Raw genomic sequence first — 250154 nt, forward strand, 5'->3', positions numbered from 1 at the left:
TGCATAGTCTGTTGAGGAGGAAGTAGTCCTCTGCCTTTTTAAGTGCGGCCACAAGCTTTTCGTTTTCTCTTTGCTGTTCTGTGTAGGAGATTTTGAGAGTTTGTGTCTCAAGTTCCATAGCATCATTTTTCATGTGAGGGCCACATTGGCGCAGCGTTTAGCTCTGAGTTCTTCAATTTCACAGTGGAGAGCCTGTTGTACTGAGCAGCCTGCTCTTCCAGGGCCTTCTGGAGCTCCTCTGCACTCTTCCTGCCATCTCCACTTCTTCCAGGTCTTCCAGGTCTGTCTGGGAAGTCTCGCTCCAGGCTGGTGGCTCCTCAAACCACTGTGCAGCAGAGGTCACGTTTTGCTGCTGCGACTTCTTTTTTGCCTCTTCAAAATTGAGGCATTCTCTCAGGTCCTGCCAAACCTGCCTGCTAAAAGAAGCGATCCGCTCAGCTGAAGTTTGACCTTGTGGATCTCCTCTATAAAAGGCTTGGTGTCCTTGCTGCAAGCCTTTTCCAGCTGGTGTTTGAGCTCTTCAATTGTTTTATTGGCTTCTGCAGCAGAGTTGGAGCTTTTACTGCGAAGGTCCTTCAGCTGGATCTTCAAATCGAAGACCTTTCTCTCAGCAGCTACATATCTACAATAGGACAGATGCTCATGGAATTGGGACTCCTCTAGATTTAGTCTTAGAGCAGCATTCTCCTCCTTCAGATCAGATCTGACTTGGTGCTCCACGGGTTTAAAGCGGTAACGATTCCGAGAGTCTGTCCCTGTTTTTTTCTTGAGCTTTTTGTTTTGCTGGGCTTCCGTGTTCCTTATCTTTGGACGAAAAGCTGTGTATCTTGTATTGACCTTCATCTAATGTTTGGCACATTAAAAAGTAACATCTTGGCTGTCAGTACTCATTTGCTCTGCACTGTTGGCAGAAATTAGGTCCTTTTATATCCTGTAACTGTGCTGGAAATACTGAAAAAAAGTGAGTCAATTCATGGTGGCATTAACATGTGGAAGCAGCAGATAAACGCTTAACTCTGTGGATATTTGAAAACTTTAAGGTTTTTATACATTAAATAGGAAGAAAATCATTAAACTAAGAGTCTATGGCGCGCTAGCTCCTCTCTGATGTTGTGCTTCAACACAGCGGTGGTTTGAGTGAAATGTAAACGTTAGCATGCTAATATGCTTATAATGATAATGCTAACGTGCTAGTGTTTATGCTGCGTTCACATCATGTGGGATGCATGGTAGAGATGGGAAAGAGCCCCGTTAAACTCATAATTACAATAACTCTGATTTGATCTGATATGACTTTAAAGAGACATTAGTGGGTAATGTTAACCATGTTTACCATTTTAGGTTAGGTTTTAGGTTAGCGTTTTAGCATGTTAACATGTGCTCTAATGCTGAACTGACATAATGTCTCTCCTGTTATTCCAACTTGGGAGTGTTACCCAAACTACTAGCCTTGCAGTCACACCATTCAAATAGCCAAAATTAGCTATTTTGCTGCCTTATATATGTAGAACATTTCTTAAACAAGTGAAACTAGATACAAGCAAACAGTGAAATGCTCGTTTTTAAATTAGCTGAATCAGTTGTATTAGTGATTATACTGGATTTTACACAGATGTAACCAAGCCTCCAGGACAGTGCTTGCTTTGAAGCCAATTTGTCATCATGGCCAAACCATGGAATTACAACTTCCAGGTCCGACACAGGCCCAAAAAATATTTTTTTCTCACACACAATCATGGCAAAATGAGCAGCTGTATAACAGTGGATACATTTTTTTGAGCATTACAACCCCTGTGAAATGACTCCTTAAACTATAAGAAATTTGATCCATTCCGTCCGATCACATTTCAAGAGTCTAAAAGTCACATGATTTAATTGTTTTATCCCCATTCAAGTTAGGAGGGGGCTAAACCAGAAGTTAGCTGTCTCAGCTAGTGGAAGTCCCTAGTGAGCATGCTCTATGGGCATTGGTGGGAAATCTCATCGCTGTCAGAAATTCCCAATATCTCCAACTCGGAATTATGACCAGGAAACTAATGAATATTTTTTTGGAATTGGTTGCTTGTAATTATGGCCTAAACAATATGACATGAACGTAGCATACACACTCAAGTACACCTGAGTCTGATGCAAATGTTTTTAGTTTTTGCAGATATTTGATCATAAAACAAAGTATTAGACAAATTAAAATTTTAGTTATTACAATTCATGCTTAAGGAGACATCAATGTTTGTACCAAATTTCCTGGCAATCCATCCAATAATTGTTAGAGAGGTGGATTACCCTTGTAAAAAGAGATAAATCCTGTTAGAACTTATTGTCAGGTATCCAGCAATTTTCTCTCTGTGAGTATATTAGAGGATGCTTCACAGAGAAGCTGTGTACTTTTTAATGACCTTCATCTAATAATTTTGCACATTAGAAAGTAACATCCTGGCAGGCAGCACTCATGTGCTCTGCACTGCTGTCATTAATTTACTTTCTTCATTTAAATATTTTGATTGTAAATCATATTATTAGATACAATACAGCATCTTTGGTTTTAGTGCATCGTGGCTATTTGCCTCAGCTGCATGCGGTGCGAGTGACTGAGGATGTGTGAACTCTCCACCACAGGGATCCACCAGCAGGCCCTCAGACCTGCAGCGCAGCGACGGCACCATGCCAATCTGTGCCGGGCTCCCACCACAGCCTCATCCAAAACGCTTAATCAAAAGGGACACTCTCTCCACTTGGTCCCGCATGAAAAGGAAGCTGTTGGCCCATGCTGTGTACCTTGGCAGCTAGACAGAGAATAACCCAGATTGGTCTACTATCCACTACGCTGCGAGGATAGTGGAGAGAAGGCCTGCGATACAATCTGCATTTTCTAGCAGGTAATTGAAGCTTTGGGGACATGGTTGATGGTGATGTGTCCTGCCGTGGCCTAATCAGCCTTCCTGTCTTTACCGTCAGCACTGATGGATGTTTATCGTCTCCTCAAAATAGGGCCTGCATGTCTCTTCCTGCAGAAGTTGATTCGAACCGCTGAATGAATGTCAGAGGGAAATTACTGTAATTTCACTCGTCAAGCTTTATTGTAGTATGCACCCCAATATTAAGGTCAACTCTTTCTGGCTCCACTGATTCGTTTAGACACTTCCGTGCAATTTCTCTGCCAGACACACCACATGTATGAGTCTTTGATTTTACTTTTGAGGGTGCTTCTTTCTTTATGTTGTCTCCTGGTTTCTCCTAACATTCAAGCCTAATTAATGACTGGAGAAAATGTCTGAGTAATTGGTTATAAATTCCCACCCTTGTGTCAAATTGCAGCGTTGCTGTATTTGTACTTGCAGTGTCCTCCAGCTGTAGATAAAACCAATTTTACACTTTTCTTACAGATTATGGTGCAATGGATGTCAAACCTCAGGTTAACTTCACTCTCCCATTGCTCCAGTCCTATCAAAATCTACACTGATAACACTACTAGGGTCTTTAGATAAGAGTTTACCTTGGAACAAATATTATTACTAGATGCAGCAGCAGCAGTAGTGGTTTGTTAGCGGCTAGTGATGCCTGTTTTAGTCACAAAAAATAAAATAAGTGGACATATAATGGCTTTTGTTTAGTAGAATTAGTTTTCAAACTTGAAGTGTTTGAACTGCTGCTTGGCCCTGACACATTTTAAAGTAAAATACATAAAATTTAAAAAACACCGTTTTGCTCTACTTTCTCAATTTGAGATTCATTGAAAGATAAACATCGTACTTGCTCCGGGCTTTAATGCTGACAGTCCCAAGGACAGAATAAATGTACCACTTTAGATTCAAAAGGGGCAAATGAGGGAACAAACAGGAAAATATTCAGATTTAGAATAAAGGAATTAACAAGACATTAAGGAGAAGAATTGTCTAAACTTTACCAGTAAATATCTTCTAATTAACATTCCTTCCTTCTTGGAAAAACAGTTCACACAACTTTCTCATGCTGAGCGATATGAAGTGTTCAAAGCGAGTCCCTGAAGTAAAATGTGATTATTGATGTGTGTGAACTCGAGCTGTGATCAAGGAAAAATTAGAAAAAAAAATATCATATGGAGTACGTGACAGCCACCAAAGCTTTTTACTTCATTGCCTCTTCCAGCCTATGTTAACATATATAGTACGTCTCCAACAACTGGCATATCTACCAAACAGTCATGTAATACTGGATCAAAAAGTTTAATTAGGTCAATGTGTTCTGTAGATGTCTGTTAATGGTGTTTTTCTCTTTGAACTTAATTGTGTCAAAATACTTTTTCATCTTAAAAGCTCCGATCCTGTGACTGCAGTATGATGCCTTCGTTAGAAAAGAAAAATGTGTTTGTGTGCTTGTTTAAATGTGACTTATTAGAGCCACTGTTTCTTACTCTGAAATACCACCTTGAGTCGATATTCTGACTCTGAGCAGAACATGTAGCATTAACCCCTTCATTGTATGTGCATATTTTTATGCCGTAAATCCATCAAAGGTATCATTCCATTGGTGTAAAAGACTGAAATAGGAGACATGTATTAGTTTAATATAGTTTATTGTGTACACACACCACACAACAGTATTGCACTCTGATAATGTTAGGGGACTTGTGAGAGGCAGATTAAAAAAAGAATGGTCAAAATCAAAGCAGCAGAAGCCGAACTATCCTGGACCCTACATTTCCCATCATGCAACTTGATGGTGGCTTTAGTCATACCCTTCCTGTCTGGTAAATGCCCACATCTTTCAAACTCTACTACTTAATTTTACAACACAGCTTTCTGGCAAAAAAAAAAGTATAGTCTCCAATGTAGAGAGGAAGCAATTAATTGATTAGTCGATCAACATAAAACTAACTATTTTGATAATCAATTATAGTCATTTATTTAGCCAGGTTCTGTGTGGTCATCCAATGTATGATCCCATGCTGTCCTGCAACACTGGCTAAATAGTACATTAGCTTTAGCTTGCATCCGATTAAGGCTAAAACAAATGTACCATTATTGTGTAGCATTCTTTAAATTCATATATATTTAGCGGCTAATGTATCTATATGGTTATTTATTATTACTAATAACCTAAGAAAAAGTAAGAAGACTCTTACCCTCTGTTGTTTTGTATGGGAGGGACAGTTGAGAGAAACAGAACAAGATGACAAGGGAAAATAAGTTAAGTTGTACCACTTGTTCCACTTCTGAACCATTGAGCTGTCCCTCTAAAAGTAATTGGCCGTTGCGGACACAGCGTTGTAACACCCACTCATATGAGGGCTTTGTGTCAGAACTGAAACTGAAAAAGTAAGCAGCAAAACTGAAAAGAGTGACAACAAAGGAGAAATCCTATTCAGTGAAGAAAAAGTGGAGAATTTTTTTTTTTTTATCACTGTAGCGCTCTTGTATAGTTTTATTGTAAGTTCTGCCTTTCAGGTCTTTTTTTTTTTTGCTTTCAATTTCATTTTTTGATGTGATTCTTGAGAGATTTTGTTCAATTATTATGACATAAATTTAATTGCCTACATTGGTGAAGCTGGAATGAACAAATGTTTGACAGTTTTTATAAATGACCTGAACAATTAATCACTTACCAAATTTGTTGATAATTAAATTTCTGTTGATCAGCCATTCCATTTATTGACTAATTCAGAGGTGATTTTAAATGGCACCTTACCACTCCCCATAGTGAATGTGAACTAGAAGTCCAGAGAGATTTCACCATGTAGTGACATGGTGCATCTTAGGAGCCTGGTTTATGCAGTCATTCAAGGGTGAGTTTAATATTAGCAAATTTAATGAGAGGATCAAAACTTAACATATTTAGCTGCAATTGGGTGCAATCAAATCAGCTTACTATCCAAAATTTTGATTGCATCTTAACAGGCATAATTAGTGTAGAAAGTGCTTGTAACCTAGAGGGGGAATAGTTTGGCATTTCAGGAAATATGCTTACTTGCTTTTCTGCTGAGGGTTACATGAGAAGATTTATACCACTCTCATGACTGTACACTAAATAGGAGGCTAAAGCCAGCGGGCAGTTAGCTCCTTAGCATAAAGAAAACAGCTAGCCTGGCTCTGTTCAAAGGTTAAAAAAATTAGCCAACCAGCACTTCTAAAGCTCACTAATTAACTAGACTCACAGGTCAATCTCTAAATGCTTTGCTCATAGAGACTCAGGACAATCTCCTAGGTTTTATTGTTCAAACTGGGTGGAAACAATAAGAGAGTTTGAAAAAAACCCTGCATTGCAGAACCAATCCAGATTCTTTAGGGTGGCCCTCATATTGGGGCAGTAACATGCATTTCATGATGGAGGAGAATAGGGGGAGAGCATCATTTCCTGTAAGGCGTGTCCTTGACAAAATGTAAAGGGGGCGTAGGTTTGTTAGCGACGGTTCTCGCCACCGTTCAGGCAACTACCATGCATTTAGAAATCCCCAGGCTTCGGTAGGTGGAGATCTCTGATTGACCGGTATTGCAAGGCTAACTAATTAACATGTTATATCTTGTTTGTTTAATCTGTACATAAACTAAATGTCAACATGTTGATTTGTAGTTTTAAGGAGCTATCTGTTTCCCCATGCTTCTACTCTTTATGCTATTTAAGCTAACCACTTGCTCAAGCATCATATTTAGTGCACAAATGTGAGAGTGATATCAATCTTCTCATCTAACCCTTGCCTTTATAATACAAAATGTCCATTACCTTTAATGGGGCCATATTAGGCTTTTTGTGATTTTCAATTATTTATATATTGTTATGATGTCGGATATCTATGCTAAACATGGTCAAAATTCCAGAACTTGAGATAACCACATGTAGAAATGCTCACTGCAAGTCAAAAACCAGGGCTTCAACTTGCACTAAATGTTTCATTTGCAACAATTTTTTCTACCTGTCTCCCTAACTCAGGGGCAGCTTCTAAGAGCTGGCCAATCAGAAGAGAGCAGGCTCATCAGGAGGGGGACCTTAAAGAGACAGGAGCTAAAACGACTCTTTCAGACAGAAGCTGAACTGAGGGGCTGTCTCAAGAGTCAGTATGAGTTAAATAAGGACTTTTTTTTTAACTGTAAATCATGCAAAGATATTCCAGAAGAGCCCCAGATTTTAAATATAGACCTGTAAATGTGCATGATATGTCCCCCTTTAAATCAAATGTATTAACTTCTGGTGTGGGCTAACACCTGAATGAAAAGCATATTGACACAATTGATTTAGTTGTGGTAGGTTGTTTCCCCTCAACAGGTCAAACTGTCAGTATACATCCATTGTGTTACAACATAAGACACATTATACTCACATGAAAACACACTAGCTTCTATAAGTTTTAATGTCCTTATTGATAAAAAAAAAAAAAAAAAGATCAACAGTGCATGCAGACACAAGCACATCAGTTCATTCTGGTGAGGTTTCTTCTGATTATGGCAGTTAATGGTCCATCTAGCCGATGTGTATCTGTGCCAGGTTAACCATGCCTTTGAGCTGAGTCAGGGACTATCTGGGCCACATGCCAAATAACTCTGGCAGTCAACAGTTCACTATTTTACAGCCAATTTACAGCAACATTGCTTAAGACTGCATGCTGCATGAATTCGGTCATCACACATTCCAGGCACACGTATCCTGGAAAGTGTCCCGGTCTTCGGCTTTGTTTATGCTTCCATTTTCCCAAATTGCATCCATGCCAGCTACCTGGCAGCTGGGCCTCTTTGTTGTATTAGCCATGGAGATGGAATAATTAGTGTCTGGCCAAATTGTGCCACGTGTGCTCATGCCAGCGGGTCATGATTTGCACATGAACATTTGCAGGTACTTTAGCAAGTAAGGAAAAAAAAAAAAAAAGATTTGTGCAGCAGTCTTAGGGTGAGGTGTGAATTGAAATAAGTCATTATCTACAGAAACACCTTCCCGAGAGGCAGCAAGGAGAGGCTTCAAAAGGATACTTTATTGTCGCAATCCAGACACATTGCAGAAAATAGGAGAAGCGTGCAGAGAGAATCTCCGAGAGGCTGGTTATGGCAAGCTGCTTAGGTAACTGCATTAGACAACCAAACATCAAAGCCTTAAATATTCAAGGAGCCCTGAGATGGCGAGAAATGTACAAATGGATTATTCCTCCTTGAGTAAACACACATAGAATATAAGCACGCGGTGAAGTGAGAAAAGGGGTCTGCAAGGGAACATTTGACAAACTGCAGTGGTTCAAGATGATGGAAAATACTGTTGAGAATGAATCAAAAAAGAAAATGTGTTCCCAAGACAAGAGGTGGTTTTACCACAGATCAAACAGAATCAGACACCTCTTACCAGTAAACCCAATTCTGCTTCTCACAATATCCAGCTGTCACCACTGACAGTATTAACATTGTGATGCGCCTGTTGTGATCTCCTCCTACATTAGGTGCCATTTCTAAGGAAACTGCTCAACAAGGCGTCTGAGGCTGTGATGAAGCATAAACCTCCAGCCTGCGGGAACAAGTCACCATATCAGAGACGAATGGAAAAATGAGTCCGTGGAAGTTCTGCGGAGCAGCGGATGTATGGGTAGGATGTCTTGTGATGAATAGCAAACCTTGTTTCCTAAACTCTGTTCCTGTGCTGCAGCTTCATCACTATGCAGCTCTATCTTCATACATCTAACTCCCTGCCTGATTTATTGGAGAGTATGGCGGAGTCGCTAGACCTTGCATCAGACGCTGAGGAATTTCGTGCACAAGTACAAATGCTTACATACTGTAGACTGGGTGAGGAAAAGGTACATTTGTGAGATAGATGAAGGGAGCCCATTAGAATTGCAAAAATATTCACATACTCATTTGAAGGATTTACATGGATTTGTTTGTTTAAAAAAAAACTATTTTGATAGCATCTCTGTGAAGAAAAATCTGTCTCGTGGCCCGGCAGCATACACAAGGTTTCCTTTAATTGGAACACATTTCACACAGAAATGATGATTGATTAGTTCAGTCTCAATAGCCATACCAGAAGACTGACCTTTCCTTACCTGTTAAATATTCATGCTGTCCTGTTGTGGAAGTCCCTTCAGGATAAACCCACATCAATAAGAGATATTTAGTCTGGTATTAATTGAAAGAGGATTTTCGAAATTATTCAGGGGACGGATAGTCTTTTAAAAATGGCTGTGATTCACAGTTAAGATTTGTATTATGACCATCTGGTTAAGATTCAGAATCCCAGAAAGCTTGTGTCGCCCACTCGTAAAGCTTAGTGTGTTCTATCCTGTGGCCGACTATTTAAAATGCACCCTGCATGTGTGGATTTCTTCTAAGGATAACAGCAGCCCTAATGTACAATCTAAGAAGATTGTTCTCTAAGCCTTAAAAGATCATATCTGATAGAAAAGAGATGAAACCATTTCAGACAAAGCTTAGCGTGAGCCCCAGAACCGGTGCAAGAGGTGCAAGACCAGAGGCCGGGTTATTCTCTTATCTTAGTGGCCAAAGCTCTCTGGCAAAGCACCCCTCCTGGCATTTAAAACACATGTCTGCGATAACATCATTGGTTCTTTTCTCCCTCCCTCTGGCCTCCAGAGAGAATCTCTAAGCATCTCTAAATGTCACATTAAGTGCTTCTCTTGTCCCGCACTGACACAAAAACGAGGTGCTTTCTGAATACAAAGAAGGCCCATACTGGATGTCTGCCATAGCTCAAAGAGAGCGACAGTTATCTTCTCTCCTCTTTCCTGCTCTCTCCCTCATTTGTTCAAACTGTCAAAACTAACATTTAGTCTCTAATAGGGCTACCCAAAGGACGGCAATGACTTTTACTCATGGTCCTAACAAAATTTGCTAGACTACATTTATAAAGCACAAGTCATGTGGACGGTTGGTATCAACATTATAGTCAATATAACTCCAATTAACACACCCTAACCTGTAGCGCAGGTATATTTAAGCACAAGCAGCACACTAATTGTCCTGTAACTTTATACTAAAGAGGAGAACATAATTAGAACCTCCAGGTGTAAAATGAGGAAAGCAAAGGTGTAGAAATTATGACTACTTTGAATGCTAATGTCATAACAAGGTGCAATATTACCTGCCTGGAGCTGCGCCTGAACAAGTGTTAGAGAGAAATTAGATTTCTCCTTGTTGGGTTCCTATTCATAGCAGCTTCAGCAGTGCTGTTCTTGTGTTTATTTACATACAGGCAAATTTGAACACAAGGTGGGAAAGTCCACCTAGAAAAAGAGCAATTAAAACATGTAATGTAATGCAGAAGTAATGTTAAAGTGGACATACCATGCACGTTTCCAGGTCTATATTTATATGCTGAGACTCTACTATATCTTTGCATGATTTACAATTCAAAAAACTCCTTATTTATCTTTTACTGGCTCTTTATGCAGCCCCTCAGTTCAGCCTCTGTCTGACACAGGTCATCTTGGGTCCTTTAAGGCCGCCCTGGCCCACCACCACTCTGCTCTGATTGGCCAGCTTCCAGAAGCTTCCCCTCTGCAGACTTCTGGTGGCTTGGGAGGCTACATAAATATAGTAGCAGTCAGGTTTCACCTCTTATGTGGGATACATGAACAATCTGATGTCATCACAAGGACAAAGTAAGAGGTAAGGTGGCAAATGAAGTGTTCAGAGCAGGCTGAACTTGCAGGGAACATTTTACATACATTCACCTCAAGTTTTGGATCTTTGACTATGTTTAACAGACGTGACATAATAGTATAAATATCACAAAAAAGGTTGCTCCTCTCCCATTTCCCCTTTAAGGCCTTGATTCCCAACATTACCAGTGTTTTTGTTTTAAGTCCAGTGTTTCTGTTAATTCATCATTCATTTTTGCACGAATGTTTCAGTTGAGTATTTTGTGTTTCACAATGTTATTTTGTTGAAGGGCTTCAGTCCTGTTCTTTTTGAGTTGTGATGGTGGGGCAGATCGTCTGCTTAATCAGTGATAGTGACAAAAGGTGTGCATCATTAGCTGCACCCAGCAGTGAGTCATTAGGCTCTGTCAAGTTGACATAGGAAGGATAAAACTGTTCTGTAGTAAATGACATTCTGTATAATTTGGTGCACTCATAGCTGTGTGTGTGTGTGTCATCATAGGAAATTGTGATTGTCAGCAGTAACAGGTCAACGTCAGTGTTGTTCTTTATGTTTTGAAAGCATGGTATCAGTCTAGCTCACCCTATGATTAACATCGTAGATGGTACGTTCCAGTTAGGTGAGGCTAAGGAGGTAAAAGGCCAGTCACTGAGTCAGTGAGTGTGTTTACATGGACTTGAGTGTCCTGGTTATGAGGTTTATCCCTGTTTTGATCATATTCGGGATATGGTGTTTACATTCATACCCCCATATACATGATAAAAACTATTATCCCAGTTTATTGATTACTGCATGCTAATTGTGCAGTAAGCAGTGCACCTCACAACACAAACCAGCTCTGTAACTGATAACCTTGACCTCTTTAGTTTTGATGTTTGGCCACATGACCTGACTTACTCCACTGTACATGTTGGGAAACCAGCGTCCTGTAGCCTGAATACTACAAGCTTGAATAGATCAGCATTTTGATGCAAAGCAGTACTTTAGATTGAGTGCACACACAGGGCCTCATAATGTTGAATGTCTTGCTGACGATGATGCAGTAATAGCTACTCTTTAAAGTAACTTTACATGTTTAAAATCCACACATCATGGGGCTCCTTGATAACCTACAGGTTAAGACGCAAACCACATAACCGCATAACCGCAATGTTCACAATTTGATTCCTTCCATGTATACCCCTCTCTCTACTCCTGTATACTTGGAATTGTTCAGTGTGAAAATGAAACTTAAAGGGGAGCTAGTATGCTTTTTGATGTTTTCTGTTATTTATATACTGTTATGATGTCAGATATCTATGCAAAACATGGTCAAAGTTCCAAAACTTGAGGTTAATGTATGTAGAAATGCTCCCTGCAAGTCAAAAGTCAGGGCCTCAACCGCCTCTGCATGCTTCATCTGCAATAATTTTTTCTATCTTGCCAGTGAGTTGATGTCAGATCATTGCACATGCCCAATGTTTGCATTGTTCACTCTTATATTTTAGATTGGATCGCAGCTCAAACATGTACGGATGTATTTGAGAAGTTAACATTTCTAGTAAATAAGGAGAAAAAGAAGTGAAATCCTATTACTATAGTTTATTTTATGGTTTGTTTACATAGCCTCCTGAGCAGCCAGAAGTCAGATGTGACGCAGCTTCCAGAAGCTAACCAATCAGAACAGAGAGGGCTCATCTGGAGGGGGGCCTTAAAGAGACAGGATCTAAAACAGCCTGTTTCAGACAGAGGCTGAACTGAGGGGCTGCATAAAGAGCCAGTAAAAAATGAATAAGTATTTTTTTTAAAACTATGAATCATGCAAAGCTACTCTAGTGGAGTCTAAGAATAAAAATATAGAGCTGGAAATGAGGATAATAGGTCCCCTTTAATGTGCAATAAACAGTCTACGGTCTTTATAATTCATGTTCCTGGGTGGAAGTCAGTTCAATAAAGTAAACTTTGATTGATTCACCCGCTGCTTGAGGCAGATGTTACTCTAAAGCTCAAATGAAACAGTGACGCTTCCTGTAAGTTTTATGAATATACACATCATCTGTCATAATGTCTCCATTAGGCCAGCTGTATTTACAGTAAGTGCGTTGCAAACAACATACGCACAGTAAATACAAAGAAAAGAACCTGAAAATATCCTATCAGGAAAGTGTTTGTTTAGCTTTATTTTCTAATTTAAACAACATCACTTATTTTATATCAGACATCACTTAATAAAGTGTTCATGAAAAAAGGATGGACTAAAAAATGAACAGAAACAATCAAAACTTGTATAAAATGTTTGTGGTTTCTCCTGTTGGTTCTTAAGATGCTCTAAACTTCCTGTGAGTGGGTAGGAGGCAACTGTTAATCATCACCATAATTTCTTAAGAAGGTAATATCTTAGCCTTAAAATATCTCTGGGAATCGTGGCCCAGTTCGTTTCAAGAATATCCTGGCCTAAAGTGTTAAAAATGTGCTACAAATACTGATTAATTGGAAGATAAATAAGAAATGTGCAGGGTTAGGTAATGCTGCAGACACACGCAGGATTCCCTACTGTGTTACAATAAATTCTGAGTTTAGTTTTATACCCATGAGCACATTTATCATGCATTACTCCCTCCATATATTCAATCTCCATTACCTGTTTCCTCTAAAGGATCTGCTGCTGTTGCTGCTGCTGCTGCTGCTGCTGCTGCTGCGGCTGTTTTGCCCTATAGAGCCTGGGCCTCCTAGCTCAGTGGGAGGATGAGAGAAAAAAAAAACAGTGCCAACCTCGTCATTTGTCTGCTATATATAAAATTCTTTAGTGCTTCTACCTCACCTGGCCTGAGCAACATTCATAAGGGACAATGAAAGGAAACGGTGGGATGCTTCTCTCTTTCTCCCCTCCCCGCCGCGGCGCTCTTTCATCTTTCCTTCCCACAAGGCTGATTCACCACTTGTGACCCCTGCGGCTGCCTCGTTGAAAATAGACAACAAAGATGAGATGAAAACCAGCGGGCAGTTGTAGGCTAGATTGCCGCCTGGCTTCAACTCGGTCGAGCAGTGGCGAGCGAGCTGACACTTCCATTTGTCTGGATTCTCAGCGTGTAAAAGAGAGCGGGGCTGGCACTGCCACGCACCCACATCTGCCAGCATCAACAAACACCAGCCTGTCAGACCTTTGCTATGCCTATAGAAGCGCTCAAAACACTTTTGAGAAAGTTATTCTTCTGATCCAAGTCGCGGAGGCAACCTTTGACTCTGCACCCCTCCTCTGAAGTTGCATCTCCTTAAACTGTTTTGAAAGATAAAAGCGACTATATTTGAATGCATCTGTCCCTGATTTATAAATTGCATGTGCACACACGCACAGAAACAGGCCTCCTTTCACCTCTGTATCATCTGGTTCTTCAAAATATCTCAGGATGCCTATGGAGTCATTCCTATGTTCCCAGGGTCCTATCTTCCCCAGATTTATACGGCACATAATGGGAACATGACAAAGGGTCCTATGTTCCCAAGGTCATATATTTCCAGCAGGGGTGCCGCCAGGGATTTTGGGCCCCATGAAAAGATATCACATCGGGCCCCACCACCCCAACCCTAACCACTTGCTGTAACCACACCTCCAGAGCCCACTCAACCCATTTAAAGCTTTAAATAACTCTACCTTTGCAGGCTTGCAACTTTCCTGTAGTCCAGTATTTACTGCATGATATTTTCTGGCAGTGAGCTGTGAAAATATAACACTGTGCAGACATAGTATACACCATCAGCCTGCCAGGGACTGCATATGAAAATCAGCCTGTAGAGCTATAACTGGCACATTTACATGATGGACCCAAGTGCTCATGTTTATTAATGTGCATTGTCCCTTCTTAAATAAAATAAACATGAACATACATGCAATATTCTGTATACAATGGAATTCACTATTTAATGCAAGACTGATGCCCTCTGTAAGAATAAGCTCATTGTTTACAGGCTAAATGTAATTTTTATGGTAAAATTCTTGAATGGAAAATTATCTTAACATTAGTGAATAATTTAAAATAAATATAACGTAAATATACATTAACCTCCTCAATTAAAATACAGACTGAATCACCCAACGCTTCAAACTGTCCAGCGTCCAATACAGACTGTGGGCTGTTTGTGTTTCATGTAATGATTAGTATGCAGGAAGTGAACACAGTGTTTGAATTCTTATCATTGAAAAGGATTTAATCATTTTTCTTTTTTTTTCCATAATAAATACAAAAAAGGAATTCCCACAGGCCCCCTTGCAATTATGCCAGTTGACATGTTATTCAACACAATGCTCCTCACCTTCAGCTGGGAGTTTAGCTGGTTTATTGGTAGGGGGATGGGGATAAGGAGACAGAGCTGCTGAGCCTGGAGCTAAATCAGGGACAACTGATTTAGTATGAACAGCTTGCTAAAAGTTTGCCTGTATCGATTAACTGTCGGCTAAAAGAGGAGCGAAATGTAAACAGAGTTTTCCACCTCTTGCACCATGGACTAAGCTAACAGGTTCATTTCTACCACTCACTGACTACACCCACCATTAGTTTTATTATTAGTATGTAGTATGTATCTAATGTTCTCATAATTTTTTAGGGCCCCTGCAAGTCACAGGCCCTTAGAATTGTCCTAACATGTTTTGTTACTGTTTTTGAAGCCTTGTTCCAATAAAAAAAAAAAAAAAAAAAACGGGTCAAATTTGACCCGAACATAATAAGAAAGTTAATGTGTGTTAACAGATTACTGAACTGGGGAACATAGGACCTTTGGAACATATATACGCTCCCATGCTTATCTGAGAACAGACAAGATAATACAGTAAGCATGACTGTACACAGCATTTTAGTATGCAGAGTGGTCTGGATCCGTCTCGTCCTACTGCAGGGGAAGATAAGAACCTCCTTCATGAATAAAGATGTTTAGGCATCCGCTCTTCTCTGCGTTCAACGTGTACTTGCTACACTGGCTATTATTTATAGTCCCACTAAGGCCCAGAATGGTGAGAGTGGGTCTCATGGGAGATTGGGAAGTAGAGCCACCGCTACCTATAGTGGGAAAGATATACCACCTCACCCCTGCTGAGAACTTTGCACAGGAAATGAACTCATAAATCAAGCAGTAAATTGAGTGTAGGGCTGTGCTTACTCATCTCAAGAGGTCCGCTCCTCTTCCTCCACACACGCCTGCTCCTTTTTTTTTACTGCATGACTAATGCGACGCGGCAACTGCCCATGTGTCTCTCGCTTTAAGCTCTTATCAAAAAGTGTGGATTTTATTTTTTTTTTCGAGTAAACACCATAACTCTGGCCTGGAGGCTACAGTGTAGGAACATCTAGGAAAAGGGTAGAGGGAAAAGTCTAGCGAGGGAACATCAGCGTCTCGTCCTACAGCTGAACTTCACTGCCTCATTGTGATGCCACTGGTGAGAGATGCCTGTCTTTTCCCGGACACAGCCTGTGAGGAGAGTCTCCCCTGCCCGCCTCAGGCTATCCTGACAGTCACAGGCCCTGTCCGCAGGAATTAAAATCTCTATTTATCAGGACTCGACTGAAGCTGTCTGGGGATTGGCCGGGGAAATGGCACACAGTCAGCCTTTTCCAGCAGTGGGACTCTGATGGAGAGTTCAACACGCAGGGATGTGCCTGTGCAGGTTGTTTCTTGACAGTGTGTGCAGTGTTTTTAAAGAGGAAAATCTCTCATCCTCTCATCCCTGCTTCACACTTTGTTTCAGTGCCGCGCCGGCGCCAGCGCTGTTCCGAATTCAGCTCATGCTTCCCAAGAACTAAAAAGTAACAATTTAAGACTGATCCTTGAATACAAGCAGTGTCTGTGTGTGCTTACGTGTGCATCCACCCTGCTGAGCTTTGCTTCCTATTAAAGCGGCGACTCTGCCGCCTCCCGCAGCTGCTCTCCATCACAGCAGCGGTAGGCAGCATTTCCTCTGACAGAGAAGGAAGACAGGAGGGAGGAATCATGGCCATCACTGCTTTCCAGTAAAACCACAGTCACTGCAGTGCTAAGTTAAGATCTCTACTGACCTCTGCTGGGGAAATACCAGTACCTGTAAGGGCGGCTTCCTCAGTCATGCATATCTACAGTATCACAATGTGTGGCTGCAAGACCCTGATATTAAAGGGTTAGTTCATCTAAATCACAACATTTGTGATTTAGCTGACCTTTAACCTCTTGCTCAACAAATATCCTTTTATAAACATGTTATTCTTTTTATTTTCTCTCAGTTTAGACCATCTTTAGTTCATATTCTTTATTTGCTCCAATCATTGCCATTCAATTTTCCTACTATTTTGACTTGGATATTTAATTAACCAATAAACCTAACTTGGTGTATTCTGCTTGCACACAGAACTACAATTCTTGTTTTCACGACCACTTTAAAGCTATAAATATATTTTTAAACCATTTTTCAGTGTTTGAAAGTGATAAAGTACATTTACTTGTACTTGTACCCAGTACTGCACTGGAGGTACTTGTACTTTAATTGAGTATTTCCATTGTCTGCTACTTTATATTTGTATTCTGCTACATTTCAGTTGGAAATACTTTTTATTTCACTATAATTTTGACAGCTGTATTTTCTACTTTTCAGATAAAAAAAAAAAAACATTTAATAAACTTATCAAATCCAATACACTTTTCTGAAGTAAACTGGTAGTTTCCAGTTTTTTTGGCTTGTGATTTCTTACAGAAAAAGCAATGTCCATGACTTGTAAGCAGTTACACCAAAGAGTGATTTCATCTCTATATTTCTCAGATGGTTTCATTTAAATAACTGTTTGAGGCTCAAAGATGTAAAATTGTCCAATATTTCACAAAAAAATAATTTAATTTTTTGTAGCAAAAGTTCTTTTTTTTTTTTACCCCATTAATCATGTTTGGAGGGGGCTGACTGGACTATCTTTAATAAAGTAGTTAAAACTATCTCCACCTCAAACAGCTATAACTATGAAATGCTGTTAACATATTGATGCATCAGTATTAACGTTCTAATAATGTCATATGATAATATATCTTTCACAAGGGAGTATTTTTTACTGCATCTGAATATTTCTTCCACTACTGCTGCTGTTAAAGTAGTGCCGTCACCATAAGGTGTTGGGTGGTGATGAGTCTAGGATTCACAGCTGCAGTTTGTGAGTAAAATCAAACCAAAGTATTCATAACTAGAATATACAAAACTGTTTTTATGCCTCTACACTGAAGACAGCCTTGGCCAGAGGCATTGTGTTTTCAGGCTGTCCGTCCATCCTATTTTTATGAATGTGATATCTCAGGAACACCTTGAGGGAATTTCTTCAGATTTGGCACAAACATCCACTTGGACTCAAGGATGAACTGATTAGATTATGGTGGTCAAAGCTCAAGGTCACTGACCTCACAAAACAGGTTTTTGGCCATAACTCAAGACTTCACAAACTAATTATCATAAAGTTTCACACAAAAGTCTAATAGGATAAAATGATGATGTGATGATGTTTTATATCCAAAAGGTCAAAGGTGAACTTCACTGTGACATCGTATTGTTCTGCAAAAACACTTTTCTGGCCTTTATTCAACACCATAACTCAGGATCAGAAGGGGAGATTGTGACCTTAGTTCACATTTGGTTGGATACTGAATTGGTGACTCTAATCTTGGTGCCACCTTGAAACTGTGGTGATTGTAAAAATGTTCTGTGCTGCCCGGTTGAAGATGCTTCTTTGCAGCAACATCCATATCTGAAGCATTGTCTACTGTCACAACTTTGTGTTCTATCAGAATCAGCGTTATTGACGAAGCATCTGAACACATACAAGGAAAATACACTTATATTCCTTCAAAGTCTTCACTACTTATATTACATGAGTCAGGACAGACATGGATATAAACTCAAACTTGACAGGTTGACAGAGGAATACAGCCGCAAGGAGGTATTTCTAATTTTGTTTTTTGTTGTTTTGTTTTTTTTTAAAGGAAAAAGTCACCTACAGCAGTCAATTTCACAGTATCAGGTCAATGGGGCCCAATGTGAAAAGGAGTTGATGATAACTAATTCAGCCACAAGGGGGAGCTCTTTTATAAGGCCAACACACTGCATTGAAGTTTTCGAAATCTTCACTTCCATCCCTGGGGTGGTATTGGTGGTTATTTCTGTATTTCAGCCTGACATTTGGTGTCTGCGTTTTAATAATGTTTGAATCTGTTCTATTCTGTTCTTTTCTCCAGCTTGTTCTTTTCCCAAGGTGGGAACGCCTGCAACCCCGAGTCCCTGATCCCTGTTTTCAGACCCCGTTTCAAAGCCCAGCGGTCTGCTGCTCCCCTCCCCCGCTCACTGCGGGCTGCGTCAATTTCAACAGAATAACACCGGAAATGAGCTTTTCCTCCAAAATACAGGTTCTGCACGTCTCAGTCCTAGACAGAGTGGTAGATGCGCCTAATATTTGTTTGGTTGGTGAATTCCGGGTCATATTTCTTCACAGCTATATGTTGATTTTATACAAAATAAGATGACATTTTATCCCGTGGAATTTGGTCATTTTAGCAATACACAGTAGATAAAACCTGATAAAAGAAATTGAAATTGATGAATTATGTCAGATACAGAATTAGGTTTACCGCTAAGAAGGTCTGCACATACTAGGAGTTTGCCTTGCTGTTTTGGTGCATAACAGCCAAAAAATATAGACAAAATTAAGTAGTTCTAAACAATTCTAAAGAAAGAAATTTACATTAAAAACATGGTAAGAAATATTCTGAGTGAGAAAAGCTGCTATTGTAAATTGAACAGAATGAAAAGAAATGTACAAAACATTGACCAGGAGTAAACAGTGTATGCAGTGTGCATAAAAATAACAATAATAATAATAATGATAATGATGATAATAATGATAATAATATTAAGACAAGTTGCATTCATGTAAAGTGCCATGTTTGATCAAAGATCACAGATGTGCAAATACAAGATTATGTGCTATAAATGGCATGACACATTGTATGTAAAGTATAGAAAAGCAGTATTAAAAAGTTTGTAAAATATATCAGCAGGATAAAAAAAAGTAAAAAAAAATAGATAGAATTTATAGATACAAATATCACAATATATGTTTGTAGAATATACATAATGTCAAGTACCATATGACAGATGACATAAAATAAGAGGACCTGCAAAATAATGTGAATGCCTTCTAGAAAATGTGCAAATATAAGAAAACAGTACACATTACATGGTTATGAATTAAGCGTTCTTGCTTTTTTATTGTTTTTATCATTTGTTTTTTGTGCTGTTGCTTGTCTACTCTGTAAAACACTTTGGGTATGAAATGTGCCTTAGAAATAAATTTGCCTTGTCTTGTAGTATTTTGTATTTATGGACATATTGTACAAAATCTGTATATAAACGAGCCTAACGTAACACAGATTTTGTTATTTATATCTGTAGTATTTGCCCAGACTGTTAAATAGTTTTATGTCTCACAGGTTGTTTTTCAGTAAGTCATCCGTTTTACTTTGAAGGTTCCGGAAGTGCCGTCTCTATTGTCGTTAGCTTGACGATACTCTCGAGCAGAGATTTAGGAATGTGGAGACCAGCATCTACGTCACCCTCAAATCGCCTGCTGGGGTCCCGTCGTAAGAAAACTTTTTTAAAGGCCGTTAATTAATAACACCAACCACACGGTGAGTTATTTTGACGTAGTCCTTAAACATACAACCCAACATTTAATTGTCACATTTGTTGCTGATGCTTAATGCTTTTTTAAAACGTTGTTTTAAGTTTTCCCCAACACGTTGACTAAAAAAATGTCCGTTAGCTCGTCAGGCAAAGACAGGGTTTGAAAGACAGGATACATTTCGAGCTAAGTTAAGTTGAATTTCATTATTCAGAACATGCTGGAAACGCTAACTACATGCTTTGTGATTCAAAATTGCCTTATTGTGCTCAGAAAAACATCTTAACCGTCGGGCAAGTTCAAGCATGTGTGCCATTGTTTAGGTGGAGGTCAAGCAGGAGGATAAAAAGCCTGTCCTGACTTGTAAAGGATTGTTTCAGAAACAAGAGATTAGCGGTATTCGCTGTTAGCAAGGAAACCATTTTCACTCAACCTCTTCGTGCTCAGGTAGATTTTTATTCAGCTTTACACAGTGCTAATGTTACAGTCGAGTGAGCAGTGAAATGCATTGCAGTCTTTCCCTCAGGACACACGGCTCGTCCTCCACACACTGTAGGGAAACATTTGCCCATTGCCTCGCAGTGTTTTGATAACAGTTCTCTCCCCCAGGGACGCTCGTTTATGTCTCCATGGTAACGTTGTCGCGTTGAGCCGCCTGCGAGGGGGCGGCACCGGAGAAGAGCGGCGGGTCCTCGGTGTCTTTTCTCCAAGCAAAGGCGAAATCAGTCGAAGATGGTAAGAAGAGCGCGGCTGCATCAGGACAGCAACAGCTTTATAGGTAGATGGAGACTGACTGTGCTTTGCAGAACAGATGCTGCTGCTGTCTTTTTGTTCACTCTCTCTGCCTGTGATTGTGTGAGGAATATTGGGCATTTGATGCTAGTGTGAGGTGCTCTGGTTTGCATCTTTTGTCTGTTTCAAGTGAGGATTGAAAATCTCTTTGATCTTTCTTTCAGCCATTTCACAACGGAGCCTACTACCCATACACCAGTGACACCCAGGGGACCCACTCGTCAGCAGGGATCCCATCCCTCCTGAATTCTCCGCTCAGCCAGCACTCTGCAAGCAGCCATTCTGTGCCTGCACCAGGCATGACTCCATCCAGCGGCGCCTCCACCGTTCTCCCCTTCAAGTTCCGCCCGCGCAGGGAGAGCGTAGATTGGCGGCGGATCAACGCAGTGGACATAGACCTGGTGGTGAGCCAGCTGGATGTGGACGCCCTGCAGGAACACATCAGCACGGTGACCTTCTGCAGCTTGGACGGGGAGCGATGTCAGCGGTGCCAGAGTCCTGTGGACCCAGCTCTGGTCAAGCTGTTGCGGCTGGCCCAGCTCACAGTGGAGTGGCTCCTCCATTGCCAGGAATTTCTCACAATCAACCTCCACACGGTGGAGGAGAGGCTGGCGGCGGCTGGAAGGGATCGCGAGCAGCTGCTGGCTCAGCAGAAGAAGCAAGAGGAGAAGGTGAAGACGCTGAGCAGCGAGCTCAAACAGAGGAAGAAGGTTATTCGCACCCAGCAGTCCCTGCTCGCGCCACGAATCATCAGCAGCCAGAAGGTACTGCTGATATGCTAAACGCTCTCTCTGTTGGGGGGGTATCGGTTACCATTTGCATTTCACATATGTATGGCAAGCAGACAGCTAGCTCCCATCACCCCCACCCCCTTCTCTCCTCCTTGCCAGGGCCCCCGCTCTGTCATTGTTCCCTGCATCTATTCACAGCTCCGGCTTTGTCCATTTGACATCAGAACTTGGAAGGAATAAGGAAAATATCTGATGGCTTTCATCAGAGCCTGACAGCATTCTTGTTATTAAAATGGTTGTTATGTATTGTAAGAGCAGGCATGGCTGTGTTGTTTAGGTATGGTTATAATAAGCTTAGTTTACAGACTGGAAGAAAAGGATTTAGAGCTGTAGAGCAGATGGTGTCATTTGGTGTCAATTAGTTTTTTCTATCCACTTACAAAAGGTTGACAAGAGCATTTCTGGCTGATTCCCACCTCCCCCACCTTCATATACACATGTTCCTGTGGAGCGTTTTGTCCTGTGAGTGTGACATTTGTGTGTGTGTGTGTGTGTGTGTGTGTGTGTGTGTTTGTTTGTTAGATACTGCTGGATATATTGAAGCATTGTCCTGTCAATAAAGCCTCTCACGTAGCATAGCTTTATTTAGCATAGCTACATTTTCCATCAGGTTATTTATAGCACAAATCAAAAATCTTCCCCCCTCTGTTCTTCAAGTGTAGGGCTGCTGCTGACCTGGCCAAGCGGTTGCCAAGGCAACAGATATAGTGTGTCATGACAGCATGTGGTTGCTAGGTGTGTGTTAGCAGCTCAGCTAACAGAGGCGGCTCAATAATTGATAGAGGCCGTGTGTGTGTGTGTGTGTGTGTGTGAGTGAGTGTCCTTCAAGAACCTTTGGCATTTGTTGTTGTTGTTACATTTCCACAAAACAAACACACAGGACACATCTGAAGATTAATTTAATTTCACTCCCATTTTCCACAGTTATTCCAAACCATCACTTAAAGACCTAATTATTGTAGCGGCACGTCTCAGTGCCGTGAGGCTGCCTTTCAGCCTTTGCCACCATATGGCGCGACAAGATATCAGTAGCAGCAGGTTTAACATTGAATGAAGTCACAGGCACAATGAGTGGCAGAGTTAAATGTAGCGTATGATGCGAGTGTGTGCGCGCGGAGCAGAGGCAGCGTCTATTCAGGTCTATAGTGTTAGTGAGCTGGAGTGTGGTGACGCCCGCCGCAGGGAACAAATCAGCATCACTCACGCTATCTGTCTGTACGGACACACATGCCTGAACTCAGTGGATGCTGCTGTTTTGAGGCGTAATCAGCTGTTTGAAACCACACCCTCGTTCAGTCACTTTGTGCCATGGACACTATACAGTACACAAATGTCACACTGAGAATTGGATCCAGAGAATGTCTCAAAATGATTAATCAAATATCAAAATAGTTACCGATTAATTTAATTGATTAATCAGCTCTACTGTATAGTAAACAGTATGTTGGCCCTGGGAGCTCAAGTCACTGCAATTAAAGAAAACATTGCAAATAGACAAAACACAATCAATCAATCTTCACCACTTTGACAACACATACGCAGCCTAAGAGTGCAAATATAGAAATCTCAAGCAAAAACAAACAGCTGTATTGTCTGTAATTGCAGCTGGTTTCTATATTTGGTTGTTTCTGTATTTTCAGCTTGTTCCCTTAAACTGCACATGTGTAATCAAACTGATGAATGTTTCTCAGTTTGCCTGTGTTTTATTTATTTTCAGCGTGTTTGTTCTTTTCTCAAATTGGCAAAATGTTCTTATAATCTGCTGGTGTTTTCTTAAGCTGCAGAGTGTGAGCTCTCAGGGCCTAAAATAAGGAGTGAGAACAGACACAGCCCTGATTTGTGTCAGTTGTGAACCAGTTGTTGAAGTACAATAAGAGCAAAGTGTAATAACGTTAGGAAAATAATGTCCTGTTGCACTTTGCAGCGTTGCTTTCACATACTATCCTGGGTTTGTTTGTTTGTTTGTGTGTAGCATCATTTTGTTATATTTACATCTGCGTTTCTGGTTTAATCAAGACAGACAAGTATTGTTGAAGTTCACCTACTGTTTATTGATTCAAGTCCTGAATGTCTTGAGTTATATATTCACTTGTTTTGTTATTTATTCACCATGCTTTCAGGAGACAAAAAGGGGAGGCACCCAACCACCTCCTGCTTTTAAGCTCTCCAAGTATAGGGGGGAATTTATTGTATTTAGTTAAATATTTGGGTTAGTATTCATGTTATTTGTGCTTATTTTGACTTATGGTAGGGAATCTGGAAAATATTGTTTATATGGGCAATGTGCACTGATACAAGTATCGTTGTAGTTGACCTGTTCTAGGTGTGGGAGACTGGAGCACCCTTGCGAGAAAGATGGTTCAGCCTAGACAGATTGGAGGGCCTATTTAAGGGGAGAGTTGTTGTTTGAGGAGAGAGCTGTGTGCATGTGATCATGTGATCATGCCATAGTTTGTTGAGTTTTCCTGCATCAAACCAGATTTCTGCCTCTGACCACCTTCCTTGACACTTCATCACAGATGCTAACTTCACCATGAATCATCAAATTCAGACCAGCGTCTCACTCAGTTCATCTAAACTGTCCTTTTTAGTTTCATGTTTCACCATATTTATGGCAACTAAGATTTGCTTTCTCTCTGCACAAGGTGATATATTAATACCCGTCTTTCTTTGTTGTTTCTTTTAGTGTCCACACTGTGATAAAAACTTCCTCAATTCCTCCTTTCTCCAGAATCACCTGCAGCGTCGCCACCCTGATGAGTATGACATCCGTAAGTCAGCCAGTCATAAAGGTTTGCTAAGCAGTGTAGACGAGGGACAGAGAGGGTGTGATAATACAAGAACAAAGGTAGGAGACAGATGAATTACTTGCAGCTGGAGGACACATCAAACAATTCAAGGGTGAAGTCTTGTGAAGACAGGTCATAATGTGAGACATTTTCTCACATTGTATTGTTATATACAACTTTCTTTTTCTTACTTCCCTCCAGAGTTGCGATCAGACAGTGAGAAGAAATCTCAGATCGAAAGTCTCAAACTGGAGATCAGCAATCTGAAGGAGCAAATTGTTCAGCAGCAACAAACCTTGAAAGACAAAACAGCTCAAGTAAGAAAACCAGGCCGTTGTTAAACGCTGCATGAGCCTCTTGTCACTGAGAACAGCATAAAAAAGCATATTTGATTTCCTTTCATTTTTTCTGCTGATTCCAGGAGAAAGAGCAGCAGTCCATGCACAAAGACCTGCTGAGAGAACTGGACCGTTTTAAGGCCGAGGAGATGGCGCGCATGGACAGAAAGATAGAAGACAGCAGGGATGGCATCCGCAGGGAGATGGAATTTCTTTACACTCGAAATATTCAGGCTCTGAATGTACGCAAAGCATACTTGGATAATCCTTTCAGTAGCTTCTAAATGGCTTTTTTTTTTTAATCATACCTTTTGACGTGTACTTTCATTCACTCATAGGAAGTAAACCAGAATCAGACAGCCAAGCATGAAAAATCAGCCAGCCCTGTTCACTCACAGCCAGAGAGAGACCTGGACAACTACAAAGAAATGCAGATACAAGCCATCCAAAAGCTGGAACATCAGCTGAAGAAACAGGTCAGTATAGAAGAGAGAGAACATTTTAAAACCGGATTTTTAATACAACTTAACTCACTCAAAATATCCTCTTCTAGGACAAAAAGTGGGAATTCAGGCTGCAAGAAATAAAGGCTCAACATGAGTCAGAAAAGAATCAGGTATGTTGTCATAAATAAATCATCACTACGGCTTTTGTTAGTAATATCCTGGTTAGAAAATGCATCCTCTTCTTTTATCGTTATCCAGTTGCTGAACGAGCTGAGCAGGATGCAGTCGTCTGTGTCGGAGCAGCAGGAGCGCAGCCAGAAACTGCAGCAGGAGATGGGGAGGAGACTTCAGGAAAAGGAGCAAACCATCAAGGCTCAGAGAGAGCAGGTTAACACTGTTTCACACTCACACTCATCACCGCCCAGTGGGAGATCATGCCAAGAGAGGAAGTGACACGGAGGGTCAGCTCTTGTTCAGGATTTCCTGTATTTGCTACACTGGCTGAGATTGTGTTGTAATGAGATATGATGATACTGTATATTTGACATGGGTCATAGTGCACAGGAAGTTCATGCTTTTATTGGAGTAGTTGAACACACAAGTAGCTGAAAACTGTCATCGGTTCATTTAAGCTTTAAGCGAAGAGTTTGTTCTTTTCATTTAGTCTTTTTCAAGCATGATCATGTTGAATAATAAGTGTTTTTTTCAACTTACAGATCAGGAATATAACCTCAAATCCACCAACCAAAGTAGTTGAAGTGCCAGGTATGGATTTGTTTTTAGTTATGTTTTTGATCAGGAAAGTAGTTTCCTTCTATCTGTGTGATCCTAATACACTCATCTCATTTTCTATTTTTCAGTGATAGTCAGTGCACCAGCTCCGGAGCCTAAACCAAAGAGAGTTGTACTTGGTGAGTCAGTAGAAGCCAGCAGCTGTCATGAGAAAATTAGAATATAAAAACATTATCATTCCCAGAGAGGCTGCGCATGAGCTTTTCTTGCATGAAGGATTTACATAAAGCAGTACTGTCACCACATCCCCCTCCTCGTTTTAACGCCTATTTTATCTGAATCCCTGACTTCCAATGACCTCATGTGCTGTCCAATTAGAGGAGCCCGCCTCTGCTCCTAAGCTGGATCCTATACAGGAGCTGTCAGAAGAGGAGAAAGGTAAAACAGACGCTAAAGCCAGCAGAGCCGGTCGACTGCATGCTGTCTGCATGGATGCATCAGTCTGTTCTCAGCAGCCTTTTTCCTGAAAAGTGTGTCAGGACTGAGATCATCTTCAACCACACTGACGTGAGAGGCGTTAAGATGAACTCAGTGAGAGGAAGCTTTTTGGAAAGTCAGCTCACGCTCCATGATATTCTGTGATGCCTGTCATTAGTTATGAACATCACATCCATCCGTCATCTTGTCGCCTTCTTTGTGGCAAATAAACTTGTAGACGTTCTCCTCTTCTGCCTGCCCCGCCGCAGTCACATCCGTCTACCTGACTGAACATTGAGCTTGATGTGGAGTTTGGCAAATGCATGCCTCCTTTTTTTTTTTTTTTTTATCATTGGACCCTAACTGTCGATAAACGACTGATTAAATGAGATTTCTTTTACAGACTCAAGCATCTCTGAGTTGAGGCCAGTGGAGAAGAAGCCTGAGCCCGTACCAGAGAAGAAACAGAAGGTGTTGAGGAAGCATCCCAACATCAAGAAAGAGATGCGACTACACCTTGAGCAGGCTGTCATGGAGAAGCTGGAGAACCTGGGGGTCAAGCCTGTAAGTTCTTACACATTTTTAAATAAGAGAAGAAGTTCTAATGGAAAATACTTTTAGATGTTATAATAATACAGCTCAAACCTAGAAGCTTTTTTTTCATTCCCTTTATATCCTCTCAGGATCAGAATGGTCTAAAGAACAAGGAGCTCAGTTCCATCCTGGCTAAGGTGCATTTGAAGCGGGAGAGCATTGCGAAGGAGATGCCTGACTACTGGCGCCATCGGGAGGACCTGTCCACCTCTGTGGAGCAGAAGCTGGGCGGTCAGAGGAGAGGCAGTGACCCTGCTCCAGAGTCTGAGACCAGATCCAGACACTCAGTTCAAGGTGATTTCCAGGACTGAGTCATTTAAGTGTAGCCTCTTAGTTCATGAGGTCATCTTTCTAAGTTCTTACTCTGCCCACAGACCACAACTGAAAAAATTTAAGAACACATTTATTGACTTGGTGGGTGTTTTATTGACATTTTACAATTAGGGATTTTAGTTGAACATGATGAAGTCTTATAGGTAGTAACTGGTTTTGACTGTGTATCCAACACTATGTCAGTTTAATCTGTGAAGCCTGTTTGCCGCCACATAAGCTGACTTAAGCTCTGACACTCTGTCAGTGACTGATCCGCTAATTGTATGTTTTCGTCTTTGTAGTGTTACAGATCCGACCTCGATCCAGTAGCCTGCCCTCCAGGGCCACCCAGGTGATGTCTGGACCTGCAGTCAAACAGCCCAAAACCCCCCAGCCGGCACCAAGGACGAAGACCACCACCCAACCCAAGACATCTACACCCAACACGAAGACTGCTCTGAGGACGTTCACAACCAAGTAAATAAAAACATTTGTGTAAACTTGTTTCTTGAGTCATCGATAATTGAATCATTGAAGGATGCGAGAATACAGTACAAATACTAAAGCACCTTCAGAGAGGGACAACAGAGAAATGATCTGATGTCCAGCACAAACTAGAGACTGCAAGCAAAGTCAAAATGTGAAGAGCGTAGAGGAGGGTTATTGTGATAGTGGTAACCAAACATGGTGGTGCCACAGTGTGAAGGATCAACTAGGTCTGTATGAATAAGACCAGGTGAGCTCTTAGCACTGTAGAGATAGAACTGTACACTAATCTGTTGTAACATTATGTTTCAAAAAAAGCACTTTTACACTTAGATCACAATCATGAGTGTGAGTTTAAATTCACGCGGGTGCAAAGCCAGCTAGGACGCATTTTAGATGACTTTCTGACATCCTGTAGTGGTTTAGCTTTTCTTAAAGGAGTACAGCGACTCCGAGCAGGTCAGCAGGTGCTTTCCACCACATTACTCAGTGACATTAATATCTCCCAGTGTCTCAAACCAAGGAGGACGTAAAGCAGTTTAAACCAGTTAATGCCATAATGTCTTACTCCTCTCAAATAGCAATGATGGATTACTACCTTAACCTTTTCTCATAATTACCAGCTTCTAATTATCTCCTAGATAAAGATTGAGTGCTGAATGTTGTTAAAAACCATCATGTCTCTGTGATTCTTGAGGACTCCTCCTTTCAGTTCAGACGAGGAATCTGAAGAAGAGGACACAGACATGGAGGAGGAACAGCCGCAGAAACATCAGAGGGGCAAAACACCTCAGTCCAGGTTAAACCAGGCCACTCCGCTCCACATCAGAGCTAGCAAAGCCAGTCCAGTCCAGGGGAGGCAGGCTCCAGCTGGGCACTCATTCTCCTCCAACCCCCTGCAGTCCCGGGGGTCAGGGGGTGGTGTGACCAAGACAACAGTCACAAAGATGGAGAGTGACGACGACGATGATGATGATGAGTGGTCAGAGGTCAGTGAGCTGCAGGAGATTGATCCCAGACAGCTCCAAAGTTACAAAGATCAGAACGGCAACGTGGATAAGAGAAACTTTGGTAAAGGTATGTTGTCTGTTTTTAAAACTGCCAGCAAACAATAGACATTAAAGTCATTTGACTCTGTTTATTCAGTCATCGGTCTTTTTGATAGTTATGTTGTATGCGTTCAGAGTTCCCAGTTTCAAACTTTAAGATCGTTAAAAGTCCAAAAATCCACAAGAATACTGGAACAAAGGAATAAAGGCCTGGATAGGAATCAGAGGGTCTGCAACATATGAAGTGATAACCCTCCTGGAAATGAGTATCACATTTGAGGGGAAAAATAGAAATACTTGCCAAAGTACTATTAAAACCATCCATTCAACAGATTTTGTTATTACAGTCATTTATGTTTCATTCATTCCTGCATCTTGTCATTTCTTTCAGAGAACAAAATCAACGACCTGGCCAGAAAAATGGAGAAGCAGTTTGCAGAGAGAGCGGTAAAGAAACCAGCAGGGGGCGTGAGCATCCTACCAGAGAGGAAGGACGAGGTGCAGGAACTGACGGTGAGATGACAGCATATCGCTTCAGTGTACAATGCTGCCAGTTCATTTTATATCATGCAGTAAAAGTAACGTCAGCCTCAAGCTAGTTGGACTAGGTTTGGTATGTAACAAACTTTCTGGATAGTACAATATATGAATGATTAATGAATGTTTGTGTTTGTGGTGACAGTACACAGATCTAGAGGAGAGCAGTGAGTGGCTGGTCTCATCCTTAGAGGATAGACAGGAAAAGAATAAACCAGCCCAAAGCTCTGGACCAATGAGGAAGAGCCTGGACTCACCCAGCACCAGCGTCTGGGGAACTTCCACAGGAAAGGCTCCCAAATCAGGTCAGTACTCCCAGAAATCACTCACTGACTGTTATGATCTATATAGCAGGACATGCTGACAACTGGAGTATAAAGGTGAGATGATGTCCTGTCTATAAACACAGCTCTCTTGTGTTTGTCAGGTCTGACTGAAGCTGGAACAGGAAGTACCCTGAAGAGCAGCCTGTGCTCCCTCAGTGACATCAGTGACTCCGAGGACATTAGCAATAAACACTACAGCTGATCAGGTGATGTAGCGCTACGCCAAGCACAGACACTAAGACCTCAGTCAACTCCTCTGACATCTGCAGTCTATGCCAAACAGCCGTATTTTATTCAGCAATACTTCTTTAGTCTGGGGGATTCAGAAGAACATATCTTTAATATTTGTAGAAATAAATGAGATTCCAGCTTTTCTTTTTCAGTCTCACCTTATGCCTTGTGCCAATTGTTTGCTTGCCTTAGACCTTTTCAGTGTTCATCTTTTAATAGATTGTCTTTTGTATATTCAGTGAAATACTCCATCTGAGGTGTTGTATGTAGTTTGTGTAAAAAAACAAAGTTTGTACATCAAATTTTATAATTCCTTCATGTGTCAAATGAAGCAGTGAGATGTGACTTTTGTATAGAAAATATTTATACAAGCAATAAAAGATTTCTTTGTGGAATACACACAAACTGTTACATGAAACATTACAGTCCTGGCTTTTTATTTTGTCAAACATGCACAATAATCAATCAGCTAATTTATTTTTCAAGCTTGATTTTATAAAGAGGATTCATATTTCCAGCCATGCAGGACTTCATCAAGTCTTAGCCAAATAGAAAACAATCCAATATTTATTAAAGAAATGTTTGAAAAGGGAATTATTTTTGTGAATGATATTGTTGTTAATGATTGTAAGATAATGTCATACGGACAAGTGGCTGAGATGTATGGATATGTCACTTCAGTACAAAATCATAATCAACTTCTCTTGGGCTTACCGCAAAAATTAAAAACTGAATGTGCTAAGTTATCAAAGAATAATAAATATATAATTGGTGTAAAAGGAGAAAAAATAAAGATTTTTTTAACAGAATAATAAAGGTCTCTTTGAAAGACTGTAAAAACTCAGGATAAATGTGAACATTCTTGACATACCTCTTCCATAGATTTGAATGTAGGAAACAATTATAGACTGCTTTTCACAAGAACTGCTATACAGAATTCTAGCAACAAAACAAATATTAAATATACAGGATACACTTGGAACAGTTGCTAATATGCAGATTTTATAACAGCATAGTCATTAACTGACATATTTTGGTTCTGCCCTCCAGTGGCATTTTTCTGGCGCAAAATTGATGATGAGCCTGATCATCCTGCTTGGAAAAATATTTATTTTCCACACAAACGGGTGTAGTAAAGCTTACACATTGTATTATTTGAACCTGCTGTAAAATTTTACTGTTCAGGGACTCTTGCCACAAATAAACACATGTAATTCAACTAACTATGTAGTAAAACTAAACTGATACTACAATAAACTTTAAAACACTTTTACATTGCTGTGTTACGATTTTTGTGTGAACACTGTAATGTCACCTAATTTCTTCTTACTTTTGAGGCACTACACTGAAATTACTTTGACCCTCTTGCCTTAGTTAATGATTTAAACTTGCACAGTCCCCCTTGTATTCAATAACTGCTGTTAATTCTCTCCTGTAGCTTACCACCGGCTTTAAAATGTCCTTTAGTCCATGTTAGCTCTGCCACCTACAAGTGTGAGTCATTAAATTAATAGTAACTGTCATCTGTCATGCTGTGAGACAGCAGACATTAAATCCTCTACAGCAGTGCCTCATTCTCACTGGCTCAGTCGGCCATGAACCTGATTTGTAATATGAGCGACTGGGTTTTTATGGTGAGCGACAGCTGTACTGGCAGCTTTGTCCTTCTTAAATATCATTGGCTCATGTGCGAAAGGCTGGCAGGCTGTGATAGGAGGGCTGTCAGTGCTCATAGGGCACTGCTATGTAAATGATATAGATTCTGTTTTAATTTATTTAGATATTCAGGTACACATGAGCCAGTCTGGCTTCAGACTCAGCTTCAAAAATTAAATTCTAAACTAAAACACTTTTTCTACAGTACTGTATGCTTTTATTCACCAGACTTTTATTTGTCTATCTTCATGTCAGGTGTCTGAGATTGTGTCCAGTTTCCTCATATAATGAACAGCCCACTCATCAGTCATGTATAGATCACTATAGATACTAATCATTCAAAACAACATGGTTGTTTGATTCTCTGATGTTGAGCGCCATCATCTGGCAAGCAGAAACCAAACAGACAAATGTGTTGATGGAGCCACAAAGAAATTTGAAAGGAAATGAAGGGAGGGCCTGTTTGAAAGGAAACCTAAAGCTGGATTAATTTTGTCTATCACAAGTCTCTGAAAGCTCAATATACACGCTTAAAAAATATTTTACAAAAAAACTAATTAAAAAACATGTACAAGGAAAAACAAAGAGTATATTCCAAAGAGGAAAGTATAAATGCGGGACACAATGAAACAACACAACTAAACAAACTTGGTTCAAGTCCCGACCTCACACTCTGTGCACTGTTATTGTCTGGGGGCTACACACCCATTGCCCAAAGGTTGATGCTAGAAGTGTCCTGAACACAGCAAAATAATAAGAAAATACAGGTAGAGGGCAGAGTCGCTGTACATAGTTTTTTAGTAAAATCCTGCATAGATAGTCTTTTCTTTGTCTCAGCCCTTCTTTGACTCAGACAAAGTCGTCCCTGTTGAAGGTCCGAGGAGTTCTCGTTGGTGTTCTGGTTGTTCTGCTCTTCCTGCCTTCATAGAACAACGGTGGCACCAGAGTCACTCTGGAAGACGAGGCCGGTAGCATGTAGGTCCGTCTGGTGCGGGCGGTGGCGTAAGTGGCTGGTCTTCGTGGTCTTTGCGAAGAACTGGTTGTTGAGAGAGGAGATAACAGGAAGTCATTCTCTGGTTCACTATTCATGCAAAATACTTCGGTCCAAAATAAAGCTAGTTAGTTTGAGTGATGTTTAGGAGTATTCACCTTGATGGTAGGCCTTCTTTTCCAGAGAAGTAAGTCAGCACAGTTCCTCCACAGATTAGAAGGATGGAGCCTCCCCAACCAATGAAAACCGCAGCTCCGATTTCAAATCTGAACAGCACATATTGAGGTATATCAAGAGTAGTGGTTTGTTTTTCTGCACTTTTTAGTCTCTCTTTAAATATAATTTGCAGGAACCTTGTAGTTAAATTCATGCTGTTTAAAAAGTACTCACTTCTGTGCCCTGAAATGTGGATCCAAAAATTCTGTAACGACTTTGTTGGCCCACCATGAATAGGTGATCATACCACAGAATCCTAACAGAAAACATGCCATATTTTAAACACCATGAGTGCATATTTTACACAAGTTTAATATTCTTGAAAAATATCCCAAAACCTTCTTACCTGAAACCAGGTAGGTTATACCGCCTGCAAACGTCACCCTTGAATTGGCAAGATCTGATCCGCCTATCTTAGTGCATTTCATCCCTATGAGTGTGAGGACGCCTCCGAAGAAGCCAGTGATGACGGCGCAGACAGCCAGCGCTCTGCAGGCGTGTAGAAACGCTGCAAGAAAACAGGTGACACACAAATGCAGCATAAGTTTGAAAATCTTTTAGCCATGCTAGTGGCTCTAGCGATGGCAATGTCAGTCGGTCAATCAGTCGTTCCACCACTGTCGGGTGGATTGCTGTGTCATTTTTTACAGACATTCGGGGTTCCCAGAGGATGAATCCTGCTGACTTAAGTGAACCTCTGACTTTTCTTCTAGTACCACCGTGAGGTTGACATTTGTGGTTCAGAGTGAAATATCTTACAACTATCAGATAGACTGCTGTGAAATTTACAACAGATTTAAGTTCCCTAGAAATTTAAAGTCTTTGGTGATCCAATGACTTTTCCTCTAGCGACACCAGCAGGTCAAAATTTTCACTTATGCTGTGATATATCTTAACATCTACCAGATGGATTGGCACCAAATTTGGTGCAGACATTCATGGATCCCAGATGATATATTCTAAAGACTTTGAGGTTGACATTGTAGTTATTTATTGAAATATCTCAACCACTATTGGATGGATTGCTGTGGAAATTGGTACATTCATTGTCCAGAGGATGAAGTGTAATAACTATATCCAATACTCAGGTTTATGACCAAATACCTGCAAAACTAATGACTTTCCCGTGAACCTCAACTGTACTTTGTGTTTATTGCTATTAGCCCAAGTGTAGCCTCACAGAGCTGCTAGCATGGCTGTAGACTCTTAGTCTAATACACCTAAGCTAAAGGAATTTCTATTAATCAGTGCTTCATACTGTGCTCTATCATCTAAATATCTTTGTCACAAAATTCATGCAATATCTTTAACTGTTATGAACATTTTGTGAATAAACAGTTTTCACCGTATCCTACCAGGCAAAGCCAACATGGAGGGGTAATCCTTGCAGTCGGACACCCCCGTGGTGTCTGAGATGCAGTCCCTCCACAGGTTGGAGTAGTAGTTGGAGGTGGTCAGCACGATGCTGCCCACCTCAGAGAAAGTCCAGTACTCTGTGGGAAGAGTGGAACACACCAGGATCCAGCCACACAGACAGGACACGAAGCAGCCGATCTCCATGTACATCACCACCGTCCTGTACTTCATGGTGAGTTTTGTTCCTCAACCAAAAACAAGCAAAAAAATTACTAACAAGGTCTTAAAATTGATGTCCAAACTTTAACCCTCACTGTGGAAAACTGGATTGAGCTCTGCCACTATGTCATTGCTGATGTGTGGGTGTCAGACCAGCAGTGTGGATGTTTGGCTTGTTTCTCATCTTATCTTTTAGACAGTTTTGCCTGGTAAGCATCCTTCATGTTCCCAGCACTCAAGCAGAAACAATGGAGGATGACGTCTTGCTGGTTCATGCTGTCATTGTTGTGTAATAAGGTTTGTGTTTTGTTTTACTTCCCCATTGTTTGGGGTCCCACAGACCCAGGTGCTATATGTATAATAATTTCAAAATCAATCCATTTTTTTCTTATTTTCCGATCTTATTAAATCCCAATATGCACAAAAGTATTGAAGTTCATTTTGTCACAAACTGCACTTTAACATTTTATGTAAATGACAAAACACAGACATACATTTTTTATATGTTTTATGGACTATCTATGAACAAATATATTGTCAAAAAATCATTTACAGACAAAGAAATGTACAGTATTTTATCCCACTCAGTTATGTTATTATAAAACTCCAATGACGGAAAAGACTTATTTGGAATTTTGGAGGGGACCCCAAGAAACTATAGTGTGGTTTTCTGTAGCACACATCTGAAACATGTCACTAGTTCAGAATCATGTTTTTAAGCAATTCTCATAAAATTAGGAGAGGTTATGAAGTATCAAGCTGATAAAACAATGTTAAGTATGTTTTTTGAGTCACCAGGACACCCAACAGAACATTAGAGTTAAACAAGAACACTGTGTAGTTTGTTCAGAAACGTGTCAGTGTCTTAATTCTGAGAGCTCCCTGTTTTGGTGAGGTTAGAAAAATAATGACAGAGGATGGAAACTTTTTTCTTTCTTTCCAATGTTTATTTTTCCTATGTACAGATGCTTTGGTATTATTTTACACAAGACCTTATAACACCTTATATTTGAAGCGTGAGAAACAGTATTCACACACTTGCTATTCTATGCAAGGTTGTAGCTAACAATGAAAATACTGAGGCCATGTCCTCTGTTTTGTTTCTGGGGAAGTCTTACAATAACAGATAGATTACACATTGTGTTTTTTAAGTCATACTCTGGTATTGTTCACAGTCAATATCATTAAATGTGACAGTTTTTTAAGGCAAAACAAGTTAATATCATTTACTATGCTCCTGGCAGTACAGAAAATTGTAAGCTTTAACTTATGGCCTTGAATCTGTCGTGTTACACAATCACAACAGAAGACATCCTGTAGGAAGAGATGTATTTGGAGCTTTTTGATGGTGAATATTGTCTATAAATGTCCCTTTCCTCTCTCAGCACTTCTTCTTCTTCTTTTTTCTCTCTGATGGAGGGAGCTGTGGGATGTCCGCTACAGGGAGAGTGTTGTATCCAGTCAGAAAACAGCAACAAGAAACAAAACATTTGTGAAAATGCCATTTTGCCAGAGCACACTTCAGATTTCTCTTCAAGTCTGCAGGCTGGTATAGATAGGTAAAATGATTCAGCTAAATGTGATGTTAACAAACCTTTTTGGATGTATAACTCTGCATGCAGTTGCACAGTGAATGCTGCAGCCAAGTAAGATGAGGAAACTGCCAACCAAGCCGAGGTAGAGGGGTGGTCCAATTTCATAGCTGAGGAGATAACACTTTTAACGGACTACTCACGTTTACTTATTAACGAGGGTTATTTAAAGACCACACGTTACCTCAGTTTTGAGGGATCTGCTTTGCTGTGTAAAAAAGCTGCGGCGACTCTGTTTATGTATAAACAATAACCAGCAACGACTGATACGCCTGCATGAGGGAAGGCCGATGACACATGGGGAAAAAAAAACAAGACAAACCAGTGTGTTATGAGAAGCTGCTCTCACAGACGCTGAGGCTTTGTAAACGCAAACAGATCCCACTCACAGCTGACCAGATGGAAAGCAGACGCTGTTACTAACATCCTGTCATTGCTTCTCTGGTCTCCACCGATGTATGTACACTCCAGTCCAAAGAATGTGAGCACTGTGCCAATCAACCCCAGGCAGAGGCCCATCATCAGGAGCCCCCTGACCGCCTGGATGTATGCTAGACAACACATATATTTGAGATATATCCAAAAACATGTCATAAATTAATGCAATCATTGTTAGAATCATCTGTGACTGGACGTCAGTGATTATATGTCAGTGTACCCACGTTTGACTGTCCACAGCACCCCAAAGTCCACACAGTTCACTACAGCGGAGGAGTCTTCATAGCAGTCTTTCCACAGGTTTGACCAGTACCAGGCTGTCACCACTACAGAGGAGCCCCCTTGGCCCCCCAGCTGGGCTACCCTCCAGTGTGGAAATACAGCATATGAATGAGTGTTAACATCTACTCTAACCACAAACTTTCTCTCAATTTGCCCTCCAAGAACTTTAAGTCTATCAAAATTCAAGAGTTCATTGGTTCTTAAGTGGTTTTGTTTACAACTCTTATGACTCCAGACCAGAAGATCAACCAGAAGAGCAATGTAAGGTGTATAATGAATAATGAATAGTTTAACATTTTGGGAAATACAGTTATTCTCTTAATGATTGATAGCAATCTCTTATCATTACGAAGCTACAGCCAGGAGATGATTAGCTTAGCATAAATACTGGAAACAAAGGGAAACAGCTAGCCTGGCTCGGTCCCAAATATAAACAAGAGATAACGTGAGCTGTAGAGATGCTGGTATTTGTTGCCAGTTCAATAAAAACAGCCTCAATTTGATGAGAACAGGTGCTGTCCTGCTTTCAGAGAGGCTGGTCCAGTGATCTTAACTACATTCCAAATAATTGGTGACATATAAGTTAACATTTGAAGTAACCATGAGTTAACATTCACTAATTGATGATCCTTTAAGAATGAACTAATCATAAAACACAAAGCAACTTGATCATTTCTTTATGGTGAACGACAGGAATTCATGATCCATCCTGTTAAATCATTATGATCCATTAGTTAGTATAGCTATAGTATAGTTAGCATTAGTTATGCATTACTGAAGCATATATTTTATACTCTTATTATAGTGAATGTCTTGTGTAGTTTGGTCAAATCAGACCAGCTCTTTAGAGGTTTCAGTTCTTTTTCCACAGTATCAAAAAGTTGTTTTGAAGTTTAATCACAATAAAATTAATTTGTATCATCTGAAAATGAATTAACATTAATTGCTCACATATGAAATATCATATTCATGAAACATTATTGGCACTCTCAGTTCACACTTCAGCAAAAATTGTGCATTTATATTTCTTATGTCAGTTTGTTTGTCACATTAGCTATTATCTACAGCCACATTCTCCCTACAGTTTTATTAGCCAGGCTGTGTAACAGGTGCATTCTTCTATTTGTTTCCTCTAACTGGTATTTGCTTACCTCCAGTGGTCCATAGCAAGGGTGCAGCCCACTAAGCACCAGCCAAGAATACAGAGCAGCAGGCCCAGGATCTGAGCCAGTCTCCTCCACATCACTTCAGTTTGGTAAATAGAAGAGCTTTCTGTTTTCATGCTTTTCATACTCTTGAATGTGTCTGCACTAATAAAAGAAGTTTCTAGCTAACAGTCAGATAATTTAAATTCAGCTGGAAAAGCAGAGCTAGTTATCTTAGATGTGAAGATCATTAACGCCTCCCTACCTTGTAAAGAAAGTAGTCCACTAGTAATTCAAGAAAAATAAAAACCACAAGGGTTTTGCTTTAAAAATATTAAAGCTTCAGAGTTCCAGTCTTCTTACTGCTGCTGCTTGTGTTTAAGTGTGAAGGTTTGAATAACAGCGAAGCAGACACTGTTTACTGTCAACCAGACCTGGTCGGCCTGGTGAAGTTTTATTTGTTGTCTAAAAGGCTACACAAAGGCTGACAGTTCTATTATAAATAGATGTGTTCCTTAGTTATGTGTTATATTGAATAAATATATATTATGTCTTGTGAGAGTTATTACAGATGATAAACATGAGCAACAGGCAGCAACAACCTCACACAAAACAATTCAATTAAAAAGATTTTTTAAAACATATTTTTAAACAGTTTTTAATACAAAAGACATACTGCAGAATTAGTTTTTTTCATACATTGAACATAGAAGCATCAGACATTCATTAACTTCTGTCCCTCACTAATGAGTCACATTTATTTAAATATAGGAGTTTTTGATGAACGGTGTGGTCTCACTCCTGGAACTGCCTGACAACGAAGACACTGTCCGGCTGCTGCTGCTGCCGCCGCTGCTGCTGCTCCTTGACTCAGACAAAGTTGATATACTGGACCTGGAAGAGAGGCCGGTCTCTGATCCTGACCCTGACTTCGACCCTGCAGACCCTGCAGACCTGGTGGTTCGCCTCGTCTTTGACGACTGCTCCGACTTTGCTGTGCGTCCAGATTTGGATGTGCGTTCAGATCTTGAGGAGATGCCAGACACGTCTGAGCGCTCAGAGTTGGACGACAACTCAGAAACAGACGACACTTTGGTCTTGGAGGTGATCTCTGACACTGTAGATAGAGCCGTGGTGGTCTTGTTGTCCTCAGGGTCTGGTACCGGCCGGATGGTGATTACCCTGGAGAGAGAGACACATTTTTGTCAAACATGACGAGGCTGTTGAACCTCATATACTGTACCTAAAAAGATAAACAATATCTCAATTTCTCATTTCAACAATGAGCTTAAAAGGCGCTAAAACACTGTGTGGAGCTGACAAACTCTGCTTACCAGGTTATATCGGAGGAGGAGGACGTCTAAAAACTTATGAGGAGATTTACATTTAACTGGGTGTCAGAGAGACTTTGGGAAAAGGACTATGAAGGCAAAAGTGTAAGCTGCAGTTTATACTGTATATAGGTCAGCTTTGGTGTGGATTTCTGTTCTCTGAGTGCCTTCTAGTGGTAAAATTGATGCATAGCATGCAATTTTTTTCTTTCCTCATTTACTCAGGGAAACTGTTCAACACCAGGCCAGTGTTTGTTTACAACGGTGGTTTTGGAGTTATGCTGCAGGGCGTGTACCCACAGTGAACATCTGCACGCTGTGGGTTGTGGATAAGGAGTCATGCCACTGAAGCATACGAGACGCTGGTATTTATTGAGGAAGTAGAGACTGGGTTTATTATTCACTTCCCCTAATGTGTCTGTACTCACGTGTGTTGTCCACATAGCGGTTTACACACTGACCACAGATAGAAGACACCACCAGTCATGCTAAAGGTTGAGCCCACCCAGCCGAGGAACAGCGGCGTGCCAAGGTCATACCTGTCGGTGTAAAAACAAAGAGAGGCTATGAGATGAATATTTTTTTCTTGCACATTGTACAACATTTAAGCCTGTCAACTTACTTCAGTCCATTAAAGTCAGGGTTGAAGTACTCTACTGAGACATACTCCGCATAAACAGCATACCCACATGTGGATAGCAAACCTGGAGACAAATAATGTTGAGAGAAAGAGAGAAAACCTGTAAGCTGCGCTGCATATTTATGGCTACAAATAGCAGCAAGATGGTGAGAAAAGAGGTCAGGAAGTAGTTTCATGTAATGTAGCTTTCACAAGATAAGATAACAGGGTCACAAGATAAGTCTGAGGGGCCACAAAATTATCAGTAAGATAGACAAGCAGAAAAAAACATATTTCTGTTAAACAAAATTATGTTGTTTTTTTATTGTTGTTTTTTAGACTATCCTCTAATCATTGCTTTTTTTCTGTGATCTTGTGAATTACTGGATAATTTAACCTCCCTGGGCCTCTTAAAATATTCAAATAAAACAAGAAAAAAAATGTTGCTCTTTGGTGGAACTGGTCACAAAAGGTAGATATATATGCAACCTGTGACAAGACGTTACAAGAAGACATTGCTACATTTTAGGGGGTCACAAGCCAAGAAGGTTGGGAACTGCTGCTCTATGATCATGGTCTCAACCAGTACTCATGCAGTCTCATATCACAAGATGATAGGAAAATGCTTCCTTTTGTCTATTTACTGAAAAATAGGTGTTTGAATGTGATTTGTGTGTTCTGTCTTATCATTCATAAATCAACCTCATTTTCAGGGTAATTCTGTTGGTAATTGCTAACAAATCCTAAAAAAAAATAAGCTGAAGAGGCATCCTGCCAGAGCTGAGTGTAGATATCATCAGAGTGTATAATTTACATAAAGATTACTTGATTTCAGATATGCATGTAAATTCATTTGAATATTGGGCTAATGAGGTTTAGCTTCAGGCTTCAAATGAAACAAATTAACATTTCAATTTGATCACCATTTCTACATTCTAGGAAAAAAGTTTATGAATTATGTTCATTCTTCACTGATATTTTAGAGTGTTATAATGCTATGTAGTTAGCAGTTAGGTTTTGTGGCAAGAAAACAAGCTAGCAATAATTGTCAGAGATGATGGCATTTGTGTCTTTTACTCAATTTTACACATGAACAAAATTCAATGGTATTAGATGTAATAAGTTATTACAATAGACCCTTTTCATGGCAAACATTTTGACTTGTCAAAGCAGGAGAAGCACATGTGGAATTAATAACATTAACAATGGCAGAACCCACAGATCATTAAAAGCACTATTATAGTGTTGTTCAGAGGCCTGATTGGATGATCTCAGGTCATAAAAATCTGATTTGAGTGTGTAAAATAAATAATAAAATGGTTGTTTAGAAATGGGGCTAAAACTCTACTCTTTACATACACACAACTGACTGTCCATTTATTAAAACTAGACATTTACCGCTGATTATGTGACACCATCCCCCGGTGTAGATCTTCTTGTACTTCGACCGGTCTTTTCCCCCAATAAAGGTGCACTCCATACCCATCAGACTGAGCACAAACCCCAGCATTCCCAGGGTAAGAGCTGCCATCAGCAGGCCGCGCACTATCTGGATGTGGCCTGGAGTCACACAGCAAGACACAAATAGACATTAATGAGAGTCTAGATGTCAGTTTGATGTCGGGGTTTCTTAGATTGGGTGGAAGATGTTTTACCTACCCTCCACAGACCAGAGCACAGGGTAGTCGTAACAGTTGCTGACAGCAGTTGAGTCTGTAAAACAAGATCTCCACAGGCTGGACCAGTACCAGGCCACCTTAATGATGGAGGAGCCCCCCATGCCCCCGATGGAGGTGATCTTCCAGCCCTCCATGGCCATGGTGCAAGCCACAAAGATCCAGCCCAGCACCGTCATGAGGAAACCCCAGATCTGGACCACACGGATCTGCATTTCTGGGCCTCTTGGTGAGTGGATTCCTATCTAGATGTCAGATCCACAGAAGCTTTTGTAATATTTTCTCAAGCTTGATCATTTATCCACAATCCAATGATTTTCTTTTCTTCCTTGTTTTTTTAATAGCGTCTTCACATGGCGGTCCCTTACTCATGCAGGAGCCGGACGTCTAGTTTTCACCTAGAAGCAAACAGATGTCGGAGTGGCCTCCTCCTCAGCTGCTGTTCTCAGAAAAGGAGAGGACAAGTGGATCACAGGTACAAGGCAGGAATGTGCTGTTGTTTTCCAGGTATTACTGTACATGTGGGTGAGAGACAACAGTCCTTCAGGTTCCCATGGGTCATAGTTGAGTGTTGTCAAGTTTGAATCTAGACTGAGAGTGCTCACCTAAGCATGTATCTCGAATTACCAAAGACATCATGCCCTCATCAGACTGTCCTGGACTTTCCCTCACATGCAGACACAGTTTAAAAGATGGGAGATCTGTTTATAGCGTCAGTCAGTATATCTTAATTTCCTCAATTATGAACAGCACTGTAAGTTTTCATGAATTATTTCACTTTGATAAAACTGGTACTTACTGGTCTTGTAAATCTATTTATCAACTCATAATTAGCTAAACTGGATCTGAAACCTCTCTGAACTTGATTTTTTTTTCTTAAAAATAAATGAAATTATTAATTAAAATGGTGACAACCTGGACCACTTGAAATTATTTAAAAGGTCACATTTTTCTCAGATCTCTTAGACTTCTTTTTTTCTAACTTTAGCATATATACTGTATATTTATAATTATATTGCATTGCTTGAAATTGAACCAAAAACAGTGTATATTTCTGCATGAATGACCTTTACATGTACCATGAAATATGTAATAACACCGCTGCTATGACCTAAGCTGCTCGAAGCATCAGTCCTGACTTTGCCTCAGGCTTTAAGCTGGTTATTAGTGATTTTACCAAGACCTCACTGTGCTGTGGGTCTCATAATTACAGCATAAAGTCTCTGCGCTGTTATAATTAGAGTTAACTCTGGGGTAATGAGAGTTATGGGGAGTGATGAATGTTCTTTGAGGCAGGGATGAAAGAGCTCCTCTTTGTCTCCAAGTCCTCTCGGCTTATGACAAAGTTATTGGTATATTGGGAGATATTGGAAATGGTGGACTGCTGGGAAACCTTAATTTGTTTGGTGAGGGTGGCTTTAATTAGCTTTAATTAGCATGAGACTAAAAAAAAGGCATCTTTATACAGAATGAAAGAATCCTTATGTGACCTGAACTGATAAGGTCTCAAAGTAGCTGCAAGAAAAGCCAAGAAAAAATTACAAATGCCAAATCTGAGTGAAAGTTACTCCTATATTTGGCTCATATGGTCGCTCAATAGTTAGGTTCAAAGGACGCATTTTTAACCATTACATATTGTGAAGTTTCTCACATCTGTCAACCATTAAATGTGCATTGATACGGCTCTCTGCTGGTTTGATTGTATTAATGCATTCAAATATTGATGGGGGAGTAATGTGGCTCTGTACCCTCACACTGCATCCTTCTTTATTTTGCTGCTACAATGACTACTACAGTGGTTACAATGGACTGTGACCCCTTGATACATGAGTGGTGAGCAGTTGTGTGTGATTGTTCCTTCTTATATGGTTTTATTTGAATAATTTTTAGCCCTGCGTGGCTCTAGGAATTGATATGATGGTTGTTCAGTTGGTCAGTCCACTTTGGTCCAGAAAATATCTCACAAACTATACATTTTCAGAATTTCATGGTCCCCAGAGGATGAATCCTAATGATCTTGGTGGTCCCCTGACTTTTCCTCTATCGCCACCATGAGGTTGACAATGAAACCACTCAACAACTGTTAGATGGAGTTCCATGAAATTTGATACAGATATTCACATTCCCCTCAGGATGAACTGTAATAACTTTGGTGATCCATTTAGTACCATCATCAGGTCCAAATTTTAAATTGTCCAGTACTTTGGTTCATGACCAAATACCTGCAAAACTAATGACATTCCCATCAGCCTCATCTGTATTTTATGTTTAGTGCTAATTGGTTAATACTAGCATGCTAACATTCTAAACTAAATATTGCTATGCTAATTATTAGCCACTGCATGAATTTCACATGAAAAAGCACAGATTAGAGAATTTATCTGAAATATTAACATAACTGGGTGTAGCAGAATTTAGTTTTCCGTCATTTCCTGCACCAGTAATCATCTTACAACCTCTTAGTTTCATCTTCTGGCCCCTCATGGGGTCCTGACCCCCAGTTTGGGAACCACTGGTCTTAGTTACCTGCTTTGTACAATTGCACTGTGAAGTTGAAGCATACTTTCACAGTTGGGTAACTTCAGAATACACCAGAAACACGCCACAGACAGAGGAGGAAATGTATTTTCAAATTATTCCTTCAAAATGTATAATTCTACACATTATTTCCTTTAAGATGTTTAGTTGTAATCAACAACTCCATTTAGATATAACTTTTGTGAGCTATCATATACTGTATTTTAAAATTTTCTTTCAACAGAAAATAATTTAAAAAGTTTAAGCTAGAAGCAGTTTGATGCATTAGATCTGGTTTTAACATGCTTATATGTAATGCAGATAGTAGACAATACAATACCACCATTCTGCAGAGCCATGGACACCTGACACTTGTTTACGGATGCAAGGCGGCGGAAAGCACAGGGCAACTGCTCTCTGCCAGCTGGTTCAAGTATCCAACCTCTGGGCCAAAAGGTTTTGCGTAACATAGCCTGGGGTTCCTATTGATAATAATTCCTAGGTGGAGATGGATGGCTGATAGGAGGGGAAACCTCCGGTCGGTCCTCCAGATCTGCATAGCCATCTCTGGGGTCAGATGTGACCTAGTGACCTATAGAGGTCAGATCAATCCAGACCAAGAAAGCGAGAAGGCCTTCATATGATTCATCTTTCTGTTTGAGAAATAGTTACTGATGCAACTTTCAACTCTATTTCCTTAAAGCAACAGGAGGATATTAACTGGAGTTATATCACAGCTACCCAGGTTTTAATCGATTTTTAGTCACTCATTAAAATAATATTTGGTCACATTTACACAATTTGTTGCTTCCAAAACAGCATCCTTGTAATATGTCTCTATAATCAAAGGTAGGCATAACACAAAAATGTTATTCCATGAAGAGAAAACTGCTTTAAATGATGTTGCTTTTGGGTAAAACATACAAAGATGCATATTTCTAACCACTGAATTTCCAAAGCCATGATTCCTGATTCCAATACACAATTGTTTTACAGTTTTCATTAATACATTTTAGCAAGAATTATGAAAGAAAGATGAAGTGTGTGTCTAGTCTATGTGAGACAGGTAGTAAAGACTGGCTTGTTGAAGGTGACCGGAGAGTTCGAACAGTGTTTTGTGCCAAATCAAATTTCCGGCCCTAAAAGAAAAACAAGCTTATATTTATGAGGTATTGACAGAGATTACCCAGTAAGTAGCCATATTTAAAAAGGAAGCTATATTTATTTGAGATATTTTAGAAGTATTTTTTATTGTTGTTGTACTATCAAAAACATAAATGGTGGCTTACTGTTGTATCATAGTCTCTCATGTTTAAACAGCTAGATGAGCATATCAGCAAGCATGGCCTCTTAAAATCTATAAAATCTGTAAACTGTCACATTAATTATACTTTCCAGCATTTATTTTCATAGTTCAGGCACAAAAGTTCATAAAAGTAATAGCTCCTTGCCTCTTACTGGTGAAATAGTTTCTGGTAACCAAAAACTATAATGTTAAGTTCCACAATCAGCTCAAGTAACAACAAGAGTCCAATTTCACACATAGGCATTTCTTCCAAACTGCCTTGACGGCTCCCGTGGTTCCTTGTGGAGGCTGTTGGCTGTCTTGCTGTGCTTGTTGCGTGCCGTCACAAATGATGCAGCTCCACTGTAGGAGTATTCAGCTCTGCAAAAACCAGGAGAAATGAAGAAATGAAGGGATAAGAAACAAAACTAAGAGCAACAAGATGATTAATTAAATAAGCACCAGTCAAACCTAAAATGGTGAAAAACAATGTAGAAAACACGATGGAAATATGACATTTATGTTTGTTTCATGTATTAATTTGAGGAGCGTTACAGTCTTGTCATTGTTCCACACAGATCTAATGTTTTTGCAATTTTTTTGTCAATTCAGTGGATTGGAAGCTTCAGGGAACATCTATGTCACATGCTTCAATTACATCATGAGTTATTCACCAAGTCTTTTCCACTGCCTTTAAAGATACATAAACCTTTCCACCTCAGCCAAGTGTAAAAACTTTTTTGCAGTGTTAAAAAATGTAACCTAATTTTGAGCATTGAGCATTTCCTCTCAGGTTTTGTATTGTGCACATTGAAAATGCGAATAAAAACAGTTGAATGAAAGTTTCCACATCACACTTATGCAAGTTGCATACTGGACCATGATTGGATTCCCAACTAGCTGTAAATTTTATCCTAAGGGGAGCGTGCATGTCTGTACCAAATTTAATGGCAATCCATCCAATAGTTGTTGAGACATTTCACTCAAAACCACAAATGTGAACCTCGTGGTGCAATAGAAAAAGTCAGGGCATGACCAGAGTCATTAGGATGCGTCCTCTGGGGTACAAAATTTCCTGGTAATCCATCCAATAGTTGTTGAGATATTACAGCCTGGATATCACTAAAAGAGAAGGGTTGCTTTCTTAGCTCGCCTGATGCAACATTTCCCTATAGGCGCCCTCTGTCAAGGTGACTTTCACTTCAAAAAGGTCCTTATTACTCAACTGTAACAAAGAAAACATTCAGCCGTCATCCGTGGCTGAACTAATCAAAATGACGATCATACAATTTGCCCAGTAGGTACAGCAATTATGAGACAAGATGTTGAGAGAGATTACTGGATGTTTTAGCCTTTAACCATCTCTCCATTCCAGTTAAAGTAATTATTTAAATTGCCTGATTGAGTTAGCAAATCTGCAGTTTAGAGTCAATCCAAGTCCGTTTTCCTTACAGCCCTTGTGGCTGATGACAGATGTGGGATCACATTGTTAGCATCCAGCATGTTTTAAAACTAAGCAACTTGCCTGATACTGAAGCCTTCAGACAGGGAGAGACAGAAGATAAGTCCTCCTAAGATACAAAGCACAGATCCAGCCCAGCCGATAAAGAGAGCCGCTCCCAGCTCAAACCTGCAGGGTTGAAGTAAAAAAAGAAATGTATGACCAGACTTCCTTTCATCTGAATGCCCTTTTTATCTGCTGTCAAACAAACCTTTCTTTTAAATCCTAAATAGCCTACTTACTTCTGAGCAACGAAGAGGGGGTCAAAGAAGTCAGTTGTGATCCTGTGAGCATATATAGAGCATGCAGTCAAGCAGCAGAGGCCTGTGAAGAGAAATAAAAGGATTTCTACTTCAAATTCCCACTGAAGTCAAAGCAAGAGCTGATAATGTAAGATAACAGACATAGAGAAAGATATTCAACGTTAGCAGCAGAGTTTATTTTTTTTACCACTGAGAATGAAATGGAAGCCCGAGAGGACGGTCAAACGAGCTTTGGTGGTCTCTGAGCCTCCTATTTTTGTGCACTTCATTCCTATCAAAGCGAGGATGGCACCAAAGAAACCCAGACACACAGCGGTGATCATCAGACCCCGACACACCTGGATATAGGCTTCATGAGAGAGATAGAGAAGAGGGGAGAGTGCTTTAATCTAATGGTTCTCAACCTTTTTGGCCCTACAACTAAAGCAACATCTGCGTATGACCCCTCATTAGAGGTTATGACCTCAGTGTGGTCATAGGTTGTGAGCAGTGATTTTTCCTTCTTGGATCAGTCACATTTTAAGGACATTTGGAGGCCTGAAGTGGCTATTTTAATGACTTTTAGAGGCTAGATGCAGTGAAAGTTAAGGCATTTAACTTATTTGATTTTTTTGTCAATAATTTAGATGAGAAGATCAACACTGTTTGTACAGTACATATAAAATTACAACAAGCAGCTGGTTAGCTAAGCCGTATGTAACTTTTTACACTTTGGTTTTTGTAAAAATTAAAGAAACAAGATATATTGTGTGAATTAATGAGCTTTAATATCTGGTGGGCAGATATTGTTCCTTTGGGCCTGCCAAGCCAGTGGTTTCCCTCTGTTTCCAGTCTTTCCCATCTTTATGCTATGCTAATCTAAGCTAATTGGCTGCTAGCCCTAGCTTGGTATTGATCTCCTCATTTAACTCTCGGCAAAAAAGTGAATAAGCATATTCCCAAAATGTCAAACTATTCCAATTTTTGCTTTAGAGACCTTGAGAGTTGAAAGAATCCTATATGTCAGAAAGTTTTAGAGGAGTACGGGGTGTTTCGCTCATTCTAAAGTCGCCCTCTAGACAAAAAAATGTTTTTCATCTTGTTCCCTCAGTTGGATCTTTGAGCCTCTCTGTGCAGAATTATGTATGTGCAGTTTGTTTTCACATTCATCTGCTGAGGGGAGACAGTTTCTCTGTGCTCACCTTAAATCTGGTTAAAACTCATGTACGTACAACATTTTGTGACATCACAACTAGTCCGGAGCCAATCATGGTCCAGTATTCAAGTTACTCAAGTGTGATGTGGAAACTTGAAGCCTCCGGCGCACAAACACTGAATGGTTCAACTTTTAAAATGAACAACGGTTGGATAATCATAAATTTGGGAATTTTCAATTAGGAAAAGGGGTAATGAGATAAACCTCATTAGACATAAATGATTAATTCAAATAGTATCTTTATATGTCTTAAAATGTTCACCTGAAGAGGTGAGAGAATCCAGTATTTCACCAGAAAAAAAGCAAAAACTAAAATAAAAGATTTTCAGTAACTGTTTTTTAATCATCTGGTGATGCCTCACATTTATCATGGGACCCCCGGAGGGGTCCCAACCCCCAGGTTGGGAACCACTGCTTTAAACCCTTGTAGGTAAAGGACCAGAGTTTAAATTTGTCCTTAATCAACACAAAGTGGTTACAGATGAATAATCTGAATAATAAGTCTTTGAACATCTCAAAATGCCATTAGAAAAATTCCATCTACAAGCAATGCCTTTCCCTATTGCTACTAGCAAGTAATAGGGAGTGAACGTGGCCTCTGTATGACTGTATGACTTTCTCAGATTGCTTCTTTTGGAAACATTAGGAGGTTGTCTCAGCCCAGCTCAGCTCCTTTGCTGAAATATGCCTCTGTTGGCCTTTAGCTTTAAATGTGGTGGTTGTTTGTGGACTGAAGCCAGAGTCAGAAAAGGAAATATCAGGTTCCAAATGCGTTTGTTTACAATGGTAGTCATTCATCCAAAAACAACAGGTGTTCCAGATTTTGGGCATCAGTGCTTCACTCAGATGGATATTCGCAGCTGCATGGTTCCTCAGAAACACACAGAAAGATAGATGTACCTCTGTCTATGACCTCAGGAAGATAACATCATACACAATCACAGTCATTACCGTGAACTCACCATCCAGAGCCAGCATCGAAGGAAAGTCCTTGCAGTTGGACACACCGGTGGAATCAGTCACACAGGTTTTCCACAGGTTGGACCAGAAGGTAGCTGTGGTGATGACCGTCCCGTCCACAGAGGACACCTTCCAGTAGTCTGTCGGCAGGGTCGACGACACCAGGATCCAACCCGAGATGGTTAGGATAAAAGCGACAATCTCTGTTGCCATGTTACCCATTTTTCCTCTGGCTTGGAGGACAGAGAATTTTTGGAGGTGCTCGCTGGAGAGGATTGGTCTTTCCTTCAGAAGTGACAGAGGGGAGGTGGGAGGGTCGGTGCAGGGCAGGTGCGTCAGCGTTGGCTGTCCTGCAGAATTTTGCTTCTCCTTCACCTGCTCAGCTAAGGATCTATGCCTGAGAAGGAATACTTCATTCACCGAAGTACAATAACTACTTGTATATTGTGTTTGTGTGTGGTGGTGGTGGTGGTGGTAGCAGTGCGGTGGGGGGGGGGACACGCTGCTCATCACTCCACACACTGTGCATAGGGTCTGCAAGCGGATCTGCAGGAGAAGGAAGTAATTAATTGGAAGGATCTGAAAAGTCTCTGACAGAGAAGGAAGACAAGATGAGGAACAGAGATAGGAGAGACTTGTATGGTGGATATGAATGAATGGATGGATGATGTATAGTTTGTATTCTGTTTGGGGAAACAGGTCATTTCATAAGGTTCACCAGAGGTTAACAATAAATAATTTCAAGTCCTCATTATAGAAACAACACTAACTAAAAGCAGTGCCACTAGTAAGAATATAGTTTTATCCTGGTTTTACCTGCAGTCATTTTGTGGCATTATGGCTCCATCAAGTGGCAACTGTCTCATTTCCTCATTTCTCAGAATATCCCTCGGAATATAGTATCAGTTCATGTTTTTGTAATCTAGCAGTGGTTCCCAAACTTTTTGTCTTTTCATATCCCACAGTCATATAAAATGAGATTTGAATTTTAAATAAAACTATTTAATATGTAAAAATATATAATACAATATATTTTCCATACAAGACATATAGCAATACTAATACTATTAATAGATCTCTCTTTACATTTCCACTACTACCACATGGAGTGGCAGAAGCTGGACATTTCAGCAATTTCTGTATTGCTTTTAGCTACAGTATGTATCGAAACTTCTCTGATTACGTGCTAACTATTTTTCTCGCACTCTCAATCATATCATGTGGTGTTAAAGCAAGATTGTAACTTTTGAAAGGCGAAATAATCATTTTTTTCCTCTTACAAATGAAAAGCTGAGAGAGAAAAACAAACCCTTGTTTGTTTCAACACACTCTTAGTGTTTATGCCGCTACACCCTTACTTGGTCTTGTATGACCAGTAGCTTGTGATGGCTGTGTTTTTGCAATGTTTGCAAAACTTTCATAGTTGTTGCTGTGTAACTGACATTTTGCAAGCTTTATGAATCATTTACCTTTTTAGTGTAATTGTCAACTGTGGTCACAATGGTTTTTGTACAGCAAAGGTTACATACCATGGCCTCACTTTAAGGTGTTGCAGCTGACTCAGGGGGGTGTAGGAGGCATGTTTCGTGCAATTGGCCTATACTGTATAATTTTTACTCCACTGATGTCATTTTGCAGATAAGATTTTTCTTACAAAACATATAATCAGCTTCTAAAATATGTGGTATTGTTCAATGCATAAACTCCCCCTCTTATAAAGTCATTTTAGTCTGTAATTTAGTCCTTAAATTCCTATTTTCTTTTTTAAAAAGTGAAGAAATCAGCCAGTGCAAACTCTGTTTTTAATGGAAGTGTCATTTTTCATCATTCTAGTGCATCAACCTGCCTTTTTTGTTGTTTTTTCAAGCTGCACCTATTTCTAGACAATAATTTTATGAATGAAAAACAGTTTGAAATATTATCACTGCACTGACAGTTTTTCTGTTGTTTTCCAGTAAGACGGTCAAACATTTAGGTTGTTGTTAATCGATAGTTTTGCAGATAAAACTGCAGTAAACTATATAAAGCATATATATCTAGTGTTTTCATATCTGCTCATACAAATGTTCATGTTATGTCCTTGTTCTCTGTGATTTTTAATCTTCTTTTATCTGTGTTGTTGTCATATTCTGTTATGTGCTGTTCTCTTAACAGCACACTTTGTGATTAAGTTGACACAGTTTGGCTGTTACTATTGGATAACATGATTTATGTTAATAATGATCATCAACAGTAAGATAACCAGAAAAGCCGAATCAAAAGAATACACTTAAAGGCAGGAATACTGTATGATATGACAGCATTTAGTGGAGAAACACGTAATTACAGATGGAGAGGCTTCCTGTGTTTGTTGTCTCAGCTCACTTAGGGGCTGCCGGGCAACTATTAAAGCTGCAGGATTGAACTTTGAGCAATGAGTTTAAATGGGGAGGAAGGAGAGATGGGAGGCATGATGAAGAGAAAGGGCGAAGAGTGAAGGAGAGAAGGAAAACATGGTTTGAAATTAATACCAAGTCATTGAAAGACAGAGATAATTAAAGGAATCGTAAATCTACAAGTAAACAATCCACTGAGCAGAATGAGGCAGCGGGCCAGGTACAAATTAATTAAATTCCTAATCTTGTACTGAAAAACCGTTACAGTTATGAGTCACCCTCTCTTATTGCAGAGCTTTTCTAAACAAGGATTAGATCTAATCTCTGTTTGTAGAGAAAGGGGGATTGTTTCCGGGGCAAACACAGTAATTACCCCAAACATTTCCAGACACCTGAAAGCCTTCTGGTTGTAGCTGCCCCTGCTAACCCTGATCCGGGGACAGTTTCTGGGGTCATAAAATCGGTACAGGTACAGTGTTTCATGTAGTCAGCATTCCAGGAAAACTAAACCCAGGTGTTTTACTGTCAGTAAACAACGGTGAGAAGGTGCTGAGAGCATTGTTGCGTAAATCTCTTGATAGTTGAAGCCTTGATGGCGCGTTTCCATGGCTGCTGTTGCTGAGCAGTCCCAGAGGGGACCCTAATCCTGTAAACCTACTAATGAAAGGGAGGCAGCTGGAACAGGTTGTTATCTGTGTTAACCTGTTGATGACATCCCATTAATACCATGAATATGACTGTCTGATCATCGTAACCTCTCCATTGTAAGGCAAATCACTAATGCAGGACATAAGCAGGTGTCTTTATTGATAACTGCTGTAACATGGATACATTTCTTTCAGTGCAAATGCATCAATGCTGGTCCTGTCTGTCTGTTGCTTGGTCCACCACTTTGGTTCGGACTGAAATATTGGTTGGATTGCTGTGAGATTTTGTATAGACACTCATGGTGCCTGGAGGATGAATTCTAATAACTTTAGTAAACCTCTGACTTTTCCTTTAGCACTACCATGAGGTTCACATTTGTGGTTTTGAGGGAAATGTCGTAACAACTATTAAATGGATTACCATGACACTTAGTGCAGACATTTGTGTACCCCTTAGGATGTCTCCCCTGATTCCTTCTAGCACCATCGCCACAACAAAATGTAAGTAGTCTAGTACTTTGGTTTATGGCAATAGCACCTCAGAGTGTGCCTAAGTAGACTGTGTCATCAAATCCAGACTATATACTAATTCTGAGCAGGTTTTAAGTATGTAGTGTGTGTTCATATCATTCATATAGTCAAAACAGTTGAGCCCTTCATTTCCAGTATGCTGTTGATGGACGCTATTCTTCCACAATGCAATGCACAAAGGAAATGGAGAGGCTGTTCACAGATTGAAGTTGAAAGTAATATTGGATAGTCATGAAACAGTTCCAGGAATACCCCAAAATGAAAAACAACTGTTTTATTTTTTTTTCCCATGTGATGCTACTTTATATTCCCACTCCACTACATTTCAGAGAGAAATGTACTTTGTACTTCTACTCCACTAGATTTATTTGACAGCTTTAGTGATTTTTCAGATGAAGATTTGACACAATGGATAATATAACAAGCTTTTAAAATACAACACATTGTTAAAGATGAAACCAGTGGTTTCCAACCTTTTTGGCTTTTGATGTCTTACAAAAAGCAGTGTGTAGTCGGGGTCACATTTCACATGTCTATGAGTTGTTAACAGCTCCACCAAATAGTGATTTTGCCCTCTTAACTTCTCACATGGTTTCATTTCAATAAATGTTCAAATGAGCCAATATTTCAAAAATCAAAGATGAGAGAAAAAAAACTGAAAACAGATTTGTGTATCAGAACTTTGTTTTTTCTTCTTTCCTCTCCCATTAATCATCTCATGACCCCTCAGATTTATCTGCTGACCTTTTAGAGGGACCCTGACCCCTAGGTTACACATTGATGCTCTAGTATTAATAATTTAACAATGTCATATATAATAATATATCGGTCACAGGGTCAAACCACTATTTTACTTCAATACTTTAAGTACATTTTGCTGCAAATATTTAAGCAGGATTTTTCATGCAGGACTTTTACTTGTAATGGAGTATTGTTACATTGCTGTATTGGTACTTTTTATTAAGTAAAGGGTCTGAATACTTCTTCTACCACTGGAAAATAGTATATACTCTACTGTATATAATTAGTATGTGGTGTGGAATTGGGACACAGATAGTCTTGTTAAATTTTTGGGAAGGTTCACTGTATAAGTCTATGGCTTCCTGACTTGTCCTTTCCCCCTTGTTTAAGTCTTTTATCTGTTTTCGTGCTGTAAATTAAATGCGAAATTAATATAAAATCTGTCTGTCGTGTCTTATCTTTTGATATTTCCGCACTGTTTCCACATAGTGATACTTATAACTTACTCCATCTGAACCACATCAAATAGACATGCTGCATAAATCTTGTAAATTAATTTTTTAAAAAAAGATAAAACAAGGACTGTGAGCACTTCTTCTCTTGTGTTCACTGAAGGGAGAAAAAATAGGCCTATCACACGGCTGGGATAGCATGGGAAAGGAGTGTTGATCCCCTGCAGATGAATGTTATTGGGCTGAGTTCAGCTGCTTGTATTAATCTCCTGCTGGCTTTTTTCCTTTAGTCCTTTTCCCAGTCGGTGCTAGCTAAACATCAACAGAGGGATAACTTGCATGGTGTGAGGGCCGGGGCTGTCTTGTTATCATGAGCTTTTTAGTGTCAGGATAACAGTTTATCTTGGTTGCATGTGACTGAATTTCTTAGGTTCCCTTGAACAATGAAACAAGAGATGGGTGAAGTTTTATTGTCGGCCAGCAGGAGAGGAGGGAGGTGTTGTGGTCTCTCTAGTCACCAACCAGTCCTCAGTGCAGGAAACACCTGTGGTGTGTTAAGGGACATCTGTCATCTACAACCCTCTCTTTATTTATCTGATATCCGCTTTGTGTGTGTACGTCTCGTGTCTTTGTGTTTGTGTGAGGGACAAGTTAGTGAGAGACAGAGAGCAAGCAAACAAAATTTGAAATGCAGGTTTTTTTTTCTCTGCCATGGAAAAACTAGGATTAGGAAACTGCCTAACTCTCTTGAAATTGCTTCAAATTGAGTCATTCTAAACATTATGATGGGCACGCTACTTCCGTTTATCAATAGTGACACATTTACTTTGTTATCATGACATGAAGTCAGTCTGCCAGGCTGCATGACTGTACAATTTTGCTCGTCAGTGTGTGTGTGTGTGTGTGTGTGTCAGTGTGTGTGAGAAAAATAAAGAGAAACAGACAGAGCAGAGGAACTGGGGATTTCTTCTTGAGTTATTCTGATAATATTACTTTAGGTCACACACACTAAAGGAAGTTCTTGAATCATTGAACTGTGGAAATATTGAATTTGTGAAAACTAGGATATTTTCGCATGAGAAAACCTAAAACAAATAAAAATGCGTACAGTATATTTTAGAATGGTAGTAGTTGTTTTTATTTTGAACACACCTTTTTAAAAGTATTTTAACATATTATAGGCTACAAGAAACAACCTCTGAATAAATAATTCCAGTGAGACATTAAAACTTAGGCCATGTTTATGATAATAACCTTATGTTCATTTTAAACCCATATAGAGGCTACACATTTTTACTCTTACATGTTGAACAGTATTTTCATGTTATGCTGTTAGACCACATAGACCTAATGTGAAGTAGACTTCTAGAAATACTTTAACCATTGGGGTTATTATATCATTCCAATTTTTCATGACTTTGTCAATCAATTTGTTCCTAATGACTTCATATCATTGTTTTCTTTTCCTGTTTTAATTAGTGCTTTTTTAAAAATACCAATGTATTAGAGTCCTGGAGGGCCCCAGTCACTTTGCAATTTTAATAGATGGAACTATTTATTGAGTTGATGTTTGCCTAATTTAAAGTATCACATATTATCAGGGGGTTAGGGGCACTCTGTCAGTCATTTTGAAGGCTTTGTGGAAAGATTGTATTTGGGATAAAAGCTGCAATTTGTATGAAAGAAAAGTATATATTTTCATTTTACTCAACATGCAAATTACCTGTAACTTTCCTTAAGTAATGAGAATCTATCTAATCTAACATATTGCTATGATGGTTGTTTCTTATAGTTTATTCTTGGGTTTCCCAGGGTAGTCCTTATATGTTAAATATGTTGGTAGGATGAGGGTTAACACCACATATTGTTATGAACTGTTACTGTAAATGTCGCCCCAGCCTGTCCGTAAATCCAGCACAATACCTTGCCAACTATTTTCAAACATTATTCAAGGTAAATGTGAGTCAAATTTGTTCATGTTGATCCCATTGTTTTGCCTGTTAATGTTCTCAGCCAATCGCAGAGAACAAGACGGTACGTCAGTGCTGCTTTCAGCCAATCAAATGTCTCCTGGGCGGGTCCAGCAGAAGTGGCTCCTTATCACTAACAGGATAGCAGCTCGTGGTCAACAAGGAGTACGTAACACACCTTGAGGGTGCCGACCCCCGGGTAACATGTGCATGCTGCGGAGTTAACACCACATAGCCCGGAGCAGGACTTTTCGGAGGGGGGAGAAAGTTGAAGGGAAACAACCGTGTGAGTGCGGACGACAATGGAAAAAGTCAGTAAAGATGCCAAGACCAACCCGGCAGCGACGGCCAGTCTTTTGTCCAAAATATTTTTCTGGTAAGTCGACCAAACATACCGGTTGGTGAGCAGCGTTAGCCGCGGTTAGCGGGGGATTTAAAAAGGAGCCAAAGTGTGTTTGTCATTGACCGCCATAGTATGTAAATGTTTGTTCGCTAAGATGCAAACCGAAAGCAAGAAGTGTAGCTTTTGAGGGTGCAGTAAAGGCGTGACTACGTTTAAGCTACATATGAAAGTTGTTTGAGAGAAAATCTGATGGTAAACCTCAAACGTCCCGGACTTCATTTTCCTCCCCGTTTATGCGACGATAGTTTCCTGCTGAATCATTTGCTTTCATTGCTCAAGTCTGACGGGAAAGTTGGACATGTGTGCCGTCTCTCTCATGATACACAGACCACATTAATTACTGAAAGCTTTTTTTTATTTTTTTGGAGAAAAGTTTGACAGTAGTAATATTGGCTTCAACGCCGTTCACATTATGAAGGGTTGGTTCAATACATATTTCACACTAAATATTGAAAGAGCTCAAAGTGACACAAAATGGGCAATTTGCTCACATTAATAGAATATACTAAAATGTATTATTTAGCCGAGGCAGGAAAATTGTACTTGGTGTCACTTAGAAAAATATAAACAAACATGTCCACAAGATAAAAACATCAATTTAACAGAACAAAGATTTCTCAATAGTACAACATCAGTGCTTTCATGCCCTGGTCTACACTCCCATATTTAAATTTACTGTAGCTTGTTGATCCCATTAATTGCATTTGAGATAAAAATGCAAGGGATTTCCTTGCCAGGAGTTCTCTATAGCATCACCCTGATGGGAGCAACTCAAACTCAGGGTGGAGGGGATGTGTTTTGTCACTGATGATTGACAGGACTTTCCTGTGTACAGCTTTGCTGTAAAGGTTGGCTTTTGTTGCTGGCCTTCTACCTTTCCTGCTGTCTTAACAATCCTGAGGCCTGTACTATGAAGCAAGTTCAACATACCCAGGAAATCTTTTCATTAGCTGGCTTCACTGAGCCTAACATTAATCTTCCAGATAACCAGTACTATGAAGCTGGCTATCAACCAGCTCAATTAACTCTGGGTTTTCCTATCCAGCTATGAATGCATTCATGTGAAAGAAGCAAAGTTGTTGATTACAATCAATATTATCAGAACCATGAATGAAGTAGGCTACTTAATATTTGATAAGAGATTAAACCGTGATGCTCTGTACCTGTGGGAAACTCCTGTTTGAGGAGCAACAAAAAGTCATTCAATGAAGTGAAATGTAAACAAGCCTGTTTACAAAAGAATAAGAAGATGCAGAAACACTAGAAATAATTTCCACATATTAAAAGTAGGCTAAGGCTTAAAATACGTGCAGGGATTATTATATATGACTTAACTATAACTTTGCTATTTAGTGGGATGTTGATGAAATCATTCTGAATATGTCACATAAAAAAAAAAGTATTAAAAGTCATGCCAAACTGTTTCTGCTACCGAAGCAAAGAAAAAGTAGTTAATGACTGATGAGGTCTGTTTGACTGAAATGTTGCTTCTATAATCATGGGAGCCAATTAACAGTGTGTGGATGATTTTTCTAATAAAAGGCAATCTTTCATTATAATTTCCAGTTGTCATCAACTGACACACCAGGCCAACCACAGGTAATGGATTGTGGCCTACTATAGGTCAAACCAGGGCTCTGGGTAAAACTCACGGGTAAATTGCGATGGCCCCCTGCTGAGGATAATGTCATCCAACTTTAGAAGGCTGTGCAGCATTTCCTCCTGTCTCTCTGCTTCACTGAGTTCAGTTCAGTGTGTGTGGAGGGACTAAACTTTCAAGTGAAATACAGAGAGGAGAGGAGCAAAACTAGTACGACCATAAATGACAGCAAAATGCAGTAGAGACTTGCGCCGAGCTGAAATGAGACAAGTGCACATAAGTTAGGTAAATAACATAAATAAACATTTTGTTTCTCTCAGTAGGGGGAAGGGGAATCCTGTTGGAGGGACGAGCCCCTCCAAGGCAAACGCTGAGCACATAGTCGTGACATCACAACTCGTATCACTGTCCAACTTTGATCCATTCAGTCCGATAACATTTGGAAAGTCTAGAAGAGCTGCACGATTAAATGATTTTATCCCCGTTCAAGTTAGCAGAGAGCTAACAGGAAGTCTCTTGTGCGCATGCTCTGCCCATAGAGCATGTATATGTTCATCTGGCTATTATGAGAATGTCAAACCCGACACCATATTTAAAAACTCTGTATCCTGTGAGAGAGATTTACCTGGTGGTGATGGACTTAATCAGCACTGTGTGAACTGGTTTGGCAAGGGCTTGAATGTAATGGATGTTTGTTTATATTTATATGTAAAAGCTCTGCACTGCAGGTTTAAAGTCACAGTTTCTGAATACAGGGTGTTTTGATACTTTCACAGTATTTATATAGCACCTAGACCTGCTTTTTATCAAAAAAGAAATGGAAATCTCTTTAAAAACAAGGATACTCTCTATCAGACTTTTCCAAAACATCAAGACTGACCCCAAACCCCTTCAGTTTCCTAATTAACAGTCTCTGACTAGCTTTCTTACATATAAAATGAGGAAAGGAGATAATAATTGTCTGTGAAACAGTCAATTTTTCATCTGTGTGTTGCCAGATCCTGTTGGTCACACAGTGTCAGTGATCAGAGTGGGTCTGCTTGGTTTAGAATAAGTTCCTTCATTTTTTCCAACATTAACAATCAATGAATACGTCTAACAAGTGTTGATATCATGTTTTCCAGTCCTGCTGTCTCATCCCATCATGTAGAATTGATAATCATCTGAATTAAATTATGAATTGATGCCATGTCTCTTTCTCTCTCTCCTGCTCTGATTGCAATGTTTTTCCTCCTTCAGGTGGCTCAATCCTTTGTTCACCACTGGATACAAACGCAGACTGGAGGAAAATGACATGTATGAAGTGCTGGCAGAGGACAGGTCGCAGAGCCTGGGGCAGGAGCTGCAGAGGTAGAGGAGCATTTAAATCATCTCTCGGCATGTAATAATTACCACCGCGAATTATCCCAAGTACTGTTTAAAGTTCAGTAGTTCAAAGTTCAGTCGTTAATTCCTTGTTATTAACAATATCTGAACGATGGTTTTTGATGCAGGTACAGTATCGTTAGTCGGAATGCATTTGTAGGTTTTGAAGTGGAACCATGACTAAAATTTAAATGAGAGAGAACTTGAATTTGAGGTATTTCTAGTTAAAAGACTTTCAAGAGATCTGTATAAAAGGGATCAACATAAATTGTCAGGTAAATAGTTTTTCACCCAACCGGTCCTTCTGACACATAAGAACTCTTGAAGTATCAGTCTGACTCAACAAACTGCTGTATTAGATATCAAAACCAACGTCATAGGAGAGCAGTTACAAGAGTGTTTTCTTGTGTGTATCGGGAGATTTAAAAATGTAGTGTTCTCGCTGGATATTTTGCACAGCTATCAATAGGATGAAGAGCATCTCAGCCCCTTTCAATTCACAGCACACCCCTGCTGCTGTTGGCAGAACAGCCACCGCCATTACTTAAAACAAAAGTGATCACTACATTGGTCATTTTCCTTTTTCCTCCTGTCCGGTTCCTCATCTCATAACCCTTAAGATTTTTCTTGCATCGTTTTAGAGGGAGTCCCAATCCCCAGGTAGGAGAGCACAAGTGTAGTCAATCAAGTGTAAGGGTTTAAAATGGCTTACCATTATGCCAAGAATTAGCCAGTTTCAAAACCCAACCTTAGACATGTGGAAAAACCTAACAGTTAGACATTTTGTTCCCTATAAGCAGGGAAAAACAAAATGTTTGCATGGTAGGTGGTTGTAATAAGGACCCATGTTAACTAATGTTAATTCAAAGATTTCCAACATTAGCAGGAAGCTGCGTGCACAGTGCAAGTTGTGATGTTTAACTTCAGACAAATGAAAGACAGCGTGCCAGGTTAATGAGTGAATGTATACATGTGACTTTTTTCCCTCTTTGGTCTTGTAAAGCCTTGCGTCTTCCAACACGTGCAGGCTGATAACAGGCACAGACAGAAGAGTTTGTCTGACTTCTAAACACAAACGCCCACTTCAGTAACTCTTCATAAACTCTGGGCCTGCAAAAAATGTACTGGTTGTGTTCTCCTAATGTAGAGAAAAAGAGGCTTGTTACTCAGTCTTGATGGGGACTTGACAGGATCCAGTGCCTGAATTTGGACACAGCTATTGATTTCTGAGCTGTTTTTATGGTCTGTGTGCTGAGGGGTTTCTCAGTAGTAAAGTAACTGCTTATTGTCAGGCATTTAATTGCCAATGAAATCTGAATTTATCAGTGGCTGACTGAGCATGAAATCCTGTGGAGCATGCTTGACATGATTATTTGTTGCTTTTGAAGATTGCGGCCTCTGAACTGCTCTATTGACAGAGGAAAAGGAGCCATGTCAGTTCTCCAAAGATAGGAGTACAGTCTTTGCATAGAGCACAATGAAATAAAAAATGTGTATAACAGTTCAAACATTTTATAACTGTACAAAGTCTGGTGCATTGTTTCTGAAGCAGTGTAATTTAGCTCATGATTAGATCACAAAGAAGTCTTGTGTTTCACCTCAGGACAGACTTATTCTCTATTTTTCCTATTGTCAACAAATCTCATGAAAAGACCCAAGATTTATGTCTTCAGTAAGAACCAGTGGGCTTGGGACTGAGAGCCACGGAGGAAAGGAAAGACAGAAAGTATTGATGAACTGTCACAGTTGGTTTTGGTCTTCATTGGATTTGTTGACAGTAATATAAATATAGCCAGCCTTACCTTTTTTATGTGTATTTATCTTTAATAATCCAAAATCTTGAAGCAACAACTGAGATGTTTGAACCTAATACCCATTTGTTGAACTCATGCTTCACTGGTTTACCAGTTATGCAAATTTTCTTGAAAAGAGGAATAGTTCAGTTTTTCAGGTTGTGAAACTGTTTCAACTTTGTCATTTTAAAGTTATGAAATTTCATATTAGGGACACATGGGACCATCATTACTACCTCTACAGCTACCACAAGAGTTGCCATTAGCAACCAAGACTAGTGGCTGTGAATATGATAATTATCATTGCAAGTTATGACTAGCGTATGACCTCACATATTGCCTGATCTCCTATTTGTCGTGCACAGTCTTATCTCAAGCATTGCTATTAAGTGAAAGGGGAGCCGTTCTTTGATTACGCAGTTATATGATCTGATTCTGATCTGCCTCACAGGCGAGTCCTGACTCATCTTGATGTAAGGTTCAACTTCTCATTATGCACACACACAAAAAAAATAATAAATGCACCAAGTAAATTGGCATCTTTCTGTGACAGATACTGGGATCACGAGGTTCAGAAGGCTACCAAAGAGCTGCGCCCACCTAGACTCACCAAAGTCATCATCAAGTGCTACTGGAAATCATATGCAGTGCTGGGATTCTTTACACTGATTGAGGTTAGTGTGAAGTCTGTGTTAAGCTTTGGAAACAAAATGAATAAATTGCATCATCTCTAGATTTTACATGCTGTTGAAAATCTTTTAAAACTATATTAAAGCATTTTACAAGCATAAAAAAATAAACTGTATTGGTTGTATTGGTTTGTCACCGTATATAACGCAAAACAAATGTAACAAATAACATTAACAGGTAAAGTAGCGTGCCGTTCCACAGATTAGGACATGCTGTGATGTCTTAATTTAAATGTGACGGTCCACTGCCTCGCTGTAATTAGTGTGTGGTGATGCTCACCCCTCTTCATCCCACCATCTCCACCCCGCATATCAGGAGGTCATCAAAGTCATCCAGCCGGTCATCTTGGGGAAAATGATTAATTACTTTGAGAATTACGACCCAGACAACAAGGCAGCCCTGTACGAAACCCTCGGCTATGCAGCGCTATTGTCTACCTGCACCATCGGCCTGGCGTTGCTCCACCACCTCTACTTCTACCACGTCCAGAGAACAGGCATGAAGATCAGAGTGGCCATGTGTCACATGATCTACAAAAAGGTCAGTAAGAGAGCATCCGAAGGAGAACATTTCTGCTTAATTGTCATCGAATGCTGCCTAATTTACATGTTAGGGGTGCTACAGGCCATTCCCGCATTCTTGTGTTTGGCGCAGTCTGCCAAGTTCTGTCATGTAATCCTTTAAGAGCTGACACAAAAGCAGGAGAACATTAATAACCTTTGAATGAGTTAGTTCAACAGAAAAGCCCTGAAACAACTCACTGGTTCATTTAGCATTTTATACCTCTGTCTTTTATCTGCACCCGCTCATGTGCAAGGCTGCTTCAAATACTTAATATGACCACGGAAATATAAAATGTTTTTCAGATTCGTACAGCATTCAGCTACGTGTGATTGGACAGAATTTTGATACTTAATAATCGCAATGGAGTAACTACTGTGCCCAGAGGTGTTTAGTTGCTCACGCCTCGTTGGTTTTTGAAATGCAGGTATGTGTGTGATTGATGTCGCTTCACCGATTTATCATTCCTGTCTTTCTTTCTAGGCTCTCTGTCTCAGCAGTTCAGCCATGGGAAAGACCACCACAGGCCAGATCGTCAACCTTCTGTCCAATGACGTCAACAAGTTCGATGATGTACGTGAAATTTAAGGATTTTAGAAAAGAAAGGGCACAAGGGACTGCTATTTTTGCTGCAAAGTCAAGGCCTTTCAAAACAGCTGGCCTCTTATATCTCTCTCTCCCTTCCTCAGTCCTTCATGTCATCCATGCTCCAACATCTACTTCACAGCAGGGCCTCACTTCCACCAAAACCTTTCGAGCACTGTAGATGCATTTATCTTAAAGAAATGCCAAACCAAAATAAACTAGTAAAAATATACTGGGGACCTATATGAAAAGCCAATTTGGAATAGAAAGTATCAAAAAGTATCAAATGGCCTTGTGCAATAAATCACTCCTTATCACACTTTTTCTGTCTTATTTGTGATAGCAAACGACCTGAGGGCTGTGTGTGTGTGTGTGTGGGGGGGGGGGGGGGGGTTGCATTCCTCAAACATGAATTTGAACTTGGGAATCAATTTGAATCACTAAAAGGCTGCAACTGCACTTTTCTTTCTTTTGATAAGACATTTACAGTGGGTTGCATTTACCTCAGTATTCTAGTGAGACATCAGCTGTATCAGCACCATCTCCACCTGCTGCTGTTTCCTATCTCTTTCTCCCTATCTCTCCATGGTTGTGGCGGTTTGTATTTTATTTTGTGCCTTCCCTGCGTCATATTACGTCTTTATAATTTCTCAAAAAGTTCCCTTGACTTCTGTTAACTTAATAATCTAACTAAAGTTAAAGATTGATTAGGCCTGACAGATTTTCTCAGTAAATCTGGCCCTACGTTTACAGTAATCACTGGGCCATACAGTTTGCTAATGCACTTAAACTTCCTGTAGCTAAATGAAGTACCAGAAAACCTGAAATATTTGAGAAAGGTTGATTTGGGTTTGTAGCCCATGATCAACAAATTCTAGATGTATAATACTACTTGGATGACATTCAGAAAAAGAAAAAGTGTCGTCTGGTGACGTAAATGTGAGGAATGCATGTTTGCAAGTTACCACACATGAAGCATCTGAGGTCTTTTGCGTGATTGTAGCTGCAAGGTATACTGGTTGGATGGGTGTGATATATTGTGTGTGTCTGTGTGTGGTAACAATATGTCACGCCAGTGCTGTCCTTGGAAACACTCTGGGGAAACACCAGCAAAATACTCCCAGCTTGAAGTTCAGGCTTAATTATACTCTGAGATTTTGTGGCACCAAACCCAGTTTGTCTCACGCAAGTGCTGAGTTTCATTTTAAGCAGTGGGTCAGTGCCTGCTGTGAAACTCCACTTTCTTGAAGGCATTTTGTTTCTTGGCAGTAGGCTTTTAATTACACCATGCCAAGCTCTCATGCTGGTTTTGATTAAAGTCTTTGACAGTAACTGTTGAATGTCTCTACTCATCCTGTAAAATCCACCCTGTACTGGATGTTAACAGATGAGTAAACATGCTTCTTTAAAAGTGTCAGAACCAACTTGGATTTGACGTCACTGTATGATTTATGTGTTTTCCCCTGTTTTGTAATGGGAAGTTTGCTCTGTTTCTACATGCTTTTTGTGTTACTGATCATATTACAGCTCATTCATGGCAACTTCTCTTGAACAGGTGACTATCTTCCTGCACTTCCTGTGGGTGGGGCCCCTCCAGGCAGCAGCAGTAGTGGGGCTCCTGTGGGTGGAGATCGGCCCATCATGCTTGGCAGGCATGGTGGTCCTCATGTTCCTGATGCCTGTGCAAACTATGTTTGGAAGACTGTTTTCTAAGTTCAGGTAACACACACACTCATAACATCTGAGTCCAGATATTCCAGGCAGACCTTTGCAATTGACCCTTCACTGAATGCACCTGTCAAGCTTTCTAATGCAGCGTATGCAGTTTACAGTGATAAACCGTGGCAGATTTACCATCGTTTTCTCATTTCTATCAGACAACCATTAATTTTATTGGCTGGTGACGACTATCTCTAGCAGATTTTATCAACTGGCTAATTAATACCAACTCAGTGAGCTGGATGAAAACTCTGTCTCCAGACGACTTTTTATTATTTCCTCTTTTAAAATGAGAACACTGGAAAGGGTCATAAATATGCAAATATTTGTAAATGTAATATTATCCTGTTTGGATGCTAACTATAGCAAAAGATACTTGAACAAGCAGTACAGACAGTATATGTATGACAGTAGATAAGGTTTTGAGCATAAGTACTAACTAGTTCAGCAAATGTAACACTATCTTGTTTAACAAGTTTGCATGTAGTTAAACTTTCAAATCCAATAAAGAGCACAAGCAGTTCTAAATGTTAAAACAGTTGAACACACACTTTTGGAAAGGCAATAAAAAACAACCCGACCACCCTCCCAACTACTTGAATGTTGAGTATCTTTCATAATAGAGTCACATGCACTCTGCTGCAGCATGTGGAGAAATTCAAAGCTTGACAGGTCTGCCATAGCTAGGTAAGGTTGCTAGCCTGTGATTGGACAATCACTATTTGGGGAGGAGTTTAGCAAACAGCCGTTTGAGCTAGTCATGATGTCATCTCTCTGCCTAACACACACCTTTTTTTTCTTTAATTGTTTAAATTATTATTTTTAAAATTATTCAATAGAGAAGTCATTAATTCGGAACCTTGTTTATTTGTCCATTTTTAAAATTCTTGTCTCTGTTGATGGTTAATGAGCCCAGTACTGTGTGTCTATGTAGAGATATTGAGTACATACAGTCCTGTGTGTAGAGATATGGACAAGGGTCAAGTCATAATATGGTTGTAAAATCGGCCTCAGTCATAATTTATGACCTCCTCTAAAAGAGAGCTGCAGGCTGAACCTGCATTATTGTAGGCAAAACTGATTGTAGTGAATAAGTACACTTTTTAAATGACTTGAAGTGGAAGTAGCTGTCCCTTATGTGACTTTTGCCTAATTGATTTTAGGAATTTGCTACAAATAACCATTTTTTTCTTGTTTTCCCAATCTCCAATCAACCAATCCAAGTTGTGTAGGAATCAGTGCACGAATGCAATAACATACAATCTCATCTTGGATGTTGTCAAGTTTATTTTGTGTTAAACAATATTTCTGCAGTATTTAAGCAAACTTAACTTTCTCCTCTACAGGAGTAAGACAGCAGTCCTCACTGACAGCAGAATCCGCACAATGAATGAAGTGGTGTCTGGAATTAGGATCATCAAGATGTACGCCTGGGAAAAACCCTTTGCAGCTCTGGTGTCTGAGGTCAGAAGGTAAAAACATGAAAGGCTTCTTGTGTGAAGCAATTTTCTTCACAATAAAGATATTTTTAAATAGATCAAAGTACGCATTTAAAGAGGTATGGGGCTCAGTGTAAGTGTTTTCATGTTCTTTGTCACTGGAAGCTTTAAGCATGGACACAGCAAAAAATGAAAAGTACAGATTGGGTTTAAGTATCTTCAGATGCCTAATATTTCCATTACCATTGTATATGTAGGTATGAACAAAAATGTTTTGGTGGACGTCAAATCAGTAATAAGGGCAAGTTACAAAATTACTGCATAATCAGTGTAAATGGAAGCTTCTAACTGCCATCTGCCCCAGTGATTTCCTACCCTGCCAGATCACTACATTCTCAGCCAGCTTCTCACAACTTTGCCAGATAATCTTAAGTTATTTATTTTTCAGTTGCATGAAAATCAAAATTTTTAGCTAAGTAAGTGTTATACTTATGATAAGGCCATTGGCCATTAGAAATACCATTAGGTGTAAATTGCTCCTATGTTTTTAGTTTTAATTTTTTGTTTGGGATGCTGGGTTTTAAAACTATTGGGCTGTGTTTCGTTACACAGAAAAATAGGTCCAAATAGGGAACAATGGCTGTGCTCCATTTGGCCCTACATGATAAACATGCTGTCTCTGAAATACAACCATTTAGAATTGTTTTATGTGAGGCTGAATTTAACCAAAAGTCAGATATCAGTGTGTGTAGTTTCTGATGCATTCCTCTGGATGGATGATTGTAAAAACGTGAGATGTGTTTTAGGAAGGGAACATTTTTAGTGTCAGATTTAATTTGCGGGGCCCAGGACAGAAGAGAGTTTTGTTTGTAATGTAAGAAGTTCTATTCCTATCTGACATACATTTCACCACTACAACAGTGTCTTTTTGTGTCTTAAGTCCATGTGGGCTGGACATGTGCATGACATAATAAATAATATAACTAACTGACATTATGAGCTTTGTGAACTGATCTGGTTTTGGACTGAGGCTTTCTTGCTCTGTGACTGGAGGGCCTAACAAATCCCTCCACATTTGTCCAGAGAGGCAGTTATTAAAATTGTCCTGCCAAACTCCTCATACCTCTCATTTCTCTCCGCTGTCATTCCTAACTGATGTGATCTGGATCAGGAGTTTAATTCAAGGATTAAAGCAAATTAGAGTAGATTCATAGAGAGAGTAGAGTAGATTCATGTGCTTCTTATAAAGGTGTTTTTAGATTTGTTGGCAAGATGACAGATTCAACCCTCCATTACAGTGGTGCTTGAAAGTTTAACCCTTTAGAATTTGCTGTATTGCTGCATAAATATGACCTAAAACGTGATCAGGTCCTAAAACTGGATAGAGACATCATTTAAACAAATGAGACAAAAAATTTATATTTGTTTATTTTATTTATTGAGGAAAATGATCCAATGTTACATATTTGTGTGAGGCAAAAGTATGTGAACCTCTAGGATTAATTCATTGGAAGGGGAAATAAGAGTCAGCTGTTGATCAATGGGATGACAATCAAGTGTGAGTCTGCGAGGCCCTGCCTTATTTAAAGAAGAGAAATCTGGGTCTTCACTATCAAAGTCTGAGCTTCACAACACAGGTATGTTGAAGTTTGTTATGGCTTGAACAAAGGAGATTTCTGAGGACCTTAAAAGAGGAACTCTTGATGCTTAGCAGGCTAGAAACGGTTACAAAACCATTTCTAAAGAGTTTGGACTCCACCAGTTGACTTTCAGGCAGATTGTGTACAAATGGAAGACATTCAACACCAGTGTTATCCTCCTCAGGAGTGGTAGAACAAGAAAGATCACACCAAGAGTAAGGAGGTCACAAGGGACCCCAGGGTAACGTCTAGTAAACTAAAGGCCTCCCTGGGAGTGGCTAATGTCAATGTTCATAAATCCATCATCAGGAGAACATCGAACATCAGTGATGTGTACGGCAGAGTTGCAAGGAGAAAGTCACAACTCTCCAAAAAGAACTTTGTTGCCATCTGTGTTTTTTGTCAACACCACGTGGGTAAGCCAGAGGGCAGTTGGAAAAATGTCCTGTGGACAGATGAGACCAAGATCAAACTTTTTGGCTTGAATGAGAAGCGTTATGTTTGCCGACAAGCAAACACTGCGTCCCAGCATAAGATCCTTATCACATCTATGAAACGTAGTGGTAGTATCAAGGTTTGGCCTGCTTTGCTGCCTCTGAACCAGGACAGCTTGCAGTCATTGAAGGAGCTATACGTTGTGAGTTGTACTAGCACATTCTACAGGAAAGTGTCAAGGTATCCATCTGTGAACTGAAGCTCAACAGAAAGTAGGTCATGCAGTAAGACAGCGACCCTAAACACACAAGTCATTCTACCAAAGAATGGTTAGAGCAGAAGAAAGATAACGTTTTGGAATGGCCAAGTCAATGTCCTGACCTTAATCCTATAGAAATGCTGTGGAATGACCTGAAGCAGGCAGTTCATGCAAAGAATTCCACCAACATTCCCGAGTTGAGACTGTTCTGTAAGGAGGAATGGGCTAAAATTCCTCCAAGCTGATGTGCAGGGCTGATGAACAGGTACCAGAAACGTTTGGTTGGTTATTGCTGCAAAAGGAGGTCACACCAGTTACTGAAAGCAAGGGTTCACATACTTTTGCCTCCCACAAATATGTAAGATTGGATAATTTTCCTCAATAAATAAACAAATAAGTTTAATGTTTTTGTCTAATTAGTTTATTTTGGTTTCCTTTATCTAGTTTTAGGACATATGATCACATTTTAGGTCATATTTATGCAGAAATGGAGAAAATTCTAAAGGGTTCACAAACTTTCAAGCACCACTGTATTATGAGAAAACTTCTTGGCACATATTGGTTACTCCTTTGTCTGTCCATCATCCCTAGAAATGAAGCTAACATGTTTTAAAGTCATGCCATGTGAACTCTTGTCTTCTTAGGAAGGAGATCTCCATGATCATGAAGAGTTCCTACCTACGGGGTCTCAACATGGCCTCCTTCTTCTGTGCTAGCAAGATCATCGTCTTCATCACCTTCACCCTCTACGTTCTTCTTGGGAATACAATCTCAGCCAGCCGTGTGTTTGTGACGGTGTCACTGTATACTGCTGTGAGACTCACCGTCACTCTCTTCTTCCCTAATGCCATCGAGAAGCTGTTTGAGAGCCGTGTCAGCATCCGCAGGATTCAGGTATGGTGCCTGTAAAGATTTCTTAATTTCTAGCTATTCATTTTATTTTTTTATCTTTAAAGGTGGACGCAAATGACCACCACCAAAAAGGCTTAATTCATTAAAAATCAAATACACTTTAAGTCGCAGCAGTATCAGTAGCAGTCAAAAAAAACTCCCCTCTCTTTATTAAAAATGTGGGGAGGGAGAAACATGCAAGTCATCAGACCTTATTCATACTTGGACTTGATGCCTGGCACAGCTTCAGTGCATGCTTAAAGTCTTGCTCGAAAATAATTCCTCCTCTATGCAGTTTACAGAAAGGCACGCCTCTGCAGAATGGTTTGCTACCTCTGTAGTCAGTGTGAAGGCTGATCCAGTGCAGATCAAACTGCAGAACTAGAATATTTACACCCCCATGTTTGTCTGGCAGCTGCTCAATTTAAATTGAAAAGTTAACTTTATTTTTTAATTTCATAGAAACGTTAATGCAGTTTCATTAAGCATATAAAAGCAGATACAAGCCTACAGTGTTTGGCTGTATCCAGTTCTTATGCTGATATCTCAGCACAGGTTGCTTATCTCTCATCATTTAATCCCAAAGCCGCAGTTTGCACATGGCACCATGGTGAACTTGAAGTTCCAGCTTTGTAAAACCACATTTCCCAGTTTTTTTTTTCCTCCTCTCATAAAGATATCATCAGCTTCAAAATGTCATTCGAAACCTGCTAAACTTGCCGTTATGAAACATCATCCAATGATTGAACCCGACGACCGCAGCAATAGACTCATCTAAAAACGCACCTTGATCACTACTGTATCCATGTTATGTAATACCTGAGGAGACGATAGTGTAAATGATTTTACTGTTATATGATAGAGGGATTGATGTGTGAGCCTTTTGACCCTGGCACTGACTCTGTTCTGTTGTTTTATGGTGAAGGAGTTCTTGATGCTGGACGAGATCACAAAAAGCAGCACTGCAGTGGCACAGGATGAGAAGAAAGATTCCTCTGTGGAGATTCAAGACCTGCTCTGCTACTGGGACAAGGTCAGATACCCTGTGCTCACTGGAACAAATACAAGGAATATGCCCAGTGTATCCCATGACATTTTTAAACACACCACACCTCGAAAGTGCCAAAACATCACTAGGACTGTGCAAAATATTATAGCCATCAAACTCAAGCTGCATATGTTGTATTTTCTTAATGCAGAACTCTTTAGCTGTTAAACATGTTTAAATGACTTAACTGTAATGTAGGCTTCCTTAATGCTAGGTGTGCACGTAACCAAAAAAGATTGCACTCTACAGATTTCAGGAGAAAAAGTTTTATTTTCAGTCTTTATGGACAGGTGCATGATTTCTGGATTATTTATCATATCTTTAAATATATTTTCGCACCTCCTACAGAGTCTGGATGCTCCGTCTTTGCAGAACGTCTCGCTCACTGTGAACTCAAGTCAGCTGTTGGCTGTTATTGGACCAGTTGGAGCTGGAAAGGTCAGAGATAATTTCATCTTTTCAGAGTCAGAAGGCAGCTAGAATTGTGACTTGCATCTGACACCCGAATAAGAAAACTGCCGTGTAATAGTTTAGGTAGTTTAATGCGTGCATTTTTTCTCCACCTCATCAGTCGGCTCATGTCTCGCTTTTCTCTGTGCCTGCATGTTCAACCAGTCATCACTGTTGAGCTCCATCCTGGGAGAGCTGCCTACTGAAAAGGGGGTGCTGAAGGTCAAAGGTCAGCTGACCTACGCCGCCCAGCAGCCCTGGGTGTTCCCCGGAACCATTCGCAGTAACATCCTGTTTGGCAAAGAGATGAATCCCCAGAAGTATGAGAGAGTCATCAAAGCCTGCGCTCTAAAGAGGGTAAGAGTGTAATGGTTAATTTAGATGCCTCATTAGCAATACACAGAGTACACATTAGGGGTTGGATAGATAAAGGTTGAAGTCATTACATGTAGAAAAAAGGTCATTAAATACTTTGTTTCAACAGTAAAGAGGATAGGGCAACACATTATTTTATAGCTCTGTAATTGATTAATTATTTCCTGGAAATACATGTCATTGGGTGCAAATGATAGGCAAAATAATGAAAACAGTGTTCAGTTTCTTAAGTGCAATAAATTGCTTGAGAAACCTAGAGTATTTTAGTGGGTGCACAGCAGGTGAAGATGCAGAAATGTTAAATATGTTAAACACATACATACATTTCCAATAAAAATAATAATGGATTAGTATTTAATTGGATTATAATTAGCAAGGAAATTCCTCTCCATCAAAAACTGCCTATTAACTGTAAATGCTTACTAAAGTAAGTCTCAGACCTGTATCTGTTTTCTTTATAACTTGTACAAATGATATGATTCTTTCCATGAGGAAACTAGTAGGAAATCACAGACCTGTAAAATAAAGCATTACTGGGGATAGTAAGGTCATAAGTTGTGAATCTACCATTACAGTGCATGAATAAATACTGGTGTTCATGGGCAAATTGGACTTGTGTTGGTCTGTTAGTCCAGGATAAGTGTGCTGCAGACTAATAAGACAGGAACTGGTTGTGATGCTATATCAATCTGATGGCTTCCTATGTAAACAGGGTCAGCAGTAATTGTTTTCTCAGTGTTTGATAGAGAGCAACAGGCTACATTCCTGAGACAAACAAGTGACACTCAACAGTCTGCTGTCAGAAGCAGTTATAACAGACTTGTTTGTTACAATATGATTGCTAATATTAATATGAATTAATAATAAGATAGGTTTAGAGAATTGATCCAGCATTTGTAGCACACTGATCATATACCCGGTAACTTGATCCACTCTGCTATTTTTACATCAGCGCCCTGGATAACAGAGAGGTTGGCACTTGTGTTTCTGCACAGATGAGTCCGTCAGTATGAGATTTCTCCAACAAGCCGCCACTTTGCCAGATCAAAATTAACAGCAGAAGCCGGGGCACAGCTAAAAAGACAAAATGGAAACCACAATAGCTCTAAAAACACGCTGACTAGGTGCTGCTCATTCATACCCCGGCCAGTTACAGCAGTGATCTGTCGGACAGAAATAAGCATCAGCAGCAGTATCTTTTTGCCTGTAGACTAACTGTATTTGAATGGTAGCGTGATAAACAAAGGGATTCCACAGAGAGGCAGAGGCCTAACTGAAGACAGCTGTAAATGGTTGAAACTTTTCTCATGTGGTTTAGTGGCTTAAAATGCGAGCTCGTTCACTGCTGCTCATTTCGTAGGACTGTGAGATCTCTAAACGCAAGACACTCAGCCGCATGTGTCACTTCATGCTGAGGTGTTCTTCTGTCGCTTTGTTTGGCCAGTTAGAGAACTACTCAGTCTTGGTTTGTAGCACCTAACTGCAGGTCTGAAGATATGAGATGTGTGATGGTGCTGGTCTCTGCTCTCTCAGATGTCTGATTGGTAGAAACACCAGAGGTTGCACTATGGCTACATTTAACTGGCAGTTTCAGTAAGTGGCAGGTTAGATATACTGAGTCCAGTTAATGAGTTACATGTGAGTCCTGTGACTCTGCTTACTTAAAATTGGCTGGTATGAACCTGAATTATCCAAATAAAAAACAGTGAAATAAATTGTTCTGCTCTGACACAGACTAAACATTCTTGTCATCTTTGATCGAACTATTACGGTCACACACACACACACACACACACCATCTGTTTCTTATCTCATAAACCAGATGCATCTTTTTATATGCAGTCATATATAATGTGGCTGATTTCAGAACAGAAATGTGAGTTCACATGCGGTAAGGTATCTGTTATTGTCTGCTTGTGTAATGATTTGACATACCACTTCATCGCCACAAGGGATGAAATGGTCTCAACTCCCCCCCCTTTTTTTTAATAAAAGGTTTCTATGGGGAAAGTAGTGCATGCATTCTTTTTCTTTACATGTTCATACGTGTCAGAGTCACATCACCAGAGGGTCGGCCCTGACGGTCTACCTTTCCAACCCAAAATCTATAAGAGCCTTGGATTGTATTATTGTGTTCTCTTTTCTGTTTGTACTGCAGCAGTTTGTTATATTTGTTAGGCTAATAATTGTGCAGCTAGTCTCTCATATTGGTGGCTTTCAGACCGTATCTTGTCTGCCAAGCTTTTAACCAATCAATGTAGCAGTGTACATATTAATAGATGCACAGTTACGGTGGTAGTGCGTGCCTTAGCTGAAGATCACTGAATAGGAGAGTCCTGGTGGCTCAAAGGTTTGGGATCCTGACAGCGAGCTGGTGTAGTTCTTGGTTTGGGTCGGGTCAGGGACCTCCTCTCTCTCTCCTCATATAATGTCTTGTACTGTCAAACAAATGCCTGGAAAAAGACACTGTAGTTGACCCTGACCTCCCTGTGACAAGGGAAGGATTTACTTTTTCGTATGTTTTGAATACATAAATCTATTGAAACTATTAAAAATATTGTGTATGTATAAAAGTCCAGTGTGGTCACCCCTCTGTATTGATGTTTGTGAGTTCCACAATAACTCTACTCTGCCGTGTGTTTGTGCAGGATCTGGAGCTGCTCCCAGATGGAGATTTGACACTAATCGGGGACAGAGGAGCCACACTCAGCGGGGGACAGAAAGCTCGTGTCAACTTGGCCAGGTAAGAGGGACCGTCCAATCAGACATGTTCTCGATTTGAAATGATATTATTTTTATTGTCAGTGTTACAAAAGAGTGCAGGTGACCTCAAGATAACCATTCTTGATTTATCATACCAATTCATGTTAATAAAAGGAAGTGATACATAAAAAAAACGTTTTTATTAAATTGTGTATTTATGGATTTATACATTAAAGAATTTATAATTAAATAACGTATTACATAATGTACACTAGAGTGAAGTTGAAAATGGATGATGCTGGTTAGTGAATGAAGTCAGTTGTTTTAAAGACTAGTTTGTGTGTTTTCAGGGCTGTGTATCAGGATGCAGATATTTACCTCCTGGATGATCCTTTAAGTGCCGTGGACGCTGAGGTTGGGAGACACCTGTTTGAACAGTGAGTGATTTTAAGACTAACATAGTGTGTCGGGAATAAACTCGTCTCTTCACCGATGTGTGCGACGCATCCAGTTTAAGTCGCTGTGGTTCGATGCCCTCCACACAGTATGCAGATTTTGAGCAGTAGGATAAGGTCACACACACACACGCACATTTATTTGATCTACCAAACAGGAAAATACTGGAGGGTTCCAGTCAACACTTCACCAAGGAATGCTTCAAAGCTGGAACGGAAAGCCTTCGGCATCCGATCACAACAGTAGAAAGTTCTCGGGAAAAAGAGGGCAGGAAATGTATCTGCAATGTTACATAAGCTAGCCTTTTTCCAGAGGTGGAAGAAGTGCTCAGATCCTTTACGTCAGTAGAAGAACCAATACAGCAATGTAAACTTACTCCATTAAGTAAAAGTCCTGCATTAAATGTCCTACTACAGTAAAAGTACATAAGTATTGTCAGTTTGATGTAGTTAAAGTATTGCAGTAAAAGTAGTGGTTTGGTCCCTCTGATTGATATATTATTATATATGACATCATTAGATTATTAATAGTGAAGCATCAGTGTTAGAGCAGCATGTTACTGTTGTAGCTGCTGGAGGTGGAGCTAGTTTACACTACTTTATATACAGTTAGCTAGTTTAGTCCAGTGGTTCCCAACCTAGGGGTCAGGCCCCTCCAAAGGGCCAGCAGATAAATCTGAGGGGTTGTGAGATGATTAATGGGAGAGGAAAGAAGAAAAAACAAAGTTCTGATACACAAATCTGTTTTCAGTTTTTTTTCTCTCATCTTTATTTTTGGTGAAATATTGGATCATTTGAACTTTTTTTTTTTTTTAATGAAAGCATGTGAGAAGTTTAGAGGGAAAAATCACTATTTGGTGGAGCTGTTAACAACTCAGACATGTGACATGTGACCCCGACTACACACTGCTTTTTGTAAGATGTCAAAAGCCAAAAAGGTTGGAAACCACTGGTTTCATCTTTAACAATGTGTTGTATTTTAAAAGCTTGTTATATTATCCATTGTGTCAAATCTTCATCTGAAAAATCACTAAAGCTGTCAAATAAATGTAGTGTAGAGTAGAAAGTACATCAAAATTGTACTTAAGTACAGTACTTGAGTAAATGTACTTAGTTACTTTCCACTGCTGGATTTTTACTTCGTAGAATATATGTGGAGGCCAGCAAAAAGCTAAAAACAATGAGAGATTGGTATCTGCAGTGATATCATAACAGATATCATTAGTTGATAGCATTGTTGTCATTTTTAATTTTCAGTATTTGCAAGTAGAGTTTTTTTGGCACATTGCTTTGCAATCTTTGTTCTCACTGGAGAACAAAGATGAAGGAAAGGTTCTACAAGTGTTAGAACTAAGGCAGGAAGAGGTGCGGTGCTGCTACTGTCACACAGACAATTGAATTTAGCCCTGTACTTCCTGTTTCACTCTTCCCCTTGAGTAATACAGTCCCGTTACATAACAGCAATAATAAGAAATAGGAAGCCACACAGACTCAATAAGTGTATGTGAAAATTGTTTTTTCTTTCTGATTTCTGAACATAAGTTGCTACTCTGTTAATAAGACATATGCATTAGTGAGAAAACCTGACACAATGTGTTCTGTGTGTTCATGTATCAGGTGTATCTGTGACCTGCTGAAGAACAAGCCTCGCATCCTGGTTACCCACCAGCTGCAGTACCTGAAGGCCGCCGACCAGATTGTTGTCCTCAAGGAGGTGGGAGCCTGTAAAATAATCCCTACATACCCAAACACTATTTAAATAAACATGATAAGTTTAAATTATTAGTTATTAAAGTAGGGAGTTTGCATAGGCCTGTTGACAAAGAGCTGATGGTGAGCTTTGATGTTCAGCTGTAGACGCAGCTGCCTGCAGCAGGCCAGAAAGTTTGCCTGCTGATCTCTTGCTAGCTTGGAAAGCGTGCTGTTTCTGAAGTTTTTCCATTTCGTTTTGATTTATTTCTTTTACATAGTAGTTCACACGATGAACATCAAACCATTTTACTGTCTAGGCGTCCTGAAGTGTGTTATAGTGATGACTCACCTGGAATAAAGACCACCAACATTCAGCCTCAGGGAGAAAGAACAGGTGCTATATCACACAATAAAGGCCATATATTAAATGAGGTCATTGTAATTAGGTGAGATGTCAATCTAATCTGATTCAGCTCAGCAGATGATGATCAGTGGATAAGTGACTGATTTGCTTCCTGGTGATAAATCAGTTTCAGTTATATAAACAGAGCAGGTCCAACAGCTGATTTAGAGGAGGATCTCCATATTTTTAAAAAGAAAAACTAATGTCTATGAACATTTGATTTCCTCACTTTTCCTCTAGTGCCATTATATCAGTCCAGAATTTCCACCTATGTATGCAAAATACAAACATCTAATGGGAAGACTGCCTTGAAATATTTTGGACATTCTGTTAGCTTTCCTCTAGCACCCCTATCAGGTCAAATAGTCAACTATGCCCACATAATATCTCAAAATGTAAAACAGGTTGTGTGGAGCACATTTATACCCCCAAGGGAATAAAACCCTTTTAATGAAATTTTCCTGGTTGTCTCCCTCAGGACAAACTTCAGAATTTAAGCCTCCCCAGTATGTTGTTCCTCACAACAACACAATGAACATAGCAGCCTGTACTGGTCACTAGCTACACTGTTATTGTTTCAAGAGGTCAGGACCAGCTTGTCTGTGTAATTATATTTATTAACCATAAACTTGTCAAAGTGTGTGTATACATGATGAGATGGTGTTTGCAGTGATTATATAAATACAAGTGCGGATGTGTGAGGATCTAACTGTGTGTGTTCATGCACATGTCAGGGTCACATGGTGGCGAAGGGGACGTACACGGAGCTGCAGCGGTCTGGAGTTGACTTCGCCTCGCTGCTGAAGAAGGACGAGGAGGAGGAGCAACAGCAGCAGCCTCCTCCAGACGATCTCGCCCGGAGCCGAACTCTTTCCCAGAACTCCGTGCTCTCCCAGGACTCCTCTGCGCAGTCTGTCAAGGATGGAGACCACTTAGCGGTTTGTATTTTATTTCTCCTCTTCCTCTTTGTCTGACCCTCAAACTGCAGATATGAGAAGTGATTATAACATGTCTGTGTTCAGAATAAAATGAAATGTGCTGAGTTCATTTCTCCTGAGGAGGGCAGTATCACTTTATAATAGCGTCTATGACAAGGAACTCTTCAACAGTAACAAAAGACAGTGAAATGTTTCAATTAAAGACGATATAAATGGGATTCAGATTGAGCCTTTATTCCTCTGTATTGACCTAAATCATTACAAATACATGAGGAGCAGACTGGTAAAGTGAAAGAAAGTGAACAGTATTTTCACCATGTGGAGGCTGTGATGTCACTGAAGACTGAACCAGCTGATAGTTTAACATTTGATGGTTTTTGATAGTTTACAGTTGTTTAATGTCACATTTGATCTTATACATCTCACTGGACTACTAAAGTCTGAGCTCACCATTAGCCTACACCTTGCTGCCAACTGAATCGGCATTATGAAACCACTTAATCCTGGTTCAGTTTGTTGGGCTCATTCAATGTTTTCACAATGAAACATCACTCTGGACTGTTCAGGACTGTTTAAGCAACATAAACCATTATTTAACGGAAAGTTAGAGCTGTTCACTCTTTCACTCTCCACACTGCTGCATCACTTACTGTTACACAAGTTGCTGAAAAATGACACTGCCATTTTCTCATTTCATTGGGCAAAATCTAACTCATAAATGGAGTCAGTTGGTCTCTCTTAAATGTTGATCTCCTTTTATAATTCTTGAAATGCGCCTTGCAGTCCCTGTCCATGAGTAAATCCAGTGTTCTCCTCACAGGCAGAGCCAGTGCAGACAGTAGCAGAGGAGAGTCGTGCTCAGGGAACCATCGGTGTCAGCCTGTATGTCAAATACCTGAGAGCTGGAGCCAACATTATGGTTCTGCTGTTTGTGATACTCATCAACATTCTGGCTCAGGTATGCAAAATACTCAAAGTTCAATTAATGCCACTGTTGTATCACTTTTTACATATTAATTTTGTGAGAAAATGTGGACTCAAGTGGTCACATAAAGAGTATAAATCCATAGTTGTTGCTGTCCACTCTTTTTAATTAAAAACATTAATCTCTTGCCTGTGTGTTTTATTTTAGGTGGCGTACATCATGCAGGACTGGTGGCTGGCTTACTGGTGGGTATAAAAACTACAGGAAAAAAAAAAAAGAACAGATGGGACAACACCCAACAAGTTGTACGCTTCACACGTCATCCATTACAATCATGACACGTACAAACTTGGAGGGTATTATCCTGTTTATACCATGGCCACTTCAAAAAACAAAATGCCATCTGTTAAACCAAATTATAAATATTAGTCATTCATTTACACATATAACAAATGTTGATCTCGCTTTTCAGTTTTAAACATCATAATATACTGTGTAGTGAGAGATTTTACTGATTGCTCTCAATCTGAAGAATAGAGAACAGCGCTGCATCCTGCTACATCATATTATTAAATATGCCTTTCGTGTTATGAATCCATCTCTCTCAAATTCAAGAGTCATTTACTTGTTTAAGTTACATTATTGGCAAAGCCAAATTACATGTATTCAATAATTATTTTACAGAAGAAAACAAAATAGATGATCACAAGATGAGACTGGTGATGGTGGTATTTACCTTCAGTTTAATACTGAAGCATTCATTTGGTATTACAGACAAACAGGTGCGCCATAGGTGTCTGCTTAATCCACACCTTCCAACCAATCAGAATATTCAGTGGCCATGGTATACTGTACATTAATCCCTAGTATTGGGATTTACCTCACATGTCACTGCTTTTGCATGATTTTCAAACACATCTGTAACATTGTGACTCATCAGGTCTGACGAGCAGGAGAAGCTGAATGTTAACAGCACCATCATTGAAAACGGAGTAAACGTCACCAAAGAGCTGAATCTAGACTTCTACCTGGGTGTTTATGGAGGTAACACCTATTCTGCTCCACATGTCCCCTGCACTGTATGCGCTGTATGCTACTTCAACAGTGTAAATGTTGTGCTGCTTGTTTTACAGGTTTGACTGCAGCCACCATCATTTTTGGCTTTATGAGGAATTTGCTCCTGTTTAACGTGCTGGTGAGATGTGCACAGTCCCTGCACAACCGCATGTTCAACTCCATACTCTGCACTCATGTGCGCTTTTTTGACATCAATCCTATCGGTAAGTAAAGTTTAAGCATTACCTTTAGCTGATCAGCATATATTCATGTGTTCTGAGTCTTTGTTTGTTTGAGTTGCTTCCCTGATACGAGTTACATGTATTTGAAAAACAGAGTCTATCATTGATTTCCAATTAGAAATATAAACTGTATTTCTCTTTTGTTACTAGTGCTTCTTCCAAATTGTTTTTAGTTTTGCTATTTCAGCGTTAACAAACTATGTGTGGAAAATACATTATGGAGCAATTTATGATATCAGAATATTCTCCAAAGACACAGAATGTTAAGATGGTTCAAGTTTTAAGTTCCATAGTTTGATATGTCTCTTGTCTCACCTCAGGAAGAGTTTTAAACAGGTTTTCGAAGGACATCGGCCAGCTGGACTCCAACATGCCGTGGACCTTTGTGGACTTTATTCAGGTGGGGACAGATATCACAGCAATGACACAGCAGCTCATAAAAGCTTCCACACTGAAGCTGGAGAGTTAGTGAAGCTCAACTATCATTATATGTATTTATGTTTGTGACCATATAAAAAATGAGATCACTGCTGCCACTCAGAGTCTGGTGTCTGATGTGGTTTCTGACTCCATAATCTAAAGATGTACAGAATGATGAGCCGCTTTCCAGCAGTAACATCATTCCCTCTTGTGCACCAGCTGCCAAATATCATACCAGCATTGTGGCTCTCTGTAAGACACACTGCTGTCTGAATGACAAAAAGCCATCACTTCACTACACAGATGAAGCCAGTAATGTTACGTTTCATGTCTGAAAAGGCCTCAAGATCTGGTTTGTCATGTTAAATGTATATTTTTCTGTGAGCAGGTGTTCCTGCAGATTCTTGGGGTGATTGCCGTGGCAGCATCAGTGATCCCCTGGATCCTCATCCCTGTGCTCCCCCTCCTCCTCTTCTTCATCTACCTCCGTCGCTACTTCCTGCGGACCTCCAGAGACATCAAACGTCTGGAGTCCACCAGTGAGTATCCCACAATGCAACAGTGTGTGTACCTGTACAGTATGTAGGCATTTGTGGAGACTTCAGCGACTGTACTGTTGATTCTTATCAGCAATAGAAACTGTAAACCCATTAGCGGCTTCTGACACGTCTCATCTCCATCTGTGTCGTCTTCCCTGCAGCTCGGAGTCCAGTCTTCTCCCACCTGTCTTCGTCTCTTCAGGGCCTGTGGACAATCCGAGCCTTCGGAGCAGAGGAGCGCTTCCAGAAAACCTTCGATGCCCATCAGGACCTGCACTCAGGTTGTCAGCATCAACACTTTGAGACTCACTGTTCAGCATCCAGCTTAGGAAAAGGACTGTTAAAGGATTTATAGAAACCAACAATCAATATGACACTTCAGTGTTCCATTAACACATTACTTCCTTGTTTTGAACAGAGGCCTGGTTCCTGTTCCTGACCACGTCTCGCTGGTTCGCTGTCCGCCTCGACGGCATCTGCTCCATTTTTGTTACCATCACCACATTTGGCTGCCTGCTGCTCAGAGACCGTGAGGAGGAGCTTTTATCTTTTAATGTTGAACACTGACTTTACACAGCTGTCCACCACAGTGTCTTATCTTGATATCACCACCAGGGGACACCAGAGTCTCATTTATTTCATAGTGCCAGACTATGTGAGGTGCTTGAGGGGTCAGCAGATGTTGACTGAAGATTTGACTGCATATCTTTTTAAAATATCAAATGTCTTTTTCCTGTCAGAGCTGGATGCTGGTTCTGTGGGTTTGGCTCTGACATACTCTGTCACGCTGATGGGTATGTTCCAGTGGGGCGTCAGGCAGAGTGCTGAGGTGGAGAACATGGTAAGATTTTGTCTTTGATTTTTATGGTGATATTTTATGGGATGTGTGTAATTTACTTAATTGAGTGAGTCTTGACTATTCAGATCTTTAGGCTTTGGATCACATTCAGGTGCATAAATCGTCCAAAAATGTTATTCATAGTTCCATTATATCTGTCATAACAGACATTCTCTGACACAAAACTCACCATTCATCCCTCAGAACAAATGTTTAAGAGGGAAAAGCAGAAGCATGAAGTAAAAATAAAACGGGAAAGAAATGCACACAAATAAACTCATTCAACCTCAGTGCTGAGACACACTGGTTCTTTAATTATCTTACATTAAACTAATCATTACATATACTGTCCTTACATAGACACATCTATTCACACATTTAAAAATTAAATACAAAGGGTGGGTTTGCCAGTTTTATGCACAGTAGAGCTGCAACAATCAGTCGATTAATCAATTAGTTGAGCAACAGAAAATTAATTGGCAACACTTTTGATAATCTAATAATTTCTTAAGCAAAAATTGAAAAAAAATATCACTGATCACTTCCAGCTTTATAGTTTCTGGTTTCATACTCTTCTGTGATAATAAACTGATCTTTGGGTTTTAGACTGTTGGTCAGATGAAACAAGACATTTTTAAAAGTCACCATGGGCTGTAGCACGTTGGACATTTTTCAAAATTTGCTGACATTTTACAGACTACATGAATTAATTGAAAAAATAATTGATGAATTCATCTAATGAGAGTAATCGATAGTTGCAGCGTACACTGTATGATGAGATGATCTCAAAGTTTAATTGAATTGTCATATTTATACATCACAGTCCTGTTAAACTCTTCAGATAAAAATGTTGTCAAGTGTGTTTGACCTCCAGGTTACAGTCTGGAGCTGAGCTGGTGTCAACTGTACTATACAAATGTGTCTACTGCATTTCTACTGTCCTCAGATGACATCAGTGGAGCGAGTGGTAGAGTACACTGAGCTGGAGAGTGAAGCACCCTGGGAAACCCAGAAGCGTCCTCCTCCTGACTGGCCCAGCAAAGGCCTGGTGACCTTTGACCAGGTCAGCTTCTCCTACAGCGCTGATGGACCGAAGGTGCTGCATAACCTGAAAGCAATGTTCCGACCCAAAGAAAAGGTCAGCCATGTTTGTCTTCAGAAGACGTAATAGTGTTCATTTGACATAATGTCAAGCCTATGCTGATGATGTTCTCTCCTGTGTGTCAGGTTGGCATTGTGGGTAGGACAGGTGCAGGGAAAAGCTCCCTGGTCTCAGCTCTGTTCCGCCTGGCAGAGCCACAGGGAAAGATCTACATCGACGGTGTTCTGACCTCTGAGATCGGCCTCCATGACCTGCGCCAGAAGATGTCCATCATTCCTCAGGTAAACATCAGCTGACTGTGCTCAAACTGAGAGCACAGGATTTGTGCCATGACCAGACTCGCAGCCCAGATCATTTCAGACTTCTTAGTTTACATTCTTGGTTACAGTCTGCTTGTTTATCCCATGATATGATCTTTATTGACGATTTGAGTTTATTTTGGAGTCGCTCACCCTTTCATAACAGTGATGGCATTCACCCCAGGTGCATCTGGCGTGCGTGCCCTCATAGCCAATATAGTTCAAATCACACCAGGCAGTTGATAGTGTGATACCCAGACTTTTTCATGGTCCAATTCTGCTCCATATGCCAACTCCTCCCTTCAATCTACCCTGTCAAAATTAGGCTAATATATAGAGGCTTTCAGATATGCAATCTTAATGTTTGTAGCCTCACTCCTAAACTAGATGAAATTAAGCTGCTCCTGGTGGACTCAACAGCACATATACTGGCTATTTCTGAATCATGGTTAACCCCTTGTATCCCCAGTACTTTCCTTTATATTGAGAATTATCACTCTATCGCACAGATAAGCCTGGTGGTGGAATTGCAATCTATGAGACACAAAAATATAACCACAGATTTTGTGAAATCAAAACATTGTCTGAGTCCTTCTTCCTAGTAACAAATAAATATGCAACCAGTTATTGTCACCTCCAAACCTCCACATGTGAGTTCAGCCCTGTATCTGTTACAGCTTAGTGATGCTTTTTAAGTCTGTACAAATGAAGCAATGTATTATACTGGGTGACATGAACTGTAAACTGTGACTGAAATGATAAGTCCTCTAAACCTTTCAAAGTCTGTGCTACAAAGCTGTGTGTTTATCAGTTAATCACAGACCCAACTAGAATTGGAAATACAAAATGTTCAGTTTTGGATCTTATATTCACAAATCAACCTACAATATATTGATTGTCTGCTGTCGTCCATACAGCATCCTCTTGTATTTGCTATCAGGAAAACAATAAAGACACCACACGTAACTTGTAGAATTCCAAAATCTAAATTGCATGCATTTCACACACAAATCAGGCTAATTGATTGGAGTGATGAATTATCACTAGATAAACCTAAGCTATTGTTTCTAAGGTATTCATTTGTACTATCGACTATATTATTGACTTCTCTCCTCTTCACTTGGTTCTATTTTTCCAAGACATAACTACATGAAAGTAAGTAGAATAAATGAATTAAACCCAATACCTACCTCATTTTTCTGTACATACACTAAAATCCCATATCATATTAGAAATTCTCCCTCCTTTTTACAATTTAAACATTTACACAAATATTTCCTTGTGAACAAAAACTGCTTGTATTTTTTTGCTAAATGCTGTATTCTTTTATTGACAATTCACTCTTAAAAATAGATATGTTTCAGCCCATATATATGAAGAATATTCTTTGTTTAACTTTTATTCTCTTCCCGTCTTATTTTTGTAATTCTCTTGTCTTCACTGTTGGATGCCAGGAAACTTGCTGGAAAACATTTTCTAAATAGTCAGGCTCACAACTGGTTATGTTCTACATTATTCTGCTGTTTGTTCCTGCTAGAAATCAAATGAAATGTGCTGTTTGACCAGCACAGTATGTGGAAATGACTGAGACTGAATATGTAGACCCAAAACAAACTGGTATTTTGATCCTTTACAGACAAACGGCTCTTTGTTCTGTAGCAGCAAATCAGCCATCAAAGCAGGAAGGTCTCGTGGTATTTTTTGGTATTTTTTTCCCTATAAATTGTGGATTAGGTTGCTTTGTGGTGTCGGGCTAGAAAGAACTGACAAGCTTTTGAAAGTGGATTATCCATCACAGGAGACAAATCTTACAAAGCTTTATTTTGGCCACTTAATGATTTTAATGTGCTCAAGTGCTTGTTGACACTCTTTAAAGTCTACAGGGATTAATCAGAAATATGTCACCTCAACCTCTAAAAATACTTAAATAGTTTCTGATGTAGACTTTAATTCATTTTTTCAAGTAGAGTAACCTCTGATGTTTCCCTCCTGTTCTCCAGGACCCGGTGCTGTTTACTGGCTCTATGAGGAAGAACCTGGACCCTTTCAACCAACACACAGATGAAGAACTGTGGAACGCTCTGCAAGAGGTCAGTCACACCGTTATCTAGAACAATACCCCTCCTCACACCTTGTAAAAGACGAGCTAAAGCAGTAAAGACAACTTCAGTGACTTGAGTGATGAGGCAAAATTGAAAATGTAATAATTAGGATAAAAAATAGAAAAGTGAAGAAAAAAATGCAGCAGGATGTTGACTAAAGTTCCCAACTGAGCAGCAGTCTGAAATCTAACATCTTCCACTCACATGTCTGTTTTTATTGATACCTGGAGCCTCAAAATGCTGACTGGCTAATTTCCAAGAGAGCACCAATACAGAACATTAGGGACGAATGATCTGAATAAACTCCCCTCTTCATGACAGGGTATTTAATGTAGTACTACAATTAGGTAGTAAAATGTAGACAATAGAAATAAAATAAAACAACCATAGTAATAAAACAGATGAGACCTGTTGTGTAATAAACAGTTTAGAGAAGTCAAGCCTCAAATCTTCAGGCAGAGAGTGCAAAAGCCCGGTCACCTTTAGATTTGAGCCGGGATTTACAGGAACAGCTAGAAGGGCCTTACCTGAAGATCTGAGCCTGAAGATCTGAGGGAGTAATAACTCAGCAATGTAGCATGGAGCTAAGCCATGAGGTGCTTTAAAAGTTGTCAGTAAAACGTCAACATCAATTGTAAAACTGACTGGTAACCAGTGAAGAGAGGCTCTAACAGGAGTGATATGATCTTGTCTCCTGGTATTTGTTAGAAGCCGAGCAGCTGCATTTTGTACCAGCTTGAAAGCATAAGATCGTTTTTTTTTAGCTTAATTCTGAATCCAGTGAATTACAATAATCCAACTGAGATGATATAAAAGTATGAGAACATGTTCTAGAATCAAACCAAAAACTGTTTATGGATAAAACAACCAGAAAAGACTGTCTGTTTTGGTTAAAACAGTAACTTAAATGCCTCACAAATCAATGTAGTCACACTGATGCAAAAAAACTTATCTGTAATAAAGAAGACCTGCTCATTGATTTTTATTATCGCCCTAACAATAGCATGACTAGTCTGCCCCACAATGTTTCAGTCCTCACAGTCCTGTCATTCTGTAAGCTGCAGTTTGTCGTGTCATGGCATGGAGCAGTAGACTTCTGTACTAATAACATGAATCCCTGTCTCCGTGTTCCCTGCAGGTCCAGCTGAAGAGCGTGGTGGAGGAGCTGCCTGGGAAGCTGGAGACGGTTCTGGCTGAGTCGGGCTCCAACTTCAGCGTGGGCCAGAGGCAGCTGGTGTGTCTGGCCAGAGCCATCCTGAGGAAGAACCGCATCCTCATCATCGATGAGGCCACAGCCAACGTGGACCCCAGGTACCACCTACACAGCTCTCCTCATTGGCAGCAATTGTAGGGAATACTCTTGTCGATTAGTTTTCCATCCTTGAAGGGAAATTTGACACGTTCTGCATCTAAAATCATGGCCTGTACCAAACAGTCAGGTTCATAACAAGTACCATTGTTCCAAAACCTGTTTACTTAGTGTTCCTGGAGGAAAAGAGTATATCCACTAGGCACCAGATCCAAGCTGAATCACCCTTAGCTGACCCTGGAATATCATCCTCAAGAACTTCTGATTTTGCACATTAGTATAGTGGTGACACTCAAGGAGGTTAATATACTGTATATTGTTAACGTGAAGATCATAGCAGAAAATCCAGCAGTGGCAAAGCTCCGTTTCTTTCTCTTTGAAGCTATTCTGCCTGTAAGAAAATGGAGGTATTTTTATTTGGGAGTGCTAAAATTCATGAAAATATCCAGATAGTCCATCTTCTGTAAACTCAGTATGTTCTAAATTCAAAAGATCACGCTACCAGGAAATGCTGTTTTCTTATGAAAGACTTTATTCATGTAATTGTGTGTGTCATTAATGTGTGCTCTGTGTCTGCAGGACAGATGAGCTGATCCAGAAAACCATACGAGACAAGTTCAGAGAATGCACCGTGTTGACCATCGCTCATCGTCTCAACACCATCATAGACAGCGACCGGATACTGGTGAGTCCTCTTCACTTCACTGATACCAGCAAACAGTACTTACAGAACTTCTTAGAGCACAGGATTCACACTCAGCAGTCAGTTTATTAGGTACACTAGGTTTTCTGCAGAGTGCTGGAGGAGTAGAGCTCACATGGCTCAGAGTGTCATTGAGTATTAGCTGCTCAGTACTGAAGTGGAGATGGAAAGTGGTAACCAGTGGTTTTATATGGAGTTGTGTGCTGGAACTATCTACAGTCAAGTCACAGCAGCTACAATGTTCACACTTTGACCACAGTTTTGTGTTTTGAACTTTTCCAAAACATTTCATCCCTTACCTTCAATAAGATCTGAAATTGTTTCACTATTACTGATGGGTAAGTGCACTCTGCTGTACCTGTAAACACCTCCACAGTGCTGTCACATTACAACTATTTTGTCAGGTCTGCCCACATATGTAAAAACAACAATTAGTGGTTTTATATGAAGTTGTGTATTGGAACTATGTCTTGATGAACAGCAGCAGTGCTTGTCTTTAGCATCATGGAGTCTCGTCACATTGAGCCTGAACAAAGACTCCAAAACCACAATGACATATCTGGCAACCCACGTTTGTGGGACACTCTGCACTCTAACACTGGGCAGATGTTGTTCATCAAGAAGTAGTTGAAGCACAAAACTGTTCTCCCTTTTGTTTATGGGTTAAACAAAATTATAATGTGTCAATTAGTGATTTTTTAGGTTAGTGTGTTTTTTTCACCCTGGACAGAGCCAGGCTCACCGTCTCCTTGCCTCCAGTTTTTATGCTAAGCTAATCCAGCCATGTCCTGACTGCAGCTCCCTATTTAACACACAGACAGAGTGATATCAGTACTTAGGTTGAAAACAAAGCACTAAAGTGTATTTTCCAAAATGCTGAACTATTCCTTAAACTCAAGTGTTTAGGCTGCAAGACAGAAGGTAGTCTTACACTACTGACTGTCAGTGACACTACTGCCAGCACTCAGCTGTCCTCACAGTCTTTATTACATTTCACACTATTTCACACTGGCCTAACACAAAGCTGAACAGCAGTTGTTTGAGGGGTGGTCAGTAGTGCGCTCCGTCGCACCTGTGAATTTAGTTTTAGCTGCCATCCAGCAGTGGAACTTGTCACCTTGTAGCACTGATGTAACTGTGTAGTCCAGGTGTGGTCAGTTCACTCTGACATCTGCTGACTGACACAGCACACTGAGTCTCACACATTACTGTGGTGCACTACAAACTGATCAACAGCCCACAAGAAACTCTCTTCAACCATGTTTTAACGAGCTGACAATGGATTAGTTTTATTACAGTCTTCAGATATTATTGCATGTATTAGCTCAACTAATTACTAGTTGTTCAACAGGTTTTAGTGTCCTCTGGCAGCATTTCTCTTTCAGCCAGGAAAGAGGAGATGGGATGTCAGTATAGTGGCTGTTGAACAACTAGTAATTAGTTGAGCTAATACATGCAATAATATCTGAAGACTGTAATAAAACTAATCCATTGTCAGCTCGTTAAAACATGGTTGAAGAGAGTTTCTTGTGGGCTGTTGATCAGTTTGTAGTGCACCACAGTAATGTGTGAGACTCAGTGTGCTGTGTCAGTCAGCAGATGTCAGAGTGAACTGACCACACCTGGACTACACAGTTACATCAGTGCTACAAGGTGACAAGTTCCACTGCTAAATGGCAGCTAAAACTAAATTCACAGGTGCGACGGAGCGCACTACTGACCACCCCTCAAACAACTGCTGTTCAGCTTTGTGTTAGGCCAGTGTGAAATAGTGTGAAATGTAATAAAGACTGTGAGGACAGCTGAGTGCTGGCAGTAGTGTCACTGACAGTCAGCAGTGTAAGACTACCTTCTGTCTTGCAGCCTAAACACTTGAGTTTAAGGAATAGTTCAGCATTTTGGAAAATACACTTTAGTGCTTTGTTTTCAACCTAAGTACTGATATCACTCTGTTTGTGTGTTAAATAGGGAGCTGCAGTCAGGATTGGCTTAGCATAAAAACTGGAGGCAAGGAGATGGTGAGCCTGGCTCTGTCCAGGGTGAAAAAAACACACTAACCTAAAAAAATCACTAATTGACACATTATAATTTTGTTTAACCCATAAACAAAAGGGAGAACAGTTTTGTGCTTCAACTACTTCTTGATGAACAACATCTGCCCAGTGTTAGAGTGCAGAGTGTCAGATATGGTCAGTGAGGTTTTAGTATGAGTCTTTGTACAGACACGGTTATCTCACTGTGACCAGACTCCACGATGCTGCATCTAGCTGCTGTTCATCAAAATAGTTCCAACACACAACTCCATTTAAAACCACTAACTGTTGCTCTTATGTTTGTGCACAGATCAAACAAACTAGATATAATGTGACATCACTGTAAGAGGGGGGGTTAACAGATCCGATTGGAGGTTAGGGATGAAATGTTTTGGAAAAGCTCAAACACACAAAACTGAGCTGTGACTTGACTTGGCTGGACTTGGTTTTGTCTCCAGGTTCTAGATGCAGGGAGAATCCACGCCTATGATGAGCCTTACACCCTGCTCCAAGATCAAGACGGCATCTTTTATAAAATGGTGCGGCAAACTGGCAAGCAGGAGGCAGCCGCTCTACTAGAGGCAGCTAAACAGGTGGGTGTTACTCTTAAAAACTCTTTACACACATTTTACAATTGTGAAACATTTCTGACTCAGCAAAAATGTCTTTCAGGCTTATGAAAGTGGAAGCCGTCCAAACCTAACAAACGGACACGTACAAACTGCAGACGGCAACTTGGTTATCTTTGAGACGGCTCTGTGAGCTCAGGGAGGCTTTGACTGACCGCTTTGCCAGAAGGCTGCAGAAAGTGCCTGGGCTGTGTGACGCCCCCGAAAGCACAGAGGGCTTTGATAGAAAGCCATCATCCACTCCAGCTGGTGAAGTGACGACCTACAGCAGCTCCGGCCTCAGTGTGGCCTTGAATGGCTTTGAATGGCTGAGCCAAATATACGCACGTTACGCTGTTTCCCTTCAAGCTGAGAGCTTGGAAATCACTGCTGTAAAAACTGACATAGATCACTATATTTATTTTCTATGCCTCATATTTATCACATGTTAAATTGCTGCTCACTATACTGATGCCTTTAAGAAATTTTAAATGACCGCATGATCCTTAAACAACTAAGTGCCTTGTTTCAGATTTGTACATTTTAATTTAACCAGTGACAGTGTTTATACATCTCTATCCAAAGTTAAAGTTGCCTTTGTGTTTGTAAATACGAGTAGGCGTTGTTGCACAAGATTAATGATAATCAAATTTCACAGCCGCATATGTTTCTGCAATTTCAGTCAAAATCTGTTTTTGTATGTTTATGTCTTGAAATTTACTGACCTATGAAAATGTGTTGTTCTAGCCTTCAGGAACAGTAAAAAGGTGACGTTATATAAAAAATATTCCCACCTTGTAGTGAGTTTACTGGGAAGAAGATCAAGTGGCACTCTGGATATAGCTGCTACTACAGAGGTGGACACTGTTGAATAACATGCGTTAGTTTCATTGTTCAAATCTTGTTCATATATTCTAATACATGTTTTTTAAATTTGGCATCTGACATAAAACCTGTTCTGCTCTTTCAACTTGAATATTTTTGTTGTGTTAAATACTGTAAACACCTGTAAATGTTACTTCACTGATATTTGCCATGATGGGTTCAACAAATAGCTTGTTATTATCTAATAAGATTAAAAACAGTACTGACAAGAATAAAAAATAAGTCACTTTTATCAGAAAAAGGATGTACAAAACAAATGATGCATATTGTGACAGTTTGTATTACAATTAAAAGTACAACACCATCATGTCAACATGAAGTCTCACAGGTTGGACTTTACAGTTTGGTACAAATCAGATTCACTGAATCCTGAAAATGTTTAGTTAAAATGAGAACAGTAACTACAGACCTCACAAACATCACTCATTTGCACAGCTGTGTGACAAGACAGGCTGTTTCACATGTAACAATGAGATTTTTTTATTTTCTCCACTGCTCCAGAAGTAAAAATTCAATGTTCACTTTTCCCTGTTCTCAATTATTGTTTCTAACTGTTAGCGAGTAGATTTTTGTTACAGAGTACAAGTTAAAGATTTGCGTCTTCTTGTTTATGAGTGTGATGGACGGCCTATGTTTCCTTCAACGAAACAATGCTCGGGTGTTCTCGGATTCTACTTACATCTGAAAACTGGAGTGTGTCTTGTTTCAAAATCCTTCAGCTTCAGGCTGTCAAGACTGCTGTGTCGCCTGCAAAAATGTAAAAAAAAAGATCAAACTCTGGCATTACAAACAAGCCTGTTTTTTTACTAATCATCTATGTAACATTTAACCAGATAAACATTCATATTTTAAAATGACAAGAACATTTTTAATGGCAAATAATCAAACACTGGAGCTCAGCTCACCTTCCTGGCTGACTCCAGCAGGGCCGCTGCCTCCGCCCGGCCGGTCTGTTGCACCATCTTGTAGAGAGCACCCTCTTTGTTCTGCAGCAGTGTGTAGGGACAGTCCAACTCCTGGATGCTTCCACTGTCCAGCACCTTAAAGGAGGATAAAGACCAACTGTAAACATCAGTTTAATGGACAGATGTGTTGAACTTACAGGATTGTGTCTCTGTGGCATTAATGTAGATGAAGCATTCTCACATGCCACAAATGCAGGACAAATTAAATTTACTGTACTTCACAAAAACATCAATTCAGACCATAAAAAACGTCAGGTAAGTCAAATATAAACCAAATGCAAAATCAGCAGTACAAGTGCGAGACACAAACTAGAATCATTTATGCAATAATGAATCTGAAATAATGGATTTACAAGATAAACTAGTTTCCAAGTCATGTGATAATCATCATGTCCATGCAGCTCTAGGTAGATTATTATGATGAGTAGTATTAAGTACTATTTAAAGTAAAATAACTCACTTTGAACAATCTGCACTATGGTTTATCTTCATCATCTTTAAGTTTTACTGTGGCAAGCTGACAAGTTAAATATATATAGATGGAGTTGAGCATTAAGCTAGAACAAAATAATGTAAAACTATCTACATTACATAAGGTTTCACTGAGACAGAAGAGAGGACTCACCAGTATCCGGTCGCTGTCTATGATGGTGTTGAGACGATGAGCAATGGTCAACACGGTGCATTCTCTGAATTTGTCCCGTATGGTTTTCTGGATCAGCTCATCTGTCCTGCAGACACACAGTAACAACAAAAAAAGGGTCATCAGTAGAATTGAATCGGAGAATTATGTTTAAAATAAAATAAATAATGTCCAGACTCAATATTTGTAGTGGAGACTTTGAAGGAATTTAAGTGTATTTTCCTTGTATGAGTTCACATGCTTGGCCAATAAAGCTGATAGTTGTAGCCATGACAGTAAACAAAGCTTCAGATATGGATCTTACTGCAAAGGCTATCTGAGGCCAGAGACCTGTGAGTCGTGCATGAGGTTGTCTGCAGTACCTGGGGTCCACATTGGCTGTGGCCTCATCGATGATGAGGATGCGGTTCTTCCTCAGGATGGCTCTGGCCAGACACACCAGCTGCCTCTGGCCCACGCTGAAGTTGGAGCCCGACTCAGCCAGAACCGTCTCCAGCTTCCCAGGCAGCTCCTCCACCACACTCTTCAGCTGGACCTGCAGGGAACATGGACACAGGGTCAGGGAAGAGTGCATGTGTGAAACGATGTGCGCTAATAACTCATGAGTGTGCTGATTGGATACTAGCCTCTTCCAGAGCTTTCCAAAGGGCTTCATCAGTGTGTTGACTGAAAGGGTCCAAGTTCTTCCTCACAGTGTCAGTAAACAGCACAGGGTCCTGAAGAAGACCAACAAGATGGATTTCCTTAAATTCCCAAACTGGAAAATTTTATATTGCATCAATTGAATTATTCAAGAAGGTTATATGGTCAGAATATAAAAAAGACCAGCAATGCCACATTTTAGCTGATGTTAGGGAAGTCAGAAAGTATTGGTGGACTAACGTGTTGGTTTTGGTCTTATCATGAGATTTATTGACAACAGCAAAAATACAAAATGCCAGTCGTATCTTCTAAATAAAAACATGCTAAATAAGTATGAAAATCCAACTTACTACCAAAAAACAATGATGTGGCAAAAGAAACCAGAATATTTTCATTGATATGGCATTCCTAATTCTCAGAAAATGAAAAAAAATACATTAAATGGATGTTCTTTTATGTTTTAAAAACCTAAAACATTTTAGGCAAACTGATTTCATGTGGTTGCAGTCAGCTGATGTTTACCTGAGGAATGATGGACATCTTCTGGCGCAGGTCATGGAGGCCGATCTCAGAGGTCAGAACTCCATCAATGTAGATCTTTCCCTGTGGCTCTGCCAGGCGGAACAGAGCTGAGACCAGGGAGCTTTTCCCTGCACCCGTCCTACCCACAATGCCAACCTGACACACAGGAGAGCCAAAGAAACTATGACTGATCATCACCCATAATCTCAGTGCGGCTTTGGATTGGATTTGTGTTGAAAAAGGAGACTGTGGTCATCTGGAATATCTCACCTTCTCGTTGGGTTGGAAGGTGGCACTGATGTCTTTGAGGACCAGCGGTCCATCGGTGCTGTAGGAGAAGTTTACCTGGTCAAAGGTCACCAGGCCTTGGCTCGGCCAATCGGGAGGAGGATGCTTTTTTGTTTCCCAGGGTGCTTCACTCTTTAGCTCTGTATACTCCACCACTCTCTCCACTGATGTCATCTGAGGAGACAAGCGGGTCTTTCCAGTTAGCTAATTGTGCTTCCTCGTGTCTTCACACATATATTCACTCCATTTCCTGCTCTCTCCATTATAAGAGCTCCTCCTAAAAACACCAACATACTTTCTGTCTTCGGTTTTTAGAATGACTTTACTTTCATTCATTTGGTAATCTTTCCATAAATCAAAAGCAGCTGGGCTTGCACTAGGCATCATGAGGCCTTTGTATCTATCCATTATTCATCTATCAACATCATTTTAATCATGGAGAACATCATCAAGCCAACGTCACAATTCAATCTCAGCCTTGGTTCAGTTATGTATCCAGTTTGTTACAGACTGAGCCTCTTTACCAAACACTAACTCACCATGTTCTCCAACTCGGCACTTTGCCTCACCGTCCACTGGAAATTTCCAATCAGTGTGACTGCATAGGTCAGCACCAAACCCACCTCTCCCGCCTCCAGCCCTAATAAACAGAGACACACACTGAAAATGACTGTGCTTCAGGACACTTTTCTAGACTGAACTGACAACTCATCAGCAGGTCAGTGGGTGTCATTTCCAGCTCCTCTCTCAAACGCCTTCCATTCAGGTTCAATTAATGCTAGACTCACACTAAGCAATGCCTTGGTATCAATGGTGGTTTAAACAATCTCTCCTAAAATATATTTTATTGAACAAACAGATATAAATGTTTCCAGACTCTTAGAGTGCTATGTAGAGTAGAAATACACTACTTGAGAAGTCAATATGGGGGATAGAAGTATAGCATCAAGGTTTTAAAGGGCAAGTAGGACATTTAAATTGTTCAGCCACAGAGACAATTTTCATATTGATTGAGCAGAAATACAGGCAAAAATCAGGGAATGCCAGACCAAATTGTTGTCTGGGTTTATACAAGTGAGATTTTTATAGTATGAGAGAAATTAAAGTATGACTTAGTTTAATTGTTCAACAGTAAAAATATAGGAAGAAAGAGGTACAATTATTGAGGAAGGAATATCATTTTCAAAACAAGTTTTCTGTTTTTAGAAAAAAAAGAAAATTTTAACAAATTCAACCTCCAAGGTAAAGGATTCAAAGGAGGTTCCAAAAGAGAACTGGTCTAACACATCTTGTAGTACAAGTAAAGATAACTAGCAAAATTAATACAAGGCTGTGTAACATACAGCAATATGTCATCTGCATAGAGAGAGATCTTGTTAAATGTATTGCATGAATAGATTCCACAAGTGGCTTTATGGCCAATGTGATCAGAAGTGGATATAAGGAACAACCCTGTCTAGTGCCCCTGAAGCAGTCATAAATTTGTAATTAATTATGCAGAAGGTTTTATCTAATAAATGACAATTTTCTAAACCAAACAAGTAAGGCCATTTTACCAGGTTAATGCCTTTTCAGCTTCATGTGATACAACAAAAAGATTGTCCTGACTGGAATATAATTCATTATATTGAGGAGATGTCTCAGATTATGGAGAGGATTTCAAAACAATCTCTTATTACAGTAATAAGACTGCACTGATCTAAGAAGCTTAGCTGTAAGATAGATGAACAGTCCTTACCGTCTCTGAGTAAGAGGCAGCCAAATGTTGCAACGGTGATAAATATGGAGCAAATGCTGTCCAGGCGAAGTGCAAACCAGCGGGAGGTCATCAGGAACAAAAACCATGCCTCTGAGACAAAAGTAAGGAACAATAATAATTACATTTTTCTTTGTCAGTTGCAAATCCAACTTTACATCAGCTGTCAGGTTAAAATGTTAAACATTAAAACAATATTAACAGTAAAGGAGAACCTGAGTGACTGTCCTGATGTGTGTCAAACGCTTTCTTTAACCTGTCCTCCGCTCTGAAGGCTCGGATCGTCCACAGACCCTGAAGAGACGAAGACAGATGGGAGAAGACTGGACTCCGAGCTGCAGGAAAGATGACACAGAGGGGGTGAGATGTGTCAGAAGCTGCTAATGGCTTTAAAGTTTTTCAGTTATTCATCAGTATCAGTTCTCCTTGCTTTGTGTATTTAAAAAGCTCAGTTTACATATTCATCTGCCAAAATAGTGTAATTAGTGCAAGAATGCATGAACATACTTGTAGACTCGAGACGTTTAACATCTCGTGATGTCTGGAGGTAGAAACGCCGCAGGTACAAGAAGATAAAAAGCAGAGGTATGACAGCGATGAGGATGTGAGGGATGACTGACGCTGCCACAGCAACCACGCCAACATTCTGTAAAAATAACTACAACAAAACGAGCATCTCACTCAGAGGAATACTGAGAAAGTTAAGAAAAACAAGATCTTGTCAAAAGTCAATAAACTGCAAAAACAGTAGTCTTCATCTAGTGGTTTTAATTTCTCACTTGATAGAAGTCCACAAAGGTGATGGGTAACATGGAGTCCATCTGGCTGATGTCTTTGGAAAACCTGTTGAGAATTCTTCCTACAACGCAAGAAGCAAAGTTAGTTAGACAAATACTCTCTGCTCACTTTACCAGCAGGGCTAAACTGCTCCAAGAGGTGAAGCTCACATAAACAACAATTGTATGTGCACTAATTGTATGTGAAACCTGCAGTATATGTCTTTGGAAGATAAACCTAAGGCAATTGACTGCAACTGCAACTGGCTATAGGCAGCCTGGTTTACCCCCACATTAGAAAACAACCTAAAAAGGACTTTGGGATGATTTTTAAGTGGATGTGACTCTTTTAACTCTTTAAGTTTAAACTCAAAGTTAAATTCTGACCAGGGCTGACCTATGGGGTTGACATCAAAGAAGCGAACAGGTGTGCGGAGGACGGCACTGAACATGCTGTTGTGGAGAGTCTGAGCTGATCTCACCAACCAATGAAAGATCACTAAACTCCGGGCATAGCCAAAGACCACAGCAGCAGCTGTCAAACCTAAAAGCAAAAGCAGAAAGACTTCTTTAGATCATAACATTTAACATATGTTTAATCTAAGGACAAGTGCTATTCAGCATGATGGACTTCCTAAACATTGTCAACAAAAATAGTTAAAAATATTAGATAAATATAAGAATGGAAGGCTTACCTGAATAAATGCCAAGGTAAAATGTGAGACCGAACTGTTGATCTATGCGAGTCCCGTTATTAGCATTATTTTTAAAACTAACAGCATTGGTTGTGCTGTTGAGAAACTGCTCTCCTCCTCTTGCCCTGTTAGTTGACAAGATAAACACATCAGACCAGGCTCACAGTAAAAGTACATCTATAATTTAACAACGCTCATATGGATAAAATGCTCACCAATATACCAGCCACCAGTCCTGCAGAATATATGAAACCTATGAATGAATAACAAAGAATAAACCAACATATAGAAACAGATTAGCTTTTCAGTGTTTTCATGCCAGCAGGCAATATAGTAGAGCGGGCATCTTTTAGCAGATCTATTATTTTGAACCAAACTCCTCACTTTTCTGGTTAAATAAAGTTCATGAACAGTAGTAGTAGGACTGAGGCCTGGCTTACCTCGGCTATGACACTGAGCAGGACTATAGCCAACAAGACCAGAATGTTACAGCCCACAGTGAAGTACTTGAGATAAATGTGGCTGCCGACATTTCCTTCAACTCGAGTCTCCTCTGTCATGGTACGCACCGCTTCAACCTGAAATACAAGTAATTACCAATCAATATTTTAAACATGATTCAGTAAAGGAAACAGCCGATTTAAGCGACAGATCTGTACTGCAATACTAGACATACAGGAGTATTTTAACTCATGCTGGTCAAAATGTAAGTTGTGGTGTATGAATGAACCAGTGAAAACTCACCAAAAATCACACTAAAGAAAATGACAAATAAATGAAAGGGAAAATGTTCAGAATACCTTTATAATAAAAAAACAAATGAACCACTTGTGCTGTAATTTTAACAGTAGCAATATAATTTTGATTTATGGATCTTGAAAATGTACCTACAGGAAGCTGGTCAGCACAGTTGCCCTCAGGTGGCAGGAGGCTGCTGTACGAACAGTGTGAACCGTGTGAGCAATTCGTCCTCTGGCTGTGTAATGACAGTTTGTCTCGATCAGCTGACCCAGACAATCGCTCCTGCTCCTCCTCGCTTTTCAGCAGGGACACGATGTCTAGGCCAGAACACTGAAGCTCATTGTAGGTACCCTTGGCCATGATATGACCCTAGGAGACACAAAGAGAAAAAAAAAACTCATCAACAAACAGCAATACCTAGAAGTAGAGTTCTGACTTATACTAGCCTCTAAACTTCAAACTGACAGAGCCACGAAGTTAGATTTTGCTTGAAATCTGTGGTATTGCTTTATGGCGCTAAATTGAAGGTGCTATTCCTGCAGAGCAAACAGAGCGGAAGCTTTCAGTTTGTTGCAATGGCAGATGGTGGAAGGAGTGACTGGTCGATGGAATATGTTTGTTCTCTTTAGAAAAGCACACGTTTAAGAAGCAGTAGTGGGCTTTATCAAAATATTTTCCACCGAGGGAGCACAAACCTCCTTGAGGACCAGGATCTGGTCAGCTGCCCTCAGATGCTGCAGCTGATGGGTGACCAGGATACGGGACTTGTTCTTCAGCAGGCCACAGATACACCTGATCATGAACACAGAGGCAGACATTAAAACTATCTAAATTATCCAAACATTTAAATGCGTGCTGTGTCTCAACCATACTACATTTTAAATTCTGAGCAGAATAAAGTATACTCAAACCAGTTGTGATAATGGATCTTGTTCCAATGTGCTGTCAATGGACAGAATTCTCCCACAATACAATGCACAAAGGAAATTTTGCAGTCTATTATGAAGTTTAATTTATTGCAGTATGATGTCTGATGTCACACATAATGTTATTTCCTCTTTGTATAAAAAGTGTGTTTATCTTTTTGTATTCTAACTGCTAAAACCGTATATGACAACTGGTGTATTATACATACTGTGTAGAATTAGTCTGTATGGATTTGGGACAAAAAAATCGTCACTCACTGTTCAAAAAGATGTTTCCCAACCTCAGCATCCACAGCACTTAAAGGATCATCCAGGAGGTAGATGTCTGCTTCCTGATACACAGCCCTGAAAACACACACACTTCCAGTTTAGTGTGTGGAGTGTTACAACACAGGGGACAAAACTACAGACAGAAATTTTATTACAAGTACAACAAATGTAATAGGCCAATAATCTCAGTAGACTATTTCAGTAAAATTAACAATTGTCTCTTAATTGTGCCAAGAAAAACACTAACTTGTGTACACATGTAGAGTTCAACAAATGTTACCTGACATGTTGCTACTTGTTGCTTCTGATGTTTCCAACTTAGGCATGCAGCCACAAAGCGAAGCCAAATATGCAAAATCAGTTCTCATTAATGTGCCTTCGGCAAAATACAGATAAACGTCCTCTTACCTGGCCAGGTTGATGCGAGCTTTCTGTCCCCCGCTAAGGGTGGCTCCTTTGTCCCCAATTAGTGTCAGGTCTCCATCTGGGAGCAGCTCCAAGTCCTGCACTCAAAGACGATGGAGGTTGACATTGAATACAGCATTCGTCCATGAAACAAAGTTACAATGTGAGACAAAAAAAGTTACCAATATTTTTTAAGTTTTAGCTGGTGTATAAAGAGCTGCTCTTTGGCAATTAACAGTTCCTACTCAGTTCTGTTTACAAGCGCAAACACAATATGGCCAGTAGAGGGTGTGCTCCATCACATGAAAGCCTGATAGTGGTTGTGCAACAGTGTTAATATCTCACCTTCTTCAGAGCGCAGGCACTGATGACTCGCTCATACTTCCGGGGGTTCAGCTCTCTTCCAAACAGGATGTTGCTGCGGATGGTTCCAGGGAACACCCAGGGCTGCTGGGATGCATAGGTGAGCTGCCCTCTGACCTTCAGTGTTCCAGTTTCATGAGGCAGCTCTCCCAGGACGGCACTCAGCAGGGATGACTAGTGGGAACATGCATATTATGGACATGTGAGACGGATAGAGAGTGACAGTGAATTAAGTCAATGCTTTATCCTTTTGTTACTGCTCAGATAAACTGTGTATTTAAACAAGTTGCAGGCCACATTCCAAACTATTCACATGTAAGCTAAGCATGTAAACTAAGCATATAAACTAAGCTTGTTTATACAAGCACTGACCTTTCCTGTCCCCACTGGTCCAATTACAGCCAGAAGTTCCTGTGACCTCACAGTGACAGACACATTCTGCAGAGATGGAGTGTCTAAACTCTGAAAGGAAAAGACAAAAAAAAAAAAAAATGGAGAAAACCATTGTGAGAGAAAAAAATGTTCATTTGTGAAGGAGAGATGTTCAATGTTCAACTTATGAGCTAAGTCTTTTTATCTACAGGGCCTGACTCTGGCCTCCAAGGTCTCATACAAGAGATGTTTTAGCTTCATGGCACCAGGCTGGGAGATAAGGTGGTAGCCTTGGATGGGTAACAACAACTGCCCGCATTATTTTCTAATTAGAGTTCATTCTGATACCAAGTGTCCTTGTTTCTCCCCTCCTTGTTGGTGTGACCTGAGAAACTCTATAAGAAGTGATTGTTTTCCTGTTTGTGCTAAGTTTTTGGTATGACTGTATCCATGTGCACACAGTGCCAAAGGCTTCTCTGACATCAGATATTTGTTCTCAATAAACTTCATATATTCAAGTAAGCATCAACTGGAGCATGAGGAGTCTCCAACAATTATTCAACGAATACAAGATTTTCCCTATCAACCATGCAGCTATAACTGGTGTTACTTGACAGATTTGGCATTTATGGCATCATGAGTGGGCCTTTCTGGCCTTTACACTTTGAAATGTATGTTTAAGGCTTCTAGCACAGTATATGAGCACAGCCATGTCCTTTAAAATAACATTACACCACTCTGTGAAATATGACTTTAAGATTAAAATATTCACCATATCCCAGTAGCAGGTAAGCTTCTCAATCTCAATGGCGTTTTCGTTCTTTTCTTCCTCCAAAGTCAGTCCAACGTGTTTTCTGTCGACCTCTTCCAGCAGGAGGAAATTCTGAGAGGGAGTTCATAGACACACATGGCTTTACACTGTAAACCCTATAATCAAAACCCATACAGTGTACAGTTGTGTTGTTTTAAAGGTATACTATGCAGGATTTATCAGTTAGTGTTTGTAAACACACAGCATTCAAAGTTGGCCCCTCCTCCCCAGCTTGAGCTAAGATCACAAAGAGAGAGAGCAGCAGTGGTCAAGTGAGCTAGAGAGTGAATGAGTGAGAGTGGGTGGTGCTGGTAAGAACAAAGCTGTGAAACAGATAAATAAAATGTTATTTTCCGATTGATACACAGGACTTATATTCTCAAGCACAAACAAATATGTCACCACCTCCTCCACACCACACTGCAGGAAGGTGCCACATTGATGGTTTTTGTGTGATTACAGAGCTTCATCCTGTCCGCTATGGCCTCTCTGCTCTGCGTGTGTGGTTTGCTACGCTACGAGTCCTGACCTCACACCCTGCACGCTGTTATTGCCTAGGGGCTACACACCCACTGCTCAAAGATTGATGCCAAGAATCATCCTGAACATAGCAAAATAATAAGAAAATACAGAGGGGGATTACTTTTGGATGAATCTATACATTGTTTTTTTTTTTTGGAAAATCCTGCATAGTATACCTTTAACTATGATATTGCATTTCTCACTAACATTAACTCTTGAAATGCCTAACAGCTTTCACAGTTAATCTGTTCATTGCTCTAACCTATCTTTATCATTCACACTGTCAAGAGTTTCCTAAAAGTCGTTAAGAAGTAGATTATGTAACGTGTAATTTAACGCTCAGATGAGATATATCTTCCCATGTCACCCTCAAGCCATTATCTCACTTGAGCTAGCAAGAGTTATTTAAGAGGTCGGGCATAAATTTTAGTGTCCCTTCTTCAATGCAATGTTTAGTTTCCCACCATAGGAGGGACTCTTATTCCATTCAACACACTAAAGTGTAATCTGTGGCTTTTGTACCATCCTTTCAGGGCTGCAGTAATGTGCAAAGTCGTTGAAGAAACGTCTTTAAGGTACAGTAAAAAATTATGGCTGCTAGAGAAGTAATACATGTTTGATAATAACACTTTGCCTTGAGTCACTGGGGGACACTGACACGGATAGCAAGCATGGTTAAATAATTTTAGATACAGTTCTTGTGCCAGAAGCTCAGTGGTTTTAATGACATGCACAAATGTGTGTAACCTCTGTCAAATGTCACCGAATGAAACACTACATTCTGGACAGACTGATCTGAAACCCTCTTAGATACAAAGGCTTATACAGCAGGGGTGATTGTGTGCTCTAAATTTATAAGGAAAAGCAAAACAAGACCAAGTTTTGCAAGACTTGCACTAGTTTCCTGCGAGATACAAACTGGGAGACAGATTTGTGATCATGTATTTTGGAACTTATCAGTTTCACAATAAGAAAGCGTGAACAGAAAGTTTGGGAATTGCTCAAGTGATTCTGTTGAAATAATGAATGATTTATGAGGTCATTTACTATCCTAGAAATTACAAAATTGCTAACCAGATAAAAGAATGTCAACAGCTGCTCCCCTAAACTCATATGCAAATAAAATTATCAACAAATATAAACAGCTGCTGTAATTCATTAGAGAAAGCAGAATTACCTTAATCCTGCGAATGCTGACTTCAGTCTCTGACAGCTTCTCGACAGCCAGAGGCAAGAACAGGGTGACTGTGAGCTTGATGGTGCCATAGAGAGACACAGTGACAAACACACTGCTGGCGGTGATGGTGTTGCCCAGGAGAGTGTAGACGGTGAAGGTAGCAAAGACTATGATCTTACTGCTGGCAAAGAAGGAGGCCATGTTGAGTCCTCGTAGGTAGGAGCTCTTCATGATCTGAATGATTTCTTTCCTGGGAAGAGAAAACAAAAGGAGAAAATGAGTGTGGTGTCTTAAAGTTTCAGGTACACAGTTGAGTTTGAGTTTTCATTCTGCAATAGTGCACTGGGAGACACTGAGCAACGCATAACCCTCCAGTGTTGTAGCCACTTTTGGTGTTTGCTGGATATTTTACAGCATTTTACTGCTTTGGTTTATGACCAAATACTTGCAAATATTAACATTACTTTCAGTCTCTTCTGTACTTTGTGTTTAGTCCTTACTAAAAAATGTTAGCATGCAACATGGTAAACTTTATACCTGCTAAACATCACCATGTTATGTCATTGTGAGCATGCTGACAATAGCATTTAGCTTGTGGCTGAGGACTCACAGCTACAACAGCAGTCCAGTCAGTCTGGCAGTCCAGTCATGGTCTACGTAACAGGAAACATTCAAAGCAACAACAAAAAAAAAAAAGAATCTTCACACTGTTAAATGACATTCTGATGTCAAAAACAATCTCTTATCCTGTATGTTTTAAACTGTAAGCCGTTACAGATGGGGTTCAGTATGTTCTGACATGCAGAAGCATCAGAAGATTGTAGCTTCCGGCATTACTACAAGCCATCTTACTGCTGGAAAATTCTGAGTAATAGAAGTTATTGCCAAGCATACTTGGAGCACAGAATGTTCAATAAGTTTTGAATCTTTTCCCTCTTTGTGAGGGAGATTGCAGAGGCTTCGGCATTTTATTAAATGTTCAGGTATGTGAAATATAAATGTTGCTCGCTGTTCTTGAGTGAGAGCAGACCTTTTCCGCCATAGTGCATGCCACTGTTGATATTAAGTGTCCGCAGGCAACACCTGACAAAGTCCACATTTTGGGCATAGATGAATGAGCAACCAGGAAGATGCAGCAGGCTTTGAACTGTTCTTTAAATAAAAGATGAATTCCTCTTCCTTTACTTATCCTGTATAAAACTTAAAAATCAGCAGTAAAATTCTGTTGCAATTTTTACCATAAAATATTGTACACTGTTTTGTAAGTGGGTTTGGGTTTTAATTACTTCAGGGCCACAATTTCCAGATACTGAAGTTTCTTAGAAAGGAGTGTTAAGTAACTATGGATTTCTTAAGAAGTGTGCTTAAGTAACGTCAATCTTTTTTTTTTTTATATAATCACACTCACCCCCCGCAGCTTTAAGGGTGGCTGTAAAAAGCACTGTGGCTACAGTCAGCTTGTATTCATGACAGTTTTATAGTGAATCCAGGTTTTCAAAGAGGAAAAAAGGGTTGCCATGAAACTACACTAAAACCTGCAGCTTAATCCGCTTCTCCACTGTCCATCCACACATAAATGTTCAGTGTTATTATTTTGCTAATAATTCTGTCACCTCATACCTCATCACCTTATTTGAGAAGAGCAATTAAATTACATTTTAGTTTACATCATTGGTATCCACTGTGTCTAACTGAAGACAAGCTGATGGCAGCTGCAAATTTGTAAAAGCCACCCTTCAAGTCTACGGTATTTAATATTCAAAAGATCGGTTTTGAGTGGAGTATCACTCCTGGAAAGACCTATGACATGTGTTAACTATAGGAGATGATGTATTAACTACTGTTCAAACAGTGTAAAGGATTATCATTAACAAAAGTGAGAAATAAATGCTAGAAATGAAGAAATCAAAGCTGCATGTCTATTCAGGAACTCTCTTAGACCACCTCAGTTGTTTTAACAAAGCAAATACTAGAAAGGATTATCATTAGCAAAAGTGAGAAAAAAATGCTAGTAATGAAGAAATCAAAGCTGCATGTCTATTGTTGAAGAAAATCACTCAAGTCCTTGTTCAAAGTTTGCTGTGGTGGTGGTGGTTTAATAGCATTCCAGAAATGCGTTGAGCTTACTGACACAGAGCTGGTCTGATACAGTAGACTGACCCAGAGCAGAATAAATGGAAAGACTTTATACAATAAGGATCAAGGCAGTGATCAACAAATGGTAAACAAAAGGTAGGAAGGGAGGGCAGTTGCATACAAGATCAAGGGTCAACATATTAAGGGAGGCTTTTCAGGTAACATAATAAGGGGGGGAACACTCTCAGGTAGGTGAAATCAAGGGGCAGAAATAGGAGAGGGTGTTGCATTAAGGCAGGATCAAAAAGGTCAAATCAGCCGGGGTCAGGAGACTGGAAAGACACAGCTGGCATATGGTTGATCAAGGGGTTGTTCCCAGACATCACTTGAATATCAAGTTTCTACCAAATTGTGGATTCTCAAGCCTGTACCAAAATGTGTATTCTTCTTCACTATTGAGGAACTCTCTTAGACCACCTCAGTTGTTTTAACAAAGCAGTAAGGAATGTGGTTAATTCTCAAAAGTTACTTTAATCAGAATAATCCCCATGCGCCCCATAAATCCATTTTCAAAAAGATACTCTGACTGACTCACATTTAAATATCAAACAGTGATGAGTTCTTTAAAGAAACCAGGATAAGGGTGATTCGGTATAAGTTAAGTCATGATGTGTTTAAGCACCTGTCTGGTGAGCAGTGTATCGCAGCCTCTTAATGCCTTAAAGTCGTTCATCATTGTTGATAAAGTGATGCTCGCAATAAGATATGCAAGTTAAACCTTCCACCTGGTACTCTTGAGTAGTGACCTTTCATGCTTACAGACAGAGCACTGGTAAGATGTTCAATACTGATCTGGCATTAAAGGGATGGATGGCTAAATCTAGACCTTTAGGTCAAAGTGATTCAAGGTAACATAGATGATGCTTGCCTCTGGGCATCGTGGAGTACCACAAGGCTGTGTGTTGGGACCCATGCCAATCAGCCTTCACATGCTGACAACACATATGAGGGGAACACAGGACTGATTTCTATAGCTATGAGGATGATAAGCAGTTGCACATTTCTGTTTCACTCAATGGCATAAGATTTTACTGATATGCTTAAAAGACAAGACAGGGGCTCTACTTAATCTAAGTGAAACAGTACAGTATTAAGCCTCAAACCAGCTGCCTTTGACACGGTTAACCACCAAATCCTCCTCTCCACACTCACTGAGCTTGGTATCTCAGGATCTGCCCTCCGCTGGTTCGTGTCCTACCTCTCAGGGAGATCTTTTGGAGTATCTTGGAGGGGAGAAGTGTCCAAATCACACAGCTTATCCACAGGGGTTCCTCAAGGGTCAATGATTGGTTCTCTTCTCAATATACACCACCTCACTTGGTACAATCATCCGTTCCCATGGTTTTTAATACCATTTCTATGCTAACGATACTCAGTTCTTCCTATTGTTCCAGCTGGAAGACCACACAGTCTCAGCTCGGATCTCGTCATGCCTTGCCAACATCTCGGCATGGATGAAAGAACACTACCTTCCGATTAACCTCTGTAAGACTGAGCTCCTCGTCATCCAAGCCAGTCCCTCTATACAACAACAAATCAGTATCCAGCTCGAATCAATCCAACTCATGCCCACAAAGTCTGCCAGAAACTTGGGTGTCATGATTGATGAACAACTAACATTTAAGGTTCATGTGGCCTCAATCGCTTGGTCATGTTGATTTGCCCTCTTTTGCATCAGGAAGATCAGACCCTTCCCGTCTGACCATACAGCACAACTCCTGGTACAGGCTCTCGTAATATCACGCATTGACTACTGCAACTCCTTACTGGCAAGCCTCCCCGCATGTATGTTGAAACTTCTGCAGGTGATCCAGAACACAGCAGCATGGCTGGTCTACAATCAGCCCAAAACAGCACATGTCAACCTGCCATTGATATTCCTCCGCTGGCTCCTAGTTGCTGCCCGCATCAAACTCAAGACCCTGACACTCGCATACAAAACAGCAACTAAAACAACTCCCACCTACCTAAACTCCCTCATTCAGGTCTACGCTCCCTCCTGCTCACTACGCTCTGCCAATGAAAGGCACCTGGTAACACCACCACAACAGGGTCCTAAGTCGCTAGTCAATTTAAATTATGAAGCCTAAATTGTATTTGTATTGCCAAAATACAAAAAGGTCTCTGATCTACTCCAGAGGAACAGAGGTTTGTTCTGGCAATGAATACACATTTCATCCATTTTAGTTTTTCAAATTTTACTTCTCTTATTAGTAATATCTCTTCTTTTTTGTGTTTCTCTTGGTGCATCAATTTGTGCGAATTTAGCAATTATATATCCTGAGTTATGATGCTGATTCATTGATCGCACGGGTCACACAGTACATTACTGATACTTTAATGACAGAGCTTCACTTTACCCTTTCATCATTTCAAACCATCACCTCAGGGATAAAGACAGAAACCACAGTGTTAGGTAACTTTGACAAGATAATGAACCACCAATTAGTAATTTTTTTTTTTTTTTACACATTAATAAAGATCACAGCAGATCAGAAGAAACCAGTTCCTCAAGTTTCTAAACCTGCAGTAGACTGATCTTCACAAATTCCACAGTTAAGGCCTTAGGGTAGGCTAAGTTGGCATGAAAGTAACACAAAATCTGAACTTAGCTGACACTTTATAACAAAATAATTTAAAGGCAACACACACCAGCAGTGTCAAACGTGTGTCAGAACACCCACACCTACTGTTTTCAATGTAAGCCACACACCAGCATTGTCTTGATGCACTATCCTATTCTCCAGCATTGTCGAATGTCAACTCCCCAGAAAAGCAACTGGTGTGTGCAACAGGTGTCAGTTGAAACACTAAATGATGCGGCTGTGTGTCTCGCCTTTAACAATATGAAATTTGGGACATGAAACGTTCATGTCCCAGTAAAAGTTTTACAACTTTACAAAATATATTTTCATCATTACCTTCTGACTTCAGTAACCAAGGCTGAGAATGGTTTTTCCCAGGCATACATTTTGATGATCCTGATGCCAGACACCACTTCATTCATAATGCGGATTCTGTTGTCAGAAAGGACTGCCGTTTTACTCCTGCAAAAAATACAATTCAAATATCATTTAGTTTCCAATTTTTCATAATGTTGGGAAAACTACAATATTTACATTAACTGGCAGATAAGCAAAATGAACAGGACTTTGTTTGAAAAATAAGTAAACAGACATAAACCAAGAGAAGGTAACAGAGGTGATAACACAGGTTTTGGTGGATAATGTATTCACTGTTACCAGGCATGCTACACCTGCAGTGCCTACATTTTTAGATGATACATTCATTCAAAGTGCATGAGGTGAAAATTTATCTGTCATTAAAGATGACCTTGTAACTCTCCAGGTATCTGGTAATGTTCTTTACCTGAAAATTCCAAAGAGCTTTCCAAACCAGGTCTGCACAGGCACCATGAGGCCAACAGCTGCCACACCTGCCAGGCACGATGTTCCGATCTCGTACCAAAGGAAAACAATGATCACCATAGCTTGTAGAGGTCCCACCCACAGGTAGTGCAGATTGATTGTAATCTACAGAAACAAGGGTGCACAAATATGCACAAAAAATTATGCAAGAACAGTTTCAACAATTCTGTTAAACAAAAATATTGTCAGGTCTGTAACAGAGCAACATACAAACAGAAGGTTTGAGAGCATAAGGATAGCATACTGTAGGTATTGCTTTCAAAATTCAGCTGGGCCTTCACAACATCTAGCAGTAAAAATGACTTGGAGTTCATTCTCAGCTTTTACTTTTTAGATTTGTTATGTGTTCAAGCACATATTTATGTTACCTTACCTCATCAAAACGGTTGACATCATTTGAAAGCAGGTTCACAATTTGTCCAGTGGTGGTTCGTCCCATGGATTCGCTGCTGAGACCAAGAGCCTGGCAAGAGAAATTTCAGCTGTACAGTGAGTGTTACTGCAAGAGTTCCTGGCCTATTCCTGAGGGTGACGACAGTCTAAAAAAATTTGCATCTCTGCTGCAAATCTGCAAAACCTTCACTGACCTTCCTGTATATCATGTGACACATGGCAATTCTAATCTTCATGCCTATTCTTTGGACACGGTAGTAGTAGAGATGGTTGAGGAGAGTCAGTCCAAAGGTGGAGAGGGACATCGCAGCAGCATATCCATACGCCATGTGAAGACTTCTCTGGTCGTCTGGGTCATAATTCTCAAAGTACAGGATTATTTTCCCCATGAGAAGTGGCTGGATCACTTTAATTGCCTCCTTTATGACAAAGACAGTGACAAAAACACACATAAGATCATCAGATGTGCCAGTAACTTAATATTCAAACTCCCCTAACAATCACAAAAAACTCTTGAACAACTGCCGATGACTCTGTTGCTTGAGAATTCTGTTGCTAGAAAGCAGGGAGTATTACACCACTTATTGTAACCATTGGCTTCCATTATATCAAAGAGAATTCAATACCATGCTGCTCATTACTCAATATGTGACTGATGTGCTTCTAAAATAGGAGCACTGAGATCATCTGGAACTGGTTTCTAGTAAAGCTTCTTTTACTTACTATGCTCCACACAAACACTGAGTAACTTCAAAGCTGTACTCTGTTCTCTACTGCATTTTGATGTTGTAGATTTATATGCTTTTATTCCCTATTATGACTCCCTCAAATCTTTTACAGTATGGATACATTTACACAAACATTTTCTTTTTAGAAATGACATCAACATCTTTCTTTACTTCAAATACAAGCCACACATGTAAGTGATCTTAGGGGCAAAAGACTCCAATGTTCCAAACAATTTTCAATACAAACATAGTTTTAGTTAGGAAACTCATCATTATTATTACATATCACTACATTGTCATAATGACAAAATCTAAAGGAAACTTTATAAAGCCAGAACATACCAGTGAAAATACAAACAACCCAGCTACTGCGTAGGCCTTCCCATAGCACTTAATAAGGACTTTGGTGAGTTTTGGCTTCCGAAGTTCCTTTGAGGCCTTTCTAACTTCAAGGTCCCAAAATCTGCAAGAAAGCACATGTAACAGTGTATTCATTCTGCACTGGAGCATCGTCCCAGAGGTCACATATTAGACTTTTAGGAGTGATCCAAGACTATATCAGCAGTCAGGGCTGGCCCTAGCATATTTGGTGCCCTATTGTTAATATGATTTTTATCTGACCCTATGTATGTTATTGACTTTGAGTGTTGGACATAGGGCATAAACATTTCAGAGTCTGCATGTCACCTTAGGTAACATGGTATGGCCCTTCGGGGGGACCTTAGAAATACAAACAATGGATCCATGGTCAAGTTTGGAACTGTTCCAGATGTGGTATGTTGTGACACATAATATGTTGTGAGGCAGCTGTCAATTACATGATGGATGGCTCCCAACTGACCTAGTGCCCATGGAAAACCTATGGTATGCATGTGATAAGATACAGATGTGTAACCCCATATAAGCTATGCACCAACAGTGGTACGTTGCCCAGACCATCTTTGTACATGGAATGGACCCGATGGCCATCGTCTAATAAACGTTTACAAAATAAGAACTTCGTCAGCTCTTCCTTTGAACGATATCAACATCCTTCCTTTCACCTAGGTAAGCTTCCCCAAGCCCCTCTCCACCCTCCACCCTCCCCCTTCCTTTGAAAAATGTGAAATAGATGAATACATGTGCAGCGATCTTTTGAAACAAATACACAACTACTAACTAAAACCTTTCACATGACATAATCTAAAACCAAAACATATCAAAGCTCTGGGCAGGCACCACAAAGTCAGTGCATTCAATAGGAGTCCTGGGAGCATGTTAACCACAGCTCATTCCACAAATATTCCGCATAATTGGCTTGTTATATCTGCGCCCCCCATTAGATGGCACCCTGGATGGTTGCCTAGGTCACCTATAGCTAGGACCGGACCTGATCATAGTGATGTAGTACCTTTGCAGCTCCTCTCCCAGTATTTCAGACCCATCCTCTGGAAGAACACTGTACATGTCACTTTCCTCCAGCCTCCGTTTGTGTCCAAGGTGCAGCAAGGGGCTTATCCAGCTGAAACCAACAGTTAAATAGAAAATGAATAACACTGGTATCAAACACCCAGACTCCCTTCTGATTATTTTAGGGTGTTTTAAGAGGAAACTTGGTTCATCTTTTTAACAATTTACAGACAGAAACTAAAATCTGTAAAAACTAAAACTAAAACTAAGGACATACTATTATCCTACTATGACTACACTGATTGGAGTGTTTTTGAGGCTGCAGATACAGACCTGGATGAACTCACTGACACTTTGATATTGCTTTTGACGATGTGTGTGTACCCACTACAACATTCTCCATATGAAGCCCTGATTTACAACTAAACTCAGGCCAAGGAGGAGGCCTACAGAAGTGAAGACAGATTCCTGTGCAATCAGGCCAGAAACGTGACGTCACCTGACGTGCCAGATGGTTTGTTGCACAGAACCATCTGAGAAGTCATCCTTGGAAAGGGCAGGCACTTTCAAAAAGTACTTGGCAGGCAATTGGATGAACCATGTATCACCATCTGACCAAGAGCGGTAAAAAGAAGCTACTCTGAAAAGCTGAAAAACAGATTTTCAGCCAACAATCCTGCACCAGCATGGAGAGGCCTGCAGGACATCACCTGCACAAATATGCACAAAAAACCTGCCCCCACCCCACCCCCACCACTCCCCCACTGTGGAGAACCATTAACTGGCTGACTACCTCAACATGTTTTGCTGCAGCTTTGATAAGACCACCCTTCAACAACAAACAAGACATCAAACTACCAACTCCACCCCGCCCCGTGCAGTTTTCAGAATCCACTGACCTGCAGTGGAAGATGCAGGTCACCATAGGACTGCACCACATCCTGCAACACCTGGACTCCCCAGTGTCACACACAAGGATTGTGTTTGTGGACAGCTCAGTGTTCAACATCATCATCACCCCCTCTACACAGATGACTGCACCTCATGAGACCAGTCTGTAAAACCAGTTCTACACTGCGAACATCCCATCTGCTCTCTAGACATTTATCACTGAGAACATGCTACAACAGTTTGGAATGCGGGAAAAATATAATTGGTGGCAACCTGCCAGGACTTGAACACCTCCTAACTCAGAAAACAGACATTAACAATCTCTCTCAACCCCCCTGCAACACTAAAACATCTGTTGCACTGTAAATCATATATGATAATACACATTGTGAAACAACAGGTACATATTATCCATCATTGCCAAGTAAGAAGACTGTCTTCTGTACAGGATGGGTTTATGTGGCCTAATTCCTTGTATGCATAAAACATACTTGGCAAAAAAGTAAATTCTGAAATTAATTTGGTTCAAGTTAGATGGGTTAGTGGTTTATCTGACTCTTCTCATGTCAGGGATAAGGCTAGGCAGGGCTGCATATTTTCTCTATTCCTGGTTAACTTGTAAACGGTTCATAGAAGACTTTGGTAGATAACTGTGTGTAAAACAGGTTGTGTTTCTAATAATCACAATTATTTTCAAGTGCAGATGATTTGCTGATAATTTGATTATATTGTATTCTGCAATACAGTACCAACTGCGAAAAATGTGGTGATTGCTAAATGTAAAGCAGATAGAAATTGAATATTTCCTAAATTTCACTTGTTTTGTTGAATGTAAAGAGAACTGTGTTGATAAGTAACTGCAGCTTAACTTTAAGGTGCCATACTGCTGATGTTATGACTGCATGATATTGGCTGGTTTTGGTTGCTTCATATGAACAACATTGTATGTGTCCTTGTTTAATGTTTGAAGCTTTTTTTTTTTTTTTAATATTTTACTACTGTGGACTATGGTATGCAATAAAGTACATTGTACTGACGTATAATAATTCACATTTAACAGCACCTGTTCTGCAGGTTTTCCTTTCCTGACCTGACACACAGCTTAATATTATATTAAATGCGGACAACATGTTCAGACATGTTTCCCTCTCAACTAATGGCCTGGCACATGGCTGAACAGGACAAGTTGGATCACACAAGTTTATCTGCATGTGTCCCACAATCCAGATACAATAAGGCCAAAGTCCAGTGGATTGAAAGGAGAGGAAAACACACAAGTGTGTTGCTATTCCTAACTTCCTATCTCCCATCCTCACAGATGAAAATAATAACTAAATCAAGAGTCATCCACACAACTTCCACAACTGCCACTTCTTGTACAAACAATGATTTAATTAAGCACACATAGTAATACAGAGCATATAATCCAAATAGATTACTTGACATCTCTATGTCTTATGTAAGCATTACTGAATGTAGGTGCAACATATGATTCTCTGCCAACAGCTGCCACACCTGCCAGGCACGATGTTCCGACATCTCTTTGATTCAAATCCATATTTACAATGTCTCATTTTCACCATTATAAGCTGGAACCTTACAGTTGAAACAGCTGCCCTCTACTGGCTAAATTACAAACTTATTCTTTGAACACTGCCTGCCAATGAAACAGAAAACCTTAGAGTGAACATTTTACAAGGAATGCATGACATTGGATTTTTTAATATAAATCTAATATCCGATTTGCCGATATTTCCAACTCATTGTGGCCGATTGCCGATACCGATATATGCACATATTTTTTTCCAGCTGGCTGAGGAGACTATTGTACATGCAAGCATAGATTGCACTAACTATGATCAAGAAAGACAATATATGAAGAAAGAACTTAGGAAGACTGGAGTTCAGGAGCTCAGCTTCAATGAACCTGCCAAGTGAGCAGTGGAGTTTTCTTTGAGTCTCTGGTCCACACTCCAGAGCAGAAGGTGGCGGTAATGCACCTGATACGCTGGTTGCCAACCGCCGGTATAAACCAGAGGTATAAACCAAAAAGAGTAAGTTTTTCCCCCCTAAACAGAGTGATACATCCTGACAGCCGAAGCGTTTCCTATCAGTACAGCTGAAGGTAGCAGCTCCTCCGCGGACTGTTTCACGCCGACGGTCCCGGTCCTTTCTCCGCATGCTCCACCTCACTCAAGCTGCCCGTCAAACCCGCTGCTTCTTCCCACTTTAACCTGAAGAAGGAGGCTAACGTTAGCTGAGAGGCTGGCGGGGCGTTAGTCGCAGCATGACCGGGGGGAAGCACAGCCAACTAGCCTCCCAGCTAACGTTAGCCCCGGCTCTCCATGTGGATCCAAGCGGAACACCAAGCCCCGGTTTGTTATTCAGATTAAAGTGGGAAGAAGCAATGGGTCTGACGGGCAGCGGAGTGAAGTGGAGCCTGCGCAGGAAGCGCCGGGACCGTAAGGGTGACACAGTCCATCGAGTCAGGTGGCGGAGGGAAAGGGGACATAACGGCCTCTCATAATCGGCAGAATTCGCCGATGCCGATATTTCACTTCAGAGCTTTTATCGGCCGATAGTGACGACGTGCCGATAATATCCCTACATTTCATTGTTGCATTGACTAGAAAGTCCTATGGAGACAAACTGCTGAGTACAACATAAATCTGTAAACATCACTTAAAAAAAGCTTTCCTTACATTCCTAGGACTGTTTGTGGAAAAAATGACTTTGGATGCAACAGGTGGTTCTGATAATCTAATTATCCAATTAACAAAAAGGTAAAATACAGAAAGTATTCTATATATATATATATATATATATATATATATATACATATACATACATACATATATGTACTGCATAATATATATGAAATGTGTTAATGCCAATTTTGTGGGTTAAAGCTAAGTAGGGAAACTGCAAGGAAAAGTTTGCAACTTAAGTTGGGAAGCCTGTACAATATGATACACAGTATCTCACTATTCTAACAGTCTATGACAAGACCATGCAGCGAAAGCTAATACTGTGACAGAAATCACTTACCATAAAAAGACCCTGGAAAAAAAGCCGGCAGTTGCCAGTGGATTGCGTCTGCCGTCTGTCTTTCTAGTGTCCGTGGTCATTTTGGCATCAGCTCATAACAGTGCAAGCGCAGCAGCACACACTGGCAGGACTTCACTCACAGCACGTGTCGTTAGCTAACACCAAGTAAAGCTGAGACTCGGCCAATAACATTGTTGCAACTGTGAGGGTCTGCGTAGGGATGTCTTCAGGTGCTGTTAAGTTACAGCGTAAATAGGAAAAAAAAACACCGACTCAACAAAAAGTAACAAATGAAAGTGAAAGTGTGACTTTTCTGATACAATGAGATGTGGCGTTTGGAGCTACAGAAGGATTCACGTTTGACAACTTTATATGGGTTAGTTGTTTAATATACATTTACATTAGGATACAATTTGCGTGTTTTAGAAGTTGGCCTTTTAGCTTACATGTCGAGGTACTTCAGCACGTATTTCATTTTAGGTCATTTAATTTATATCCATCATTTCAATTGTATTATATTAGAGATTTAAAGCTGCTTTTTGATTATTAAAATGCATTATGTTTTCAGACTGGCTCTCATGTAGCCCACTTATCATCATCACGAACATTATTATTGTGATTATGAACTTATTCATAATTATCAGTAAGAGTACTACTGATACTACTACTACTACTAATAAAAATAGTATAGACTCGTGGTATTTTTGTGTTTTTTCTTATTTATTTTGTCAAAGGTTAAGGGTCAGTTAGACCACATATCAGAGTATAGACTACTTGAATTTGGCCTCAGATTTCGCCCTATCAATTCAGTGAAAAGCGTGTTTGTATCACTGATTAGATACTTGTGAAGACAAAAAGTTATCGCCTCTACAGCATGTACGAGGACAAGCGGTGTATACCTTACAACTCATATTTACGAGCAGCACTTGAAGGCAGCGTCTGGGCAACATTTGTTTTCCACGCCTTTCTTCTAATATGGTAATCACGTGCAACATCCGATGTAGACGAGTGCAGGCACGCGGAGAATGGCCAAAATTAAGTTAATTAAGTACACAAGAAAAAAAAAGAACCAGTGGTTTTCTCATGAAAGAACATCTGATATAACTGCACTCAAAGCCTGCGCTAGATCTCTGCAGACATCCGCAGAAGGAACAAAAGTTACAGAAAAGCACAGTTCAGATGCTATAGAGAGCTGTACAGGAGGATGTGTGGACGGAATATGTTAGTGAACACCCGAAGGCTCAAAGCAGGCTACAGTGTGTATGAAACATTTCTATCATAAAGTACAAATCAGTGTATATGTTATAATAAAGGGCTCAAAAAGATGTGTTGAATGATGTATGAGGACTGAATCAACTTTGTAGAAGCAGCAAAAAAAAGAAAAAAAAAAGAAAAAGAAAGACAAAACTAGATATGATGTCCTAACAAGTCGACCAGAACAAAGGCCCAAGGAGCTAGACACCCCCTACTGACAAAACAGTGTGAAGTACAAAATAATCTTTTGTTTTGAATCCTGACAGAACACTACACAGAAGACAAAGCTGCTGTAATCCCCCTCTGTTAGGAACATCAGTCACAGCAGGGAGCTCTACAGCAACCAGCTATCACGGTTTATGCCTTCATAGAAACTTCATTATGATGCCACTGCATTGCTTGATGTGACTGAAGACTAACCCACCTAACAAATGCAATGAGGGTTTTTTTTTGCTGAAACCGATGCCAAGAGTCCAAAGTCTTCGTACCATATGACACAGTTGTTGTTTAATGACTCTGCTGTTTCTCCGTACATGAAAAAACTGACAATTAAACAAATGGTCAGGACACTATTATTTAAAAAGTATATTAAATACATGTATTTTGTTAGTCCCGGTTTGAATGCCAATCAAGTGGTCAGTCCTGTATTCAACTTTTAATACAAATTAAACAATATTTGATGTAAAAATCAGTTCCTATGTGATGACACTGAGTTGACTAAAAACAATATTAATTTATCCTCTGTAAACATTTTGAAGATGCTTTTAAATGAGACTGCATTTAGGACAGGAGATAGAGGAAACATGAGAAAGCTGCTATGTGTATTTATATTTATTTGAGGCATATTTGCAGTTCCACAAAGCCACCAGTAGAGGGAGCTGACAGTCTATTTATGAACGTTAATGCTCTGATAGCGGTCATCCTTTCCTGTCACATTTGGAGAGGATGACTACAGCATTCAAGCCCTTATAAATGGCCTATTAAGTTACATTAAAACCTTTTTGGATAGTAAAATAACTTTTACACATTGCATTCTTCCTCTGTCGCTCCACCCTAAAGAATATGCCTGAAAGCCCTGCAGTGTCAGTGCAGACATGCTGCAGCTTGGTCATTATGGGATGGGACCAATGTCCCTTTAAGCCAAAAGGTTTGGAAGATTTAGTGAAAGTTTAACTAACACTGCCATTCAAGAAGCAAAAGGAAAAAGTCAGATATCAGACATACGCATGTGAAAGATGTTATCTCGATCCAGCTGTTAAGGCTCTTCTCCTTTTTTAGTTCAGTTTGATTTTAATGTCTTTTTTCTCATCAATGTTATACCGAGACAAACCTGCCCATACAGACAGAAATCTATTATCATAACTCAAAGATGCTGGGACACAGCCAAAGCCAACAGACAACAGTTAAAGTGTAATTTAAGCTTACCTTCAGTGACCACCTGCAATATTTCACAACTTAATATTTAAAAAGACATACTTTGGGGGAATCAGCATACATGAATACATCTATTAAAATGTACCTGATTAAAGTTATCATCACTGACAAGCTGTTTTTCTGAGTGCAAAGATTCCTCAGTCTGTTTCTACTGGCTGTCACCGCTGCATCCCGGGCCCCAGCTGTTGCTGTGTCACATCTTGTTTACACCAGGGGCCAAGGCTATGTTTGACCTAGTTGCTGAAAAGCCCGAGAGGCAAAGTCAAAAGCTCACTATAACACAGACGTGTGGAAAATAAAGAAGCCATTTTGTCAAAGACTTTTGTTGGTTGGCCAGGTCTTCAGACCTTTCTCCAAGTATGAGCACTCTGTTCTACTTTCTTGTGCAACAATATTGGAAGACAAGTTGATAACTGGAGCTGATTTTTAACTCTAAGAGAGAAACTTGTGGTACAGTAGACATATTGTAAAACAAGGTTGAGATGATTTTATCTCAGTGTGTCAATATAGGAGACGCTGCGTTTCTTGAGATCAAGTGAGGACGTTTTATTGGGTTGTATATCACACAATTGCAACTTGTCATTTTGACTTTGGATCACATTTGTTGTGCGTCATCACCGTGTATTTTCTGTCACACAGAAATATATATATGGACAAACAATCTAAAAATATTTGACCACCATTGACAGGTGTTCCACATGAAGTCCACTTTAAGATTAATAATCCCAATGACAGTATGGACTTTGTTGATACCTGGAAGACATGTCAATCTTTTTTCCTCTATGCTCTAACAAGTTCATCTTGATCAGGAGTTAAATTTGAATGAAACACTGTTTTAAATTAAAATCAAGACCTGTTTTAGCAGCCATATAATGTCAATGTGGTCTTCACATTCAGTGAAAGACTTGATGTAAAATTTTGCTGATGTATTCTCTGTTTGCCCCCCAATGACAACCTGTTTCACACACACTCACACACCTATCATAGCTACTCAACAACCAGTATAACCATTGTCTCTCAAGGGTATATTTTCAGTGGTTGGTGAAACAACAACAGTGTCTTTGAATTCTGATATGAAGCAGTTTCCATTCAGTTAGAGAGAAGATGTGTGAAGTCCAGGCAAGAGAGTGGCCCATTTATCCTCAGAGGTGTGTGAAGTCCCACCTTCAAATGTCCGACAGATAACAGGCAGTAAGGCAGCTACTGTCGCTGGCTCTTTGAGTCCTGAGCGACATCCTCGTTCTGCGGTAAACTGAGCAGTTCCTGGATCCTCTGCATGTCCTTACTGGTTTCCTCTGCCTGAGAGCTGACGTTCAGATCGCTGATCAACTCGTCTGTCAACTGCAGACGGGCCGTCCTTATGGTTCAAAAGGAGGAGAGTGACGGGTTATCAGTGAAACATCAGGATGACTACTAATTTGAGTGTAAAGTTGGGTTGGTGTGAAAGTAACCTTCTAATTGAACTCACCATTCTGCGAGTCTGAGCTCATAAAGCTCCCTGCGCTCTCTCCTCCTCCTCTCTCGGACCGTTTCTCCTGCCAGCGACTGCATGCTGATGATCAAAGCACCAGTGGGAATCCTGAGCAGAAGTTAGTTTATATTATTATAAATAATACATTGAGTATATTTGCATTAGAACACAATACAAAAACAGAAAAATACACTCTATTCTTCTATTGTCTGAGCACTGCTGCTTTGGGTGCAACTTATACAACGCATGAAAACATCAGCTACTGTAACTAACATGTGAAAGCACTCCACTGACTACTTGCTGGACACGTCAACACTGGAGAAATTGGGTATGTTTTTATTCCCAAAATACTTTCTGCTATTGCATAATCTGTTTTGTAACAAACCCAGCTGTCACATTCATGTTCTGTCAAGGCAGCTACTTCCATTCCAAGCTGTCCATCATTTACACAACTGTACCAATTAAGTGTCAAATTTCCTCTCAGCTTTCTCTCACAAATCACATCGTCTTCTGCAAGCCCCTTCCAGCTCCACCAAAAGCTTCCAGTCACACCTCTGTCATGTGCCAGGATGAGGGGGACAATTCTGGGGTGAGATCTGGAGCGTGATGTGCTTTCAGATTAGATGCCTGCTTTCATTTCTGCCCCTACTGCACCTGGCGTAGACAGGGCCGGGGCGGTTTGCACACATCAAACGCTCCAGGTGGCTGTTCGCTCAGGCAGAAAGTGACACGGAGGGGAGGAGGAGGAGGAGGAGGCAGCAATGCTAGTTTTGAGCCAATAGGAGAACCAGACTAGGGCTGAGCCAATGCGGAGCCGATCACAGACACAATCCAAACCAGCCCCTCAAGTCTGTTATGCTATCAAACACCTCACACTCAATGACCATTACAGGATCAAATTCAAATCTGCTCTTGGCTCTGTGCGCTTGGCTGAAAGTGGCCAGAGGTACGAGGGAAAAGTGGGGCAGAGAGAGAGAAGAGAGGGTTGAGGGGAGAGAGAGAGATGAGACTGTCCAGATCAGTCCATGGTAGATGGAGATGAGAGGCTGGAATAACAGAGATGGTATAAATGGAGAGCGGCAGCTGCTGCCTTGGTCTGCCTCCTTGCTCTTGTACCCAAAACATGGCCCTCTGCGGTGCACATGAGTCCCTCTGGCACCCAGCACAGAGTTAGAGGTGGGGGGTGGGGGGGGTGGGGGAGGGTTCAGCTGGGCGACAGAGGGTTGCTGGGAGGGGCGCATCTGGCTGCCAGAGTGCTCACAAGCGCGCGCATGTGTGTGTGTGTGAACGTGGACACGCACACAAGCGTGAGCGAATATGCGTGTCTGTTAAAAACATAAATGCACAGCAGCTTCTGTCAGTGTCACTTAGCTCAGTAATCAATGGCTGCGGAGGGATGCTAACCTTACCCCAGCACTGCTCCGATGATGGTCCCTGCCACCAGCCCTCCCAGGCCCAGGTTCAGTCTGAAAAGGCCTCCAGTCACAGCTGCTCGTTCACACCACCCACACACATACACACACACAGAGAAAGTTTTACATCATTCATAACTTAATTTGCTGGCATATGTACTGTTTGTCATCTGTTCAAATGAGCGCTTTTATACACTCACTGAACACTTTATTAGCAACAATCTAATGCAGTCCAACACAACAGCTCTGCCATAAATTCTGCTTTTACGAAGCTTATACATTTTCAGTTTTTGTTGAAAGTGTCAGGAAGGTGATGATTCTACTTTATGTTTATTATTGAGGTCGTAGTGGGTGGTGGTGGTGTGCTGGAGTGCATTATATTGAGTGGTGTTCCTAATATTTTGTCCACTCCATTAACATACATGAGGGGGGAAAAATATTAGGAACACCACTCAGTATGGGACAGTGGATATAAAAACTTCTGCACAATATCAAATTAAAATTTTCTGGACTGTGAATTTCTGGAGATAATTTGATCGTTTTTCATTTTAATTATAATTTTTGGGGTATTTTTATGCCTTTATTTAGATAGCTGCAGCAGAGTGTTGACAGGAAATAAGGGGGGGAGAAGTGAGGAATTACTGGGAGCGAAGGCCCCTGGGCCAGATGTGAACCAGGCACGTTGCAGTTCGTTGTCAGCGCCTTAACCCTTAGGCCAGCAGCAACAGTGTGAACTCTGGGCTTGTATAAGACACTTTCACAAGATGGAAACATGTGGAGGTGTGTGAATGTGAAGCGGCCTTGTTGTGACGCAGCGTGCTCGGTCGACTTTCCCTGGAATTAAACAAAAAGGTTTACAATAAGAGAGTGACAAGATTCCGAGGAAGCCTGTGACTCACCTCCAGCGGCTGCATAATGGCTGAGGGCGTACTTATCTCGATACACAGACAGACCTGTGCTGACAGAACTAGAGAGGGAGGAAGAGGAAACAGACAGATCAGGGTAAGAAAGATAAAGAAAATCCAGGGTGATCACTTGAGATAAAAAAGATCAAATAATGAATACATACATACTAACATTGATAACATTCTACCGTACAACATTAGATTAATTACTGTTGGAGAAAAACATACGGAAACCAAAGCACTAATTTGTTTGCCACAGAGCTTGTAACAACAATCCAGTCAGATGAACAATTCAGTAACTATTCCATTACATTTCACGACAAGTCTTAGCTTGGTCATGATGACAAATTATACATTTTCTGCTCTGGAAAGCTTTGTTTAGAGAAAAATAGCTGAAAATCACCATCTAATGTGACTCATTTGTGAGACAAGTTAGAAAACACTTTCTAAAATGGTTTCCTTTGTAAATGTTTAACCTAATCACATATCACATTGTCCGGCATCAGCTACATTTTTTTTTGCTTACTTGAACAAGGTGACAAATACAGCCACTCTCCAGCTCCATCTCACTCCGTATCTCAAGAAACCTCGGATAGCTGCGTTATGGGCTGAGCGCTGATTTAGACAGAAGAGACACACACACACACAATACAATAAGAATGCTGCTGCTTATTGTGTTGAGTCATAACATTATATTTCTTTCACATGGTGCTGTCCTTTTCTACTGGGACAAAGTCATTAGAGATTAGTGTTGGGTAATAATTTTCAAGAAATCACAACTTCAGGAGTATCTTCTAGTTGCAAATCTTCCCTCTTCGAGTATTCATTGCTGGCATTAACGGCACACTCAGATTCAGATTTCACTTACCACTGCTTCCACACGACTATTGTAGATTTCTGCCTGGCTGACTTGGATGTACCTCTTCCTGGCGTGGCGAGCTGCTGGCAGGCCTCCGTAGATCAGGCCTGCTACTGCAGCGACGACCCCGCTCTTCACCACGTTGGTCAGCTCCTCTGGGTACTTATGTGTGGCACTACAGGAACACAAGTGTGATAGAGTCGTTTCAGTGCCTCGTATTCCTGACGTTCAGACACTATAATGGTGTATTTTCAAACGCTTAAAAAAAGACCTGACAAATTCACAATCTATTAAGTAATTAACTGGGGACACAGAGAAGAGAACAAATTAAATGATGGCTGGATGCCTAGAACAGGCACACTAATGAACATTAAGTTTCATTTTACAAGCTACTGGCTGTTAGCTGTGTAGTAATATAGCAGTGGTGATCATTAAGTCCATTATAGGACAAGGCTGGCAATATTCAGTATTTTTGTTATTGTCCACATGTTTTTTTCATGGAATTTGTTGAGAGTAAGAAAAATATAAAATATTATCAGACTTCATCTTTTAAGGGAGCAGTGTGTAGGATTTAGTGGCATCTAGTGGTGAGGTTGCAGATTGCAACCAAATGAATAACCCTCTCCTCATCCTTCCCTTCCAAGGTTGTAGGAGAAGCTACAGCGGCCACGAAACTCACGAAAACACAAAAGGTCCTCTCTAGAGCCTGTGTTTGGTTTGTCCATTCTGGGCTACTGTAGAATCATGGCAGTACAACATTGCGGACTCTTTGAAAGAGAACCCGCTCTCTATGTAGATATAAAGGGCTCATTCTAATGCAACGAAAACACGATGATTGTTATTTTCAGGTGATTGCACACTAATTAAAACATACTTATGAATATTATATTCTATTGCTGCCAAGTCTGTTCTGGTAGATGCCAATAAATTATACACACTGCACCTTTAAGCTATCCACTATTACACTAGACTTTATGCCAATGTAGAGCATGGCAGGGTGTACATGGTACAGCAGTGGTTGTATAAAATTCCACTGAAATGTTCGTACACAATTATACATCATAAAATGTTCATGTTCAAAGTATTCCATGGTGGGATCTTACACTTTTTAACTTGTGCTTATCCCTCAATGTGTTTAGTCTTACAATTCAGAAGCTGGAACAAGGGAATGTTTGGCATTTTTGCTTGAATAAAAAAACATTTTTTTTCAACATCAGGATAGTTGCCAGTCTACCTATAATATTCTCTGTTGAACGGTTCACTGGATTTGACATTACAGTGTACATCTGTAGTATAAACAGCAATAAAACAACAAACAAAGAAACAAAAGAGAAGTCAAGACAGACAGACTGACAAACACACAAGCACTAACTCTCTCTCAAAGAGGTCCTTGATGCGGTCCCATCCTGTGTCTGGGAATTCTGGCTTGCCCATGTTGATTGGCACAGTGCTGGGAGTGGGGATGGGTGCAGGAGCAGGACTGGTGGAGGAGGAGGAGGAGGAGGAGGAGGAGGAAGGAGAGGGCATCTGTGCAGGCTGGGCAGCAGCCACATCAGCTGCATGGACCCTGGGGAGCAGGAAGCAGAAGGAAAGAGGCCTGGCGCTCTGGATGAGGCCCTGCAGTAGGCCGGTGCTCAGGGTGCCCTGGGGGGCTGAATCTGCCTGTCGTCTCCGCAGGGCGAAGCCTGTTCTAGGCCGTTCTGGATGCATCACGCTTCAGCTGGCGTTAGGCTGCAGCAGAGAGGCAGAAACACATGGCCAAGGGTTGGGATGTTGCACTCACTACTTCGACTTAAGCTCCATCCTCAAAACAAATAGCCTTAAGGCAAGTGAGATCCTGGCACAGGCTACACAGGCTGTCCGGCTCAGCAGCTGTTAAATGGTGCAGCCCTATCAAAACACGCTGGGCACACAAGCAAACTATCTGGGTAAAGACTGCTTTCTTGACTTCAAAATTGAGCTTTTGCTGCATTGCAGGGCCCCTCTGGCCCTCAGAGCAGGGTGTGCTGGCTGGTTCAGAGTAAAAGGTGAATAAAAAAGGTGACTATCTTTGCAAATTTTGTTCTAAAACTCAGTAATCGCCAGCCATAAATGTAAGACTAACAATCTCTGTCATTAGCAGTAAGAAATTACTCAAGAGCAACATTTTTCAAGTATATTTTGTAATTAAATGATACTTGTCCAAGTTAAATAACATCTCCTTCACTTACTTTGTTCCATATGACCTTTATTCATTAAACAAAACATCCTGCATGCCCTCACTTGTTGCCCAATAATGTAAAGTGGTACCCAAAAAGTTGAATAATCAATAATAGACAAACAATTAATCAAGTCTAATTCTAATAACCAACTGTTTTAATTTTTTGTCCAGTTCAGACACCGACATTTGCTTGCTGCTACATTCATAAAATAGGGGTTTGCCTGCTGGTCAAACTAAGTAAGCAAATTTTTGACAGAAATTTCGCCTAACTTGAAATTTTCCATCACTTAGGTTTTATACGTTTATAGAAACATTACTAATTTACAAAAATACTTGAAAGGTTAATAAATGACGTAAAAAGTCAACTACAGCCAACTTACTCCCTAACTAGCCTAACGCTGTGCAGGTATGCCAGGTCACACTAACATGTCCTACTCTGTTTCTCTTTGACAAAAATGGCGACATGCCATTGTCATTGCCAAACATGTTTACATTTTAAAAATTCAGTAGTCTGGTTAAATTGCCTTGGTTGTTCAAAAACGACTGCAGAAACTGAAATAAACCCAGTGTCCGATAATGGGAGCCTTAACGTTATCTGTTAGCATGCTATTAGCCTCTGTCACGTTACAGGTAAAAAGCAGCTTACCAGCGACCAGCGCGGACCTCCAGTATAACGAACTGCTAGTTTTATGAATTGCAACAGCTTTGGTTAATGCATATTAATCCCAGTTTACGCCTATATGTGTGTGTTTCATTGATGCCCTTCCACTGTTTCTCACGACTGACATTCGGTAGTGTCTAGATGGTAATTCCAAACAAGCGCAAGATCTCGCGAGAGTGATCATTTTAACCCAAACCGTGATCTTTCCCTAACCCTACCCCAGTGTTTTTTGTGCGTCAACCTAACCAGACCTTAACCACAGCGTTGTCACATCATATCATATAATTATTTTGTACAATGAAGAAACAATGCGTACAAATCTCGCCAGACTGTCACAAATCTGGGGTAACCATCTGATAGTCTACCGGTGTTCCGACCTTTAACCTGGTTACACAAATCAAACTGGAAAACAGCGCCGCCCGATGGTGGAGGACTAAATATTACGCTGCATGTGCACCAGTTTAGATACTATAGGTAAGAGCATTACTAGAAACAGAATTGAACTAATACTTTTTTCTAATTTCTAAAACGAATAGTAATTCAGTATTAACCATAGCCCTTCAGTATTTAGCTTTTACTGCTACTACTATTACCCACCTTTTTGCACTTCACACCACCAATTGCACTGGAACTGTTCTTGGCTCTCCATCAGTTTTGCACTACACTGCCTTTTGCACTATTATTTATTTTAGTTGCACAGTTTTTCTTTCCATTCAACAGTGTTCCTTTAGTTCATTGGCTTTGCAGTGCAATGCATCATGCACAGAAATTCTGCTGTGGTCGTGTACTTACCCATAATGACTTTTTATTTACTTTTTTTTTTTTTTTTAATTTGTTTACTTTCCTCATGCACATGTAACCCCCTGTATTCTCATTCTGCGTAACACCGGACTTTCCCCCATGGATCAATAAAGGTTATCTTATCTTTTAACAGTAGGTACAGATCATTCCTACCCATGCAACTAGTGCTAACTGCAAAACTGAACATGCGTGTGCACATGTAGAAATCATTGACACAGACGTGAACAAAGAAAAACTCAGCTCAACAATGTCTTAAGAACCAAACATTTTATTGGCATAAAAAATTGCTACACAGACTGTGACAAAAACCTGAATGTCACACTTTGACCAGGTGTATGATCACAGCTTTTTGGTCAAATCAACATACTAATGGACCATCTTTACCACAGCTCTGAACAATGAAACATAACACAACCTTGCATCAGTGAGAATCTGCTGGTTCACAGCACAATGTGAATACTACAACATATTCAACATCATGCTGTATCAATCATGCATTATCCATCAACTTTTAACAAGACAAAAGGTTAAATCAACTGACATGAGTGTTTATTTTAAACTAAATGAAACTACATAAAAACTAAATAATACTCTTTTATTGCTTTAGGTTGGCACTTTGTGTGGAATGAAATGTTGACTGCAAGTAAATGTATGGCTGAATGCATCCAAATGCAGACACCTTTGTTGCACTGTTTACAATACACGTCAATCACAGTCTATCTTTTGCAATGAAACTTAAAGGTAAAGGTCTGCTGTAGTTTCTTCAGTTGTCCAGTAGAGGGCAGTGTAACAAAGCTGATGTCCTTTGCAGGAGGAAGATAAAATTCAATGAACTTGAAACGAAATCAGTTCATTTCCAGCCAGAGGTGCTCAGCAGGAAGAGTGACACAGCTGATTACTTCTACTAGCCTATAATATTCAATGTTAGTGATGCAACAATGGCTAAAAGTATCATTATTGGCTAGGGAGAATAATTTCAATATCATTCTACATACAAAGTTATTGCAAATAAGCATTACATGTGGTGCTTATGATCATGTTTCCATTTTCAGGAAATTATTCCAAAACAATACACTACAGTAAATGTGTAACGGCATGGCATCCATAACTAGTATTATTCTTGGTACATTCTTCATGGATATTTGAGTAGCTGTTGACAGTTCACATCACACTGTGCTGTGCTACTATTCAAGTAATCAAAATTAGAGTTACAGGTGCTCCACACAATATGACACAATATTGGGTTTTAGTGAAGAGGTCTGCAGGTAGCAAGAAACTGCCTGACTAATATGCAGTAACAGCCTGTCATAATTTACTTCAGCAAGGCACTGAACTTCTTCCACTCAGTCCTTATAAGTTACTACATATAACCAAGTTGATGTTCATGTAAAAGATTCAAGTCCCTACTGTGCATGTTAAAGGGGTACTCCAGCAATTAAGTATGTCACTACCATAAAGTTGGGGGACTCATGAGAGAAAGATCAAAAAAATAATGGTCAAAATCGAAACAGCAGAGTCCAAAATATCCTGACTTTTAGTCCCTAGTATGAGTCAAACTCCAAAAACACCTAGATCCTACACTTCCCATAATTCAACTTTTTTTTTGTAATTAAAACTTACGTGTGCTTATGTAGGCTTGAACCAACCAATAATATCATGACATCTATCCATCAATCAATCTTCAACTTTTAGTGGCATGGAGCTAAGATTCATTATGACGCGCCCACTTTTTAACGTACAAATCAAATTCTTCCCGACGTTATGTTCTGCCCGTCTATCCTGTTTCACTCAGACGTACGTCATGATACGGAAGTTAGATACTCTCAAAATGCTGTTTCATCTGGACTTAAAAAAAAAAAAAAGTAGTCTAAGCAAAGGTGGAGATGATGACATCACTATGACATCATAAGAAGACATTATACAACTGTTTTCACAGGCTGAGTAGTGCTCTTCATGATGAGTAAACTAAACTTGTAAAATCTGTGGGGCGCCTCTTTAACAAGTTCAAAAAAAAAAAAAAAAAAAAAAAACACAGCTCACTTGGATGTTAATTTGCTGGTGAGTACAGACAGTAGACACAAAAGAAATTATTTTTAGAGGTAAGTTAACTCACTGAACCGCAAAGCGATCAATGACTCAGAATTGGCATTATAGGCTCCCTGGTGGCACCTGAAGGTATGGCAGGAGTAACAGTCAACACATTAAACTACAGCTATGACTGTGTACCCTTGTTTCAAACTACTCTGAAATGTTTTGTTCATTTGCACTTAACACAAAAAAGGCAATCAAGACTTTGCTAACAACAGGTAGTGGAAGTAGGCTGAAAAATACTACATACTACCCTGTAACAGTTACTTCTGTAAGGACATGTGACCTATAGGGATCAGCCTTCCTCCGTGTTAGACTAAAACACTGAACTCAATAGAAATAAAAAGGTAAAAACTATTCTATTCGACTTGCTAAAAAAAAAATGTGCTGCAATTATGACAAAAGAGGAACACCAGCAACAACATGTAATGTAGCGTGTGAGGAAATCATTTGTTGTGGTGAAGCAATTACATTCATTAGTTTCCCTTCACTACAGCTGCCCTGGTCGCGCAGAGTCCTCCCTCTTACAGCTCAGTCCTGCTGGCTCTGTGGATAATCTGATTGTACTTGTTATTTCTTTTGGGTTTGTAGGTAAGAAGTTGGCTGAACTCAGTGAGGAGTCTCTCCCAGTAGCAGGAAATGTCCTGCATCCGCAGGTGCTCGAGGATGAATTCCTGACCCCTGTAGGGAGGGGGGGAAGAGCAGAGAGTGAGATTGACACAGGTTTAGTTTCTCATTTGTGCATAACTAGAGAGATGGGAAATTTATAGAGTGTAACTTCAGCACTCACTTTTTAAATAGAGCAATAGTACATGGCTGCTGCTGTAAATTTTCCATTAAAATTCAATCATAAAATAGGATCTGTTACCTTCTGGCAATCTCCTGTGCGATAGCGTCATTCTCTTTGACAAACTGTAGTAGTTCCCTGAGGATATAGAACATGTAAAAACATATTAACATTTACCATACACATAAAGGAAATAAAGAGTAAGGCATATTAGAATTTATACCCTGAAAACATTCACACACCTGTGTCTTAATGAAAAAGCGCCTTTGGTAAGTAAAGTCAGTAAGGAAAATTTATTTATATAGCATCTTTAACAGACACCAGTCACAAAGTGCTTCATAGGCACGCACACACCAAAAAACTAATAAATAAATAGATCAAAGTTAAACAACAAATAAAACACAGGAGAAAAAAAAAAAGGCATCATAAAAAACAAGTTAAAACATAAAATAGCACATGCTACCTGAACGCCTGTGTGAACAGATGGGTTTTTAACTGCTTTTTACAAGAGTCCACAGAGTCCACAGAGTCCAGAGACCTCAGACTCTTAGAGAGACTGTTCCAAAGCTTAGGAGCTGCTGACTGGAAAGCACAATCTCCCCCCCGAGTCTTAAAACGTGTCTGAGGGACACCGAGAAGACCACGATGTACTGTGGAGCCTGGCCATGTAGGGCTCTATAAGTGAGCACCAAGATCTTAAATTGAATTCTAAAACTAACAGGAAGCCAGTGCAGAGAGGTTAAAATAGGTGTAATGTGTGACCATCTGTTGGATCGTATTAACAGCAGCATTTTGGACGGTTTGTAAGTGGTGTAAGGAAGATTTATTAAGGCAGGTAAAAGAGAATTACAGCAGTCTAGACGTGAAGAGATAAAAGCATGTACTGGCATCTCCATATCTTTAGTATTGATTCCATTCATTTAAGCAGCGGCTGGCACATTTGGGAACTTCACTATGAATTTAAATGAAGGACACAGGTGTTTGAATGTTCACATGAAACTTCTCAGGTTTCTGCTCCTATGCCTTTACAGGTGTATTTGTATGACGCCGACAACATCGGTTATAAAAGTACAGAGCTAAAACAATGAGGCAGTCTTAAGAAAAATAATAAACAATAATTTTGAAGTCATTTAGCAGCCAAATGTTCTCAGATTCTAGCTTTTAAAATGTGAGAATTTGCTGCTTTTCTGTGTTTAAACTGAATATCTTTGGATTTTGGACTGTTTGTTGGACAAAACAGGTAATTTGAAGATATTATCTTGGCTGTTTTTCACTATTTTCTGACATTTTATAGACTGCACGAGTAATTCAAAAATAACCCCTAGATTATACCATTATAAAAATAATTGTTAGTTGCAGCCCTATAAAAGTATTAGAGTACATTTAATCGTTTTCTGAAGAGTCACCCTTCATTGAAATATGCAATTCATGAATTGCATGAATATTTGAGGTCACACAAAGGAAGTGTCAGTTTTTCATACTCTGCCCCAGTTGATTTTATTCTTTTCCACCAAAATTATAGGCACATCTTTGTATACTTAGCTGGCAGCAACATATGAACTTTCACCCACATGTGATTAAGAAAATTTCATCCAGGAATGCAACGATACAAGCATACAAGAACATGTGGGCCTAGCTGAAGTACCTGAGATCAGAGAGATCCTGCTTGACTGGGATATAGTGAACCCAAGGCTTGAGCTGAGGGTAAAAAAACTCCTGCCATTCATCGCCCACATGAAACACCAGCGAACCACAGAGGAAGAGATGTTTGAAACGGAAGCTGGCCGCCACACCACGGAAGTTGAACAAATATCTGCAAGTGAGAGAGAAGTAGAGAGGATGTCTGTGAGATGGCACTTTTCAGAAATCGTGTGTTTCTATTATGTTGAGCTGTCTCTTATTGTTGATTCTTTTCAAAATGAACACACACTTACTTGTATTTGCAGTGATCAACCAGTGGGATCTCTTTAGCTGGTGGTCTACCTAGTGTATCCTGTAACAGAAAAGTGTCATGATTGGTAATAATCAATATGGATTCACTTGACTTGCTTCAAAAACATGAACTTTTCCTTTAGCATTAGGCAGATGTTTGACTCTGGTCTGGTGTGGTTTCATGACTGACCTTCTCAGACTTCCAGGCCTGGTTCTTTGTGTACTCTGCATCCACCAGCTCTGGAGTTTCTCTGGACAGAAGGATCAGAGGGTCGCGCTCTGGACTGGTTCTATCAAAGGAACAGAGAGAATGAGCAAATCTACTTAAAAAAATAATTAAGGAGTTTGTAGATTTGATTTATTGATTGGGACAGTGTGCAGTTTTAAACATTAAAGATGCACTGCACTGGAGTTAGCTCGAAGCTAATTTGCATCTGTAGTTGCCCACAATCAAAACAAACAACAACACAACAACAAACAGTACAAAGCAAAAAAAAACAAAACACACCATACAAAATACAAAGCTACACACAACAGCACATTATACACCCACAATGTCAATTAGAAATTAACAAGATATTGTAAGTTATGAAAGACATAATAATAAAATACAATTACCTCAAAACATAGTCACATCCTAACATTTTCAAGCAAGTATGCAACAGACTCTCTCATCTGTGCCTATAAACACGCATCTGAGATTATTTGAGTTACGGCCAAATTTTACTCGGTGCCACATGTGCACATGTGTTGTTCAGATGGTGTGCGGTACGACTCCATCTTCCTAATTTAGTACACAATCTGTGTGATGACAGGCGGAACCCCGTAAATGTAATTCTCAGACGATCCTCAGTATGGGGTCGACTGTTTGTATGCAGTGGATTAAGGCTGCACTTTGTCACCAGCAGTGATAAGAAGAAGGCTGATTAGAAAACTCAGAGCTGATAAGAAAATAAAATTAGAAACATGAAAACATTTTGATTACTGTGTAAACTCACATAATTACAGAAACTAGTAAATTGACTGGACTGACCGGGAGCCTCTGAAGAATCCTTTGGACTCTTTCTTCTTCCATGGCCACTGTGCTGCAGACCTAACACAACACAGTATATGAATAAGACACAGTGAAAATACTGCATATACTTTGAGTGCAACTGAAAAAGGTTACCAGAGACAATGGGCCTCATGCATGAATGTTGTCTTATTTTTCTCTTGCATTTGTTCTTGCACAAAGCAATAAGAGGAAAATAAGAAAATCCTACATGGGGATACAACAAACTCTCTCAACTGCCTGAACTTGTCGTAAATCGCTTGTTTCAGCCTGAGGAAGCCACCTGTTCATGAAGAGGTGCATGTTTGTGAGATGTGATCATAAGCATAATCCACACACCTAAAACTGCCATATAAGGCTCCGTGTTCTGTTCCGTTTGTGGGTGAGATCCAAAAAGTTCCCAATGAGTAAAAACTTAAGTTTTGCTTTCAGAAATCAGAAGACAAACACATTTAGGAGTGACAGTAGGAAACTATTAGAAAATATGAATCCAGCTAACATGTCGTCAGAGCAGCTCTGCATTGTGACAGAAAGCAAAGCGCTCTGTGATGGGAGGTGATCAAGGGATGTGACAGTCAGAGAGATGTTAGAGAAGAATATTATAGTCTAAGGGTCATGCTATGCTGTCAGCTGCAGCACAAGATGATACGTATGAATATGACAGCGAAATGCAAACAAATCTTCACATTTTTTGCCCTAACCAGAAAATGTTTAATTTTAAAATTATTTAGTTAGTACACAACAGCTCCTCTGGGTGCTAAACTTTACTTTTTAAGGTCGTCCCTCATCAGATCCCATCTTCCCAGTCCAGTGGGGTATATGGGCCACACAGCAGGGCCGCCCTCCCAAAACGTCCATGCAGGGTACATGATATCCTGGTAGTCAGCAGTCTACTCAAATCACACACACACACAACAACTGGTTATCTCTAAAACAAACTTTAATGTGTAATTTGTAGTGTATGTGCAGTCAAACTAATTCCTAGAGTCTAACCTTACTGAAAGAGAAGACAGGAAGTGTTGGCTGCACCCAGTTGGGGACTTGAGGGTAATCTCTGACATTCACCACCATCTCTAAGTCAGGTAACTTGTCAATCACTTCTAGTATGAAATGTTCCACCCCACTGCATCTGAAAAGGAAACAGGAAACTGGATTACACTCCAGGCATTGCAAAATAAAATAATAGCTGAGGTCCTTTTTTCTTAATTATTTTTCTCCTTACCTGGCAGGAAACATGCAGTTCTGTTCTCTATACAGTTTATGTCCAATGATCTGGTAGTGGGTGCCCACCCCTCTTTGAACTGTGGAAGCCATGACGTCCTCAGAGATTCCCCCTTTAAAGGGCTGCAAGTCATGTTGTAGGACACTGAAGTAAAGATCATGACAAAATGATCAGATCAACATGATTTATTTCATGATTAAATCCTACAAAGTGGGCATGTAACTAATTATTTGTCTGATTTGTATGTTTGTTTAAGAAGAAGCTACAAATATGATATAATATATAAACTAGCCTAATTCAAAAATATCAGTTTCTTGCAGCATGATCGCTGCTCTGACTGTGTCCAATTAGTTGAGAAAAAGCTGGTTTACAATATATGAAGAAAGGCACACACTCCGGCTTCACACCCACCTTAGATGGCAGCTACAGTTGGCAGGGTTGCATGGACTGTAGCCCTTAACAGCATCAGAGCTCTTTTCTCTCATTTTCTTCCACTGTTTGCCTGCAGCAACACATAAAAAATGTATGTGAATTAATATTGGATCAATCCTGTCTTATTTAATGACAGGTCGTAAGACTGATTCATCCGCTGTTAGGAAAGAGCGGCTCAGCATTCCCAATGAGACTACGAAGACCTCAAATGTCCTTAAAATGGACCCAAAATGCAGGTTGCAACAGGTTGCATCTCACACAAGAATACAAATAAACGCGTTTTGTAAGCTTTGTTTTTCATTCAAAAAGCATATCATGACTGCAAGTTACAAATGCAGCATTAAGACCTGTCTGTGATGGAAGACTGTGAACAAAATATCGAAATAACTGTCTCAACATTACTGCTAGAGCAGCATAAGCATTTGTTAGTGCTAACTAGCTTTAGCTGACCTGTTGCCAAAGCCACGTCCAACCGTAATGACTATAACTATCTTAATGAATATATATATCTTATTTATACACATCTTATTTTACTAAAACATATTACCTGATGCAGCAACCAGACATATATCACACACTTGCAACAGAAATAAAAACCTCCACAGCCAAACCCGCTCCATTTCTCTCTCTATCCTCCAGCTTTGTCTGGACACGTGATCTGTGATCTGCTACTTTTGACTGAATGCAGTCATTACGGTAACGCGCACAAAAATATGCATAGGTTACCGTAATGTTCCAAAGATTGGCTCAAAGTGGCTTTACCCTCACACACTGTTCATATTCTGCAGTGGTTAAAGAAGTACTTCAGTAAAATTACCAATACAGCAAGGTAAAAATACTCTGTTATTGCTAAAAGTCCTGAAGGAAAGCTCCTACCTAGGTAAAAGTACACAGGTTTTAGCAGCAAAATATTTAAGTTAAAGTATTAAACCGGTATTGGTTTGGTCCCTCTGACTGATATATTATTATATATGACATCATGAAATTATTAATACCGAAGCATCGGTGTTAGAGCAGCATGTTACTGTTGTAGCTGCTGGAGGTGGAGCTAGTTTCAACTACTTTATATACAGTTAGCTAGTTTAGTCCAGTGGTTCCCAACCTAGGGGTTGGGCCCCTTCAAAGGGTCACCAGATAAATCTGAGGGGTTGTGAGTTCTGATACATAAATCTGTTTTCAGTTTTTGGACTTTTTCTCTAATCTTTGATTTTTGGTGAAATATTGGATCATTTGAACCTTTATTGAAATGAAACCATGTGAGAAGTTTAGAGGGCAAAATCACTATTTGGTGGAGCTGTTAACAACTCATAGACATCTGAAATGTGACCCCAACTACACACTGTTTTTTGTTAGAGAGTGGAATTATAAAGTAGCATCAAATGGAAATACTCAGGTAAAGTACAAGTACATCAAAATTGTACTTAAGTACAGTACTTGAGTAAATGTACTTTGTTACTTTACACTACTCATATTCTGACCCATCACAGTATCGCCTAATAATTATTCTCTATACCAAATTTCTAAATCATTCATAAATACCTCATCAGTCACAGATAAATGTGTGATTAATCCTTAATGAAGCTTTCAAAGAGCAGAGACTTTATTCTTTAGTTTTGCACTTTTTGTTTATGGAGAAAAAACATTTATAGTCACACTTTATAATGGTCCTATGTAACATAAAACAGGTTAACAAAACGAGTTCAATGAATTATATTAAAAGTAACGAATGCAACAATTTTCTTGAATAAAAATGTGTCAAACACTCAAAGCCAAGGTCACAAAAATGTTTTTTCAAAAGTTTAAATATTTCCATGTTTATATATTCATTCACATTCAGTTGAATCAATTATTTGTTAGTTTAATAGCATGATATATGAGTTTTCAATTCATAACCAAATACCCATTTCATTTCATCATCCTTGCTATGGATAAAGTCATTGCTGATTAAATGGCTGACAAAATCCCCAAAGCTTCTCTGCTCTCATTTCTGAATCTATTTGAAGGGCATGAATGACTACCTCATGAATGATTGTCCTTTAAATGTGCTCTATAAGGCGAGTTTCTCCGTCAAGGAGAGAAAAGGAGGAGGAAAGGTTCTCCTGGGAGATTTGGGGCAGTAAGTCTAAATGACGGAGAGAGGAGGAGACAGAAGACAGGTGGAGAGGGAGAGATATCAGTCAAGAGCAATAGCCGAGAGAAGCAAAGACAGAGGGAATAATGATGAAATATTAGTGAGAATATTTGATATTTCCTAGAGTGAGATCAGATCTGTGGGTAAATTTTATCTGATCTTTTCTGTATGATCTTTTACGCTCTTGAATTTGGGCTTTTAGAGATCTCTCTTTGCAAACTTCATTCAGGCTTGCAGACACCTCCACAACTGAACAACCATGAAGCAAATCTGGCTCTCTCTACTCTCTGGCCTCTGCCTACGCCTGGTTTTCTTTTGCGCTGCTGAGGAAGGTCTCGAGTTCCCTAATTTTGACGGGAAGGACAGGGTGCTCGACATCAACGAGCGCAACTACAAGAAGGCTCTGAAGAGGTACGACCTGCTGTGCCTGTTCTACCATGAACCACTGCCAGCCAACAAGGGTCTGCAGAAGCGGTTCCAGATGACAGAGCTGGTGCTGGAGGTGAGAAAGAGGGGCTAGAGAGGAGGGAAGAGGACGGGGAGTTGGAGGAGAGAGAAAGAGAAAGAAAAACCAAAGGTGTAGAGATGAATGCCGATATTCTCTCTCTGTTTGAGTTACACGTTCGAGCCTTGAAAAGGGAGAAATCTGAAAAAGTGAACTTGTGAAATGAGATAATCCTTCTTCTACATTCCAAAGATGTAGAGGAATATCTACAGGGCTTCAACTAATGATCATTTTCATTACTGATTACCCTTTATAGCCCCAGGCCAAAAGCTGTGTTTTTGTGTTTTGTGCATTCATCTATTTCTATTTCTGTTTGTCTGTTTTTTTCCGGATAGTTGAAGAAATATTTGATGTGAATTGTTGCATTCAAGATTTATAATGTAGAATACGTGTTCGCCTAAAAAATGTCTGTTATAAAATGATTTTCTTCAGAATTCTGAAGATGTCAGATATGATATCTCATTGCAGAACAGTAAAACAACAAACCAGTGAAATCTGTTTGACTGGCAGCAACTATGGGTTTACAACAGTCTCATAACCAATATAAAGCAGGTGATAAAGTGCACCTTTACTCAGTTTTTATTCCAGTCAAGACCATATTACTAACTTTTCTGGTGTCAATGTAAAAAACATAAAACGTGAATAGTTTACAAAAGCATTACAACCAAAAATAACATAGTAACTTAATTTCTGCTTCTTCCCCTATTAAGTAGAATGGGGCTCAACCAAACTTTGATGGACATATTGCTTTGATCGCTATAACAATACATAGAGAGAGGGTTACAACCAATCATGATTGCTCATTTTGCTTAGACTCATGGGGTCAATTCATCAATCAGTTTTTAAATTAACCAATTAAATGTTTAATCTCAATGTATAAAAAAGGTGGAAAATCCTCTCATTTGAAATGCTGGAATCAGATATTTGATGTTTTTCTTCAATACTTTGCATAAATGGTTAACATTTACATTATCTGTCATTATCAGCTCATTGATGGATTAATTGTTTCTACTCTACATTTCTACAAGTCTTTAATTATTAAGTAATTTTTGTGACACTGCAGCTGACTTCTTCTTCAGGTACAAAAACCCCTGAATCCCGCTTGGAAGATGTCATTACTGATCAAAGCCGACACCCACAGTTGAGAGATGTATCAGTTACGACATACAGTACCCTGACATATTTGATGTCACTGATAACATAAAAATGTCAGGCTCAAATCCCTGCGGGTTAGACTTGCAGCCTCATCGCCGCGCTCATTTGACTCTAACTTGTCATAACAAGTCATTGTATAGTCAGTGATCCCCCTTAAGTTGGAAAACCAGACACTGAATTGCCTTATTCTTCTCTGTCTCCTTGATGTGTACACTGTCTGATTAACCATAAGGTGAAGTGAAGAAGGCCTCACAGCTGTCATACTGTCACAGTTTGACAGACGGAGTCCGTGTTTCACCTGCACAATCTCTTTACTGGCAAGCAGTGATTTTAATCCCATCATGTTCACTCCTTTGTGGTTCACATGTATCCAGGGACTGTTTCTAGGTCACTCTGTTAATTAGAGCATGTTCCCAAAACTCTTTCTCTAACACTATCTGGCTGTGAACTACTCTTGCATCTCTTTCCTTAATTATGAGCCAGAAATATATGAGAAAGAGATCTGCGTTTATAAAAAACCTTGAAATTGTTAGTCTTTTCACCTACTCTCAGCCACCTTTTCACTAAACAGTTTTGTATTACTGACATGTTTGAAAGTAGAAGCACATAAAATCAAACAGAGCCCGAGTCTCTTTTCTTCAGTGGTATCTCTAAATCTGTTTTCCTTCCTCAAGAATGGTGAGCTGAACAGCAAGCAGTTCTGACTCACAACTTCACTCTAACTCCACAGGGGGCCCTCAGTACACACACACACAAACACCTTGGTAATGAAAAGATGTATTATCAAAGACAGCAGCAGCTGTGGATGCCAGTTCAAATACACAGTATGTGAGTGCTGAGCTAAATGCACAGAGCGGAGAAGAGGGTGTTGGTATGTTTTGATCTCAAACTGATCCATGGAGTCTGCACTTAACAGTTAAGGTGATTCCAGTTACTCTTGCTCAAGGATAAAATGGTCATTATCAGGGCTGTAGCCAAGGTTTAAGAAACACTGAACTTACTTGTTGTGTATGTCAATGATATGTTGATTTTGAGATTGTTACATTTAAAACATTCTTAAAACCCAATGTTGGGATGTTGTTGGTCATAAACCAAAGCATTGGACAAACTGAAATTTTGACCTGATGATGGCACTATATGAAAAGTCAGACGATCCTACAGTGAACTGGTCGGTTTGGTTAGATTTAAGATAAAGTTTAAACATGGTATGATTTGGAAAGCGCCTAAGATCATTGGGGAAGTTGGTCCTAGCCCAGTAAGTAATGTACAGACCAGTAGCATTATTTTAAAAATCAGTTCTCTGACTTACTGGTAACCAATGCAGAGACCTGAGAATGGGTGTAATATCTTCATATTTCCTTGTTTTGGTTAGAGCTCTGGAAGCTGCCTAACAGACTGTCACATTAAGTCTAACCTTGAGATGAATGCGTTGATGAATTTTCCAAGATGCTGTGTGGACATGGTTCATCTTACTTAATATTCTTCAGATGATAAAAGGCACATTCTATAACTAATTTAATAGGCTACGTTTGATAAAAGTTTGGCAAGTCCGAGACAACTCCCAAATTTCTTGCCCGACTCACAGTTTTTACAGAAAAAGAGTTAAGGTGCACAAGAATTTTGTATCTTTCATTAAGGAGACCAAAAAGAGTCATCCCAGTTTTGCCTTTATGTAACGAGAGAACATTCTGGCACATCCAGTCATTAATTTGTCTGATGCTGATTGATATTTCTCTGTGTGAACACCCAGCTCACAGCCCAGGTCTTGGAGGACAAAGACATTGGTTTTGGGATGGTTGACTCCCACAAGGACGCCAAAGTAGCCAAAAAGCTGGGTATGACTAATGTGTTATCATCATTTCATGATAGCCTTCCAGAGTATCATTTGCGTTACTATGCATGCTGTATGTAACTAAGTTCAGATTTTGCTTTTACCCTGGATTTTCTTTAAAACCCACTCTTAAAATCTTGTAAGCTTTCTTTTTGTGCCACAACATTGACTTTGCTTATAGACACCACTTACCAGTAATGTATGTTCAGTATTATGGCAATAACATTTTTGCTGCTTACTTAAAGTTCTAGACAATTCCTGCTGTCTAATTAGGTCTACAGGAGGTGGGCAGCTTGTACGTCTTCAAGGACGATCGAGTCATTGAGTTTGACGGAGAGCTCTCAGCAGACACGTTGGTGGAGTTCCTGTTGGATGTGAGTGGAAAATCTGATTCTAACATTTTCAGATAGATAAATTTAAAGGAATATTTTGACATTTTGGTAAATATGCTTATTTGCTTTCTTGCCAAGGGTTAGACAAGATAATATCAATCCCCCTCTCATGTCTTAACAGTAAATATAAACCTACAGCCAGGAGATGATTAGCCTGCTGGGGCTAGGCTATTTCTTGGCCAGGTGTAGTGACTTCCTGACGTCCCTATTGGTTAAGTCACTGTTCCCAGCCAAGAAATAATCTGGCACATAACTCCCCATAAAACCACAAGGTGTCATTTTTATACTTTGGCTTTAGTCTGAATTAAACAAACAGGTTATAACACGTTAATCAGAGAGCTTTAGAGGTGCTGGAAGCAGAATTGGTTAACTTTGGACAGAGCCAAGCTAGCTGTTTCCCCATGTTTCCAGTCTTGGTGTTACTGTAGCTTCATATTTAACAGACACACACGGTATGAAATCAATTTTCCCTAATACCTCCATCTACTGCTTTAAGTTTGGCTGCTTTTCACTGTTTCTTGGCAGTGAAAATAACCTACCTGTGTTATACCGCCCCCTGTAGGTTCTGGAGGACCCAGTAGACATGATCAATAACGCAATGGAGCTGCGAGCCTTCGAGAGGATGGAGGAAGACATCCGCCTCATTGGCTTCTTCAAAGGAGAGGATTCATGTTAGTTTACCACCAAACTCATGTGCCAGTGTGTATGAGTGTGATGTGTGTATTTATGTGCTTATTTTTGCATTAAGAAAGACAGAGTGTGTGATGGGTTGAAAATACATCTACACTGTTCCTCTGCCCCTTGAAGTCGCCTCACTGTGTCCCTACAGACACTAATGGGATCTAGAGGCTAATGGAGCCACATCATCATGTAGCTTAACCGGCTGCTAAAGGGAAACCTGATTCCAGACTGTGGCACGATCACTCAGTCTCACGAGAGCCTTTAAATAGCTTCTAGTTCTCCGTCTAATAGGTCAAACTGCAATTATAGTTTCTTTAAAAAAAGGGAGAAAAAGTGTGACAAGGAAGATGCTATCCCATCCAATATGACAGTGCCATGAAGTTTCATTATGGGGCCTATTTCTGTCCAAAGATAGGTTGGTCCTTGGTTGTGACCTTGTTGGGATGAGAGCCAGGAGCATGTTACAAGCATATAAAACTGTATTAACGGAGACTTTGGTACAAGGTTGAAGACAGTAGTATCATGATAGGAAATTGAATGAAGTGAGTGGGTTTCTCTTCTTGCCTTCCTGATCACATACTGCAGATTTGACTAGGAACATGACCAGAATGTGAATCTGTTTCACTGGTTCTTTACTTTCTAAACTTTGGTTTCTGTCACTCTCTCTTCAGCTACCCACCAATCTCACTCTCACTCTCTATCTCTCTCTGTCCCTTTCTCCCTCTCAGATTTCAAAGCTTTTCAGGAGGCCTCGGAGCGTTTTCAACCTTACATCAAATTCTTTGCTACATTTGATAAATCTGTAAGTTTTGATGTACAAAATAGAATCTACTTCTAAGAATCATCATGCATGTATTGCTGCAAAACCCACTTTTGATTCCTCTCACATACACAATGCTCATTAATACACTCTTCAAAGGAATAGTTTGACATTTTGGGAAATTTGCTTTTTTTGCTTTCTTGCTGAGCTTTGAATGAGAAGATTAATATTACTGTCATGTGTGTACGCTAAATGTAAAGCTACAGCCAGCAGCTGGTTAGCTTAGCTTCACACAAAGACTGTAAAACATGGGGAAACAGATAGCCTAGTTCTAAAATCTGCAAAACAGCACTTCTAAAACTCACTAATGAACATTTTACATCTCGTTTGTTTAATCCGAACAAAACCAAAGTGTAAAAATGACAATTGGAGTTTTATGGGGGGTTATGTGTTGGACTATTTCTTGGCCGGGAGCAGTTACTTCCTGGATTCTTGCTGTCACTGTAGTGTGGTAATTAGTGAACATTTAGTGGAACTAGTCGGCAGATTTTGTTACCTTTGGAAGCAAGCTAGTTCTTTCCGAGTTTCCAGTCTTAGCTAAGCTAAACTAACTGGCTGCTGGCTGTAGCTTCATATTTTACAGACAGATATGAGTGTTGTATTGCTCCTTTCATGTAACTCTCTGCAAGAAAGCATATTTGCCAAAATGTTGTTTGAACACAGAAGAGTGAAGCATCATGTGAATAATCAGAGCTTAACTTTTTTTAGAATGTTAAATGCATAAATAGAAAATGATTTTTTAAATTAAATCCTTCAGGTTTTCTGTTTGTTTAATGAGTGTCATCCGCTTATTAAACACAAGAGCTGATTATTTCTTCAATTATGTACACATAATGAAATCCTGGTGCGTTGTGTGTTTTAGGTAGCCAAACATCTCTCCCTCAAGATGAACGAAGTGAATTTCTACGAGCCGTTCATGGAGGAGCCCGCTATCCTGCCTGGCAGACCTCTGTCAGAGATGGACATTGTTGACTTTGTCACCCAACACAGAAGGTTGATTTGATTTATATCTTTTAGGGGTTATATCAGAACTGTTAAAACAAGGTTAAGTGTTTTTGATTTTAAGAAAATATAATCTTTACAGGGCTACTTTGAGGAAGCTCCGGGCAGAGAATATGTTTGAGACATGGGTGAGTGGCTGTTCTGTCTAACCAGAGCAGAGGGAGGAGGCTCCCTGAACTAATTTGCATAAATGTTTTTTTATAGAGCTATTTTCATATGATTTAGATCTTGATATGTATTAGAACTGATTTTAATCAGTCTGTTTTGTGAATCAGATCAGGTCTACTATTGTAAACTATTTTCCATTTTCTAGGAGGACGACATGGATGGAATACATATTGTTGCATTTGCTGAAGAGGAAGATCCAGGTCTGTGCCAACTATAATTCTTTTCTTTTTTAATTTAGCAGCTGTTTCCATTCTTATTTTGTTTAGTATCTGAAGGTGGGCTCAGGTACCTCTGTGCTTTCTTTCCCAGATGGCTATGAGTTCCTGGAGATCCTGAAGGACGTAGCCAGAGACAACACCAACAACCCAGAGCTCAGCATCGTCTGGATTGACCCAGATGACTTCCCTCTGGTTCTGCTTCATCATTAGATAAACATTTCTAACAAGAGTATCAAAAATCTTTCTCAAAAGTGGTTTGAGATCTGAACAAAATTTTATTTTTTACAAGAATTGTATTCCTTTCAGATGTAAAATAGTTCTTTGATAAGTTCATTTTTCTGATCCCTCCAGCTGACAACTTACTGGGAAAAAACCTTCAAGTTGGACCTGTTCAGACCTCAGATCGGTGTGGTCAACGTCACAGATGTAAGTGACAATTAAATTCTCAAAAGTACATCAAAGCGAAGACTTCAGACTTCCCAGACCTTTTTTCTCTGTGCTCCAGGCGGACAGTGTGTGGCTGGACATGTCCAACGATGAGGACCTGCCCACAGCGGAGGAGCTGGAGGACTGGATAGAGGATGTCCTGTCAGGGAGGGTGAACACCGAGGATGATGACGAGTCCGCTGACGACCAGGAAAGCCCTGACAGCTACATCACAGAGGACAGCGGCGAAAGTCATGACCCAGATGAGGAAGATGACAGCGATGACTAGCCTGAATGACGAGGACTGGTGGAAGTTCACATATGAGTCACAGTACTCAGCTGAACAGGTGTGCCACTTTAGAACCAGATTACTGACAAATTTAAACACAAAAAATCAAAGAAGTGAAATTTAAAGAGTGTAGTTTAAATTGTTTTAAAAATAGAACTGATTAAAGTTCGTTATGGGAAAATCGTTGGACCAGTTTATCATAAAGTCAACACGGTGCATGAAACACTAAATCTCCTGAACTCACCAAGGGTAAAGATATCAACATACTAACATTTCTGTCAGATAAATTAAACCTGGATTAATGATTTTTTTGCCACTTGGAGGCAGCACAACAAGCTGTAAACACAACAATGACATATTATCACCTTAAACAGTTGATATGGCTAATGTGTTAGCCTTTTAGCCTACACATTACACATTACACATAGTAATTTGATCCAATATTTATTATAGTGGCTTTAAGGTTGATATGTTTAAGATAGTTAAGTGGAGTTCTCTTAGTGTGTATGTGTGTGAGTGTGTGAGTGTGTAATATGTGGGAAAATACATGACAAATGGTTTTGTTCTTTTAAGTATAATGGCACTTGAATTGTTTACTTGTGATGGAAAAATCAATAGTTCTATATATTAAATGTTTATAGACTAGCACTTACAAACCTGCATCAAAAGAACAGAGAAAAGTATTAAAAATGCACTTTTTCCCGGAAAAAATGCCAGGATGTAAAATAGTTAATAAAAACACATAACACAACTATGTGCATGTCTTTTCATATGAATTAGCTCTGCTATTTTTAAGGTGTGTATGTGAGATCACACACACTTCAGTTCCCCCTCATTAAGAAGGTCCAGACTGATGCTCAAGACAGCAGATTGGAACATTTTCTCCCTCCATCAATGAACATTTTTGCCTTGAATTATTCAAACACCAGTGAATAATTCAGCATCGTTATGCCTCCTAATGGGAGTAGGGACCTGGACGGAGAGGCCGGGGGAGGTCGGGGGTAAGGGAGTCAGGGTTGAGAGGCTCAAAGGCTGCCCACCAGGGTCCAACAAACTGCAGAAGGAGCAAGCACACTCCTGCTGAACCAGTAACGCTGGCCATGAATTAATAATACAGGACCATGCAAGAATCACGGTTCCCCTGGAGGTGGATATGATGCAGTGTGTAAACAGGATGTTTATATCATAAGGATTCGCACACAATCCATGCTATACATAGAGAGGACACTAAACTCTTTGTGTGTGCATTTAAATGTGACCTGAGGCAAGACGACATGTCACACTCTCTTCTAAGGAAAGAGAAGCAGACGGTGTCATGGAGGAAGTGTTGTGATGTTCTGCAGGGCCTTTAGGTTACATAATCCTGTGAATGTCAAGTGTGATGGTGTTTTACATGGACGTTGACTAAAAGGAGGGCAGAAGGACTTATCTCTCTCTCACACACACACACATACCTCCTTACTCTCAAGAGATGTTACTGTACCAAGGATGACAGTAACACAGTAGGTGTGAGGTTCAATATAAAACAGCAGAGAACAAAGAAAGGACAGGAGTACAATGTATCAATGTCTATCTCTCTTAGCACTGTTCAGAGCTGAAGCCACTAGAAGCTGAAGGGATTTCCTCTCATGCCTCGATCTGCACATAACCAAGTCATTACCAAGCAAATAGAGAGGAAGGAATGAAGGGAAGAAAAACATTCCATTTAGATGCAAATGCTCCTCATTTTTCTCTCTATCTATCTCTCCTCCTCGTCCCGGTCCTGCACAGAGCGGGCGGGTACGGGAGGGGGATTAAGCTGGGGACAGATGAGTTCCGACAGGCGGTCTTGCGCCCTGGGCTCGAGGAGGGATGAGGTTGTTCGTTTTCAGCACTGGACACTGACACTGACATTCATTTACCCACAAGGCCCGGCCGCGCCGCTTTGACAGGCTGACGGCAAGCCAATTACCATTGAGCTCCATGACAACAAAAAGCCACCGAAATAAGGCCGAAAAAGCTGATATTTTTGCTCCGGTGTGTCACATAGCAGGGCCAGACGATTAATGGGCAGCGACAGAGGAGAGTGTTAGCAGGCCTGCAGCTGGGCCAAGAAACTAGTGTATATGGAGATACTGAGGAGTAAGTTTGGAAGAATGGGAAACATGTAATGAAAGGTGCTGTACACCTGAAACTGCACCAGAGTTATGCAGTTTGATAGCAGTTTAGTGTTATTACAGGGAGAAAGGGACAAATTTAAATCATTGATAAACATCACTGTCTGATATGGAAGCCTAGAACTGCCACGGTCGCAATCATTTTATTTTATTAGTAAGAATTCATCAACTCAGGATAGCAGAGTTGTTTCCTCATAATAAAGGGATAATTATCTTGAAAAAAGAAAAGATTGTTTTCCTGACATGATGGAATAACTAAATGACCAATTGTTTCCTCATGAAAACGACATATTTATCCCATTATCTCAAGAAAAGGACCAGTATTTATCTCGAGACAGCATAATTGTCAAGGCTGTAATCTTGGCATAAGGAGACAATTAGCTCACAATCTCAAGATAATGAGGTAAAATCATTTTAATTTTTTTTGCAACCATATGGCTGTACTTGGCTTCCGTAGTACGAAGTATTTTCAGGTGCAAACTAATATTTTAGGGGATTCTTACTTAACGTCAGAGCAGGTCAATTAAGAATCCTCATTCTGGGAAGAGGTAAAAGTTAAAAAAAAAAAAAATTCAACAATGAAACCGGGCAACATTATTAGTTCTCATATGTTAGAAATATCAAAGGATGGAATTATCCTTTAAATGCAATTAAATTCAGAAACTGAGGTGAATGTGTGTGAATCTGGTTCAGGATGTGGCCTTGATATGGAGGCCATGATCCTGCAACAAAAAGGTCAAAGGTTGAAAAGACAGTAGTGTCACTTTGCTTGAGCAAAACACTGGGTGAGCTTTTTCTCAGCACTATTTAAATAAGTAACAAACATAAAAAATGACCTTTTGGTGACAAATCAGGGCCATTCACTGCATAATCTCAACAGCAACCCCGACACACAGCAGTTTTACAAATGTTCATAAAAATGTTTATTGTTTCTTCTTTTACAAATGCTAATGCTGTGAAACTGAAACGTCTTAACATTGTCACGTCATCATAAAGCTGTCCAACAAAAACCAAACCATGACAGAGGACTGTAACCTGGCAACAGCGTGACAAACGGTGATGTAGAGGAGACCGGGGTAAAGGGGGTGGTGGTGGTGGGGGGGATTAGGGGTGGGGGGAAGGCTGGTCATGTGAACTGGAATGGCATACATACACACATGCTCGTTTACATAAATAGATACAGTGTAAAAACAGGAGGCACAGTCACATTGGGATCATACAAAGTTCATCTGTCAGTAGGTACAAAATATGACCAGTGGCAGCTGTTAAAAAAAGGTATTTGCTGTTGCTGCATTATGTAGGAAACAGCAATAATGTCTTTTGGAGTTCTGTCCAGGTGGTTTAGCAATTTTTTACAGTGAAAGGTTTTTGCAAAAATGAACAGTATCTTTATGTTTTGTGTGAAAACATGTTGAAACTGACAATTTCAGGTTCACCAGCCAGGGGGCAGTAGGGGACAACACTGCTCATAGCTACAGGAGATATTATTAGCATGACACATTTTGCCTCTTGAGTGAGTTATAAAGCTCAACATGATTTTTTTTAACCTTTATTTTACCTTTATGGAATTAACCATATCAGTAGGGGGGGCTTACACTTTAAGTTTGTGTGTTGACAGAACCTTAAAGTCATTTTAGTAGGATTATCTTGAATTGAATTGTTAGAAAAATGCCTTCTGAGTCAGTCCAGTGACGTGACGAAACATTCGACACAGCTGACCTCAAGGTATTCACTGTGAGCATGTTTGTCGAGACAAGGTAGCATGGGGAAAACCAGATGGTCCAGTTGGGAAGGAGGTTCCACCCTTCACACTTTTGATGCACTGTTGATTCAGTGTCATCTATTATGAGTTCTAGTGATACACGCGAACCGTGCAAGCCCTGATAGATGAGATCATACTTTAAATATTTAGAAGTAACCCACATAGGGGGAAATCTGGTTTGAAGTAATCAGTAGTACTTTTTTATTTTAGACATCGCGGCTGTTTTCACTCTGCTCTGCCTTCCCTTTCCATCACGTCAGGCAGATACGGCAGACATGAAAGACCTGAGAAGGTTACTGAACCGATGAGGCAGGGCAAATGTTTTGGGAATTTGTTTTGATGTGTGTGCATCTCTGAGGATCTCTTTACTGCATGATCTGGTTCATGCTGAGTTCACTGCAGCGTTTTAAACATAGCGTGTGTGTGTGTGTGTGTGTGTGTGTGTGTGTGTGTTGTTCCCAACTGGAGTGGAAAGTGATTTTGCTCCGTTGCACCTGGAGAAGACTCATGTCCCAAAACAACGCAAAGCGTCCCACTTTGGCTGCTAAATATAGCTTTCAAGGGTGCTGCTTAGGCTGGACGTGACACGGGTTGGAATTTGACATCTCAACTGTCAAAAAAAAAGCGTTTGTCCAGAGCTGTGTAGACGTCCTGAAGTACTGATGAGGAGACTGTGGCCAGAGGAAAGTAGTCCAACATCCTTTTTGAGCAGGCTGAGATTTCCACACCTTTTTAAGCGTAGTCATTTAATTTATAAACATACATAAATGTGCATTTAATGCAAAGTCTGATTGAATTTCATTTTTTTAAATTTGGTTTGTTTTTAAGGGGAGATTAATCCTTCTGTTCATGGAGAGAATGAAATCCATTCGAATCTGTCGACGTCCAAAAAGAGCCTCCGAATACTTTCAAATGTTGCAGCACAGGCAGGATATTTGTCATGTGTTTCCGTCAGGCTTCAAATATCAAAATCCAAGTCACACCATTGCAGTCTTTAGTGGTTTGTCTGTCTGTCTGTCTGTCTGTCTGTCTGTCTGTCCCGTGGAAATAAAGGAGTGATCACAAAGTCTCCGTCGGATCGTCAGAAACAAATGTTCCCATCATGTTTGGCTCCAGCATCTCAAATGTAAAAAAGAACGAGTGATTGTGTTGACACGAAATGACACACATGCATACACACGTACAGCACATATACACATACACTCACACATATGTGCACACAACCATTTTTTTTTTTTTAAAAGTCTGTAATCCTGCGTCAAAATCATGTTTCTTTCTTTTGTTTTTCATCCAAATCAAACATAAAAAGATCAATATATTCAAACATGTGTGTAATATATATAGATTCATATATAATATATAAAAATTCCAACAAAAAAAAAAAAAAAAGTAAAAATAAAAACTGCAAACCCAAAATGAAAACATTTGAGAGCAACGAAACAGCGTGAGGAATAAAAATTTGTTAAAAAAAAAAAAAAAAAAAAGCTTGGAGTCCTACACTGAGGTCTCGGACTGTAACCGCAGGACAAACTTGTGTGACTTGGGGTCGATGTATTCCTCTGACATTTGGATGTAGGGGATCTTCTTAGAAGTAACCACCAGGCTGAAGTCCACAGACTTGAGCACGAAGACAGTGCCGTCTTTCAGGCCGCTGGTGACTGACGCCTCGCTGATCAGCGTCCAATGACGGGCCATCCAGTGGTCCCGGCTGTACTGCAGGGTCGGACCCGGGCTCAGGTAGCTCTCTAGGAACGCCTGGGCAGGAGGGAAAAACATACAGAAACATGCTTACAACCTTCTGTCATATCTTAAAGAAGTGCATAAAATGAAACCTCTCAAATAATCCTAACTGCCGTGCAGTTAAGGTCAAAGGTCTGACCTTGGGCGTCATGTTGTTGGTGATGCAGAAGGCCAGGTGCTGCTGGATGCTCTCCATGCTGTGGCAGTGCTGCTGCTTGGTGGTCCTCAGGTACTTCTGCAGGGCTCGAGCCATGGATGGGAAGATGGCTTGCGCTGCCTCTCGCGGGTCCATCACGTCCCCCGGAGCCTTCTTCTGCTCCTCCTCCTGCAAGTGCTTGATGTGGGTGAACGCCTCTTCTACTGCCACCACCAGCCTGGGAGGAAACACGCAAAACAAAGCTAATGTCTCATGATGGAGCAATCTAGTTATTCTTTGTTTATTCATTTATGTAGTTCATATTCCATAGCTCAACTAATACATAATTAGAGCCCCATCTAGCTCTAGCTTTGCCTTAGCCTGGCTGATGTCTTAATCAAGTTTAGGCTCCTTGAAATGAAATCTATTTTTCGTTGTTTTGACTCACCGGGCCCTGCGCTTGCGGACGCGCCTCTCGTGCTCGGCCTCCTCGTAGTACAGCTCGTTGTGGCTGGTGTCTCTGCGGCGGGCAGCGGCTGCGATCATGGCTCTGGACTGAGAGTGGGCCAGTCCTGCTGCTGCGTTGTTCCCTGGACCTGTCGTGAGAGAGAGATGAGATGTTTCACAGCGTCGATCACAGCTTTAGACAGGAAGGTAAAACAACAAGGGATTCTTTGGTGATGACATAAAGTGCAATGTGAGTGGAGGAGGTTGATTATTAATGCACATAAACCTCGGTCCATTTCCTTTTATCACCAGGGATATTAAAGCCCCAGGAGCAGTCAGGAATAACCGCACGCACAAGTCGTAATTTTTAATTGTTCCGAGCGCTACGATCATTTGAAAACCTAAAACTCAGTGCTCTCCCACGTACGGCTACTGCTATCCAAACATTCCCATTACTCTGCCACTCAGTGCCTTCAGGAGACACGGGGCGTCCAATTAAATAAGCGTCTTGAGCAACTTCAAAAGTTTACACTTTTGGAATTAGGAGAGGAGGGCTGCTGACGAGCCCGGCCTGATGTTAATGCAGGTTAAAAGAAGGCAGACCTGGTGAATTATTCATGCGGGCCAGGGATCATGCATGAACAGAATAATTCATGGCAGAGCAGAAGGGAGTTTTCAGCACATCCCGCACTTAGTATTACTGCTGCTAGATGGGATTTACGGGGTGAGAAATGTTACGTTGAAAGGACAAAAGAAAAAAAAAAAAAGTGTCCGTTTTAAAACCACGTTTGGAGAATTGCTTTGCAAAAAAGAGCTGCAAAACCCCCCCCCTTTTATCCGCTGGGATTCAATTCCAATTCCCAATATGTAGAGCTGAGAAAACAATATAAGGACCAAATAGCTTGTCAGGCATCATAAAATCACCTGAACCCAGTTTGGATGCAGCGTAATTGAGTGTTACGGCTGCTCTGCGCTCAGGGCTTCACCACTCTTTGGCCTTGTTCACACCTGGAATTAACATGCATCTTGGGTGATCACAAGTGGACATCTCTATATACAGGTGTGAACGTGCCCAAGACGCATTGAGGACTTATTGAGAGCTGATCGCTCAGACCACATTAGGATGCGGTGTGAGCTGCTTATGGCTACATTCTTTTAGCAGTGTGTACATGAAGCTACACTGAAGGACTCAACTGACGTCCCATTGGGGTCATATTAAAGTGCAAAATAGGGTTGTGCATCACCAATGGCTGATAGTCATCAACTGTCACTTCATTGGGGGGGGGGTGTTGTGATTTAAAAGCCCCCCCCCATTCAAAATTACAGGTGTGAACTGACATACTTGTCCGCTTGTGACTGGATCACCTTTAATCAAGGAAAAATAATTGTCTGCCCCCCCCTCCCCCCCGAGGGTTCGACTTATTTATTACAATTCTGCAGAAAGACAGAGGGAGGGATAAAAAGGAGCGAGGAGCGGGAGGTAAAAGCTCCAGACAAGAGAGAGAGAGTGAAAGAGAGAGAGGGAGAGAGAGAGAGAAAAACGGAGAGAGAGGTCCCCGAGCAGCTGCTGCAGCAGGATGAAAATGAAGGAGGACGAGACACGAGAGAGAAACGACAAGACCGGCGGAGTAATAGCTATTGATTTATCAGCCGTCTCAGACTAGTCTCCTGCTAACATGTGAGAGGAGGAAGGAGGGAAGGAGGGAGACGAATGGCAGCAGGAAAAAAAAAAAAAAAGGAAGAGGGAGTCAAGTTAGTGCACTTAAGTGAAGCTTGAGTACACTTAAGGGAGAGTGATAATTTAATAGAGGGTTTGTGTTACATTCCACCAGCTGTTGTATGGACGACTTTGAACTTTTTCATCCACCTGTGGCATGCAAAGAGTGAAGAGGAGTGAGTGAGTTTGTGTCTGGGAAGGAGGTTTTCATTTAGCTTCAAGGACAGAGATTTAAGGATAGCTTTTATAAAGTGAACACCGGCAGCCCGTGAGTGTGTTTTAGTTAAAAGCAGCATTGAATTTACTTACTGTCCAAGAGGTAGGCTTTCAGTTTAGCTCTAAAGAGGTCTTTAAGGGTTAGCGTCAGTGTAAAGAGACACATGAGGAGAAAGGAGAAAAGTCAAAAGTTGAGCCGAGCGGTTAAGAAATTGCTCAAATCTCATTCCCACCTGCTCTAAATGTACTGGAGGGTTTACTGAGGCGGATATCAAATGACCACACTTGTGTTTTTTGCATGTTCTAACCCATTAATTACAAATCACCAACGTTTTATATCACTGTCGACAATTTTCCAAATATGCCATGTTTGCAGATTGATTCCTTTTCCTCCCAGGCAGCTGTTTCTTTTACACGCATTCCAGCACAGAAGGAAAAATCAACTTGCAGAGACTTGAAACCTGCTTGAAATGTGTAATATGTGACAGGGTAGCGACTCGGAAAATTATTGTTGAATTAATGCTAAGTACTAATGCAGTCGCGAGCAGTTTGAAAAAGTACAAATGTACAAAAAGGTTCAAGTGGTTCCAGCTTCTTGAATGTGAATATTTACTGGTTTTTGGTTTGGTAAACTGAGTATGTTTGGGAGGGTTGCCACCTTCCTGAAATAGAAATACAGAACACCAGCGTCGGGGGTGTGGGTTGGGGTGTGAGGGACTATATATGACCTTAGACTAAAGAGCTCTGACTACTGTGGATATACTATAACAAATATTTGCATAATGCTCATCTTATCCAAAACAATTTTACACATGCCTTACCCTTCAGAAGCAGATTTATAGCATAATACCTAATTACATACTCGGTTGTGAGAAGTCCTATACATACAATACATAATCACATCAAGCACACTGCAATGGCTTCAACCGTTTACCAGACAGATTCTGGCTCTAAAACATCAGTGTCTCTGCCATGCAGCTGGATTTTGGCCTAAATGTGCACACTCAGCCGGACCATGCTGGTTTTGAAATGCCCACATAGCTGTGAGGCTTAAAGCTCTGCACATCAAACAATTAACGGTTATTTTTAGATACTGCGCATAACATGCACAATTGCCCACATATTAAACTGTGGGACACCAAATAATTTCTGCTTTGCAATCATGTATGTAAATATTTATTCACATTCTTGTCCCAGCAGATAAAAAGCAATAGAATTACAGACTGTGCTGACACATTTGCAAACAAAACTCATGTCCTTAAATAAAAAAAAATAGAGCACACAGTGGCCATGTGTGTCCTGTCTATCCTCCCTTTTTTTTTTTGCGTTGTACTCTGTTTGTCTGTGTCCTTTGGCACTGCAGCTGGTTTCTCTCTGCTTGATGTGCCGCGCTAACTTTAGCTCTTTTTTAATGTCATTTTCACCACCTTGTTGGTTTTCCGTAGGTTTAGATTTGAAGTTTAACATACATACAACCTTGCAGAGCAGTTCACTGATAGTGGAACATAACATGACAGACTGGCTGAGGGATAACAGAGCAAGAAGGTTTCCTTTCATCTCATATAAACTGCCCTGTCTTTTAGTTTCCAATTACGGGATGATTCTGTATTTTACGGTCAACCTGATCTTTGGGATTTGGACTATAAATCAAACAAAACAAGCATTATATCAACATGGTTTTGGGAAATTGTGATGAAATCTTTTTTTTTTTATCATTTTCTAAGAGTCAGGCTGGCTGTTTCCCCTTTTTTCCAGTCTTCATGCTAAGTTAAGCTAACAGTCTCCAAGCTGTAGATTCATATGTAGAACATAGAAATGAGAGTATTTTGCGTTTCCTAAAATGTCAAACTGTTCCTTTAACTATGCAATTTGTAGTTAATGCATTAAAATGTGCAAATCTTCTTTTAAGAGAGAACAAGACAGGCAATGTAAATCATCAAATCAAGAAACAAAACACATTATTTTGAAGTAAAAACCTCTTCTGTGTAACCTTCATATGTTCTATCTAAGAAGGCTGGCGTTAGGAAGCAAAAGCAGACTTTCGAGGCTCCCACCACACCAGAAAGCTCACAGAAAAACAAAAAGCACTGACAAACACACAACATGGAGTTCAAAGACCATCCCACTCACCCTCAGCGGGGCCTGCTGGGAACTCACCATCCACGTTGTAGACCTTGAGGCCGGCCAGGTGCTTAGCGGCGCGGGACTTGGAGGCGGAAAGCAAAGCCGGGTTATGTACTGGGAAGTCACAGTAGTAGTGCTCTAAGATGGCAAGTGCTGCCCGCTGGATACTGGAGAAAAGAAGACAAGATGTGGGAGACAGAGAATAAAGATGAGTTTTAGCCAAGGGAAGTGTTTTAATTAAAATCCAGGTAGCTCAACGCTGGCGCGAGAGGTTGAGCTCTAAAAACAGAGAGAAGAAGGTGAATACAAAGTACCCCACATACCGAGTTGAAAACAAAAAAACAGAATGACAAAAAGAGAAACTACAAGAGAAGAGGGGGATGGACAGAGGCGATACAAGGTGACTCTGACGGAGGAAAGGAGAGGAGAAACAAGACGACAACACCTGCGAAGTAAAAGATCTATCAGGAATACATAAATGATTGCCTTGGTGGGAAATTCCCTAAATGCTGAAACATGAAAGTACTGAACAACAAATCAAGACAATTTTCCAAACAGCCAGAAGAAAATACATTAGAGAAGATTAGAGAAACACAAAGGGGAAAATAGAGGAAAAAGGAAATAATCTTCTGAGTTGACAGAAAAACGGTGTTTATTCAAAATGACTCATAGCATAAACAGGATAAGAAAAAATGGGAACATGGAAAATTGAAGGCACTGAAAGGGCGGAGTGACAAAGACATTAATGGTGCATTAATACTGTGAGCAACCATGACCATCATTTTACTGGAACTTTATGAATTCCCCTCAGAGCTCCTTGCGGTAAACAGCAAATCAGATCTCTGCATTTTCTTGTAGCCCTATTAATATGATTTAGTTTCATTAATGGCAGCACTGCCTGGACACTGCAATGTGGATGAGAGGAGAATTACAGCCTAAAAGAAAAGGTATTACATGATAAAGAGAGAAGAAACAAGTGAAATGAACTGGAAGAGCTGCTATTCATGTTTTGTTTTTGGATAACTGATTACTTGGAACTTAAATAAATTATGATAACTTCCAGGTCCATCCATCTTTCACACATGAGTGAAAAAAAAAAATCAGATATAGGACATGTTGAGCTGCGGTGTGATAGTTGCCATAGCTTCCATATAAAGACTGACAAACAAAACACGGGACGAGATGTTTGAGGTGACAGGAAAAAATTTAGGAGAAGGAGCGAGCGGCATGAAAGGGAGGGAACGAGTCAAGGCAGCCAGAGACTGATGCAGGGTGGATTTTATTATTGAGCAAGGTAGGCAACTGCCTGGGGCCCCCAACTGAAAGAAGCCCCGAACAGCTATAGATTTATTATGATTTTTAGATATGAAACAGATCCTTAAAGTCACAATACTACAATATAGAAATACTCCATTACAATTCAAAGTCCTGCATTTAAAGTTTTACTATGTTACATGTTACTTGTATCATTATTACAGCCTTATTAACAAGATTTGAGTGTCAATTTTAACATAATTTTGAGTTATGTGGGTAGTTTTATCTATAATGAATGATGCATCATACTTTATCACTTCATATATTTTGTATCAAAAGTCTTATTATTCTGTAAATATAGTGGAGTTACCAAGTAACCAAGTACATTTATTCAAGTATTATGCTTTCAGTTATGAAGTACATGTACTTTACTTTAATATTTCTATTTTATGCAGCTGTATACTTGTACTCCACTTCTACTATTAGGGATTCAGTTGCTTCTATTTCAGAGGAAACACTGACCACAACTGAGTTCGCCTAGGGCCCCCAAATCACTAAATCTCCTTCTGGACTGGTGTCTGCTACTGAGCAGCAACCGTAGCCCAGATCCTGATCCTTTACACTGGGGATCAGATAGCATGCCATGTCTTGTCCCTCATCACTGTAAAACCAAATATACACAAGTAGGGTGTATTCACATGTTATACAACATAAATCATTGGCTCATTTAGAATATTTTGCCTCTATGTTCCTGGAAGTGAGCTACATTACAGGTTAAAGCAAGACTTTAAAAAGAAGAAATAACACATTCTTCCTCAACAAGTTGAATTCATAAGCTACAAACACACCCTTGCTCAGTTCAACACACTCGGGGGTTTTGCTGCTACCAGCAGCTAATGATGGCTGATGTTAGCTTATATTAGCAAACTTTAAGTAGATTTTGTTGCGTAACTGACATTACAGATTTAGTTTGAACTGCAGTTAGAACTGCCACTTGTGGCCACAGGTTGGCAAAAGTTACATAGTTAACTGGTCTACAGATTACAGAATCTTAAATATAGCTTCATATAGAAATCAGTGTCTCTTAGTATTTCAGTTCATTGTCACTGACACACAACTTGTTGATTTTTTGGCCTGATTACATCCTTGATAAATGCTTTAAAACTAATATTTAAATATTAAAGCTGTTCTAATGAATATTTTCACACTAACAATGAATGATGATTACGTGTAATGTGAAAGGGTTCACTCATAATGATGAACCCACAGAGAATTATTAGAACTTTCAGCTCATTGTTGTGGTTTTATGGCCTTCACATTTACTGTTTTGGTTCACTCTCACAGCTCTCATCAGCATTGTTTCCAGATGCAGCACACTGCTGTTTTCAGAAAAAAATCTCCGATAAACCCACTGTAAACCCACTGTACATTATCTGACCGATACCGACAGCAAAGTTAGCAACTAGCCGGTGAATGTAGTTCAGGGGCGTTTTGCAGCTCAAGAGCCAGATATTTCCCTCAGGAGCTAAAAGGAGAGTGAATATTAAATTTATATTTGACAGGTGATCAGAAACACAACTGTAAATGAATCTAAATGCTCTTTAAATGTTAAACTAGCAAATGAGTTTTAAAGCAGTAACTCACAACATATAGCACAACATATAGGCTGTTACAACTCTGTTGTGACGCCACAAGAGCTCAGTTCAGATGACCTGCATTTGGCACAGGCACAGCAGATGCTGACAGCTGTTAAACTGACCTACAACATGATTTTACTGCTTAACACTGGACCCTTTTCATTCAAACTGTGTGGTCATATTCAGCGATGTGTGAGTCCTCACTGTGTTCTGTGTCATTCTTTAGGCCACGTGGTGAAATAACTCAATATGCATGAACAACAGCACATGCTAGCCTGCAGCATGCGCTTCCTATTACCCAAAGGAGAATCACAGAATGACTCCAGACCCACTGATGAAAGCACTTTCAGATACTTTCTGACCTTTATTCTCTTGTAACTTCCATTCCTTCCTCAGAACAAACCATACCTTAATTAATGGGCCATTTGCACAGACACACAAACTATTTAGACATTCAAATGTCAGTCATTCTTCCTGTTTTGCCATCTGGTGACAGTCACATGAACAAGAGCTGATAATAACATCATAAAAGGCTAACAGAGTTACAAGACAGATCTTTAGATTGGACTAAAAAATACATGATGTGTGAAAAGAGGATAGGGGGCCGCTGTTCATGTTGATCTACAGAATTTCACTGCATCTAAAGAAAATGAAAAACTGTGAGGAGAAATGATGGAAACAAGCATGCAGTCCTTACTAAATCCTTACTAAACCTGTCAAGATTCAACATACACTCTACATTTGCTCATTTAATGATTCATGCATTCCCATGATGTCTTACTCATACAGCAGTACTTAAAGAAAATAGTTTCCATTTCATTAAAGAAAAGTATGATGGCATTTTTTTTCCGGATTTTGTGTTTCTTTTTGGACAAACTACTTCAGTTGTGTTTACTGTTGACAGAAACAGGTTAAATAGTTAAACAGATACCTTAATATTGTACACCTTACTGACTGAATTAAAAGGAACAGCTCTGTCCAATCTGCCAATTGACAATTTTGTGTAACCTAAAAGCATCTTTGCCTGTAACCACAACAAACTTAAATCTCATTTTATTCACTTCTGTGATAAAATAGTTAACGCAGTTTTGCCTTGTTGATTTATTTGCCAGATCAATACTATAAAAAACAAGCGCTGCACTGAATTTTAATAGATTTATGTTTACTGATGTACTGAATGTAATTGAACATTTATGTGATGCTTACACGGGACGAGTTTTGCAGACATCAAATGATCTCTTCATCAGGAACAGAGAGCCTTTTTATAAACCTTTACTGAACTTAAGTTATCTGCAGCCAAAACCAGTGTTGGGGAAACTACTTTAAAACTTTACCAAACTACTAGCTACTTCACATGGAAAAGTCGTTAAACTACATCTTAACTACTCTCAAAAAAAAAAATTGCATGTCAAACTAAAATACTTCCAAAAAGTAGTTGAACTACATCCAAACTACATCACAGGAAATGATCACAATCTGAGCCTGGTATCTCATATTGTTACACGGAGGTACAACTGAACTGACGCTGTAGGTGTGTTTGATTTAGGAACTGGGGCAGGCCAATTGTCACATAGACAGCGTGAGGATGTGTTTTAAGGAGAGGACAGGGAGCAATTGAGGTGGGATCAGGAAAATGCTAAATTTGTAGGGAAATTCATCATATTGAATCGCAGACATCTTGGTCGCAAAACACAGGTGATTTTAATCAAATAGCAGGTGATTGTCATTACAATTAGCTGTGGCTTTGTGCCATATCGTATGGCAAAGAATGTCATTAGTGCGTCTCTTATGTGTTAGAGAAATATGACATCAATCACAGCAATAGATCAAAGCTTCTGCATTATTTTGAAACCCTACAAACAGGCGATTGTGACAAACTGTGCACTGATAATTTCTCAAATAAGAGGTCCAGATCACATCAAAACCTTGAAAATCTGCCAGATGTAAACAAACTGAGATGATTTCGGCGACAGAGGGACATTTTAGGATCATTTATAAAAGCCACAGAGACAACGCTCATTTCCTCCACAGAGGCAGCAGGGAGTGATAGCAACTCTCTTGGTTAACCCAAGAAATAGCCTTCTCTTGCATTAAGCATTTAGAGCACCACAGACAGGACCATTGTTAAGTGGCCAGTTGCGCAAATGCTGAGTCAGTTCCTGCCTCTTCCTTACTTCGAATCAATTATTAAACTGAGCAAACATGAGACAAAACCATTCAAACAGAGCAGTTTGACTGGCAGCACCTAGGAAAGGGTTCAGAATGTAAACTCAGCTCAGATGAGGAAATAAAGTACCTCACTGCCCCATAAGAGCAAGGTAGATTACCACTACGCTAACACTGCTGGTCGGGAGTGACCGGTCGAGGAATGTTAACTGGGAAGTCTCCAGCAGTGAATGTGTTTAACCCCCGCCCCCTCTACAACAACTCTCCCAGGCTGTAAGGAATGTGTTCATATTCAACTTGTCTGTTCTGACAAGGGTACAAAAAGAGGCTTCCTCTGGCCCTCAGATTGGCATCAAAGGCCAAGCAGACAGAGACGAGCCTTCAGGGCCCCGGGGCCCAGGCAGGGTCCCCTTTGTGATAAGGCATCGGATGAATGCCAGAAAAACAGGAATGTGAGGAGCAGCCGTCTGTTAATAGAGGAGAGATCCATGAGAGATTGGCTGAGAAAATGTTTGTTACATTGTTCATGTTTGTGGCTACACGTGCATGCACATGAGTCATTTGCATCTATATGGTCCAATTACCCACGCACACATGTATCTATGTTTGTGCGTGTCCATGCGTGTGTGTAAAGCTGACCAGATGCTGTGCTCCAGTCTGCAGGGAGCACTAATTAGCTGTGTGTTTACAGTCACAGACGGACAACAGAGCGAGGCAGGGCCTGCTGCCGGCCAAACAGGGATGAATGGCACAGCTTACAAAGGACAACACCCCCAAGGCAGCCGGCTAACACACCAACCAGACCATTACACAGACACACATACACTTGTCTGACCTGTTTCTATCGATGCAAAATCAATATGAACATCAATACACTTTTTAGCCTGTTAGGAGTTAAAGTTTCAGTGAGTGTCTTGTATATTTGAATTATTCTGCTGGTTTTTACACATTTTAGCACATTAGCTTCAGATTGCATTTATTTAAATCTCTGCCAAGAATATTGCAGGAGAACAATGAGATGCTAGATGAGCTCCCAGGCCTTGTAATAAAATCTGGTGACGCTGCTTTTTTTTTATGGTCCCAGTTGCTGGAATAGAAACTTGATGGGTTTCCTTTTTCCATTGTCTTTCAATAATGAGTATTGTGTCTCAGTCATTCAATACGCTGTGTGTATGTGCATGTGTTTTCCTGTGTGCTCACTATGACAAAGCATTATTTTTCTTTCATTTTTAATTTCCAGCTTTAGCACATTGAAAGGATATTGATTTCCCCCCAGGTATGGAATGTGCTATTCAAATAAAGTTTGTCTCGCCATGACATATACTTTTAGACTGATTTCTCTCCAGCGCCATGAAAATATGCTAAGATATTGTTGTTGACACACAAAACTACACACTGAAAACTAAGTATTTTCTGTTTGTTAAAGAACTGTTAAGAGTCTAACTTATTAAGATTTTTTGCAAATCAAGGGTTAGGGTTAGGGTTAATGTTAGGGTTAGGGTCAATGTTAGGATTAGGGTTAGGGTTAGGATCAATGTTAGGGTTAGGGTTAAGTTTTGGGGATAGGGTTAGGGTTAGGGTTAATGTTAGGGTTAGGGTTAAGTTTTGGGGATAGGGTTAAGTTTAGGGTTAATGTTAGGGTTAGGGTTAAGTTTTGGGGATAGGGTTAATGTTAGGGTTAGGGTTAAGTTTTGGGGATAGGGTTAGGGTTAATGTTAGGATTAAGTTTTGGGGTTAGGGTTATGGTTAATGTTAGGGTTAGGGTTAAGTTTTGGGGATAGGGTTAAGTTTAGGGTTAATGTTAGGGTTAGGGTTAAGTTTTGGGGATAGGGTTAGGGTTAGGGTCAATCTTAGGGTTAGGGTTAAGTTTTGGGGATAGGGTTAGGGTTAGGGTTAATGTTAGGGTTAGGGTTAAGTTTTGGGGATAGGGTTAGGGTTAGGGTTAATGTTAGGGTTAGGGTTAAGTTTTGGGGATAGGGTTAAGATTAGGGTTAATGTTAGGGTTAGGTTTAGGGTTAATGTTAGGGTAAGACTCATTCTACCGTATACTATTATTGTCCATACTGTATATATCATAGTCATATATCCTCTTACTATCACTACTCTATTTGTTAATTGCTCCTTCTGTACACCAATTTATATTTATCTCTATATGCACTTTGTGACTGTTTGAACTATAAAGTTCAAGTCTACTGTGACTTTTTGATCAATGGAATTCAGTACAGAGGATTTTCCATGTCTGGTTTAATTGCAGTCATCCTGACAGATATATTTAACTACTGTGAGTGCAGGACACATCTAGTATGAAGATAAAAGATAAAAACTTGAGAATTTAAGTGTAGATATAGGATAATATTTCACCCTTCCTGTCATAAAAGGTCCATCTATAAATCTATCAGCTTTTATAGTTAGCCGTAAGCAAGACAGTGTGTGAGACAGGGGACTGCATTGATACCAGGCAGCAGCAGGAGAGCTGCTGTGTTTGGCTAAAAATGGGATCTTCCTGTTTTTCCTCAGAGACGGTAAGGTCATAAAACCCTGGTTGGTCTAGCCTGAGCTGTTCTTTCCTACACACAGACACATGCCTCCCTTTCTTTCATTCCCACATACATTTTAGGATTCTTCAACACCACCCTCCCATTAACTATTAATCCCTCTTTCTTTATTCTCTCTTTCATTCCCTCCCGTAGTGTTCTCCCTGTGTCGGTCTCCTGGGTCTCTCCTCTGTACTCCGCCCTCTGTCTGCAGCTCTTTTCTGAGGAGATTCCTCTCTGAAGTCTTCCCCACCCTCTCCTTTTTCTCCTGGCACGATTTCCTCTCCCTATCAGACACTTTGTCTACGCGCCTTTTTGTCTCCGCATTTTCCTTCTTCATTCCTTCCATCTCTGGTTTAACATTCAATATCTTCACCTCCCCTTTCCTCCACTCTTTGCCTTCAGGCAGATCCCACTGTTTCTTGACTTTTCGCGTGTCTTCCCTGTATGAATTCCTTCCTCCCATCTCCGAGTATGTAACCAGTTACTTCCCTTTTCCTTTCACGTCTCTCACTTGAGGTGTCCCAGTTTCTGTCTTTCCCTCTGACTTCATCTCGCCCACATGTCCTCTGTTTTCCCTCCCTTTCATCCCCCCACGTGCTCCTCCTCTATCCCCTAGTCCCTCATATCAACCTAGCTCCTTCTACTGTACCTACTCTCCTGTCTCTTCCTCTTACTCCATCTGTCATTAATCTCTACATGCACAGAGGTCATCTGGGTATTCACTGCTACCCTGCTCTAAATGCTAACAGCATCTCTTAAAGCCTCTATAAGTCATACAAGGTTGTTGACTATTTTATGGTCATCAAAAACAGCCATTTACAGGAGATTTCCATCTAGGTATGCATCTGCATGTCTTATACACCTACTATAAATCACTAAGTGGAGCTATAACAGCTCAGTTACAAGTGTCCCATCTCCTCCTCCTCCTACTGATACACCATTATTCACTCTATTGCTGGCTTCTGTTAAAGTAATGGCTTTTTGTCATTCAGACAGAGATGTTAGTGTAAATGTTCATTACGGCTGTAGCTGGTGTGAAAACAGCCAGTTATTTCAAAAAATGCAAGGATTCATAATAAAAAGTAATCTAGCAGAAACATGTAACATGTAATTGATTAGCTGATGCTGCGCTACATTGCAACAAACTTTGATTCAACTTTTTTGCAAGACAACATCATTTATTAGACAGCAAATTCTGCTGCATATTTTTTATATAAGTGCAGTCCATTTCCATTTATCATTTAACTCTGGCACTACACAAGACCAGCATGTAAAATTGCTATCAAAGTTACATAATGAGATCCATCTGAAAGGGGCTTAACAAAACAAGTCAATAAGTGTTAGACTAAAGAGGTCAAAACTCCAGCAACACTTGTATATAAAACAACTTTATTGTTAGACCAATGCATTTCAGCTGGTGGCCTTCATCAGGGTCATGACATTACACGTTTTTTCCTTCTCCATGTGCCTTGGAAGTAGGTGAAGTTGTGCTGGAAACTCCTACTCTGCTTAATAAGTGTTATAAGTGTAATAAGATTGCCACCGGACATTAAAAAGCGGACATTTTCATCCAAAGAGAGGCTGTCAGCACCAGCAACATTAACAGTTAAAGTGACAATATGTAACTTTTGACTCAGGGTTTTTTCTGCTATAGCCTTACATGGTCTGGTATGACCAGTTGCTGTGTAACTGACATTACTGAATCAGTTCACTGTCTTTATAACTCTTCTCTACTTGTGCTACTGTTCCACAAAGCAAATCCCTGAACACATCTGCCATGTTAGCGGCAGATTTTTAGAACAAACATGAAGGTAGAACACCAAACTGAATATATAAATATACATATACAAACTGAAACTTGTCCCTTGCTGCCTCTCACCTGAGCTGTCCCAGGTTGTAGTGCCTCATCTCTCCGTCTGTGGAGCGCGTGATGCACACAGAGAAGCACGGCTGAAGCTGCCGCAGCTCGAGCAGGACGATGGCCAGGTAGTGGATGAAGAGCAGAGCGTCCACCAGCGACACAGCATACTGCACGATACCCTGGTAGTTCTCATCCTGGAGGGTAGAGTGAGGTAACGGTCGGCATGAAAACTAAAGTCTATTCTATCGACTATAAGTGAATGCAGTAAATATGAGCACAGACATTTCCAAACAAAAAACAAGTGCAAAATACTCCTGCAGGGATATACAAGACAAGATGTAGAGCATATGAATATTTAGATACATTTCAAAGGAATGCACATGCATATGCGTATGTGTGTGTGTGTGTGTTTTCCTACAAGCATTCTGAACGAGGGACCAACAGTGATTTTAAATTATGACTCACACAGTAAACACAGATCACTGGGGAACACGAGTATCTGTGTTTTGGTTGTTTCCTTGTGATTTTTGTTTAGCTCCTAAAGGCATTAAAAATGAAAGTGTCTGCAATATATGAAACGTCTCCCTGTGCTATTGGAAATATTTGCCTCTGTGTGTGTATGTGTGTACACTCACTTGAATTTCCATGAATATTTTTAGTGAAGGGTGTAAGTTTACAAGCAATGATAGCTATTATGTTTCACCGCCTGCATTCCCTACTCTTCCTCTCCTCTCAGCTCACCTGTGAGTCGAGTATTCTCACACCATAGAACAGCCAATAAGAGACCACGAAGAGCAGCACCAGCACAGCGAGCAGCGCCCGGAATACGAAGACCCGTGGGAGGCCGGCCCGCGGCGGCCGGAAGAAGAGCGCCCACACGGCCAGCAGCAGTATGAGCAGCTTGAAGGCCACGGAGATGAAGAGGCCCTCGCAGGCCGTGCCGCAGCTCTGCAGCCTCTCCGGCCACAGGAGGTGGGGGAGCACCAGGAAGGCCAGCGGCGTGAGGAACACCAGCAACCCAAGGATCACGGCGAGGGTCAGGGTGAAGTAACGGCGGCAGTCCAGCCCCACGCTGTCCTCCAGATCCTTGGTGATGCGGACGATGTCCTCCTGAGAGAGGCTGTGCTCTGACGTGCCGGTGACGGCCGTGGTGGTCTCGCCCCAGTTGTCATCCTGGAAATATGAGGAAAAGGAAAGGAAAAAACGAGCTTGAATAAAACATCAATGAATGTAATAATATAATTAACTTCAAAAAAAACGTTGGTGTCATTTGGCTCATTAATTCTACTGCTCGTTCCCTGAGCAGCTTTTTAATGCACGTGTGGATTCTTGTCCAACAATTCACTTCAATGTTTCCTCATTTTGCATATTTCCTCACATCTTCAGTGGAGGGGACTGAGCACAAAGGAAAAGAGAAAAGGATGCAAGTGAGAGAAATGTGGTTGTAATTAAGAGAACTGAGATGCACCTAATGACTCGAGCAGTTCAAGCAAATTCAAAATATCAAAAGAGCAACAGTAGAAAGGGGTTTGGGCCAAATATAGCTTCTTAACTGGAGGGAAAAAACGTGAGAGACGACATCAGAGGATTGCAAATAAAAAGAGACAAAGCCTTTATCTGAACTGTGCTCCTGGAATACTGTTTGGCATCTCGCTGCACTGTATTTGACTGCATTCTCTCTCTCTACCATCACATTTTCCAACAGATGGGACTCTAGTGTATGTATTGTATTATAACACCCCCCCCCCCTTTTTTTTTTTTGACGTTTGAAACGTCAGCTTAACGAAGGGAAGGGAGGTTATTTCCAATCACGTGAGAAAGAAAGGAATAGAAGATGGGAAGTGGAAAAAGTAAACAGAGAGAGCTGCCAACTGGGCTACACTGACGTCTGGGTCTGACTGCATCCGTAGATAATGAAGGTCAGTGGTGTCGGAGCAGAGCCGTTAGAACAACAAAGATAAGGACTCTTTACACCGTAGTCATAACATGGCCCTGCGAGCTGCTGAATGCTGCTCCTGCCAGAGAGAAAAAAAAAAAAAGGGGGCAGATCAGCTACAAGAACGTTCAATAACATTACCCACAGACACGGTTACAGAAAATGCTATTCTCATTGTGGACGGGTCCTAGCTTAAGGAGAGTATCAACAACATTAGCGCCACCCTAGCAGAGAGGGGATCATAAAAAGGGTCGTGGAGAAGATGCATTATGATCACTTTAGACTGGGGGGGGATTGGGAGGAGGAGGAGGAGGAGGAGGAGGAGGAGGAGGAGGAGGATGGTGCATTGGGACAGAGAATATCCCGCTGGCCTCAGGGTTAAAACAGCAGAGCGAGATGCGGCAGAACAATGGGAGGTTCCAGGCAGTATGCTCAGGTTATCTTTGAAGCCAGAAAGAAGCTGCTGCATATACTCATGCACTAATAATAGAATTTATCACTTTACTATACAAGATACTGTATCAATACTGCAAACAAGAAGATGAGGGGAAAAGCCATATTCACTATTTGTTGACCTTATTTTTTCTCATATATTTTGGCATTTTAAAGGATGGTGATATTCTACATTTTTCTTATTGTCAACAAATCCCATAAAAATGCCAAAACTAGCCATGAATGTATGTGACTAACAGGTATTCCCTGTGTAGCCAAAGCCTGATATAGTTCATGTCTAGCAAACTAAACGTGTATTAATCTGCAGCTGAAAATAGTCCCCTACAAATGCACTATTTCCTCCTGTTTGAGTAACATTTGCTGAGAACTACAGTGCCCAGATGCTGTAGGAAATTACTGAGCCTTTTTATAACTGAAACCATATATTTGTGAGTTGTTTTTAAAGACTCACCTCTTCAGTATTAACACATGGACTTGGGGTGACTGCCACATAGGGTAGGGTAGTTGGAAAGAACTGAAAGCTGGACTAACACATTGTTGGTTTTGGTCTTTTCATAATAATACCAGCTTTATCTTTTAAAGTATAAGTTTTAAAAGCAAAACATAAGAGGGTTTTTGCCTCTCCATGATGAAATCAGGAGAGTGTCTGTGGATCTGTTTCGGGCTGTTCATACATAATCCGCAATATCTCAGATCCAACTGATCATATTTCAAGAGGACCTGGGAAGATCATGTGTGTTTTTTGTCTGTTCAGCATTTTCAGTGTTACTCTGCTGCCTTATGTCTCAGGCAGCAAAGAATGACCCCTCATCTACCCTTTAACCTACCTCACAGAACATGAGTATGGCTCATTATAGAGCAGCTGGGTGATGTGGTGGAATATTTTTCCAATGGAAATATATTTCATTACACAGCAGATGTATGCTAAGTAACATAAAATATTCATGTGGATGTCCATTATAATAAACTGACCTTCCTGAGTTGGTTATTAAAAAAAATTAAAAACCCGGGAACTGATCGCACATTCTTGATGTGTGAGGACATAAAATCCAGGCAGTTTAAATCTGCTCCACTTAAAAACTGCAGCTACTTCACAGTGAAAACCAGTAAAAACCTTAAACATGAGGTAACTTTTCTATTTTTAGCACTCGTATAGTTCATGGGAGTCGACATGTTAACTGATTACTTGTGGGTGTAGGTTTTCACCAACAGTCTTGTTGATCAGGTCCAGCACTCAGAACTGTCTCAGTTTCTACTGACCTTTGACATGACAATGCGGTCATAAATACTCATCATGTCTGCAGTGCTTTAAAAAGAGCCGGACGTCACGACTGACCGATCTCATGTGCAGTAAACAAGACGTTGGAATGCAAGATTTGGGTTCAAAAGGTCAAAGAGTGAAGACGTTATCACGTCCCTGTGAGGACACAGCCTGACATTAAGGTGTGCTAGGGGCCAATATGTTTACATCTTATTCATCCTTGTAAGTATATTAAGTATAATAAAGACATTCAAGGCTAGAAAATATAAAATTTAAGACAAACTGAATTTTAAAGTTTTGCAAAGAAACCAGCACACATATATTTAGTGTTTGTTCTGACTTGTGTACTTAATTTGTCAAATTCATAATTACCAAAAAGAAGAAATTGAAGTTTGAAAGCAGTACTGAGTGCACAGGAGGTGCCTATGATTCAGCAGGTGTTGAAAGAACAAGAACGATGCTAACATGCTAACATGCTAACGGTGGTTGAATCTTGTGAAGGGAAAGACGCCTTTTAAGGTGAAAGTAACGTCTTGTATCAATGTTTCTAAGCTATACAGCACTATGTCATGTTCCAGTCAGTAGTGCACCATGGTAGTTAACAGTGTGTCTCCTAGTGACCCACCTACCCAGAATATGTCCAAACAATAGTTTTACTATGAATAGTGTAAAAGTATGAACAATCACTCAATTATCACAATAATTGAGGAGAGTTTGAATTCCAGTTCAACTCTGTATACCAAGTTCATGAGTTCATGTATTTAACTTCCAGTATAAAAGTCTGATAACACAATGTGACATATTGTACACGCACAAAAAATAAATAATGCATATTTCCATCCAGTCAATTGAAGTGCAGATTGTTTTGGAACAGAAGAGTGAAAACCACTTCATTAATAATGAGAGAGGCGGACTGGAGAGGGCCCTCAGCCTCTCCACGGAGACTTATGCAACAGGCTTTTTACTCACATGAAGCAATTATCCCCTACAGAGAACTAAAGTAAGCAAAACCTCATTAGTTTCTTCTGTGGAGATACTGTAAACGCTCCACAAAAGGAGAGCCACAAGCCTCAGTTACACGGAGATTCACAAATCATCTAGGATGACAAGTAGCATACCTAAGCAGTTACACGGCAGCATGGAGATATTTTGCCGGAACAAAGCACAAAGCCCTTTGACATACATCAATGTTTAAATATGGCTCAATATCCTGATTCAATCTGTTATGTAAATATATGTTTTAAGCGTTTGAATGAGTAAACCGAACAACTGATCCGTGTGGCGTCTGGTGCAGAGCATCTGTCCTGACCGACTACTGACAGATTCTCAAGTCTAACTCCTGTCTGACTACAGTCTAGCTGGTGAAGACAAGCATATGCTGTGTGTGTGTGAGAAAGAAAATCAATAGGCATTAGTTGTAAGAAAGAGTGTCTCTCTGACCACGTTGTACATCAGAGAACACCCCGGGGAGACATGAATCACAGCTTTTCATGCCTCGTGGTCGGGATACACTCATCAGCGCTCATCACTCATTGCGCTTGTTTCATACCCCTGAATCACACACTGCTTAAGGACTCTATTAAGATCTCTATCACCGCTTTGACACAATGTGTTCACTATGGCTCCGAGCAGAATCAGGAGTTACGAACAACACGTCAGGGTAGTGTTAAGTGATGTGGCGAGTACAGCTGAAATGACTAGTTGATTAATTTGTTTTTAAAGCAGCAACGGCAATAAAATTCCTGGTTCCAGCTTCTCAAATATGAATGTTTCCAGATTTACTTAGTCTTCTGTGAGAGTATATTGAATATCTTTGGGTTTTGGACTCTTTGTCGGACAAAATAAAACATTTTAAGACGTCATCTTGGCCCCTGGGAACTTGTGATGGGCATTTTTTGCTATATGCTGATATTCTACGGACCAACCTATTAATTAACTGATGGTGAAAATAATCGTTAATCGCAGCCCTAGTCATACCTTCTCATCGGCAGAGCCATCTTTGGTGTTAAACTGCTCCAAATTTCTACCAAACCGTTTGAATTTCACACAGATTGCAGCTAATCTTTTGAACTACTCCCAACAGGATTTCAGGCTGTGTCAAAAGCACACATTTGTATTTTTCCAGGTTTCTGGTGCTGTACTCGCATCCAAATAAAGACAAATTAAATATGAAGCTAGAGCCTCTCTACATTTTATTTATTGACACATCTCTTGTTCTCCTTCCTGGAGTCTTGTTATCACTGTGAGGTTGCCAAGCAAACAGAGACTCCTTGAAGTCATTGTGTCCAGCCAAGAAATAGTCCCGCATATAACCCCCAGTAAAACCACAACTTGTCATTTTCACGCTTTGGCTTTTAAACAGATTAAATAGATATAACATGTTAATTAGTGAGCTTTAGAGGTGCTGAAAGGCATGTTTTGTTTTGTTTTTAAACCTTTGGACAAGCTGTTTGTCTGTCTTTTCCCAGTCTTTGTGCTTAACTAAGCAGTTGCTGGCTCGAGCTTCATACTTACTGCATAGACATGAGAGAGGTATTGATCCTCTGATCTGACGCTCAGCCAGAAAGTGAACTTGCCTTGCCTTAATAAATCTAACAAGCAAATTATAAATGATTATTTGCACATGTATTCATGACACAATCCTGTCTAGTAAGTGGGTCTGCAACTAATGATCATTTTCATTATGGATTTATCCGACTATTATTTTCTCTCTCATTTCAACCCAAAATAGTAAATGTTTTCATCATTATTTCCCAGACTCCAAGGTGGTGCCTTCATGTAGCTTGTGTTGTTTGTTCAAGTTAAAAACCCAAAGATATTCAGATTACTGTCACTGGACAAAAAAGAGCAGCAAATTCTCACATTTCAGAAGCTGGAACTATGTAATGTTTGGTATTTTTCAAATAATTTAATAGAAACCAAAACGTTTAATTTGGCCTAATGTCCAGCATATTCAGCTACAAGGTATCAACAAGCCCTCCCACACATTACACCTACTCTGTTGCAATGGATCAATTGATTTTTTACTGTTTTACCTGGGCTTTCCCTCTGCTGGCATAACTAAAAATAGACAATAGTGACCCACATCCTCACAGGATTAACTAATCACCACAACCTGATCTGGTTCAGTACCAACATGCTTTCAGCAGGCCCGGTCTCATTCATCACATGAGAACTGGTGAAACAGAGAGAGAGAGAGAGAGAGAACAAAGACGAGAAAGGAAAAGGGCAAGAGTGCGACAGAAAGGTTCGATAACAAGACAGCCAATTAAAAAGAGGAGAGGGATTGATCCAGAGAGGGAGTTGGAGATAAGGGCAGTGCGAGGGCCAGAGATGATTACAGCACACAGGCAGACCAACATGTGAAATCCTCTGCTCGCAACTACATGAGTCAAGAATACACGTACTGCCAGCGCAACACCTGTCAGGTTTACTCTTCTACTACATCTGCAGTGATTTATTCAACCCAGGTTTTATAAGTGAGTTTTCTGCCCAGGGCGGAGCCCAGGCGTTCCAGCTGAACAGTGGAAACATTCGATATGACGTGTTCTCACATATCACTAAGCGAGCAGATGGAGAGAAGAGAAGAGAAGAGAAGAGAAGAGAAGAGAAGAGAAGAGAAGAGAAGAGAAGAGAAGAGAAGAGAAGAGAAGAGAAGCTAATGAGACGAAGAACTTGATAAACCAAATAACGAAACCAAACCCTTTTAACCCAACTCTTTATTTCTCTAATTAAAACATTCCTCTTATCCTTTATACTTTATCCCATTTGTACCACATTTTTGGAACACAAGCAGCCCGAGCTGACCAATAACTCTTCTTGCGGTCTCATTTTCATTTTTCAAGTAGCGGACGTCAGCTGTAACCCGTAACACTCATCTAAAAAAATCCTCCTTTATAGGAATATTTCGACATTTCGGGAAACGCTCGTATTTGTTTTCTTGCCAAGGGTTAGATGGAAATTGGTGGATTGATACAAGTCTCATGTCTGTGTGTTAAGCATGAAAGCTCAAGCCAGGAGACAGTTTAGAGCAGCATAAAGACTAGATGTAAGGGGAAAAAGCTCGCCTGACTCTGTCTGAAGTTTCAAAAATGAAAGCTCACTTTTAACATGCTGTATCCCGACTAAAATGTGATTATTAGTACATTAAGACTCCTGTTAGTCTTTATGCTAAGCTAAGCTAATTACCTGGCTCTAGCTACAGACATACAGACGTTAGAGTGGTATCAATCTTCTCATCTAACTTCCAGCAAGAAAACAAATCCTTATTTCCCAAAATGTCAGACTAATCCTTTAATATGCCTCGGCGACTGAAGCACAGTAAGCAGTAACCCTCCGTCTCGAAAATGTTGCCAGAACTTTTGACACTTCTTCAAAAGGAAAAAGAGTGGAAATTCATTCAGCCACCTGCAAAACCCTAAACTAAAGAGAGCATGAAAATTGTATTTAGTCAAGGAACCAAAGCAAAGAAAACAAACACGGCATCTAAAATGTGAACTAATCTAGCACCAAGGCCAGCATCCATAACGACAGCATTGTGCAGCCAACTCTCGGCGGTTGAGGAAATCACTTTCTCCGTCACATTCCACCCAGCATTAACAACGGTTGAAGAGAGCAGTTTCAAAAGCATGCAGAGAGCGGTTGATAAGGCACAGAGTGTGCCATTAAAGTATTTCTTTGATGAAAACGTGGTGCGGCTGCAAACTAAGTCCTGTAATATGATACAGTAGCTGCTGAGCTTTAAAGACATCCAGCGTGACATTTGAACTGCAGTGAGGCACTTGTTTGGATGCTTGTTGGGTTAGGAGAGGTTTTTATCATGTTATGCGGCCTTGAGGGCGTTGTTTCATGATAGATTACATGACAGCTCCAGCCTGCCAAAAAACAACTAACACAATTTCTTACGATCCTGGACTGTTTGTAAAAGTTTGCACGTATCGATCTGCAGAAATACAACTACTGACATAAACCCGTCATGGAAATACAAAGCGAACAAACAGTCCGGACCCCATTTCATTCTGAAAAACACTGTAACAGTAAGGAAAATGACAACACTATGTATGTGTTTGCATGTGTAAGCGGGTAAACACTGACTACATACACTATCATGCTATCTCGTGCATTTACAAAGCTTTCAAGGAAGTGTTTTCGGCATTCTTCATCCAGCGGAGTATAAATAACAGCTATTGTCTCTCACAGTAAATCAAATATCCACTAAAAGCCTGTTTTCTGTTGTCCAGCTCTAAGTGGGTTGCAAACAAAGCCCCTCGCTCCCCGCAAGAACAAGTGCACTCTACTCACTCCTGGGAGGCAAGGTGTGTAAAATATAGCAACAGCCATCATACATTCCCAAAGAGCTCTTCACAGCCATTTAAAAACCACCTTTGTTCAAACTGCGGACAGCGTGCCAGCCTGCCAAGAACTTGTCAGAACAAGGAGGGGAAGCACTTAAAAAGGTTTCCTCAGATAATTCACAGGACAGTGAAACAATAGAAGACTGACAGTAGAGCAGGGCTTTGATTAAAAGGCAGATTGTTGTATGGTTGAAATGGATTAAGCAAAGAAATGTCAGGTAACCATTTGGAAAATATAGAACTTCTAATTTAGCAAAACAGAATTTGGTGTAACTAATGTGTACTATTAGAGTGAGAAGTGATGCAGAAACCTGGGTCCATATATAAACTTCTGAGAATTACACTTAAGACGCATTACACTTACTTTAATACCTCCAGTAGCAATTTAAGTCAAACAACAATCCAATATATTTACAATAAATAAGGAAGAATGAATAAGTAATTGGCTGAAATGGAAAAGAAAACCACACACTACTGTATTTGTGTTGTTTGAACTCCTGATGAATGCAAGTAACAGGCTAAAACTATCCAGTTCTGATGAATACGTATTGTGCCAGCAACTTTTATTCTCAAGTTTGTGAGTAGTAGTAAAAGTGAAGGATTTTTATTTTTATCTTTCACTTTAGCCCAAACTCTCACTGTTAGCAGTTTGCTAAATATGGGCCCTGGTGTGGTTGTTGGAGGAAAGACTAACTGGACTGGCTACTGTACTGTCACTGATATCATCTAAAGGCATCTGTCTTCCAGAAAGCATTTACTGCAATGGCAAAGTGAAAGAAGGAAGGATAAGACAAAGGTTAGCACAATATATGCAAAACATAATGTACTAACTACCAAGTATCAACGAGAGTTGAGCTGGAAGAATCTAAAGTCCCTTTAACACATGCACACATGCACTGCAACCCTGAACTTATCTAGACATTAACCAGAGAGCTGTATGTGAGAACACAAATGTCCGAATCAGTCAGACTGGACATTAAACAGACTTTATCCTGCCAGCTCCCTAGTACAAAGTACATGTAATATATAATTGAGCCCATGTTTGAATTGAGTCAATGTCTGGAGAATTCACAGCGAGTGAGTGGGCGTGTTGATGACGTTTCTATCATGCGATTAGCGCAAAACCAGAAGACCCCTAACCTAAACCGAACCCAGTATTTCCAGTGGGTGAGAACGCTTCTGATATGGACAATCTCCTGTTGGGTGCTACATGTGTGAATGGGTAACTCTAAACGATTCCCAGACCTGATACTCCAGACATTTTCTGAGAAAACGGCTTAATTCAGTTCTTCATAACACCTCACAGACCAGATCATAAAGCCTTTCTGGGACAATGTAAATGCACTGGCAATACCATTCCAACTGTGACACGATAGACCTGGGATGAACTGAGGATGCTATACAAGGAAGACACAGATACCTGGCACAAATTAGTGATCCTCCAGGAGAAGAGCAGCACTGTGTTCATTTATTTAACGGAAGACTTGATCTATCTTTTGAAAGTTAAAGGAACTATTTATGATGGAAAACGGATCATTTACATGAAACAAGATGCTGAACAACTTGACTGTTTGAATATGGAATAACAATTCCATTTTTGTTCTGTGTTCAGTTGTATTTGTACTATCATGTATGTTGTTGTTTTTCAGATTTGAAAACCCCAATAAAAATTCATTGAAAGAGAAAGATTTCAGATGTAAGTTTGTCAGCAATGACATAAATGCTAGTGTCTTTCCACATCAGCAACATTAAAATTTAATGTTACAGCACAGAGCACTTCAGTATTGCTCTCAAACATGACAAACACACTAAAGTGCCAACATATACATGCATATCTAACACATATACTATATACACACACTGTACACCTACAACCATGTAAAAGCAGAGTTTGTGCCTGAGCAGGCCTTTATCCAGGGTCAAACTATGTCTACATAGTAGCTGTACATAGATCTGTACATCCTCAATCGTTAGAATAGAATAACAACTTCTGTAGATTCACCACCTACAGTAACAGCCTGTCAGTACATCAGTCACTAAGGCATCATTCCTACTGAGTCAGCAACCATGTTGGTCAGCTGCCCCTCTCGGTCTCACCTGGCTTGGTTTGGTCCCTGGTCCAGAGCTGACCACTGGAGGTAAGGTTGTATTATTAGAGTCTTCTTCTGTGGTGGTAACAATCACCTCCTTTATCTCCTCTACAGTCTCACAAACCTCAAGCACCTGCAACACCTCATCTCCGGCCTCCATCACCGTTAGCGACTGCATCCTGAAATCCTCCATTAAACTTTACCTCCGCACAAACATCATCTCTGTATTCAGCTGCTGCTCTCCTTCTCCCGATCCATCCCAGAGTCTGTGGTACATGTGTGTGTGTGTGTGTCACCGCCCTGACTCTCTGCTGATCTCCGCTTTATCCGTCTTTATATAGAAATCTCTCCCATCATGCCTCAGGAGGTATTGTATGGGACTGTGCGCTCACTTGCCACATAATGTAAGGGGCTGTATGGAGAAAGATTGAGAGCGAGGGAGCGCAGCGGAGCAGAGTGGGAGAGAGGAAGAGGAGTTGGGGGAGAGGGATGAGACCATCACATGGGATATCCTGACAGCAGCTGGGATGGAAAACAGGGGGGATAAAAAAGATGGATGGATAGAGGGAGAGAAAAGGGAGAAAGAAAGATGGAGGAGTACAATAAATAAACATCTGAGTCCCCTCTCTAGCCCAGCCAGAGACAGAGTAAACAAAATAACACACCAATTAGGCGCCATCGCCGTCAACCCAAAAGATGTGTTTCTCCCATTGTCCTCCTCACTCTCTCTCCTTCCCTCCCTCCTTTTTTTTTTATCTGTCTTTCCCTCAAGGCATCCTCTCTCATTCTCCACCTCATTCTCTGCTCGTCTCTTGCCTCAGCGCCACTCTCTGTCCATTGCTTCTGACCCAGTGAGCACTGTGGTGTGGCCTGCTGCCACTGACATGGCTGCGTGTGTGTGTGTGTGTGTGTGTGTGTGTGTGTGTATGTGTGTGGGGAAGGTAAGACAAAACCTGTTCCAGCCAACTGATTTACAGCAGAACACAACAACCTGACAGTGATCTTAAAGGAGTCTGAGGATATTTTATATTTTTTCTTATTGTCAACAAATCCAACATGACAATATGTATTTAAAATGACCCCATACAAGTCTTCATCAGGGTCACTGTCAGCAGTAGCTTACACGCCTATATTAAGTTACACTAATGAGTTGAGTGAGAGGATGGTTCTCCCTCGATGTGTAAGCCATTTGGACAAAAACAAGCAAATGATACATTATAAATAGAAGGGAAAGAAGGGAAGGAGGAAGAGAGGATTACCGTTTTTAAGTAATATTTCACAGAAAAGAAGAAAGGTCTATCTCATCATTGAAGCTTGTGTATTTTGTTGCTTTTAGTTGTACAATCCAAAATGTCTTGTGTTGGAGTCTTTTTAGTTGGTCGCCTCTTCTGATGTCCTTTTCCACGACTTCTAAAACCATGACATTCAGTGGATTAGGGTTACCATGTCCCATTTGCATATAATGTGATGCCATAGCATAATTAACATTCTTTATGTGGATGGCATTTATATTCTGCAACTCGGCCTTTTAGTCTTCTTTTTGGTCGTCCTACATAGGAACAACCACAGGAGCTGGTGGAACTACATGTGTGGTGTTGCAATTGGCGAAGTGTCTCATTTGATATGTGCGAGATATGCTCCCATCTTGAAAAAATGATTGGTTTTAACGACATTATCACAGTGATTGCAACTCCCACAGGCCCTTTGTAGCCAGGTTGTTCATTTGGGAGGGGGACGATAGCGGCGTATCACCCATAGACTGTAAAAAATAATGGATGTAGCCACCGTGATGTCACACATTGGTTTGTGGACTCCTGTTTCGAAGCCTCGAGTCTGCATTTTGACTGTTGCCATCTTGGATATTTGGAGCCAGAGGTGACCATATTTGGGTGTGACGGTGGCGCTGACCCTAATGCTAGGGGCTAGCTGCTAGCTTGGTTAGCATGGTGCATTTACAGTCTATGGTTAACTGCTGCTGTATTCCAAATACAGTTTTAGGCTCTTATTGGTGTTGGTCAAATATTTATGAAACTCAAGGCAGTCTAGGTTTTTTTTCTAGTAGCTACACTCATTCTGTGAGTGTTCTGCTTTTGCCTTATTCAGCATTTCCATCAGTTGACATTGCAGGTCTTCCAAAGTATTTGAGGTCCACCACAGTCTAATTTATCCCACTGCAAAGCATCTCTCACACCCAGTCAGTCAGCTAGTATTGTACCAGCATGTTGATGTTGAAGCTCGTGGTGCTCGTGATTTTGATGTTGGGTTTGTCTGAAGGTGAGTTGTTTATGTGAAATGATTCAGGTGTGTTTTCACTGAGCTGTCAAGACCAGAGCCCTGCTGCAGTTGCATGCAGGTTAAATACGGTTAGTTCTCGCTACTAGCAGCCACTTCTACCTATAGGCGTGCTAATAGCTAACCATCTGTGCTGGCGTTACAAGTGTGTTTGACTCAATCTGGGAAAAAAAAACTACAAATATTGTCTTCAATATTGTCTGTTTCAAGCGTACATTTTCAACACAGAACACAATGTCAGAAATAATTATAGTAGGTTATAATTAATGTGACGTCTTCAAATGTCATGTATGACACACAAAAAAGCTTAAAATCATCATCTCAGAAGCTGCAACCAGCAAATTTTGTCTGGTTTGGTTATCAAAATAGTTACTGATGAATATTCTGTTGACTGACTTAATTGATTAATCCTTCAGCAGATCATTTTTTTTGTCCATGTTTTCAGCAGAAATAAGTAGTGAACACACAACAATGTCAGAAAATAGTTATAATAGATGCTTTTATTTGCTGTGTCATCACCATTCATATCTATACAACCAATGTGTTTATGATAAATTGTTTACTAGAGCACAAAATTGTTTACAAGAGCACAAAGTTCTTGCCTCTCAGAGAATGCTTATAATAGTTGGTTATAATTTCTTAGAGCAAATGGCGATGTCTCTAAATGTCATATTTTGTCTGATCAACACTCCATTATTTTGGTATCAAAATAGTTTCCAATTGATTTTCTGTTGACTAATCAATTAATCATTGCAGCTCTAACTTTTGTCCTCCCGTTTCCATCAGCAATAAGAAGTGATCACAACACAATGTCAGAAAACAGTTATAATAGTTTTATTTGCTGTGTCACCAACATTCATATCTATACAACCAATGTGTTAATGATAAATTGTTTACTAGAGCACAAAATTGTTTACAAGAGCACAAAGTTCTTGGCTCTTGATTTTGCTCTCAAAGCGCACCAGATTGATGCATTTAACGTAACAAAATGTACAAAATTTTCCTCTGGGGGAGCATGCCCCCAGACCACCCTAGAAGGTCTGAGGTCCACCCACCACAGTCTCACAAAATCCTGTGGGAAACACCGACCACGACGTCCCCCGTTCAAGTCCGACAGGGGACCTTTGTTTCATGTTGTCCCCCATCTCTCTCTCCTCTTAGTTCATGCCATCTCCCTACTGTCGCCTCACTGGTAAAAGCATAAAAAAATGTCCTCAAATACTTTAAAAAGCCTCTCCAAATCTAGCGGGGGGAAAAAAGCGGTAAGAAAATCTCTTTCTCTCTGCTGCATACCCACCCACAAAGCTTGCATCCTGGCAGAGGCATGCAGCTTACAACAAGCACAGACACACACACACAAAGCTCTGGGATAACCACGAAGCTCTGCGGGATTCTGTCTCACAGGAGATCGAGCCAGAAGGAACTCACCACAGGGAAGACATCCCAAACATGAATGCAAGAGCTCTGCCTCTTCCAAGAATCCGACATGGCTGCCTGCGCGCCCCACGGAGACAGGGTCGACGGTGGTACCTGCGCCATGCTCCGCTCGTGGAGTCGTGGAGCTGTTGCCGAATCGCGGTCCGGCTCGAGAGGGCTAGCAGCTGCTATCACAAATGCAGCTGAGTGTAATTGGGTTGAATTAATTGAGCTGCGGGGAGGGTGACAGGAAGGTGAAACAGTGGGCGGTTTAGGGGCACGAGTTCATGGAGTCGAGGGAAGATGGGGAAGAAGAGAGGGTGCAATTTTCGAAGATTTTTCTGGTTTTATTTCGTTTCATTTAGCAGACACTGCAGTGACAGCCTGACAGTTTTGTAAATTCTTTTAAGTTACCTCTCCAGGGTGGTTGGAAACAGCATCAGTATGTTGTATGTCTGCGGTGGGTATGAAAGAATTTGGATGCTACGCTTTGGCACACAACAAGAACTCAGTGTGACAATATGAAAAGCTGTTAACTGACCTAAATTTGAATGTAAGCTACAAAAGGTTGTGCAATCAAAAGCCAGCCATGCAAAGCAGATAGGTTTAAGTGCATTTTGAGCCAAGCTGTCTTTAACTGTTTCCTTGCCAGAAAGCACCTGATCGCTGCACAAATGAACAAAAGTACTGGCAAGCGCAGGGGGCAATGCATGGTGCTAAATTCTCTCAAAGGGGATATAAAATAAAGAAACGATCAAACACACAAAGGCATTACAAGGTTATTTCTCTAAACTGCACATAAACATCCAAAAATAAACCCCAGCTCCTCTCTCGTCTCTCCATTTGTTGGAACAGAAAGGCGCTAATTCTTCAAGAATGCTTTACGGTTTAAACGTATCACATTTCTCCTGTTTGACACCTCATACGATGCCACTCCACAACACACTCCTAAGCCCCAAATCTGGCGCGCTGCACTGACCCGAGCTACTTCAATCCACCTCTCGCTATCCCCTCCGATATCCAGTTACGGATAACAATAACAGCGGGATGAATTGACCCAATTACTCAACACAATGTAGTGTCAGGCCACCTATGGAAGGTCCATACCTCAGTCCAGGCTTTACTCATCTCCATTGTCCTTGGAAAAACACAAGTGAGGTGGACTTGCTGCAGACATCTGCTGATACCATGTGTTCTCATCTAAAGATTTGACTGCTGAAGGAGCACTTAGAGTGGATTTTTCACATTAACGCATCAGCATACAGCCCGGAGCTTTGGCTTGCCTGTTGAAATTGGAGCAACCTGCTGGAAACTTATCAGTCTTAGGTAACATAAAGAGAGGTGTACGATCAAGCTTATAGATACAAAAAGTGGGTCTTCAAGGGTAACTGCGCCCAAAATACCCTATAAAAAAGGGTATGTTTTTGCTTTTGAGTTTATACCTGAGCTTAAATGTGGCTCACAGTTGCTTGGATAGGTCTCCTGCATCTTGTGAAGGCTTGCTGCCAAGTGAGATTCTTTTTTAATCTGTTATAACAAACACACACAAACACCTCATCTCTCAACAGCAGGCAAATCCTCCTAAACAATCCTCTGCCTGCTTTGGATTTGAACTCAAATCTCCACTCATGCTTCCTGACACATTTACATGTAAAGCGGACCCCCTCTTCTTTTATAATTCCCGTGGCGAGGCATCACAGACACATCGCGGCCATGTGAAACTTTTGTGCCGGGTCGTGAGGACATCCCTGCCCCGAGCGATGCTCTGCTCTGTCAGCCGAGAGTCTGATTAAGTCCCAGCAGCGGAGTAATGAGCGCGGTGCTGAGCAGTTAGACTGTGACACGGGACCGACGCGCACAGACGCAAAACAGTCACATACAGGAGCATATGTGATAGATGGCAGACCCAAACACACACATAAACACACACACACACACACACATACACAAGGATTTGTGCTGAGCCTCTCTCTCAGTAGAATTGGTGGCCCTGATTACTCAAACTAAAGCCAAACACTCCACTCCCTGTCAGCGGCGCTACTGCAGGCCACGGCATGAATAAGACATGAAGAGAAAAATACTAAGGATGGCTGTGCTGTGTGGCAAATCCTGTCATGTGTTAAAATTAGACACACTAGGCAGACAAAAAAAAACACATTCACACATACAGGGGCACTGTTAACGAGTCTTTCCACAAGGGAAAGTGAGCGCCAAGTAGGTCAGTAAATGATGATGAACGTTGGATCGACAGTGTGTTTTTGTATTTGTATTTGGGTTAAGCTGAACACTTGATGAAGGCCACTGTGTCAGACAGTTGTTTGGCCTAAAGAACGGGTCAGTCGTGGGTAAGATGTGTTGCTAAAATCTCCATCTCTTCTTTCGCTAAATACATATGACTGTTGCCAGAAGCAAGTGCTGAAATTCCAGCTTTCTGAGCAGCGCTGGAAAAACAACTGCGCACATTTCACAAGACAGAACATCAATCAACTGCTCATCAAAATGCCTAAAACCCTCCTCATAGTCTGATAACTGAAAGTATCTGGAGAGTTTTATATATAAACTATAAAAGCAGAGATAAAGGATATTCAGATATGGACAACAGATGAAGGGACAAGCAGATGTAAAAGGGTCAGTCCTCTGACTCAGAGTGACCTCGAGGATTACAAGCTGTCATCGACCGAGCTGAGTCGTCGCTTCCAACTCAAAGCCACGTGATCAAATCCAGAGGGAAAACAATCCAAATCCAGAAGCTGAACAGAGGCTTCAAGTGTCTTTGAGTTTTGAGGAGAGAAAGATCTCATGCTACACTGGTTAAGAGCTGCTGAATTCTTGATGGGAAGGAAACATGCTACAGCTGTGGGATGCCCTCTAAGGTCAGGTTTACTATTTTGGAAACTGTCGTGTGTTACAAAACTTCCCAGTGCCAGACTTTCACAGCTACACGACTAAAGGAATATGTGCTATCAATAATGTAAACTACTACTAACCAACCACACAAACACACCATGTTACTATTTTTGTATTAAGAGTCAGACAGTAAGATGGGACAGACAAGTGCTCTACCTGAAGAAACTTCTTCGTGTCAGTACAAAAGGCAATAAAAAAAGCTGTTGTGGATAAACAAAGTAACAAGACGTCCGGTCACACGGTGGATGAGACAGTCACAAACCGAGCTAGGTTAACATTACTCGTACATGTATATTAACACTTCTCAAAAACATGTGTCAACAAAGACAGGAAATATCATTAAAAAAAAAAAAAGTTTAGCACCTGAAGCATCACCATTCAATTAAAGCACTTACAGTCCCTAACACCTGTAATTAGACACATCCGCTGGAGCTATCAGCAAACAAACCACAACATTACTGAGTGCTATTTCTACCTGCTGCTCATAAAATTGTTGATCATTTTTCAGGTTCTAAACCAACAATTAAGAAATTTTAAGCTAATTGTTAAGATTAACAGAAATACTTCATTTAAATCCTGATGTGTGATCCTATATATCATTTGATATTAATACCAAAAAAACTTTGCAGTCATAAAGACCTCATGTTATTTTAAAGACTGTCGCATTTGGATTATAGTCAACCTTTGGATAGAAACATTTACTACCTCAATGTTCTCTTTATTTAAAGATCATAAAAATGAGTCATGTTTAAGCATAAAAAAACCACAGATAACTTAAGGAAACAAATTGGCCATTACTCATTTTCTTTCACAGTCATTGCTAATAGTCGGAGAAGTCTTGTATCCCCTAAGTGCTATCAGGAATTTCACGCCCTAACATGCCAACTTGCAGCAAGTACCATAGTAAAGTTCCACAGCACTATCTGATCAACCTGTCTTTATTTGTTATTTTATCTGACTCCAAGAAACATGATCAGGTGGCTGTCTGATATATTAAATCAAATCATGAGTCACTAGACTGTCTACCACAAACACATCATGATGGTGTAGCCTACACATTACCTTATGCTCAGCAAATGCCGGGGTTATCATCTAAACTGTAATAACGTGCAATAAACAACTGGCAAAATTATTAATTATGATAAACCATTTCCTACCTTATATTTCTCGCTTATCAAATAATCCATCACATAATCCATTTTTTGACCTTGCATTCACAGATATCAAAGTCAGCATGATTATTGAGGGCAGAGTTTGAATTTTGACTGACAGTCAAAACAGCTTAGCTGCTGTTTTGCCTCGGCCTGGTCCATTTTGGCAGGGGCCACTGAAGCCACCTCCCCACCTTGCGCTGGACCGGATCATCGACTGACCTACTCCCTGCAGTGAAATACAGTGTTTGCGCATGACAGAACAGATAAAACAAAGTTGTAATGACCAGAAAGGCAGCCTACTGTAACCGTATCCTGTTCCAGATAGTTGTCGGTAATATATTTCCTGCAAGGGACGGCCCAAAAACTCTGCAAAAGTGGACTGGCCCTTCTGGCTTTTGCCCTGAAATACCAGATGGCCTGTCACAGCCCAGGCAGATAAACACAATTATCATTCCATCTCATTTTGACCAGTGACCGATAAATCTCTGCTGCTCTAAATCCTTTATAAATCAGACTGGAGTTACCCAATCTCATATTAGAAGCAACCATGGAAAAAACTTGTAGCAACTTGTAAGGACATTGCTCAGTAATAATAGGTAATTCAGGTTAAAAGATGAATGTATGGAAATTGTGTGGTGACTCTGTAATGGAATGATGTGAAACAGGCTCCAGGAGTAGTCTGATGCAAGATTGTGTTTAAGTGATCGTGTTGTGTTTACAAGATTGCACACGGTGCTGTGTTCAGCCCTACCTGGACCTGCTCACCCCGAACAGCAGAGTCGCCCAGCAGCGGCTCTGCAGGTGGCGTGTTAATTGTTACAGACTTTTCTGAGCGGCTGTCTTTACTGCGGGACTTGTGGCGGTCCCGGCTTCGCTCCCTGAAAAGAAGAAGAAGAAGAATCATGGTTAGTGTCGTACAAAGAAAACCAATCCACTAAAGTAAAAACACTTGAGCCCAAGACAAATTTAGCATCAGGGACAGTAAAGTACATCTTATCTCATAATCCTTAAGATTTTCATGTCATCAAACCATGTTTTTGATGCCATTTATGGTCACCATGTTTTCACCAGTAGTCATCCGATGTATTTACATTTTGTAATGACCTCTTCTACATAGTCATTTTCATTGTTATTGTCGAGGTCCGCCATTCCCCCTCTGGATTTAAATTGCCTCCCTAAGTACGAGGGATTCACAGGAAACAATGCATGTATGTAATCCAGCATTACTGTTCTTAATCTTAGTCTTTAATCTCATTGATATCAGCCACTGTTTACTGGTCACTTTCCTAATGCCATATCAGAGCTGTATTAAGTTACTGCTAATGCTAACCCCACTTTTTTTTTTCAACTGGTGAAACATGAGGTGGGTTTTATTATGAAGCAGCCACAGAAAACCAAATGTATTTGTCTTCATTTCTGACATTGGATTGGATTTAAATATTGCAGGGAGTAATGGAACAAGGAGTAGCAGTCACAATAAGCTGTCAGATGAATAGTTAAGGGTGACAGGCTGCACACTAACTCCTCATCAAAGTAACAACTCCTTTAACTGTGTCCTGCTGTCCTTTTCCATGTGCAGAATGAAATCATAAAGGAAAGGTCAATCATTGACTGACTTCTTTATTAAGACAATGTAAGTGTTGTTTGGCTGCACTGTAAACAGATATAGCAGCTGCTCCTCTTCTTCTGTTATATTTCTGACAAAGTAGCTGCTCAAGTGTTGGCTGTCCCCATAATTCTAGGACCTGTAGTACTAGCAGTAACCACGTGAGTCCTAAAATCAACCGGGACTGAAATCTGAAGGATTACTGTATAACTTTAACGACCCTGGCCCACAGATAAGTTACTAAGACAAGCATGCTGGAAAAGACACCGAGTTTCATATACAGTGTGAACATGCAAACAGAGATCAGGGACAATGTAAAACACTGGCTGCTGCTGCTGCTGTTTGAGTCAGATAAGACCAGAGCTGCTCCCTGTGTGAAAGTGGAGAAATTAAACTGTGCTTTGTTTTGGTCTCGAGTATAAAGCGTACATGAACTCTGCCCCACATAAACCCCTCCCTCTGCATCCTTCCTTACTCTACCCACCTCCCGTCCTCCTCCCTCCATCACTGCATCACTCTCTCTACAAGGCCCTCTGTCCCTGTGAGCTCCAACATATGAGCTCCATTAGCCAGACTGACCCTGCACTTAAAGCCCTAATCCTTTGTGGAGCGTGAACGGCGGGTCTCCACATCCTCCGCCCAGCATCACCATCGCCACATGGCACGGTGCCCACTCTGCAGCTCCATTACCGCAGAGAAGCTCAACAGCCCCAGTTAATCCCTCATCTGTCTCCTTCCCCCTTTGACAGCTGCCATCTTGGATATAGTACACATTTTATAGTTTAACGCACAGATCAAAATGTAGCAAAACTGGTTAAACAAAGGTAACATTATGAGGTTTTCTGCAGCGAATTTCAAAATACGTCAAGTTTCATTTGTATGAGAGCAGTTGTATTCCCCAGGTGTTGTGTTTGAGAGCTGTTGGAGTGCACTCAGACTGCATAATAGACAACAGAGCCAAGGCAGATCTCATATAGATATGACATGCTGAAGATGCTCTAAAGAGATTACTGGACAAACACGCTAGACATCAGGTAAATGAGAAATGAAAGAGAGCATGTATAAAGAGGACAAAGGATATTTCGAGATGCTGTTTTCTTTGTCTTGCTAAATGCTAATTGAGCTTCCTGCTGTCTCTAAGCACCTTGCTTAATGGTAATCACTTCTTTTATATGAGCTACATTAGAACAGGACTGTAACAAATTAATTTTCCACAATGCAGGAGGCTTGTTTTGTGTTGCTCTTATTAACAGGCTTCATTAAGTCACTCTAAAACACTGTTACATGCATTACCTGTCTGTCCTAAACCTGATATGCATTATTCTTCTGTGCCATACAGCTCCATTGGTGTTTAAACTATTAATAAATGATGCTGTACCATAAATGTATTACAAGAGCTAGATACTGTATTATAAGATGGGGCCCATTCATTTGGATGAAAATTGCTCAGCAAAAAAAGTTTTATTAGCTTCACATACACATAAAAATAGTTTTCTAGGCTCTGAAAAGTTTTACAAATACAAAACCTTCATGTATTAAAATCCATAACAGAAAAATTAATAGTTGATCTTGTTGCAATTGAAGATGTCCTGTCAAAGACAGTGCAAACATATTTATCATGTTCACCATCTTAGTTTAGCTAATTAGCAATAAACACAAAGTAAATGTAAAGTGAATGTCATTAGTTTTGCAAGTATTTGTTAATACATCATAAGTGTTTGACACATTGTTATTATTTTGACTGGATGAGGGTGTCTATGACTGAATAGTCCCCAAAAAATGCACTATTTACTCCTGTTTGAGTCACATTTGCTAAAGACTACAGTATCCAGCTGTTTTAGGAACTTCTGTTGAAATTAAACTACATATTTTTATAAAGACACACATTTATATCTCCACTAGGAACAAATGTTTGTGTTGCTTCTGGAAGTTAGAAGATATTACTGAAACAACGACTAACATATTGTTGGTTTTGGTCTTTTCATGGGATTTGTAGTCAATAAGAAAAATACAGAATAATACCAATGTTATCATTTCATTTATTAAAAGCCAGACAAAAAAAAAGTCAGACATTGCTAAATAACTGCTGCCCATAAATAATGGCTCAAACCTCCTGTGACCCTTAAACGCTACTCTCTCACACAATAACAATTCATAACTGTAATATACAGGATATCCTGCCTGCAGGGTAATGGAGGAAACAGTATGATTGACAGCACTGGAACTGCTACAGTCTAATAGAGTTGTGTTGGAACCAAGTGTTGTGGTTTAAGGGTGTTAACCAGTCTGATTTCCGCCTTTATTCTTGTACTTCCTTTTGAATGTGGACGCAGTCTCTCACAGAAAATCACAACAACTGCGACTAATGTTTCAAATCCGCACATGGTAAGAAAAAGCTCATTTGCAGCAGCCTGCAGCATCCTCCGTCACTGACAGAATGACTGACATATTCTTATCTAATAAATCCAGGAGATTAGGAGGCTGATGTAAGCCTTTAAATATATTACAGCTATCATCATTACTTTGAATAATATTATGGCTATCATAATCACTGTAGCGATGGTTATTCCAGCAGGAGTGATCATCAGTCAAATGCTGTCACTGATTATGATTATTAATTGGGGAGGAGCGCTGTAGGAGCAGGGAAAGGGAGGAGACTAGGAGGAGCGGCAGGGCTCACAAATCAAGAATCCTACTTCAAAGTCATCAGCGGAATATTAAGCAGCTGTGGAAAATGCAAAGGAAAGGTGAAAGCTACAGCAAGTAAGGAGGAGAGTGTAGCAGAAGTAAATTTTACTCTATTTTTTAAACAGCTATGTGTGATGAACTTCAGTTGTTTGGCGTATTTATCCTACTCCTGTGGACAACTAGGCTACTGATGTACTGTGTATTATAATGGGTTAATGTTAATGCATGAACAGAAGTGTAAGGAAGAAACAGCTGTTCCTCAACTGACACTAAACTCAACGGACCAGAATGCAAAGCTGTCAGTGTTTACATCTGTATAAATGCCATTACAGTCGCTGACAGTGTTAAATCTACTGGAAAACAAAACGACTATAAAATCACTACTGATCACCACCTACACAACTCTTTCTCTGAGCATTCACATGTAGGACGTCAGTAACTGAATGAAAATTAAGTAAAGCAAACTGAAGGAAAGATTTTTTAAAAATCCTGTGATGCCTGGAACAAATTACAATCTTACTAATCTTCCATCTAAGAGCAGAATTTTTCTTCCCTGTCTTTGGGAATTGGTGTATTAGTGGCGTTTAATATTATTGGATTGTTAGATAATGACAGGTATCTAATCTGGGGGTCAGGGAAGGGGTCACAAAATAATTAAAGCAATGATTTGCTTTCTTGTCTTGTTAAATTCTGGATTCCTTTACCTCTCCCAGCCTCTAAAAGTCTTTCAAATGACACAATCTGAGAAGAAAAAAATCACTAAACTGCTCACAACGCTCATGCATATCAAGGTGATGACCTCTAATGAGAGGTTACAAGCCAAAAAGGTTGTGAAATACTGGCATAAAGCAAACAATGTGTGTATGTGTCTGTAACACTGCATGTGTAATGGCCATCTGTATATCTCAGCGAAGCATGATTCATTGTGGAAGTCATGCTGCAGTCAGGAACAAAAGGTGAGAGAACACATGGTTCTCACCCATGCTGGCCAGACTACAATAGTGTAAGAAAAAGACTCCAAAATGATGCCAGTTGGACATCGACAAGCATTTTGAAATGTGCAATTGTGGAAGTACGCAGGCGACCAGACCTGTGGGCAGCCAGGGAGTGGTTTGAACAGATCGGCCTCTGTGTAACCAGCTCCTCCCCTCCCCCAGCCCGTTTTCTCATTCCCCCTTCAGCGAGCTTCTGGGACAATCGCACTATGGTGAAACCTCTCTACCAACGCACACATGCACACACACACACACACCTTCTGCTCCTTCCTCCCCCCCTTCCCACATCCTCTTCCTGCCTCATTAGCATGCAGCAGGCTTGTTGGTATTCCAACAGCGTGCTGTGCTATGATTTGATTAATGGAATTTGACTTCCAGCGTGGATCACTGAAACGGGTATGGCTTTTTGGAACAGAGAGGGCGGGGAGGGGGGAGGGAGGGTCCTGTGAGGGCAGAGATGCCTGGCGAGCTGGGGCAGAGTCCTGCCAATTAGGCCCTGGAAGCATCGTTTCCCTCTAACACCTGAGGATGATTGTGACTGTGATCGCCTTCGCCACCTCACATGGAGGGAGCCGGGTGGCGGGACAGGTACAGACGAAGTAGAGCCAACTAGCGCGGCACGCCAAACTGTCTGTGGACCAATTTGTTCTCTCTCTGGCTGGCAGGGCAACTGACACACCTGTGTGACAAAGAGCTTTGTGTCAACGCGGCCTTCTGAGCCAAAGCACTGGTGGAGGCTTCCACCGCAGCCAAATGGGTAGAGTCTTGAAGCCAAATAAAAACTGACCGACTACACACTCGGCTAAGTCACCTCAAACTCATAACATGTTATAGAGCAAGTTTCCCGGTCATTAATTTAAATTCACTAGTGATCATTGTTACTTTGAAGTGACTGATTAACTCCACCAATCATAGTGAGCACGGCAGCACGTGCAATCTGGTGTTGACCCAGGTTGAGTTTAAGGGAAACTGGGTGTGATAAGCAGCCCCGTGGCCTGGCTGCTACCCAGGATTAGCTTCATACAGATAACACTACAGTAAGGTGACACATTCCAGTGACACATAACACAGTCCTACAGCCAATGTGTCCTCACAGCGGAAAAAAAAAAAGAGGCCAAGCTTAAGAGCGTAATGTCTCCTTTAAGAGCAGTGTCGTCCGGGAACCTTTGAATGGTATTTTAACTGTGAATATGCTTAAATGACTCACTTGGTCCCATGTGAATGCTGCGTGCTGCTCTATAATTGGAGTTATAGCAATCAAAAAGAACCAATTTTCCACATGAGCGGCTGCTAATATGCGATTTGCAATTTAATAATCATTTAAATACTCAAAATTGACGACAGCGAAGGAGACGAGCTTTTGAGAACTTTTGAGAGAGGAATTGAAGCGACTAAGTGGCTCAATACCAAACTTTCATGCTCCTAAAAATCTCTCCAGTTTAAGGCCATGACACTGAGGCAACGTGGCAAAATATTGACATAATATCTTTTATTTTTTGCTTAATATTGCAGTCACAATAAGACTTGTAATAGGAATTTTACTACATTATAACTATTTGTGCTGATAGAAAAAAGAAAACTCACAGTTTCCAGCCTGATATTTTTACCAAATTCTTTGGATTTACCCAGTAAGAACCCTTTAAAACATGCAGCCTGATTTGATTAACAATGATTATGCAGAGTTCTGGTCTTAATATGGTCTATTAAGAATATATTTGAACAAATAAAACTGTTGAAACAACTTCTACATCAGCAAAAGCTTTGCAGCTTCTTCCAAGAAGTCTTGTGGTAATGGAATATTAAGTCCAACTAGGGAAAATCATATCAACACCCTTCCCCCCACAGTTAATTGTGCAGTTCTGGATTCTGACTGAATACAAAATGAAAATAAGTGAAACTAAGTGCACCGCTGTCTTTTATTACAATTATTGTAAAGCTTTCCCCCCTCTGGTATTAAGAGTTTCGCTCCAGTGTAGTTGAACTCGGTCAGAAGGGGATGAAAAGAATCACTATCTGCTAATAGAGAAATGGTTTTCTCAGCATGTTTTGTCCACAGACGGAGCTGCCACTCTGCCGTTACTGGAGAGCCAAGGGAATGTTTTGTGTAAGTATCTTGGACACCGGTCGAGGATTGTCTGACGCAGGACGTGGGAGGCAAAAAGCCAGCTATGAGATGAGACAACTCCAAAAACTCTGCACCTTCTGTTAATAAAAATCTAAGCCAATCCCATTCCATTCTGACAAATTATATTTAAGAATGACTCATGGACATGCACGCATACATAACGGCAGGATTATCCTACTGCGTGTGTTTATTTGTATGGGTGCAAATACACCAGAAGTGAACATACTCCCACATGCCTGCATCCGTTCCCGCCACCGGCGTAATTAGACAACAGTGATCCAGAACTGCCTCCTGCATGGCACCCCTTGGTGCAAAAAGATTATCTTCAGACAAGGATGACAAGGGCTTTCAAAGGCAACAGTTTTGTTATTTGATATCAAATTAGAGGCCAGCCGGTGGCTTTGGCACAGTCATAGTTGGAGCGGAGGAGCAGAGGAGCGGAAAAATCGCCTGGCAGGGATGCCCATATGTTCCTTTCCAACTCCCTGTCACTCACTTGAAAGGCTGCAGAAACAGTAAAGAAGAAGGCCACCACCACTCCTCCGCTCTATCTTTGATTCTAAACTAAGTGTGACCACTTTTCCACAGCATACCTTTAGCTACAAGGGCACATTCCTGCCTCAGGGGAACACGAGCGAGCGGGGAACAAGTGATATGCCTGCAGCTAACCATCCTCACAGAGTACCAAGGAATCCATGTAAGAGAGGGGAGGTGGAGGGGAGGAGGGGCGTTACAGAGAAGAGGTCAAGAACGAACGAGAAAGGGGCAGCTGCCGCATTCATATCGCAGTGTAGCAAAACATGAGCGACAGCGGTGATGATGTGGAAGAGGGGAGGAATAATATAAAGAGGACAGGAGCGAGAGGGATGAAGAGCGAGAGGGGATGAGACGGAGACAGAAAGTGGCCGACGACATGAGGGAGGAGATGATGACATGAGAGCGCCGGGGGAAAAGCTTCACATGTTTCGAGAGTCCCTTACACGGCAACAGGTGGCAGCGAAAATGGGAGTGGCAACGGGAGAGCGGGAGAGATATATGGCGAGCGAGCGGGAGGGGGGCCGTCGGTGACATAGGGAGGGGCTGTTGTGGAATAGGAGCCTCCTCTCGTAAGCCCTCCTCTCATCTCCTCTCAGGCTCTCCACGTATCTGCTGAGCCATCAGTCAGTCAGGCTTCTTCAGCACCTGTCTCCCGTTGCCTTCCTGAAGCCTGTCAACCGCAGCCATTTCACCGCTGACAGACTAATGCTCCTACACTGGTTGCGGGCTCCACACATGCCGGGTAGGAGAGGAGGATAAAGAGATACGAGAGGTGGAGGGATCATGGAGGTGGAGGGAAGGACGGCGTGTGGACGTTATGAAGAGGAAGCTGATAAAAGTCGCAGCAGATTCTCTGTCAGTGAGGTGTTAGTGAAATAATGAGGAGGAAATAAAACCTTTTAAGTAATTTTTTTTCTTCCAAATAAGAGTTTATGAACGGAAACATTTATCAGCGATTGTTCGGATCTTTCTCCCGGATGTGACAGATGCCAATCCTCAGAAAAAACTATAGTGATTCAAATTTTACACTTCTGATGCAGCATTTTTTTATTTCTAAAGGCATTAGCTCTAATCAAGAACCGGATGCTTTTCTAAATCATCCTAAACTTATCAACAGTGAACCTGACCTCAGGTCAGAAACTCTTTGTTTCCTATTGCCTCAATAAAGCAGAGAAGATAATACTCACATACTGGAATAAAGCTCTGTCCCAAACATTCAAATGTGACTATTCAACCAATCTGTATATTTAGAAATGATTTAATATCCTTTAAAATAAGACTCCTGGTTTGTAAGAATTTGGCAACTCCTATTTAACTATTTTACACCTTTGTAATATTTCACACTATAATCCAAATATGAGTGAAAGTTTCTATGTTTTTCACTTATTGACTAAAGTGGATACTTGTATATCACATTTTTTGGCTTTATAATGATTAAACTGAACAACATCTCAATAACTGTTATATGTATGTGATGCAAACTGCTCAATACAAATAGAGAAAATAGTGAAAATGTCCGTTACGATTTCCCAAACTGCATGTTCTGTTCAAGCGATGATATAAAACTAACGACTAAAAATGATATTCACTTCATTAGCAGTAACTTTGTGACATTTTTGCCGGATGAAAAATGTAAAGATCCCCTCCAGTCATGTTTTAAGCTATGCTTTGAATAATAATTTGTGTCTGATATGTTTATCTACAAAAAAAGCTTCAAGTTTCCACATCACACTTGTGTAAGTTATACTGGACCACGATTGACTCCTAACTAGTTGTGACAAATCATGCTGGTAGGTACATGCTTTAAACTCAGATTTAAGGTGAGCACAGAAAAAGAAACATCCAACTGAAGTAACAATGAGGAAAACACATTTGTGAGTGTCAACAGTCTAACTGATTAATCACCTTATTGTTTCAGAACAACAACAGATACACATTGCTCCCTTTTTGGAGGTCAAAGTGCAAGTTCAGCTACAGAACAGCAGCCTTGGACCTGGTAGGGATTTGGTGACTTGTGATTACTAACACAGGGTAACACTCTGCAGAATGCACTTCAACCCTCCGGAGAAAAACGTAGAGAAGAAGAAGCAGTCTTACCCATGCCTGTGGGATCCCCGTGAGCGTCCGGAGTAGTAGGAATAGCCCGAGTAGGTGGACTCCGTGTCCATGGTGATGCAGTCCTACCCAGGCAGCTGGGCTGAGGGGCAACACAGAGGCTGCTCGGCTCGACCGCTGGCGGATGCAGCGGAAGCTTGTACCCGGTCTTGTTGAGCTGGAGGCGATTGATTGGCTCACTCAAGAGGCTGACAGAGGTGGCAAGCTGTCGGCAGTCAGGCTTGAAAGCAACCCTGGGGGCGCCCGATGAGGAAACATCAACCTGGGAGAGAGGGAGGGGAGGGGGAGCAAAGGGGAAGACAGACGAAAAAATTTGAATTCAGAATGTGAAATGTCTGGGAAACGTGCCCACGTTTGACTGATAGAGACAGGAGGAGGAGGATGAAAAAAGTGACATTACAAGAGAAGAAGAAGAAGAAATATTTCAGTGGAGTTATTCAATCAATCATTCAAGTCTCAGGCTTTTTTTCATCACATCTATTTTTATCATTTCGTCATTGTTCGCCCTCCTTATGCATCATATGTTTATCTTTATCTGCAGCTGCATTGAAATAAGTATCTTCCAGCTACAAACCTGCGCAGAGACAACACTCTACTTCACAGGCAGCTCCCAGGAAGTTGCATTCCAGCTGAGCGTTCCAGATAAAAGAAACAGTGCTACCGTGAAGCAGCAATTTGCTCTTATTCCCACAAGGCTGAAAACTGTTGTTCAGAGGCCCGCTTTAAGTCACTGACACACGGCAGACAATTTAAGCCTGACACTGACAAGCTTTGTGGTTGATGAATGCGGCGAGAGTGCGGCGGAGATAAAAGCAGGAAAAGTTGAGATTGAAGCGTTGCTAGTTTGGGAGCAAGTCTCAGAGAGTTTGGATTTGATGGCAAACTAAAACACAAAAGAATCCGTCCTTGTTTTTTTCCTTGAGGTTTATGTATACATATCATTACATTTAATAGATAGTTTTTTTTGAAATTTTCATTACTATGCTCCTGAGCCCTGCAGCAGCAAGGCAGAGAGGATTTATAAATGATACAGAACAAATGAATTGCTTGTGGCTAGGACATGCTTCATCTGGAAATAATGAAACTTTTGCAGCGATGCGTTACATGATATCTGTGACAACACTTCTGCACAACCTCAGGATGCCTTTAATAGAAGGCTTACAAGAAATACAATCTTCCAGCTTTCTTTTCCAGCTTTCAAAGACCTCCTATCATTATAAAGTATTAGAAATAGTATTATAAACTATATCTAATATGTGTGCATGTAAAGACTTGAAATGGCATTCTGTTTCCTATAATTAAAATATACATTTCATGTGTTTTGTTTCTAATATGCAGAAGTGGATAAGTTGTTTTGTTGTTGCTCCAGCTGTTGTAGCGTTTATTGGTTCCCTGATATGAGTGAGAGTCTGAGAAGATGTTAACACTTTGTTCTGGCTCATAGCTCATAAACATGATTTATCAATGTGCTGCTGTTACTTATTAGCTAGCAAACACTAGCTAAACTGTTATTATTGTCATCAAACTGCTTCAGGTGCATCACATCTGGCCAATGGAGAAACACATAAGTGGCTGATTGTAAAGAAGTGTGTATTTAAATTGCATTTTTTTATTCAATGATTATGAAAGAGAGGGGAACAGCTCACACTCGTTCAGAGAGGAATGTAAACCCTTGGTTGTTAAGATAAGAAATTACACAATATCACTGAGGGCTTGTTAACTGGTAATTAATTGTTTAATTGTTAATGAAAATGATGATTATTTATTCCCTCTGTGCAGCATTCCTATCTGGTAAGTGTGTATATATATATTTTCTTTTTTTTTAAGTTATATAGGCAGAATTTTATGTATATTTTTCTTAATTCAGGTTTAATATATACATACATGTTTTTTTGTTCTGTTTTTTTAAAATTATAGTTATTTATAATTATTAAATTCCCAGTGAAGTTTACTGTTTTACACAATAGTTTATTTTTAAACTGTAAATTATCCTTTGATAACCACATTTGAGGGATTACTGCAAAAAATGTCCATTTATGTACGTATATATTCTGTATATATAAGATGATCGGCTGATATATATTGATTTTTTATACTCCCTAATATCGGTAACAGCATCGGCCCCAAAAATCTAATATCAGTCGGGCCCTAAATGCAACACATTTTACTCTATATGCATTTGACTAAAGTTGTAATCTGTCAATCTGGACAGATGTCTAAATTATCAAAAGAGCCTAATAACACTGTGATTGCATCAATTATTATCAGGGACTGTTTCAGGGGAACTACGTCGGATGATTGGACCTACATTAAGTCATTTCCAGTCACTTCTTCAAATCAAGCCGCATTCTTTCCCCAAATGCATCAACATGCAGGAAAAAAAAAACTCTGCAGATGCAAAGTTAAATCAAGCATCAAACAGTTTGCAATACTAAAACCCCCCAAAATAACTCCATGCATGGTTCCTGAAGCAGGTGGAGGGTTTAAAGACTGCATTAAGTGGAAACAGCGGATGATAATTGAGTGCTCTTGATCTGGCATGATCGGAGTAAGTGGACAAAGATGGTTTATGAGGCAAACTAAAAGATAAGAGCCGGTGTGAGGCATTTGAATGAGATATTTTTGGCTCAAAAGACCGGGATTAAAAGCACATATTTGAGTAACTGCACAAAGGGAGAGAGAGAAATGTGAGTCATAGGTAGCTTGGGGCACACTTGTAAACAGTTAACACACCCTTGTAATGCACCTGCACACACACACACACACACACACACACACACACACACACACACACACTCACACAGCTTCTCAAACCGCTCGGGGCGAGATGAAAAATGTGAAGTGTTAAAATATACAAGTAGTTAAATCAAAATCATGCTCGGATAACACTGGCTCCCCCTGTACATGTGCACTTTGAGCCGGCCCACCTACACTTGGCATCAAACAGTTGTAAATCCTATGAAGTGGAGGGCTAATATAGTGGATATTAAATCTGAGCTGATACTAACCAGAAGGCTTTCTCCGAGAAGAAGAAAAAAAAACGACTGTTTGAGGTTGAGGTGACACCAGATGAAGACCTGTTTAAGGTTATCTATCAGCAGATGAAGTATGAACGGGTTTTTTTTTGTTTTGTTTTTTTTTTGGAATATCTGCATCCATCATCCGGAGAGCGCTTCAAAAGCTTCTCTCAGCTCTTATTTCATACCCGTTCTGTCCTGACACGGTGCGAAGCCGCGGTACGCCTCCCCATCGAAACTTGCTGTGAAACTCGTAAGGCCGGGCTTCCAAGCGCAAACACAAAGATTTATTGGTTGATGATTTATGGCTACGGTCGCCTTAAAGGTGGTGAGAAATCCAGCGAGCCGCCTTCCCTACGCGAGATATCCCCCCCCCCCAGCTTCTCTGTGTTCACAACTTTGGGAGAAAGAGTAGCTAGATTTAGTGCACAGACTGTACTCCTTATCTGCCACTTGGGAGGGAAAACACACACACACACATCACTGGGTCCAAAAATATTTTGTGGCACAAAAACATCTAGTATGACCCAGATCTGAGGAGTGTGGCATCGGCACATCTGTGACTCTGCTGTGTGTGTGTGTGTGTGTGTATGTGTGTGTGTGTGCCACCATGACACAGGCACAGGCTCCTGGAAACGCTTTGAAGGTTGCGCAAGTGCATATTTGGATATGCTCATTCTGCAAATCATTTTAAATGCCTGAATCATCGTCGCATGGTGACAAATCCTCCCACAACCGGTTCTCCGCAGTCTCACAGCCAGCCGGCTGCATTACTGATCCATGATATTCCTACTGAGTATTCCAAGTAAAGCAGGGTTTCCCAAAAATCCTTGGTTAGCATGAGTAGCTTTTTATCCTGTCTTCTGAATAGATCGCTTCCTTTCGTATTGTGAATACAGATGTGGAAATGGACAGGCGAGCAGGGGTGTCAAACTCAAATTGGACATGTTGTTCTCTAACAGGGGGCCGGTGAGGGGGGGGGGGGGGGGTTGCTTCTCACTTCAGATCGTACTCCTGGAGAGCAGCAGCTTTCTCTTAGCAGTTGAGACGTTTTCAGTTTACAGTTTATTTGATTAATGGAATAGTTAACTGACACTGAATTAATCAGTAACTCTTTTAATAACTGATTAATCGTTTAAGTTGTTTTTTAAGCATAAATGCCAAACATCTGACGGTTCGAGCATCTCAAGTGTGATTACTTGCTGCTTGTCTTTGTCTTAACATCACAGTGAACTGAGTATTTTAGAGGTTTGCACTGTCAAAACAAGAGAGGATGACTTTAGCTTGGGTTCTTAGAAACTTCCTGAAAAAACTAGGCTCTTACTCTGAAAAATAAAATAAAAATTGATTTCAAGGTCAGATTTAACAATGAATTCTAAACATGTGGGGGGGGTCCTTAAAATAATCTCGGGGGCCGGATCAGGCCGGGATGATGAGTGGTCAGGCTTACTGCTGTACTGCTGGAATTTAAATAAGGGTTGCTAAGCAAGCTGGATACCATCACAGATTCATTTCCATCACCTGGTTTAATCCTCTTAAAAGTAAGGGCACGCGGCTAAACGGGGGATTAATAGGGTTAAATGAGTGCGTGGTCCAGGTTCAGTCAGAGTGCAGCGATGAGTAAAGAGAAGCAGCTGATCGATTATTTCCTGCTTCAGTGTATTTACACAGTGCCTGCGCATACACACACACACCCCATACACACACACACACACACACACACACATCTCTGAGCGTTTCAGATACTTCCAGCTGAGCAACTGCAGGCCGCCAACCCACAAAGACCGGGCTCTGAGGTCTATACTGAAGTGAAACAGGATATGCCGGTGTTCTTACATGTGGTTTCTGTCTTTGCCATGCCAGAGAAAATTGGTAAGCGGAACCACTTCAAGTTTGTGGGGAGAGTCTGAAGCTGAAATAAGAATCCCTCCTCTGGGAAGGAGGGAGGGCGGGAGTCCTAGCAGGTCCTTCACAGTAATCCAAGACCCCTGCTGAGCTGCCGGCTTGTCTGTTTGTCCTGGCAAACGTTGGCAGCGAGGGGCGGGAGAGAAGGAACGGCAAAATTATATCACTGCAATCTAGCATGAAGGGTACGGTCTCTCACAAGGCCAGGTCCTTCGCTTTGTGAAAATATAAATCCCTGTCTGGGAAAACTTGTGTGTGCTAATCCTATCCCACAGTCCTTGAGATAACAGATTACATATAGACTGAGAAGTACGGAAATGCTCCGACAAAACAGGCAAAAAATCAGGAAAACTAACATCTACAGAAACTGACTAGCAAACACACACTAACAGGTGTAACAACCGGAGCATACACACTCAGAGAACAACTTTCTGAATAAATATCCGGCGGCATAAACTGGAAATGTAAACAAACAGCTCGAGAAAATACTTTCATGTCTGAGCACAGAGACGGAACAGAGTTACGGTGGAGCCATGAGACATCTGCTGTCAGCCGCCACAAACAAATCAGTGCTGCTCAGCTGCACCTTTCATATCTCATCCAATAAAAGCAGCCAGCGTCACCACTGGACCTGATTCTATTATCAACAGATAAAAACCGCACACTTGCACACCTGACTTTAGCGTGTTACATCTCAAACATCAGTGTTCTCGTTTGCACTACTGGACGCAACGTGTTCTGTGTAGTTTACAAAGGTGAGACTGCAGTAATCAGCTACTGACTCCAAAACCTGTCTGGTTCAATTATGTAACAGCTGTTTTATAATCCAGATCACCAAAACATAAACACTGCAATGTCACTTTTTCCTATATTGTTCTTTTGTTTTGCAGTGTTGTACGTAAATAGACTCCAGGTGCTTTCACACCTGGGGCCAGATGTGTAAATGATGCGTATGCACAGAAAAAAAAAAACATGCATACGCTATTTCCCCACACATAAACTGGTATTTATAGACCGGATCAGACCAGCGTACACATGTTTTCCTAAAGTGATCTGAGCGTGATGTGATGAGGTGGAGATGAAATATAAGCTGAGAGACGCCATCTTTATGTAAAACATTGTTTAAGTTGCTAATCGGCTGCATTGATTGTTACACAGAGATTTTTATCATTCTTTTAATTTACATAGGAGCTCTTATTTTATCCTTAGTTGTGTCACACCTTGTGTAGTCGGTTACTAACTAATCACTGATTACATTTCTGAGATATCAGTGCTGACGATGATTTACAGGTCCGTGTGATTTACGATGATGGCGGTATAACAGGTCGTACAGCTATGCGTAATGGTCGTGCGTAATGACAGCTGTTCTGCTTTTGGAGAAACTCGCCGGTGCAACACAGTCGGTGAAACCGTATTTCTTCTTCTCCTTTTGTTTGACTGACAGGTGTACAGACTGGTGGAGCAGGCAGAGAACTGATATAAAAAATATGGATGGTCAGGGTGTGTCTTCATCCATTCATGGATAATTGTGGGAGTTGAAACGAGACCCAGTCAGTTCCTCAATGACTGAGATTCATAAAACAGAACCATGTGTACGTACGGCTTTATAAATCTGATGAAAAGAATGCGTCTGCATATTTCTGGCTTTGTGCCTTCCAACAGTCTTAGTCATCAATCTACACAGAGTTTTATGCATCTGGACCCTGTAGTTTAGTCTAGACCATGAAATAATTGTTACCATTTACTTGTGGTCCAGTACATGTTCACACTGACTTATTACAAACGAAGCAAGAGCTGTGATTGATGATATCACTCTGCATCGTCAGCTTTACATGGACATGGGAAATCAAATTTGGGTCACTGACAAGTCATGTTGCACATGAATGCACTTTATATGTTTTTATTTTTCTCTGGCGTCACAAAGAAATAAATGATTGTGAGCTTTGTGTCATAAATGGTGACAAACAGGTAGAAACTGGACAAAAAGAGGAGTTTTCACAGGGGTTGTTACTGTGTGGTTGCTACATTTCATTCTGTTTACTCACTTTTTCTTGGGGAACTAAGTCAATTAATTATTGATAGACAGACATGAATCACTAACCAGTTTGATAATCAAAAAAAATGCCAAACGGTTGATGGTTCCAGCTTCTCATATATGAGGATTTGCTGTTTTTCTTTGTCATAGTAAACTGAATATCTTAACATTTTACTGTTAGTCAGGAAAAACAAGCATATTGAAGACCTTAGTGTTGCCTCTGAGAAATTCTGAATGCCATTTTTGCACTAGTTTATAACATTTCATAGCCTAAACAATTGAATTAATTGAGGAAATACATTTGATTTGCTTTCACACCACACACAAGTCAGCTTGGACCTTCTGAAAAGGCGGGTCATGGTCCGGTCGTTTAGTGGGCAGCAGGTTTGATTGACAGCTTTCACACTGGCCAAAATGAGACAGACATATCCAAACAGGTTATGTGAGACAGCACCAGAAGATCATTTTATTTATAGTATTTTAAAATGTCTTCAATAACTTCCTTATCTTAAGCATCACTTGTTACAACTGCAGCTTGAGCTCATTAAGAACAATTTATGACGTTGTCCTTTCTGAATTTGTTGAGGGAAACTCCCGGGAACTTCACACTAGGCACATGGCTGACTGAGAACCTACCGGACCTATTAACCCCACGACACACTGATGCTGCCGTCTCACAGTCTGAAGTCACTGAACCTGTAAGTTGCTGCCTTGCGAAATGACCTCTGAAGACACGCTTACTCTATGAGTAGAGGCTGGGATGCGAGAAGCCTCCACTTCTACTGTGTAAAGCGGCAAATTAAGCATCTAATGAACCAGATAAGATGATCCGTTATGTTCTCATCTGAAACCCCCTTTCAGGCAGGCTGTTCATCCGCACTTCCTTTTGTAGAGTGGAAGTGAAAAGCCCCCCTGTTACTCATTCACACTCAACAGTAATTAATCCTAAAATCCTGCAGCCTTTTACGGCAATTCTTTCATTTATGTACCATTCCGATACTAGTTTTTAACACTGATCTGCATTGCAAATAAAAAGTAATAATAATCCAACTGAAATGCACAAAATCGCATCTGCACCAGTCATTCATAAAAATGAAATTAGCCTGCTCTGTTATTTCCAGCTCATTCTCCCTCTCGCTTCCTCCTTCCGTAACCAAGCGCTGCCTCCATTATCTCTATATAACACATCCCCTCGCACTGTAATAACACACAAACACTACACGCAAACAATAATAACTTGACTTTAGAGGAAAGAGAAGGTAAGCTCATGTAGGACGCAGTCACGAGACATGCTGGGACATGAGGGAACATGAAAACGAGTCACTGTGGGAGTCTGGCCCCATCACATGCTCGCTATGTGGCTATTCATGACTGAGCAAATGAGGGCCATTACTTCTCTGGAATTCAATCAACATTCTCGAGTGTCACTGAATTTAACCCCTCATATATCCAGTGAGGGTCTGAACGAGGCAGACGGAGGTAGAGAGGCAGACACAGAGAGTCACAGCTGAGACAGAACGAGGACTGCAGACTCACTCTATTAGCATTTAAAGTGATTCGATTATTAGAGTCTGCTGATTGTTTATGCAGGTGGTCGTTGACATGTAGCTTTTGTGGCGCTGTGTTAATTACAGACCGCTATCGGTTTCTGTTTGCTCTCAGCGCCTGACTCACGTTTTTTTTTTTTGTTTTTTTTACCTGTTGCATTTTTGTGCCGGTGTTACTAGGCAACCGCAATGAGCTGATCCTTTGGTGGTCAGTCAATCAACCAGATGTTGTGTTGACTGCATTAGCTGGAGTGAGGTTATCCAGTTGTTCTGATCGATGAGGATCATTGTAAAGACTGTGAGTCTGTTACTCTGGTTGCTGATTTGGGGGTTTGTATCATGAAGCAAGTTTAGTGGGTTAGCCAGCTATCTTTGGGTTTAACTTGCCTACTGGCCAATCAGATCACTGGAGAAATGAAGTCATCATTCCTACAGGATCCCAGCTAGGTCTGCAACTAATGATTATTTTCATTATCAAGTAATCTGTTGATTATTTACTGGATTGACTGATTAGTCCTTTGGTCCATAAAATGTAAGAAAATGGTGAAAAATGTCATTCACTGTTTCCCAAAGCCCAAGGTAATGTCTTCAAATGTCTTCTTTTATCCCGACCAACAGTCAACAATCCAAAGATATTCAGTTTACTATCAGTGAAGACCTGAGAATATTCATATGTATTATATTATATTCATTTGAGAGGCTGGAACTAGAGAATTTTGGCTTTTTTTTCTTTAAAAAAATTATTAAAAATGATTATTCGATATCAAAACAAATCAGCGGAATCACTTTACTTTCCCTGATAATTATGTCAGAAATAGTTTTCTATACAATCATGTGTTTACTCGATTAATCAGCGATTAAAAAAACCCTAAAAAGCAGCAAGATAGTAAACTAACATAACTGCATATTAACTGTACTAAGCTTCTTTCTCTCCCCAAAGGATTCTTATTCTAATACTGCTGCTGCTGAGGAAAGCAGGAGGTGATAATTGAAATAACATATACCCTCTGTCACTTTTAATTAGAAAAGAATCTACACATTGTCAATTAACACACTGTTAATTAACATTCATTGCATTTCTTCAGGCCTTTTTATGTACAGACAATAGGTACTTTTTCTCTCTGCTTTGCCTTATTTTACATTTTTTAATTGTTTTTATTCATAAGAGTTTGTTCAATCATTAAAATCTCACTATGGGATATTGATTAATTACATTTTAATAATCCATATGTAAAACACTCACACTAGACTATAGAGCATGTTCAAAATGCAGCCTTATTTACATTGCCTGTTTATCACTTCCTGCTCTTATAATTAGTCTTAGCCTTACTTTCAATATTTGGACATTATTCAGACTGTTTCTACAGCTTCTTATTCTATTGTAGCAGTATGATTATATTATATGTATTTTACATTGCTGTATATTGTTTTTTGTTGCTCCAATTACCTAATTTCATAGTTTTTCTCGTACATGGCCTGGAAACCTGGAGTTGACTGAGTCAGTTGATAACCAGCTTTGTGATAGCAGTTCACAGGATCACAGATGTTAGACTCAGAGCAGGTAACCCAGAGAGAGCCAGACTAAGTTGAACTGCCTCATGTTTACTGTCTTGAAGGACCTTTTAATACAGTGAGACAAAAAGACAGCAACACATTGCCTGTTTCCTCTCAAGAGAGTAACTTTTCTCAACGTTTTCTACAAACTACAAGCTGAGAAGTCAAACAATGACAGTGTGACTGTTGACCCGTTTATGAAATACAGATAGAGGGGTGAATAAGGAAGTCCTTTCTTCTTCTTTTGTTTCCAAAAGGGACAGCACCATTCACCTGAGTCCAATTCAACAACTTAAGCAAATTACATTCAAAGTGTCACTTGGAGCTATTTAACAAATGATGTTTTATTCTAGCAGTGCACATGAGGTGGTTGAACTTCTTGTTTATCAAAATCACCATGGCAACAAGAAAGCTTTTTGCCATTGCAGCGCTACTACTGCTGCTAATGCAGCACTGTGCGCTCTGGATACAGGAGACGTAACTAGAATAACTCCGATTTAAAACATAAACTTGAGTTCCACGTCCAGATAAACCTGTAAATGCCAATGTTATTAACATACATGTTGTCAATTCCCTTAACACCTGTGTAGTTTTAATGACCACTACATTCACAGCACTCACGCATCTAACAGATCTTGACAGGTGTCGTCATTGCTACTGATATTCCCTCTGCAGCTGTCATGCAAAGCAGAATCACTACTCTGGCACGGAAAGTGGAGAGGAGGAAATAAAAACCCACCTGCAGTGAGATGAGAATCACACAACTCTCAAACGTTAGTCTCATCGCAAACATAAAAGTACTTGATGATAATGAGGGTCTTGCATAATTTATGGAGAGGAAGAAGCGGTTGTTGTCACCATTTAATGTTGATCCGGGCTGTCAAAATGGAAAGTTATCATGCAACTTTTCCTGTGTGTTTCTATTGCAATTCATTTGACATGTTGTATATTAAACGTTTTCTTTGATTTCTATGAAATAATCTTAACGCTTCTTTTCATTTTCAGGTGATACACTTATACTTATCAGCTTGGTAACTTGTCTACTACACAGCAACAACACAGGGGCAATACATCTGGCACCTACAGTTGGCACTTAAGTGTGTAAAATTATGATATTAACAAGTATCGTGATACAACGAGAGCAGAAAAATAACCTGCGTGATGTGGAGGGAATTCAAAGCAGCAGTCTGTTAATTATTAGGAACAGTTCAGAACTTCAGAGGGGATAAATTGTGAATAACTTAGTTATTTGCAAGCCTAAATCTAACCATAGGCATTAATCTAGGCCTAGTTGATTAATCAATCAGTTGAATGGCAGCTATTTTGATCATCGAATATTCATTTAAGTCCTTCATCAAGCAAAAATGCAAAACATTTGCTTGTCCCAGCTTCACAAATGTGAAGATTTACTACTTTTCTCTGTTTTACATCATCTTATATTGAATATCTTTGGGTTTGTTTCTGTCAGTTGACATCCAAAAATGATAACGAACAGAACAAACAGCCAATAAGGACTATTAAGTTAATAATTAGACGTCACTATGTTAAACTCATGCTACAACAGCACCTGCTTAGCATTTCTGACCATCTGTACAAGGCAGTAAATGAGATGCTGAGCTGAAACAAGGTTGAGACAGTCAAGCAAGAAGGAAGAGATATATTTTGGCTGCAAGAATTTAACTAAAGAGGAGCGAAGAGAGAAATTTATGACTTATATGTTTCACTTTCCTTAAAGTCTGTCTGCCCCTTGGAGCTCCACAGCAGGTTTGTCCGCCCAGCCCCTACCTGTGACCCGGCAGGCAGGCGGACCTAGAGGCAGGAAACTCCCTGGTTTCACCGTGGCCTCGGGAGCCCCCCCTAACCCCCCCTCTCCCCTCTTTCTCTCCCTCACCTCAGTATCTGTGCGACTACTTGAAAAAACAAAGCAGAGCACAGTGGTTTCTGTATGTTTTTTTGGCTTACTGGTTGTTTTCTGAGGCTGGGAGTGCTACAATGTATCCGTCCGCGTCAACTCTGCCGCCCGCCGCAGGTTACAGTTACAACAGCTGAGCTGCGGTGCACCAGCCGGGGTAATGCGGATCCAGTCAACCGTACAGTTGACTTTTCTCTTGGTCTCCACCTGGGTATAGCCAGTTTCTGTTTGACAAAGCAGCTACAACAACCTCCAGTCGCCCAAAACCGACAATGTAAAATAAAATAAAAAAAAAAACTCGAAACCGAAGCGAAAAATAAACAAATGGGGTTAACTTCCACAGCCAGGGTTAGTGCGTTGGTCTGACCGCAGTTTCAGGGCATTCAAATGAAGTTGAAAGCATTCCCTTTCATACAGGTAGGCAAGACAGTAAGGGCGTGTTCCCAAGTCTTTCCTTATAAAACACACATTCACCCTAACACTGAACTACTGTCTTTGTTCTAGGTAGAGACACGGTAACCTACATTTTTGTAGGGCTACAGGAATCTAGACAGGACATTATAGCCTGTAAGACAGAGCCTCACACACACTACAGAGCCCGCACACTAACATGTGCAGAATATGACCGACAGTATCTCCTGCGTTATTAAAACATAACTCACCTTTTATTGGTGGAGATATCATTCCCGTAGTTGATAATTTATCCAGAGGTTATAAATAGTTTGCCCAAGAGCACACGGTAGGCTACAGTAGGAAGCAGCCCTTGGTAACCGTAGGAATCACTCTGGCAGTCAGGAATTTCACAGGGGGCAGTGCTTTACAGCATACGGGGGGTGTAGTACCCCAACATGGCGCTAGGGGGGTGTCTTCACTGCCAATATTACAAACACCAAGTTAAATTGAACCTGCTGTATAATGAGCTGGTTAATTAAAGAAGTGCGTTGCACACAGGGATGGTAGTGATTCTAGTGGCTCTCAATGTGGGTTTCACAGGAGGGGCGGTGGTTACCACTTATAAAATATATATGAATACAGAGGAAAAACAAAAAGAGCAAGAGAATATATATTATTTATACATGTTATATATAGCATACAAAAATATAAACTTAAAGGTCCCCTCCAGACATATAAAATGCACTGCTTTCAATAGTAGTTTGGTTGATTTGTTTTTTTCCACAAAAAAGCTCAATCACCTCATTAAGGTCTGAATATGCAAATATTGTTAATATACAAAGATTTCTCTGAAAAGTTCATTCTTAACGCATGTACACTGGAAATCTGAAGTTTCCACATCACATTTGACCAAATTGCATACCGGACAATGGCCAAATTAGTTGTGATGTCACAAATCCTGCTCATGTACATTCAATTCAGATTTAAGGTGAGCTCATGCAAGCTTTCTACCCTCAGCAGATGAATGTGAAAACAGATTTCTAGTGTCAAACTCTGCACATACATCACTCAGTATAGTGAACTAGCATTTATAGTTTAAATCCCAGCATCTGAATAGCAACTCTGAAGTTGCTGGAGACTGACTGAGTTGCTTAACATCACCTCAGCAGAGATGTTGGTGTACATGTCCTCTCTGATTTAAAAAAACACTGCACCTTTACCTCATAAAGCACCCCTCTCCTCTGCTCATTATCTTGTCAGATGCTACGCCAACCAGTGGGCTGAGAAACAGCCCACCGGTTGGCTGAGAAACAGCTGAGAAACAGCTGATTTAAAAGTGACTCCAAAAAGCAGAGCCGCATGAGGACTGCAGCACTGTTACCGTACGTCCCAGCAAATATTTGTGATGAGGAACAATTATCTATGAAAAATCAAAACCAGAAGAAGCCATTTGTGATCAGTGATTTCTCCCTAAACAAGCAGATGGCCTTCAATGGCAGGATCTCACACAGTTGCTGTTGCATCAACAAGTCTTAGATTTGCATTACATGGATGTCACACCAAAACTGACAACCAATCAACAAAACTGTCGATACCATGGAAACAAGCTAGAACATCTCTCTTCATGCAAAGCAATGCATGCTTTTTCTTTAGCCAGTTTTGGTTTTACTGTTCCAGGGTAGAACATATTAGAGGTATATGAAACCAAAAAAATGGTTTTAGAGCTTTTATTGTATTGTTTTTAATAGCGTAACAAATATAAAGTTTACAGACTTTTTCCACAAAGGCTTGTTTGATATTTAAAAAAGAACAAATGTGTTTTTTTTCCCTCTCCTGCCCATGCACAGGCAAGGTTTTTGTCACAGCTCATGAAGTCGAACAAGGTAAACAGTTAGTGATACAACTGTTCACTTGCTCAAAGCAACAAACCAAAGCAGTGGAGTGATAAACCCCCAAAACAGAGTCCTATGAGCTCAAATGAAGTCGAATAAGGTAAACAGTTGTCAGTGATACAATCACTCGCTCAGAGCAACAAAACAAAACAGTAGAGTGATAAAAATCTGACCTGGACACAGTTTGTGAAAAAGACACAATAAAGTCACTGATGCCTTGTAGCGCTCTCTTAAAAGGGAATGTAAACAAATGTTCCTCTTTTCCTCTAGATAACTTTCTCTTCTTTCATAAAGCAGAACATAGAAATATTTGATAGTCATGTTTGAGCCTCCCCTACTGCTATAACTCACTGTAAACCTACTTTAAGTACTACAGAAAGAGCCTGGGGGCACTGGGATTTTCACTGACATGAAATAATGCTTTATTGGCCAAGTCTCTCCTGGAGAAGATATTTTGGGGGATATTTTTTTAATAAACTGTGGCTCAAGATGAGAATAATAGTCTTCATGCTGATGTTTTGGAAATGCAAACAGTCTGTCTGGCAGAGTGGTGTCCAACCCGGGGGTCAGAACCCCACTATGGGGTCGCATGATAGATCTGAGGGATCACAATTCAATTAATAGGATCATTTATACCATGCAAAATTATACTTATTTTTCCTGACATTCCTCTTCTTTTTGCTCTTTATTTTTTTACCTCTTCAGTCCTCTTCATAATCTTACAGGCAGCAACAGTTGGTGTGATGCATTAATAAAAGTTCAACAAAATAATGGCTTTAACATATTTTAAAAATGTATTCACACAAACTAAATTTCAGCTATGAATGCATTAAAACATTGTGTGCATGTGCATAAGTAGACAAAATTTCCATTTCCTATAGGAGGGCACCTTTAACCTCACTGAGTAAATCTGGTTAAATAAAGGTACATAAAATCAATTAAAACATATATCCCCACCAATTGATTTCGCATTTCTCTGTTGTTGCTGCCGTTCTCCCTCTATTGTGTCATGAGACAAAGGGGGGGCGCAGGCCAGTTCATTCAGACTCCAAACACACATGAAAGTTCAGACCGCAAGGCAACAGATGCCTCCAGCAATTACATGGCTGTATATGAATCAATATTTTGTCCTCCTTTGAACTGCATCTGCCCCCCCCCCCCCTCCCAACACACACACACACATACACACACAAACACCCTTAGATATATCTCATGCCCTCCAGAACACAATGCAGGTCATGACTGGGACATGACCCCTTTCCTTCCCCATGGAGAGTCAAATACTGATGATGTGTCAAGGATGGGGGATGGAGGAGGGGGCTTGGATGTTTAATTCTCTATATCAATATTTGTATACACCCAAATTCATGAAAAGGGTCACAAAATAAATAATGAGATTTTTTTTTTCAGTCACAATGGTATATACATGAATATCAACATAGTGCTTCAATAAGTCAAACACTAGAGTTCAGCAGTGTTTATGTTATGTTGCAGATTTTTAAAGGGATTCCTGACTATTAAAACTCACTAAAGTCTTCTTGTGTTTTGTTGTTTTCTTATTTATCATAATTTAGCTTCATTCTGTATGGATAAATGTCTTAATGTTGATTCAGAAAATCTGTGTATGCAACTTTCAAACATCATAGTTTAAGATAAGTGCGCCACCATGTGGCACTTTGCTGCTATTACATCACTGAAAGCTTCAAAATGTAAGTCAAAACTCCATCTGTCAGTCAGAGGAATGTTCTCTATATATATTCGCTGTAATTTACGCTCAGAATGATTTTAAAACAAATATTTTTAATCAAATAATACAATTATTAGTTCTTCTCATATTTCAATCTGCTTGATTGGTTGTTTGTTCAAAGGCAATGATGCTATTATTTATCTCTATGTTAAAAGTACAAAGTTAATATCAAGAAGTGATTAATAGAGAGTGTTTTTATAATCAACATGGCATCCACAAGTTAACAAAAGACCCTCGTGCCCCGATGTGTGAATCAATCAGCTGCTGTGAAAGCAGTGAAATCAGATTACACAGCTGAATGGGAGCGTCGTGTGACGGCGAGCAGCAGCACGTGCTGTCACTTTTTCACGTTTATTCAAAGCTGGAAGCGCGCGCAGATGGCCCCTATTGAGAGAGCAAGGTGGGGGCCCCTGAGATCAATTGAATTCGGTGTCCGGAAGATGGATGGATTCCTCCCCAAAGACACGGAGTTTATGAGTTTAGGAGGGTTTTTTTTTTTGGTAAATAGAGAAGAAAAATGAAAGCGCGTAAAAATGAAGACGAAGTGGGAAGAGATGCAGTTTATGAGACCACACGCATACATGCAGAGAGAAAGAGAGAGATTCTGTCTACAGCAGGATGAATGAGACTTTTCACAGCAGCATCACTTTAGAGTCACCCAGACGAGATTCTCTGTTTAGGAGCCAGTTACATTCAGTGTGTGACAGATCCGGATAGACATACTATATGGTTATAGTTAATAAATTGCTGTGCAGATGAAATGACTTAAAAAAAAAAAAAGGTTCATAGGTTTCATGTAAAAGTACAAGTCTTGTTTACTCCAAACCTCTTTATTTCAAGCAATTAAAAAGAAACAACAACAAAAAACAAACAAACAAAAAAAGTTTATTCCTGAGAAAATCTGATTAATTAGAAAAAAGACTATTTAGAGTTAAAACACAGTTCATGTCTCTTCAATTATCAATTATGTCTATGAATAAAAAAGATTAGATAAACGTCTTTGATGCCATGCAGGCCAAATGAAGAGTCACAGCAAGAAAAAAGGCATTAAAAAGAAGTTTTAAAAAACTAAAATACTACATTATAAACTACTCTAAATCTACTGTTCTGTACTATATACAGAAAGTATGGAAGAACTAAAAAAACAAATGCACACAATCATAAAGAGTAACTGCAAAATATATTGAGACAAAAATAGTCACAAATAACCAAGGCTGTATTACCAAATGCACAAAACAGGCAACTGCCCAAGGGCCCGAGACCCTCAGGGGACCTGAAGGCCTTATTTAGTGGTGACAATAAATAATTGGTATTTTGATTAATTGCAAATTTGTGTAGTAATACATACCATTTAATATAAACTCATATGATAAGGGTCTTAAGGCTTACATTTTTACTGAATTCATAGGGGCCGCAGTTAATTTTTGCCCCAGGGCCCCCTAGCAGGCAGCCCTGCAAATAACATGAGGAGACAAGAAAAATGAAATACAAATATTGCACCTGAATAGAAAGTAAAGATGAGACTGACCAATCGATTAATTGACTAATCGTTTCAGCTCTAGTCAGTATATAATATCTGAGTCACTCCACACCAGTCATTCATCGTTTCAGTTATTGCTCAATCAAAAATGTAAAATAAATAAATAAAAATCACTGGTTCCAGCATCTTAAATGTAGATATTTCCTGCTTATGATAGTCAACTGAACATCTTTGGGGTTTTGGACTGTTGGTCGACCAAAACGAGACATTTTAATACATTGCAGTGCTCTGGGAACTAGTGACATTTGTTGCTATTTGCTGACTCTGTACAGACCAAATGATGATTCGATTAAAGGAGAAAATAGATTAATCGATAATAAAAAAAAAATAATCGTTAGTTGCAGCCCTGCTGACCATTCTGCTCTGCTATAACTTGAGGAATGATGAATGAAAACGTTCCTAGCAATTATAAGTTAGTTTTAAGGCAGTGATGAGCAAATTATTTGTTTTTCAGGGGATTAAAGTTGAGATAATTCTTCCTTAATCAGTAATTATAAATCTGCATCTTGGCTGTGTGTGTGCACTCGCCCTCTGAGACTCAGAATAAAAAGGGACAGCAGGATGTTGAATAAACTCTCCCTCTGACTCACGGTGACTCACAACAAATGAGGCAGCCACAACAACGGCCCAACAATTGGATTTAAAAGATCTTAACCAAATGGAGAACCCAATGAATATCACCATTTTAACTCGCCAGATTGGGCCGTGTGCCTTCGCCTAATGCATGCGCGCACACCTTATGACAGGCCCGCGGTACAGATGGTCCGAGCGTGAGTCTGAATGAGAGGGGGACCATCCGCGGCTGCTGACGCATTGTGGGGGGACGTCGTCTTCAATACACCACTTAATGAGAACAGACTGACTCTTTCTCCCTCCCCTCCCCTCCCCTTCTCCTTCCTTCGTCCATTCTATTCCCCTCCTCCTCCTCCTCCTCCTCCTCTCCCTCCTCCTCCTCCTCCTCCTCCTCTCTGATTCTCCTCTTCTCCTCTCCTCTGCCCATTTCCATCTGTTTGGAGACAAAGGGCCACGAGCCAGCTCGAGCCCCGGGACCCTGCTGGTGAAGTAGGCAGGGATAATACGGCCCATCCCGGGGGCTGCATTTCAACACATGGACCAGGCTTTGTACTTCTGCTGCACGAGCACCCTTCATACTACACGCGCGCACACACACACACACACAGAGAGAGAGAGAGAGGGAGAGAGAGAGAGATGATGTGCATGCTTCACGCACTCCCTCAAACACACACCTCTGAGAGAGAGGCGTGAGGGAGGAAAAGGGTGAGGGGGTAAGAGGAGGGAGGGAGGAGGAAGGGGGGGGGGGGGGGGGGGGGTTGCGATATTGTTGGGGGAGTTCTTGCCTTGAACATGAACACTTCCATAATACCCAACGACGTGGAGAATAAAAGAGAGGGCGAAAAAATGAGGCAGCACAAAAAACCCCAAATGTTGTTCCTCATACTGTGAACATATGGCTGTTTGTTATCATACTCTCTCTCCCTGTCCAATTTACACAGAGCTAGTGAGCTCTCAGAATTAAATGGGTGTGTAGAGCTGTGTTTGTGTGTGTGTGTGTGTATGTGTGTGTATGTGTGTGTGCGCTCCTCCTGGCTTTGAGTATACCTGAATGATGATGAGAAGGATGTCCAAACGCTGATAATGGCTGCTGTATAATCCCCTGCTGTCTGCACACACCTCCTGACATATGGTCACTCCTCGGCCTCCACCATTACATAAGCCCACGGTGCAAAAAGGGTGGGGGGGTTTGTGGTGAAACGTGGTACTTTCTCTCTCTCTCTTACACACACACACACACACACACACACACACACACACACACACACACACACACACACACACACACAAGCATGCACAGGCCACACTGTCAGCCAGGCTGTTCAGTGCCCTCAGCAGTTCGGGCTTCGCCTGTCACTTTTCTCTCCCCTGCCCCTTCTGGGGGTTTGTAAAGAATAAATTGAAGAGGACTGATGCTACGGAAGCTTTTGGGATGAGGAGCACAAATGGCCTTGTAGTGCTTCACGGCGACGTACAGATGGACTCCTCCATTCAATAAGCTTGAGCAGAAGTCTGTCTCCACGCCATGCCAGAATCACAGAGCTTGTTTTGTCTTCTCAAGAGGACAATCTGTTGATGCAACATATTGCTGTTTTCTTTCTCTCTTTTTTTTTTCTTCTCTTTTTTCTTTGGGTAAGAGTATTGATAGAGCTGAAATAACGGACAAATCGGACTTGAATAATGTACAACAAATGTTCAAAAGATGATTATGAGGCATTTAAATGTGTGATTCTTATGTGATGCTGACTAATCCATCGCCTTTCTTTTTTTCTGATTCACAAGTTGCCTTGTCTCCACTTCATTTGCAGTGGGATTTCGGGAAACTTTCTGGGTAGCAGCTGAAGGTAAAAGAAGAAAAAGTCACTGTGTGCACAACACAAGCAGAGGCCGATGACTGACAAACTGACAGATGCCAAACAGAGAGAGAGGAGACGCGGGAGGCCCTTGAGCTGAAAAGGAAAGAACATTTCATGCTACCTTCAGTCGCCGTGGATAAAAAGATTTGAAATGAGAAATGTTGCTCCCCTGAAACCTTCACGGCAGCTGCTACCCAAACATGGATAGATAGATAGATAGATAGATGAATAGATAGATTTTTAGTGTTTCTAATCACACATATTTGACATAATGCACTCTGTTGCTCCATTGGAACAGCTTAACTGTGGCATTTCCAGGGTGAGGGGTTCGATTCCCACTGGGGGCCACCCGTGCTCTGAGAAAAAAAAAAAAAGCTTCACTCATGATAATCTAATGCGGCTCGGATAAAAGCATTCACACATCATCCGCTTCCCCTGTTCTGTAACTCAACTACAAGCTTTTTATAGTTCAATCGATGGGAATGGGCCTATATCACAAATGAATATAAATATTTGGATCTTTTTTGCTCATACCATTTGGCAATATTGCATCTCGGCGCTGAGCTCGCTCATAAATTTCCATCTCTCCCATCCCTCCTCTCTCCCCGGGTTTCCCACGGGAGGTGCCAGACGGCCAGTAATTTGGTTGTCTTGGCTCGTCTGGAGTAACACCTGCCCCCTCTCTGGGGAGGGAGAGAGCCTTTCAGCCAGGAGCACACATGTAGGCTACCACTGCCTTTAGCTGCTGACCACTGTGTGTGTGTGTGTGTGTGTGTGTGTGTGTGTGTGTGTGTGTGTGTGTGTGTGTGTGTGTGAGAGAGAGAGAGAGAGAGTGTGAGAGAGAGAGGGAGAGAGAGAGAGAGAGAGGGAGAAATTGTGTGTGCACAGGGTGAGTTTCTTCCATCTGCATGGGTCTGCACTGATTTCATGTTGCATTGTGTGTGTGTGTGTGTGTGTGTGTGTACAGTAGCCTGAATGTGAGTATGTGTGTGTGTGTGTGTGTGTGTGTGTGTGTGTGTACTATCTGCATGCTAAACTGGGTTTCACTCTTATTTCACCTTGCATTATTGTACAGTAGGCTTGAATAAGTGAGTAGCCTTGTGTGTGTGTGTGTGTGTGTGTGTGTATGTGTGTGTGTGCGTGTGTGTTTGTTCAAGAAGCTTGCAGTACATATGTGCTGATTTACATATGCACTTATATCACCCCGGCACGTGTGCAAGTGCGCGCGCGCGCGTCCACGCCAGCGTGAAAGCTGACGTCATCCTGTGCCATATTCATCACCACAATCAGCTGAATAATAGCCGCAGCCGCCACACAGTCACTACTGTTAGCTCATCTTGATTCCCAAGTCCAAAACCTTCGTGAGTTTATTTTTTTTTAATATTTAAAAAGAAGAAAAGATTTTTTTTTTCAAGTATTTCCATTTTAATTAAAAATAACACCGGAAAATATGAAAAGTTTGTCCATTAGAAACCAGCTGTCACATGATACCTCTACTACAAAAGATCTGCATAAAGCAACAAGTAGCCTACACAACCCTGAAGAGACAAAAAATCTTTGGATAGAGGATATGTTTTTTTTTTCTTCACTATAAAATTACTTATTGAATTTCGTCATACAAATAAATAAATCCAAAATAATAACATCCAGATAATTGAAAACAACAAAATAATAAATTCAGATTTTTTTTTTCTCGAAATTATTAGTATTATTTTTCTTTTTTGGTCACAGCAAAAAAAAAGAGGTTTGCTTCTGAATTGTATGATAAACCCTTGGTGGTAGAAACTGTTTGACATAATCATTCATCACATGATTATAGATACATTTTCAAATCGAAATTTTTCATAGCCCAATTCCTATTCCTGGAGCAACCTCTTAACACAAGGGAAATAAACATTTTTTTGGGGCCACTGAACCCCATCTTGAAGTGCTTATCGTTGCTATTGATAGACAATAGACGTGACATTAAAAAGAAAACAAAACAAAACAAAAAAGGTTATGACATACATCAAACATACATCAAATGAATAAGTTATGCTATGGATTAACAGAAAGTGCCATTTTAAAGAGAACACCATCACTTTCCAAGTTCAATTTCACAGCCTAAAATATAGAAGCAACAAACAATATACATTTATACAAAAAGACGCCAGCCTATGATATCAACATAAATAAATTAGCCTTAAATATTAACACAATTAAATAAATAATTCCATACACTTTTTTTTTTAAAAAAACGATTAAGGTCACAATTTTATATGTCATAAGTGGCACTTACGCATTTTTTTTTTCTTCCTTTACGGAAAACATCGTCTAATCTAAATCTAAAGCAGCTATCTCCTTTACATCCTTTCATTTCGATTTTACATTTGAAAAAATGCCCCAGTGTTTGTTTTATTAGAGCTCAAATAGACATAGTGAGAGGAGGACTCAGTTTAACCACTTTTAATAGGCTGGAATATATTCATGACACTAGTTAGAATTAAACTAATAGCGTTTTATGAAGGTGATTTAATGAGAAAAGGTTTCTCAAAAAATCTGATTTTTTAAAATTTTCTCGCCAGATTCACATCTTCTATCCTCCAACTACGTCACTCGTGTCTGGCAGGGACACATGAATGCCTGTGGGGCTCTTAACAGCCCATCGGAAAATAATCATTATTCTCATTATTGCATCCAACAGCTCAAACGACTCGGCGCTTGTTGCTTTTTGTTCAGTGAGCGGTCTGGACTGAAAGTTGAGGCTTTCAGCAGTTTTTTTTTGACAACTTTGTACCGCTGCCATCATAAGAACCAATGCTGGACTCACACTGGGTGTCAACTAACAGTCAACTAAGGTATGGCAAAGTCCCAGCATCCGGGGACGAGATGGTGGCATTTGGTCACTGGGAGAAATTGTTGTTTTTTTTTATAGATTTTTGCCCCTGAAGGCGTTTTTTTTTTTCAAGTTTGCTGATTTTGTTGTTGCAATTAAAATCTCAAAGTTATAACTCCCTGAAGTCAAAGCTAAACGAGAGCTCGTGTCACAGGTGTTATCGACCGATATATCTGTTTGTACAACCGAGCCGATATTGACCTTTTACCTATGTTAGCAGGATCCTCTCTAAAAACAAAACTGGAGTGTAATAGAATTTTCTTTGTGATTTATTCTAACTTTTATTAATTATAAATGTTCATTAAGGTTTAAATTTTGTAATCTCTCTTTAAGGACAGCAGGCCATCACGCTTTTAAAGGGCTGTCAAGAGTAAAATTCCTGAATCTTTTCTCCTTTTTTTCCACAAATTTAAAGGTAGGCTATTGAATGTCTGCACAAAATATGAGCTACTGTATGGGACGCTTCAGCTACAAAAATACTGGGTATCTGCTTTAAAATATCTCCTGTATCAGTCGACCCTATAACTGCCAACCTTGCCATACCCAAATGACGCCCATGAGTCCCATCTACCAACCCAACTAAACCATTTCTGTGTCATGGGGAGGGAGGGAGGGGTGTGGGGGGTCATCTTTAAACATCCAACACGTGATTGAGATAGGAGATGTAGCATATAGCCAGTCTAAGGATCTCGATCTTGGAGAGTTTCTTGTCCGGGGGCAAGGTGGGGAGTAATTTCCTCAGCTCCGCGAAGGCCACGTTGAACGCCTCCACCCGGATCCGCTCTCTGGTGGCGTGGGCCGAGCGGTACTTGGCCGTGGCCCTCCGCCTCCTCCTCTTCTCCTCTCTGCTCAGGGGTTGCTCGGATTTGCACTTGGGTCTGTCCTCCCCCTCCGCCGGTTCGTCCGAGGTGCAGCCGGCCGACTTGAGGCCGTTTAGCATGCTCTCCGGGTCGGACTGAGTCCAGGAGAGGTCCGCCTCAGCCTGGTCCGGGCTTAGCATCATTTTTATTCTCCGGTGTTGGCAGTCACTCCTCCTGAAGTACCTGCAGTGTGGACAAAACCAATCAGATTAATGCTATTCTCACCGTTTTAAAAAAATGTATCCTAATGCAATTAAAATGCACATGTGACAAATATAAATAATGAGTCTGATTTCATCCACCAATGCATCTCTTCATAATAAGCCTGATATAGCTAGAAAACAAGACAAATAATGGAAAAGCCGTCTGTGAAATGTAATTGTTTTAAGTGTTTTCAGTCTGTCTTGCCACCCTGAGGCCCAGTATGAGAAATCCCACAGCGGGTGCTTGTTTGGGTGCCAGGGCCCCACATAAATCCAAATGCAGTTCATTGCATAATAACATTAAACTCCATAAATAATGAATGCCAAGAAATTCGCGCAATGCTTAATTTATTAAAGCCTAAGGCCTTAAGAAGAGCCGGGCAATTTGAAAAAAGCATCACATTTTTTGAAAGAGTGTGACATTTTTAATAACTGATTTTTCAAATTAATTTTTACGAAGTTGATAGTTTTTTCTTTTATTTTTTAAAATGTAGGTTGTGATCTTTTTTTTTTTAAGGAGAAACTCCCTGTTTTTGAGAATTAACATAATCAGAATTGGCCATCTGTCACAGTGTGATGAACACATCTGCTTGGCTGAGGCCAGAGTGACTTGACAGCATGGAGGCATAAGATGGGGAAAATAATGTTGACATCTGCTGGACATGAAATAATTGGAGCTATTGTGTTTTGTTTTGGTTTTTTTTTTTTATAAAACGAGGAAAGTAAAAAAATATATTTATCAGCGCCACACAAAACAACAAAAACAGATGATGGAGGCAGAAACATTTTAAAAACAACAACTGATTTTTTTAAATAAAGCGCATGAAGCGTTTTTTTTCCCCCACATTTGAGACTCACCTTGACAAAGAGTTGGGAGGCAAATTTTCTTGGAATGAACTTAAAAACGCTCTTGAGCGGAGCCCCAACTCCAAATTAACTCATATTCCACCGGCCAAACAACCATCAGATGTTACAGAGATGAACCTTCAGTTGCACGGAAACGAAAAAGGAAAAAAAAAGTTTGTTTTTTTTTACTTTTTCAACCGCGAACTTGCAACATGGGAATCACACGGAGGTCGAACATGCAGGGGATCAAAACAATCTGCAGCTCGGAGTCTTGAGATGATTAGAGAGAGAGATCGGTCGATTAGGGGGGAGAGAAAAAAAAATGATAATAATGATGTGAGCAGGGATCAGTCAGCCCCCCTGTGTGATCCCAGCGATGGAGAGACAATAGAAGAGATGAGCAGATAGTGGTGAAAGTGCAGCCAGGGCTACTGGTCCATCCGCCTGTAGAAGATGGAGATAAAGAGGCGAGATAAGCGAGGCTCTCCCGTGTCAGGAACCAGCGGATCGGAAGGCAGTTCACAGATAATCCCCTTCTTTTTCTTCCAGCCTTTCTTCCACCGAGTGTCATATGCCAGATAAGATCCAAACGATCCCGACTAATAAAGGCTCACTTCGGGGACGGAGGGGATGGAATATATTTGAGGAATGGTATTGTCTAACGCCGCCCCCTCCCTCACTCACTCTCTCTCTCCCTCTCTCTCTCTCTCTCTCTCTCCATCCCTCTCTCTCTTTCTCCCTCACACACACACACACACACACACACACACACACACACACACACAAACACACACCTCCTCCTTCTCTCCTCACGCCCCTCGGCCCTCAAGCGCTCCCCCTCCCGTGGGAGTATAGTGGGCAAAAGGAAAGCAGAGATGTGTGCATGATAAAGGATGGAAGGGGGAAGAAAAATCATACGTGTATCCGTGTTGTGGATTTGTGCACGTGAGCACGTTTGTGTTTTGGTGATGATTAAAAAAAAATCATTATATTTTTTAAAAAGTGCAGGTAGAGAGAGGAAGAGAGAGGGAGGTTTTAAACAGATCTGATAAAAGCTCTTTGGAAGTCAGATGTCCATCCTGAATATCTCTAGGATAGGAAGATGAGATGAAATGAGCTAAATTGAACTTTTTTTCATATTTGATTCCTTGTTTTCTTGTAATATTGCAAATAGCCTTCATATGTATTTTTAAAATTTTCCTTCTTGGCATGTATTTGAGAATTTCAATATTTTTGTCAACACTAATTTGGGAAGAACACTTTTCCTTTCCTTGGATGTGGACACCCACCTAGTTGGCTGCAACCGCATCTTTGGGTGGAACTATGACTTCTGTTTCTTCAATGACACAAACTTGAGTGTGTTTGATTCTTTAAACCTCTAACAAAGAGCCTTTTTGAAAGGAATAACAGTGACTAAGAGTTGAGTTGTCAATCAAGCTCTTTTTCAGGATGGTTTAGACATGACACATCACCTCTATAAATCTCTGCTCTGTGCTGTCTGAGATTTAAATGGAACCTTTTTCATATTTAATTCCTTGTTTTTGTCGTGCATGTGTTTTATAACTCCTTGCCAGAAGGAATGTCAGAATGTCCTATGTATTTATTGCTATTGCAATAGTTTTTGATTATTGCTTATGTATGGTAGTTTTTATACCTACTGAGTCAGGCTTGAACAAGTGGGTTGCTGAAAAGTGAAGCCAATGCGGAAGTGCCTTAAACCTGCATTCTCTCTAATGGCCAGCAGGGGGCGACTCCACTGGCTCCAAAAAAAGTCCAATTGTATGGAAGTCTATGAGAAAATGAAACTATATCTCACTTGATTTATTACCTCAGTAAACAGTTTCCTAATGAGTTTATGTTCTCAATCCTTAGATTCATTTCTTCTTCAATAAAGCACAATGTTCATTTTGTAAATTATAGTCCCATTTAATTTAAATTTGACGATAAATCAGAATATGCTTTAGGGCGTGGCTATGTTGTGATTGACAAGTCGCTACAACTGCAAGAACATCGGCTAACTAACGTAACCATGGCGTAACCTCAGATTCACAGAGTATAGGCGTAGCTGTAGCCGTCGCTATTTCAGTACATTTTGTTTTAATACTTTTAAGCCTGTTTTTCACTTGTGAAAATTAGCATTAGCGTTATCACAATTAACCATAGACTGTAAATGCATTGTGCTAACCAAGCTAGCAGCTAGCAGCTGGCCTTAGGGTCTTGTCTAAATATGGTCACTTCTCATCACTTCTGGCTCCAAAAATCCAAGATAGCGATGGTCAAAATGCCAAACTCGAGGTCTCAAAATGGGAGTCCACAAACCAATGGGTGACGTCACGGTGGCTACGTCCATTATTTTTTTTACAGTCTATGGGCTTGAATGAGAACAATTCTGGCTCAAAATGTTGAAAATAAAGAGAACATTTTAACGTAGTAAAATAAAGAGAACATTTTAACGTAGTAAAATGTACTCTTTGTTTACTCTTTATGAACTTAGTATTGCTATAGTATATAGTATATACTATATACTATAGTCCTTTGGGAAATCGGAGAATAAAAGTGAAAACTAATGAGCACTTTCTTGCTTACTGCTTGTTTATGTCATACTTAATTCATATGTTTTGGTCTAAACAACTTCAATCAGATACATTTTCACTTTTATCTCAGTTCTGCTGCCCTATGATGCACCTGTCACACACTCAGGTGTACAAAGTCTTTTTTTCCCTTCATGTCTCCTCCTCTTCCTCCACTCTTCTTGTCCTCCCATCATGCATCCCTGTGCCCAGTGGCACCACCAGCGTCGGGTCAGGAGGGCATGGTTCCAGAGGAGGGGCAGTGGCCAGTAAGTGTGGGGACTAGCTGCGCCTAACGAGGTGATTAAAACGATAAGGGGAAGCATGGATGACTTGCCGTGGCCTGCAGCCACCGCCATGCTTATTGCCACCACACACACACACACAAACACACACACACAGAGTGAGAGAGTACTCGCAAGTACTACTTCAGTGCCAGAAGGACCATATCGTTGAAAACTGAGCATGTGTGTGTGCATGAGAGAGAAAGAGAGAGAACGTGCGTGTGTGCACATGTGTGTTAGATGACGGACAGCTCGCCTTAGGCTCCGGCCGGGTCTGGGAAGTGTGTGTGACACAGAGAGACTCACAGTGGGGCGTATTGGAGACATGTCAGGACCAGGAGACAGAGGCCTCCTGACAGCTGGAGCCCACGGACACACACACACACACACACACACACACACAGCCAACCACCCTAATTGCTCCAAAGATGAAGAAGCAGAGATGGTCCATGTTCGGTGGTCTGCGATGCCCGGACCCCTCCTCAGTCTGTACGGCCCCTGGCCAAAGACATGAAGGACCCCTCCTAGGCTGTTTTGTTTGTGCCTGCTGCAATTACATCCCATAGCTGATGTAGTGACTCTGGAGACAGGGAGGCAAACTGCAGGGTGGTTTAGTCACCAGAGAACGGTTCACTCAGTCAAACAGATGACGCACGGTTTAGTCATGATGTTGCTGGTAAAAGTCTTTACTGGATAGTTTTGTTAATCTGCAGTGAAACCTTAAATCATACTTCGGTTTGAGAAAATTACTTGAATAGGCTATGTTGTGACACAATGGCAGCGATGGGATGTAATATGAACATCCAAAAACATGACCATGTATTTCAAGGCAAGACCATGGAAAAAAAAAAAACTCTGAAGCTCTGAACACATGCGGCATGTAGCTGTAATTGATTCAACAATCTATTGAACTCAGTTAATCTCTCCCACAAAGCCGGTTCTGCTTTAACAAGATGTACTGCATTACATTTTTTCCGCTAAGAAATTGAAATACACAAATCAAAACCCGTAAAGCCCTAAAAACCAAAAGTCTTCATCTTAGTTAAAGCTGCTCTAGTCAAAATTTATATATTAACAAGGGATCAAATAACTAAATTTAATGTGAAAAGTGTCACTTTTAATGAGAATTATCACCTGACTGCAGTTCAGCGGAGCATTTTAGCGTCTTTCAGCTCATTGTTTTGGTTTTTACAGTGCACAATTTTGTTGTTTTGGTTCAGTCCCACAGCTCTCATCAGTGTCATTTACAGCCACAGCAGGCAGTTGTTTACAGTGGAAAAATTCTGTTCACTACCTGCTCTGCAGACACAGAAAACAGACACAGCTAGCAATTAGCGGGTGAACATAGTGAAGCAAAGCAGTTGAAGAGTTCTAATGTTGTTCCATGTCTGTTCAATGTATAAATAAGCCAAATTCAGTCAAGTCAAGTTCAGCTTATCAACTTAAAAGATGACGTCAGTGTTCTCTTACCAGCTTGCATATTCAAGAACACATTTTTCCCTTCTACATTAATTTTAGGGTGATATATTTCTTTGGAAAAATTCAGATTATAAAAAAACTCTATTGTCTGTCACCAAACAATGGCAATTTGTCTTTGACATGGCTCACACATATATAAATAATACAGTGCACTCATTCTTTGAGAACAACTGACAATTTGGGCGCTGTTGAATATGCTTTAAAACCCAAGGTTTATTAGAAAATAAAACACAAAAAGGCTTAGCTTGGTACTTTGTCATTTCCTTAAGTGAAGAGATCAAACTTTTTTACAGCTCTAAAACAAACAAACCAAACCCCGAAAGGCTACATTTATTCATTTTAGGGTGAAATATTCCTTTAAAAAAAGACCACCTTAGGAGAACGTGTTTAGTCCGGGTTGAAATGCCCTTTCACAGTGGTTCCCATAATCATTCAGAACTGGCAGACACACAGGAAACACTTCACTGATTTATGGCTATGATTATTATTTGCGGGGCTTATATCATCCACCCAGCTGAGGCCTAATATCGTAGAGTTTCTGAGGAAATAAGATGCAAATTTGAAACCTGATTCTTTTGGAATGGATCAAATTGTATTCCAGGCAGTGGCAAAAGAAATTGTAAAGACTTTTTTTTTAAAAAAAAGCCAGCTTTTAAGTAGGCGGACCTCATTTTAAAGAAGCTGTCATTATGAATTCGGGAAGTGATGTCACTCTGATAAGACGCCTGTAATGGAGTTGTTTCTCTAATCAGTCAGATCTCAGGTGACCCTGCAGCTGTCTGAGCCGCTTGTTACAACAAAAAACACTGTGAACTCGTGTGACATACTCCCAACTGTCACCTATCACACAATGACACTACACACTCACTCACACACTCACACACACACATACACACACACACACACACAGTTTTGAACATTCCCAGGGAGCAGTGGGATGGAGCTGTGAAATGGGAAGGATTAGTCACTTTGTCAGGAGATGTATGAGGCTTCTCTCAGGTGGACGACAAGCCACAGGGGGCATCTGGGAAAGAGAGAGAGGGGAGAGAGAAGAAATTAGAGGACAGATAGAGAAGATAGAGAAGAGCAGACATGGAGGAGAAAAATGAAACAGCGCAAAAATGAAGACGAAGTGGGAGAAAATGCAGTTTGCGAGAGACACAAAAAGGAGACGGGAGAAGTTGTGGCGACTGATCATTTAGCCAAGTGCCGATTTGCTCCCCAGAAACTCAAAATGTGACAGTGATGTAACTTGACTCCTCTCTCGCATTTGCATCACTGGGACACACACTCACGCACAGGAAAACACTCTGGGCAGTGTGTGAATGCCAACTTGTCATGTGTTGTGTTCTCTTTTCTTCTAGTGATATAGGCAGTGGCCTGGACCCTGGCCGTGTGTGTGTGTGTATGTGTGTGTGTGTGTGTGTGTGTGTGTGTGTGTTAGAGGAGGAGGGGGAGATTGTCGGTTCAGGCCTGAACAGGAGGTGTGGGATCCAGAAAGCTGGGGGTCCCATGTGAGAATGTGGCCATCGTCAGCGCTGCCGTGGCAGGCCTCAGCACCATCTGTGCTCCCAGCAGGGCGCTCAGCGCGTTCTCCGCCACCCAGACACATATGGACACACAAAGGTGCTCACTTTCCCTCTCTCTCATGGACATGCAGTCACACACACACACACACACACACACACACACACACACACACACGCGGGATCGAACAGTGAGAGATGGGAGGAAGGATGATGAGTTTGATGATTGTGCAGCGAACAGGATGATAGCATCTTGATGATGCTGACATAAGTGTGATGGCTTCGGAGAGCAAGAGGAGGGAGAGGAGGCATTACTAGTCAGCAAACGACCCAGCTGTGTTCTGCAATTCTCACAAAAACACATCTTTTATTCTCTCATTACACTGTAAATACAATTTATATTCTCTTGCATAAATAAGGATTACAAGTTGTTTGGACATAGAAATATAAATTATCAGCATTTAAAGTCAAAAATGTAGTTGTAGCAACAAACCAAAACAGTCTCTTGCTTCATTAATATAATTCATGACAAAGTCTTTAGTGTGTGGAGCAATTTTAGAGCTTCAAGGAATAGAGTTAGATGAGAAGATTGGTACCACTTCCATGTCTGCATTATCTTAGCTTACCACAAGGGTAATAAAATCTGCCCATCAGCGCCTCTAAAGCTCACCGATTAACACGCTGTAAAAATCTCTGTTTTGCAAGGGGTTATGTGCAGGACTATTTTGTTGTCAGGAACAGTAACTTTCTGGAGTCTTCGCTAGTCCAAATGAAGAAATAGTCAGAAGATTTGTATTTGGGTTATAATTCACCAGAAAGTCCTCTTTCTAAGCTACTAATTTGAAGAAAGTTATGATGGAGGTTTGTTTTATTTCTTTTTATGCATGTGTCTCAGATGAGTCCCATGGTTTCTCTGATCAGACCTGTAACTGTAAACCATGATGAAGGTAAGTATCCTCTTTACACTGTAATGATCCCCTGATCCATGTTTGGATGTGGCTGTTAGCAGGACAGGAAAAACTGTAGGTATGGCAGTTAGTCAAATCACTTTTTCATAAGCGCTCGCATCACCATTGAAATGCACTTTATGATGTATAGCAAGTGAATACGTCACTGTTTATATAGCTCGATGTCCAGTGCTGATTCTGACAGTGCAGTAGTAAGTTCAGTCTGTTGCTAGTCTGAGTTTAAAAGGTTACACTAATCCTAACCTTAACTCAATTGTGCTGACAGTCGCCAGTGAGGAGCTCCACTGCTAAAATCTGCTAATTCGTTCAGTGACAATGGTGATTCAGTTCACTCAGTTTGAAGATTCGGTGTCAAAGATTTGTGTGTAAAAGTACTGAACACATCTAACTGGTTGGCACTAAAGTTGAGCAAACTCAAAAATACATTACTTTGCAGCTAATAATTCTTCTATCACCTGCTCATCTGAGCTGTATGTTGGTGCCAGAGTCATGAATCCAGTCTTTGCCTCCATCTTTTCTTCTCCATCCCATCCAGTTCACCACAGTCCTACATTTTCTCTCTCCACAGCCTCTTATACCTCTCCCTCCTGCCTGCTGACCCTCCTGTCTTGGCCCCCAGCGCCCCTCCAAAGCTGCAACTGCCTCATTTACCGTGTTGGTGAGCTATCCTCAGCCGCCCCACTTCTCCATCTTCCCATACCTAGCACCCTGGCCTGCTGCCCTTCTCTCTCTCCCTCTGGCCCCCCAGCCTACCCCTAGTGGCCCCTGTCCCTCCATCCAGGGCCTCCAGCTGGCTGATGAGTTCATTAGGCCCAGAGCCCTGCCAAGGAGCATAGCGCTGTTCTGGCCAAACTGGGAGGGCATCAGGGGGCCCCTGGTGGCCATTGGGCACAAGCCATGGTCATTGGAGGTGGGACAAAAAAGTCCCAGAATGTCCCACATGTCGATATTCGGCTCAGTGTCCATTCTTGGAGCCAGAGACTATTATTTTGTACATTAGCAATCTGGTTTGGGGCTTGTTTCTCCCTGAAACTTCAGCGGGAAGAGCAAGAGGCGTTGTGGTTTGAAGGGGTCCACATAAACAATGAGGGAAACAGATTTCTAATAATCCCCACAGGTCGCAGTGACATCTGGCCCCACACTTGAGCGTTGGCTCAATTAATTCGGAAAACACAAAACAAAAAGTGCCGGGGGCAAAGATCTGGGGGACTTAACAGGCCGCTTTGTATGTGTGTCTATCAGTGTGTATGTGTGTGTGTGTGTGTGCGTATTGATTGTGGCATTTGATCAAGTCAACTGCAGTGCATGTGTGTGAATTTTATTCAGATTAGTCGAGGTGTACAGCTGCTTTATCGAGAGAGATACAAACCAGAAATAAACTTTGAGAAATAACAACAAAAATAAGAAGTTATTGTGAAATTTTTTAACTTTTCCTTTTATAATCTCTCTGAAACACACGACTATACCTGCAGCTTCAGCTTTACCATGATTTCTTGTCCCCTCCACTCTCACCTTTTCCCTCATCTGTTCTCTGCTTCCTTCTTCTCAGTGGCGGGTCAGCTGGGGTCGGGGCCTCCATGGTTGGGCTCAGGTGTAGCCTCAGCTGGGCAGGAGGGGGATGGGGGGGGGAGAGAGGAGAGGAGAGGAGAGGACGACGACGAAGACTCTGTCCTACAGGCGAACCAAGAGGGAGTCCGTCAAAAAATGAAAAAGGGAAAACAAACACGTGCGTTCACGCGAGTTGAAAAAAAAAAACAACAAAAAAAAAACAGAGACAACAGCTTTGTCCCTCACTCCTCTTTCTACACCTCCCCCATCTTCTCTCTTCCCCTCTTTCTCTCTCACTCTTTCTCTCCTGGGAGAGGCCTGGCCGGGCTTGGCCTGAACGCCATCTGCTGCATAATGTAACGGGATGGAACTCCAAATCCTTCATTTCCACTCACTGCCTGTCATGTGTGTGTTTGTGTGCGTGTCCACTCGTACAGTTGCATATGCACACATACACTGAAGGGTGCGAATGTTTGAGCGTGTGTGAGATCTCATTTTACGGATGTTGTGACATTACCTCGTCCAGCGCTGATGTTGCGCGATGGGTTTGATGATGTCTGGCGGAATAAAAGGTGACACCGAATGTGTGTGTTCGTGTTTTTTAAAGCATTTTTCTGCTTGTTTGAATATGCAAGTCCAGTAGTTTTCACAGCATCCGCAGAAGAAGAAGACACAACTCTTCCTCAGATGCAACATCATGTCTTTCGAAATCCTTTCTCAGATGTAACAAAACACCTAAATGGAATCGTCTTTGAATACGAACTCCTGGGAAATCTTAAAACCATATCGAGGGAGGAATGGCATCTTGCCAGAGATGTCACAAATTTGCTTTTTGTTTACAAGTTAGCAAACAAAAGTGCACACACACAGAGTCGTGTTTAAGCACCCCACCCCTCTCTGCGGCGCTGGTAACCCGGAGGTGCAAAGAGTTGTCCCTCCAGGTCCCTGTGGGGCCACTGTGAATTGGGGGGCCATCTGTTTTCTGGTAATAAGCTTTCTCTTCATTCATCCTTTCTCTTTCTTTCCCTTTCTCCCCTCACCTTTTCTCCATTTCTTCTTCCTCTCTGCGCTGTGTGTTTGATTTTGTTGTTGTTGTTGTTGTTGTTGTTGTTGCAAGGTTTACCGTCTTACCCTCCGCACGCACGCACAAAGACACAAAAGACAGACAGATAGGCTGAATCGCTTCTGGATACAAACACTGGCTGGAACGCTGTGAGTTAAGGGGAACAGAGACATGGTGAAATATCACATTGTGAACCCTGAACCCTGACCAGCTATCCATGGCTGTTGACATAAAGTAAACGTGACACATCCCTCCTCGCATAAACCCATACACCCCCTCCAGCTGCTGGGCGAGCGCTGAAGTCTGGATGAGATTTTATTTCCTTTGTTGCGTTGGTATCATGTTTCAACTCTCAGTTTATAATTTTATTGTGATTATTTCTCTGTAAAGCTCATCTCCAGCACAGGACAATAATAATTTTATTCAACAGCATCTGCTCACACTGAGACTGACAGACTAACTCAGCACAGCTCCCATCATCCTCATCTGCTGGAGCCCTGCGCCACCTCCAGCCGGCGACTCGTTCACAAGGCCTGATTGTTTAAGTTTTGATTTGGTGAAAACATTGGTATTAGATGGCACCGGATCGATCAGAATAGTTGCCATGGCTACGGTGTGATGTGATGGGGAGAAGCTGAAGGCAAAGGGAGCAGAGGAAGAGAGAAAGGTGGATTTAAATTCACACACACACACACATATACGCAGAGATACACAGCTATACCTCGACATACAGCAGCAGAGAGCAGCCCTTGAGTCTGATTAGAGTGCTGTCCAAGGTCCTGCTTCAAAAGTACAGCGCTCCTTTGCTTTCATACACAGAGACACACAGCCATACATTGACATACAGCAGAGAGCGGCCCTTGAGTTTGAATAGAGTGCTGTCCAAGGTCCTGCTTCAAAAGTGCAGTGCTCCTTTTCTTTCATAACTTCCCCTGCACATTGTATGAAGCAGTGTTGAGGACAAAAAAAAAAACATGTCTGCAGTTGCTCCTGCACGCCTCACACCTGACATCACACAACACACATGTATGTTTCATTACAGGCCGTGCATGACAACATCGATATGTCATCTGATATTGTTCATTATCCCGGCTGTTGCATTATCCGATTTATGCCTTCCTATGGCAGGTTTCAATACAGCCGAGTGTTATATCATGATTATGAGCGGTCTGGGCGCTGGGATGCTGTCTGCATCTCATTGAGGCAGAATGAAGTGGATCAATATACCAGAGGGGGCTGAATTGGGGGGCTCTGCATGCGTGAGAGAGAGAGTGTGTGTGTGTGTGTAGACAGACAGCCTTTGGAGATCAGAGTGCACAACTGCTTGCGGCTTCAAACAGTGCCTCTCTTTCTGTCTCTCTCACACACACACACACACACACAGCTGTTTTTTGCAGCATGCACAGACTATTTTAACCGGGGCAACATTTAGGTGTAGAGACAATAAAATCACACAGTATATCAGCCTCAGTCTGCTCCCCCTCACCACCCCCCCACCCACCCCTCCTCTCTCTCTCCCCTGTGTTGGTTACAAACTTCATGAAGCCATATCTCTTCAGTGACGCAGCAGGCAGGCAGACAGGCAGGAGTCGGGCTCTCGCTTGCTCTCATTTAAGTGCAGATTTACAAGCTGTTTGCGACAGGAGCTTAGGTGCCTTTTCAGGATGCGTTCTGCCTAGTTGGGAGGAAGCTGTCATGTCAATACATCTGTTGTGTCGCCCAAACTGCAGCAAACAAGCTGTCAGGCTTTCTGTGTTATGAAATTGAAAAAAAACAACAAACCGGAGCCGTCTAATAGCTCAGGTTTCGCTTGTTTGATGGTTCGTCCTCGAAAAAGGATTCACTCTTGTTGTTTTTTTTATTGCCTTTATGCACACAAACGCACTAAGCACACACATACATGCGTGCGCCACTGTTACCTTACAATTACACTAATTTAATGCTCCATTCCCCTCTATTAATCCTGAATTCTGTCCACATTTTTATTCTTGCTTTAAATGAAGGGGCTGCCACATGCTTCACTCCAAACAAAAGGGAGGTTAGATTTATTCTTCATTTGGGGCAGTGTGGGTGGGGTGTGGTGCGGGGGGGGGTTCATGCATTGGCATAACCCGGCCCCTAAAGGAAGGCCCCTGCTGCCAGCTGCCAGCCATAATTAAGCAGCCCTGCCGTGTCTATCACTGATTATGTTTGACCTGGCTAATAAGGCGAGTGTGTGCCACCTACGTGTGGCAGGAGAGCGCCGCGGCCTCCGTCACAGCTCCTATTGTCCTCTTTTAGAAGAGGTTATTAGTTTGATGTATTGCTGATGACAAAAATGTGTGTGTTGCTCAAACATCAGTTGCGTTGATATTTGTAGCGTTGGGTGTGATGTATGATTGGATGGTCGGGAACAGCAAAATGTTTAACTTTTCAGGGACTAATAAAGTAAAAGACACTTGTTTTAAGCTTGAAAGGGCTGAAACGATTGCTTAGCTGATTGACAGAAAATTAATTTTTAGCAATCTTGATAATCTGTTAATCGTTTAAAGATCCCCTCCAGACATGGTTTAAGACATATTAAAATTATCAGCTTTGAATCATATTTTATGACTGATATGGTTTTTCCACAATAAAAATTCAATTAACTAGTTGAAATTCTTAAAATGATATCTTCTCCTTCTCACTCATTAAAAATCCAATAACTATGAATAATTAATATTGTTCATTTCAGAAGTTTAACTGCTGGATACAAGAAGTGTCTTACTACACTGTAAAATCCCCTCTCAGTATATCTGCAGTGGAGGCTTCAGGTTTCCATATCACACTTGTGTAAATTGAATATTGGACTATGATTGGCTCCAGACTAGTTGTGATGTCACAAATCTTGCCCTTCAACTCAGATTTAAGGTGAGCACAGAGAAACAGGCGAATGTAAAAACAGTCTTCTAGTGTCAAACTCTGCACATACATCACTCTGCACAGTGCAGCTCAAATATCCAAGTGAAGTAACAAGATGGAAAACAAATTTAAGGGGGACTTTAAAGGGCCAGTGTGTAGGATTTTAGTGGCATCTAATGGTGAGGTTCACAGATTGCAACCAACTGAATCCTCCATCCTCCCTTGAGAGCCGGTGTTTGGTTTGTCCGTTCTGGGCTACTGTAGAAACATGGCGGTGCAACATGATGGGCTCCATGGAAGAGGATCCGCTCCCTCTGTTGATATAAAGGGCTCAAAACACAACAATTCTTATTTTCAGGTGATTACACGCTAATTAAAACATACTTCTGAATATTCCATTTTTGCCAAGATGCCACTAAATTCCACACACTGCACCTTTAAGTTGTTTGATGCCCCAGATTTGAACTCTCACAGTGTGAGAGTCGTGTCTTTTCTTTGCCTTATGTGATAGTAAATGAAATATCTTTGGGTTTGGATTGTATGTCATACTAAACAAGACATTGGATGATATCCCTTGGGCTAGGGCTTGATGTTTTACAGACCAAAATTAATCAATTAACCATGAAAATAATCCTGCCGCCCAAGGCCTGACAATGCATTTTTGAGGATTATCCAATTATCTAATGGGATTAGAGGCCAATAATGTGATGTATTAGCTGAAGTGAAAATCTGTTTAGCAACAGTGCAAATAATTAGACAAAAAAATGTTTATTCCTACTTGTGAGAAGATCAGTGTCTTCCCAAATGGCAATCCCAGTGAGGGATATCTTTTAGTAACTGCCTTCGCTTGCATGTTCGCCAACATTGCAGCAATCAGTATAAATTAATAATAAGTGAATCAAAGTGCTTAATTTAATGGAGGCTATGAAAGATTAATACCTGACATTATCCAAGCTGCTGTGCTGTTAGGGGAACCACCCACGCCTGAGGTAAACCAATCACATTTCTATGAATATGACATTAGACACATTGATTTGATGTGTTACATCAATGTCAGCCGGAGTCTTGAGTACAGCAAGTCTGGATAGAAAGTCCACTGACTGTGACTGGTCTATTTCTGTCTTTTTTTCCTCCCACCCTCCCTCCCTCCTCGCTGGGTCTAGAGGCGAGAGATCAGTTCAGGGTGGAGGAGAGCTGGTGTTTGCCCTGGGGGGCCCTTGGACACAGATTCTGTCATTGTTCCACAGCTGCCACTCTGCCCCTCCCTTCACCCCCTCCACTCTGTGGCCATCCTCACCTTAAGGGCGTCCCCTGCTACCCCGCCTCCCTAATGAAGAGTGACACGCGTCCGGAGGATCTGATCTAGTCTGAAACTGGGCCCTCGCCGCCTCTGTTTTATCCCCTACTATTGACTGCAGTGGCTCACACTGAGTCGCGGTGATGAGAGCGCCATATACCCAAGAGGCAGCTCTCCCAAATCGGAGGGGGAGCTCAAAGGGCAGATGCAATTGTATGGAATTGTGAGGACCTAATTGTCTTTATTCATGAGCTGTGTGATTGATATTAGGGGAAAATGAGACACTCTAATTGTTCTCTTATATGAGGAATTTCTTACAGGCCCACACTCTGGACGGTATGTGTGTGTGCATTGTGCATGCATCTGTGTGTGTGCACTACTGGGTGAGATATCAAACTGACAACTCCTAAAGGGCATCTATGCAGCGGTCTCCCAACATCTCACTTGAGATAATTCATGTTGTCTTGTTGTCCTTTCTGACAGTTTCTTGCCTTTATGGCATCCGGTGGATCCAGACACTATATTATCAGGAAGATATGGATCTCTTAGATAAAAGAAATGGCAAGCAGAATCTCTGCTTTCCTCAAGGTCTGTGTGTCTGTACAGTGTGTAGACAGACAGAAGGACTTTAATACTGAATACTGATTTTAATACAGCAGGCCCTCATATAGAGGAATATGTTCGATTAGACGGAGAAGTGGACACAGAGGAAAGCTTACATGCTGCCTTTGAAGACATAGCAGAGATATGTTTTATATTATTGGTACATATAAAAAGGTACTCGCTGTGAGTAGGGGACACACCAGAAAGGTGAACTGTGACATGTGAAGAGTCTAATAGAGTTTATTCAGCGGGCTTTTAAGGGATATTTGACTTTAGTGAGTTACTTTAGTGAGTCTGTTGATTTCTGTCATATTGACAGTTCACTGTCTGGATATGATAAAAGGACATGTCATTTTGGTGGCAGAGATGCACTTGATTCATTTATGTACTTTTGACACTTATATGTTTTGAATGAGTGACAGATTTTTGCAGGACAGATTAAATGTAGTATAAAGGATGCGGTGATTGCACTTAATATTTTGAGAGTTGTAAAAATCTTTCAGAAAATGTGCAGCAATTAAGAAAACCTGCTAGCACATTTTTCGAAACATAGTCACAGTTCTCAAAACATTAAGTAGGATCATCACATCAGTTTGAACTGTGTAGCACAGCTCTTCATATGTCACTCACTCAAAAGTAAATAACTTCATTAATCAGTGCATCACTGCCACCAAAATGCAATGTGAGACTTACTCAACATTTGAGTATATTTGTATTTATTCATTTGACTTCTGTGTGAAAGCAACACAAAATGCATATACTGCTGTGAGACAATGAGCTATGGATTTGAGAATTTCACAGTGTTTTGAGAATAAAGATTTTCATTCGACAATTGTGCCAAAGTGACGGAGAAAAACTGTAAAAGGTTTTCATATATTTTGTAGTTGAATGTGTTAGCTATAACAGAGGACTTTGACATGTACCACTATTGCTTTAAGGTTGTTATGATGATCTTATTCCATACGGTCTGATAATATCATATACAGGTATATACTGTACATTCTGTATCAGCATAATGCAGCTCTCTCGAAGTTTCAGTGAGCAAAATATTTACACCCATGTTTTTTTTATTCCTGCACTATTCCATCAAATGGAAATGTTTTGTATGTACCATGTTTAGAAACACTGGAATCTCCATTAGGATTTAAAATAAAGTTCTGTGGGTTTGAAAACTATTTGGCAGCACAGCATGCATTTATAATGAGTGTCTGACTCATTAAGACATTAAACACCATTTTAGGAAGCGTTTTATGATATTTTGATGCATTTGTTATTGGAATAGCTTTGATATTTGTTATACTTAGTAATCTTTCAGTTGTCATCTTTAAAATCATTATTTTCACTTTATTTTGTCTCAGTATTTTAGTTATTAGAGTTCACCATCATCAAGGTGCCAAAAAACATGAGATATAACCATGTCTGTAGGTTGAATATGTTGAACAGCATTTGGAAGCACAATTGTAATTTTTACATGAAATATTGCAAGGTATTACATAAAAGCAGTGGTTTGGGTTATGAGAGATGCTATCTTACTCTCCCTTCTCAAATGAGGTTGGGTTTCAAATGTATGCAAATGACACAATCATTTATATATCAGTAGAAAGTGATTGTATTGAAAGGATAACTGTTTGACACTGGATCAAAAGCAGTTTTAGTGCGCTTTTCATCAAAGAATTAAGTGTGTGATAGATTTTTAATAGATAGCAATAAATAGAAAACAGAGTAAGCAAGTGTGTTTAAACACTTAGGTGTCATTTTGGATTCTTAACTAAAGTCTGGTGCCGAACATGTATATCTCCCAAAGCAACTCAAATGTATATGTATGTCATGATTTTAACACATGTAGCCTGTTGTGTGACTATCTGGGACGAGACCTCCCAATCAGTAATTAAACCCAATTATACAAACAAACCTAAAGATAAATGATCATAAACTAATGAAATGGTGCCATTGTCAATTTCTACAAAAATACAATTTGCTAAGTTTTGACAATTTTATAAAGTTCTCATTCAGAAAAACTATGTTTCAGTGCATAAATAGCCTTGCTCCCATAGAATCACAACTATGTGAACTAACTATAAAATACAATCTGAATTTGTAGCTTTCAATACACAAGCTTTACAGTGGCTTAAACAACAACAAAGATGTGAGCAGATTCACTTGTCACATCCATACACACCCATCTCTGCCTTTGCTCTACATGAGGCATCCCGCTGAACCATAATTGAAATCCATGAGGGAAAACACCTTGACTGGCTCAGGTAAGCGTAAATTGATGTGTGCGTGTGTGTTTATATGGGCCAATGTGCACACACACGGCCACAAATGAAGATGAAAGCAGGGTGTGTGCGTTATGCATGTGTGCCTGCATGCAAGTGTGTGTGTGTGTGTGTGCACCCACCAGTGTAATGTGATAAGCTCCAGCAAAGCACATACCTGATGCCATTAAATGCAATTTCCCCTGTGTGTCAGCCGAGCCATTTGTCAGCTGCTAACACTGCACGCTTTATTAAAAACCTCATCCGCTTCAATTAACTGCGCCTGCAAAGCAGTTTAACTCCACTCTAATCCTGTCAAGATGTTTAAACAGGCCTTGCGTACAGTAGGTACATCATTTCAAATCCTGTCAGTGAGTTTTTTTTATGATTCTTTTAGCCCCCTTTTATCTTCACATAGTTGGGGTTCAGCTCAGGAGGGAGTGGGTTTAGTGTGAGTGTGCACATTTTTTGAGGCCACTGAGAGTCTGTGGTTCAGCCTCTGCAGAACATAAGTTGTGGAAGGACATCATCCTACTACATTACTTCTGCAACATTTACTCCCTAACAATAACCCTCTTCACTACATGCCTCAACATAAGGCAGTTTTACTCTGAGTAGTCACACTGTTTAAATGTTCTCAAGTATTTTCATTAAAGACAGAAACTGGTAACACATTTAAAGCTGTAATTGTGTAATATTTGTATAATCAATAGCAGCTGTGTCTCCTGGCTTGATTGGGTTGTGACTGAGAGGGCAAGATTGTGATCAAAGAAAATAAGAAAAGAGAAGTTAAGGAATTGTTTACACCATTCGATTGCAAATTGGCTGTCATCATCAGGCATTTAGATGGATTAGAAATCCTATTCTGTTCATTCTTCACACAACTTCATCTGTCACCATTACATTAAATAGGAGAAACTCTACTAACAGGGCTCAATATTAACAGCTGCTATGAGTTATGTGATCCTCTTTAAATTCTGATACTGACTGCTGTCATTCTGATGCCAACTACTTCCTCAGCAGCTTTTACTGTGTGATCTTAACTCTGATATGATTAAAGTGGATTTAATCAATATTTTCATAACAACAATGGATCACATGACTACTTGTATGTGAAAGGTGTTGCTTATAGTGACAAATCTACAGAGAATTATCAACCAACTCAGCTCTAGAAAGCTTTATAGCATCTTTCAGTTCATTGTTGTGGTTTTCACACAACTTAACAGTTTTGTTTCAGTCTCTCTGCTCTCATAGTGTAATTTTTGGATGCAGCAGCCAGCTGTTTTCAGCGAAAACCCTTTAAATAATACTGCACACGACCTGCACAGCACCAAACGAAAGACAAAGTTAGAAGCTTGCTAGTAAAGATATTGGAACATTTAGGAGCTAAAGAGAGCAAATATTGCACTTTCATTCATTAGGTGATCAGAAACATAAGTCCAGTAGGAGTGACACAAAAAAAACCAGCAAGTGTGTGAAGGCTAAACAGGTAATGGACCCAACTCCCCTCAGAAGAAGCAGGGAGGTTGAATTAAAACTAAGTTTTATGTGTCCAAAGCACAAAAAAAAGGTTTTCAGGCAGAGAGCAGGATGGTTGGACAAGGCAGAAGCAAAACAGACAATCAGACTAGAAACTGAAGGAAAGTGGTTGGTATATATACAAGGGAGCTGGTTAAAGCAATGAGGGACAGGTGTGTAGGCAGGTGAGGATCAGGTGACCAGTGGAACAGTGGGAAAAGGTGAGGGAATGTTAGGGTGCTGAATGACAGGAAAGGTTAGAGGCAGGCAAACAGGCATCTGGGAAAATAATGAAAGTGTTTGTAGGAACTGGTAGAAGCCAAACCGATAAGCAACTGATACGATATGCAATGTGATTATTAACACTTACTAATATTACCTCAAGTTCTAATTCTACACTTGTTCTATACTTGTCCCTGGAAGAAGAAAGCACTGAACAAAATTACCTCATTGCGAAAAATGTACCCATTCCGAAGGTCTAAAACTGCTTCTCACCAGGACATGACACACACACACATGCTTACACACACACAAGCATGTTCTTCTGTTCTCTTTCACTCTGTCTTTTACACACACACACACACACACACACACACACACATTCAAACACACCCTCATTCTCTCTCTTATACACACACACGGTCATGCCAGCAGGGAGGTGACGGTTAGCATGGTGCTGTCACCAGGGGATCCTGGGTGGGGTTTGCAGGATAGGGAGAGGTGTAAATTGGGTGAGCGCTGGGTGCAAAGCCTTGAGTGAAGGCTTGGTACTCTTCCTCTTGATGCTTTGTCACTCGCTCACACCCCAAGAGATACAGGTGGTGGGTAAGGTGAAGAAGCAGAGGGAGAAGAAGAGGGTGGGGGGTGCAGTTTGGCTCAGCTTTCTGTTGTTATTGTGTTGGTTTCAAGACTGCCAGCTCCATTGTGTCTTTTCTTTAACTCCTTTGCCCACTTTCCTTGCTTGATGCATTATGAAACATTTGATTTGATTCCAGAGAGAGAGAGAGCAGAAAAAACAAGGTGTGAAGCAGAAGGAGGGAGCGCAGGTCCAGGAGAAAGATGGGACTTGTGATTGTTATGGTGTTGACCACAAGTAAACAGGTTTACCCCATAATTTCATATCTATCAACTTGACGTTGATGAAATTTGAAAGTGTAATCAGCGGAACGAAAGCTAAAGGCGAGCAGGTGTGACTTGCCTTTGATCATAACGGAGACCAATTGCAATTAGACCCAAAATGGCTTGACGGTGGTATCAGGGGGCTGCTTGCAGATTATGTATTTTTAATCAGAGTTGTTAGCATCTGTGATGGATGCCCATTTTACTCACACTAGCCTCTGATGGCATACGTCATGTTTGCTAGCTGTGAATTATCACCGTGTGTGTGCTGTCCATTAACTGCATGAGGAGTTGCACATCCCCCATCATGTCATCCACTGCCTGATACATCCGGTGTATGTTGAGTTTCTGGAAAACAAGAGGAGAACACAACTTACAGGTGAAGATTCAGAAACCACAGAGGACTTCAACACATGCTCTTGTTACTTGTCAGAGAGTGTGTACAACATTTAATGACAATACAAGTGTTTTTTTTTAAAAAAAAGTTTGCACCAAACACTGACATCCATTTTTCAGAAAAAGATATTTCCTTGTTTTCAGTCTTGTCCAATAAAGGAAACAGCTTCCACACACAGTATATGTGACTCTTATTTATTTTATTCAACTAAATGAATGATTTGGTATCAGTGTCAGCTTACTATCTTTACAAATTTGAGATACCCAGAGGTCTTACACACTTCAATCTTCTCGTACTTCTGTTTTGAATCTCTAATTGCAAGGTTTAATAATTACTAAGGAAAGTTTTATGAAGTTTGGTTTAATTTTCTGATGTATGTGAAGGAAGAAACCTGAAATGAAGTAAACACCCCTACAATTTTTTTTTTTTAAGTAAAATGTGCTTCCCCATTCATGTGGTATTTATTGACTTAATTCCATTTGTCCAGATTTATTTTGCTTTGTTCTTTTACTTTTTTTTAATTTACTGTAATATGTGGTCTTGTGTTTCATTATGGGTTTTTTATATTTTGAAAAATTAACAAAAAATTTAATAACAAAAAATTTAATTCTCATACTTTTTATTCATAAAAATTACAGTAATTGTCTGGTCACAACTTGAAAATGCTACAAAACTACAGTCTGCCTTTAATATTTTGCTTTAATTAACTCAAGCTTATTTTGAATGCAGATAAAACTAAGTTAATGTTATTTTCTAATGCTAGGAGAAATCCCAAAGACATTGATTCAAGGGAAAGCAAAGGAGGTTGTTACCTGTCACAAATATCTCGGGATTTGGCTTTATGAATGTCTTTCTTTTAAAAGCAACTTTTTTTTTACACTCTTGTTTCTCTCTTGAAGCTAGGAGAAGATTGATCACTGCCACCTTCTTACTGTTTCTTATTCTTTTTTCTTTCCACATGTTGGACTCTGTTTATCACATCACGTTGAGATTCATAACTGAATAAAAAACACCCACACATCATACAGACATACATCTGACTGAGTCATTGGTATATTTTTATTTATAAAGCCATTCTGGGCAAACTACTATCATGTCTCTGGGAACTTGATTCACAGAGTCCACACTGCAATCAATATCTCAGATTACAAGAGATAAATCTACTGTCTGTTCCTGATGTACAGACAGAGATGGAAAAAGAAGGCCTTCATGTTTCCTGCACCAGCCTTTTCGAATAGTCTAAAAGGGACTTAAAGTTGATGGATCTAATATCTCTGCCCGAATTGAAGACTACTGTAGAGTCAATGGTAAATGAATCCATTGTCAATGATCTCTTATCCTACTTTTAGCCTTATTTTGATGTTTTGTCCATTGCCTAACTTTGTTTTGTTTTGTCTGCAACTTTTTTTCTGCTATCTTGGGCAACCTGCAAGGGCTTGTCACTTGTAAGTTGTTTTGGATAAAAGCCTCTGTCAACTCATTGTAAAGAGGTCTCCAACCTCAATGAGACTTACCGACCACATCACACCTATTTTAACCCTTCTAATGCTGGCTGGGATTGATTTTAAGACGTAATTGATTACCTTTAAAGCTTTCCATGCCTCTGGCTCCTTGCTATTTCACAGACCAGATGTCTTTTGCATGTCGCAGAAGTCCACATTTAAAACTAAGGTTTGACAGTCTTTGCCATCAGGGCCTCAGCTTAGAAATGATCTGCTGGAGGACCTGAGACTTTCGGAGTCACTTTTATCTTTCAAATGTTTTCTCTAAACATACTTGTAGTGTGATGAGATTATGCCCTTTAAGAAATCCCATCTTGTTTTGAAAGATTAAATTATAAGATAACTTCCTGGTTGTTACTCTTCTACCATGGCATACTAAAAATTTCAATCATGACTCACGCTAGCAGATGAAATAAGTGAGAGAGGGAAGTAGGTAATATTTAAAAGTGACACTTTGACCTTAACTCCAATCCAGAAATTTCTGTAAATCTGCAATAATTTGTTTTTGGCAGACATGTTATCCCCTAAATTGTTAGCAAACAGTCACCTATTTCCACATCCAGCAGACACAGAGAAACCTTAGCATTCATTTATAGTCATGCTTTTGTCCACTTGATGAATGTAAGTCTTGTATTCATTCTCCTTTTGGCTATTTTTTGCTCTCTACCAGCTCCTGAGAAAAATATCTGACTCTTTAGCTGCTAAATGGTAATTAGCTCATTGCTAACTTTATTTGTCTGCTGTTGCAGGTTGTTAACTGTTGGTTTTTAGAGATTTTTCACTGAAAACAGCTGCTTACTGTGGTCAAAAACGATGCTGATGAGAACGACCCGAAACAGTAAAGTTGTGGGCCAGAAAACCAAAACAATTAGCTTAAAGATGCTAAACTGTTCTGTAGAGCTGAGGGGAACAGTAGAGTAGGATTCTCTGTTGGTTCGTCAGAGCGACCTCTTTCATATACTATACATGCAGTCATTTGATCCATTGTTAATATAAAAATATTAACTATAGCAGCTTTAAGCATTTGAAGACAAATGGCAGCTGCTTTCTCCATCAACAGTATTTACAATTCAGTCTTTTCAAAAACATCCCAGGAAAATATTCTCATTAAAGCACAACTTATTACAGTTTACGCAGCATAAATATTCCATATTTGCTTTGTTTGTCAGTGTGTGTGTGTGTGTGTATGTGTGTGAGTGTTTGTGTGTGTGGCCCCTAACTCGACCATGTGCTAACCCCACACAGCTGCAGAGTCCCCTTGAGGGTTTGTGGCACAGGCAACAGAGGAAGGGCGGAGGAGGGAGGGGGGGGGGGACATGGACTGAACACAGCGACTCTCATTTTCATGCCGCACTGTTCTGGCAAAGACATTGTACACCGCTGTGGATGTGCGTCTCTAGTGCTATTGCTCAATCTTTTTAGGCCTGTCAGTTAGGGTTTTCATCAGACAATTCTCTGGGCGCAGAGGTTGGAAAGCTGATTGTGTACTTCAGTGTGGCAAATGTGTTCTGTGTGTGTGTTAATGCATGTATACAGGAGATAGAGAAAGAGACAGGGGGACTCTTCAGAGGGAATTAAGAACAACAAATTCTCTCTTAGTGCCACATCTGAAATATGAATGTACAAGAAACAAATCAAGTCAAAGTCTCTTTTCATTCGCCTTAGCTGAATGAAAAGCTTTATTATTAGGGGATTTGTCAGTCTATAGCTTATAAAACTACACAAATCCGCTTTCTGCCTACTTCTTACAGACAAATAGCAGCTCTGAGTCCAGCCTGGCAGCCCAACAGTAATGGAGAAACCAAGGAGTCTCAGGTTCCTCAAATATCCCTGTCAATCAAACGCCGTTTCCTCTGAGTGCGTTTTCTATCTGTCAAGGGTCATAGAGAGTGAGGATGAGACCCATTCCCTCCCTCCTCCCCCTGCTCCTCCATCTCCTCCACCTCCATCCCTCCCTCCTCTCTTGCTCCTTAGAGGTGTATCTCTACCTTGTGCATCACGTCTGGGCATGACCTGTTGCTAGGTAACCCTGGGTCACAGCTGCACACTATGGCAGACCCTTTTTTTTATTTATCAGTGAGTTATGTGGGAGACGGGGGCTGTAATTTATTAGTTTGATATTGGGCAGGCAGCGCAAGTTTGGGATTGTAAAAAGAAGCGACGGCCTATAGCTCATCAAAATGCTTATTCTGATCCCGGGCCTCAGTCCGCTGAAGAGATTCACAACAGAGGGGATCACAACATTATAAATTCATCTGCTTTTTACTAAGAAAATCAAGCATCTCCAACAACAAAGCCAATGGTAATGCACTTTCCATGCTGGTAATTGAGCAGATGTGGTCAGAGCTTAGAGGACCGAGAAAAAGGAATTCATCTCAGTACAGTATGTGACTGATTCATGTCCAAAGATGAAGTGGGTGCAGACAAATAGTGTTATCCAGCTTTGTAGTCATGAGATTTAACTCTCTATGTATGCAAAACTTGCAGCAGACTGATCAAGTGAACACATATCTCTGACTTTAAGGATTTTTCAAGGAAAATGAAGCTGAATTAATGGTAAAATATGATAAGTCGGGTCTGATTATCAGTTGGAAATCATACCTATTTAAATTCACCTTTTATAGGATAGTTTGATACTTTGGGAATTGTCTCTGAAGCCAAGCAGGAATTAAGCTCATTGTCCTTTTGACAGAGGTGAATCTGATACATTTTTTCCCCAGCAGTACTGGCAGGTAGGATAGAATATTAAACAGGTAATAGTCAGTCAGGTCAGGTCACTCAGAATCCACACTTTAGGATCCTGTGCAATATTATTTTTTAAAAAAACATCAGAGATTAATTTAGTTATTCTCTTCCAAAATTATTCTATCATGAGGCATTTACAAATGAAGTAGATCTGCTTTTTTTTTTTTTTTTTACATTTTTGGCACATTTTGTTTGGTGAGATGCTGAATCTATGTATGAGAGGTAAACAGTATGTTCTATGCAACATATTGAATTGAATTAGTCTCTGTGGAAATTAAAGTTAAAGTCTATCCTTGACACATTTTCGAAACATTAAAAAAATAATAATTTTTGGAGACATTCACCTAGAATGCAAAAAGGTCATTATTTCACTTTTAAAATTGTCAAAATAAGGGTTTATACACATTTAAAAGCAAAGAATATATGCACAATAAAAACAATTAAGAATAATACTATTATGTTTTCTGTTTTCTTAAAATATCCAGACTGGCAGTTATTCCAAAGTTTTCTCACGATATTCATCATGCTACTTTGTCACAAAATCATAAAATTGGGTTGGCAAATTTGGGGACAGACTGCTACCATCTGAAAGTTTTACAGTTTTTGCAACACTTCAGTCTGATATTAATTTGCGATGCATCTGCTGCTCTTGACTCTGCCACACATCTACTTCCTTGCCCCGATGAAAGCTCACGATTGCATCCAAGGTCTCACCCACAATGCTTTTGTTAAATTCCTCTCCCTAATGTGTGTGTGATGAATATTTTTCAGATGCTTCCTCTAGGCCATATCTGATCAAAACAAATGCACCTGCACTTTTTTTTTTTCCTTGCAACTGCAACTCCCCCAGGACGGGTAAAAATTGACTCCCTGGCTTCCTCCACCAGGCAATTACATGCCATCTGTTCCCATCTTGGTTGTTCCAGCTCGTTTTGTTTCTGCGATTGTTCGTCTAATATCATAGGCCTGAAAGTGTTAGAGAGGAAGGGGGAGGTGGGGTGAGAGCAGAGGGGGACACAAAAATGAGGAGTGGCATGAAGAGGAATTAATCGAATCTAACAGCAGAACCAGATCTTCCCCTCTGAAAGGAGATAGTCCCACTAGAATGAGGACCATTACCATATTCATCACCTAATATTGCCTGCTGTATGCAAAGTGGGAGAGAAGAGTGCAATATGACTTTCTTGACCGCCTTTCTAATTCCATCTGTGAAAGCTTGCAGACTTATTTTTTAATTGTTTGTTTGCAACAAGTCCACTTAGTACCTGCTTTGCTGTGATGCTGCCATTTGTTTGGGAGTGGTAATAATAACCCATTAACTTCCCTGTCATATATTTCACTGATATATATATATATACATATATATATATCTGGTTGTTATGCTGCCATGAGGAATCACATTATTGTTTTGTTACAGTAACTATTGGGCCCATTACTCTCTGCCACACACACACAGGCTGGAAGCAGCGTGTAGATTTAATTGCAGTGATGTTGGAGGCGAGGCGAGCAGCTGGATTGGAAAGTTTTAACAGTGATATCAATAACGTGGCGAGCCCGACGCCACCTTAGGCCGATATAATTCTCCATCTCTCCTGACAGAGCGGAAGATAGAAATAATCAGTCACAACACCAGCCAGGCAGCCTGTAGGACCCTGTGTGACATCCAGCAACACTGATGGCTCAGGACCCATCTGTGTCCAGGGGGCAACGCTCGGTGTGTGTGTTTTAGAGAGTGTGTGCGTGTGTGCGTGAGGATAATTGGTGAGAAGATGTTGGATCCTATAAGAAGAAGAAATCTGTTACACTGCTTAAAGGCTTATACAGTAGATACCCAAAATGGCTTGATTAATGGATGTCAGGCATTCATATTAGTTAGTTAGACACAAGAAGTTTAGTTCTTAATTACAACAACAAAAATATTAACCTACATTTGAACTAAAAAGTTATTTTCTCTCCATCTGAAAAGTATATTGCCCTCTCTTTGGAAATATTTTCGCTTAACATTTTGTTCTAAAGATATTAATCAAATCTAAGTGTCTGGTCTGTCTGGAGTGTGTGCATTCTTGAAAAATCATAAGCAGCCTGACAAGAGAAGATAAAAAAACAACAATCTTTGTACTTTAGTATCTGGGAGCAAATAGTCAAGAGTTCTACATAATAGATAAGACATGTAGTTAATGATTTTCAACATACTCTCTTTAAATTTCTTTCTCTGTAATTATTTTTAAGTATTACTTAAAGCCCCCACTAGAGAAAAAGAAAGAGTGTTTGGTTTTTTAGTCATAAATTCAGTGACACTGTGTATGTCTTTGACTTATATCCAAAAATCCATATCAAGGCCGGTGAGTTAAAGTAGTAAAACAGTCCCAGAATGCAGTTCAACGGTCAGATGTTGAAAACATATGGAGTTTTCTTTTCACAGCTTGTTGACAGCAGCCATGAAAATCTATATATGTACATCACATACACTGAATTTAAATCAATTTCTTCTACATTTCTTGAACTTCTTTCCCAAAGCTTCCACCCTGCACAGATTTTGAAACCAAAACATACAAAGCAAAATCGTGATGTTGGATTTTCACCTTCTCTAAAGGTAAACACAATATGTGTGATTGCCTAATTGGGATCGAACCTTGTTAAATCTGTTGTGAATGTCCTCTGCAGACCTGCAACAGACTGCGGATAGACTCCTAAACTGCAGCTGACAAGAACACCAGCCATCTGCAAAATGTAATGCAATTAGAAACTAACTAGTGAGTACTTTTATAGAACATAACTTAGATTTTAACCATAATTGCTTTCATTCATTTGCATTAAAATATGTTCATGTGGTGTGATGTGGTCTTTCTCAATTTATTAATGGATCTCACAGCCCGCATGGAACTGAAAATATCTAGTTAGAGGGTACACAGCTATATATTTCTGTGCAGTAATTTGAAAAAACAGATTGCATTATTATATCTAAGTGGACTGAATATTAATTTACTGTAATCTATTCTCATTTTTATATGTTTCATTTAAGAGAACAGAATGCATTAACTGTGCTGGTCGTCTTTCCTGTAAACCTTTGTGTTTGCTGACATCTAGTGGCTGATTTGTGAACAGTAAATATCATCAATTAGTAAAACTATATGTCAATAAATGGATCTGGAGAACAAGTGTCTGCATCACAGGTGTAATCATTCAATTCCTGTCTACAAATGATATTATAAATTTGATGACATACATGAACAGTCAAGCATTCTTTAAGCGTTGAGGGATTTATTGGCGTTAGAGATGCCTGATACTTAGAAGTTATTGAATATGAGTTCAAATATGGCACAACATTTTCATGAACAGGTTGAATTTCAGAATTTAATTTGTGAAATGCAGTGTGCTCTTCTCAAAAGTTATTATTAGTATTAATTGAATTTATCTATATATCCAAAATATTAAGGTTAAAGTCTCTAAAAGTATCATATCTGCATTTAAATGCTGAAGTCCACATCAGAAATACTACCAAACCACTAATATTACCAAAGCTACAGCCTTGATCACTACAGTGCTTTCCTCTCTGATCTATTCAAAAATCATACGATAAACAGAGCAGAATGAGTGTTGACCAAGACAAGAAAGAGAACAGGCACTTGTTTTAGAATAGACTATTCTCCTCCTTCCATTCCTCTCACACCGGCCTTTTAGTTTGGGGAAGCAGGTTTAGTGTCTCAGTCTTGTCTCTCATTTGTATGAGTTTGTATGTATGTATGTGTCGATATTTCAGTTGTAACCTTGAGACTACCTTTCTTACTTTATCATTAACATATTTAACCTTCTGACCTTCAATGTCATGAATATTTATCTCAATTTTCACCATAAAGACAGAATCACAAAATAGTAAAACTGCTATTACTCGCAAAATTGACTTATGTAATCTTACATTTTCAACTGTAGACTATTAATCTTTTCTGATACTATTTAAACCAACGTGGTAATAAAACTGGCCTATATATTCAATTAATATGTCCCAGTGTTCAGTTGAGTAGCACACAAAATGTTCATTTTTCATGTACAAGTCAAATATAATTTGTATACCTGCACACATAAAGACACCACTGCCGTGCGTCATATCAGACTCTGACAACAACCTGTAAAGAATGCAGTGAAAGAAAGGGAGGGAAGAGGGGAGACATGGGGGAGTGACAGAGAGAGCTGAAGGGAGGAAGAACTGGAGGCTGGAGGACAGAGCAGAGAGAGCAGCGGAGGAAGACACACACACCTTGAATCCAGGTAGGACCTCTTTAACTTCGCTTTTTAAAAAATGCATTATTTTGTATATGTACTCGTATCATCTCGTCTAGTATGTTCTTAAATTTTGCAGCTGAAAATATGAATGAAAACTTTTGTTGTGCATTTGTATTCAGCATGGAAATAAAAAAAAATCAATAATGTAAAAAAAAGTCCTGCAACGGCAATTTGATTCCGTCTCTTAACTGACTGAAGTATATTTCATAAAACATTTCAAAGAGGTCTTTACCTCTGAGTTTTAAGCTATGTAACTTGTGCTGAGCGGCTCCATTGTTTATTTTCGATACGCTGGAATGCTCCTGAACATCCTGCATAATCCTCTCAATTATGAATGGTATCATTTATTCTATAGTCTCAGCACCTCAGCGAAGGCCATCCGGTAACTTAGCAACTAGTGCCTCTCATTCAACATTAAAGTGGGGTAACACGAGAAGACCTAGTGGCCTCACTCCAAGAGAATGACAGGGATTTGTTACTGACACATAACCTACATTTTCCCTCATTGTAACAAATAGATTGATGCCCTTTACATACACCTGTTAACCCATCTGTGCATAAAGTGTAGTTTTTGACATTGAGATTGGACAAGAGTTTGTTTTCCATGATCTCCTTCTCCCGATTTCTCCTTTAAGTTCTTTTTACTAAAAGCTCAAACTGTCCTGATAAAATACAACAAATGTCAACCCATAGATAACATCTTTTACATCTTTTTAAAACATGGGAATCAGATTTTATCCATTGACACTCTGAGGTCACATGTTTCCAGTGGGACCTTATTGTGAACATGCATAGGTAAACTGACACCTCACCCTTTCATCCTTGCAAAAGCCTTGTTGTTTTGCTCCGGGGAGGTAAAAGACTCTCTACTGTTCACATGTACACCCTGGTACCCACAATTGCCCTGCAGACTTAGAATATGATCTATTTAATACAAGGTCATACAGACTCAGTTAAAAAAAAGGCCTACACTAAAGGAGACAGAAGTGACCCCTCTCCTGGCAATCGCTCTCATACCTTGTGTTGGTGATGAAAGACAAAGCTCAGTTTCACTGCCTTGAGCAGATAAGCACCACTGTTTCCTCCAAAAGTGACAATGGGGCTCTGTGCTGCATTCGGAAGCAAGCAACTATTTGAGACTGTTGAGATTTCATGATGAGTGACATTGACAGAAGTGACTTGGCAAATAAAGTGACATATAAGCCCTTCTGCCTCAACGAAGCATGCAATAACCATTCAATAATCTTATAATGTCACAGATAGCTATAAATACTGATGACATAATAAAATTATGATGAGGAGAGTTAAAACCTGCCTATATTAGAGATATTTAGAATTACTCTGGTAATTAAATGCAATTATTTGCATGGAACAGATGCACATTACATGCTTTAACAACCTGTTGATTAACATTCAATTTTGGACATTTATTGTTGGAGTGATCAATGGCTGCCAACAGCATTGAGTTCTGAATACAATGTTGACCTCAGGGAAACAGGACAGTGGTTATCTGAGAGCACTTTAGAGTCTCGTGAGAAACTGAATATTGTGTGGGTAAGATAAAGTTGCAACGCAGGGAACCTGTGTCCCAGTTTTTAAAAAAGCAACAGAAATGTACACAACTCCCCACTGGGTTTATGTGATACACCTGAGTCAACATGTAGGTGAAGTAGATTTCATAGAGGACTGGAGAGTTTATTTACAAAACATTACAAGATGATTATTTGGTGAGCACTGATGTTCTGAATAAACACCTTCACATTGCATAGTATTCTTCAATAAGAAATGTAACTCTTTGTAAATATATACAATCAGTATCAGTTTTTCCAAGACTTGACATCTTGCTTTGAACTGTAACTCTTTAGCTGCTCTTATAGAGTTTTTAAAAAGCACTTAAGTATATATTGTAATTCCCTTTAATTCCCTTTTCTATTTATTTGTCTACTGTAATCTTTCTCGTGGGTACTTTTAATGGCATAGTAAGAGGATTTTGATGATAACACATTTTTCTCTTGCATTTTATCTTTCTCTTTACAGACACACACTCAAAAAGTGGTGAAAAGTGACAAGAGAATTGTTAACATCTACCATCCACAATGTTAATGCGGTCTCATTCAGAGAGAAGAGCGCTCCTTGGGTTTTCAGCCCTACTGACACGCAGCACTCCTAAACAGAGAGATGTGACTTCCCCACCTCCCCTTTCCATCACCCCACAGGAGTCCATCTTTACACCATTATCTCTTACTTCACCTCCTCCCTGGGTGACTCAGGCCCTTTCCAACCTTGAGCAAGGAGAACGAGAACTGCAGAGCCTCAGGGAACGACAGCAGGCTGAAGTGGAAGAAGTGAGTCGTGAGTTGGACAATGCAGTGATTGAAGTTCAGCGAGAGGAGCGTCGCCTTCTTGAGAAAGTTGAGCAGGACCACAGAGAAGCCCAGCGGCACCTTAGTCAGGTGAAGAGGGAGAATGCTGCAGCAGTGCGGGTTGTGCAGTCACTTGTTGACCAGCAACTTCGGAAAATGGGACAACTGAAGGAGCAGATACAAAGATGGGGCAGTACTGCAGGTGGATCCAACAAAAATCAGCTCCAAAGAGGGGTGGCAGAGGTCACCCAACCATGGGAAATTTCTCTTACACTGAAAAGGGTCACTTTCTCACCAGGCCCTGAGTCCAAAACTTTAAGCTTAGGAGAAGTTGATGTTCGTGAGCAAGGTATGACCTACCCCATTGGTGTCTGTGGTGTCCAAGGACAGAAGTGTGCCTTGCACTCAGGGGATACAACATTTTCTAACATTACCCCTATTGAAATTCGAAAGGAACCACAACCGAATAGATCCGGGCAAAAGAACAGTCCAGAGGAGACCAATAAGACAAACAGTGGGAACATGCGCATTGTCCGGAAACTACGTCTGTCAAGTTCTACAGAGAATGAGGATGAGCTGAAATCGCCAACCTTAAAATCCCCCACACCAAGGCATCGTGGTGTATCAGAGTCATCCCAAGATGAGGAAGTGGAGTCTGTGTGTTCAGACACACAGGGGCAAGACCTTTTCCTTGCTATCCCACCAGTCTCCAGTCAAGGAGAATCAGAGGGTGATGAATCTGATGGAAGACAATATGGAACCAAGAAGCGTTTCACACTAAAGGGTAAGAGAAAGCAAAAGGCCCTTGTCTTGGTCTCATGTGAAGAACCATCCTGCCCTCCTGAGGAAACTGATGAAAAAAGAAGCAATGTGACAATATCTCCAAAGACTAGGCACAAAGGTTCACTCTCCAGGCAAAGTCTTGTAGATCTTTCTACTAGACATCACTCTCTTTCTCAACAAGCCCTATCCAAGAAGAAGACCTCAAATGAATCATCAATGGACAGTGGAAGCCCTCCATCCCCAGTGGATAGTGAGGATTCCTGTTACACCTATACAGTGAACACTCCAATCAATGGATCCCTCAAACAAGGGCATTGCCACTCAATATCCACCACCAATCTCTCTGGTAAACAGCGCCCGTTGATTAATGGTGATAAGGGTGAGTGTGGAGGAATCAGGAAGGTCAACCGAATGCGTCTTGCCTCTGAAACTTCAACTCTTCAACAAGGCCAGGGAAATGGCACAGAATCTTACAGGAACACCATGAGCTCTGATGAACGACATTCAAGATCCCAGATTTCTGTAACACAGGGTTTAGGTTTAAATCGTGTGAGCAGATCTCTGTCCATGTCAGCCATTGAAGGTGACAAATTACATCAAGCCAAGGAATCACAGCAATACAACAAGGACAAGAAAGAGAGAGTTGTGTCAGCATTAAGGGAACTGGAGGAAGAGGGCGGCTCAACTGCGCTTGACTCTGCTTATCTGGTCAAACAGTTTGGAAAACAAGGATCGGGCCGCACTGACTTCAACCTTCCAAGTGGTGTCCATGCAACGGTCAAAGGGCAGCTATTTGTGGTGGATTGTGGAAATGCTCGCATTCAAGTGACTGATCTCCAGAAAAATGTTGTACAGCAGGTGTCCCCCTCAGGATCAGAAAGGTCTTCCCGCATCTGCAACTACTTTGATGTGGCTGTAAACTCAAAGGGCCTCATTGCCCTGACCTGTGCTGCTGAACGAGCTGTGTTGGTGTTCAGCCGTCATGGACGCCTCCTGCAGACATTTGGAGGCACAATGATTGGTTCCACCAATGAAGAGCTGGATGCTCCCAGAGGGGTGACAGTTACCCGTGAAGATGACTTCTTGGTCGCTGACATCAAACGTGGCACCCTAACAGCCCTGAAGCTGGACCCCAAAACCGGGGCCAGGTTAGAGCGCACAGTGGTGACCGGGTACCATAGACCCTACCTGGTGGCAGCCTGTCTCATCACTGGGCTCATGGCAGTATCAGAACGAGGCAATGAAACAGGACGTGTCCCATGCATTCGGGTCCTGGAGCCTGGATGGAACACTATCCGAATCCTGGGGGTGTGCTCCGGCCTGGGGCCTGTCCTGACCTGCCCTTGGGGTCTCTGTATCGACAGTGATGGGGATGTCATGGTGGCAGACTGGGGCAAGCAGCACCACCGCGTTCTTCTCTACCCATCCAAGAGTGTTGGCTGGCCTCTGGTGACCGATAACCTGAGTAGCCCAAGGGGTCTGGCACTACTCCCAGATGGCCACATTGTTGTATCAGACAGCATGAATCACTGCATCAAGATATACCGCTACAAGTGAACTGCAGGTGATGGTAAAGACAGACATAGAACCAAACATAGATAGATTTTAGACTAATTACTGTGATACAGTGAAAGGGTTAAATTTGTGATAGCAGGAAATATCCTTGGAAATTAATTGTGAGTTTCTTTGAGTATAATCTACAGCCTCTACCTCTTACCTGTTAGAATCTGATATGATCATGTTTGATGAGATTTTAAAATGGTGATAGTGCTTTATGATTTTTTCATTATGATAATCAGTAGATGCAAGAAGTGTAGATGATTAGTACAAATTATTTTCTTTGTATCTATACAGTTCATAAAGATTCAAATTATAATACTATTGCATGCCTTTCAAAGGACTGTGAGTGTTTCTAATGTTTGTTTGTTTTTTTCAAATTAATCTCAAGCATCAACCCATAATGCTGTTTGCCTAAATGATATTTTGAAATCTTGTGAATCATGCCCTGTATGGCAACACATTTAAATAATCGAATATCCAGACAAATTTGAGAGGTCTTAGTGTAATTGAAGATCAAACAGTTAAGCTGGCTTATGGTTGGAATGGGTCTATTCTATCTAAATTTTGTACTGTCGATTTCTCTGAGTAAAAATAATTAAACTTTGATTTCAATGAAATTTTGCTCATTCTTTGTGTTACTTGGGCTATTGCCTAACCACACATTGCCATACAAACTCAAAGGCTGTTCACTGACTGTTGGGTATTTATTTCTCCGGTCAGTATATTTGCTAAAAAAAAGTCTGTATTCTTAGAAAAGCCTGTCTGACAACCTAGGGAACACACTGAAAGCTTTACTTTTATCTGCTTAGAACTCACTGATACTGATTTGATGCGTATGCAATTATCAAACACAGTAAATGGTGGTAAAATGTTAACCAAACAGATCGATAATTTTATTTGAAATTCCACATCAAAGGCAAAGTAAAGTTTCTCGTTTTGTGCCTTTGTCCAAAGAAGATTCCTCTCAAGCATTCAGCAGCTTTTATTTTGATGATTACAGGATTGACACTGTGCCTCAAGACAAATTACATGTACATTACATGTAGTATATAGTGTCACAGTTAAGTTAAACTGCATGTAATACTAATGGCTATTTAGGAGAAAAAGACATTACCAAATGAGTAAATTGTCATGTTCTTAAATGATCACGTCAGAGCCTCATTTTGCAACAACTGCAATGCCACCATTTGGCAATGCAAACACAAAGACAAAAACAAATACCAACAAACACACACACACACACACAACCCGCAAGGACTATGTCAGTACACACAGTCACATTATGTCACAAGAAGCTCTCCTCTGATGTCTCCCAGCAAAGAAATAAAAGAAGGATGAAAATAAAAGAATATAGCATTGCTGCATAGTATTGGGG

General features: G+C 40.5%; 12 protein-coding genes across 23 annotated transcripts; 3 read left to right on the plus strand and 9 right to left on the minus strand.

Annotated features, from left to right (window-relative positions):
- Positions 1-302: 302 nt before the first annotated feature.
- Positions 303-30539, plus strand: dzip1 (DAZ interacting zinc finger protein 1). Of its 8 annotated transcripts, none has more exons than XM_044345394.1 (21): positions 303-961; positions 2617-2876; positions 8393-8535; positions 18780-20228; positions 20831-20956; positions 21178-21777; positions 24491-24575; positions 24795-24910; positions 25015-25173; positions 25270-25407; positions 25485-25547; positions 25636-25764; positions 26094-26142; positions 26238-26288; positions 26990-27150; positions 27270-27474; positions 27795-27969; positions 28676-29055; positions 29419-29540; positions 29710-29869; positions 29992-30539. In XM_044345394.1, the coding sequence occupies exons 5-21, from the start codon at positions 20954-20956 to the stop codon at positions 30090-30092; spliced, it is 2697 nt and encodes an 898-aa protein (XP_044201329.1). In that variant the 5' UTR covers positions 303-961; positions 2617-2876; positions 8393-8535; positions 18780-20228; positions 20831-20953; the 3' UTR covers positions 30093-30539. The 8 variants fall into 8 exon arrangements, with proteins under 8 accessions (XP_044201329.1, XP_044201328.1, XP_044201326.1 ...); XM_044345391.1 differs by lacking the exon at positions 303-961 and adding an exon at positions 18528-18565; XM_044345392.1 differs by lacking the exon at positions 303-961 and having other exon boundaries at positions 18780-19001; positions 20067-20228.
- A 627-nt stretch (positions 30540-31166) lies between these two features.
- LOC122976741 (claudin-10-like) lies at positions 31167-34580 on the minus strand. The gene is made up of 5 exons (XM_044345400.1): positions 34340-34580; positions 33331-33492; positions 33159-33240; positions 32927-33034; positions 31167-32813 (listed from the first exon to the last, which is right to left on the minus strand). The coding sequence occupies exons 1-5, from the start codon at positions 34569-34571 to the stop codon at positions 32627-32629; spliced, it is 771 nt and encodes a 256-aa protein (XP_044201335.1). The 5' UTR covers positions 34572-34580; the 3' UTR covers positions 31167-32626.
- A 1259-nt stretch (positions 34581-35839) lies between these two features.
- Positions 35840-38125, minus strand: LOC122976742 (claudin-10-like). The gene is made up of 6 exons (XM_044345402.1): positions 38023-38125; positions 36814-36953; positions 36541-36702; positions 36336-36423; positions 36154-36261; positions 35840-35996 (listed from the first exon to the last, which is right to left on the minus strand). Exons 1-6 carry the CDS (start codon positions 38112-38114, stop codon positions 35849-35851), a joined length of 738 nt encoding a protein of 245 aa, XP_044201337.1. The 5' UTR covers positions 38115-38125; the 3' UTR covers positions 35840-35848.
- Positions 38126-38494: 369 nt separating this feature from the next.
- Positions 38495-42098, minus strand: cldn10e (claudin 10e). The gene is made up of 6 exons (XM_044345399.1): positions 42011-42098; positions 41626-41887; positions 41365-41526; positions 39970-40051; positions 39776-39886; positions 38495-39198 (listed from the first exon to the last, which is right to left on the minus strand). Exons 2-6 carry the CDS (start codon positions 41855-41857, stop codon positions 38778-38780), a joined length of 1008 nt encoding a protein of 335 aa, XP_044201334.1. The 5' UTR covers positions 41858-41887; positions 42011-42098; the 3' UTR covers positions 38495-38777.
- Positions 42099-46945: 4847 nt separating this feature from the next.
- Positions 46946-49745, minus strand: cldn10a (claudin 10a). Its single transcript, XM_044345145.1, has 4 exons — positions 49366-49745; positions 47396-47557; positions 47188-47269; positions 46946-47074 (listed from the first exon to the last, which is right to left on the minus strand). Exons 1-4 carry the CDS (start codon positions 49583-49585, stop codon positions 46957-46959), a joined length of 582 nt encoding a protein of 193 aa, XP_044201080.1. The 5' UTR covers positions 49586-49745; the 3' UTR covers positions 46946-46956.
- Positions 49746-56199: 6454 nt separating this feature from the next.
- abcc4 (ATP-binding cassette, sub-family C (CFTR/MRP), member 4) lies at positions 56200-91110 on the plus strand. Its single transcript, XM_044344452.1, has 31 exons — positions 56200-56455; positions 59322-59432; positions 61794-61914; positions 62246-62470; positions 62975-63064; positions 64632-64795; positions 66142-66267; positions 69213-69462; positions 70385-70492; positions 70856-70945; positions 71123-71314; positions 73981-74075; positions 74386-74472; positions 76108-76204; positions 77320-77523; positions 78344-78481; positions 78656-78693; positions 79389-79492; positions 79582-79728; positions 80067-80146; positions 80555-80705; positions 80867-80986; positions 81124-81234; positions 81446-81546; positions 82490-82681; positions 82771-82926; positions 84945-85034; positions 86185-86357; positions 86935-87040; positions 89550-89684; positions 89764-91110. The coding sequence occupies exons 1-31, from the start codon at positions 56382-56384 to the stop codon at positions 89851-89853; spliced, it is 3966 nt and encodes a 1321-aa protein (XP_044200387.1). The 5' UTR covers positions 56200-56381; the 3' UTR covers positions 89854-91110.
- LOC122976157 (ATP-binding cassette sub-family C member 4-like) lies at positions 90797-114699 on the minus strand. 3 transcript variants are annotated; one of them, XM_044344451.1, is made up of 31 exons: positions 114472-114699; positions 110534-110644; positions 109486-109606; positions 108610-108834; positions 108396-108485; positions 107964-108127; positions 107516-107641; positions 102459-102708; positions 100721-100831; positions 99949-100038; positions 99559-99750; positions 99217-99311; positions 98797-98883; positions 98308-98404; positions 97763-97981; positions 97312-97449; positions 97087-97124; positions 96872-96996; positions 96574-96720; positions 96180-96259; positions 95908-96058; positions 95616-95735; positions 95383-95493; positions 94184-94284; positions 93627-93818; positions 93357-93512; positions 92819-92908; positions 92555-92727; positions 92175-92280; positions 91490-91624; positions 90797-91331 (listed from the first exon to the last, which is right to left on the minus strand). In XM_044344451.1, the coding sequence occupies exons 1-31, from the start codon at positions 114549-114551 to the stop codon at positions 91314-91316; spliced, it is 3939 nt and encodes a 1312-aa protein (XP_044200386.1). In that variant the 5' UTR covers positions 114552-114699; the 3' UTR covers positions 90797-91313. The 3 variants fall into 3 exon arrangements, 2 of the variants coding, with proteins under 2 accessions (XP_044200386.1, XP_044200385.1); XM_044344450.1 differs by lacking the exon at positions 114472-114699 and adding an exon at positions 113351-113619; XR_006400843.1 differs by lacking the exons at positions 90797-91331; positions 91490-91624; positions 92175-92280; positions 114472-114699 and adding an exon at positions 113351-113619 and having other exon boundaries at positions 92643-92727; positions 92819-92949.
- A 2991-nt stretch (positions 114700-117690) lies between these two features.
- On the minus strand, positions 117691-125057 carry timmdc1 (translocase of inner mitochondrial membrane domain containing 1). 2 transcript variants are annotated; one of them, XM_044345287.1, is made up of 8 exons: positions 124984-125057; positions 123179-123537; positions 121816-121981; positions 121474-121562; positions 120942-121009; positions 120040-120118; positions 118628-118738; positions 117691-118516 (listed from the first exon to the last, which is right to left on the minus strand). In XM_044345287.1, the coding sequence occupies exons 2-8, from the start codon at positions 123514-123516 to the stop codon at positions 118360-118362; spliced, it is 1008 nt and encodes a 335-aa protein (XP_044201222.1). In that variant the 5' UTR covers positions 123517-123537; positions 124984-125057; the 3' UTR covers positions 117691-118359. The 2 variants fall into 2 exon arrangements, with proteins under 2 accessions (XP_044201222.1, XP_044201221.1); XM_044345286.1 differs by lacking the exon at positions 124984-125057 and adding an exon at positions 124653-124902.
- Positions 125058-125720: 663 nt separating this feature from the next.
- poglut1 (protein O-glucosyltransferase 1) lies at positions 125721-133650 on the minus strand. Its single transcript, XM_044345305.1, has 11 exons — positions 133528-133650; positions 132960-133050; positions 132549-132692; positions 132320-132455; positions 132095-132216; positions 131309-131368; positions 130466-130565; positions 130278-130336; positions 129989-130156; positions 128425-128481; positions 125721-128237 (listed from the first exon to the last, which is right to left on the minus strand). Exons 1-11 carry the CDS (start codon positions 133598-133600, stop codon positions 128081-128083), a joined length of 1167 nt encoding a protein of 388 aa, XP_044201240.1. The 5' UTR covers positions 133601-133650; the 3' UTR covers positions 125721-128080.
- Positions 133651-134798: 1148 nt separating this feature from the next.
- LOC122976508 (calsequestrin-2-like) lies at positions 134799-142993 on the plus strand. The gene is made up of 11 exons (XM_044345023.1): positions 134799-135613; positions 138522-138606; positions 138876-138976; positions 139557-139665; positions 140404-140477; positions 141358-141488; positions 141580-141625; positions 141811-141865; positions 141975-142075; positions 142235-142309; positions 142389-142993. Exons 1-11 carry the CDS (start codon positions 135371-135373, stop codon positions 142596-142598), a joined length of 1230 nt encoding a protein of 409 aa, XP_044200958.1. The 5' UTR covers positions 134799-135370; the 3' UTR covers positions 142599-142993.
- Positions 142994-146134: 3141 nt separating this feature from the next.
- Positions 146135-204054, minus strand: LOC122976687 (vang-like protein 1). 2 transcript variants are annotated; one of them, XM_044345309.1, is made up of 9 exons: positions 203913-204054; positions 191263-191542; positions 181966-182092; positions 163093-163524; positions 162370-162545; positions 152930-153063; positions 148841-148988; positions 148396-148630; positions 146135-148271 (listed from the first exon to the last, which is right to left on the minus strand). In XM_044345309.1, the coding sequence occupies exons 2-9, from the start codon at positions 191331-191333 to the stop codon at positions 148011-148013; spliced, it is 1584 nt and encodes a 527-aa protein (XP_044201244.1). In that variant the 5' UTR covers positions 191334-191542; positions 203913-204054; the 3' UTR covers positions 146135-148010. The 2 variants fall into 2 exon arrangements, with proteins under 2 accessions (XP_044201244.1, XP_044201243.1); XM_044345308.1 differs by having other exon boundaries at positions 152903-153063.
- A 10679-nt stretch (positions 204055-214733) lies between these two features.
- On the minus strand, positions 214734-216638 carry LOC122976539 (helix-loop-helix protein 2-like). The gene is made up of 2 exons (XM_044345083.1): positions 216048-216638; positions 214734-215169 (listed from the first exon to the last, which is right to left on the minus strand). Exon 2 carries the CDS (start codon positions 215127-215129, stop codon positions 214758-214760), a length of 372 nt encoding a protein of 123 aa, XP_044201018.1. The 5' UTR covers positions 215130-215169; positions 216048-216638; the 3' UTR covers positions 214734-214757.
- Positions 216639-250154: the final 33516 nt, after the last annotated feature.

Source organism: Thunnus albacares, chromosome 24, assembly GCF_914725855.1.
Source record: "Thunnus albacares chromosome 24, fThuAlb1.1, whole genome shotgun sequence".
Taxonomy (NCBI): domain Eukaryota; kingdom Metazoa; phylum Chordata; class Actinopteri; order Scombriformes; family Scombridae; genus Thunnus; species Thunnus albacares.

Bases quoted from the DNA above. Each gene is read 5' to 3' on its own strand.
- LOC122976508 (XM_044345023.1), top strand. From the start codon at position 135,371: ATGAAGCAAATCTGGCTCTCTCTACTCTCTGGCCTCTGCCTACGCCTG. The intron at 135,614-138,521 runs GTGAGAAAGAGG...GTGAACACCCAG, and splicing joins TGACAGAGCTGGTGCTGGAG to CTCACAGCCCAGGTCTTGGA. The intron at 141,489-141,579 runs GTTGATTTGATT...TAATCTTTACAG, and splicing joins TTTGTCACCCAACACAGAAG to GGCTACTTTGAGGAAGCTCC.
- poglut1 (XM_044345305.1), bottom strand. From the start codon at position 133,600: ATGGAGCGGGTTTGGCTGTGGAGGTTTTTATTTCTGTTGCAAGTGTGT. The intron at 133,051-133,527 runs GTAATATGTTTT...GTGTTGCTGCAG, and splicing joins ATGTCTGGTTGCTGCATCAG to GCAAACAGTGGAAGAAAATG. The intron at 130,337-130,465 runs GTCAGTCATGAA...TTTCTGTTACAG, and splicing joins AGGCCTGGAAGTCTGAGAAG to GATACACTAGGTAGACCACC.
- LOC122976157 (XM_044344450.1), bottom strand. From the start codon at position 113,604: ATGCGGAGAAAGGACCGGGACCGTCGGCGTGAAACAGTCCGCGGAGGA. The intron at 99,312-99,558 runs GTGAGATATTAA...CTTTGAGTGCAG, and splicing joins GTGCCTGCGCTCTGAAGAAG to GACTTGGAGCTGCTCCCAGA. The intron at 92,909-93,356 runs GTAAACATCAGC...GGTCTTCTTCAG, and splicing joins AGATGTCCATCATTCCTCAG to GACCCTGTGCTGTTTACTGA.
- LOC122976741 (XM_044345400.1), bottom strand. From the start codon at position 34,571: ATGAAGTACAGGACGGTGGTGATGTACATGGAGATCGGCTGCTTCGTG. The intron at 33,241-33,330 runs GTAAGAAGGTTT...GTTTTCTGTTAG, and splicing joins TATAACCTACCTGGTTTCAG to GATTCTGTGGTATGATCACC. The intron at 33,035-33,158 runs GTGAGTACTTTT...TGTGCTGTTCAG, and splicing joins CCACATTTCAGGGCACAGAA to ATTTGAAATCGGAGCTGCGG.
- LOC122976687 (XM_044345308.1), bottom strand. From the start codon at position 191,333: ATGGACACGGAGTCCACCTACTCGGGCTATTCCTACTACTCCGGACGC. The intron at 162,546-163,092 runs GTGAGCTGAGAG...TCTACCCTCCAG, and splicing joins TGAGAATACTCGACTCACAG to GATGAGAACTACCAGGGTAT. The intron at 148,631-148,840 runs GTGAGTCAAAAC...GTTTCCTCCCAG, and splicing joins GTCCGCAAGCGCAGGGCCCG to GCTGGTGGTGGCAGTAGAAG.
- cldn10e (XM_044345399.1), bottom strand. From the start codon at position 41,857: ATGCAGATCCGTGTGGTCCAGATCTGGGGTTTCCTCATGACGGTGCTG. The intron at 41,527-41,625 runs GTAGGTAAAACA...GTGTGACTCCAG, and splicing joins TGTGCTCTGGTCTGTGGAGG to GCCACATCCAGATAGTGCGC. The intron at 40,052-41,364 runs GTAAATGTCTAG...ATTTGTCTCCAG, and splicing joins ATGGTGTCACATAATCAGCG to GTTTGCTATCCACATGTGGG.
- cldn10a (XM_044345145.1), bottom strand. From the start codon at position 49,585: ATGGGTAACATGGCAACAGAGATTGTCGCTTTTATCCTAACCATCTCG. The intron at 47,558-49,365 runs GTGAGTTCACGG...TCTCTCATGAAG, and splicing joins TTCGATGCTGGCTCTGGATG to CCTATATCCAGGTGTGTCGG. The intron at 47,075-47,187 runs GTAAGTAGGCTA...TCAACCCTGCAG, and splicing joins CCCCTCTTCGTTGCTCAGAA to GTTTGAGCTGGGAGCGGCTC.
- LOC122976539 (XM_044345083.1), bottom strand. From the start codon at position 215,129: ATGATGCTAAGCCCGGACCAGGCTGAGGCGGACCTCTCCTGGACTCAG.
- timmdc1 (XM_044345287.1), bottom strand. From the start codon at position 123,516: ATGCATCCAGAACGGCCTAGAACAGGCTTCGCCCTGCGGAGACGACAG. The intron at 121,010-121,473 runs GTAAGCAAAAAA...CTCCCTCTCTAG, and splicing joins GTATTTGTCACCTTGTTCAA to TTCTGTCAGCACAGGTCTGT. The intron at 118,739-120,039 runs GTAAGGTTAGCA...ACTTCTGCTCAG, and splicing joins ATCATCGGAGCAGTGCTGGG to GATTCCCACTGGTGCTTTGA.
- abcc4 (XM_044344452.1), top strand. From the start codon at position 56,382: ATGGAAAAAGTCAGTAAAGATGCCAAGACCAACCCGGCAGCGACGGCC. The intron at 59,433-61,793 runs GTAGAGGAGCAT...TTTCTGTGACAG, and splicing joins CTGGGGCAGGAGCTGCAGAG to ATACTGGGATCACGAGGTTC. The intron at 64,796-66,141 runs GTAACACACACA...TCTCCTCTACAG, and splicing joins AGACTGTTTTCTAAGTTCAG to GAGTAAGACAGCAGTCCTCA.
- LOC122976742 (XM_044345402.1), bottom strand. From the start codon at position 38,114: ATGTGGAGGAGACTGGCTCAGATCCTGGGCCTGCTGCTCTGTATTCTT. The intron at 36,954-38,022 runs GTAAGCAAATAC...TCCACACTGGAG, and splicing joins CTTGCTATGGACCACTGGAG to GGTAGCCCAGCTGGGGGGCC. The intron at 36,424-36,540 runs GTGAGTGGGATC...TCCCTCATGCAG, and splicing joins TGCTTTCCATCTGGTCAGCT to GCGTATCAGTCGTTGCTGGT.
- dzip1 (XM_044345394.1), top strand. The intron at 21,778-24,490 runs GTACTGCTGATA...TGTTTCTTTTAG, and splicing joins GAATCATCAGCAGCCAGAAG to TGTCCACACTGTGATAAAAA. The intron at 27,151-27,269 runs GTAAGTTCTTAC...ATATCCTCTCAG, and splicing joins AGAACCTGGGGGTCAAGCCT to GATCAGAATGGTCTAAAGAA.